This window comes from Xyrauchen texanus, chromosome 33 (assembly GCF_025860055.1).
Source record: "Xyrauchen texanus isolate HMW12.3.18 chromosome 33, RBS_HiC_50CHRs, whole genome shotgun sequence".
In the NCBI taxonomy this organism is placed as follows: Eukaryota; Metazoa; Chordata; class Actinopteri; order Cypriniformes; family Catostomidae; genus Xyrauchen; species Xyrauchen texanus.
In genome coordinates this window covers 7,353,405-7,599,006 of record NC_068308.1, presented here as the reverse complement: position 1 = coordinate 7,599,006, position 245,602 = coordinate 7,353,405, and the positions used below count along the sequence as shown (strand labels likewise).

Below are 245,602 nucleotides of genomic sequence, written 5' to 3'. Positions count from 1 at the left end.
GAATGTTTCCACAAGTAATAATGTAATTTTTTTTATCAAGTATTAGCGTTTTACTTTATTAATTACGAATTAATTACATGAAATGCAGATTAATAATTAACAGAAATATTTGCTTAGAAAGCCCTTCAAAAAACAATAATTACATATATAATCATTAAATAATTATTAATAGTTATATTTAAATTATAAATTATATATATATATGTATAATAAAACATAATAATACAGATAATTAAAATGCATTACATTGTTTTGGCACACAAGTAAAGCATTAAAAATGACAATACAAAAAGTCGCTTTAGAATGCAATATATTGTTTATTTCCATATTACTGAACATAAGCCTATCGATGACATGCAGTTCACAGCAATCCATTTTGCAACTGAATTCGTCAATCAGTCCGAGATTTATTATAAGGGCTTGTTTACGGACGCGTCAATGTACACCTGCCTCAGGCAGATGCTTTTGGACCGTCTCTGATGCGTCACATCATAAACGTACCATTATAGGTTGCTGTGTCAAGTTAAACAAAGTTTGAGAAACACGACTTCAGATCCCCGAGTTCGGATTTAAGCTCCATCAAGCTGTGTTGTATGCAAGAACGTGTTCTCATCTTGATTTATCTGCTCTCTGTAAGTGTGGTTTGTTCTCTGTACAAGCTGCGCATTGCCTGTACTGTGAGATTCACTTCATGCCCCCCCTGGAGAAAACAGGTGACAGAACTGCTCAGATATAAGGAATATTCCTTATTACAGTCTGGGGACATGATTAATTGCGTACATTTTTTTAAACGCATAATTTTTTGTATAATTAAATGCACCGAATGAACGTGTTAAATCAACAGCCCTTGTTTTTACTAGTACAAACATTATTAAATATATTGTACAAAAATTGGCATTTTCACTAGTAGTAATTCCATTGTTAATATTTATAACAGATTTGCTGTTTAACTAATGAAAATCAATAAATAATATCCTGCACATGGTTACACGTCAAAAGGGCTTGTGATATGTTGTGTAATATAATGCAGGAGACAGTATGGAATTTTGTGGTGCTTTTTTTTATTTATTTTTTACCTTCTTTTTTTTACCTTTTAGTTTATGGAAAGAAGCAGCATGAACATTGTTCTACATTTTTTTTTGTTCCATGAAAAAAAAAAAAAAATCATACTGGTTTGGAACTTCACGAGGGTGAGTAAATGATGACAAAATGGTTGATGACTAAATGCGAGTAAATTATCTCACTGTTTTAATGTTTTTTATTACTTATTGATATGATTCTGTAGTGCTGTTTCCAAAGAATGACCCCTGTCTAATATTTGTGCCATTAAACAATAGTGCGTTTTAATCTTCCCAAGCTAAAACAGAAAGGTGCAAACCACAAGAGCATATCTATCCTATACAAAATATGTTGTCTTTTCACCAATTTAGTTGTCTTTGGCCTAGCAATTGTACACTATTCTTTCCCAATTCCCAGTTTCCCAAGTTAAATGACTCATATAGGAACTGTTTTAATTTGTTGCCATGGTGAAATCCTCTCTAGACCACAACATACACAGACTGATCTCTGCAATACAAAAGACATCATCAGAAAGTGGTAAAGGATTTGGCAATGGCACAATTCAAATAATACACATAAACATCTAAAAATTAGAAGGCCACAGAGCTTTTCTGAGAATCCGCCTTGTTGTTCTGCAAATTAAAGCCATTCATTCTTGTGTTAATGATAGCCCTTTGTCAAGCTGAGCTGATGACTATTAGTTTTCACAGCATTGCACCATTAACAGCAGATTTTATGCTGTACTTATGTATGTTTGGATTTGCCAGTTGGGTTCACACATTTGCTCTTCAACAAAGGTGTTCTTTTCAAGCATTAGTCACAAGCGATGGTTTCTATAAAACGTGCAAATCAAATTATTTTCGAGTGCATACGCAATCACTGTTTGTGATATCCTTTGGGAGATATCGTTGCAGTTGCCTGACAAAAGACGCAGTGTAAAAGGAGCATGTGTTTTCCAATTTATTGTAGAATGCAGCACTTCCATCTAGCACAATAAACCATCCGTCAAATTCCCATGATGTGATGTATCATCTGAAATTAATTAAGAGTTTCAGTGCTCAAACATTGTAGATCTACTTATAGGAATAGTTCACAAAAAAGTAAAAATCAGCATTTACTCGCCTTGTAGTCATTCCAAACCTGTATAACTTTCTTTCTTCTGTGGAACAACAAACAATTATTTATTTTTTTAAATATCCTGGTTGCTCTTTTTTTATAGAAGAATCACATAATGTCATGGTTGCTACTGCAATTGGATTTTCCATGTCACATTTGATTTTTATGACACTATCGTTTTAAGTTTAAAGTTTAGACTACACTCTCATGGAAAAATCGTACAGGGGTGTGTTTCCCATACAACTACATATCTTACTGTTTATCCACCACAGTATGATGCATCATTGGATAAATGAACTAGCTAGTGATGACTGTTACCCAAACAGTACCACCACACGCATACTACGAAGTCTAGGGGGGCACCATCTTACCCTAGCTTTGGCACCAGAAAGTCCACCGGCTGCCTTAACTCGCACGTTATACATTATTCAAGGACCCAAAAAAGCAGTTGCGGAACACACACGAACGCTTCACGCTCATATGCTTAACCACCACAGTATGATGCATCGTTGAAGAAATGAACTAGCTAGTGATGACTGTTACACGAACAGTACCGGCGCTCCCTACATTCATACTACCAGTCTAGGGGGGCACCATCTTACACTAGGAGGGCACCAGAAAGTCCATCGGCTGCCCTAACTCACACATTATACGTTATTCAAGGACCCGAAAGCAGTTGCAGAACACAGACGATCGCTTCACGCTCATATCGTACCTGCGAACTCTAAGTAGGGCATCAATTTGGCCAGCAGCAGCCCTGTAATCCAAACCGTAGTAACTATGTTGCATATCCATCATTCAAACCACATTGGTTCAACAATATATAGCTGTCGTTAATGATGTTAAGCAGGGGGTGGAGTAATAACTTATGAGGATGTCAAATTATAAGAGGATGAACTGATGCCAACTCCAACCATAAGACATGGGATACTTCATATGCCATTCCCTGAACCTTGGATTAAGGATAGACCACACCGAAATTACTGGCCAGGTTGAACTGCAATGCACCTCACTGATCTCTGCCTGCATCACCTCGGTCTATTGATGGACTACACTCTTGAAATGGAATACACAGACTAACAATTGCCAACAAAACCCTTCATCAGCCAACTAACAAGGACAATGCATCACTGTAAACTTCTGCAGTTAATACAGGATGGACTTCAAAGACATTAGTCATTAATCTTACAGATCATACAAAATGTTTGTTTAAACACTGACCCTTAACACTTACTTAGTTTGATAATTTTAACCATGACTTGCACTAAGTAATATTGCCGTTATATTCATGTTGTTTAGCCAGAGGCGAATTGGCCCCCACATTGAGCCTGGTTTCCCCCAAGGTTATTTTTCCTCCATTAACCAACATTTTATGGAGTTTAGTGTTCCTTGCCACAGTCGTCTACGGCTTGCTCATTGGGGTTTTCAATAAAATTATTGTTTAATTACAATTCAAAATCATATTTTATCAAACTACACAATGATGACTCTAAGACAGTATTACAGTTTTATTTTCTGTTAATGCATGATCTTCTGTAAAGCTGCTTTGAAACGATGTGTGTTGTGAAATGCTATACAAATAAAAATGACTTGACTGTAATTGCTCATTTACACATACATCAGTATGCTGTTTAATGAGCAAAAGCTGCTGATGACATGTGTCAGCCTTTAATCCCTTAAACGACTGCATCCGCGTCTACGTGACGCTTCAGAACGGTGCTTTCTGCAAAACCCCAGGATAAGCAGTTTCCTTAAGTTCATGTAAATGTGGTCAAAGTCTTGATGGAATGAAAGATATATATTGAATAAAAGATGTCCACACAGCAAACTAACAAGGAACTATGCTTCAAACCACTGGTGGAAAGCTGTAGTTCCAACCACACAAATTTGCGTTTGCGAATGTTCGTTTGAACTAAGATTTCGGGAAACACCAAATCGTTGAACTATGTTGGTAATGATGGAATTGCGACCATAGGTGGCTAACAATGCTTTTGGGAAACACACCCCAGATTCGTCCGAGTTGGCTACAAATTGGCTACAAGTTGGATAAATCGTATGAAATTTGACTTTTGCAACAGCCAGTCAGGTAACTCTCCCTCGTCTCATTCTAAAACGTGACACTTTCTTCAGTCATACAAAAACATACTCTTTACGCTTTAAATGTTACTTACAGACTCAACTCTGTGGTTAGGTTTAGATATGAGGTTTGGGCTAGGGCATAAAATTAATAAGCATATACATAATGTCTTAAACGCGAAATTTTCGCTTACCTCCACATTACACAACCGGGTATTTTCACATCTAGAATTCGTCTAGAATTCATTGAACAAACTTGTACGATTTCATTCGACTTAGCCAGCTCGTGCATGTGCATGCGGTCTTTAATGGTGTAATAATGTTTTAGGATGCTTGTCTCTTTTGTTTATTTTTTTTGTTTGACTCTGGATATTCTATAGATAAAATATGAATTTTGAAATGCATCTATTCTTCCACTATAAGCTCCTCAGGCATGTTTGTAAGTTCTGTTCTCTGGTTTGTGTGCTGCTGTGTTGTGTTTTCTGTTGTTACTATCGCTGGTGGTCTGGTTGAAGCCAAACAAAATGAATTTTCGCATGAGCGCCCCATCTCGCACGTGCTGCGAAACTACTGTTGCTCTCACGAAAAAAGCTCTAAAGCTTGCGTGCAGAGAGACTCATGAACGTGCACAGGAGCATAACGGTCAGTGAACAGTTTTACTAATTAATACAATACATTTTGGTTTGTTTCGCACCAAAAATGGAATAATATATTAGACTTCTGAATTATACTTTTGTGTCCTTTTGAAGCTTGAAGAGGTGGTCACTATAAACTGCCATTGTATGACATCAGAACAACAGTTTTTCGCAACTTCTCCCATTGTGTTAAGAAAAAGAAAGACAGTCATATGGGGTTATAACAACACAGTAAACAATGACTGAATTAAATTTTTTGGGTGAACTAATCCTTTAATAACACTTAATTAACATTAGTTACCTATGAAAATGTACCTTAATGTAAGGTGAACAAATATGAAGCATTTAATAAGGAGCTGCCAACATGAGAAGCCTATGTACACAATTCAGGATATACTGTACATGATATGTGCTGTGAAGGAGCGTAAAGATCTTACTTCTGAATAAAGCAGAGTACTTTACTAGGAGGTAACTAGGACTAGGTAAGCTGGGGCAGCACTCGGAGTAGCACCATTCTTTTGACATCAACGTAAGAAGAAAAGTGAGTCAAACATTAATATAAATACAAAGCAGACTATATCAAATTGACATTCTCATTTTAGTCTCACAGTAAATATTTTTGCTGTATTGTGACATAAATAATCATGAATTTTATGTTTTTGATTTATATAAGTATGAATAAGTGAATGATATGCTAGTTAAAATGCTCATTATTTGGCAGGTATTGCATGAAAGTCTTGAAATATTTGATTTATGTTTTTATAACCATATATTAATGATTTATAATGCATTTGTAAATGATTTGTTGCCATTGATTAACCCCTTTATAAACCCTTAACAAAAGGAACATTGATGCATAATTTTACCAGCAAATGTTTCAATAAAATGTCTTCAATAACATAATTATGCATTGTCATTCTGTACTGTACACAACTCTAAATATGTAACAAATGTTCAGTCTTACCCCCTATCTATGCATGTTGAGAGATAGGTTCAGTCTCTGCCCTGCCTGAAGGGTGTGCAGTGTGTAATTCCTTCCACATGCAGCACTGTGGAGCTTGTAGCAATTTGTCATTAATTGAAACGTTATCTCTAAAGGGAGAGAGGAAGAGGGGGAAAAAGTGCTTACGTCATGTTTGCTACCCGCCCAGCAAATTGAAGCGAGGTGAACAGAATTACAATGCCTCGGAGTGAAATTACTCTACTTCTAATTCAAAACAGGTTCTGAAACCAAAAATATAACATATAATTTGTTTTGAAAACAAATATGGAGATTAATGAAGTGGCGAAGAGCGCATAATCATGCAAAAATCCATTGCCAGGCAAAGCAGCTCACTGAATCTTATGGTGCGAGAGAGAGAGAGAGAGAGAGAGAGAGAGAGAGAGTGAGTGAGAGAGAATTAAATTTTTCCACAAGCTTTCAAACTGCAAATGCTCCTTGCAGCTCTAAGAGAAAGATTAGGCTATCAATCTGCTATACTCATAGTCAGCAAGCACAAGAAATCTATGCCGCAAAGCAGATACTGAAACACACAATCTTTGAGGCAAATAATTTTTTATATATTCATCATCATCATCATCATCATTTATTACACGACTGACTGGCAGAGCAATCAGGAAGGCAAACAGTATTTTAGAGCTACTTATAAGTATGGTGAAATCACTATACAAGATGGTTAACAGCTAAGAAAAGCACAGCCTGGACCAAAATAACAAATGGACACATAACAGACAACATAAGAAAATATCTTTGAGCTTAAAAGGAACTTCATTATAACTTTGTTACTTTTCTTTCATTTCATGGAGAAATAAGATGCATTGAAAGTCAATGGTGACTGATGCTAACATTCAGACTGATTAAATGGCGACACAATTTTCAATTTTGGGCAAACTTTGATTGAATTTTGAAGTCTGTATTGGGCATGTTGTTGTCTGTTATAATGCCTTACTCAACCCTTATCCTGTTTATTTCATCTGATAGGAATCTGTGTTTGTACAGAGGCAGTCTTCACCTCTCATGTCAATGTGTGTCACAGTGCAGTAGGATGATTGATAGTGTGCTTGAATGCACTTGCTATGACCACACAATATCTCATATAAAGAAGTTTGATCATAGGCTGACATGACGTTTACAGCACCCTCCTCCTCCAATCACAAGGACAGTCACATACTATCACACTGTACTTACAATAAAACCTGCAGAGTACGATGATTATAGTATATTGTCAGATGACCAATTTCTTGTTCATTCTAATCTGAAAGAATTTGGCTATTGGTAAAACTTAATTATGTAAATAACAAATTATCAAATGTCATAACACTATTTAATATTCCAAGTCATTAATATATTATAAAATGTAAAACATTTAGCATTTTCTTTAATTACATTTTTATTCACATGTTAATGTACTCATTGCTATTAATTGCTTTAATGTACTTATTGATATTATAAAGTGTTATAAAGTAGTTATTTCTCATCCTCTCTCAGACATAAGAGTAGAATGACTTATATCATCCATGTGGATACTGGACACTGGTGGTAGTTGAGGAGAGTCCCCTGTTCACTGTGTAAAGTGCTTTGAGTGCAGTGTCAGAAGCGTTATATAAATGAAACGTTCATTCATATTGGCTGACGACCAATGTCTTGTTAAATCTAATTTACAAGATTCTGGCCTCCGCTAACACTTTATAATAACTTTAATAAAACCTCAATGAGTCAATGTTATCGCACTATAAAATATTTCAGGTATTTATATTAACATATCACTATATAACATTAATGATCAACAGGTAAAACGTTTATTTTGATTTACATGTATTCACATTTGAATCTACATCCTACTGATTATGTTAACCCTTGTGCAACCTTCGGGACATTTTAGTCATTTACATTTTTTCGATCATTTTGGCTGTTAATGCCAATTGCATACATTTTGCCAAAGGTGTGTATTTTGAGGGGAATTGTGATATTTTAACTCAGTTCCTATAATACATATATAACACACTGTGTACACAAATAGTTACACTCAGGACCTTGAGGACAAAAATGTCCCTATTGAACCCCATTAACCTCATTATTTCATCCCAGTGCCATTAAAGCATATAATCATGAATTCTATCATATTATGCTTCCAGAGCCCTTGCTTCAAATTTGACATTTTTAAAATTTTCCACCAGATGGGCCATGTTTCTCATGTTTACCTTATGGAGCAAATACATGCTTTTTTCCTATTTTCTGTTTGCTGAATATAGAGCGCTTCAGGCCAATTAAATAAATGATGCAGCAATTCAGATTCAGTGTGGGTGTGTTGGTATGGATGTCAGATTGTGTTTTGTATGTGTGTATTGAGAAATTGTGTGTGTGTATGTGTAAAAAAACAGCAGCGGCATTATATAAACAAATTGGCATTTAAAGGGTTAAAATCCTGAAAATGAATGAATATTGGGTAGTTATGATCAGGACTGATGCTGGTTAAAAAATGTTAATCAGTATATGTGGAAAATAATATGAAAATATAATATTTAAATGGCAGTTTTTTTTTTTATGTGAACATTTTTGTCCACTAAGGTTTATTTTATTTGACAATGTACAAAAATAATAATGCATCAAAATCAATGTTGTTGCTAATCATTGACATGTCTGGGGTAGATGCAAATTAAGATTTGTTTTTGTTTTATTTTATAAAAAAACAACAGTGGCATTATATAAAGCAACAGGCATTTAAAGGGTTAAAATCCTGAAAATGAATGAATATTGGGTAGTTATGATCAGGACTGATGTTGGTTAAAAAATATATTAATATTATTATGGATTATCTGCATTTTTCTTGATGCAGACATTTTTGTCCTCTAAGGACCTCTGAGTAACATTTTTTATTGACGCACAAAGGTTATGAATTATATTATTGCTACTGATGGCTTCTCAAATCAATATGAACAGGTCACGGTTTTTTAAATGATTTATTATTCTGTTTTAAAAATAAGAATTGTATTGTTTATTCTAATTTACAAGATTTAGGTCACTGCTAACACTTTATAATAATATTTATTAATAAATAACCCAAATATGATTTATGCTAACAGATGTCTGGAACTTCACATATCCGTGTAAAATATTCATATATAAACATGTATGGAATTTACATGAACTTCTGATATGTTACATATTATATTGTTTCAGTTAATAACTTATGAGTTGTTCTTAATGTATTTCAATCTAATTTTGGAGGAATGTTTATCCTTTCACAAAAATGAGAAGAAAAAAAAAAATCATTTTTGTTTGATCAATAACTGTATCTCCCCCATTCTGTTCCATCAATTTCATTAGACGAATAGCCCCGCCCACAAATCCAAAAATCGTCTTATGATTCACATTTACTAAATGACATTTATGTCTGGTCTGCTTATTTAGTTAAGCTGTTATATGAAGCATGAATACGATCATATCCATAATCACCAGCTGCACCTCGTGACTGGAGATAAAACATTGCATAAGACAAAAAAAATAGCTGACGTAAATGTTACATCCAGCAATTTAGGCCATATGCTATAACTTTTAATAGATTTCCAAATAAAGAAAATAACTACACGTACAAAACCTCATTTGGATCGAGGCTATAGCTATGGCTTTAAATATGCGAGACCCATAAACGTTTACAAATATTTAGGCTATCTATTTGTTCTCAGATTTAATACGTATCCGACTTAAATGTATTCTAACTTAAAACCTACATCGCGACTTCAATTACCGATAAAACAAAATCAAAACAATAAATACCGCAGTATTTTCATCTACATATTCACATATATGAGCTCCATCAAGATTCTGGTCGCTTTGTAAGACTCAATTTCAAACAGCTTATACAAAACGCACCTCTTATACATACATTTATACGTCTGTAGAACACGAAGATGTTGTAATGTTGCATTTAAACACGATTAATACTAAGGATCGCATTAACATCATAATGGCCATGATGGCAAGAGTTTAAAAGACGTTTCAATGTTTCCTTTGATGCGCGTGATGCATTTCAACAGCGTTTGCTATAATAAAAGGCGCTTCGGGACCCATTGTTATTCCTTATTATATTTCGCAATGTCCGGACTCGTTCACATAACCTACCCACATGTTAATGTTAATATGTTTCAGTATTGGTGTTATGATTATTATATGAAATTATTTTTCACATTAAATGCGTTCTTGAAATAAGAGGAAGAATCTCTGCAGGAAATGTTTCCTTATACACACACAAACCTCCTCTCCATAGGTCCTCATCGATACATACATTCCTCTTGTTACATATTATCATAAAATAGCCACACGTTTTATATAAAAAAATAATGCAATATACACTCAATGCATACATTTATAATAATTACTTAATATATGTCAATTTTATTCGAAATATGCACTGCGAGTTTTTAAAATGATTTCGATGAACTGACGGACCAGATAAACGCGAGCCTCAATTCCGATTTACGAATTTAATACAAACACGCTGCGCTAAAAATGTAACGAAATGATCTTAATTGAAATAATATACGTTTTAAAAATATTAGGCATAAATTTCCGACATTTTATGTGCGGTAATTTCGCAGCGTGTCGATTTCATATTGAAGGTCGTCGCTTTGCTGAGCGCGCTGATATTTGGTCCTTCCAGGACCTTCTGTGATCCATTCAAGCCAACAAGTTTGGAGAGAATGTTTGAGTTTAATCAATTCAGAGCGACGAGATGGAGCCCAACTCACTCATGGTAATATCATTTACTCCTCTTATACCTCATTTCGCTTTCATTTTAGCCTCCAATTAATTGATTACGCGCACACGTGTGGCTATATGCTTTGTTATAGAATCAATGGAGAAAACTTGACATCTAAAGTTCATATTTTATTGTTCATATTTGTAAATAATGCGATTTATTATGCGACCAGCTGGTGTGCATTGCTCTGACCCTGTTGTATATTTAGGTTGTGTGTTTGTGCATTTTGTAACAGCCCGGTGTGCTGAATGTGAATATGAAATTAATGCACTATATTTGTGTTTCCGCAGTGGGTAGGCTCACCTTGTGGTTTACACGGACCTTACATTTTTTACAAGGCGTTTAGATTTCACCATGAAGGCAAAGCGAGAATTTTGTCCCTGGGTGATTTTTTCTTGGTCAGATGTAAACCAGAGGATCCGATCTGCATAGCAGAAGTGCAGCTCTTATGGGAGGAAAGGACAACCAAGCAACTTTTATCCAGCTCCAAACTTTATTTTCTCCCAGAACACACTCCCCAGGGCAGAAATGTCACGCATGGAGAGGTAATTTGAAATGATTTGTGTTTCCTGCTTTCTATGAAGGGCTCCGTCCCTTCGCGATGTGTTTCTTAAAGTATGGATGAAATATGAGCTGTACTGTATGTGGCTGTGCATTGCCTCCCATTCCGCTTTCTGTTCATAAGACATCTGATCGCCCTTTTCAGATCTAATGCGTGTAGACAAGATTACATTGCGGTTAATAATAGACATGCAGTGTTCTTAATTTCGCCTCGGCTCATTTGCACATTCGCGTTTAGCGCATGCATTCAAAACAGCGTCTGATGGGGAGAATGATGCTTCATTGTGTGAAGTTGTCACATCAGTGTTTGTTTGTTTCATCTGATATACAATAGTGCGGAAACTGAGAAAGGCAAAAGCGATTAAAGCGCCTCATTGTGGCGTTGTGTGCATTCTGCTGATTGTTGAAATTGTGTTCCCACTGATGTGATATAGATCAAGCAAGTAGCCTAAATAAAGCGAAACATGTGACTGCATTATTGTGCGATATAGACCATAATGTTATTGATCAGCGTTAATGGTATATGGGTTATGCTTTGGAATATTTACGGTAGGCATTTTATATGTGGGATATGTGAACTAATATTAGGTCCTATATGCAGACGTTTCCGCCGTGCGCGCGGGGAATCAATAGGAATTGATTAATAATGGCACGCTGATAAAGCGAGCAGCTTGGATGCCTTAAAGGGAACGAGTGACATTTATGAAGGTTATTATGTTAAAGTGCTGCAGCCTCATTCCACATTACATATAGGCTGAGATCTGTTTGCCTGAAAGAAAAATGTGTTCTTTCTGGGGATTTAACCCCTGGTGTACGAAAGCACGATGTGTTGTTCTTTTACCTCACTGTGTTTATGTTACAGTGCATTAGCAATATGTTGCTAACTACTAGAGGCACTGAACGTGTAATTATTATGTGGAGCTGCTTGTTAGTATATGGTTATAACAATAGTAGGCTAATACATTTTTATAACCAGTTTGACCGCTATTCACACTTTTGTACTTAATTGTTTGTATAAACGACTTAACTTTTAATGACCCCCCCCCCCTCTCCACCCCCTTTTAAAAAAACACGTTTACAACCGTTTATTTGCACACATATTGTTATTATTATGGTAATGAATTATAATAACTTAAGATAGAGAGAGATAATTTATTTGACTGATAGTATTTACCGATATTCACACTTTTGTACTTAATCGCTTATTGTTTCTTTAATAGCATGTATACTGATAAATATCACTAATGGAAACAAATTACATATTCATTAATGTTCTGTTTGTATAAATGAGGTATAACATCCCCCATTTATTTGCATAAATATAATGGCAAATATAACCATTATTATTATGAAAATTATTGTTATTATTAATTATAATAATATTTAATAATAGCATATCTGTAGTGTAGACACTTTAATATAAAATGCCTCCATTCATTGTGCTATTTGAAAATGTTGCAAATTTTGAAAAACGTTTCTTATGTGGAGCTGATTATAATTACATATTGTTATTATTATAGTAATAAACAGACACTAAAAACAAAAGGTTCACATTTCGGTTCTTTCTGAGCAAAAATTTTATTTTTTCATTCCGGTTCAAAAGTTCTGCCGCTTCCTTTCCAAATGGTTACTGGTTAAAATGAAATATACGAACGGTAAAATAACGTTCTTTTTAAAATGACAGTGCTTTGCGATAATGGGTGGGTGAAACACTAAGTAGTGTTGCCAGATCTCACATGAGAAGCAAGCAATCTGGGCTGGAAAAACAAGCTCAATATAAGCCATTTGCCTCAAAATAAACAAAAAAAGTACGATTTATCACAATAGAAATCGGAACAAGCATACAGTTAATTAACAGTTAAGTAAATTTTTTATTAAAGATCTGCTTCTAAGTCAAACCCCGGCAGCATTAAATCTGTATTAATGCATCATATCTAACAATAAGTTGTGTTGCAATTGCTACTTTAACAAAAAAGCACTGCTGCGCAGTGGCTAATGTAGCAAGGTCTGTACCTGTTTTATCTTGCACTGCTCTTGTAATCACCGATCCTGAATACAAAAAGACAATCTGCTGTGTGTTGAAGCTCTACTGTCCTTCCCCCGCGGAGTGGAGGATCAAATAGCCTTTTCAAAATAATCAACAGGTTCTGTGTGAAGCCATGTGCAAATGTCAAGGTTACTTTGCTAAATTATTATCAGTATTAGTGGAACCACAAACTGTTGTCCGCATCAACCTTGAAAACACAGTGTTTACACATTGTAACAAGGTGTTATAGAGGAAAAATATTAGTCTTAAAGCTCTGTTTGTTCAGTTGATCAGCACTGTGTAGTCTCTCCAACTTGTCACCAGGCTCCCTCCCTTCCCCCACTCAGCAGCAATGCCAATTATTTGCTTTTCAAATTTAATACGCATTCATGACTGCTGATCTTGAAACTGCTTGGGAGATAGAATTACTAGCCAAGGACAACGCTTGATTCTTAGGTATACTTTACAGTTATGAGAATGTGGAGCAATATAAGGTTTTCAACTGGCTAGATGTTCTAAAAGGAGGGAAAAACAATGTGAAATATATATAATAAAATGTTACTTAACCTTTTAATTGTGCATAGATAAATGACTAGAGGCTAAATAACTTTTAAAAGGAACAATAAAATGCTTCCCATATCTTTTTTTGCTGTTGCAATTGTGCGTCCAATCAAATTGTTCTGTATTTGTTTAGACAAATTCATCTATCAGTTGGCAGAAGCTAACCAAGTTAGGCAGATACCAGTATGGGCAGATTACATGACATGCCCTCATCTTCAAAAACCATGAATAAACTACCTTATATGCAGGTTCTCTTGCAGCGAGGGTAAACATGGTTTGTGTTGAGTTGTACAGTTTGTTTTGTATTGTGGGTTTTTGGCTGCCAAGAGCATGAAACCGTCAAAATTCTACATTTAGAAACCAAAATTGCTGATTTACGTCATGGTAATAATTTAGCATATTTTTGGGTATATTTAGTTCATGGTAATATTAATACATTTCAATAGTTGTTTGTGTGGCCATTTTGGTTTACTTTTGTATGCTAAATAATTCTTTACTGTGTTGGGTCACCACTTGATGTCCAATATCAAATCTAGGCCTTGAAGCAAAACCAGTTGAGAACCACTGCAGCAGATTCTTTCAGTCTACTGCAGATATTAGGACCACAAACCTAAACCTTTGTTAGGAGTAATATCATACACCTACTAACATAGTAATATTGAGTATGAATGTATACTTGTTTTACACATGTAGGTCTTAAACGGCATCGTGTTAAAAGACTGTGAAGAATGTATTGCACTCTTTTGCACGTTCTCAGTGTAGTTGCTAAATGAGACATGCAGAATTTAAATAATAATGTGATTAAGTGTCAGCCCAAGCACCTGCAGTAATGTGAGCTGCTCAACTCCACAGTCTCAGATGCACTCAGCAGATTGTCCAATTAAATAACATTTGCATTTGCAGCGAATAACCTGAGTGACTGCTGATAAAGTTGATCGACTATCAAAGAAACTGTCATGTATTTGCAGAGGATGCACTTATGTTGTGTTAAAGAAACAGCTCACCCTATGAAGAAAATGATTCATTATTTACTCACCCTCATGCTGTTTTAAACCCTAATGCTGTTATGTTTTTCTATGGAACATAAAGGACAATTTTTGGAAAATCTTCTCCCCACTCTTTGACATAAAACAACTCATAGGGTCACGGTCAGTGTGTGTCAAGTTCCACAACGGGCAAGTAAGCACCATAAAAGTAGTCCATTCAACTTAAGTGTTATATTCAAAGTCCTGTGAAACCATATAATGGCCAAATGTGAGGGATAGGGCTGAAATGTTTAGTCGACGTTATCGGCAATCTCGAATTGTCGTTTTATCTCATTTAACGTACAGTAACACGAGATCACATTAAACTGTAATGATGAGAGCAGCACTGCAGCTCACGCCTGACTGAGTAGAGGAAGAATTACACAGCTCACAGTCCAGATGCACTCCATACTTTCCAAACAGGTGATGTAGATCGCAAAGTATGAGGAAATTATAATGCAAAAATTACAAAAATAATTAAATACAGAAGTACTCTCGTTGTGGAATAAGTAGAGCTGGAGCTGCCGCACTGCTGAAGCAAAACTTGCGTGTCGAGCATCTTTAAAAGAAACACCCCGGCGTTACATCTTAAATTCAGTTATATTAAATGTTTTATAGCTTAATTAAAGTTCAAATAATACAGAAGCAAATCATGTAAATAACAACAAACTCCGAAATTGGCATTTCTCTGTGTGGTCAACGCCTCTTCTATGAGTTGCGCAAATGTACCGATCTAAGGGGAGAGATTGAAACTGCACCCGGCTGATGCACAATCTGTCATGGGGATGCTCGTCCCTTGAGCATGCACGCTTGCTGCAGCTAGATTATAGCGTGATTGCTCACGACTTATTGGACCATAATATATGTCACTTTGCATTTCTTATCGTGAAGAAAATTGACAAAACGCAGCTTTATTAAGAAGAGATAGTTTGTTTTTTTGTGAGTTAAAGATGGATTAAAGTGAACAGAAATGTGACCCCATTATACACTGCAACGAAATACATTTTTGATTAGTTTTTGTTTTGGCTTGTTTTCCAATATAAATATCTAAAATTCCTTCAAAACAATGTGCATTTACTTTAGGAACTATACTGCAGAGGAAAATAATGTTATCTGAAAATGTCGAATAGAATATTAAAAATACAAATATTTTGAAATATCTAAAAATCCTTTAAAAAAAGATGCAGTCACCTGAGAAGCAGCATATAAGATATTTACACTTGCTTTTAAAGAATAGATCTAGAATATAAATATATTTTGTATTTAATACAAACCACGTTTAATACAACCTTTTATGTCGGGGCCCAAGCTGAATAATCGGTCAATAGCTAATGATTAATCGTTCTAATAATCGTTAGATTAATCGATTAACAAAATAATTGTTAGTTGTAGCCCTAGTGAGGAACAGACAAAATGTAATCTTCCTCTCCATCTCAGATGTGAACTCTATTTCACACTTCTATTTAATTAAATAATGACACCTTTGAATATGTCACACCAGGTTTGACAACACTGATGGCAAGCAGCATTGGTTCTTGCATGTAATGTGACTGATCGTGATGCAACGTATTTAAAACATTACAGCAAATTAGATTTGAGAGCTGCCACAGAGGGGAAAATGATCACTTATCACATCTTTTTTTTGGTCTGTTCTGCACACAAAGCCATCATATCATTGCTTTAGAAGACTTGGAATATACCAAATAGTATGTCGTATGGACCACTTTTTTCATTATTTTACTAGGGCTGTCAATCGATTACATTTTTTTGTCAAAAGAATTACATGACATGGCGATTAATAAATCGGTTTAAGTGCTATCAATCACATAGAACAGTATTTGCTGAGAAATTCCCCAAATAAAGATAATTCAAAATAATTAATGCATACAAATTCAAATAATTATATATATATAAAATAGAATAAATCAGATATTCAGATTGGAATATATTGCATTACTTTGGAAGAAGAGGAAAGCATTGATTAGACGATACAAAAATTGGCTTTAGAAGTCAATATGTTGTTTGTTTTATTCTCATATCATTGAACTTAAGCCTATCATTGGCCTACAGTAAAAATCAATCCATATGGTAGGAAGATAATACTTTTATTACAGAATTTTCAAACAAGTTAGGTGGCATGATACATTGCGCCAATTGTTTTAACATGTTATTTTATATGTAATTAATCACACTAAATTAACGTGTTAAATCAACAGCCCTGTGTTTTACTTATCACAGTATCACTATACGTTTTATGGAAAAGAGCTGTGTGAATATTCTTCAGAAATTCTCCTTTTGTGTTCCATAGAAAAATAAACAGAACGTGGGTTTGGAACAACATGAGAGTGATTAAATAATAACAGAATTAATTTTTTTTGAGTGAATTATTCCTTTAATCACACTATAACCAACATATTTCTTTCTTTCAGAAATATAATCTACGTTACGTAACATGTAAGGCTCTGAATGTATACTGTTCATCTTTAATCAACATTGTGTCTGAGGCTATTTGAAACAATTTTTACATAACATGACACGCAATGTGCTAATATTTAGTGAGTGTATATAAGAAGGAAGGTATGCAAGTATGATTATGTGATAAAAGAGGGACACTTTGCAAATGCCTTTTTGTTTCTACACCCAGGTGATTTCATTTCCCCTCTGGCTGGGGTTAGTCATTCATTAGAAGGATAGCGGCGACTAAAACAGCAACAGGCCTGCGGTGACGTTGTTCTGGCATCCGGCCGATAAAATTTAATATTTAGAGTTTGTGCCTAGAGAGGGCAACATAACACTCCTGTGAAGATGTGCCGTTTTTACTCTTTTGAAGTGACTGCTTCTGCCTTTGTCGGCCAGCAAAATCTTTGCTGTACAGATGTACTGTATTCTATAAAACTTGAACACAGCTTTATGAAGATCTGATTTTTCCTATCTATATTTCGATTCCACTGCAAAAATAAATAAATAAATAAATAAATAAATATATAAACATCACTAAAACAAGATACATTTACTTGAAAAGCAAAAGTAATACTATAATAGGATTTTGTTTCATAGAATACATGTTGAATACAGTTTTTAGTTTTTATTTATTATTTTGTTTGATTTTTGCATCTTGCCAGTGAGATAAGAAAATATATTCTCTGAAAACTAGTCTTACAGGAATATTTTGGGTTCAATACATGTCAAGCTCAACCGACAGCTTTTGTGACAATGTTGATTACCACAAAAAATACTTTCAACCCGTCGCTCCTTTTCTTTGTAAATAGCAGAAATCGAGGTTACAGTGAGGCACTTACAATGGAAGTGAATGGAGCCAATTTGTTTGAGGATTTAAAGATTATCATTTATAAAAGCACTTACATTAATTCTTCTGTTGAAACTTGTTTGTTATTTGTGCTTTAAAGTCGTTGAAATTGTAGTTTTTACAGTCGTTACATTGTCATGGCAACAAGGTTGCAAAATTGGCTTTACACAGAAAAGGCTGGTAAGCAATTTTATCACACTAAAATCATGTTTACACGCATATTGTTTACGCCTCGTGGCTATACTTTTGAAACATTGAGTTTTTGAATGTTTATGGATTGGCCCCCATTCACTTCCATCGTACGTGCCTCATTGTAACCCAGATTTGTGCTTTTTTAAAATAAAAGAAGTGGTAAGTCAAAATAAATATTTGAGTTAATCCACATTATGGTGGTGGCGTAGTGGCTAAAGCACAGGGCTGTTAATCAGAGGGTCCCTGGTTCGAACCCCACGGCCACCACCATTGTGCCCTTGAGCAAGGCACTTAACTCCAGGTTGTTCCGGGGGGATTGTCCCTGTAATAATTGCACTGTAAGTCGCTTTGGATAAAAGCGTCTGCCAAATGCATCAATGTAAATGTATATAAATGTCAAGAAAAGTCATCTTGTTTTAAGGATGTTTACATATTTCTACTGGTCAATGATTCAGAATTGCATTGTTGCCTTTCATCTTTTTAATCTGTTTAAAGCTTTAAACTGTTTTCCAGAAAGGCAAATACAGAACCAACCCCTACCAGAACCAAATGCTTCATTTGTGACTGTATTGCAGTTAAAATATGTGTCATTTTAAAGGGAGGACTTGTTTTGGCAAGAGTTCAGGACTGCTCTCGCAGTTTTTCAGTGTTTAATTGGACCCAGTTGTTCTAGAGTACCGTAGCTCGTTATATCATTGTTTTAGTATGTGTGTGTGAGGGAGAGAGGGCTGTAACGCTGTGTCGATGCTGGCAATACTCTTGAATAGCATTTATGTGACATAAGAGCTGAACTAAATGGAGTTGAAGCTTTATAAATAGATTCCATATCAGATTCCATCAAGCACTGCGCACTTTGTTTAACAGGCATAGTTTGCATATCCATATGTAACCTCTGTACTGTTCATTTAAAAACCCTTGTCTGTGGAAAGGTAATGACTATTTGTTCAGATATGCTTGCAAATTTCTCCTTTTCGAGCGGCAGTAACTTCAAAGGATCCGGAGAAAGGTCTTATTAGTTGCTTATTTGGATACAAATTCTAAAGGTGGAGGGTTGGGACTGTTGCAAGAGAAGCATGTGGCAATTCTCCAGACACATCTATGCTGCCTGGCATTAGTCCATGTTTGTGTTTGAAATCCTGAGACATATTTATAATTCCAATTAAATCAACACTCCTCTTGTAACATTCCGATAGCAGGAATGTGCCACAAATACTATAATACATGTGCTATAAAAATAACTACATATTTTACATTAATATTTCATTTATTTTATACACCCATAACACCCATTAACATTCAGTCATCATTTAATCACTCTCATGTTGTTCCAAACCCCTGTGTGGAACGTAAATGTGGTTGATGGTGATGGAAATTAAATTTTTTATGTTTTTAAAATAAGATGGCTGACCCCTTTGTCTTACTAAGTCTAATTTCATAGCAAAAATGTATGTATCCTAACTACAAAACAGTAAAAAAAAAGAAAAGAAAATAGATATATATATATATATATATATATATATATATATATATATATATATATATACACGCCAATCAGCCACAACATTAAAACCACCTGCCTAATATCATGTAGGTCCCACTCATGCCGCCAAAACGGCTCTGACCCGTCGAAGCATGGACTCCACAAGACTTCTGAAGGTGTCCTGTGGTATCTGGCACCAAGACGTTAGCAGCAGATCCTTTAATACCTGTAAGTTGCTTGGTGGGGCCTCCATGGATCAGGCATGTTGCTCCAGCACATCCCATAGATGCTCAATCAGATTTAGATCTGGGAATACCATTGCCATGAAGGGGTGTACGTGGTCTGCAACAATATTTAGGTAGGTGGTACATGTCAGAGTAACATCTGCATGAATGCCAGGACCCAAGGCTTCCCAGCAGAACATTGCCCAGAGCATCACACTGCCAGTCCAGGCCACCTTCTTCCATTGCTCCATGGTCCAGTTTTGACACTCACAAGCCCATTGTAGGCACTTTCGGCAGTGGACAGGGGTCATCATGGGCACTCTGACCGGTCTGCAGCTATGCAGCCCCATACGCAGGTTGGGGTTGGGTTAGGCCGTATGGTAAAAATGCATTCCTGTTGGCTGTATTAAATAATTTACTAAATATGCAACTGACTTTTGCAGCTACTCTGCTACACTTAAACTGGAGCGCACACATGCTTATATTTCGGATGTGCAGAATGACCAATTTCACTGACGTTTAAATGAAAATTTTGGAGTTGACTTGTCTATAAAGAACAAAACCATCAAAAGCCATCAAATAACATTGTGTGTTTATGTGACTCATTTAAAATACTGATGTTAAATTCCACTGAACAATGGGCTTTTATCTGCGATGTGCTTCACTTGCATTATCTTCATTGTAGGCTACAATAAATATAGAACTAGAGATGGATTTAATGAATCAACGTTAATGGATACATGCATAATTATTGAAAACAATTTAATTAACATTGTAGGACAAATAGAGCAACACTAATAGCCTGTTCTAAATGGAAATCACCAAGTAAATGTCAGGACATTGTTGAAAATAATTCATAGGCATGCCAAACCTACAAGAGAGAAAAAATGCTCTAAAAAGTTGCACGTACTTCACTACGTGCATTACCTTATGATCTAATATGACAGGTGTTCGGTTAAGAACATTAACAGTTACGATGGCTAGGATTTAAAAAAAAAAAAGTCTGTGAGAAATACACAATACACATAATGTATTGTTCTAAACGTGACATGCACACAGAATAAAAAAAAAAAGTTTAATCTGTTAAGCAGTCGGCACATTTTCGAAAATATCCTTCTTGATCAGCAGTGTAAAATAGTTTTGCATACCTTGGCTAAAATAGTAATTTTTTAGGATATTTACTCAAAAGCATTCATTTTTGATGAACACAATTCGACCCGACTCACCTGAGGCGATTATACTGCACTTGAAAAAGCCCTCTCGACGGTAGAATGAATTGCAGGCATGTGCAGATTCATAGAATTATATATAAAAACATTCATAGCTATTTGCAAGCCAATGTTTTGGAAATCCACTTCCCGCACCACCACCGAAGTGATTTCTATAGCTACTTTGCTGGCCCTGCAAGAAGACTATTTTCTGCGCGTGCCGCGAGTGAGAGGGAAGAAGCATGCACAGCCTGAGATGAAATGAAACTTTGTATACATCTTCACTAGATACCCTCTTTTTTAATAATATTTGTATTAATTATATTTAAAATATGTAACATTAACATGACAGTAATATAAGCACAGCCTTTGTAATAATATAAAGCCAAATGTAAATGTGTTAAAATGCTGAACAGTGATATGTGGACAAAAATTTACCGACTAGTTATTCCAGTGTCAACTAGAAGCATCAGAACCCGTTTAGCCGACTAGTCGAATAGTCTCGTGCATCCCTAGCTTATACGTTCAAAAAAACTTCCAACTACGGCCACTGGGGACAGTGCTTCGAATTTCGACAAGCACAGACCAATTTCAGCAGCAGAACTTTCGACTGACTGTCTCCGAATTAGTCTGGGTAATATCTGTCGATTGATGAACGACTAATCATCCATCCTGATACATCACTCATTTATTTACATGTTCATTTATCTGAATAATCACGACACAATGACGACAATGGACTGTTAAAACATGATTACCAAAAGCCTTTTTTAAATACTTTTTTAACCTTTAAATTGCATTTGACTTTTAATATTTCTTGTTTTCCTTTAACATTCAGCCAAGCATTACGAACAAACATTTGCATTGTCTCACAAAGCTCTCATGTTTCATGACAAATGGGTTTAATTTTGTAAAGCAGTGTCACCAAATTTCAGTGCGGCTCACACTGAAGTGCCACTGCACTTCCATGTCCAATCAGTGCGCTGCTCGACAAGTTCACACAAACGGTTATTGTTGGCTTTGTGGTGTTGAAGGAACTGAATTCGATTCAGGAGAGATTTCAGTTGCACATCTGTAAGTTATTTCTGAATCAGTTTATGCCTGTTTGACAGCGACTGTGCTAATTGCAGCTGGATTGAGCTGCGGCTCTCATCTTTAGTGTGACGGTGCAAAACATACGTTTAATGCAACACTGTAGTTTTGAGAGGATAAAATAAATGGACAATTTGTGTCTAAACTTGGGTACATTTTAGCTCAACAATGTTTCTAGTTCAATATTAAGCTGTTCAGAATTAACTTCTGTCTCTGCGGATAAGAAAAGTGGAAAATTAAAAAATCACCAGAAGAGCAAAAATAATCACAGTTTTTTTTCTGAACTCTCCCCAGTCTCCCAATATTATTATGTCAGGCTGGATGGAATACTCCTCAAACAAACAGAGGTTCATTTCCCCAAAGCATCGTTAGCCGACTATGGTCACAAGTTCCATCGTTACCAACATACTGTAGTTCACCGATTTGGTGTTTTCCAATACCAAACATTCGCAAACAGCATTACAAAATTGTGTGGTTGGAACTACAGATCTTTACCTGTGGTTAGAGGCATAATTTCTTGTTAGATTAATGTGTGAACATCATTTAACTTCATTGAGGCATCTATAATTTGTATTCTTTATGTATCTTTCATTCTGTCATCCCTTTGACCACATTTACATGCATTTAAGAAAACAGATTATTCCATGGTTTTGCAGAAAGCGGCATTCTGAAATGTCACTTAAATGCTAATGCAGTCGTTAAAGGGATTAAAGGCTGTTAAGAGAAAGCATTATAACTCACACAGCTTCTGCCTGTGAACACGGCTTATGTGATTTTTAACGCATAAGTGCCGTTCTTGTAGATTTTTGAAAACAGCACATGTGCTTTTGTGCTCAGATGCATCGAGGGAACCCCGAAGTCTGATGTAAAGGGAAATCCTACTATTGCTGCACAATATATCTGTAGTTTTTACATGATTTTGTGTCTTCAGCAGCTTTTACGCGTTAAACAGCTTTCTATCAGGAAGACTCGCAGACACGAGTGAAATTTAAGATGACATTTATTTGATGAATATAAAACAGAAAATTAATGTCTCTCTTTGTCGTAAGCCCCATCTGGTGGTCCAAAGAAGTTGTACTCGGAACCGTCATATCCTGCCGTAGATAAGAGGCAGGGGCGAGCAGCCTACCCCCGTGCAGGACGGGACTCAACTGGTGGTGGTGGGGTGGTGGAGGTTGCCGTGTTAGCAGACTGAAACAGCAATGTGATAGATTTTGAGCAGACTTATAAAGCATTGGCTATGTGATTGGCTAGGGGTTACATAGCTAATGATGTGATGATGTACAGCTGCTAGTCTTCCCACTAGAACTACGCTATGCTTACATTTCTGGTGTATGTGTACATGAGCTATTATCATTTGATATCCACAGAAGTTATTACTCCACCCCCTGCATAATGACATTAACGACAAAGCAATATTGTTGAACCTATGTGTTTCGAACGATGGATGTGCGTAGTAACAAAACATTGTTACTACGGTTTCTGGAAACAGTCGTGACTAGCTAGTTAATTTTCTCAAACGATTCTTCATACTATGTTGGTAAAGAAGAGAGTTAAGTAGTTATATGGGAAATTCACCCCAGAGCCAGAGTGTTGACCATTTTTTGGGAAATCACCCTACTAATGGCTTACACTCAGTAAAGAGAGGAATCAAATTAAATTTTAGGTGACCTGACTACTGCCATACTAAACGAATTATGGTAATACAGTGTAAGTTTTGTTATCTACTCTGATAAATATCAAGTGTGCTGCAGTATAATTATGATAGCAATATTAGAAAACGTTTGCACATGTAAACAGAGTTAGATATGTGCAATTAAGTATTAGTTGTCCTCTTTTTAGCTGTTGGTTACATACAAAGTAATTAGGGGCACCTAATACTTAGTGGTATTAAGATCATCGTTGGGTGTTTTCTTAAACGGAAGAGCAGATTAAGGCAAGATTGGATTGTGTTCTTTGAGTGCCTTGTTTGCTTCTTTATTTTGATACATTCAATTGAATGCACATGTGAGTGCCATTTTCTTATTGTCTATTAAGCATGTATTAAGTATGACAGTTCAGTAAGTTTGAGCTAGGATTGAGTGTTATTAACAATATATTTGCGATGATTTTGCTGGTGATATATTGCTAGAGTGTGAATATCGTAATTATTTTAATGCACTTTTTATTTGGCCATTCATTTTTTTAAAGACAGCGTCGTTAAATTAATTTCTCATGTTAAATTAAGTCTCGTGATTCCAGAATATGAGGAGATGGTACGCTTGAGTTATTTCCAGCAAATCAGTTCTAACGCTCTGTTTCAATTGATTGAAATCAAGACACATGTTCATGTGTGTCATTTTTTACCAAACATTTGTATTAGTTTTTTGCTAGATTTTGTACTGTACTTTATTTCTTGCATTAAACATTGTTAATCTCCTTGACAACAATGACTGTTTGATTAACATGAGGGTTGTTCACCCATTTAAAGAGCACCTATTATGCCCCTTTTCACAAGATGTAATTTAAATCTTTGGTGTCCCCAGAATGTGTCTGTTATGTTTCAGCTCAAAATAACATACAGAAATTTTTTTAAACCATGTTGAAAATGGCAATTTTTTGGTGGGAATAAAGACAAGCTGTTTTTGTGTGTGTCTTTAAATGCAAATGAGCTGGTGCTATCCGCCCCATATCCAGAATAGGGCAGAGTTTTGAAATCTCTGCTCCGGATAGCTAGACATCATAAGCAATATGACTGACAGGGAAAATAGTGGTGTTTAGCCCTATATGTTTGAACCAGAGTCAGGCCTTGTCCACACTAATACGTTTTCGTCATACATCTTTTTTTCTTCGTTTTGTCCTTCCTTCCACACTGAGATGGCGTTTTTCTCTGCGAAAACAGCTTTTTGAAAACGCAGTTTTTACTTTGTAGTGTGGACTGTGAAAACGTGAATGATGATATCTAAAAATTATGATGTATTTGTTGTCATGTGACGCAGTCATGTGATCTATCCAATCAAATCAATCAAGATAGCGGCGCTGTTGTACTTGATACTCACCTTGATAGCGTTGCTAAAAATAAATGTTACTCTCTGCAACCATCACATTGCGTTCCTTCAAAGGCAAAGAGAAGTTTACTCGGAATTGGTGTCAAGTGATGAACACAAAGACAAATGTCCGTCGGCAGTGTCCGTGGGCAGGGCCTGTACAAAATGATGTCACTTTGTACAGAATCTGCGAATGGCTTGTTCTGAGACCATGCTTATGATTAATGGGGATTAAATAAAAAGGACTGGGTGGATTTTTATCATTAAAGGGGGGTTGTGTACACACACTGCCAACACACATTTATGTTTAACACCATGTAAAAGTGAATTTAGCATTTAAACCATTTCAGAAAAAATGCATAAATTGAATATCACTAAGAAGCTGAAAAATATAGAGCTATTATTGTCTTAGCTACAGTACATTGCCCTAGTTTGAGCTCAGTATGAGATCACTTATTCAAGCAGAATACCTGATTTAACTTTTAACTATAGTTAAAAAGACCTCCTAAAGATCTACAAGGCACTCTTTCATGTTAGCAGGTCAATAATTAAATGGACATGCAAGCAGGTGTACAAATCTGCAGTGACCTGGGGAATTCTTGAGCTGACCCCTGAATCATTGGAGTGAGACGGGCTCAGCATGACGCTGGTGGAGGGGTTTCTCTCTCTACACCCCTCTACTTTGCTACTCTTTACAGACCCTTAAAATCTAATAACAAAGAAATAATTGTTAGGAGCAACTCTAAAGACAAAACATGGAAGGGTGTTTCTTAAACTTTAGGCACATTTATGTACAAGTGGTAGATTTGTATTAAAACAGATTTAAACATTTTTTCTTTTTGTTTGTCACATTAAAACATTTGTACGGAGCCCCCTAAGTGACCTGTGCAAAAACCATGACTTCATTAATTTGTAGTACTTTTCAAATGCCTTTTGTGTGCAATGGCATAATTTCCACCACAATAAACAATTTTGTCCATTAAAAACTTTTTCCGAAAGTTAGTGTACTTTTTTTAGCATGGAGACAACAGTGTCAGTGAAGAGCATGAGTCTTATAGCTTATATGGAAATATGACTCTATGAAATATGAAACGTGATGTTTGCAGGAAACAAAGGAAAATCAAGGTAAAAAAAAAAATGTGCATCAATAGGTAAATTTGTCTCATTGTTTATGTTTAGGATACATAAAATGCTAGCTATGAAATTAGCCTTAGCGAGGCTAACTGTCTTATAAAATTTTCCTAAGAGCTCTAATTCTAAATGCATTTTGGAATGTGGGTGTATGTGCACAATTTGCTATTTTCCTGATAAATAAGTTATTGTGCTGAGATGAAACCTGCTTTTGAACAATCACAATTTGCACAATGACATTTCTCAAGAAAATAGCAAATTGCGACACATTTTTTGTGCTGGCACGAAAAATGCGTTTATAATTAGAGCTCTGTTAGGAATGAGGCAGCGAGGAGAGAGGATCTAAATGCAGGCTTCTTTATTATTAACAAAATACAAAACAAACACAAAGGAAAAACCCTCGATGGGGAAACAAACATAAACTAAGAACTCAGGCAGGGAACCACAGATCAGGCTTGACAACATTCAACGAACGACAAGGAGTGAACAAAAAGCAGGGCTTAAATAACCAGGGAGTGATGACTGAATTAGACACAGGTGAGAACAATGAACAAAATGGCAGTGGTGATGGCAGTGTGGATTCTGGGAAGTGTAGTACATTTAACAATGACAAGTGAAACCCAGGGCAGACAACAAGGGAATCGTGACAAGCTCTTGGAAAAATTTAATAAGACAGTCTAAATTCAATTCCTGAATTTGCAGTTTGCCAATTCCACCATCAGATTGTAATAAAGTTAATGTTCAAACTCTAAAAATATCTGTAGTGGAACATCAAATGATGTCCCTGACAATAATGCTAATGTATTAGATTTGTGTTAAACTACTTATAGGACATGGTTTATTTTTTCAACTGCCATTTATATTTGTAGTTGCATTTATTATCTTATTTGTATTGGTATTTTTCCACCTGTTATCATACAGTGATTTTTAAGTCACAGCCAAAGGGGCTGGTGGAAGAAGTTGGACAGAGTAAAATGTTTGGATTTTGATTTTTTTGACCACTTCATTATGTTGATTGTATTTGCATTTCGTTTGAAGTGTAATCTGAATTAAGAAATATTTTTGGTTTAATTTTTTTGTGTTTCAATAAATACATTTTGTTACGACGTGTGCTGATAAAATTACTGTTAATTTTGTCTAGTATTTGTTGTCCCTGACACAAATACTAGCCATGATTTGTGTCAGGGAATAGACTACATATCAGGACACAGACTGTGCCAGAGAAGAACCCCAGTCCATTAGCGCTTTGCATGTGTAATTTTACCAAACCCATTTGTGCCTAGACTTAGTACATGCTTGGACGAAAATACCTAAACTTTATGGCCATGCCCATTGACTTTGCACTTATTACTTAGATGTATAGTGTTGCATTCAGCACTAGCACTCTTAAAATAGGGCCCTTTATGTTCTAAAAGTCCACAGGACCAAACATGTCCAAAGTTAATGTAAAACACCTGGAAACCTTTTAAAGTGTATATATATTGATCTTGCTCATTACATCACTTAAAAATTTATATATAATTAAAATTATATATCCATAAAAATGATAAAATATATAATAGATAATACTGTAAATAAAACAAGCAGGAAGTTTGTGTCTCTTTTACTTTTTACTTTTTATTGTTTTATGTTTCCTCCTAAATAAATGTACTCAATGCAATATTGGCACAATAATTTAATGAAAGCAGTTGGGCACAGTTAAAGTTTTAAAGTGGTGGGCAGGCCACATGATCTCATAGTAAAATGTGCTGTGTCGCCATCAGGATTAACAGTGTTTGACCCACTTAACTTTATAGATGCATGAAAACAGATGCCTCTCTGCTCATTATAGAGAGGTTACATTCATTTTCATTCATTTTTTTTCCTGCTATAATTTCAAGGTGTGCCAATCTGTGGGCCGCATGCAATCATTTTCTATTTATTCCCATTATGAGTGAAAAAAAGGCAATTTAGACCAGTGGTTCTCAACTGGTTTTTCTTCAGGACCCAGATTTTAAATTGGACATCATGTGGCAACCAAAAATGTCAAAAACCATAAAATCAAATATTAACCTGCTTTAATATTACCATGAACTGCATAGGTCCAACAATATAAAAATTATTAACACGATATAGCCTGAGTAGACAAATGAACAATATTGTTTTTTTTAAATGTCTCTTAAATTTCAATGGTTTCATGCTCTCGGTAGCCAATAATTCACCACACATACATATGGTCAGCCTGTTTATTGTGCTATCTTAACTATGCATGATTATATGGTTATTTGCATTTTATTATTTGCATTTTGCATTGTTTTTGATTCATGTCCTAGACAAGAACACACCTGCAATCCATTTTTGGGTTGCGACCCACCACCCGAGGACACCTGGTTTAGACTGCACATTGCAGTAATATTTGGACGTCACAGGGAGTGCTATGTAAACATGGAGGAATGCATACATACCTGTATAAATTAGAAGGAAATCATAGAAAATGCAATCATATCCTTCCATTAGCTGCTTTTATTAAGATCTAACCCCCTTCAATTCGTATTTCTCATATGGTACTGGTTATTTAGGCTGATGTGAAGTTCCATTTTCGTCCTATTTCGTCTGTGCGAGAGATACATTTTTTGTTTGACAGCATGAAAATGGGGCCTATTTTACGAAACCTATAAAGAAACAGCCCATAAAAAGGACGTAATTAGACATGGTCTGTACAGTATAAAGTTGGACTGCCTACAGATCAAACAATCGTTTTTTGAATATAAGATGTGTTGCAGAGCAGGTATTCCCTGTGATTTGTGCTTGCTGATTTTGGGTCAAGCTTAGGAAACACAGCCAAACAATTCAACAGAAACATTTAGTGATTTTTCTCAGTGCAGTGTAGAGAGTCAAAAGAGCACATTTAAGGAAACTGTGTTTTACTAACGCATCTGTTGACCATATTCCCAATATAACCAAGAGCATTCTGTTATGCTGTGCCAGGTCAAAAGCAAAGCTCTTGCTTCACTTTTATATATGAATAATGAAAGCTGGTCTCCAGGAGTCACTTACTGTAATTGTTGTATTTCTTTTGTGCTTTGAACAATTGCAAAAACAGTTTAAGCCGATTTTCAAGTCTGATTGACAGGTAGATTTTTGCCCATTACTCCGATTTCGCTCTGCATGCAAACACTTTTATCAGCATTCTTACTGCCATTTACAAAGTTTTGTGCACATGCCTGTTTACTTTCTGACATCGAAAGCAGAGAATAATCCAGTGATTTCAAATCTCGCATAAACAAGTTTTTCTTGCATTCTCTGATTTATTATTTAGCGGATATTTGGTAGTGATCTGCATTCATGTAAACACACTCACTGAAGAATTTCACTCTATAACATATTATGAATGAGGACTGGGACTGTCAAACTTCGAAATTACAAAACAAGCACATGAAGTATTCCATATGACTCATGCACTATTTTCTATGTCTTCAAAATTTAAGTCATTATTAATTGACAGTCTTCCCATCCTCTGTAGCTCTAAAATCAAATATGGCGGCATTGACCCCAATGATGGTTGGTCAGGAGACATGCGAAATCCAATGTCATTTGGCTTCAATGGTGGCAGCATGCCATGTTTGTAGTCCATATGACTTTTTTTAGTCCATTTTAAATCTTTAGAAGTCTTTGAATATAATGTAATCGTTGTATGGATGACTTTCATAATATTTTTATTGTGCTTTTTTTTCATCATTTTGAAGCTTGATATGCCCAATTCAACTTTTTAAAAATCACTTTTTTATATAGAGAAGAGTGACCAGAATAAACTTTAAAAGGTGCACTCAGTCATTTTCTTGTTTATGTCACCTCTGACTTAAACTAGACGCTTTTTTCACTATCGGGCCAGTGCGAGCCAGGGCTGTCAACTGGCCAGCTGGGACCAATAGCCTCTGACTTCGAGCTTCGACCATAACCGATCTACGTTCACACCATCTGGCCAATAGCCCGCAGCGTTGCCCTAAAACCACTCTTAATATGATGCCCTGGTGCCAACGTCACACACGTCGCCCATTTCACAAGCAAAAGGGAAGCTCAAGCTGAGGTATCAAATTATCTAGTTATCTGGAATATCGAGTTTATATTGAATGTTAACATTAGCTAGCTAGCTAGATAAATTAGCGATAACAATTCACTGACTGTAACTGCCATGATGTCCCGAGTGGTCTCTCCACTGTGGTAGGATGTCCCAGCACATCATCTATGAAAGTTCACTGAACCATGGAAAGTCATTTCTTTGGGCATCGCTTTGTCCATTGTGCCTTTAACATATTTGTACTGTGCCCGCATTTTGTTATTTATTTTTTTCCCGAACCTGTACCATTGTGCGCTGGATACATATCCTGGTAAATTCGGCGAAACCCTGCCTTTGACTTTGAACCCACCTTAATCCCTGGTTGGCCCTGTTTGGCCCAAGGATAATCAGCGGGTCAAAGGCCATTGGCCCCAAAAAAGCCCAGAAGAGGCAGGATGAAACCCTGAAAGTGACAGTGGGAACACATCTGGCAATGACATGTATACCTTCATTTGGCCCTATTGTGGAAACGTGGCTATTGACACCTAGTGGCATGGATGCAGCATCATTCAAATGAAATAGTTTTCAGTTACTGATGCCATTGTAGAAATTCACTGTTCACAGTCAAACCATGATTAATTTAAGCCATGATTGAAAGTGTCTAATAACATGGCAGTTACTGAGATATTCGGCTGGTCATGTGATCCTAACATGGCAGCCTAAGTCATAGCATTCATAAGGTTACTAATATAACTAATAATAAGATCTGATATGAGTCTTCATCTCATGTGAGTGGCAATTTTATACATATGTTTCAAAATAACTATTATTTTCTTTAGGAGTACAACTTTTTTATTAAGGAAAAAATGTCACCTTTTGGGTGCTATCCTTTGTTTGGATGATGTGAACGCTGTTTTCCGAACACAGGTGTGCACCAGCGAACAGCACCCATGTCCACCTTTAAAAGGTGCTCTGGGGTAAAGTTCATGTGAACTCTGTATGGTTCATTGCTGATATGAACACATGATGATGTATAATTTGCACCTTTGCAGGCTCCCCATCGCAATTATTATGGTATAATGCATTTTTTTTCATACCTACTAGTTTCCAAAATAATCATCCTCATAGAAAACTTCACATTCTTCACATCTTTTGCAAATGTTAGCAATCTTCATTGCACTATGCATCCTGGGCAGAAAAACGTAAGTGTCGTTCTTTGCATGTAAATTTTGGTGGTAAATCCATTAAACCAATAATTCAATAACACAGTGAAGCTGATGTATTCTCAAGTTGTTACCAATTTCCATTGGTAAACAGCTGCAGCTTGTACTCATGTTGATGATGCAATCGGACCGTGGTTTGGACAGAATCTTTTTTTTTTTTTGCTGAACTATTCATTGAACATGGAATTGCTCTCAAACGTAAAACTTTTCAAACTTTCACATTAAGATCAAAAATCAAAATAAAAATTATTCATGGCTGTGATTTTGTCTATGCATTTGTTCTTTTGCCTTAGTGTTCTTTTAATTAAATGGTGACATGATGTTCTGCTGGAGTAATTATATCGCTTGGTGTGCACCGTCTACAGAGTGGGGCGAGGCTGAGAAATCAGTGCCATGTTTTTATTTAGAGATGTTTTCATGTGAAATTCATGAGTGTTTAGCCTGCTTTCTCTTTTACACACTCAAACTGACTCACTCCACCTGTGTCCTGCCTTATTTCATATATCTCTCTTGACAGGACGAAGTTATCGCCGTCACCGAAAAGGTCATTGTGAAGTTGGAGGATCTGGTGAAATGGACAGTGTCGGATTGGTCATGCTGGAAGAAGGGTCTTCGGGCTATGCCCCTGAAACCCACCATTCTCAAGGAGCTCAGCAAGAACTGCCAGAAAGAAGTGCTCCACAAATACAGAGATTCTACACTCAACAGCGGCCTCAACTTCAAAGACGTCCTCAAAGAGAAGGCTGAACTTGGTATACAGAATGATTTCTCATTATGCACACTTTCTGTTTGTCAAATGAGACTATATACATTAGAAGACAGAGGGAGAGAAGGTGATAGTCTTGAATTTTGGTGCAGTGTTGGGGAGTAACTAACTAAATCTAACAACATTTTGCAGTAGCTTGACTTTTCAGTAACAGGATACTTTTTGACATAATGCTACATTGCTGTTTATATCTTGGATTTGATTGCATACTCAGATTTATTGCATAATGAACTGAGGAAATAAATCATTCTCCCATATGTAGCCTTTGGAAGTCAGATTCATTTTAGGGAATCAGTTTGTTCATGTGGTATTTTAATTGCTGCACAGAGGCTCCTGTGCAGCATTATATGTCTTATTTGTTGCAGCTAATTATTTAGGTAAATGCTGATTTTTGTCACTTTTTTCCAACTCAAGATATATTTTGTGTTCATTTTTGTGCAGTCAACCTAACTGAGATCCTCATTGTTTTTTATGCCTGATAAATTATATATACTGTATGTTTAAGCAGTATCACACAAGCAGGAGTGCTAAATGGCCCTACATCAGCACTGCTGTGATTCAGCTGCAGATCGAGTGCCATAGGCAATCACAGCAGTGCTGATTTAGGGCCATATTGCATGATTGCGAGTGTGATATTGCTTATATACAACAGTTCAATAAACAAGCACATTTTATAAGAGAGAGCGAGATGGAGAGTGTGCGATCACCTGTTGATAGTGCTATAGTCTGTTAGTCAGCTTTCTGAAGATAATGTCATTTTGGTGAAATTCGTCCTATTTTCTCAGTGGAAAAATATCCTTTTAAGCAGGGGTATTCCTCCCTATTTCGCAGTAGCTGGTGCGCAAGTGTTTTTCATTATAGAAATCACAATCTTCTCTGCCAATTTGAACAGTATTTTCTCTCCAATGTGGAAACTCTGGTAAGAGGTAAGCGATTTGAGTTTGTGTAATTAATTAAGTGTGTTGTATCTCAGCTGTGATGAGCCTTAATGCTGAAGTTGTTAGTTTAAAGCCGTTTAAAGCAATTTCCTAGCTTTAGTATTGTAGTAGTAATACGAACGATCACAGAGTGATGTTGAATGTAAACACTGACTGACACTAACTTCATGTCACCAACTGGCTCATATTACACAAAAAATGGTCTTTTGTCACTACCTGCTGGCTAAAATATGTAATGTCACAATATTAAATATAAAGAGACAGATAGCTCTTAACACATCTCCATTGCTCTTACACCTTACTTTAGAATGGCATGAAGAAAACGGAGTGATACACACAGTGAAGCGTCCGAGTGCTGATGTTGTGAGACCATCAGTACTCATGAAACATATCATCCAATCAGATTCGAGGACCGGACTAACTGATATATATATATATATATATACACAAGGTTTGAGATGAACACGCCAACCTGCCAAATGCGGGTTAAAATTGGCAGTGGCGGGTAACTCTAATATATATATATATATATATATATATATATATATATATATATATATATATATATATATATATCAGGCAACTCAGAGCCGCTGCCAAACAAATTTAATTGTAATTGAAATGCAGCAGCACACATCAGCGTACTACAGAGATGAGACCACCAGAGCTCTGGGACAATGCAGAGCGTGATTCAGTCGGGTTTCACTCGATATTGTGGTGGCCGGCAGAGAACACAAGACTTATGTGACCCATTTGAAGTCTAAAGAGAACATTCTAGTAGAAAGTGCTATATGGATGAAGACAAACATCTCGAACTGCTGGACAGCCCGTACATTATAATTCGTTTTTTTTCATAACAAATACAATAGTTAATTAGAAAAGACTATAAACCTTAATCTAACCAAAATAATGTGGAGCCATCCATGGTTTTACTTGTGGTAATGGCCTTATCATTACAAATGCCCCTGTTAAAAAATGCTAGAACAATGACAAGCTTAAATATAGGTAAGTATAATTTAGAATGAAGAGGTTAAAACTTCCATGAATTATGGACAAATTATTGACACATTTTCGTCCTGTTTTATCCTACTTCTTTTGTAGGCTAGTGAAAAAGCCTAGAGTCTATTGACCTTGGAAAACTATTAGCCACAGTGGCCCTTGTGCCAAAATGTTATCTTTCAATTCCTATATACAGTATATATTTATAATATATTATATTACTAATAATATATATTATAGAGCTATTTCCCCCTTAAATAGCTTCAGTGTAGTCAGCTACTTCATGTAAGTAGCCCGTAGTATTGCAAACTACTTATTCAATAGAGTAACTTGACTCTAGTTGAACTATTAGAGTATCATGTATCTTGGGAAACTACATTTTCAAGTAGTTTTCCCATCACAGTAGTGTTGTAGAAAAAGCATGTTGGTTTGACTTTGGCAGTATTTGAGTGCACTGCTATATCTTTATTATAGTCATTTCCTCTAAAAGCACATGATAGGTTCAGACACACTGCAGACAAAGTACAGAGACCTTTGATGCATTTTATTAAATACGTACATCTTAAGTCAACATGAAACGGATTTCACAATACATTTCACTTCCGTATTCTGACATAATTCCAAGTGTAATGGGATTTTCAGAGATAGTTTTCTCCAGCCATTATAGACCTCCTTGGATTTATAAATATCAACTAGAAAGAAAAATAAGATTGTGGATGCGGAGCAAGTGATACAGTTTGATTACAAAGATTATTATTATGTGCACTGATGAAACAAGTGGAAAAAGATCAGGAATGTGTGTCAAGGAAGTAAATAAATTAATTTGTGATTTTATGACCTTCAGTTAGTTGCTATGAGTATTTAATCACACAAATCCCACTTCACATATGTAGTTAAATAACATTCAAGACAAAAATGTGTTTATTATGTTGACTAACTGCCTGGCTTCTTTGATAATTCACAGCATGCCTGTTTCTTTCTGTGATCATCAAATCTACTTTTTCTATTTTGAGCAGAAACTAAGTACTTGATACAACAAGAAAATGTTTAAGTATGACGCTTGTTAACTCAGACTGGGTGTCACTCCTGTATTCATCTCCCTTTGTGCTGTTTCCTTCTGCTATTTGCGTCTTTCATTAACTGAGAAGAATATGGCGTGTAAATACTCATTAATGTGGAGACAGATCACACCCTGTTTGATTACACTTCCTCTGATTGCTCGGTAAAAATCTGATTTAGCAAGACATTATTTGCTCATTTCTTCAAGGTTATGTCCAAAGTGTCTGTTCCAAAACAGTTCTGAATGTTTAAACTTCAGGTTCAGGTGCAAATGTATTGTTAGTTTCATATAAATCTTTGTTTAGATGTTTACGAGGCTGTTTTTATAAGAAGTAGGGTGACCAATCTAAGGTAGTTGTTGACCGATATGGGTTGTATCAAGCAGGTGTTGCTGTAATTTAATATCTGCTAATAGTCATCTGCCAAACTCCATGATGGGTAAAAAAGGTAGTAATGTATTTTATTTAGCAGTTGACATAGTTTCAGAAAGATTTCACAACATGAATTTTGTACAGTAGTCAACCAAAATGATCCTTAGTACCCCTTAGTTGTTGGCAGAACAAGCTTAACTTGCATTACAGTCACAAACTGAATGTTTGTGACGTTGCGAAAAAAGAGCTATTGAAATTCTATGGTTATAGTACCCCTTAGCAGTTTAGAGCTGCTAACAGTTAATAGCTAATCCACGCGGTAACTGTGATGTTAAGCCTAAGCCTGTTCTGGCTGAGAACCATCTGTTGTGTAGGTCAGTACTGCGGATACCGTCTGCTTTATTACTATACTATAGCTGTAGTAATTGCTATAGCTGGTTTATAACTATATTAGTATGCATTGTTTAAATAGGAGCATATAAATGAAAATGACTGAATATAATTTATTTATAAACATGCCTTGATTTTTACTAGGGGTGGATGTTAATGAGTTGCAGATTTCCTGATTCGATTCTGATTCACAAGCTTCGTTTCGATTCCAGTTTCGATTTGATTCCAATTCTTTTGAGTGTATTTTTGGTACATTACATTGTCTATTTTGCTTACATATGAAAGAAATAATCTCTCAGCTAATGCTGTTAATTATACAGGGGAACTTCTAACTAAGTATATTTCGAAAATATGCATTTTATACATTTTACCATTTTGGTCACATTTTAGCTTTTTAAAAACAAATGGAACAAATTCCATGTATTCCATCAATTAATATGTGATATTAGGAAACTGAATATATTATATGTATCTATTTAAGAAAAGTGGCAGTCCAGCGAGAGTCTCACAGAAGTGTTTTGGTTGAGCACATATCAACCAGAGTGGAGTTGCGCAGTTTATTTGCATCGTGCAATGTGTGATTAGAATTAAATGTTTCTATTTGGTTGTTTTTGATCTACAACTGACTGAACAAGAGACATTATTCAATGACAAATGGATTGTGGGGATCTCGTCTTTGGACACGTTACACGGAACAAGCCAAGCCAACCTTTTACTCTCAACCCGCAGTGAAAGGATCTCGGTGATGAACTTCACTGGCAAGTGAAATCTGAAAATGTACCAGCCAGTGGCTAATCACAGACATTTTTAATCACATAACACAAAACTTGGTCGCATATGCGAGAGATTTACTCTCATTGTTGAGGGTTGTGCATAGAGTAAAAGATCAACCTTGGAATTTTAAGAATCAAAAATGGATTTTGTCATTCGTGATCATTCAAATAAAGATCACGATGAATTAGAAAATCTATATTTTTACCCAGCCCTTATTTTTACCAGAGACTATTTATTTGAGATGGAGCACTTGTATTAAAATGAATGCTATAAATTGGAACACCCAATATTGCGGATGTTGTAACGGAAGTGCTGCCTTACAGGTAGAAGAGCCAATCAAATTTCAGATCGTTCGTCTCAAGAATGCACATGCACATTTGCTGGACCAGCCTAAATTTTTTCGTTTTTTAGCATGATTTGAGCCAAAAAAACACAATTTACGATACCATTGTTTTGAGATTTTACTTCTGATTTGAAATATGTTGTATGATCGTAATCTTGAGCAACTGTTTTGGAGATTTCAGTCTTTCCCTATTCAAGTAGATAGGAGCTGTACCTTTATGCCAATTGTATCTATAGGAAAAAGCTGCCTGGGAGCATTCCAAAGTGGACTGACTAGCCTTGAAAGAGTTTTTTTTTATTTTTTTTTTACTCCTTCCATAATACATTTTGAATTTATTTACTTTACAATTATGGAAATCTTGGTTCCTCTAATTGCCATTTCAGAGCAAACACATAAGTTGTAAGAATATAGCTGCTTAATCTGCCTGTTGCTGGCAGATAACAAGGCCAAACCGAAATATCACAGATTTTTCAAACTGACTTCTCTGGAACAGAGAGAATATTGTATAATACAAAAGAATACATTTTTAATTCATGAAGCAGGTTAAAAAGCCATTGAAGGACTAAGCATACATATCGCCCCATTCATTTTGGTCAATATAATATGTGGTAGTGGAGGGAGTTTTACTTTGACAGTTACTAGAATTTGCATATGTCTTGCATACACTTTGTCTCTGAGTGTGAAAATAAACATGCTTTTGAGTGGGCTGATTTATGAGCTTCCTATGAGATAATGGATGCTTTGTCACTGTAGCTTACTTGCATGCTACAGCTGCAAATGACAATCAATAGCTGGACAAAAAAAGGTTTGTGATGTATTTGCTGTCGATCCTGAAACCTTATTATTTGTGTGCCTGTTGTTAGTGTAATTTTTTGTAATTTTAATAAGTCTCTTTTTTAATGACTGTAGGAGAGTGTTTGCGTTGTCAGGATGCTAAATGAATTTGCTCAGACTGCCTTGAGATCAACATGACCAATAAACATGTAGAGACAGTGCTCAGTGTCACTCACACAAACACTAAACACCATCAGGGTAACACATGTGAAATTTAAATAATGCGGTAAACATTAACTAAACTACATTAAATATAAAACACAACACCCCAATGTACGTAACTGATATTAAAAATAAGACAAAACATAACTGTTCCCATAAAATATAATGAAATATGCAGGGAATTATTGTTTTTTACTGTAATTTTAATAATAATTTACTGTAAAAAGTACATTCTCTTGTACTCTCTTGTTAAATACAATTTACATTTTTACCATTAATTATACAGGAAAATCATACTTTCTACAAAAAAAGTAGTAAAAACTACTGTATTGTCTTTTAAAATATATATATAAAAAAACATTCTGTATATTTTACTGTTAATATTCATTAATCAATTAAGGTTTTAATTCTGTAGCATTTTTTCAGTCTTTTACTGTTAAAATTACAGACATTATTTACAGTGTAAATATCCTGGAACAGGACCAGGGGCCATCTCTCTCTCTCTCTCTCTCTCTCTCTCTCTGTTAGGAATATTCAGCAGGGCAACTCTTTCAGTGTAAGACTTCTAAAGCAACTTTGTTTATAGAAATAAGCCATTAATTAAAACACTCATTTGAATCAACCACATCAACTTAGTGTCCACAGTTGACCTTTGTGTGTATTCTCAGAATGTACATTTGTCATAAAAGGAAATAAATTATCATAATTTACAGGGTCACACTCACTTGCCTTTAAATATGAGATCAGAGGCAGTTATGAAATGGATTTGGATTGAATAGAATGGTTTCCCGACATGTTGTGCTTTTATTTTTTTCACCTGGGGAGTTTTGACGCACCTTTTCTCAGGTTAAATTGGAAAGCTGTCTACAAGTGTTACAGTTGAGTCAGTCACTTATAAAACAACATTCTGCTCATGTTATTGTTAAAATAAGACATTTGGATATAACTGATGATAAATAAAACTGCAGTTGTTCACCTGCACAAATAGGGGGTGTTTTAATAATTAAAGCAGGGATTTTTTCCCCTCTCTGGTATGTGGACAGCCGCCAGCAATAGACAGCCAAGGGAATTATGAGGAAGCCACAAAGAAATAACGTTTATAATCAATTCACACATTGTTTATCAACTTAAATGGAGTATATTTTACCATCTATCTGTCTGTCTGTGCATCTATCTACCTGCAGCATTAGTCTGTCTGTCTGTCTGTCTGTGTATCTATATCTGCAGCATTAGTCTGTCTGTCTGTCTGTCTGTTCATCTATCTACCGGCAGCATTAGTCTGTCTGTCTGTCTGTCTGTCTGTCTGTCTGTCTATCTATCTATCTGCAGCATTAGTCTGTCTGTCTGTCTATCTATCTATCTGCAGCATTAGTCTGTCTGTCTGTTTGTCTGTGTATCTATATCTGCAGCATTAGTCTCTCTATCTGTCTGTCTGTTCATCTATCTACCGGCAGCATTAGTCTGTCTGTCTGTCTGTCTGTCTGTCTGTCTATCTATCTATCTGCAGCATTAGTCTGTCTGTCTGTCTATCTATCTATCTGCAGCATTAGTCTGTCTGTCTGTTTGTCTGTCTTTCTATTCATCTATCTATCTGCAGCATTAGTCTGTCTGTCTGTCTGTCTGTCTCTGCATCTATCTGTCTGCATCATTATCTGTCTGTCTGTTCATCTATCTATCTGCAGCATTAGTCTGTATGTCTGTCTGTCTATTGAGAACCTTGCATTCTGATTCACACAATCTGCAATAATTTGATTTTTATAGGTCTTGCTTTGCTGTGTGCTTTTGACAGAGGGACTGCAATAATTTTAGCCCTGTCTCAAGGGAAACGAGAGGATAGCTATAAGGATTCTGCCATATTAGGCTCGTGTCAGAGTGCTCTGGGATGCTGTATAATAATAATGCAGATCTTTGGACTGCCCTTGAAAGTGCTGTAGATTTAATGATGTTCCAGTTTGGTTCTGCCCTCTCCAACTAAATGCTTTATTGTGCCTCTCAGAAATATCATTTTCACTGCAGCTAGACATCTTTGATGTTACTCTGCAGCAAAACAAAAATATTCTCAGTTAATTGGCAAAAGTTTCCACATACACTTACTAAGTGTGAGTAACCTTAAAAGTGCATATTTAGGTTGCAAAATAAGTGGCAAGTGGCAGCGGTAAGTTTTTATTCACATTTCATTTCAGCAGTAACAAACTCAACCAGTTTTGCTTATACATGCTCGTATTCTGTGTCGGCTGCCAAGTAGTTTTCTTAGATAAGGGAAAAAGATAATTAAAGCTGAACTTAAAAAAAAAAATAACAATAACTTGAAGTTGGCTTAATATATTTGTAATATTGTAATTAACATACCACCCTCAGCCTTGTTATAGTGTGATGAAGCTGTGTGGATTTTATAATAACAAATAATCGTTTTGACTGATACACTTTTATACTTAATCGTGTATCAGTTCTTCAGTAACAATCTTCTAGTCTAAGATTGCCATTTTCTCTCAGTTGAGAAGCGAGTTGCAATGTAAGCATTTAAGGACATTTAAGTACAAACAATTTAAGACATTTTAAGTCCAAAATGAAGAAAACGAGCTTGCGACCATTTTGATTGCAACTTTGCATATATATATATTTTCATAAATAATTATTACTTAATAAAAAAACGTATACAATTATAATAAATATTTGTTAAAATGTATTTTAAGGGTCCACAGTAATGCATTAATTAAGCATGCATAAGACATTAATTAATAATTAACAGAATGTCGTGTAAGGCTATCTTAGCCATAATAAGGCATACAATTTGTCTTATAAAAATATCTTATTTTTGTGTAGAAAGTAATGTAATTAATGCTCTGTTTCAATGATCAAAATTCAAGTTTACTAAACAATATTAAGCAAGTAATTAAGGCTAATTAGTACTGGCCTTTCAATTCTGTAGAAGAAGAAGAAGTTTTATTTATATAGCGCCTTTCCATAGCTCAAGTTCGCTTTACATTGTACATTTCAAATACATTTAGACGCCCTCACATACATTACAGTCACATAGGATACATAGAGTCACCTTATCCAAAATGCATGTTAAATAGATATGTTTTTAACTGGGTCTTGAAAGTAGCCACAGATGAGGTATTACGTAGTGTAAGAGGTATCTGTTATTAATAAATTACTAAAATATAAATACCTTATAAATGTACAAATATATTAACAAATAAATCAAATTGCCTTTATTTTAAGTTTGATTTCATTGAATGAAATTAGTTCATAAGTAGTAGTTCATTAATGCTGTTCATTAGTAACAATTTAGTAAAACCAGTACTAATAATTACTACCTTAATATATAGTTCAATAAACATAAAATACCAACTAATAAGCGCAAAACAATTCAATAACTAGAGTAGGTATAATTTAACTTTAGAACAGGTGATTTAATTAGTTAAATCAATACAAATTATACATAATTACTGTCTTAATATACTTAAATAAACACAAATACCACCTAATAAATGCAATACAAACCAATACGTGGAATAGGTAAACTTTTCACTTTAGAAAAGGGGTCAAGTTGTCTTTAATAGAAGATTTTATTAATTTAGTAACAGTTTTGTAAAACCAATACTTATTAGCCACATTTACTGTCATTTTGTTTAGCTAGCTTATGATGGATCTCTGAAAATTAGAATAGCCTTACTCTACTTTCAGTTAATTATTAATTAATGTCTTAATCATGCTTACTAGTGTATAATTGTGGGCCCTTAAAAGAATTGTTCCTAAAAACTGTATTTATATTTGGTGAAAAAACAGAAATAAACAGTAATTAAAAATTGTTTTCTACATATCAGTTATCGGACACTTAAAGATATAAAAATAAGAAGTATACATTTTCAGTTTCAGTGCTGTTTTACTCGGGTGAGAAGTGGGTAGCAATATAAGACATTTTAAGGCCAAAATGAAGAAGAAAATAAGTTTGCGACCATTAAGATTACAACTTTGCATACATATAATGGCATAAATAATTGATAATTACTTACAAAAACATTAATAATATTAATAAATCTATAAGTAAACTAAATCGGTTTACTTGTCTGCCATCATAATATAGTCCTGTGTCACTGGGTTCAGTAGAGGCTCTCTCTAGTTAACACTAGTATGTTCTATGTATGATATATGATATACTGTAGTATACTGTAAGACTGCAGAAGCATGAGTTGTTGTGATTGAACAATGGCTGGTTCTTATCAGATGCACCGTGTGTTTAGACTCCACCCTGCTCTGCTATATGTGTATGAAATGGAACATAATAAGTATACGGTAACTAAACGCCGGATAGGGAATCTTTAAGGACATCAGGTGTTGATTTGCATGGATCAAGAGAAGGGAAAATGTAGATATTTTCAATTGTGTTTGAGAGCTCATTTGAACAGCACCTGGAGGGTTTTGATATAATCACAAATGCCTTCTCTTTCACAGCGGATGTGATGTATCCACACAATTACAGTGCCTGCAAGTAAACAATAGAGCCTAACAACATACACTGATGGCCAAAAGTTTGGAATAATGTACAGTTTTTGCTCATTTGGAAAGAAATTGGTACTTTTATTCAACAAAGTGACATTCAGCTGATCACAATGTATAGTCAAGACATTATTATGTGAAAATTACTATTGCAATTTGAAAAAAACACTACTTCAAAGTGTTCTCATCAAATAATCCTCCATGTGCATCAATGACAGCATTGCAGATCCTTGGCATTCTAACTGTCAGTTTGTCCAGATACTCTGATGACATTTCACCCCACATTTCCTGTAGCACTTGCCATAGATGTGACTGTCTTTTCGGGCACTTCTCACACATCTTACAGTCTAGCTGATCCCACAAAAGCTCAATGGGGTTAAAATCCATAACACTCTTTTCCAATTATCTGTTGTCCAATGTCTGTGTTTCTTTGCCCACTATAACATTTTCTTTTTGTTTTTCTGTTTCAAAAGTGGCTATTTCTTTGCAATTCTTCCCATAAGGCCTGCACCCCTGAGTCTTCTCTTTACTGTTGTACATGAAACTGGTGTTGAGCAGGTAGAATTCAATGAAGCTGTCAGCTGAGGACATATGAGGTGTCTATTAGAGACTCTGATGTACTTATCCTCTTGTTTAGTTGTACTTCTGGCCTTCCACATCTCTTTCTGTCCTTGTTAGAGCCAGTTGTACTTTGTCTTTGAAGACTGTAGTGTACACCTCTGTATGGAATCTTCAGTTTTTTGGCAATTTCAAGCATTTGAATAGCCTTCATTCCTCAAAACAATGATTGACTGGAGAATTTCTAGAGAAAGCTGTTTCTTTTTTGCCATTTTTGCAGTCTATTGCATACTGTGGCAACTCAAAAACAAACACAAAGACAATGTTAAGCTTCATTTAAGAAACCAAATAGCTTTCAGCTGTGTTTGATATAATGGCAAGTGATTTTCTAGTTCCAAATTAGCAATTTAGCATGATTACTCAAGGATAAACTGTTGGAGTGATGGCTGCTGGAAATGGGGCCTGTCTAGATTTGATCAAAAATGACTTTTTTTTTTCAAATAGTGATGGTGCTGGTTTTTTTTACATCAGTAATGTCCTGTCTATACTTTGTGATCAGATGAATGCTACTTTGGTGAATTAAAATATCAATTTCCTACAGAAACTGAAAATCTGTACATTATTCCCAACATTTGGCTGCCAGTGTATCTGAACAGAATGTATCCACAATAACATCCATCTATCTATCTATCTATCTATCTAGAAATACCCTACGGCATGAACAGTTGTGAAAACAAAATGAAAATTAGCACATTTATTCATCTGTATCTGGTCTTTTCAAAATAGTCTCTGATAAAGACCACTTTTGGCTCTATGCATGCTGGGGATATTGGCAGACTTTGTCTGCTGAATGTTATACATTTTAAAAACATTAATGCTACAGTTGATTTGTGACCAAAATCAAAGTGATTTTCATTTTTATGTCTTGAAAATGGCAATGCACAAAGACGTTTGTGCTGACACAGGCAGAGAAAGCACAACTAATGCAAAAGAGAGTGAAACACAGAAAACCAGATGATATGTTAGCTTTCACAGCCAGGGTAATATATTCTGGACTAAATACAAATGATGTAGCTACGTGGGGATTGTGGGCAGGAAATTGTGTCCTGTATTTGAGGCTCATATAGCAAAACGTATTATTATGTAGATAGACCATATTTCTTTGTACATTATTGTAATATTTTAGCCACAGTGAAGCTTACTTCAGCATTTGTTATACAATTTTGCTTAAGAATTTAGACAGTATTTATAAAAAAACAGTAACCCACATTCAGCCAAACTAAATGAAAAAGGCTTTTGACATTTTAATAGTCCTTAAAGAAAGTTGAGCAAAAACTTCTTTAAGATGAAATGGCTTGATGGTGTTGACGTATTTCCTATCGAAACAGTAAGTTAGGACGTGGCATATTGACGGGCTCAGTACTTTTGTATAAATATCCAATAACTTTGACATCACAGCTGTAAACCATGATTTGCTACTGGGTCATTGGGAGGGACATTCTCATTCTAGGTAGCATTTCAATGGACACCTGACACCTTTAGAAACACTTGTAAGTGCAAGATGAGACATCAATATTTTTGGTGTGTTTTCCTGGAGGAAAAAGTTCAAACAGTGTATAGATAGTTTTAAAGCTAAGAAACGTACTGAAAGCCAAAGAACTGTCATTTTGATTTCATGGGGTTTTTAAACTGATCTAGATTAGTCTGTTTGCTCTTCGCTCAATCAGAGCCAATATTCCAGTCATTGTTGTTTTTCTAACCATTTTGTTTTTTAAATTAACAGGCCTGCTGGACGTTTACAGGGCTTATTGTCCATTAGAATGCACTGATCTTCTTATAACGTTATTCATTGACTGAAGCCAGGCACTGGAGCCAGTGTTTCCAAATCTGTTAAACGGGAATTGAAATGGAAAAAATCTGTTGGTTCAACAATAATGGCCGAGTCATTTTTTAAACACAAAACAGGGAAAGAGTCTTGTAGGGAGTGATCGCTTTGGCTGTAATCATTGCTCGGTTTCAAGTCCAAACCTATTTGTTTTTGTTACTTTGCCCCATTTCCGTAATTTCCAGAAGGCAGGACTCCTTAAGCTGAAGTATGCGAGGTGAGATAGCGTCCGTGCCAGCAGACACTCCGACAATGTGCACGTCTCCCAGGCTTGACCTTTGAGGAAATGAATAGTTTTATTGTCTGCCCATTACAGAGCCTGAAACAACAGTCATGTTATTAATGTGACTTCTCCTATAACCCCCCAACAACCTGAGGTTTAGTGGGAAGAGGAAAAACATAACAAAAGTTACCAATGCCAGATGGAAAATAATGCTCATTTATCTTGCTTGAGGTATTGCATTGTTCTTGTAGGGTTGGGCAATATATATTGAATATTTACAATATTTGTGCAGTGATTTGGCTGGCAATGAAAAACTAAACACTGTTGTGATTATAGCAGTGAGATTCCAAAATAATACTATTGCAACACTTAATACATTTTACTATATTTTACTTATTACATTAAACATTGGTTGAAATGATGGTTCCTATTTATTCATTTTTAATCAACAATTTGTCAGAGCAAATACATAAATATCAACATACTGAATTTAATGAATATTGTCAAAAGGAGGAATAATATCTAGACATAAGTGTTTTATGTAAGTGTTCGTACAGCTCGTAGTGTGTGTATGTTTCAGAAAAAGGAAATTCAAATAAATGTTAATGCAGTGTGGTGATCGGGGCTGGCTGCGTTTGTCATGAAACACAATGTGACTTATTGTGGTGTCTGGTGCCAAGCCCCAGTCACTCATGATGACTAATCTTTTATTATCATCAGGCAATAAATCGAGAAGGCCTTCCTTAAATATTTAACGTCTTGGACTTTGTACGCTCTCAGACTAATTAATGCCCTATTTGGCTGCAGTGTCCTAATGCCTTTTAAGAGTGGTGATTCATTTTGCTTAATCATATGCTCTGAACATTGTGTGCATGATGGATTTGATTATTTGTTAATTAAATTGATCTTGGACACAGTTTTATCTTAATATCTAGAAAATTAGATGGGCTGCATTATTTAGATGACTGCATTTAAAGTGATATTTTTCCCAAAAATGAAAATTCTCTCTTTAAGTGTTTATATATATATATATATATATATATATATACTGTATATATGCATTTTGACCTCATTGATGTTTTGGTTTTGTAGAGGATGTGGTATTGCTCTTAGGGGGCTGCTCTTAAAACCCCAAACAATTTGCACAAGCTTGCACTAGAAAAGGAAGAGAAGAGCATAAATGGAGAACAGAGAATGGCATGTTCTTGTAAACTAATATCACACTGACAAACACTTGGTCTGATTTTATCAAGTCAGCTGTTACCCCTTAGAGTCTTTTTTTAGTAATGGCCCTTTTTCCTTTTATTTCCATTCATTTTCTCCATAAAGATTCCTAAAACTTCTTTGATTAAAAGATATAAGCTTTAACCAAACCAACCTGCTCCAAGATGCTTCACAACATAACATTTTTTGATTTGAACTTTGAAGCATATAAAAGTATATGAAACCTGAAAATAATACATATTTTTTGATGCAATTAATTTCTGCTTCTTATAAGCATTGTGAAAAACGTAATTGAATCCAAAAAAATGATGCTATACAAAATACTGACTTAAAGTAAAAGCAATATATTTTAAAGGTAATTGCAAAGTATTTAGAAATATTAATTAAAAATATGATTCAGAGTGTAGTAAGAAGTCTAGATTATGTATTTGCTATGATTCAAGGGATTTTTATGCACTTTTTACTTCCGTAGCAACAGAACTTCTCTGATTGGTGGATCTGTCTTCAGGATTAAAGGTACCACTTTAATGGGAATTTAGCAATTAAACAAACTTATTATTATAATGTTTAAATGAAGTACAGAAGTATACCTGTCTTGAAAGTTTTATATATTATAAAAAGTTTATAATTGAAAATCAAGTTTTCTTTGGAGAAAATGAAAGAGAGACTTACTCCCGGACCCCTACTGTTGTCAAGACCGCTTGTTAAAATGGTCTTGGAAAATATTTCTATCAGAGTGTTTTGTCATTTATATTGCTTTTTTCACACTAACAATATAGTGGAGTGGTAGTCTTGTGCTCTGTAGCCAATCAGCAACCACCTCTCACTCCCTCTGCCCCAGGGCAGTTGTCAGTTTGACCTTTAACCCCAATGAGTGTTGGTGCTGCTTAATAACAGCCATTAGCGAACACTAGTGTTTCCTTTCTTCCATGCATGCAATGTGGCTCTTTAAGTTTGAACACATATCAACATGGCACCTCTTTGACATGTGGCGTCTAATATCCAAAATAAACCCTCCTGAGTCGTTCAAATTCAAGCTCCTACTTCTTCTGAACTGGGGCTGGGGAGAATGAGGGTATATAATGCGCATTGGTAAAAATGTTCCAACCGGTAGAGATTTAGCACCAAAAATAAATAAATGAAAGAAAATAATGCTCATTAATCTTGCTTGAGGTATTGCATTGTTCTTGTGTAGTGCTGGACAATATATATTCAATATTCACAATATTTTTGCAGTGATTTGGCTTGCAATGTAAAGCTAAGCGCTGTTGTGATTATAACAGTGAAGGTCCAACCAGACATTGACAGAAGTATTCAGATGCATCCAATTTCTCTGGATCATCTTTGAGATGTTTCAACATTTTGATTGGAGTCCACATGTGGCAAATTCAGTTAATTGGACATGACTTGGAAAGGCACACACCTGTCTATATAAGGTCTGACAGCTGAAAATGCATATCAGAGCAAAACCAAGCCATGAGGTGTTGTCTGTATTGAAGGTTCCCAAGAGCACAGTGGCCTCCATAATTTTTAAATGGAAGAAGTTTGGAAGAACCAGGACTCTTCCTAGAGCTGGCCGCATGGCAAAACTGAGCAATTGGGGGAGAAGGGCCTTGGCAAGAGAGGTGACCAAGACCGATGGTCACACAGAGATTATGGAGATGGGAGAAACATGCAAAGTTATCACAAATCTGTTTTGTGCTTTGTCATTATGGGATATGGAGTGTAGTTTGATGTGAAAAACAATCAGGTAAAGCATTTTTGCACAAGGCTACAACATAACAAAATGTGAAAAGAATGAAGTGGTCTTAATACTTCTGAATGCACTGTATATAGTAGTATATATATAATGTGCATGGAAAACAGAAAGGGTGTAATATATAATTTATACCCTTTCTGTTTTCCTTGCAGTCAGTTATTGATAAATAATAATAATAATAATAATAATAATAATAAAAGAAACATTTCATTCTAGTCACACAAAGCACAGATGTGGCAATGAAGCCATACGACTTGACTCTCATTAATATGCGCTCAATCAAAACACTTCTGTGAGAAGGTCACTGACCTGCAGCATTTCTTAAAGAGACAGTACCATTTAAGCACTTGTCCTACATATCAATGTAAATACTTGTAAATAGAACAAATTATGCATGTAAACAATAAAGATGTAGAAATATATACAGTACTGTTTCATTTTAGGTTAAGAGCTTGTGAATACGAATCAAATCAGGAAATCTGTATACAATCCAGCCCAATTATTTTCACTGTTTTGAATCTTTTGTTTTTGTACTTAGTGTTACATAATGGGATGCAGCTGTTTCTGTTTGGCTGACCAATAGAAGACTGGGGAATATTCCGGAAAGTGTTCAGGAATGTTTGAAAACAGTCATTAGTTTAGCTATTCCATATGGTGATGCTAGTAGTGCAGAAATGACACCTTTAATATACAATTATTGTGTTGAATTTACAGGAAATATAATATATATCATTACTTGATCATTTAACTATGAGATTGATCTGATTTTGAGAAGTATTAATAAAAGAATTCTGTTGTGTCTCCTCCATAGGAATAAACCCAGAGTTCATGATAGATGGAAATTCCGTAACATATGCGTTCTTTGTGACAGCTCCTAGAATTGTGAATGATTAATTCTTCAGACAGTTATTGCATAGGCCTTGTCTACCACTGACTGCAAAAATCAGCACAATAGTGCATTGATAGCCTACTATCTTCTTATCCTCTCTGTCATCTAATCCCTCCTTTGTGTCACACTCAAAATGCATTTTAATTAGTTTCATTGGGTAATGCGCTTCTTTTCCTGTCTGTGGCTATTGTCATCATGTTGAATCACATGAGCGGTGCCATTGTTTCCAGCGGGACTCCCCAGAATACACTTGCTATTTCCCATGAACAAGCGTTAGTTAATAGCTTTGACATACATATCATTCGTCTCCAGAGTTTGAATGCTGCATCGTGAATTAATGCATCCTGAAATGTATTATTAAAATAAATACATTTGGCTTGTGTTACAGACTAGATGTTTTGTTTAGCTGCGTTGAGATGTTGGATAAAACAGATGCTTTAGTTGATTAAACAATTTTGTGCAATTATTCACATGAAGTGAATTACATGAATTATTCAGTTATTTGAGGTTCATGGAAGAACATAAAGGATAGGCTGAGCGATATGTTGGGTATTTACGATTTATTTGTAATCATTTTGCCGGACGTGTAAAATTAAGTAACACTGTGAATATTGCGATGATTTTAAAGTGCTTTTTATTTGCCTATTAAGTTTTCTAATGACTGTGCCATTAGACTTAGTTCACGGTCCCTCCATGTCTTGCAACGTGTGAGTATGAAAGCATTAAGAAAGAGATGTTTTATTAAGTTCTCTGATTTAAAGTTTAATAGCAAAAATTGTTGTGTTTCTTTTATTAAAATATATGTAGGAAAATATATATTTTTTGTATATATTTTTTATATATTGGTGTAGTGGTGCAGATAAATGAAAATGAAGTATGAAAAATATTACGTTTTTTTTTATTTTGTTTTTTGAATGTACTGTCTTTGCATTTAGGATCTCATAAAAAATTAGCTATGCTTGGCTGTTTTCCTTGTTGCATCAAAAACAGGCAATGTGTTAATCCGTTGCTGTCGTGGCTATGAATTTCAGAGATGAAAGCTCCTTTATTTCCATTGTATTAGTGCTCTGAGTTGGACTCAACTGTATATAAATTCCAGAGTGCTGCTCAAAGGGGCGTCTGGGATCCTTTGTTGTATGTTCGAGTGATGTTCCATGATATCTGTCTTGAACAATTCATGAGAATTTTGCTGTGGACTTCTGTTCAGACATAAGCAAAAATGCATACAATTCCCACAACTCACGTTCAAAATTCTGTGAACCGCTCACACTGTCATTCTGCTGTATGTTGCACTTAAATGCTCATTCTGCTACATGAAAGATGCATCTCTAGAACACAACTCATCTGTTTTATCCACTAGTTAGGGAGGCAGTGAAAACTAAAGACCTTCAATGCACACTAATGAGGTTTAGCTTTGAATTGTGGTTTATAAATGAATATCATAACCATTTAATCTATGACTGTAGAACACAGATGTGCATTTCTGAATTTCTGCACTGTGAATCAGCCTGTGTATTAGCAGTTATGAAGGAAGCCATTTATTTTGAGCAACATTATGGAAATGGTGCTATATTTAAAGCTAAATTCTTGACTGTTTTAGATGTATAAATATGCAAACATTAGGGCTTGGTGTTATAGATTGGGTTTATATATATATATATATATATATATATATATATATATATATATATATATATATATATATATATTTATCCTTTTGAAGATATTCAATATATATCACAATATGTGTGCATTTGCTCTGAAAAAGGCTTATTTTTTCAGTTAGAGGGACCATCATTTTGGCCAAACACCAGTTGTTGCAAAGTGGATTCACAATGTTTAATGCAAAAAGTGAAATATAGTAAATATCTTGTTTTTCTCTAAATTAATAAATAATAAAAATTTAAAACACATATGTAACTATTTTTATTACACGGGTCTCAGAAATATCAGACTGCTTGATGCTTCCATTGACCAATCAGAATCAAGTATTTCAGAGTAACAATCGCAAATCCGAGTAATAAATCAGACCGGTCATCCGGGTATTGCCAGTAATCTGTTCTACTTCTCGGATCACTGTGGGATCTCTACAAGTAAGCTAGTAAAATAATTTAAACTCAATTCAATGTTTCATGTCCATTTATTTATTTATTTTGCAAATAGTCTTGCAATAAACTGGATAATGAGCAATCAGACTGTCGCTATTTACCAAATAAACACCAACAGAACTCCGATGCAAACCAGAGGTCAAATTCAGCTGCTCAGTGATTGCTTTCTTTTCACATAATTAGTAGCCTTGTAATAAGCAGGAGAATTTGTGTCAGGGTCCTGATTACCCGGTCAGGGTTTATTTTGTGGTAAAACTGTATGACTGTACATTATTCCTTACATATGCACCGATATACATCGTCAAGGGGCAAGAGAACGAAATCGTCCCTTCTGGGGGAATTTGCTCAAATTAGAAATGAAAATGGAAGTTGAAGACAATGTGGCTCTTTAATAAAATTTTATTAAACACACAAAACACTTTGACAAAATTCATGTTTGCTAGCGTTTAGCGGCATATGCCTTATGTCTGGGAGCAACAGTGCCAGAAAGTTCTGATTTTCTGAATATTTTTTGATGACAGGCTTGTATGAATATATGAAGCAGCTAGCGATGCAATGCGATACGATTCACCTCTTTTATGATGCAGTGCAATCCGATTTTGATTCAATTCAACACAATGCGATTCAATGCAATACGATGCAATGGGAAAAAATAAGATACTATGCAATTCAATATGGTACAGATAGTTCACTTTTATTTCTTTGGTTCAGACAGACAGCAAATCATAAATTAAATGAAGTGCCTTCTGACTTCTAACGCATGGCCCTTTCACAAACAGGCCTTTGCTGTGCAAAAAATGAAAATGAAAAAGATGAAATAAAACCAGACGTTATTTTCCTGTTATGTCTCCAGTTACACTTTTAACAGCTCACACATTTAACAGTGAAACAATTTAAGGATGCTCAGGGATAAACAATGAAGAAATGTTCCGTAACTTGCCAGCAGACGAATGTGCTTTCATGTTGGTGCTTCAAGTGTGTTGTTAAATTAGTCGTACTGCCTGTATATTTTTTAGCAGCACGACATATTTTACAAACTGCATGGGTTTTATCAAAATCTCCATCTCTCTTATAAAATCCAAAGTGTTTCCATACATTGGATTTGTAATTAATTGGTGGAGCTCTGCCTCTGCAGTTTTAATCTATATTATATGTCAGGGGTGCCCACACTTATTTGCGTGATCTACTTTTAAATGACCAACTCAATAAGATCTACCAACTTAAAAAACACACAGTTTCATTTAAAAACAAATGCTTGCTGGGACTACTGCATGTATCCCTACATGGAATTCATCTTCTATTAAAAATACCTTATTCTGTTGACTTGCACTGAATGGAATCAGACAGTTTGGCATAATCCGGGCATTAGCTGCTGGTAGCTAGTCTCAAACACTGCTAGCTTCGCAATTTCGCGCTCTTCTCAGAAGCCCTTGGAAGGCGTCAGCCTAGTTGTCATGGCAACTGAATAAACAAAAATCTTGCCGGGTCAAAATGTACTTGTCAAGTGCAAGTCAGACAGAAACTAAAAGAAGGAAAGACACTATATTTATTTTTATTAAAATTTAACGAAAGCATATTTACATTTTGTGCGATGTACCAGTCGATCAACGTGACTCTCAGGACACGCTTTGGTCTCCGTATTGTTGTGATAGGTCATATTCACGTGGCAGCAGTGGTGTTGAGAGAACGCACTGGAGAAACAGTTTAGAGAGGAGAAATCAATCTACATATATAATATGGGTCACAAATTATTGGGCAAACAAATATTGGTTAAATAATAAAAGTATATCGCATCTACTAAGAATTATATTTAAATAAATCGGTTTGTACCTATAGCTGGGATAGGCTCCAGCCCCCCGCGACCCTGTACACAGGATAAGCGGTTGACGATGGATGGATGGATGGATGGTTTGTACCTATGCAAATATGTTAGAAACGATGCATTGTGATACAAATGCCAACTTGTATCCGATGCACACGTTTTTTAAATCGATGCATCGCATCGTTAACTTTTATACCGATGCACCGATGCGAATCGGTGAATTTTACCATCCCTAATTCACATGGCTTGTTGAGGCAAAGCCACATGGCTTTTTGATATGCATCTATATTCCTATGCAAACTCTATTGTAATATATTTAGTAAATGTTTTCCATCCTAGTTTATGCGCATCTCTTATCAAATAAAAGATCTATCCACCTCAAGCAAGTACATTTTTTATGCACATTTTTGGAGATATCATTAGTATCTTGTTGTTTCCTTTACATAATTGTTGGAGAAACCACCATGTTTTGTGGTATACTTAGGCACACAGAGTGTACAGGAAGTCACAGGATTAATATTTGGTGAAGAAGAATACTTAAGATCTGTCAAGTGATACAAAGGCAAAGATTCCACAATATATTTTATATTAGAGATAGAAGAGAAGTCACATAAGATTAAATGCAAAGGCAAAAAATGCAGCAATGTGGAATACATTATAAAGACAATCCACATAAGATCAGAGGTTTTTTCTTTTTTTAAATGGGATGCAAGGTAGTGCTGCAGCAGTATAATTTACATGTTAAGAGAACCCATATGAGAATTTTTTTAAGACATTTGATGCAAATGAAAAACACATCCCTACTGTTGGTTCAGGATTTCTTCCTTGAGTTACTTTGTGCATTTAATGTCAGTGTTTAAAACAGTTTTCTGTGCTTTATGCCACTAGTTGCTCTGGTTCTGGTAACTGCAGCAGCTCCTGACACATAAAAAGCTCATATTTTATTGGTCAGGGCATTTCATCACTGGGCAAAGAAAAAATAAATCAACACACTGTAAAAAATCCTTGCTTTGTCAGTGTGTGAATGTTCACCCCAAGTGTGAACTGGCTTTATAGAAATCCATTGTGTCAATTAAAAATATTAGTTGCTGCAAAAATTTGCGTTTTGTGTGCTAAGGCCTTTTTGCTGGTATTTTTACATTTAAAAACAATACACACACACACACCCTTTAATTATAAACCAAGCCAGCAGGCATCTGCAAAACATTAATGCAGCCAAAATGACAGATTTATAAGGTTGTAAACACACACAGACACACGTATACACACACTAATGGACTATGTGATTAAAAAGGTTGCAAAAACCTACTGTAAAGAACAATTCACATGATATCATTCCTAAACTGTGTCAACAGATAAATTAAAGAAATGCACGCTATTTAGTGTATCTCTTAATAACTCATCATGGTTTGATAGATGTCCCAGATTTCAGTGACTCTAAATTACTGCAATCAAGTAAACTGTTATTTCTGCAGTACATGTGCAATGCACATAACACCTACCTGTTACAACAAGCATATACAAAGTGGAGTAAACATTACTTATTCTATGAGAAAAATTGCAGAAAGTTGCCCCTGGCAGAAATGGAAACCAAAACCACACCCATAAAGACTGAAGCCTTAATCTACTTTCTTCGACCGCTTAGCCACTCTACCACCTAAAACAATTCCTTCACATCACGAGACAAGGAAGGATTGTGAAACTAGTTTAATGACAGTGTTTTTAGGAAATGTAATGACTAAAGAAGCCGTTTTGATATCCACAATGTTGCTTAATTTTATATCGCCAGCAAAATCAACCAGCCTTAGCAAGTACATATAAAACATGTATTCTGACCATTTCTTGTTTCACGGGTTTGAAACAACAGTCATCTTGATTTCCCTGAAATCATATCTGTGTCTTTTGTATGTGGTTGCACCTTTTTACTCAGTTCTGTATAGAGCAGCATCATTAGAATAATAGGCTAAACATCTCGCTCTTCTTGTCTTTTCAGAAAGTAGAACATTTTGATATAACCAGATTTGTTCTACCCTGTCATGTTTTACAAGAGCCATTAAATGCGGAGTTTGCAGCCTGGTAATCAATAATACAGACAGTTATATTTGGAGCCGGTCCCCCCCCGTAGGTATATTAGAGCGTTGGCTTGTTGCTAGGGAGCAATACAAAATGTGCTGAAACTGTAGCGAACGGATGCCCACCGCTGTAAAATATCGACAGGTGCCATAAATCATCAACAAAAGGGTTTCATGTTGACATCAGGGGATATTCTGGAAAAATTAGCTCAGGGTAATTTAAGCTGGGTCAGGCTGGAACCAAATATAGAGTAATATCATAGAATAATGAGTAGAATTTTGCCACGTCGTGCCGCCCACATTTAGTGAATCACAATATGTTGAGTTTAATCAAGTGTTTCTTTTGCCTCTCAAACGGCAATCATACAAACTGACATAGCAGCAGTTTAAGTAATTGACTGCAGGAACACTGTATTTTTCCAGACCCACCGACAATTGAAAGTTTCCTTATGGTTTGGTAAAAAAATACAGTATGATACTGTGTCTGTCACTGACTGAATGAAAGGCTTGTTTGAGGAGAAATGGAATCTTGAATGGTTCTTCAGCTTTTAAGACAGTCAAAGTCCTTGGACTGGTGGAGAGTCTATTAAAGACATCTGAATATGAAAAACTTTACATTATTTTAAATGTTGGCATGTGATTGGTTATCTGGGGAAATCATGCACAATGTCTTTCTTATGAACTCATACCTTGAAGAGAAAGACATACAGCTTGAAAGGCTGCAGTATAGCTGCTTGCTCTGTCCCAGTGTCTTATAGAGGACAAAATCATTATCGATAGCAGCCTAGCAGGGGCCTGAAGTTGTCTTCAAAGGTTCAAACTGTGTTACCATCACAGCACTTTTGACATAAAAGAAACATATAGAAGAGCTTATTTATGTGTAGGGTTGAACAATTAATCGACATAAAATGGAAATTGCAATATGGCCTTTTAAATCACATAAGGTGACCCAAGAATTCTGTTTACATAGTATGCATTATTGTGTTCCATCTGCGCTATTTTAATTAAAAAAAATTGTCTACTGTTGTTTGTAAACATTGGTTAGCCAGACCTCATTGGCCATTATACCATGTTTTGTTCATAGGGCTGTGTATTGATACAGATTTTCCAGATTCGATTCTGATTCAGAAGCTCTAATTTCAATTCAGATTTCGATTAAATTCCAAATATTATGGGTATATTTCAGTTATAATGTCCTTATTTGCTTACTTATGAAATAAATCATATATTAGTTAATGCGGTCAGTTATACAAGGGACCTTCTAACTAGGTACGTTATGAAAATATTCGTTTTACAAATTTGTTTTACCATGATTTTTCATAATTTCGGGTAGATTTGAGCTTTAATACAAATCCATGTATTCCATAAAAACTGTCTTAACTATTAGATATATGTATTTACTGTGTGTATATATATATATATATATACGGTTAGTAATGGTATACATGTAAAATTATTAAGTATTTAAAATTCCAAATATTAGTTACTGTAATCCACTACCATTTCAATATAAAATAATAATATAAAAATAAAAAATAAATATGATGTGTTACATTCATAGGAGCAGACAGAAGGTGCTTTCACACTGTTATCAGTGAAAAGGTGGACATGCTATCATGGAGGATCTACAGCATGTTTCTACAGTTTAACAGAAAACTGTTAGAAATGCTTTGACCACTGAAACATAAATCCAATAAATACACAATTACAGGATATACAGTATGCTTTGAAAAAATCTCCTAGTGCTTAAGTAGTTGTCCAAAGTATTTAGATTAATACCCTTGAGTAATCTAATGAAATAAGTTATACAAATATTTTACAGCATGTATTCTGTAATACATTTTAAAATTAAACTTCCCAACACTGGTTATTTTTTACATTCATTATTTGTACTATTTTCAAATATTTAAATTAGTTCTGTCAGTCGTTATTTTTTTTTAATTGAGATTAATACAAATTGTTTTGTAGATAATCGCGATTCATCATCGATTTTGAAAGTGCTGAAATTTGACACTATATATATATTTATTATATATATTACTTAGGAAAGAAAAGAAAAGAAAATGTAACAATTTAATGCTTTATTAACATTTTCCAAACAAAGCCTTCCACGGTATAAAGATAGAAATGCACTAAAATATCACCAATTCATATAACATTAAACATTTCCCAAAGTCTAACTGGGAGGTTGACTAATTGAAAGAACTAGTTCTCCATGGAAGCACTGTTGTGTGTGTGTGCGCAGAGATTCTTTTATTTACTGAGATAACAACCTCATAGGAGATAGCATAACTGTCATGACAGTACCGCCCATAGAATGTCTATGAGACTGCCATGTTATGCTATTTTATGATAAGCTTTTAGGCTCCAGTTGGTAGAAGGGCTCTTGTGTGTGCTGTGGTGTGTGCGTCTGTGTAACGATGACTCTCTTGTGTGTGTGTGTGTGTGTGTGTTGTGGTGTGTGCGTCAGTGTACTGATGACTCCTTGTGGAGACATTACAAAGGTTCCACCCTTCCAGCTAGTGTTTATGCTGGTTTATGTTGTATTATGTGTAAATGCGTTAATCACGATTATTACTAAATTAACACGCTAAAGTTTGAGAATAGTGTCAGTTCATCAAGTGTCTCACAGAAGTGTGAGTGCATATTGAGAGTAGAGTAACACAGCTTCTTTACCACATCTGTGCAATGTGTGATTAGAATTATATGTTTCTCTTTTGTTGTTTTTGTTAAAAAACTGACTGTTAAAAACATAAGGGTATTAAAAGAGACATTATTAATTGTCAAATGGATTGCGTGGATCTTGTCTTTGGACATTAAGCATAACGAATCAAACCAAACATTTACTCTTAACTCGCAAGTTAAAGGATCTTGCTGCTGAACTTCTTTGCCAATATACTACTCAATCACTGGCAAGTAAAATCTGAAAATGTACCAGCCAGGGGATAATCACAGACATTTTTAGTTGCATAGCATGAAATTTGGTCAGACAAGCAAGTGATTTACTCTCAATGAAGAGGGTTGTCGCATAGAGTAAAGATTGATTTTGGGATTTAATAATCAATATCGAGATCTTATAAACGAAGATTGCGATGTATTGGCAAATCTATATTTTGTTGATAGATTTCAAGTTAAAGAAAGTTCAATATTTGATGTCATTTTTAAAACAATGGACCAATCAGATGAATCTAGGGGCGGAATAAGCATATTCACAGATGTACATGCATATTTATTGTTTATAAAAGCAACATTGTACTTACTGTACTAATGAGGTTGTGACACCTTCTGTTCAAATCTTTTTTTTCTGAACAATTTTGTATTAAAGTGAAGAAAGTATGACATAAATATATTACTTTTGGGTGATTTTCCCAAAACCTCTAGAAAATGTCCTGGGCTGTGTGTCCCAATAACGATCGGTCTAAGCGGTTAAGAGCATTTTCTACAAGCAATTTTACGAACGTTGGCTATTTTTTACATGCTTTTCCCAAAACCACACTTAACATGAACGTGTGAGAACGCAATTAAGAGAGTCGCTGTCCATGTGACAATGCTGAATTGTGATCGTATACTGCTGCTCGTCATTGTGACGTCATAGTATTTGTGCAGAACTTTATAATCATTTGTAATTTACCTTGTTAAAATTAGTTTTTAAATATTTTCTTAAATATTCAACTTAATTTACTGCAAATTTACTTATTGTATTTACATACATTTTGTGCAGAACTATCTTTTTCTTTCACGCAATCTGCTACCATAATCAGGTGTGCTTTTGTAATATTTCAATTTCAGAAATTCCTCTCGATATAAAAGCTTCCACTAGTATTGAAGACAGTGGAGTTCCTGTGTATTATCCTGCTAATTACAAGCATTCAATGAATATTACGAGGTTCACTTTATCATGCAGTGGAGACATTTAGAAGATGCGCTTTAAGGACATTCAGCGACGGTCTGCTCTTTACTCCCAAAAGTGATTACTGTGACAGCAATGCAGCATGTGCTGTGCGACAAAACTTGTAGTGTTGGCGAGAGCGCCTTTGGGTGTCAGAGAGGTAGAGGAGATGAGGATAAATGTTTCTGCTAAATGAATAAATGTGAATGTAGGATGAGGAGTAAATACGGTATATACAGATGATTTTCATGCACGGTAGCAAGTTAAATACTTTTTTCTTCTCTCTCTAATATTAATTTATACTGTTGTCTGCATCAATCATGCCACCACTTTGTTGTTACCAACTTGTCCAACAAGTCCACACAAATAACTTTAATTGTTTACTAATTAATCTGTTTTATGCATTTCATTATTATTATTAGACTTGTCTGTTAAAATTAAAATAAATAATACGTACTATATCCTGATATATTAAAGTCTCAGCATAAAATGTTGTTATTGGTTTTAATGAAGTGTAATTTCACAATTGTCCTGCAGGTGTCTGCATATGTCTATGTCCTTACAATGCTCTTAGCGCTGTACGATCACTCCAGAACACTCGTAAATCTACGAGCATTTTCAAGTACTACTCATGTTGCGATTCTTTTGGGAAACGGGCTGACAAACTAAGATGAATCTTAGGTTGGATTCTACAATCTACTTAATCTGACAAAGCTTTTGGGGAACAAGGCCCAGGTCATATTAAATCACCCATCAATACATATTAAATATGAAATAATATTTTTGCATATAGAAAATTAAGCATACATTTAGGACAACTGTCATTAAAATAATTTCACAATCTAAGAAATTTGAATGTCCCTAGAAATAGGCTTCATTTTCTACAGTGTATGTTGTAGAAAATGAATGTATGCACCCCCTCCCCCCCACACACACATACACACACAAAATAAATAAGAATAAAGTATATTTTAAAGGGTTAACTAAAAGAACTGCATGAATGTAAAGTACATTAAAATCCTGTGAAGTTGACCAGAAAGAGATCTGAATATATTTTTTATTTCAGGTGTGAATCCAATGATAACATCATGGTTACTCTTGTAACCTCCGTTCCCCGATGGAAGGAATGAGACGTTGAGTCGATTGTAGTGACACAAGGGGTCTCTTCTGAGAACCTATCGTACCTCTGAACTTGAACTTGAGAAAAGGCCAGTGTCAAGTTGGCAGACAGAATTTGCATGCCCCGCACCGGACATACGGGTATAAAGGGAGCGGGCAAGGGAATGCCAGACAGGTTTTCACTGAGGAGCCGAGAATACGGCTACGGCGCATTACAGTGGTAGGGATAGTGACGTGGCAAGGGGAACGCAATGTCTCGTTCCTTCCATCGGGGAATGGCGGTTACAAAAGTAACCATGATTTTCCCTTTCTGTCACTCACTCATGTTGTGTCGATTGTAGTGACATAAGGGGTTCCACTTAAAAAATGCCATGCACTACCCAGTGTTACATGGCTGCCGAGCCAGGTGCAAGCAGGCTGTTGCGTGCTAGAAGCAGCTGGGGCAGCTGCATATAACCCTCCCCAACGCCCCCAATAAAAGGTGTCATATACCGCTCTTAGGTTCCCCATACCCGTACGGAAACAGGCGACATGACTTGCATGGGAGCCAGCAGGCCAGCCGGGCCTTTTCTCGCTCTATGTTTCTCGTCATAGAGTTAAAAAGCATCTGGGGCTATCTTAATGCTATAGATGGATCGGGTAAGGCATCCTTTCCCATTCCTATTCTTTCAGGGGGAAAAGGCCCTGTGTAGACCATGACCTACCCAAATTGGGGGGAGGTAACTTGTGGTTAATACACGGGGGTTGTCAAGCCACCCGTGGACATGGTGTGGTGGTAGATCCTACCTGACAAGGGAGGAGTTGCTACAGACACGGCGACCGGGGGCAGTGAGGACTGCCCCAGGGAGACGCGGGTCCTGCCAGTGGGGGGACCGTACCGTGGAAAATACGTCACAAGGAGTTGCCTGAAGTGGGAACTATGCCTGTGGAGCCCAAGCCAAACACGGAGCACTCGACTAGTGGTGGGTCTGGCCAGAGGGCTTGGGAGGAAGAGCATCCAGGAAGCGAGAGCTTGCTGGCTCACCTGGGAAAGAAGGTGCACAGGATCAGCTTGGTTAAGGGCGCAAGGTGCAAGCGGAACACCTGGTCGGTTGTTCCGTATTACCAAGATCTACCGGCTCGGACCTGTCAAAACACAGGACAAGACATTGTTGAATGTTCTCGCACTGAGAACCTAAACCATTCATAAAACGCTGTCTGCGTGTGTTCGCAGCCCAGGCACACGAGACAGCTTTTATGACCATCAGAAGTGGAGAGAAATTGACCGCATCCTGGAACTACACAGCGGCGGAAGGGCATCTTTAAAAAGACGCGCCGTCAGATCCAACAGCAAGCTCTATTGCAGAGGTGGGTGAAGACCGACTCAACCCTGAGGTTGTAGAACCTAGCAAAGGTATTGTGTGTTGCCCAGCCACTGCAGATGTCTGCTAAGGAGGTGCCGTGGGCCAGTGCCCACGAGGATGTCACACTTTTCATAGAGTGTGAACTCGCAAGTCCAAGATTGGCCGCAACCCACAGCCTTTTTTGTGTATGATGAAATAAGGGCTGTAGAAACCCTTCTTCATCTCGGCTGGAGGGACAGGCTCTATCGCGTCCCTGACTAGCAGAGTGGAAATATCTGCATGTAAGGTGCTGTCGTTTTGCCGCGCATTGGCGTGGAACGAATACCGCTGCAATGAGTCGGGAACTAGGCAAAATGAATCGTGTAGCTGAGTCGGATGGTTCTGGCCAGCCATTGCGACGGGCTGGAAAGCGAAAGCCATGTGTCAAAGCTTTGTGCGAGGGGCACTAACGGGGCAATCGTTTGGACGTACCGGGTGGGGGTCTCATGGCGGGGGGAGCAGGTAATAGTTCGTCGGGAGGCAAAGGCGTGTCCCGAGGCTTGAGTGCTGAGAAAAAACTCAAAAGCACTTACCTTGCTCTGCGCACCTGGCAGGGGGCGGGTTATAGACAGAGGAGGAGGTCTGATGACCCAAGAAGTGAGGGAATTGCTCTTTGACAATTTGGGTAAGAAAAAGGGAGAACTGAAGATTCTCCTCCAGGCCCTCCACCGTGGGACTGAGTGGTCTTGCTACCAGCTCCGGAGCAAATGTCTGGGTTCGGGGGTGCACCGCCTCAGGAACTCTTAGGGGTTTTAGGGGCCCTAGAGGGGGTACTGGAGACGGGGGGCATATGCCACCTGTGGGGCGGGGGCATTGAGGAAGTGGGATTTGTCTACGTTGCTCATCTTGACCAAGTTCAGCCATACATGGCGTTCCTGGACCACAAGGGTCTCCCGCCCGAGTGCTTGCGCTGTGACCTTCGTAGCTCTTAGAGCGAGGTCGGTGGCAGAGTGCAGTTCCTGCAGCACGTTAGGATCGGGACTACCCAGGTGCAGATCTTTGAGTGCCTTGGCTTGGTGTACTTGCAGGACAGCCATGGCATGCAAGGCGGAGGTGGCCTGTCCAGTGGTGCTGTAGGCTTTCGCAGTCAGTGACGATGTTGTCCTACAGGCCTTGGAGGGTATACCGGACGGTCCGGCCAGGTGGCAGCGTTCTCGGGACACAGATGGATCGCAACCACTCTGTCCACCTGAGGGACCTCCGTGTACACGTGGGCTGCCCCACCGTCCAGGGTAGTGAGAGCGGACGAGCGAGGAGGTCGGTTAGTAAAAGTTGCCCTCCATGATTATGCACTTCCGGGAAGAAAGTTACCGGGGGGGCGTGGCTCTCGCTCGCCCGCTCCTTTTATAGCCGTATGTCCGGGGCGGGGCATGCAAATTCTGTCTTCCAACTTGACATTGGCCTTTTCTCAAGTTCAAGTTCAGAGGTATGCGAGGCTCTCGGACACAACGTCGAGTGAGTGACAGAAGGGAAACTGGGTTATACACTCTATTTCTGTTTTGGGTCAACGGAAAGAGATCTGAGTTCAAATTGCAATATTTGTCAACATAATTGCAATATGATATTTGTTTTTTTTTTTTTATAAAAAGTGCAGCCCTACTTTCGTCCTCTCCTGATATTATTTTTGTTTATTGGTATTCTGTATTTACAACATTATGATCAATTTTGCTCTGGGTGGTGTACAATATGTTTTAATCATTCCTGGCACTTTCATCAGCCATATTGAAACATCAGAACAAATGTAATGACCCAACAGGGTTCAGAATCTCAGCAGCATACAACATTAATAGATGAATGTTATTTGACTCGTTAGAGGTTGCGCCTGTGAATAATAATTAGGGAAAGACTGATTATGCTGAACCCAACTATAATAAGACATACATTTAAAATTTCTCTACAGTCTAGATTTTCTCTTCCACACACACATATTCACTCCAACATGATGTACACACACAGGAAATTGATTGGTGGGTTTATGACTAAAGTGCAATTTTGTTAACAATTATTGACGGGGAGTCTTCCATTAAAACAGTTGCCTTGGCAATGACACATATTTTCCTTTCATTATTGTGTTCTGTGGTGCAGAGAGTGTGCTAATAATAACACATGCCAAAACTTTAGCATCAATGCACGTTTATTTTAATACAGTAACCAGGACTACTCTGCAACTGCTGTCAGGATTCCATAAGTCTTTTTTTTTTTTTACCTTTATCTCTGTCCTCACGGTTGAATAGATATTTTGACCTGCATATTTTAAAGAGACAGGTAGCTATTAAAGCATGTTTGTCAAGGCTGACTCATTGACAGGGAGAGTATATTGGGTGAGGGTTGTTACAGAGGGTGTAGCTATACAGGAATGTATCTCAATGCCTGTGTTTGTCTTTCTGGGAATTCACCAGCCCTTTTGGCAAAACTTTTGAAGGTTAAGCATAATGTACATTAGCAGTTGTTGCTTTTATTGCAGCTTAGTCAGGGCACCCTGGTGTCCATGGAAGATATTTGGCTGATAACAAACAATGTTATAGTGAGAGCTCGGGTTTCATTGTGTTAAAATCAAAGGGGCTTTTTGATGTTGTAATCTGGAATTATGGAGCTATTTGTAATTGTTTGCTGAAAAAAAAAGAAAAAAGAAATGAAGATGTGCTGACAAGTTAAATGGATAAATAGCCCAGTAAACTTATATTATAAGCTTGGGCACATTTTAAAGTGTACCTTAAACACAATTCAAAATTCAAAGCAACCCTGTCACTTTTAACCCTGTTTTCCATTCTGGCACATGTTCTTTTATTTTATAATTTTGCTTTATTTAATTTTTTATTTAGAAAATTGTACTTACATTTTCTTAAATTGCTTAAATTATTTATTATTGTTTATTTCTAGAAAATAACATTACCAACTAGCTGGCCCCTACTATTAGTTTATTCAACCCTGTTAATTTCAACCCTGTTACCAAATCCGGTGAATATTTCTTTTTTTTTTAATTTTTAAATATATATATATATGTATAAAATAAATATTTATATTGTTAGATCCACCTTAGTAGGTCAAACTCAATACAATTTATTTAGAAATTTATATTATATATATATATATATATATATATATATATATATATATATATATATATATATATATATATATGTATGCACAATTTTAAGCTTTAATTTGAAATTTATATTATATATGTTGTTTGTAGTTATTTCAGCCCTGTTACAAAAATGTGTAAGTAATAAAGATAAAGATGAAAATGTCAAAAAATAAATAAATAAATAACTGAAGTAAAATAATAAATAATTTAAGTTATTTAAGAAAGTGTAAGTACAATTGTTTAAATAAAAAAAATTAATTAAAGCAAAATAATAATAATAATGAAAAAAAAAAAAACATGTGCCAGAATGGGTAACAGGGTTAAAAGTGACAGGGTTGCTTTGAATTTTGCTTTTTTTATTTTCTTTTTTAGCAATAAACATAAAAAATAACATTTATAAAATTGTATAAATAAGTAAAATAAAAATGCATCAGAATGGGTAACAGGGTTGCAAGTAATAGAGTTGAATACGCTATTTTCTTAGTAGGGGCAAGCTATTGTACTTGGGATTTTGTTACTTGTCAGGAAATAAACATTAAATAAACATATAAATTAAATATTTTTTCAAGAAAAATCTAAGAAAATAATAAAAAGAAAACATGTGCCACAATGGGAAAAAGGTTAAAAGTAACAGGTTTGAATAAGCTATTACTTTGTAGCAGCTAGTTACTTTGGATTTTAATTGAAATTTTTTGCAATAAACGTTGAATAAACATAAAAAAATGAAATGATTAATACAATTAAATATATAAATACATTAAAAAGCATATGTATGAATGGCTTCCAGCGTTGCAAGTAACAGGGTTGACCATGCTATTACTTTTACAGGGCTAGCTACTGTTCTTGGGATTTAGTTATTTTTCTAGCAATAAACATTAAACTTTTTTAATAACATAATAATAATAATAAAACATATGCATGATAATAGGGTTGAAAGTTAAAGGGTTGAGAGCTACAACATTATTCAGTAAGGTCTAGCTTGTTAAGGCACAAAATTGTAGATTAGCAATGAAAAACCCAAAGATGTCTGGCTAAAAAGTAATCAGGATAAACAGTTCTGTAAATTCCCATCACAAGCTCAGGCACGTTCGAGAGTGAACTTTTAACAAACATTATGCAATGTTTATATGTATTTAATTTGTTTTGTCATGTTACATGCAATAATTGCAATGTAAAGTACTCTACTGGTTTTGGCTTTCGAAAGAGTATGGACCCTGGGTTCTAATTAAAGTTATTTAATATGCTTCCCCTTGAATGTTTCTGTCTCATTCTTTTTGTTCTATCTTATAACTTGACATTCTGCCCTATTTTGAAATAATAAAGTCAAGAGTCTGAATTTTCCGTCCCATCAAAACAAACAAAGGTTCTTTTCAAAAATGGCTTCATTCTTTTTGATTGCTGTCACAGATACTCAAACCAGCTCTCAAAGTTTTATAGAACAAAAATAACATGAATTATTAAAACTCAGAGGCGTTTTACACTATATTCGTCTGTGTTTTATGTTTAATTGGTCCTCTTTGGCAAGCAGTGGAGAGGTGTTATGTAAATATATTTCCACAGAGACCCATTTGACATTTTGTGGGGCACTTGAGCTGTAAATGGGGAGCAAACTGACATAGGAAAAGAAAGAGTCCATTTGTTCTGATCTGATAAGACATGTTAGGATTACTCATGCAGATTTTAGCGTATTGATTTTGCAACAAATCAGTGCCTACCTGTGTGTTTCCCAGATCCTCTTCACAAATGATTCTATTCAAGTGCATTAAAGCAAAAAGTGCATTAAAGCATAATGTGATTTTTAGTGCTCTCTAATCATACTGTTGTGTCATCCTAGCCAATTAAATAGCTAAAGATAAGGAATCCTTTCCTTTTGAAAAGGTTAGATTTTATTAACAATATGGCTGTAGATCTATTTTGTGACTTCCTTTGTAGCCTAGAGCAAAATGTAATCAAGAAAATGTACGCAAGGTCCCTGCGTGATTAGCTTGGCGCAGTGCGGCCCTTTTAAGATGGACATTTTGAGACCGGCCTCAGCTGTGCTAATTGCAAGTAAAGGAGGAGAAAGTATGCAATGATTGCAAGAGATTAATTCAGATGAATGCTGTGATTCCAGATGATCTACGGCATGTTTGTTTCAAAGTGACAACAGTTCTATGTAGGGCACTTAGATAAAAAGCATGCAAAATTGAGGTTGAAACTCATTTTGTTCTTTCTCAAGGGTCAGTTTTCTTACAACTTTGGTAACTTGGTAATTTGGGTTTAATGGCTGAATTTGACTAATGTTTTCAGCAGAAACATTTTTATAAAAATTGAGAACATGGAATGAGATAATTTACTTCTCTTCTCACCATGCTGTAGAAAACATTCAAATGATGTCTCTTCCTGTGTGTCGCTATGGAGCGCAACAGTCTGCTTCCAAAAGTAAAAATCCTATAAAAAATGAACGATAATCATATCCGCCATCAGTCCACTATGAGTCAGCGTTATTTCAACTGATAAAAAAAAAAATTGAATAGCGGAATCCCTGATGAAGATCTGCACTACCCTGGATCCGAGGGGGAAAATTCACCAATCAGAGGGTCGCAGCACACAAATTGCATCAAAAGAGCTCTGTGGCGTTGACCACCAACCCATATGAAACTCTGCAAATAACGCAGTCTCCCTGCAGTCTCAAACTATTTGAATATTTCGTCATATAATAAAAAAACTAATTATTCCATAATTACATATGATCTCCTGGGATTTTCAAACACAATAGTCTCTAAAATTTACTAAGAATGCTGCCAAAAAACAGAACAAAAAACATCCAGTTAGCGGTAGTTGTGTGGATGGAAATGCCAGAGAATGGCCAGACTGGTTTGAACTAACAAAGTCTACGGTAACTCAGATAACCACTCTGTTCAATTGTGGTGAGAAGAAAAGGATCTCAGAATGCTATTCTGAGATGCGGGTTGGTGCAGTTTTGGTGTCACGGGGGGAACTTACACAATACTAGGCAGGCGGTTTTAATGTTGCGGTGTATAATCAACAACTTTAAATCAAAAGTTCAGTCATGACAACTCTTGGAAAGATTTTGTATTTTAACGTGGGTATGACGTATTGATAGGATATTGGTCTTGGCTGCTGCAGCACAATTTGAAAAGCACAACACAGGCTGCATCGAGCATGCATGACATACTGCTGCACAATTAGACATAAATACAATCACCTAACAAAGCAGGGAAGCTACACAAATGCATGATACAAAATACAACCCCCAACAATGCATTGCAAATCTTCTGCAATGGCTTGTGTACTGCTGCTGTTCCGAAGAGCCATGTCCACTGAGTGTATACTAGCTAGGTGTGCCTTGGCCTACTGGCCGAATGGCATAACGGTAAAGAACTAAATCTTTGTCTGCGCCTGGGCACTGTTTAAATGTTAAACAGCTAGTGACCTGACTCATAATGTTTACCTGGATCTATAAATCCAAGAGAATATTTAACTAGTGACTTAGCTTTGCAATGTGTGGATTTATTTACACTTATGACCTAAGATAGTGATGTATGCCGATGCCTGATTTGGCTATGGCTTACCTTGATAAAGACACACTTAATGTGTCATGGCCAAAACAGACCTTACCTTGCAAGCTGATTGACCTTACCCAGCAACCACCTGAGCAAATAGCATTTTCAGAGAAAACTCTCTCAGCAAGCTGCAGTGAAACCAGCTTACTTGCAAACAAAGCAAACAAAAATGTTAGGCAAAGAGAGAGTATGCAAGTTGATTGGCTACCCAGTTACTCATCAAAGGACCTATCAGCTTACACCATGTGAGCTGATTGACTTGCCATAAATCATGTAAGCAAGCTGATTGGCTAACAGATAACAAGTAAAAAAAACTACTGGATCAGCTTGTGCCATACAGAGTTTCATGACTGAACTTAGTAATGTTTCTATGTTTCCATTGTTTGTAATTCGATTACATCAATCGCAGAGCTTCATGGGATTGTTGTTCATTTCCTAAAGACATTAAATTCACAGTCTTGTATTGATCTGTTTGTCTGATTTTCAAATATTTTTTACATGGTTGCACACAAAATGTGGGAGCTAAATATTACATTTTTAAAATAAGTTAAATACAAATATTTGTATATTGTTGTCTATAATGAATTTAATATCAATTCAACAGATTATGTGAATATTATGATATTGTTGATTTTAATTGTTGAATACAGTCCAGAATGTCCAGGCAGGTTTAAATGGAAAAGAAAAGAGGAAATCAGGAAAGAATGAGACAATATGTGTTTCCCATCAAGGGAAACATAATACATGCAGTAAAAGTCCAATAAAAGTATAAGCCGTATAATTCAAAAGAGTTTATGTTCTCTTCTCTACATCCATCAGTTTCAGATTGCAGTCACTACATTTCATTAGAAACAGGCGCTGTAGTCATGGACCAAAATATGTAGTAGGCCACCTCATGTTGTTATTGCTCTCAGAAACATAATCAGAATAATTTGATGGATTCTAAAAATATTTTCAAAAAATAATGAAACATATGAAGTGCCTAGTGTAGATAGTTTGCATATCTAATCAACCTTTTGTTAAGTAGTTGATTACTATTGCTTAAATATGCTGTTATTGTATCAGGTTGTTAGCTTAGCCACTTGCTAATGTGAACTCTATTGAAAGCAATTGTGAATTGAGTCTCCTGCAGAGCGCTGTTGGTGTGGCACATTGAATTGCTGCCAGTGTACATTCCAAATCAGTACATTTTGAGGTTCCATGACCATAGGATGCTGCCTTAGGGGCTATTTACCCCAATATGTTTTTATGTCTGTTTGCTCTTATTTTAAATGGTTTTCTTTGTTAAACATGCGCTAAACTTGCTGTTTTTGAAGCATCTCACCCAGGAGTGCCACATTTTTTAGACTCTCAAGTTTTAGACACAAAAGTCAAGTTATAAATGTCAAATTAAAAATGATTTTATTTGTTAAAAAACTGTTTTGATATACCTGCTTTCTGCTCTATTCAGGTGCAGCATCTAGATTTTTTAGCACAAATACTTATGAGGTATTAACAGCCCCTTAGACCTAATTTAACGCAAATGGGTAACAAGGCCTAGAAAATAATATTAAGAAATATATCAGATTTTACAAATAAAACACAGTGGAATTCATTACAGGGGCATTCTTTGTGCCTACTTTTTGAATTTCTGGGGCACTTTTTCTACTTTCAAGGGTTTTTTGCCCCGAGTCCCCTTTAATTTCTGATCCTGGTAGGCAGCAAGGCAGCTTACTAGATTTTTCAGCAAAGTTCGGATGTCTTACCATCCAATATGGATTCTGACCAGGCTGATGTAAACCCACTGTAAGGCTGTCAGTGGATCATGTTTTATGATTCCTGCCAGCTAAATGTTTTTGGACATTGCGTCTGAATAAAGTAGAATAGCTCATTCTCTCCAGGGACGACACATTTTGGCTTTGTGACTCACATGCCATTTTACAAGAGCTCGTATTCTGAGATGGCAGGTATTTGAGGTGCAAAGATGCGATGATTCTTTGATTCAGCAGAGAGATTTTTCAGGTTCTGATGGGAAGACTAACAGGCGCACACTATTACTCAAAGCTCTGATCTCCAAGAACTGAATGACATGGCTTCCTGCCCAACAATCTTTTATATTGGCAATCCTAACAGAGAGCTGTCATGTTAAACCAGCAGCTCAGGCTGTAGTAAAACATAATAGTCCACAAATCTATATCGGAACCCTTGAGAGCCGCTGTCCTCAACATCCTCCATTATACCATGAGATTAGCTATATGAACTCACAGCACTTCCACTGGGATTGAATTATCATTACTGCAAAGCTAATATTGGTGACAGCAAGATTTATCAATGGTCTTTGTGCTGTATGTATCATTTTGCTGCATACTGACTAATAAACAGTGTTGGGGACTGAATAGACCATGTTGTGTTTTGTGTGCTGGAAAGCTGGTGTCCTGACAAGGCTTCCTCGGTCAACCAGCATAACTAAAAAGACCATGCTAGTTGAAGAGCAGTTTGCTGTTGAACAGCATGGCTATGCAGGTACACCAGCTTTACCAGAATAAACCAGCCTGGACCTATCATGGGAATTCATGCTACTCTAAGCCGGCCTTTTCAGTTGGTGAGTAACTAGCTATAAGTAGCAACGGTACTAATTTAATTACATTTTTCAGTAGCCTGGCAGTAGCACAGCTGTTTTCCAAACAGAGTTGCTTTTAAAAATGTTACACCGCTATTTTAGTAGCAATGTAATTACAGCCAAGACAACTAAGGTAATACTTAAAATGTGCTAGCCTTAAATGTCAAGCATTTGTCAAATTAATTTCAGTGAATGGGTTTAGACTAGTGGTCGACCGATAAATCGCAGAGGCCGATAAATCGGCCGATATTTAGATTTTTGTAATTATCAGCATTGACCAATAATACATTTTCCTGATTTGTTCCTTGAGGGCACTGAGAATCGCCTGCTTGCATGCGAAGGGACTGAGACATGTAAATTCCCTGTCTTGGTTTGTTTTGTTGTTACGTGCCATCTTCTTACTACAGTAATAGACCAGTATCAGAGCCCCGGCAGACGTGTTAATGATAAAAAGGCAAATATCAATAAAACTATCATATACCAGCATCTTAAATCTTCCTCTGAAGCACATATTCTAACAGTCTCTCCTCAACAGTTTCCAGTAACTTTTCTAATGATAAAAGGCAAATATCAATAAAACTTCTTTTATATAATCTCATTTAAACAGATGTAATTCAAGAACCTCATGAAAATCCAGCGTTTTCTTCCCATCGAGTGCTCATATAATATCTTCCTCTGAAGCGCATATTCTATCAGACAGAATCAAAAACTTTAGGATCAGGATCAAAAGTTGATCGGTCACCCCGTAACAATCCATGCAGGCGATCCAGGCCGTTTAAACTGTCAGGAGATTGCTGCTGCTCGCTCTGGATACACACGAGCGCCTGAGTGCAACTTCAAAGTAAAAGCGCTTCACGTGTGCTGTAGGTAAATGTCTTATTCAATATGCACTTTATGTACAATATGTTTGATTCTGTATTTTTTTTTAGAAAATACGATTCCTAACGTGGACATGCCATCCATGGTTGCTGGAATACTGTGTGTACTGTTATTTCCTTCTTCCTAATATATGAACAAATAAATTACTAAAACTAAACAGAAATCAATAGAAACTGCTATCTATCATTTATTAAATTGAGTAATTATAGTGCTAAATAAGAGATTATAAATTTTTTTGCAATTTCATGTTTATGTTACTTACTATATTAAATTGTGTGATATATCAGCATTGTATGGGCCTCCCTGCTCTCTGGATACTGGCATCAGCGATTAAAAAACCCATATCGGTTGATCATTAGTTTATACAGTGATTCAATTATTCATTTATTTATGCAGATTGCTGCTCAGCATTTTATTCTTTTTGTAGTGATATGCAAAACAATAAAATATAGTAATGTTTTTGGACTATTTTTGAGTTATATTCAATGTTATGTTAATGTTTATGTTTTCTGGTTTTATTGGTGGAATTTAGTGTACAGTAAATATATCAGTTTTCTGGTTTATAGGTGGGATTTAGTGTAAATAGATCAGTTTCCTATTTGAATTGGTGGATTTTAGTGTAAACAGAGCAATTTTCTAGTTTTATTGGTGACATTTAGTGTAAAGATCTGTGTTAGGTGCAGTTTAATGCTGTCACCCTTATTGAGAACCCTGAACAAATTGTATTGAATGAAGATATAGCTTTAGCTACTTTTATTCGAAATTTGTAGTGCAGCCAATTAAGTTTTCAAAAGTGTACTTTGACTGTAGTTGAATTACCTTTCATTATGAGTAGTTTGTTGTTTGTCAAGCTCCAGTTTCAAAGAAGCTTCCAAAAAAACTGCTGATCAATGAATCCATGATGGCAAACATTGTCTTTAAAATGATCTATACAAGTTTGATTGTGCTAACGTCATAAAATACATAAATTAAATCTGATTTCTTCTCTCTTTTTGTCTCTTTAGGTGATGATGGGAAAGATAGAAGGGTTCTGGTACTGAGTTACCCTCAATACTGTCGGTATCGCTCCATCATTGTACGACTGCGGGAGCGGCCCACCTCCCTCCTGACGGACCATGTGGTGCTGGCCCTAGGGGGCATCGCCTCACTCACTAACAACACCCAAATCATGTACTGCAGGGACACGTTTGAGCACCCCACGTTGGTGGACAACGAGAGTGTATGCGATAATTCCGGTAAGTCCTCTTCTGAGGAATTTACAGTAACTGTTCAACTGTGCAATATAAATATATATATATATACACTCTGTATACAGTACTGTGCAAACATTTTAGGCACTTGTGAAAAATGTTGCTTAGTGAGAATTTATTCAAAAATAATGCCATAAATAGTTTTCATTTGTCAATTAACCTCAAGCAATGTTCAGTAAGCTTAAAAAAAAGCTAAATCAATATTTGGTGTGACCACATTTGCCTTTAAAACAGCACCAATTCTCCTAGGTACACCTGGACACAGTTTTTCTTGGTTGTTGGCAGGTAGGATGTTCCAAGCTTCTTCGAGAATTCTCCACAGTTCTTCTATCTATTTTGGCTGTCTCAATTGCTTCTGTCACTTTATGTAATCTCAAACTGACATGATGTTCAGTGGGGGCTTTGTGAGGGCAATGCCATCTCTTGCAGGGCTCCCTGTTCTTCTATTCTAATCTTTTGTATTTGTGAATGTAATGTTTGGGAGTATAACATTTACATTTCCTATTGACACACTAAAGCTGAAGATTATAAATAACCATCTTATAGACAAATGCTTTTGTGAAACATATTAAGTGCCTAAGACTTTTGCACAGTACTGTATATATATATATATATATATATATATATATATATATACACTCACCTAAAGGATTATTAGGAACACCTGTTCAATTTCTCATTAATGCAATTATCTAATCAACCAATCACATGGCAGTTGCTTCAATGCATTTAGGGGTGTGGTCCTGGTCAAGACAATCTCCTGAACTCCAAATTGAATGTCAGACTGGGAAAGAAAGGTGATTTAAGCAATTTTGAGCGTGGCATGGTTGTTGGTGCCAGGCGGGCCGGTCTGAGTATTTCACAATCTGCTCAGTTACTGGGATTTTCACGCACAACCATTTCTAGGGTTTACAAAGAATGGTGTGAAAAGGGAAACACATCCAGTATGCGGCAGTCCTGTGGGCTGAAAATGCCTTGTTGATGCTAGAGGTCAGAGGAGAATGGGCCGACTGATTCAAGCTGATAGAAGAGCAACTTTGCCTGAAATAACCACTCGTTACAACCGAGGTATGCAGCAAAGCATTTGTGAAGCCACAACACGCACAACCTTGAGGCGGATGGGCTACAACAGCAGAAGACCCCACCGGGTACCACTCATCTCCACTACAAATAGGAAAAAGAGGCTACAATTTGCAAGAGCTCACCAAAATTGGACAGTTGAAGACTGGAAAAATGTTGCCTGGTCTGATGAGTCTCGATTTCTGTTGAGACATTCAGATGGTGGAGTCAGAATTTGGCGTAAACAGAATGAGAACATGGATCCATCATGCCTTGTTACCACTGTGCAGGCTGGTTGTGGTGGTGTAATGGTGTGGGGGATTTTTTTTTGGCACACTTTAGGCCCCTTAGTGCCAATTGGGCATCGTTTAAATGCCACGGCCTACCTGAGCATTGTTTCTGACCATGTCCATCCCTTTATGGCCACCATGTACCCATCCTCTGATGGCTACTTCCAGCAGGATAATGCACCATGTCACAAAGCTCGAATCATTTCAAATTGGTTTCTTGAACATGACAATGGGTTCACTGTACTAAAATGGCCCCCACAGTCACCAGATCTCAACCCAATAGAGCATCTTTGGGATGTGGTGGAACAGGAGCTTCGTGCCCTGGATGTGCATCCCACAAATCTCCATCAACTGCAAGATGCTATCCTATCAATATGGGCCAACATTTCTAAAGAATGCTTTCAGCACCTTGTTGAATCAATGCCATGTAGAATTAAGGCAGTTCTGAAGGCGAAAGGGGGTCAAACACAGTATTAGTATGGTGTTCCTAATAATCCTTTAGGTGAGTGTATATATATATTTATAAAATGGTATAATTGAGTGAGAATTAATGAATAAATGAATAAGTGAATGAGTTATTGAATGAATGATGTCAAATGATTAACTAGTGGTGATATTTAGGCTAGCATCATCATTACTATTGTTTGTACTTCGATCAGACTTCCAATTTTCACCCTAGTGTACAATAAAACGGTCAAAAAAATTGAAATACACTGAACTAGGGACCGAGTCATATCTAGAGACCAGAATATTGTCGAGAGGGTGTGTACTTTTGTCTTATGCCAGTTAGTAACCACCAAGTAATCACCCAGTGTAAGAAATAAATATAATGTTAAGGGCTAATTGATTTTCTTGCTCTTTTTTTACATTTACAAAACACACTGCATGCCATCCATTTATGTCAAATATTTCTAACCCTTACTAGACTAGATTAGAATATAATTTGAAAAAATAAAAAATGTTCACCCCACATTTTAAATATTTGTGTTTGTTTTGGCAATTTTTGTCACTTTTGCCCCTAGCCCTGATTAATAATGCCCTTACAGTTGTGGTGTGAGTTTTCCCAGAAAATGTAAAAATCGAGCTTTTGCCTATTAGTTTGTTAAAGATGAATGAATGAATAAATTAATGAATGAGGTCAAATGTATAAATATAAATATTTTGAGTCTACAGTCTACCTAACTGTTGCCAAATCACCAAAATAAGGCTTTTATCTTCATTATTTGACTGACGCTGGGTTGCCATATGAGGACAGGCGTGTTTATCGTGTTTATCGTTGTTGTGTTGCTGTACAAACTTGAATCAAAGACTCTGAGCTGGTAATTGAAACAGACACTCGTGGCTTTTAGTGCAGCAAGCCTGTCAAGTGGAGAGTCTAGAGCTTGTTCTGTGATAGAGTATAACTTTCAGCTGAACTGAAAGCCTGTTTTTACACTGATGTCTGAGTCCGTCAGAGTCCGTCTGCTTGTGCCAGGAACATATTTCTTCAAAGGGGCTGCTTTGATATTAGAAACAGCTTTTTAGCCCAATTATTTAGAAAACTTTCATTGTGGATGTAATTATCAGCTGTAAACAGCAATCTCGCTTTCGGATGTCGACTCATACATTTATATTGTACTCAATAGCTGTTCATGATCAAGGTTTGTAATTGCTACGTGTATTCGAACTCTGATGGTATCTCTATGTAGCAAACAGTGTTTGATGGTATATAATGCAACAGTTCTGGTTCTTATATCTGAATGCACAATTGGCGTTCCTGATATTTCGTATAACTGCACTGGGGTGTTTCACTGTTTGGCGACACACAATGGTGGATCCTGCTTTGGATTTGTTTGGAACTATTAGCGTTAGCAAAGAAAAAATAGTGAAAATAACTGGCCATAAAGTGTCTAAACTAAAGTAATATTACACTTTCATAGATAAAAATAAATGAACCAACTAAAAATGTTGTTACAATTGTTCCTAAATTCAACCCCAGACCTGAATATAGTCTACGCACTTACCCAAACCCTTTACCTGACCATGATTTATGAAGTAATTATTGTGTAAAATGAATAAAATATACTGTGGGGTTTTGACCGAACGTTCTTATGTTAAACCCCTAACCCAAACCCCAAACCTAAGCTTAACCATGACGTGTAACTCTAAACCTAACCATGATTTTAATAGGAGAATAACTTTTGTGTACTACGGAAGAAAGAAAACATCAAGATATGTAACGAGATGAGGGTATAACAGGTTAGTGACATACATCAACCATATGTATTGCATAAATAAATGTGGAATGAGTAACTAAATTTGCAGATTCCTTTCTTGGATAGGAGGCTAGCTAAAATTAGATGCCTGCATTATACCGATTTTAAACTTTAAAATGTTTGTTGGCCTCCATGTGAGTTAAAGTGCAAGCCAGGTCATAAGATAGCTTAAGATTTCACCTTCTTGTACGGTGAATTGTATGCCATCTTGTACTCTTATGAGTTGCTTATGAGACTATGTTGGTTTACAATATCTTATTGGGGTGGGAATCTTTGGGCACCTCACGATTCTGAACGAGTCTCGAATCTCTATATATTATCTAATTCTTTTCAGCAACAGCATAGAGGTGTAAATTTTTGGCAAGTTAATGTAGCTTGTTGCAAATTCTGTATCAAGGTTCTACATAAAAGCTGCCCCAAAATGTCTACTCTGACAATAAAGGAACAATTTGATCATATATAAGCGTTTATAATAACCTAGTGTTCAGTGTAAAAAAATTGCTGCACCAGAGTACTTTGGCGTTGTCAATTGGCAGGGTTTTTCCTGGCTCAAAATGAGGTGGAGGTGGTACCATACTGATCAAAAAAGTGAGGTTAAGAACACATAAACGTTGGCTTTGCGTTAATACACTATTAATGATCTGGCAACTGAATACTAGTGTTAATTTTGTCATCTGTTTTTTAATTTATTCTTGTCCTGTATCAAATGTCCTTTTTAGTTTTTATCATATTTAGTCAACCTTATCCTATTTTGTATTTTTTTTTTTTGTCAAGTTTTAGTTGACAAAGTCTTGTCATTTTAATGTAGTTTAGTCAATGAAAACTGTTGAAATTTTAGTCATATTTTAGTAAGATTTAGTCATATAGTTACTGAACACTGTAAACATTTTAGCCATAAGATTATTAATGATAAGCATTTGTCAATCTTGTCTATCCAAAACCAATATATATATATATATATATATATATACACACACACACACATTTTTTTGATTGTTGACATTTTAGTGTTATTTTTCACATAAGATTGATCTTATCATGATTATTTCATGATGATGATGTTTCGAGCTGCAGACAGCGGGGGTGAGAGAAGAGCGTCTCCGTGTTAGAGTGCGCATCAGCCGGCTGAACTTTAAATCTCTCACGGTCTCGACTCCCGCTCAGATTGGGTCTCTTCCGCAACTGGTTGAAGCGGCTCTGACTGCACAGAGAATGACAGTTTTGGAGTTTGTGTTTATTTACATGGCACGCTCCCATATTATATTAACTTTAATTAAGGATGAAATAAAGACATATCGCCAAGCTGTGATCTGTGTTTCTATCAGACACTCGAGCTGCAGTGCTTCTCTCGTCTCGCATGTCATCATTATAGATTTATATGATCTCAAGTTACGTTAAATAACATCAAGCGACTATACGACAACAGAAATTTTATATTTTATTTGTATTTTTTATTATTATTGCCGCAGTTACAAATGACAATCAACTGAGTGCAACGCTTGTTAGTGTTTTCCATGAAGACACCCACCAGAGTTTTATAGACAGCTAGAGGCGGCACGGAATTTGACGGAGGCAGCCACCTAGTAATTCTCTATGCAGGAAAAATCCTGTCAATCGGTGAACATCTTGTATTCTGGGGTTGTGCGTTATAATGAACATTTTGAGCATGTGATTGTAAAATAAAGTGTTTGGTGCCAATAGACTTATAGCCAATTTATAAAAAGAGCAGGTGTGACATCCTTTCTAACAAAACTGGCCAAAGTGTTTTTGTGTGCGTTGCTGTGGTACAAAACAGCCTGATAGTGCGAACTTTCAGGAAAATATTTTACCAGCTGTTAAACGCCTTACTGCCATTCAACACTGTGTCATGTGATGTTTTTAGATTAAAGGCATATACTACTGGAAAAGTTGTTCTGCATTCTTTATTCAGGGGAAAAAAAGAAGTTAGAAACAGCCATCTGCTACAACACTGTGGGAGGCGTTTAGGGGAGCATTTAAATATGAGGACGCTACAGATTCTGAATTAATGACGTTAATACGCTAACACGCTATACGTGGCCATAATATACACCAATAACACTCTGTTATTGTAATTTATGATGACACTGATACAACTGCAAATATGGGTGTATAAAAGAGTAATAATGGGCAAAATATAGACAAAAGAATGATGAGAGAGGCATGTCTTACTTTGGTCAGATATGTGAATGGCTTTCGCTGCAGATGTTACATGAGTGAATGGGCACTTGAGAGTATTTGAGAAGATTTTATTATTTTTGTAGACTAATTAAAAAAAATACAAAAATCACATAACATGACCTTGCATGCCGATGTGTTCACATTGAATACTGACACAAAAATTTAAACAAAGTAGTAGGTGGAGCTTCAGGTCACATCTTGCGATGACGTGGACCAATGGCAGCAAGAAGCTGTTTAGTAGCCAGTTAGAAGTTTTCCTAAAAGTTTGCCCAGGCGAGCTGTTCCAAACCACTGGAAGGAATGCAAAAGCACCTTCTTTTTGGCCAGATTTTGTTCTAAATTACATCATACCTATATTCGTATGAAGTATACCTGGGCCTTAAGTCTATAATGTTAATTGGGAACGATGCATATTATGGCTGCATATAGTGTGATAGCGTTAGCATTAGTGCAACAAATGTAGAAGGTAAACAAATGATCTACTTTATGTTACTTTAAATCATCACAGAGTGGTTAAAACAGCTTCTTTAACTCAGCTTTTCTCATGTGGATTCTATTCATAGAATTAGGCATGTAGTAAATGATAACACATTTTAATGTCATCTCATATTAAAATGCTTCTTTAAACACCTCCAACAGTGCCGTCGGTGGTGTCTGAATGTTAGAACTTTGCTATAAGTTTTCTTTTCTCCAACATTCAAAAGCATGTCAAAAATGTTAGGGCTATTTTTGACACATCTTACATTTTTAGACATACAAATCAGTGCTGTTGTTAAGGGATGTTTCTTTCATCTAAGGTCTATTGCTAAACTAAAACAGATTATCTCTCAAAAAGACCTAAAAACAACGATCCGTGCTTCTATTAAATCACGTCTGGATATCTGCAATTCACTGTATATTGGTCTGCCTCGATCTGCTATATCTCGTCTGCAGATTGTTCAAAATGCGGCAGCTAGATTTTTAACTCTGATTAAAAAGAGGGATCACATTTCCCCTATATTAGCTTCTCTACACTGGCTTCCCGTTAAGTTCAGAACTGATTTTAAAATTTCTGTCTTTGTGTACAAGGCCCTTTCTGGCCTTGCACCTAAATACATTAGTGACCTTCTGCACTCTTATGGCAATTTCCACTGCATGTTACGGTTCGACTCGACTCCACTTGCTTTACATTTCTGAGCTTGCATTTCCACTGCTGTTTAGTGCCGCCTCAACGTGGGTTGGATTATAGGCTGATCGTCATATTTGTGCTGCCTCTACTGCCGTGACATCATGAAAAGGACGGCACAACCTGACCAAAACAATAACACGACCGCTAGCTGTTAGCTACTAGCTCATTGTGCTGTATAAAGCAGTTGTTGCATGGTGATTTTACACAAGTGTAACAGTTAAATTGGCCTGGTTGTTATAGAAGCAAGCTTCCAGTAGCTGGTCAACTAAATAAAGGGAAGCTTTCAAGCAGAATATAGAGTTAACATAAAACAAACCATCCTCCACCGTGGATCAACGCCAGTCCAGGGCACTCTCCCTCCCATTGCTCGCCGTTTAGATGGTGTCCATTTGGTCGAACCACTTCCACTTTTCCTTGATTGTTCTGTAGTCACTTTTATTTATTTTTTTACTTTTCCCTACACTGTTGGTAGGTCCGATGGTAGCCATGTGCGGTCAACAGCTGATACACTTCCTGAGAGACTTTTTAGTTTCGCTCATCACTAACAAGTGGACCGTCTGCACCTCGTTTATTGACCACGGCGTGGTTTTGCGAACAGTCATTTATTTTAAAACTAGCGGGTTGATGTCGTGTGCAAAAATCTGAATCTCTACTGTTTAATCTTGCGTATGTATATTCAATAAACATATAATTTTTTTTTATTAATGATTCAGACTAGAAAATATTGTGGGTCAATCAAGAATTCTTTTAGAAAGAATCATAATTCCCAATGGGTGAATTGATTTTTCCTCCACAGCTACAGCATGTAAAGTTCTTGTTAAGCTAGTTGTTGTACTCCAATGCCCTGCAGTTGCTTGTATAACGATTCCAGGATGTGAAATGAAAGAAAATAGCTTTGTGCTATTGTGATCACTTGACACATGAAGGCTTAAGTCTTTGCATTAATGCTGTATTTCTGATTTTTTTATTGACTGTTACCAAACAAGTGATTTTGATTTTGATCATCTGTTAACGCTTGAAGCAGTGCTTATGCACAGAATGTAAATGCTCTGTATATTAATGTTTGTGTTTCTTATTGGTTTGGAGGTCATTTTCAAACAACACAGCGGTTTGTGTTGGGTTTTTGCTTTTCCACAGATGCTGCCAGGCTTCAGTTTTCGTGCTGGGCTTCCTTTTGGAAAAGCGCTGGGTTATTGAATGCTGTTTTGTAAAAGACGATAGAGAAGTTTACATAATAACATTTGACAAGAGGGAAGAACAAACTGACAGCAGGTAATGCATAAGAGAAATTGGTGTAAATGGGTTCCAATGACTTCAATAAATGTTCAAAAGTATCTTTGAGTGCTGAAACACTGTATTCTGCTTTAAAACCATGTTCTTTTCTGAGAACGTGTAACATAAGTAATTCTGTTTGAATCGGACAGCCTGCAGGGATTTGTATACTCTTTTTAAAATGTTCTTTGTTCTTGCCAGAGTTTTAAACAGAATCATGGCATGCTGTATTAAAACCTGAAAAGAAGTCATTTTGTTTAACTTAGTAGGGTGTGTTATTTATTAAGGCTTTAGCTCAACATGTAAAGACTGCCATATGCTGGATTTGTTACAGAGTGATAGATCTGATGTTGGCCATTTCTGAAACCGAGGAAGATGAACAAAATCTGAAAAACAAAAACAGACTTTATGCTTGGAGTGACGGTTACTTTGCGGAAAATGTTCTGCTTTTAGCCTTGGCATTAACAGTTTGAAGCAAATAACAGTACATGGCAATAAAGAGGGGAGATCTATAGAATTTAGAAGGGTCCAGTGCATTATAGAGCAAAGATAAAAATGGAAAGGAGGGATATTTAATGAAAAATACAAATGGAATTGGTGCTGTTTTTATATTGAATATTTTTTTAATATCTTCCTCTGCTTATGGAAATAACCACAGGGTTAGCTTCGCTCAGATGCCTCTTTAGTCACATGTTTGGAAGTCAAGTGAAGTCTTATACACACTTGAGTGGGCTTTAGGAGGGTGGGTGAGGATTGAGAATATGGAATTTAAGTGATGACAAAATGATGTTGGAGAATTTTGCTCCGACATCAGCTGATTTTGTGCCCTACTTATCAAATGGTTCCTAATAACATTCGGTAACCCTAACATTTTAACAGTACTCTATCTATTAAAATATCATATTTATTATACTATCATTTTAGTGTATAATATAATCAATTAATAATTCATATTTAAACAAATTATATTAATTAATAATTCATGTATACAATTAAATATAATATAAATAAACATGTTTAATTATTATACATTATATATTACATTTTTTCCACATAAAAGGCAAAAAACGTAAAAGTTGTTAGTTTTTTACAGTCATTACCTTAGTAACCTAAAGTAATCATGTTGATTGAGTCTATTTAAATGTATTGATACCACATTAAACATTTGTTTAGGTTACAGGTAAGCAGAAATCCCTCCATTTTTACCAGTGAAATTCCATGACTCTTCCATGACCTTTCAGAATCAGCTTTATTGCCATGAATGCTTACACATACAGTACAAGGAATTTGTCTTGGTGACAGGAGCTTCCAGTGCACACGATACAAAACTGCAACAAGACAGAGATAATAATATTTTTTGTTTTATAAAAATTACATATACACATATACATATACACATACATACACATATATGCATGTATATACACACATACATACACACACAGACACATACACATACATACACACACACATACACATATATGCATATGGGGCAGTGGTGGCTCAGTGGTTGAGGCTTAGGGTTACTGACCAGAAGGTCAGGGGTTCAAGCCCCAGCACCACCAAGATGCCACTGTTGAGCCCTTGAGCAAGACCCTTAACCCTATCTGCTCCAGGGGTGATGTATCATGGCTGACCCTACTCTCTGACCCCAGCTTTGCTGGGATATGTGAAAACTAATAAATTTCACTGTATATATGCAAAAAACTGTGTGTATAATGTGTGACCAAAATAAAGGATTCTATTCTAAAGGATTCTATATATACAGAGGTGTAGTGGTAAAAAAAGAGGTGGGTAAACTATAAATTCTAAGGTGGGCCACTGCCTACCGGTGTATGTGTATCCTGATGACATCGCTATAGGCTATCATTTGATGGTACTACCAAGGGTATCACTGGTTGTTCCCTCATCATAGGTCACACAATCACTATTCAATTCATACATTAATCTAAGTTCTTGTTAAAGAGACCCAAGAAGGAATAATATGGTTGAAATCTATAAAGTTTACTAAATGACAAAACAGAGAGAACAAAAATATTTAAGAGAGATAGAGAGGGAGGCTTATATCCAGGGCTTCCAATGTAATGCACTTGTACATAATGATTAGGGATTTGGGATTATTTTCATAGTCGATTAATCTGTTGAATATTTTCTCGATTAATCAATTAGTTGTTTGGTCTATAATATGTCAGAACAATGTGGATCAGTGTTTCCCAAAAGCCCAGGAGGATGACGTCCTCAAATGTCTCGTTTTGTCCACAACTCAAAGATATTCAGTTTACTGTCACAGAGGAGAGAAGACACTAGAACATATTCACATTTAACAAGCTGGAATCAAATAATTTTTTACTTTTGTCTTAAAAAATGACTCAACCCGACTAATTGATTATCAAAATAGTTTAGATAGTAAAATAGTGCAGATTAACGACAGAAGAATGAATCTGGTGCCACATATTTTCATTTTAATCATTTGGGCTAGAATCTTGATGCAGTCTGCTGCTTCCTGCTGATTGGTCAACACTGACAGTAATGCAGCCAGGGTTTCCCATACGTTCATTTATTTGTGGCGGCCCGCCACAATATCAACGCTGACCGCCACACATTGATTTTTATTTATTTTTAATTTTTTACTAAGCCTATTTAAAATCGTATTTGATTTCAGAGAGCCGTAGCGCATTCGCGCAGCACTAGGCTACCTCTCGCTCGTCCCTCTCTCTCTCTCTCTCTATCTCATCCGTACTTCTCGCGCTCTCTCTCCGTCATGGAACACCGCTGCATAAATCTGTCCAACACAGCACTGTCAGTTATTACTTATTAGCCAGCATGCAAGGAGCCTAGCTAATAAGGAGAGCTAAGTTATTGTTAGAATACAGCTGGATTTTTGAGGTCAGCACGCTGTATATAGCTGGTAGTAGTCAATATCGATGCACGCGCATGGGAAACACTGCAGCAGCGCATTATGAAAGACTTCGTCTTAGGTTTAACAACCTATGAAACTAATAATGAACAATATGAAACTAAAACGACATAAGCTTAATTTAAAATGGCTTAGGAACTATCTATTTAGAGGTGGATAAACCCACTTTGGAGGTGGGTAAACGCTATTTCCGCGTTTACGTGCGTTTAGCCTCCACTACATCCCTGTATATATACATTCACACATACACATATGTAGTGCAAATATAAATACAAATCTGTTGTATTCAGTGCAAGGGAATGTAATGGCAGAAGATGTGTTGTATAAATATAAAAAGACTAGACTGTGAATTGCACATAATTATTGCTCGATGGGCATTTTTAACTGTTCATGGGATGGATAGCCTGAGGGAAAAAACTGTTCTCTTGCCTGATGGTTCTGGTCCTCAGAGCTCTGTAGCGCCATCCAGAAGCCAACAGTTCAAAAAGTTAGTGGGCTGGTGAGAGACAAATTATTTAAACAAATTATATTAATTAATAATTAATGTATACAATTAAATATAATATAAATAAACATGTTTAATTATTATACATTATATATTTTATTTTTTCCACATAAAAGGCAAAAAAGTTCAAAGTTGTTAGTCAGGGGCAACCAATAATCATCTCAGCAGTCCGAAATGTCCTTTGTAATCTTCTAATATCTGATTTTGTAGCTGAACCAAACCAGACAGTTATTGAAGTACAGAGGACAGATGCAATGACTGCTGAGTAGAACTTCCTCAACAGGCAAAGGAAGTACAAACTTTGCTGTGCCTTTTCAATGTGTCAATGTGGGTCTCCTACTTCAGGTCCTTTGAGATGGTAGTGCCCAAGAACCTGAATGATTCCACTGCTTCCACAGTGCTGTTTAGAATGGTGAGTGGGGTCAGTGTTGGGGTGTTCCTCCTAAAGTCCACAATCATCTCCACCGTTTTGAGCGTGCTCAGTACAAGGTTGTTTTGAATGCATCAGACAGCCAGCCGTTCAGCCTCCCTTCTGTATGCAGACACATTGTCATCTTGGATGAGGCCGATGACAGTGGTGTCGTCTGCAAACTTCAGGAGCATGACAGAGGGGTCCTTGGCGATACAGTCATTGGTGTAGAGGGAGAAGAGTAGTGGGGAGAGCACACATCCCTGGGGGGCACCAGTGCTGATTGTACAGGTGCTGGAAGTGAATTTCCCCTGTTTCACAAGCTGCTGCCTGTCTGTCAGAAAGCTGATAATCCGCTGAGAGATAGACGTGGGAAAAGAGAGCTCTTGTAGTTTAGCCTGGTGTATAGCTGGGATGATGGTGTTGAAAGCCAAACGGAAGTCCACAAAAAGGATCCTTGCATATGTCCATGGTCTTTCCTGGAATTTGTGATTACTGAACACAGGTCTTGACGCCAACGGTCACTGCAGCTTGTGTTGCCGGAAGTCGCTCTGCTCTCATTGAAAATTAATGGGATCGTGTTGCTTTGTCGCTTGATGCCGCCAGCGGTGTAAATGGGGCTTTAGTTTTAAACTGTTTGTTGTTTGCAGCTGTGCCTTTAATACATTGACATAAACACCATCTTCACATGTGAAATGTGAACTGCGGGTTTGTTGCCAAGTCCAAAATACTGTAGGTATTAACTGCTTCATCCATCAATTACAACCTCAAAGCCTGCTTTGCAACTTCATTGTTCAAGGTTCACAAAACACTCAGGGATCTTGTTAAAAATGAACTTAAGCCACTCGTTTCTAACGTTGGGATTCTTCAGAAAGATCTGCAGAGTAGTAGGTGCTACACACATCCAGGAACAGCACAAAGTTTGATGGATTTTCCCACATTTTCCTCTTAGCGTTCGTTTTTATGGCGTTTAGGAATGGTATCTTTGCTACTTTCTTCTTAATACCTCAACATGACTGGACGAGCCAAGTTTCTGAACATTGACGCGTCGTCAATGACATTTAAATGTGGATGACCATTTGTGTGTGTATGTATTAATGACTTGAGATCAGAGAGCTGTGGATGTTTTTGCAGCATAGTTTCAATAAGTGCCTTTTATCACTGAAGTTTTGAGTTCTTAAAGTTACAGTTTATTTTCATTGCATAAATGAAGTCTTTTATTTCAAAAGATCACGGAATATTTGATTCCTCATGATATGACTTCTTTATTTAGAAAGATTCAGCCAAACTCTCCTCTAAACAGAGAAAACAAGGACAGAAAAGCCTGACAGAAAGAAATACTTTTATCTTAAGGATTTAATGGGAGTTTGTAGATGGCAAGAGAGAGGAGGATACAGGAAGTGTTTAGATGAGCATAGTTAATGGGGGTGGCATATTGGTGAATTATTGAAGAGAGTTTATATGTTGATGCCATGTGATGGCCACCCTATTATTTCTCTCTTGATTCCTATCCTATCTCTGAGGAGGTTATTTTTAGGAGGTCAATATTATTATATGAGGATGTACTTAAGACGTTACAGCAAAATAGCTGCATTATGGTTAGGTTACACACCTAGTCTGTGGCGCTTCAGAGGAATGTGACTTATGTTCTTAAGTTGTTCTCATCATTATGACATGTGCTCCGTGGCTATTTTCTAGTGATTCTATTTTTGTTCCTTGCACGCGTTTAAATCACTCCTTTGTGCAGTCTTGGGGTAGATTCATTCATCTGTTTAAATAAATAGCTCACCCCCAAATAATTATGAATGATGAAAATTCCTAATTTACTCAACCTCATGTTCTTCAGAATCAGTTAGGTGTTACCCAAATCAATATTGCACCTTTAGAAACATTGTGTCAGATTTGACATCAATGACGTTTGGTCAGGAGACACAAGAGAGCCAATGGTGTTTGCCGTAAAATGATGTCCAAACTGGCGCAAGCACATCCGCTTTGCCATTTTTGTAATCTAAACGACTTTTTCAGCCTTTCTCATGAAATGTATTGACTGTGACACAAGGGCGTAGGTCTGGTTTGAAAGTTGGTAGAGACGTATAGCAAGGATAATATTTAAATGTTGGTATTAAAACAATGTGATAAAGTCAGTCTGGTAATATAGGCAAAATAACATTATTACGTCAAATAACAAGTATCATTTCTTACAGTATTTATCTGCCCCTGTAAAATGTATTATCTACCATTTAAAAAGAAATGCCAATCTAAACATAGGTTAGGCTAAATGAACCATTTACATGTGTAAAATGACATCACAAGATGATCAAATTATGGGGAGAATGGAACATTGGAACATCGACATTCTCCCCACTTTCTGCTTTCTAACTGCCCTCACTCCACATAACAATTTCTCATATTGCATATGAATATTATATGTACTTATGTTTTTATCTGAAAAAGTAGGCCTTCTGAACAAAGTAGGCTTTAGGTTTAGCATACAATAAATGTTTGCTATAAATCTTTTTTCCACAAATGCTTTTGTTTTATTGACACAACTTTATTTTCTAGTCCCGATGCTCCAGTGTGCAAAATAAAACATTTATTGGGAGTTATACTAGCATCTTTAAATCCTGCACCTCTTACAATCATTCAATTCGTCTTCCTGAAGAGGCCGTAAAAGCAGAATCCTCCATTGGGCTGTATGCACAAATCATGAAATTTTTCACTTGTTACATAGTCATTACTTAGAAACATTTGTATACAAAAAGTATTCAAGGATTGGACGTTAAATACTAATGGATGTATATATTTTTTAATCTTAAAAACGACTGTGATTTGTGCATCCTGAGAAGAGGAACAGGTGCTATGGGACAACAGTGTTTATGTGCCGTTTTAGAAGAGGTAGGACAATCATTTACACATTAATAATTTGACTAAAAACATAGTATAAAGTTAAAATATTTTCTGTGTGGTATAATTGTCTCAATGTTGGTCGGGACCTTTCCGATTTTCTAAAAGTTGAATGGGACATGTCCATATCATCCCTACCTAAAATTAAGCCTCTGCTGAGACTACATTTTTAGTTATAAATTCTGTGGTTCCTAGGTGAAATGTCCACTGTGTTTTGCTAAAAGCAAGTTCTCCAAAACAGATGACGTTTTTAAGATTAATGCTCTGTCGAGTTTTTTATCAACAAAACTGACCTCCCTACCCTAAACCATTAACTTAAACCTTACCAATAATGTCACAAAGAGCAAATGTGAGATGAAAATGCAAATGCTGAAGCAACCGCACAATTTTCTTGTGCTTCGATGACACTTTTGGCTCATGTGTCGTCTCACATGGTCTCCAAGACTCTTTACCTGTCCTTTGCCTCGTAAGTGCAGCGCTCTGTCAGTTGAGCCACCGCGCAATTTGATTGCAAGCTTGTAAATGTAGTTGATTATGCAATGCAAATGTTAAAATGCATCACCTTACAAGTCATGCATTTAGTAAAAGTGTGCAGATGTCCTAAGATAGCACCTTGTTTACATGAGATTTGAAATAATCGCGTTATTCTCTGCTTTTGTCGTCAAAACATGAAGAGACATGAGCTCAACATGGATAAGCCGGTGAGAACATTCCCACAAAATCGGTGTAATGGGCAAAAATCTTCCCTGTCAACTGGTTTATTCTCACGGCATTTATGACCTTAAACCGATAAAGGAATTCTGTTTATTGCGTTTACATGAAAACACAATGTTTATAATTATAATATAATTTTAAATGTATTTATTTATTTTTTATAGTTTTAGCAGTGGTATTTGTAACAAGACCATAGTAAGGAGATGGAAGCATGTATCTTCTTCACTACAGTGGGTAGATGTAACATGATTTCTATAAAAAAATTCTATAAAAAAAACAGTAGGCCTACTCTAAACAAATGTAAAATCAATAAATACAAAATATAAACATTTAAAAGTTGTAACAAACATTTATTAACAATTACATATTCCATCACTCCCCTAATGTAGCCTCTGACAAATTTAACAGAGCTGAAGTAGTGATGTGATAATATGTATTATGAATCTATTTCTGCATAAATTAAAGTTAGTGTTACTATAGTAAATTCAAGGGTGGTCATGTAGAATTCTGTGCTGAATTAAAATGGTTTCCACGTCTCGTGCTGTGCTTCTCACTGGTTCTTGCAGCGCTGCAATGATCAGAGGTGTGCGTTTAAGAGCTTGAGACCGGTCTGTATGTAAAAATGCACCTGCTTTGCGCTCACACTGCTTTGTCCATTGAACTGTAGCCATCTACATAGATGTAGCGTATTTGACGCTGCTAAACCAGATACTTCAGATGCGTCGCTACCCTTCAGAATCAGATGAACCACGGTACAAATGCATAATGATGCGTATAATGGAGTCTAAATAAACATTTTAATGCAAACAGGAACTTGGCGATAGATTTGATTAACGGATTAACAGCGACTTCACAGCACTTCTCTTTTTTATTTATGGTTTCTGTTTCTGTTAAGTTGATTAGATATGCGTTTCTTTCACCACTCATCTTTGGTGAATTGCATTTTTGGTATTTTTAGTTTTTTTTGACAGCATGTGAAACAGAAATCTTCACTAAAATGAAAAGATATACCACATTCCGTGGGGGCCTCTCTCTCTCCCTCTCTCTCTCTCTCTCTCTCTCTCTCTCTCTCTCTCTCTCTCTCTTGCTCAAGATTTAATGTCGTCCAGATGTACTTTTCGCATTGCATCGTTAGGATGTACAGGTCCAGACAGGAACTATCCTCTTTAATCACTTAAAACTCTGCAGAAGTAAATATCATGTTAAATGATTATTGTTTTTAGCACTTTAAGGAATATTTAATATTTCATACAAGTTGAGCTCAATCAGCAGCATTTGTTGCATAATATTGATTACCACAAAAAGTAGTTTTGACTTGCCCCTCCTTTTCTTAAAAAAAAGCAAAAATCTGGGTTACTGTTAGGTATTTATCAATGGAAATAAATGGGGTCAATCTGTAAACGTTAAAATACTCAATGTTATAGCCACAAGACATAAACAATATGTATCCTAAAATATTAGTGTGACAATGTAATGTCAACAAATACTAAAACAACTGTAAAAATTATGATTTAAACAACTTTACAGTTCAAATAATACATGCGTTTCAACAGAACAATTATTAAGTATAAGTAAGTGCTTTTATAAAACTATATGTCACAAAAGCTAGGAATGAGCTTGTATTGAACTCTGAATATTAATTTAAAGGAATTTGTAATTCCAAACGTCCAAACCATGTTACCTTTTTTTGTTCTTCTTCTATTTAATACAAAAGGAGAAACTTTATTGAATTTTGTGGTTGCTCTTTTCCATATAATGTACACGAATAGGGACTGGGACTGTCAAGCTCCAAAATGAAATAAAGCACCATAAAATATTATAAAAGTGGTCCTTACAACCAGTGATATTAAATGTCAGTGTTTCTCATGTGTCTTGTGACCAAACTTGATTTGACACACCTAAGGGTGGGCAAGATTTTCAATTAATAACAACTTAAATTAGTTTTTTCAGATGAAGTTATCGTATGACTTTAGAATACTTGGAATAAAGCATGCAATTATTGTATGGACTACTTTTGTGGTGACTTTGTTTTATTTTTTTATGGAGCTTGGCTGCCTCAGTCAACATTTACTTTTGTTATATTTGTATTTTTATTATCTGTTCCACAGAAGAAAGAAGGTCATACATGTTTGGAATGACATAAGGGTGGGAAAACAATGACAGAATTATTTATCTTTGGGTGAACTATTTCTTTAGACCAAGCAGTTATCCTTACATGCAAGAATATACAGTCATCATTTGCATGGAACAAGAGATGGAATACTCTTGGTTATGCTCTCTCTCTCTCTCTCTCTCTCTCTCTCTCTCTCTCTCTCTCTCTCTCTCTCTCTCTTTCTTTTGTTCTGCCTTTTCTGCAATACATACAGTTGTTTGAAATTTATGAGATCATACTGTACATTTTCAAATGTTATTTTTCATCTGTTCTATTTGATTCAATCTTTTTCGCTCGTTTCACAATCTGGGTTGGATTACTAAAGGTCATGCATTTTTTAAAAGCCCATATGCCTCATCCTTGTGACTTATTAAGTATTCAAGGAGAAACTGAAAGGCCTATTCTTTTTTCCCCCCGCATTTTCAATTCAGAGTCCTCCTGTGCTCATACCTTTCTTCACACATTGCTCTAATTCCCACCCCACTGAAAACAAATTACCCATTTAAAATCAGAAAATGTTTTACCTTTGAATAGTATTTGCATAATTGTCTGGTGAGGTATGATATTTCTCCTTTTCATAACGAATAACATACAAGCCCTCCAGTTGTTTATTATTACATGCCTTGTCAGTCTGCAGTCATGAGAGTTATCATTCACTGGATAAGTGCTGGGTGTGTGTGTGTGTGTATGAGTGTGTGTGTGTTATTCATGTAATTTGTGGGGTCAGTATTTATCAGTTCAGATTAATTCTAAAATGTTGTGCTTGGATTTCTCACATGCTTGGTCATTTAAAGATATTTGGTTATACATCCAATTACTCTCAGTTGCCAGTAGAGATGTTTTGTGAAGTTAACAGCCTCATGTTGGGAATTTTTAGGACATATCAATGCCCAAATGGTATTAGGCCAAAAAAACATTTCACGCAAGCATGCGGATGCAAATGCCTGGGATGCTGCATGATTAGACATGAAAGATACACTGGTACATTGACTGCAGCATCACGACCCTAATCAGGCTAATCAAGCCCTCGAGAGGGATAAAGGCCACCGGAGGCGGCAGTTCCGGAGAGAGAGTTACGGGCAGCTGCCCGGCATGTGTTTATGTGTGTTTTTGTTTAAGTTTATCATTACATTTTATTTATGTTGTCAAGCTAGTTCTCACCTCCTCCTTTCACTTTTACTTTAGTTGAGTTGACTTTTAGAATGTAATGTGTAATTGCATTGTATTATGCTTTCGGACCGCCAACAATTCACATTTGTTGAGTTTGTTTTGGGCCTAAATGAACAGTATGTATCTTAAGTTTTTTCATTTTAAAAACAAATCAATAAACAGTGTAGTTTGTTCATGCAGGGATCAGGTTTGACTCATTCATCAAAGTCTCTCAGGTGTCTTTGTCGTATTTGGACCATAGTGTCAGCCTATTTGACTTTTCTACTAAAGTCTTTTGAAATCCATCTGAGCATGTCCGTCTTAGTTCCTGTATTACCCTGGATTCAAGCTAGCAGCTGCCCTGTATTCATGAATCACATTTAAAATGTGTCCAGACAGCGTTCCTGAGCTCTGAGAAGGACGAAGAAGTAGGGAGAAGTGTGTTGTTTCCAACATAATTTCCAGTAAGTGTTTTGTAACACATCACATCAAATTAAAACCAAATTGCCATTATTTCCACCTAATACTCTCCCGGGGCAAAGAAGTCTGACAGCCGAGGGTGATACAAACTACTTTATTTAAGTGCTAAGAGTCTACACCCTACCTACACACACGCACATTCCCCAAACCCATCACATACCCAACCCCCAGTCCATCACCGTGACATTAATCCCACAGTTAAAATGATGTCATCAGCGTAACCCAACAATTTTCGGTTGTACATCCAGCAGAATCTGAGGTGACCTGTTAATGTTTATAATTAAGCTGAGTGATATAAAGTGTAGAAATGACTTTACATTCATTAGTCCCATTTGGATTTAATTTATAAGTAAATGTATAAGTTATGTAAATTCAGTCAATACACTGATATTGTATGTTTTGGTTTCTTTGTGTATGCTTCGTTTGAATGTATGAATACCTATGAATGCCTCAGTTTAAGGAGGCTTTGAACATTGTGACACAATATCTCTTTTCTCCTCAACAAATCCTGGAAACAAATCTAGGTTTTGTTCAGAATGGATAGTCTGTTCATTGACATTTGAGGTTGTGCTGATATTTTTAGTGTTCTCCGCTGTGATTTGGACTAATTGCTCCGCTGTCTCCCTTTAGTTTCAAGAGCTCATTCTTGGCAATAAATTCTCTGGAGAAGCATTGACGCTTCTCGCTCAAACGAATCACCTCTTTTTTCCCCTTTCTGTGTTCTGGAAAAGAGCCGTGCGTGTCAACACTTGAAAAGCTGTTGTACTGTGGTAAAGGATCTGAAGTAACAGCCATGACGTGCATTGATTCGGAATGCTGTAAAGAGAAAGTAAATATTGAGCTTGAATTTTAGTTGCATGTATACCCAGCAGACTACTTACAGGCGAGTTAAATAATGCATGCCAAAAACGGAACACCCTTTTGAGGCAAATAATTATTATAATTTTTTTGATACATTGGCAGGGGAAAAACAACTTTATAGACAGGTGAAAAGTCACTTGAAACTACAGTAGATTTGGGAGTTAAATTCCCATTTTTCAGTGCTGTGTTTTGTGGCCTGTTTTTCTGGATGATGTTTTGATGCAGCATCTTATGATTTATTGCCATGCTGACATCCTCAGTGCATTTACCCTATAAACATTTAATGGGACTGAATACATGGATGTAGAAGAAATGCACATGAAATCTTTCTGATAATAGCTTTAAAGTAAAACTTGCTTCAAGGAATATGTTGCAATATGTTCCATCAGGAAAACATTATTTCCTTGTTTGTGCACTTTTTTCTTTAGTTATTGGGTGTTTCTTCAATATTAGGCATGTTTATGTCCCAGTGGTTGGGTGTCTTTTACTACTATGTACTTAAGCATTTGCTACAATGTACTTTTTATGTATATATGTCTTGTTGCATTGCACTTACATTTAAAGAATGTGCATTTAATTACATCTGCAGATACATTGTTAACATTACCCTTAACCCTAAACCCAGCCTTTACCTAACCCCAAACCATACCCTTAACCCTAATCCCCACCCTACTCCTAAACCTACCCATAGCTCAAGATCAGTAGCAGCAACTGAGAATCTTGTGAGAATTTTGTAGGATAACATATAGTTATACAATAAATACATTGTATATAGTATTAATTCTATGCTAGTAAGTAGTAGTTAAAGACACCTAATATTAAGCAGGACCACTAACACAACTTTTTTTATTATTATTATTATATGAAGATCTTCTGAACTTTTTATCAAAAATATGAAACTCTTAATATTAATTACCACAAATTAAAAACTATATATATATTTTTAATAAACATAAACCATTGAAATATTTATTGCATATATGTGTAATGGTCACTTGCACTTACATTTATATATATATTTATTTTTTATTTTATTTAATTGGCTGCTTAGATTTTACTGACCCATAATAATTGTTATTAGTTGTAGTAGTATTATTATCAATGTTGATATTTTTTTTAATTACTTCAGAGAAGAGCATGATGTACATGTGAATAAAACAAAGAAAAATCAAAAATAAAATCATTTATTTTTTATTTTGCATCATTGCAAGCAATCTGTTACTTTGTGTTACTAGAGCACATAAAATACTAGCGAGGAAAAGACTTGAGTTGGCAATTTAATCAAAAATAAATTTAATTTCCATCATCGTCATTTCATTCGGTTCAGGGAAAATATGACCAAAAATGACAGAATTCACTGTTGGACATTGTTAGTAGAAAAATGTATAATTGATTAATTATATTTTTAAAACTGGTGATTTAAGGGAGTTAACATTTCTAAATATCCTCCAGGCCAAAAGTGTCTATAGTTGAAGAGACTGTGCCCTATTTGTTTTAGTAGCTTAAGTAGCTGATGCGATTTGTAATTTGAAAATGTAAGGCTTCTCAGGAAACCGTGTCAATGCTTTATCTCATCTTTCTTGAGTAAAATAGTTTCCATTGGAATTAATGTAGTCTCTGTGTTTCACCTCTTGTTGCGTTCCTGCAGAGTAATATTTCTCCTTGTAATTTTTAGCTCTGCAATTAAAGGCCTTGAGCTTAAATGGAACTCGCTGTGGATGCAGATGAAAGCAAAAGCTGTTTCTATGATATGGGCATTCAAGAATGTTAACACATGTTTAGAGATGGATTTTGAGTCCCTTTATTGAATTGCAACAGAAATGGTACATTGCGATTTTCCCACAGTATTGCACTATGAGCATTGGAGATTGTCAAATAGATTCAAACTGCATACTTTACCAGTAAATTACAGTGAAAGCTCTTTGTTTGTCCGCTGACAAAGACTTTGTTTTCTATCAAACGCATTATGAACGCTTGAATGTTTGGATCATTTTTATAGCAGGGTGTTATATAATGCTCCTAAATGCCACAGAGCTTTCTATTTGTTGCAGCTTCGAGCTTTTAACATCAGATTAATTCTTAAAAGGCTTTTCCTCCTGTCTAAACAATGACCAATAAACACAGCAGCCATGGCTAAGCAGCTCAGAGGAACTTCAATAACATGCTCATTACTCACATAGATATTTATAGTTTCACATACCAGTTAATCTCTCCTCTCTTTCATCCAATGGTCTCCATTTCTTGCCTGGATGTTATTATGACAGGAAGTAGGGCGCAAACTGTTCTTCACATATTAAAATTTAATCAGACACTAGCTCTTAGCATAGCTGTTAGCAATTGACACATTAAAGATTGAGGTTTGAATTTTGCCATATGCAGAATGGTGTCATTAATCAGATATTAGTACATTCGATTGGAATGGGGACAGACATATATGTAACACACTCACTTAGCACTTTATTAGGAACACTATGGTCCTAATAAAGAGTCCAATGCACTCTTCTGCTCTTGTAGCCCATCCGCTTCAAGATTTGACATGTTGTGCATTCTGAAATGCTATTCTGCTCACTACAATTGTACAGAGTGGTTATCTGCGTTACCATAGCCTTTCTGTCAGCTCAAACCAGTCTGGCTATTCTCTGTTGACCTCTCTCATCAACAAGGCGTTTCTTTCAGCAGAACTGCTGCTCGCTGGATGTTTTTGGGTTTTGGCACCATTCTGAGTAAATAACTGTTGTGCTTGTTGTGCTTGAGACCCATATATGCATGATATTATGCATTGCACTGTTGCCACACGGTTGGCTGATTGGATAATCGCATGAATAAGTAGGTGTACAGGTGTTCCTAATAAATTGCTCAGTTAGTGTATTTGGCACACTTCTGGTTTGGTATGTACTGTAGCACATGTTCTAAGTGTGAAGAGATGAATGACTGTGTCATATATTTTCTCCTGCACTGGCCTATAACTGTTCTCCAAAATTGATAGCTCTGTCATCATTTACTCACCCTCATGGAGCCTCAAACTCATATGACTTTCTTTCTTCTGTGCACAAACAGATATATACAAGTTGAATAGTTTAATCCATTTCTTCTAAAATCACTCTAAATCTTGACATCCGGACTGACTGGACTACAGCGCAGGCTTTAAGACCGTTATTCTTATTCATATTCATATTGCAATGTGGTCTCAGATTTTGGATCCCACCATATATACACGATTCAAAGTGTATATTGTGTTATCACGAAGTGTATTTTAGTATATTCAATAATGTTATCTTGGAAATGGCTATATTTATTGTTCATAGTGTAGGCCTGGACTGTTGTACCTCAGTATAACCTGCTTCTGCAAACATGCAGCCAAATGATTGATTACGTCTCTCTGAGAACCTGACGTGAAGTTTTGGAGGACTCTGGCTTTTCCGTTATGACCTCGTGTGGACAAGCAGAGTGGAGTGATATCACTGAGTGATTGATGATGTGCGAGTCCTCAGAGAGCCTTCTGATTGGCTGGGGAGGATCACATGACACCAGTCTGGCTGAACTGAGCTGATTTGCGTCAGATACAGCATGCTTGTCCGACGTGATGTTCGGCATTCTACAGAAGGATTCTGAATAAATATATAACCTTTTAGTTTTTAATCTGCTGTCTGCTGCTTGATAACCGTGCATGCATATTATCAAATTCTGCTTGATTATGCGAGGACAAATACACATTTAATTGCATTACTTTGTGAAATTGTGTGTCCTACGTGGCCCGGCTGTGCTGAAAGTGAATCCCCCGCTGTGAGTAGTTCCAGGTAGAAAGCCAGGTCACCTGCAGGTGTTCTCTGAATGCGGATCCATCCATATTCATTCCTGCTTCATGCAGAGGACATCTTGTATCCACACTTTTTGTCTTTCATTTGACTTTTTTGATTCATTAGATGTTAAGGTCCCCCCATCAATTATGTTCACTGGGGGGGGGGGTCTGATCGTATCATAACTTTTATGAATGATGCATGATCTGCATTTTTAGTTATTACAATGCCAAATGAAGTATCATATATAAAATCTTCAGGTCTCCCTGAAGTGATTTGGTTTGAATAAACCACTGGCCAAAGTGGACCAACATGGGCCGCCATCTTGATGGTTTTTGGTTGAATAGATCACATGACTGTGTCACATGACAACAAATATGTCATGTCTCGAGATTTTCCCAGTCCACATTACAATGTATAGATGTTTTCGCAGTAAAAAACGCTGTATCAGTGTAGATAGAAGGCCAAAACGTAGAGAAAAAGATGCGTTTTCAAACGAAAACGTATTAGTGTGGACCTAGTCTTAGTGTATCAATAGAAATGTCAGTTTATGATTTTCAAACATTCCTTTCACAAATAGAATTAAATAGATGTAGAATAAGGAGTCCTGCAACAGATGGCATGGCCCCCACAGAGCCCGTATCTCAACATCATCGAGTTAGTCTGGGATTGCATGAAGAGACAGAAGCAATTGAGACAGCCTAAACACATAGAACTGTGGCAAGTTCTCCAAGATGCTTGGAACGAGCTATATGCCAACAACCTTGAAGAACAGTGAGCTAGTGTACTTAGGAGAATTAGTGCCATTTTAAAGGCATAGGGTGGTCACACCAAATATTGGTTTCTGCATTATTGTTATTATTATTATTATTTTTATTTTTACTGCACTTTGTATGATATTAGTTGATAAATGAACATTATTTATGGCATTAATTTTTTTTAAACATCCACGCTATATAACATTCTTCACAACTGCCTTGAACTTTCGCACAGTACAACATATACAATTTTAAAGACGTACAAATGATTGCAAATCATCTGAAGACTTGCCTGAAGACCTGAAATTGCAGAAGCCTTTGTGAGGGTATCACCACAGGTGACCAAGTTCAATCCTCAGACACAACAGGGGGACTCACGTTTTTCAGTAAATGATTGGAAATTTTCTTTGTCGCACAGAAATGGCTTTTGATGACAGATTTATTTATAAATGAATTCCAGATAGGACAAATAAAAGTAGCATCATTTGAACTCTTTTTATGGCTAAATTGATGTATTATCAATGCTCAACAAGTATGAAATATAAGTAAAAAAAACATAAAAGTTATAAAGCTGAATTATATTATGTCAAGTTAGGTAAATGCATTAACTGCTTAAATTCTCATAAACCAAAGCATTATATTAATTTATTTATTTTTTCTCCTCCTTGAAAAATTATTATTTTTCATTTGTTTTGGGGTGAATTCTGGAAAATAAAACATTGCAGAATTGCAACACTGTATTTTTAGACAGTAAGTGGAAGTTTTGAATTCACATGATTCAACACAAAAAAGTATATGAAAAATAATTTGTTACAAGTAGTAAGGGTAAATTCATCAGCAGTTCATACATTTGAATATTGAAAACTAATGAGAACTATTAATATTGATGATACATTTGCTGGTATAATCAAAATAATAAAAAAATATGCAACTCTATGTAAGGTTGTATACTAATTCCACGAATACCATAATTAATTAATTAATTTTAGATCAGAATAGTACATAAAATTTGGAATAGTTTAGCGCTAATTTACTGAATAGGCTCCATTGTGTGAATATAGAATGAGCACTAATGCCCATTATTGGATCTTTAATTTTCTTTTATTTTCTTACATTTATGAAAGTTGATATTTTCGGAGGATGTAATCCATTTATTTATTTTCATTAATGAAAATCCATCTAGCTATGACCATTTTGTTGACTTTAGCAAGCTGTGAGAGTTAACATGCAAATATTCATCATGCCAAAACTGTTGCTGTTGTAGTTTTTACCTACAGAATATTTAACAGAAATTGGATATTATTTAGTTGCTTTAAACAAATATTTTAATTCTGCTACGCAGAGTCTCCGAGGGTTAAATGTGATGCTGTCAAACATATTTAAACTACAATATATGCAATAAAATCAAACTGTGAGTTCCAGGAATTCAATATTCTATGACCCTCAAAGGATTCTTAAAAATGTGTACATCTTTGAAGTTGTTGAAATGTATCAAAGGTTCATGTTTTAAATGCTGACATTTCAGTGTTTATCCAAATGTACATGTGCTAGAACCATACTTTAACAAATATAGATGAATGCTTATAAGATCTCGTTGCAGTGGAAGTAAATAAACACAGTTGCAAAGAAGTAATGCTCCCTTTTGTTACACATGTACACAAGTCAGCTATGGCTGTAGAACTACATCAGGGAACAATAGTCCAGCTATGAGGTGTCTCAGCTGCTCTTTAACTTTGAAGTGAAGAAATGCTTGTCAAAGATTGCAGCTCTTCCCCCTGGGGCTTGAGGGCACAAATACGCTTTGCTTTGCATACCACACTGACATATCAATGACCCAGGGGACAAATTTGCCCCACATTGTATTTCTCTGTAATTAACTGTCATTACGCTGAGTAGTTTTGGCTACTTGGGAAATTAAAAAAAGGGGGGTTCCGTTACGAATAAACAAGATAAAAGCCACGGTTATTGTTCTCAAAGCACTTGCGGTTTATTTTTTCATATACAGTCAACATTTGTCAAAGAGATGAGCATTGACTTTGTTAGAGCAAATGGCAAGGGACCCGGTTGGGTTTTTGCATAACTCAGTACCATTCATGCAGAAATAATGGAGTACCATTGTGAAGAGCTTCTTTAATAGCCCTCCGCTATGCTTAAACAATTAGTTAGCGCATTGCACCTCCCCTGCCATTTGGAGCACAGAATTGCAAGGCAAATCATACATCATTCCAAGGATGTAAGCGTGAGGGGAGAACATGCTGTTTCAAAAAGGTCATTGGGAAGCATGTGAGAAATAATTTTGGAGGAATAAAGTCCTCTGGCCTAAATTGGAGGGTGTTGATATGAGGGGCAGGTGTATGTTTGATCTTTGTCCTTTCTTTATTTTTTTCTTGCCTTGTGCATACTTTTCAAGTAGGAAATATGAGCATTGTTCCAAAACCTAGTGAGCTGCCTACCTAGACTGCATTTTGAGGCATCATAGGCATACTCCAGAAGCAAAGGCTGTTTAAAGTCATTTTTTTTGTCATTTTTTGACACAATTTAGTTCTTTAGAGGTGAAATCATATTAACATAACATGGGCGCACACCAAGGTCACCGCAACTCCCCCCGCCCCCACAGTCCGACAATATAAAAACATTTCTGTCCCACCACAGACTGATCGCTTTCCCCTGCCTGCCTTGAAAAACTCCTGGCTCCACCCCTGATCAATTTACAGTATAGGCTGGCAATATAAAATTTAATGTTGACAAATGAGACAAAATTACTTATTTGACACAATATTTAATCACTTGGTTATTATCCCATTGCAAGGCAGTTGTCAATGGATTATTGGAACTGACACATGGAGGATCTTAAACTTCTGTTGATCGGACAAGTGGATGCGGTTGACGGCTAATGCCTTTAAATCAAATATCGGCCGATTATTTGGCTATTGGCTGATACATTATATTGGTCTGTCACTATTGTAAATATATTTTTCAGTACCTGAAAGTATTGAAAAAAATATACAATTTTACCCAATATTTGTGTGTGCTATGTATTTTTATGCTTATTAGATTATAACGTTGTTAGCTTAGCAACATGCTAACATCAAACTCTTTGCATGAGTGCTATTTATGTGGTGCACTATTTAAGTTTCTGTCTATGAAGTGTCAAATTGACCATTTATGACATTCCATTTCAGTTAGAATGTTTCCTTAGAAGGTAGCTGCCTATGTAGACAGTAGACAGTGAGGCAGATCACTAGAATTTGGCACAGAGGTATTCAGTAAGAACAATAAGAACTCAACCGCTAACAATAATATGATGAAGATGAGTTTAAAAATGAATGCGTTCACAATTGTCTGCCTATTTTTATTTGTTATAACTAGGGCTGTCTATTTAACATGTTAATTCAGTGCAATTAATTGTTTAAAAAATAATACGTTAAAAAAATGTATCGCAATTATTCGCATGCCCCATATAAGGAAGATTCCTGAGAAATGCAAGCTTGTAGTACCACCTGTTTACTCCAGAGGGCAGTAAGTGAAGCTTCAGCTGTATGAAAATGCACAGTTTATACAGTGAAGAAAACACTTCAGCAGCAACAACACAGACATGCTTTCAAAAGTTCTTGCATTCAAAACACTTGATGGAGCGCAAATCCAAACTAAGTGATCACAAGATGTGTTTAAAGATTTTGTATTAAACTATATTTAACTTGACACAGTGACATAAAAATTTTATGTTTGTGATGCGACGCACCGGAGACGCTACACAAGTATGTATGACGCAGGTGTTCATTGACGGGTCCTTAAACAAGCCCTCATAATAAATCTCCAACTGATTGATGAATTCACTTGTGAAATGGATTGCTGTGAACTGTATGCCAATGATTGGCTTATGATTAATAATATGGTAGTAAACAATACATTGTATTCTAATGCCGCTTTTTGTATTGTCTTATCAATGATGATAAGACAATACAAAAATGTAATGCATTTTAATTATCTGAATATTTTATATATATATATATATATATATATATATATATATATATATATATATATATATATATATATATATATATATATATATATATATTATAAAGTATATTTAAATATATATATATATATATATATATATATATATATATATATATATATATATATATATATATATATAAAATTGTTAAATATTTAAAGATAACTATGTATAATTTTTTCATCATTATATATTGAATTATTGTTATATGAGGGGCTTTCTCACAAAATATTGCGATTAATTAGTCGGGACACCATGTAATTAATTCGATTAAAAATTCTAATCGATTGACAGCCCCAGTTATAACAGAAGGAAAGACAATATGCTCCTTCATTTCACCCCCTCAGGAACATTTTCTTTAGCAACACTGTCTTTGTATCATGTCTTTGTTCAGCTGGGTAGCAATAGTGCACAACAGTGCCTTTTTTTCGGTTGGCTTTGGTTCCAGAAGTATTTTTCCCATTTTTTTCTCCATAGAGAATTTAATTTTTTCGAATTTTTTGTTTTTATAAAGAATTAGAAGACATGAACCATTTATACCATGTCCTAAGCAGGCACGATGCAACAGGTTTCCACTGACTTGCAATTTGTTTGTCACAGTAAATGCACAATAATTGTTTTTATTTAATATATAGCTAACCAATTAGACTCCACTATGAGACCAATGAGATTCCACTATGGTCAGGCAGTTGGCATGACGCTGTAGAACCAATGGACTAACAAAATGTCCTGTTTTTTGTTGCGTTTTTAGTGTATATGGAAGAAGGAATAGAAGAGAGAAGTCTGCTTGCCACATTACTGCATTGTGCCTGGGTATGACACAGTGCTAAGTTTATTGCAGAGTATTCAGAAAAACATATATAAAAGTAGTTTTAGAATGTAGGGAGGCCGACTCTATTATGTAATTTGTAATGCTTTATGGGAATGGCCAGTCGCTGCAGAGATCTTTCGCCATGATTTCCATTTTCATGATAACACCGACTCTGATTAGTGGATTTCTCTTCAGGATTATGGGTAGTGTAGTTTTGCGCCAGGAAATCTACAATTTGTTTGAAATCACATTGAATTGTGGCTTGTAAATAGGCATATATTTTATTTCTGGAACCCGACTTCACTCTATTGTGTGGAAGTTGTGGGCACGTGCAGCTTTGCCTCGCATGTCAAACTGTTATTTCACACTTTACTCATTTTAAAGGTCAGTGCCAAGACCTTGTAACATATTCTTGTTCTCTCCAGCTTCAAAAGACACTTTAGTGAGCTCTGATGGTATATTACAACCAAGTAACTACATTACAGGTTATGTTCTGAATGCCAATGGTCTCTCGCCCACCCTACTGTTGTTAAATGCCTTATCCATTGAGAATTTCCTCTCAATTTCTGCAAAGTTCCATAGGACAGTTTGTGTATTGTGGAGCACTGCAGACCATGAAGCCTTTTGGAGTGAAACATACTGCTGCTTTATAATGCAGCATTGTTATAAATAATTGTGGCATGAGTTCATGATCGTAGTGTGTGCAAGAACATTTTATCCGTTGAACTGTACTACAAGTTGCTGATGGTCTATTGGCACTCTCAGATTAATGATGCATACTATTTTATGGCAGCTGTATAGGTTTTAGTGTAATTTTGAAATAAAACATTCTGATGTATTGCTTCAATATCTGAAAGTTTGCTACCCACATGAAAACGTTCTCTCGAGAAATTGAACGAACTGCAAACAATAGTTCTTTGACTTGTTTAATTACCACTTCCTGAAGCTACTTTTCCCCTCATTGTTAACATTAATGAAAGATATAGCTTTACCACAACAGCATAATTGCTTCCTTTATTTCACTATTTAAGTGCTCACAAGACAAGTTGTTATTGTCGATAACAGTGGTTCTCTCCTGATTTTGCTTCATGACTCAGATTTAAAATTTTATTTTACTCAAGCAGCAGTATTTGATGCCTTAGGATTGAGAATCCTCTAACTCTAAACTTTATGTGTAATTTGTTCTGCAAGTGTTTGTGCTATGAACATGAATTGTATATTAAATTGTATGGCTTGTTGAGAAGAGTTATGCTATGACTGATCTTGTTTAAATGGACACCAGAAAGCTGTTTTTAGGAGAAAGCTGCTTAAGGCACCTTCAGTAAGCAGCTTTCTCCACAGCGCATAATTTCCCAGCGATGCTGATATAAATAACAAAAATGGCTTCTAAGGACATCTTCACTATTTTTTTCTGGTTTGATTTCCAGATACTTTAGAGTTGTTGCTGTGGTTGTTTATTACACTTTCCTTCACAACCTGCAGCGGAACTGTGCTGCAATAGTGGGCTTTCCCATTGCATCAAATTCTGAGATTTCCACGGCGCACTTGAACGTTTGTATATATGCGGACGTGAGGGACAGCAGTCGAGATTTTTAATTGGTGTGTATGAATTGGTATAGTTTATAGCTTGCACTGCTCCAACAGCTCTTTGTTTCTCGGATCCATCACGCCCAGTCCGTCCACTAAAACAGAACCACAGAAAGCGCTAGTAAAAAATAGAGTTCTATGTGGAAGACTCACAGAGTTGAGTGAAATTTAAGATGACATTTATTTGATCGAATATAATATATATATATATATATATATATATATATATAATTTATAATATATAGGTCTGGTGGTCTGAAGAAGTTGTACTATCCTACCGGAGATAGGAGGCAGGGGTGAGAAGCCTACCCACGTACAGGACGGGACTCAACTGGTGGTGGTGGGGTGGTGGAGGTTGCCGTGTTAGCACACTGAAACAGCAATGTGATAGATTGAGAGCAGATTTATAAAGCAATGGCTTAAATGTGATTGGCTAGGAATTACCCAGCAAATGGTGCGATGATGTACAGCTACTAGTCTTCCCACTAGAACTACACTGCAGATACATTTCCTGCCAGCGAGTTTTTCATTCTTATTTAAGAGAAATAAGAAGCTGTAGACTTTCTCGAGACTCCAATGGCTTTTTTTTTCAGCTTCGTAAATTATCATATCTTTGCCAATTTTCGGTTTAAGTTGGTTTGAAGGTGGTCTGATGGCATCCGTAACTTATCAGGCTTTTGATAATTTAACATTTTAATTATGTGCTATAACTCTTCTTCGCCGGAAATTAAATCCACTTTAAATAAATTACTTAGAGAGAAAGAGGAAGTCACACATTGACCCGATGTCCTGCTTTATTATTCTCTGAGTGACATTAGAAATGTATTATTTATATTTATGAAAATGCATACAAAATTATGCAAACCTTATCAATGGTCAATAGAGCAAATCCATTCCTGAGCAGAAACGACGGCTCTCAGCTCTTGTCCCACAGGGCCCGTCCAGCCTACAGGGCCAGAGCAGGTTAACTGCCAAGAGAAGGGAACTTGCTGATTCAGATTTTGACAGTGATATGCAAATTATCTCATTGTGAGAGGTGGTGGAACGGAGGGGCTAAGGACCTGAGCATTGTTCAGCAGAAGGGGAGGGCCCAGAGCTGCTCTCTTATTATCAGATTCCCTGCAGAGCAGATCTAGCATGTCAGTTGCAGGCATGGGTCCATCTGTGCTGTTAGCGAGCTGAGAAGGATCCCCTAGTGTAGGCAAAGGCAGCCTAGATGCTACGGGCCCTGAATATATCAGCACAATACTCCAATTTTAGCATAAAGGGTTTGCCTTACAATTAAAGTTTTTATAGATAAAACAGAGTACACACAATATTTGTGACCATGTGTGAATTTTTTCCAAACTCAGAACATTTCCTTTTTTATATTGGCATTGTGTACGATGCACATTGGTCGGCATCTTGGATTCCATTGGTTAGGAGTCAGGACAGCAGCTGTACATGGACACTTTACGTGGTGAATCTCGGTCTGGGGCCGCAACAGCGTTCAACAATCTTGTTTGGACAGGGTAAAGGCCAATTTATACTTCTGTGTCGAACCTACACCGTAGGCTATATGTAGCAATGGCAGTCATGGCATAGCCTATGCATACCCTAATGTTCATCTCCCCAAAACTATAACCATGCATCGTGTCATATCAGACCACAACAGCTGTGATTGGTCCACTTTCTAACCAGATACTGTTCCCAGGATAATAAAATAATCTTGTAGAAATGTGATGCTACATCAGATCTTTTTAAGATCTATGCATCGGATCCACTGATCAGTGAACGTGCCACATTTGGACTAGTTCCGTTTTTCGGGAGCATCTGCAGTTTTTATATTTTCTTTATGTTTCATAAAAACACGACAAAAGACACATCTGCTTAAACTCTGGGCTTTTCTTTCTCTATGTGAGTGAAACAATATTTTTGGGATTCTACTCAAGACTTCTGCACTTACATGCTTACGTCACATTTTTAGTAAAAAAGTTTTAAATATTGATCTATTTGTGGGGTGATGGCGTAGTGTGCTAAACACATAACTGGTAATCAGAAGGTTGCAGGTTCGATCCCCACATCCACCACCATTGTGTCCTTGAGCAAGGCACTTAACTCCAGGTTGCTCTGGGGGGATTGGCCCTGTAATAAGTGCACTGTAAGTTGCTTTGGATAAAAGCATCTGCCAAATGCATAAATGTAAATGTAAATCTATTTTTTACACACACTTAGCGTTTCGCTTCAGAAGGCATTCATTCATACACTGGAGTTGTATGGTTTACTTTTATGATCGCTATATGTGCTTTTTGGAGCTTGAAAAATTTGGCATGCATTCCCTTACATTTAATGGACCTACAGAGCTAAGATATTCTTCTAAAAATCTTTGTTTGTGTCTGCTGAAGAAAGACATTCATTCATATCTGGGATGGCATGAGGGTGAAGTAAATGATGAGAGAATTTTCATTTTTGGTTTAACTATTCCTTTAAGTGGTGGTCACACTATAATTCGCTCTCCATTCACTCCCATTCAAACGCATACAAATGCAGCACACAGGAAACGCAAGCTCATACCAAGAAATTTCATACTACGCTAAACACCAAAGTTCAAGCTTGGTGAACTCTGAAGCATGAATTCGTACGACGAGAGGACCCGTGACCAATAAAATATCGAAACGTCGACAATATATTAAAACAATTTTAAAGCATTATTATTTGTTATTTGTGATATATTATTTACTTAAACCAGAAGCCCTCCCACGTGAAATCATATCCTGGTTCATTGCGTTGTCAGAAAAACAAATGTGTGTGCTCAAAATCTAGTGTGACCGCCCCTATAAGCGGGTGTACAGTAGGGCTGTCAACAGGTCTGAGACATTGGACATCTAACTAAACAAAAAATTATTTACTTAAATATTACTAAAGTTCTCATTATTTAAAAATCTTAAAAGCATTCGTTTTAGTAAAGGGAAAAAATCTACAAGACCTCAATAATCACCAACTGTTTAATTTGATGTAGTCCACAAGAGGGCACAATGAATACATAAAAACCAAACAACACCATGCTGTATTGTTTCGCATTATATTTGGTAGAACTTGATTATGAAGCACCATTTACAGCTTAGACTCTGTCTCTCGGCATGTATTTTACCCCAGTGCTGCAATAGGGGCTCTTCAAACAAGGTGCTCGAAAAGCAGCATTTTAAAATACATTGCTTAGCAGCTGTTTAGACCAAACGCATTTTTGTTTTAAACAGCTAGATGCATCAAACGCATATAACAGAAAGCAGGTGTCTCAAGACATTCTTTTAAAAGATGTTCTTTTTACCTTACATAGCATCTAAAAACGTGGAAATCCTCCGAGAGATGATGAAAAATTAGCTAGATATAGAGAAACAGTCAAAGACATCCATCTAGCGCCGCTGTATAGAAAAACAATGGGAAAAGGCAGCAGACGGACAGTAAAGCGATTCTGTGTGAACGACCCTTAATGCTTCGAGATGCTGATAAAAGAGCAAGGCGCAAAAACAACAATTTTGCACAGTTTTTGCATTTGAATGTGCTTCAAATATTAATTTAACAGCCTTACCACACATTACATGCAAGGACGTGTTATTGCATAAAAAAAACATCTAAATGAAGCGCTACTGAATGGATCATGTGTCCTTAAAAATAATTGCAGGGATACTCGATGCAAGTCAAGTCAAGTCAAGTCAAGTGGTTTTTATTGTCATTTCAACCATATACAGTTAGTACAGTACACAGCAAAACGAGACAACGTTCCTCCAGGACCATGGTGCTACATAAAAACAACAAAGGACCAACATAGGACCACATGAGACTACACAACGAAATAAAATACCTAAATAAACTACCTATATATACCTATATAAAGTGCACGTGCAAACATGTGCAAAAAGTACAGGACAGTACAACAAATTACTGACAATGAACAGGACAATAGACAGTGCAGCGCCGACCAGTACTCAGTAGTGCAAAAAGATGACAGTTTCTAAAAATGTAAACATAACATACTATGAGATAATGTTGTATGCACATAGCAGTTATTGAGGTAGCAGACAGTTATAAAGTGACAGTAATTAAAGTGCAACTCAGGACACGTGTGTGTCAAACCAGTCTCTGAGTATTGAGGAGTCTGATGGCTTGGGGAAGAAGCTGTTACACAGTCTGGCCGTGAGGGCCCGAATGCTTCGGTACCTCTTGCCAGGCGGGAGGAGGGTAAAGAGTTTGTGTGAGGGGTGTGTGGGGTCGTCCACAATGCTGGTTGCTTCTATGGATACAGTGTTTTTTGTAAATGTCTTTGATGGAGGGAAGAGAGACCCCAGTGATCTTCTCAGCTGTCCTCACTATCCTCTGCAGGGCTTTGCAGTCTGAAGCGGTGCAAGTCCCAAACCAGGCAGTGATGCAGCTGCTCAGGATGCTCTCAATAGTCCCTCTATAGAATGTAGTGAGGATGGGGGTGGGAGATGTGCTTTCCTCAGCCTTCGAAGAAAGTAGAGGCGCTGCTGGGCTTTCTTGGTGATAGAGCTGGTGTTGAGGGACCAGGTGAGGTTCTCCGCCAGGTGAACACCAAGGAATTTGGTGCTCTTGACGATCTCCACAGAGGAGCCGTCGATGTTCAGCGGAGTGTGTTCACCTTGTGCTCTCCTAAAGTCAACAACCATCTCTTTTGTTTTGTCGACATTCAGGGACAGGTTGTTGGCTCTACACCAGTTCGATCAGCCGCTGCACCTCCTCTCTGTATGCTGACTCGTTGTTCTTGCTGATGAGACCCACCACGGTCGGTGTCATCGGCGAACTTGATGATGTGATTCGAGCTGTGCATTGCTGCACAGTCGTGAGTCAGCAGAGTGAACAGCAGTGGACTGAGCACACAGCCCTGGGGGGCCCCAGTGCTCAGTGTGGTGGTGGAGATGCTGTTCCCGATCCGGACTGACTGAGGTCTCCCAGTCAGGAAGTCCAGGATCCAGTTGCAGAGGGAGGTGTCCAGGCCCAGCAGGTTCAGCTTTCCAATCAGGTGCTGGGGAATGATTGTGTTGAGTGCTGAGCTGAAATCTATGAACAGCATTGGAACGTATGAGTCCTTATTGTCTAGGTGGGTGAGGGCCAGATGGAGGGTTGTGGTGATGGCATCGATCCGTTGAGCGGTTTGAACGATCACGCAAACTGCAGTGGGTCTAGTGAGGGGGCAGCTGGGTCTTAATCTGCCTCATGACGAGCCTCTCGAAGCACTTCATGATGATGGGTGTAAGTCGCGACGGGACGGTAGTCGTTGAGGCAGGACACTGAAGACTTCTTTGGCATGGGGATGATGGTGGTGGCCTTGAAGCACGTTGGAACAACGGCGCTGCTCAGAGAGATGTTGAAGATGTCGGTAAGAACATCTGCTAGCTGGTCTGCACATCCTCTGAGCACTCTGCCAGGAATGTTGTCTGGTCCAGCAGCCTTCCGTGGGTTGACTCTACGTAGAGTTTTCCTCACATCTGCCGTGGTAAGACAGAGCACCTGGTCGTTGGGAGGAGGGGTGGACTTCCTCGCCATCACGTCGTTCTGCACTTCAAACCAAGCGTAGAAGTCGTTCAGCGCATCTGGAAGGGAGGCATCTTTGTCACAGGCAACTGATGTTGTCCTGTAGTTGGTGATGGCCTGGATGCCCTGCCACATGCGCCGCGTGTCACCGCTGTCCTGGAAGTGACTGTGGATTCTCTGGGCGTGTGCACGCTTTGCCTCTCTGATTGCCCGTGACAGTTTGGCCCTAGCTGTTCTTAGGGCTGCCTTATCGCCTGCTCTGAAGGCGGAGTCTCGGGACCTCAGCAGCTTGCGCACCTCGCAGTCATCCACGGCTTCTGGTTGGGCGTGTGGTGATGGTCTTGGAGAAAGTGACATCATCAATGCACTTGCTGATGTAGCTGGTCACTGATGCTGTGTATTCCTCCAAGTTGGTAGAATCACCATATGTTGCAGCCTCCCTGAACATGTGCCAGTCAGTACACTCAAAACAGTCCTGAAGAGCAGAGATGGCTCCTGCTGGCCAGGTTTTCACCTGCTTCTGAAGCGGTTTTGTGCGTCTGACAAGCGGTCTGTATGCTGGAATTAACATAACAGAGATGTGGTCTGAGTAGCCGAGGTGGGGCGGGGCTCCGCCCGTGCAGCGCCTGGGATGTTTGTGTAAACAAGATCAAGCGTTAGCCCCTCTCGTTGCAAAGTCCACATACTGATGGAATTTAGGGAGCACTGTCTTGAGATTTGCATGGTTGAAATCTCCGGCGACAATAAACAGTCCGTCGGGGTGAGCGTTCTACAGTTCAGCTCATAGCCCCATACAGTTCACAGAGCGCTTCCTTAGCGTTAGCGCTGGGGAATGTAAACTCGGTTATGCAAACAGTGGTGAATTCCGTGGTAGATAAAAGGTCTGCATCTAACAGTCACAAGCTCCAACAGCGATGAACAGTAACTAGAGACTAGCATAGAGTTCTTGCACCATTCCGTGTTGATGTAAACACACAAGCCACCACCGCGAATCTTACCGCAGAGAGCTGTATTTCTGTCGGCACGAAGCGAGGCGAGCCCGTCTAGCTGAATGGCGGCATCCGAACTCTGTCGCTGAGCCACGTCTCCGTGAAAACAAAGACGCAGTAGTCTCTAAACTCACGCTGCGTAGCCTGCTGGAGTCGGATATAGTCCAGTTTATTGTCCAGGGAGCAAACATTTGATAGCAGGATAGGCGGGAGAGCCGGCCGGCTAGGGTTTGTTTTTAGCCTAGCATGGACCCCGCCCTCTTTCCGCGCTTCGCTCTCGCACACCGCTACGACGTCCTCTCCCCCGGCCACCGGCATCAGGCGACGCCGAGGGCTGGAGGCCTGGTCTCCGCAGCAAGCCGAGTATGCGTAGCGCCTCCTGCAGGTCATCATGCAGCTTGGTTTTTGCATGAGTCTTATATTTCAGTAGTGTCTGGCGATGGTAGACATGAACACCGGTTGCTCCGATGTCCGTGTGTTGCAAAAGTCAGGCTTTTTTAACAAAAATAGCACCATTGTGGATCCGGAATGGCCGCTGCGTGCTACCGCGCCGCCATCTTGGACGCCATCCAATCAAACGATAAAGATGCCTATTTACATAAACAGTTAAAGGTGAAGTGTGTCATTTCTGCATCACTAGCATCACCAAATGGAATCGCAAAAATAAGACTTTTTAAACTGGTTTCCCAAACACTCATAGCATCTTCCAGTGGTCGGTCAAACAGATTGTCCCACCCCAAACAGTATTGGGTCAATGAGTGTGTTTACATGCACACCAATGTGCTAATAACTTCCAAAAATCAGCTTACTCAAGAAATCGGACAACGCAAGAACACCGTATTTACATGATATTTGAAATCATCGAGTTATTCTCTGATTTTGGCATCAACGCGTAAGCAGGCATGCACTCAACACAGTACTCATTGGATAATCCAGTAAGAATGCCTCTAAAGGGACCTGGGTAGCTCAGCGAGTATTGACGCTGACTACCACCCCTGGAGTCGCAAGTTTGAATCCAGGGTGTGCTGAGTGACTCGTGGTCACGATTAGTGTTTCTTGCTCTCAATGGGGCGCGTGGTAAGTTGTGCGTGGATCACAGAGGGTAGCATGAGCCTCCACATGCTGGGAGTCTCCGTGGTGTCATGCTCAACGAGCCACGTGATAAGATGTGCGGATTGACTGTCCCAGAAGCGGAGGCAACTGAGAATTGTCCTCCGCCACAAGGACCTACTAAGTAGTGGGATTTGGGCATTCCAAATTGGGAAAAAAGGGGATAAAAAAGAATGCCTCTAAATGTGTTTACATGCAGAGCAAAATTGGGCAGTTGGCAAAAATCTACACGTGCAGATCATTTTTTACTGTAACTGTTTATGACCTTACCCCAATAAAGGAAAACCTTTTGAAGTGTTTACATGACCTTACACTTTTTCGACCTATTAAGCTAATCAGTGTAAATTGAGCCATAAAACGGCCTCAATGTTGCTGTATCAGGTTAATATATTGCTTTACGTTGCTGTACATTCCTAGTTAGAAGCATGTGACAATGTTTTTATAAGATATATATATATATATATATATATATATATATATATATATATATATATATATATATATATACTGTATATATATATAACTTTATGTTGTAAGCGTACGCTTTAAGTGAAGTTTAAAAATGATTCCATTCTTCTGAATGACGATCAGGTTAAAAACTTGAAAAGGTAGTCAGCTGCCTTTAAAAAACATATCAGATTGAAAAAGATGAGCTTAAAAGAGGAATGAAATTAAAGCATTTTCTTTTAATAAAGGTGAACCTTGAAAGTGAACAGCTATCAATAACATTTCACATAATGTAGCAAATTAAAAGCAGCCATTTTAGCTGTTGACTGGCTCATTGCTAATTCCTAAATGAAGCTGTAATATTTGGCAGAATTTAATAGCTTCCATCAAGCTAATTCAAACGGCTCACCTATAGCATGGGGCGCAGACTTCAAAGTTCTATTAAGTTTCTGGCAAATATGCACGCTCCGCCGGTTTCACGGTTGTCATGGGGATGTTGTGGTACGTGGTCTACACAGTCGGATGTATAATGATGATTAGTGGTTGGATTTGGGACAGAGTTCTTCAGATAACAACATCTCCATCCCATTAAAGGTCTCCCTCCATCTTCAACGTTTGAAGTTCTTAATAGGTTTAGAGTTAAAATGCACAGATTAATCCTTATGTGAACGGACTGTTTATTTTAAAATAAAGGTCAATCATAAATGAAATCCTCACATGCAAATTACTGACTGCATAAAAGAATTATATAGACATTTGCCTTACTAATCCGCTAATGAAAATCATTAGAATTGGAGAGACAATGAGAGCCCATGAAATGTTTATGAAATAACCCCCCTTTCTGTTGACTTTGACAAAAAGCGCATGCTGTGCTGTCTAATTATATTCAGTGAAAATCAAAGTTTCTGAGCTAGGCAGAAGATCCTTTATATGCTGCCCTATCTCAATGGAAATCCTAGCCACTGTGGAATTCACATTATAATAGCAGGAGTGAACAAACAGCTTTAGTTAAATCCAGCTCTATCGTTCTGTTTGTCTCTCTATCTCTGTTGTTATTTTTTAAGTGGCAATTCAAATTGGATGCATGTGACAGTATGGTCGGTAGCTTAAGAGACAGTTTTATTATTAAATCTGAAGTAGAAAACCTGTCTTACATGCCAAAATGTAAGATAACAGATGCCATATTTTGGCATCTCTTTGCATGATAGCACATGGTTACTAACATGCTAAGAGCTTACCTGCAGTATGTTTTAAAAATAGCAATATGCCTACTTTGGAATTAATCAGATCAGTGAATGTTCTAGCCACAAATGTACCATTTTACTTTATTTGATCAAAATTATGACATTAACACTGACTACTAGGGATGCTCCGATCGATCGGCCACCGATTGGTATCAGCCAATATTCACATCCTATGACTCGATCGGTGATCGGTAAGACTTGAGCAGCACTGTCATGGCATCATGGAGTGTGGGGAATACTGGCATAGGGTTGTAAGACAAAGTTGATTCAGCAGTTAAGAACAGTGCAGTGGGAGAGGTTTGGTAAATATGAAACGTTTGTGTTCTGTACTGTTAATGTGGCGTTTCACATGCAACAAGGCAAAAGGAAAAAATTGTGAGCTGTGAAACGGTCCATGGCGGCAGCTTCTCAGTCGCTGACGGTTACAGGCATCTCAGTAATAATGCGAGTTACAAGATGTGGTGTAATTCAAACATCTTTGTTAAATATCTTCCGAAACATGCACTGTTTCTCTGCTTTTCTTTCGTCTCTTGCCCTCGTGAGAGAGCGTGTGTTCCCCTCATTAAAGTTCAAGCAGCAACAAGTAAAAATGTTTATTACAATCTATAAAAAAGTATCTTATATAGAGAATATCTTGTTAGTCTATACTTGCTTTAAAGTATTTTTTAATAAGCATTTTAAACTTTTTAAACTTTTTTTATTTCAGCAAACACTAGACAATGTGATATTACTGGGAAGAGTAAAATTCAGTTATTAGTGACTGTGTGCATAAAGATAACATATATCCAGTTATGACAGAGATCCTGCTAAAAAGGTGAAATGATCGTTATCAGCCAATCAGGTGACAAAAAGATCGGTGATCGGAATTGGCTGTAACAATCCTTATCGGAGCATCCCTACTGACTACCCCTTTAATATATCTTTAAAAGAAACATTACTAAAAGAGTTTATTATTATTTTTTAATTAAAATTATTGTAATTATTTAAGTAATATTCAAAACTGTATCGGATCTTAAGAAAACATTTATAAAATAGTGCAATATCAAAGTCAGCCTTCATTGTAAAGGTGTTTTACATAATATTTGGTCATTTTAAGGAGGTTCTACTAGTACACAATAACAAGCAAATAAAAACAGAATGGCTTCTGGATGTACGAAATGTGGTTATTTTGTCAACTTCTTCATATTTCCTTTTATAGATGTAGCTGGCAGTCAGTTTGAAACCATTCTGTAGTCTCTATTCTTTCTTAATCAAAATTAAATGCCAGATTTGTCAATATTTATAATATGTATTTGACATGACGTTATGCTTTTTTTGTATCTGACAGTTTCTTAAAAACAGGGAGATGGTCATCAAATGGCTGTAAAATCGAATGTATTTTAGTCTTTAATTATATATATATATATAGTGTTGTCAGTCGATAAAAATGTTTATTTGCGATTATTCGCACAATTTTCCGTAGTTAATCGAGATGAATCGCCGATTTTGAAAGTGCTGAAATTTGACTGACTGTAAATATACTTATTTTCCTGTAAAATGAGCATTACATTTCTTAAAATTCTTATTCTCCACAATATTAATCAGCCAGCAGACTGTTGCTATCTGCTATGTTACAGCAATCGTGAAGCCGCATTCATGATTCTCGTCAGGGCGCCAGCGTCAAGCGGGAATGTGAACTCCACATGAACAGCGCTTGCAGACAAAAACATTTCATTCTGTATTTTGGTGATAGTTAAGACTTGGCGTACTTCTGTGGTAATTCAAATGTGCCCTACTTTGGTAGAAAAATGTACATGTTACATTTTTTAATCAATCATGCGTTAACGTGTTAATTTCGACTGCTCTAATTATATTATATTATATTATAAATTGTCAATATACAAAAAACATATGTATATCAATGTATTTTAAATAGTTGTTATTTATTTTTCCTCATATATTTATGGAAATGTTTTTGTATATTTTAAAATCTATATATAAATAATGTCCAAAATATATATATATATATATATATATATATATATATATATATATATATATATATATATATATATATATATATATATATATTAAAAAACATAAATTTAAGGAAGAATAGAAAATGGTTGCTTTTTATTGCCCCAGACTCGCACATTTTATCATCTGATGGTGTTGGCACATAATGTGAGTGATAGGCTGGGAAAAACACATATTTTGCGAGAAAATGGAAGAAGCAGGAACTTGCAGCAAAATATTAGAGAATCAGCACTCAAGAATAAGTGTTACATCACATTTATATTTATATACTGCTTCTGCCAGCAACCAATCAATCCATCCTAACATGGTGCTAATATAATATGAACCAGTTCATTTCAGCCCAGTGAATATTTAGCATCTGGCAAACAGTGTGTCATAGCTATCATGATGCTGCTGGTGTGCAGTGCAGGAGAATTGATACTGCAACATATGAAGTGCCATCTGCAGCCTGTGCTCATACCACCCTACCTAGACCGGACTAAACACACATGCAAGATGGAGAGATAGCATCTATGCCATTCATGCCTATATAAGAGGACTGGTCCGCCCCAGTCCTTGTCTCTCTGTCTAGCATACAAACACAAAGTGGCCAATACACTAAACATTTGCCGGTTTTGCGCAATGTATTTTAGTGCAAAAACCTGTCACACACAGCTCCTAAATGTGCTGAAAAGGGCTGTGCCATGAGTATATAAAGTATGCAATTGTCATTTTGTTTGTGTAAGACATGATATCAGAAGGCGCAATTCATTCTTATTCTATAGGTGAAACACGCAAGCTTCCAGCTTAAGAGAACTGTCTACGACACATGCTGCTCTTTTATTTTCTCCCCTGGATGCATCTGTCAGTCAGGCTGCACTTGCACTGTGCTGGCGGTAATGTAGTTGCATCAGCAATTCTGATGCAAATTTGCACTGTGTGCTCTGCCCTCCCTGTGGATATCATGCAATTTAGTTTGATGAATTTACCACAGAATGGTGTTTTTTTATTTTTTGCCTCCTCTCACATAGATTATTGTACTCTTCTTCAAAAATAAGGTGCTGGTGATCATCTAGTTGTGAAATATAATATACTGTAATGTAATTTAAAGTCTCTGCCATGAATTACACCCCATATGGTAAATATATACAGTATATAAATTAAATACATTTTAATATAAAAATAATATAAAATATATAATTAAATATATTTGGAAAATATATTGTAAAATTAATGTCTAAGTATTTAAACATTGCTGGGTGTTAATGTTTTCCATATATATATATTTTTTAAATGATTTTGTACTGTATATTTTGAAGATAATATTCTAAGATAATAAATAATAAAATAAAATAAAAAAATATTACAACAATAAAATAGAAAATTGTTGCTTTTTCTAAATTCTTGAACGTTTTTATTTGCCTTGTACATTTTATAATCTATATTTTATTTTTATTTTGAATGTTTAATTGTTTTATTTTTTTATTTGGCAAATAGATTTCCTTCAACCATGCTATTTATACCATATTTATGTCAAATTCATAATTGAAAATACATTTTGTGTACTGAATGGGAGATTATATATAAGGGTATATGTGCAGCTATTAATTTAATGTATATTTTGAATTTCTAACATATAGTATTGTCCAAAATATTTATAAAAAACTAAATTCAGCTTTTTATTTTTTTATGTTTTTTCTTGCCCATATATAGTACATTTTATACAATTTTTAGATGATATGTCAAAATATTATATTATATTTTTATTTTCTAATTTATTATATATTATTATACATTGTATTATTATTATTATTATATTTATGTCAACATATAATATATTACATGTAAATATATTTTACAAGATTACAGTTACTGTATATATAGATGTACTGCTGTTAATTTAATAGCTATTTATAGACTGCCCAGATTTATTTTTTAACCAAATTGCTCACCCTGCAAATTTTTATGAACATAAGAGCTACCACTGTGACATAAGTGTTAACTATCCAGTGCATTAAATGTCAATACAGATGGTCAGTTCTCAGTCATACCACAGGGCATATTATCATCTTCATTGGGGGCAGCACTGGAGAGATGAATAGGTGCAGAGCTAAAAAATAAATTTGAGGAATTGGCATGATGGTTATTACACATTCCTAAGCCAGTGTTAGTGGATACACTCACAGTCATAACCCGGCTCCCATCCTCTCGTGCACTTGCCCCTGGACTGTGGCATGTCTAAATCAAGCATATGGAAGACACGCTAAGTAAACGCAGAGAGGCCGGATCGGGTGATGACGCATCTGTTGTTTGGCAGTGACTGTTAATTTGGATGTCTATAAATCCCTTTCGCAGTGTTCTGTTGCGCTGGCTCCGAAGCCTGTGCCAAGACTGACCCCATACGGGTGGCTGTGCCAGCAGCTTTTAGAAGAAGCAGTGGCCTGCTGACTGCCGGGAGGCACTCAGTAATGGACACTGGCTGGATAAATGGAGAATGGACAGTCACAGCTTTTAATATTTCTGTTCACAGGTCGGTCACAGGTCAGTGACTGTGACCTAGAGTAGTGGAGTGGATCAGGCCCGGCTCTAGAATAGTTATATTACAGGAGCAATAAAATATAACGGAGGGGTGTCGAGCGGCAGGTGGGGTTGGGTGGGGAGGCGGAGCGTGCTTGTGTGTTTTCAGTTGACTAGGTCTTTAGATCCAGCACATTTCAATAGGGTTAGGGTTAGTGCAATGATGGTACTATTTGTCCCTTTACTTCACTTGCACTTGGGGGAGGGGTGGTGTATTGGGATAGTTTGCACCCCCCTAGATCCGGCTCTGCTGGACACCCAACATCTTGCCCCTTAAATAATACTCACATATTTCCTTTGCCAGTCACCTCTTTTTTTTAAGAAATTAAATATATATATATATATATATATATATATATATATATATATATATATATATATATATATATATATATATATATCACCCTAAAATCAAAAGCAAAAAATTATATAATATAATTATTTGCATTAGGAAAATTAAGCCTATTGGGACTATTAAGAGATTTTGCATTGTACTATTAATTCTCATTACTGGAAAATGTATATAATTAAAATAAATAATGATAAAATTGTATTTATACATTGGAAAGTACTTTTGTAAAATACAATTGTAAGTATAAACTGGGTAGTATTTGTTGTGCTAAATTGAATTTATGCTGATTATGGAAATAAAAGTACAGAATTGTTTTAATTAATGTATTATTATTATAATTATTATTAATAACATTTAAGTACCGATAATTTGGGGGCAAAATGTGCTTAACTGTCATCATAATAATGTCAAAATGCTAAATTAATTAATTAATTAATTGAGAAAAAATGATGGTCCTAAAAGTAGGCTTCATTTTCTTAAAGTAAAAAAAAAAAAACAATAATAATATATATGTTTTTTTTTTTGGGGGGATTAAATATCACCAGATAATTAAATATAATATAAAATATAGGTTAAGGTTAAATCATTTTAAATAAAATCTGATATTTCGCAAGCTTTACCCAGATTTAAAGACCCAATTTTAGATTTTACATGTCAGATTGACATAGTTATAATAGTTATAATATCTGTAGTAATACTGTATTCCCTCCCGTCCTTTAATGAAGGATATTGAGGGTGTATCCATTAAAAAATTACATGATTTGATATGATGTCATGACAGAAAGGGGTTAAAATTGTTTTGCTTGACTGGCTGCATTGGTTGTTCTCTCTCTCTCAGAGAGTGTGTGTGTGTGTGTGTGTGTGTGTGTGTGTGTGTGTGTGTGTGTGTGTGTGTGTGTGTGTGTGTGTGTGTGTGTGTGTGTGTAATACCTCACAGTAACACTAGAGGGCAACTGGCTGTCAATGAGATGACTCCTCTAACATGACGTGTATAAAAAATTCAGGGCAAATCTGCAGTGCTGTCAATATTCTTGCATCTAATCTTTTTGAATAACAGCTTGTGCTCACAGGAGTTTTCAGTGTTTAACTATTTTACCTCAGGTGGATTTTCCACCAAAACACACTAACTGTAAAGACTGGAAGACATGTAGAGTGAAACATGATGAATGCTGTATTATTTTATGCAGAGATCAAATTACATTTAGTCAGAAGTTCATAACAGAAGCTGAGCTAGCATATTAGCATAGCACATCAAGAGTAGCATACAGCACCAGTCAAAAGTTTGGACACACAACAGTTTCTTTATTATTACTATTTTGCATTTTTCAGAATACTAGTAGTCTTCAAATAACACAAATGGAAATATGGGAGTTATTAAGTGATGAAAAATATTCAATAATTAAAAACTATCCTATATTTTAGCTACTTAAAAGTACATGTAGCCACTTTTTGTCTAGATTACAAGCTCTGCACACTCTCTCAAACAACTCCTGTGATGCTTTTTAAACAGTATTGATGGAGTATTGATGATTCCCATGCTGGACACTTGTTGGCTTATTATCCTTCATTATCCAGACTAACTCGTTCATTTAAATATAATAAACATGTTAAAAAAATTTGTAGCACAATTAACTTACATTTTTATTTTGAAAGTTTTTGCACACAATTTTTCTAAGTATATTTTTATCGTATAAAATAAAGTAAAATCGGCTTAATTTCATAATATAATATTTTTTTTTGTTTTTTGGCCTGCCTTCCACCCCCCTCAGAGGACAACTTTATTTTTATTTTAAATCAAACAGATTGGAGGTACATGTAGTGGAAAGACATACAGCACAATAATATGTTTCAAAACAGATCATCTTTAGGGAAAAGATGACAAATAAAATAACAAAGAAACAAAATAGTACTTATGTATGTATGAATGAATGTATGAATGTGTGCAGAAGATTTGGGTGTGGATGTTAACAATTTAATGAGAGAAAGAAAGAAAAAAAAAGGTGGGGGAAAAGGGAAAAACTAAATGAAACAAAAACATTGCTCGTAATATTTACATTTACATTTATTCATTTGGCAGACGCTTTTATCCAAAGCGACTTACAAAAGAGGAAAACATCAGTGAATCATCTTAAGGAGACAGTGGTACGAAAAGTGCCATACTACAAAGTTATAGAATAGTATACAAAACAGATTTAAGTGCAACAAGTTTTTTTTTTGTGACTGGTTATGTGCTCTTGGAAAATCGGCAGCCAGTGGAGAGAGACAAAGAGTGGTGTAACATGTGCTCTCTTAGGTTCATTAAAGACCAGACATGCTGCTGCATGCTGGATCATTTGCAGAGGTCTAATAGCACATGCAGGAAGGCCTGCAATGAGAGTGTTACAGTAGTCCAGTCTAGTTATGACAAGTGACTGAACGAGCAGTTTTGTGGCATGTACAGAGAGGAAAGTTCTTATCTTCCTGATATTGTAGAGTGTAAATCTACATGATTTTGCAGTCTTTGAGATGTGGTCTGTGAAATTTAGCTCATCATCAATGGTTACTCCTAGATTGGACCCAGCTGAACGGTGATGTTGTGTTCAACAGCAGGGTTGGCTGGAAAGACAAGGAGTTCAGTCTAGGCTGGGTTGAGTTGCAGGTGGTGTTCCTTCATCCAGGCTGTATGAGTTAATACAGTTTACTGAGAAATCTGGTGTTAAATGGTACTTCAAATTTAGCCAAATTTAAATAAAAAAAATGTGAAAAGCATATTATTGAAACATTTGACATTATGACTTTTCCTTGTTAACACTTGTTTAATCATGTGCCACATTACATACGGAAGGCTTCCACATGGAATTGTAATACATGGTATGTAGTCTATTGAAGAACATCACCTCGCATTACTGGTGATTGAAAAAAGAATCGAAGGCTGCACACGCAGACCTCAACACTTGGTGCGCAATTTACGAGGACAGTAACAATGAAAAGGTCATTTTGGTTTATCATGAACAGGTAAGTTTTATTAGAAAATGAACTTCAGACTTCACAAAATAAGAAGTTACCAAATGTAACAGCAAAATCAATAAAAAAAAACAGTGTGGATAAACTTGCAAACATTGAAACCATGCTAGCTCATTAATTATTAAAGTCTGGTGCATGCTGGGAATACCAGTTTCGAAACATTAATTAAAATGTACTTATTTTATTTACCTGTTAAATTTACTTAAATTATTGAATAAATATGACAAGATTTCTGCTTTAGGATTGATCCGTGATGACACATTGTAAAGATAACACACAATAATGAATAATATGTATTTATTAGCTAGAGCATTAATGTTTGAATTCAGCACAAATGTACTTAATATTTTCAAGTTCACGCTTAAACTAACTTATTTAATGTTGAAAGTACTTCATTTTTTCTGCTAGATTTATTTCACCACAAAATCACGTTTTTATATTTTTAAGTAAATAAAATCTTACTCAAAGTCTTACTCATCCATGAGTCTAACTCATACATTCAATGAGTGTAAATAATAATAAATTAAAATGAATTAACAAAAAATATATATTTTAATTAAGTAAAATAAAATTTTAGTTTTCTTAACAAATCTACATATAAGCACAATTTTATATTTGTCTACAAACAGAAGCCTTTAGATTCAAAGGTAAAGGTTTTAAAATCATTAGAAGAAATTCAGTCAAAAATTCCTGTCAAACACTTAAAAACACCTTAGCAAACTCATATCAACGCCCTGGCAACCCCTCACTACTTCCTATTATAATGGCAGCTACTTTTGCATGCACAAACACTTTAGAAAATGTAGAAAAAAATTTGCCGGATGAATAACACATGGGAGGAATTTGGTGCAAGGCTTTGGATTATGTGGTGACGGATCGAGCTAATGCAGCATTCTCCCACCGCCACACATGACATAGCACCAAACGACCAGATAAATAAATAACACACATGCCGCATGCACTGCTGGTGTGGAAATGCATCCTACGGCATATGCGAGCGAGTGTATACGTGTGTGTTTGTGTACACTGCAGCTTTTAGTGATGTGCTGTGACTATAGCATTTGCTCCCTCCTGAATAAGTATTTGACCTTGGTATGCACGTCATCTACGCGCTTACAGCGCATTGCCCCACATGCTGGGATGCTCTGTGACATTGACTCATCCAATCTGTTTGCAGTGTAAAAAAAAAAAAAGCCTTGCAGAAGTCTAGTTGTTGCTGAATCAGAGACTTCTATGCAAAACTATCAGCGATTAAAAGTCAGAAGTGTTGCCATTTCAGATTTAGGTGCAGGCAGTATTATTTAACAAGGTTTATATCATTTATTCATTGGGCATGTTTTGCTCCTTCTGAAACTCACAGTGCCATCTGCTGTATACTGTAGTCCTGTATTAAATCACAGAGAGGAGTGATACAAAGAGAAGGAGAATTAAATCAAGCCATGAGAGCGGAAGATAAAAGGGCGTTCACAAATACAGCAATATGTTGCAGCAAAGCGAGTGAAAGTCATTCATTTTCAGTGACAGTTGGCACAGTTGAGAAAAGTTTGGATCATTTCTGTGCCACTAGCTTCACTAAACAAAACTGTAAAAATGGTGATTGTTATTAAATAGGTTTCCATGGTGGGGCTGCACGAGCTATGTTTAAAATCTCATTAACAGTGGCGGCCATGCATTTTAAGTCCAGGCCTTCAGTGTGATTCATGTCATTAAGAAAACACCCTATGCCTTTGGTCATCATACATTATGTTGCAGCTAACTAATAATACCAATTGACATTTTAAAAACACGTCCACGTACGAAAGTCTCCCGAACAGACGTAATTACAAAATCATAATTTTTCAAATGAATGTACCAAGGAGGTCTAATACCTGGAAAAATCCAGACCATAAATGCATTCCATTCCCCGATATTTGGAACTGCAACATTCCCGTTAACTTAGCAGGGGATTCTGTGGAAATTCTTAAGGCCTGACGGGGAGGAGCTCAAACTGCTTCAGGCATGCGATTTCTAAAAAGTTGTCACACTTTGCTTGTAAGCATCAAGGAATAAATTCTGACTGGATAAACTTTTTGTTTTTCTCTATTTGTTTGTAGATTAATTAAGAGTGGAAAGCAATTAAAAAGATGTGATTGAGAATGAAAGCATGAATGTTAGGCTTTGAGAAGGCTTTGCTGGCCCTGAGTTCAAACTGAGGGCTTAGCACTGTAACTAAAGTTTAATGCTTGACTTAGCTAGTTGGTTGTAAGCTCTCTGTAAAAATATAATATGTCATTCACCTTCCAATCCAGTAAGCAGCCTTCAAACTTGTAAACAGATGTGTGGAAAAAACATGATTTTTTTTGTTGCATTTGATGTTCAAACAAATTTTGTCTGTGCCAGCGGTTAAAAATTGCATTTTCATTAAAATTTGATATGCAAAGAAATCTGAAATAGAATAAATAGTGTATTTAAAAATTTAAATAATATCCGGGAACTACACTGATGAGCCAAAACATTATGACCACTTACAGGTGAATAACATTGATCATCTCCTTACAAGGTCACATGTCAAGGTCTGGGTAGATTAGACAGTAAGCGAACAAACTGTTCTCGTAGTCAACATGTTGAATGCAGGAGAAATGGGCAGGAGTAAAGACCTGAGTGACTTGGGCCAAATTGTTATGGCCAGTCGACTGGGTCAGAGCATTTCTGAAACAGCAAGGCTTGTGGGTCAAGGCTTGTGCTCCCGGTAGTACCTACCGACAGTAGTCCAAGGAGGGACAAACCACAAACCACCAACAGGGGGTTGTGCACCCAATGCTCATCGATGCACAAGGGCAATGAAGGCTATCCCATCTGGTCCGAACCAACAGAAATGATGTTAATGATGGTTACGGGAGGAATGTGTCACAACACACATTGCGTCAGAACTGGACCTTGGAGCAGTGGAAGAAAGTCGCCTGTTTACCTGGGGAAGTGATGGCACCAGGATGCACAGTGGGTAGACGACAAGCTAGTGGAGGGTGTGTAATGCTCTGGGCAATGTTCTGCTGGGAAACCCTGGGTCTGGCCATTCATGTGGACATGAATTTGACACACGCCACCTACCTACAGTATACATCATATCCTTGAGACTTAATGTATATGAGGATGTTACACAAGAGGTACACCCCTTCATGGCAATGGTATTACCGGATGGCAGTGACCTCTTTCAGCAGGATAATGCACCATACCACACTGCACACATTGTTCGGGAATAGTTTGAGGAACAAAATGAAGTTATTCATTGATCCGTTTGAGCATTTATGGGATGTGCTGAACCAACAAGTCCGACCCATGGCAGCACCACCTTGCATCTAACAGGACTTGAAGGATGTGCTGCTAATGTCTTTGTGCCAGAGTCCATGCCTCGGTGGTTTGGTGGTTTGGTGCTTGGCAGCATGCAGAGGACTAACAGCATATTAGGCAGGTGGTCATAATGTTTGGTGTGTATATTATACAGTGTATATGTAAGATTAATAAGGGACAATACATGAATACTAATACAAAAGATTAGAAAAACTGGCACTTATTCTTTTTAATATCCAATATATTTTATTTGTGTTGAAAGTTGGCATGCCAGTGACACCTGGTGGCACGCATAGAATTGTAAAATAGATCGGTTTCATGGTGAAGAGCTGCTAAGAAATCAGTTTATTTACATTATGTTCTCTCTTGTAAATGTGTAGCATCCTCATATCCAGTAAGTCTCAATGACTGAAATTTGTCAAACATAACGTGTGAGGAGGCAGGCAAAGAATGAGGATCCAAGTGCAGCTTTAATGAATCAAAAGATAAACAAGGTAACTCAAAATATAATAAAATGCAGGAAACCAGGCACAGAACATTACAACACATGTGAGAACTGACAAACTAACCAGGGGAAACAAGGGCTTAAATATACAAGGGAACAAACAAGGGAACGAGTAACACCTGTGGAAACAATCGGGGAAAACCAATCATAAAACGACAAAAACTAACAGGAAACAGGAACTAAACAAGAATTTCAACATAAAAGCACAAAAAAAAAAAAAAAAGTTTCTTTTTTTAATCCAACTGTTACTAATGGTCGGAGGCTTCTGTAAGTATTACATTTAAATGTAGGGTTATCTTTCACCTAAGTTTAATGATGCAATGCTCAAATATTTAGTCATGCGTAAATTGTAACTTAGTGCCTATTTATAATATGCCGAGTTGCAACCAATCCCTGAACACAAACAGACCATTGGTTTAGCCAATGTTGCTGATGGGATGCTCAAACTGAGCCACAGTTTTCAAGGAAATCAACCTACAAATGGAATCTTATCATGTCTGGTCTATCAGCATTATATGTATAATATTTGATCATAGTGATTAACAGTACATTCTCCAAATGCCAGCTCCGGAACATTGATATGAATATCTCTGAATGTGTGCTAGGACGTTATGAATGGAAATGCAGCTGGGATGATGATGTTGCTGATGAAAAGGTGGGCGGCACTGGACTTGCATTTGGCCCTCCCTCTTCCTGCATAATTAAAGCCTTGTGGTTTCTAGCAGCTGAGTTTGTCGGGTGGACGTGTGCCAGGACATACAGATCATCTGATGAGCGTGACCTTTGAGGAGCGTTTATGAAGTCATCACTCTAGTTTTTTGCACAAGAGTCACATACTGTGTCAAACTCAAATCCACACAGACAATTATTTAAACAATGTCTATTCAGATCTTTATAATATTTAGTGTTGTTTGTTAAGGCAAGCATCACTTTTACTATTGCTCACATTTGAACAAACTTTGTTGCATAACTTGTCCTGGACTGTTTGTACTACAGACATACATTAAATAAATGATGTAGCTTGGTGATTAGAGGTGTGCTGCTATTTTTCCAAGCAATTGGATTTAAGATTTTTGCCTTGGAGATGGACATAAGATTGGATGAGGGGGAAAAATCCCATAGATTTACATTGAAGATGGTATCCAATCATATCTAGGCATCAGAATATCATAGAGACTTGGGTGCATTGTTTTTTGAGCCAGTAAACAACCACCCAGAACACCCAAGCAACCACATAGAAATACAATTTATCATATTTATGTTCCTAATAAATATATCTGGTCTTATTTTGCACGATTAATTTGTACACATTATTAAAAAAAATGGTCTTGATAGTCTTTCATTAAAATGCACTATGGGGAGAGAGAGGCACACGGAGCTCTGTGTGTGTTTGTGTGTGTGTCTGCGGGGAAGCATCATGTGAAGTTGTTTTATGTTATGTTTAAGAAGTAAGGGTTTACGTGTTTGTCAAGCCGGTCCCAGCTTCCTCCTTTCCCATCCTTGAATTGTTACAACCCCATAGTACTCCGTAATGACTTTGAAAAGAAGGTGGAGAAGCTTCAGCTTCAAAGATGTGGCCACCCCTCAACCCCCAGCACTGTGGAAAATGACCTGTTAAAATCCACAGAGGGAAAGTGCTCTTCCAATCCACAGAATACTGGAAACAAAAGCAAGCGAGAGGTAACTGAGTTGTGGTTATGAGCTTATGGTGTTTACAACATTGGAAGCTTTCAGTTTAGGGCAGAGGAACAAAGAACAGATGTTAGGAACAGAAATAAGAGGTTATGAAGAGCATGTTTTAGGAGTTTCTGGGCTTCAGATAACAGTACACTGACACAATTGTAAAGTCATTAGTGGGAAAATTGTCCATGCTGCTAAAAGGCACAGGTATTTTAGTGTATGTAAACGTCTGACCCATTGGAATTGTGATATAGTCAATTAAAAGTTACGTTTTAATGACTTTAACCTAAGTGTATGTAAACTTCTGACTTCAACTGTATATACACACTCTCATTTAACATTTTAAGTGAACTTCTGTACACCAAGCGATTATCTAATCAGCCAATCATGTGGCAGCAGTGCAATCATACATATATGGGTCAGGAGCTTCAGTTAATGTTCACATCAACCATCAGAATGGGGAAAATATGATATCAGTGATTTTATGTATTTAAAGTATTTTAAATTTTAGGATTTAAATACATCAAGTAAAGCATTGAATAGACAATACGAAAAGTACATTTAGAAGTCAATATATTGTTTGTTCTATTTCAAAAACGTTTAAGCCTATCACTGGCCTTCAGTCTACAGCAATTCATTTTAGCAAGTGAGTTTGTCAATCTGTCCGAGGTAGACTTAAAGGCTGTTCCCTCAAAACACGTTCTTGCGTTCCTTCTTTACACACGTATCAGGGAGATGCTTTTGGAACACTATGGTTTTGTGATGTATCACTGGTTTTCAGCATTTCTAGTCATCTTTTAGCCACGCTGCTTGAAGTTAATTGTAGTTTAGGACATTACAAAATGCATATCATATCTATACTTTTCTCTGTTCACCTCCATCTTTGAAATTCTGTCGATTTGTTGCCTGTAGAGCTGGATTAGTGCCGACTGCCTCCTGCTGACTTTGACCTGCAAAAATGTAAAGGTGGTGGTACATCAAGTTTGGATTGCTTCGTTGGAACGAAAATTCCTTATAGTGGATTTAGTGTACATTTAGGGGGCATGGTTGATTGTGTTCTTTATTTACTTAATATTTTAATATAATGAATTGCACTGAATTAACACATCATCATACGTTTTAAAAGAACTAACTCGTTTGTGACTCAAACTAGGACAGGTTGCAACTGTTTGTTTGTTGTTGCATTGAAACCATTGAGGATAACACAATTGAAAGATATGTTGTCTATTTATTTTCTTCTAATTATTTAATGTCCACTTTATCTCATCACATTCAATTCAAACTGCAAACTCACAACTTTAATTTTAATTTTGAGTTGCTGAGCATGCAATATCAGCTTTACATTTTTTGTTTAGTCAATGTGTTTTTTCGTTATTCAATCTTACTTTGAGCATTATATTTTCAGTGGTGCTTTTTATAATATGAATGTGTAAAAAATCAGAACGGTGCGCTCATATTGAAGCGCTGAACTAACTAAAAGCGTGAAGTAAAAGAGCTAATGTACTCCTGCAATCATGAGAAATGCATTACTCACATAGATGGAATTCAAATGATTATGTGATTGTGGTGAGGAATGGAAGCTAAAAGGGCAGGAAAGGGCAGAATATAAACCTTGCTTGAGTGAATTACTCTCAGGAACAAAGGAATAGTGACATTTAAGAGAGAAGCACACTCGTTTCCTTGATAAAAGTAAGCCTTTCCTCTGCTTGTGTAAATGTGTTTGTCATGGGCACAGCAGCCAAGTAAACAACCTGCCTGTTGCCAAGGTGATAAAAAAGGTTTCTTACATAAATGTTTATTTATGAGCAAATTGACTAATTTAGTGTGCCATTTCCTCGACATGTATACAGCAAACTCCAAATTTGATTAAAAAAAGGTGTCGTCATAAGAAAAACAGCCAAACATAAAATAAAGACCCCTTCTCTTAGCTGAATAGATAATGCTTTCTTTTCTTCTCCCAGAAAAGATATCATGTTACCGGTCCTTAAGCTTTTGTTTGAAGATCAGATGTTGCATTGTGGCCACAGCCTTGGGCTCAGAGTAACCTTGACGATGATTTAATCTTCAGCACATGGTATGCAGTGTCTAGAGACCTCATTGAACATGTACCTGAGAGCACATAACCTGCACCTGTCCTGGTGTCAAAAATCCTGCCTGCTTCTCTATGTTCCTTGTTTGAACTCTTGCTTGTTGCTGTCATTTTACAGTGTGACACTCACCATGTTTTATTGGCACCCATCAGGTGCTAAAAGGGCTTTTGGTATTTCCTGGAAATGTGAAAAAGCATTCAATTTCTATCGGCCCACTTTAAAACCGTTAACTCAGTAGGTAAATATTTTAAGGGAGATTGGCGATGTTATAGCATATTCTGTACTACTCTTACTGTTTCTGCAGTATATAGCAGGCTAGGTATGCAGTGCACAGTATGCAAATGGTAAAACCTGGATGACCTATTACATTTGCAGAATGTGCTGTATACAAGAGAAACATACTGCTATATGCAAAAATGCAATGCACTTGACCTTCCATTTCCAGTATGATGAATGTACCAGACATAATTACAGCCACAATTTTTACATATCTTTGATTTGATGCATTATTTTATCAGCCAAAATTTGGGATTTTTACACAAAAAAATTATAAATAATTAAAAATAGAAAATAAGTTGCACCCAGTTGATAACTAGGAACCATATACATACAAATTGATAAGGTCATGTGACTACTATTTGAAACATTTGTTGATCTATACGTTAATTATGTCTCACATACTATATTTGAATCCCACACACTGCTGTTGCTTGCAATCTGTGCATACATATATTAATGCAACATTTTGGTCATCAGGCATTGTTTACAAGCCAGGGGTGAAACCCATCCAAATTTAAAATACAAAGCAGCCAATGAGAATGTTACAACAAGTCGTGGCCAATGACATGCTGAAAAAAAGAAAGTGACAACCTAGCCTCTACACCATAGATAACAATTAGAACAAAATAGCCTCCTTGTATTATCTCCAGTTCCCCCTTTCCAGTTTTCTTTTATAGGGGGTACTGGGGATAATACTAGGAGGCTATTTTTTCGGATAGTTTTCTATTGACAGGACTTTTTTGGATTGTCCGCTAGGAGGCTAATAATACTCCTAGCTCTGTTAATTTAAATTTGGATGCCTGATAAAGGTTGCATGACTGAAACATTGCAATAATACATTTATACACAGATTGCAAGCAACAGCAGTGTTCCTTTGGTTATTCTCCTATTAAATTTTTCCTATGCACCTGCTCACAGGATTTTTCAGGTGTTGCGGTGGTATGCAGAAATATAGAAATAAAATAGTAAGTATGCAGATAGTATGCAGTATACAGTGTACACTGCACATTATTTACTGGCTACATTTACATAGCAGTAGAATATAGTCAGTTGTGTTTGGAGTGCTAAATACAGTTCAGTCATGACAACTTGTGAAATAAATTTAGGTTTTTTATATGGATATGACAATTTGATAGGATTTGGTCTTGGAGGACTAGATCTGTTTCACTGCTGCTGTATAGGCAGAGCAAGTACGAAAAATGTGCAAGTAGATTTACTTTCAGTCCCCTTGAGTCAAATTTAGACCAGTGGTGCTGGAGAGGAGGAGTGATTCAGAGAGAATACTCTCATAGCATGCAGCATTGACACCTCAAACAACTAAGGCAGTTTAAATGTTTGACAAAGAGTGATTACGCCTATTTTATTGAACAAAATACTTGTCAAAGAACCTTGCACCGTGTAGAGTTTCATGACTGAACATAAAATCTGTTCTGTTTTGAATGACAGCCATCTGTAAGTGAATCCCTTACATTTTCAGTACTCACATCCACATTTTAAGAGCAAGTTTGGTTGATGTGTGTTGTATGAACTGAAATGCAGTTGAGGTGTCAATGTCATACATATGACATAAACGTGCTTCGTGGTTTCTTTTTTTACATTTTATCACTAATATTAAGGCTTTCAATCTCTCTCAGGTTATGGAAAATGGGAAAATGTGATTAATATGAACATGCGGTTGTCAAAGGCTGATAATGATGAACCACTGCACCTGCTGTAACTCACCTCTCGCTTTTATTTTGAGCCATTCAGTGCCATTCAATGTAAAAATATCCAGAATGAAATAGGAGAGAATATAATATACACCATGCTACAATGTAAGTCACTGGAATGACTTTGGGATCACTTGTCAACTAGCCAATTGGTGTATGTGTCCACAGCAGAAATGGCTTATACATTGTCATGTTTTTCTATTTGTGTTATATTATGGTGAGTACATGTCAGTGGTCTATATGGGCTGTGGGAGTGTATTATTTGTCAGTGGCCGAAATAACCGGTCTCCTGCTGTCTGCAGCACCCAACCTGAAGGGCCGGCCCCGGAAGAAGAAGCTCTCAATATCCCAGCGACGGGACTCGCAGGGGCTGGGCAGCACTGGCAAGGAGCCCAGCAGTGTGGAGGGCAAGTCTCCTGTCAAGGTAAGGGCTCTTATTAGGCATTAAAATACACCTATGAGCCAACACGTTAGGACCACTCACAGGTAAAGCCTGGGTAGATTAGATGGTAAGCGAGCAGTGGTGAGTATCTACCGTCAGTTGTCCGGGGAGGGACAAACCGGCGACTGGTGTTGGGCAACCATGGCTCATCAATGCGTGTGTGCCGACAAGCCGGTGGAGGGAGTGTGATGCTCTGGGCAATGTTCTACTGGGAAACTCTAGGTCCGGCTATTCATCTGGACCTTAATTTTACCATCTACCTAAACATCGTTGCAGACCAGGTAAACCCCTTCATGGCAATGGTATTCCCTGATGACAGCATTATAATTAAACCTGCCACACTGCACACATTATTCAGGAATGGTTTGAGGAACATGATGAAGAGTTCAAGGTGTTGCTCCGGCCTCCAAATTCCCCAGATCTCAATCCGATTGTGCAACAAACTGATCCATGGTGGACTTCATCTCACAACTTTCAGGACTTGAAGGATCTGCTGATAATGTCTTGGTGCCAGATACCACAGGACACCTTCAGGGGTCTTGTAGAGTCTATGCCTTGGCGAGTCGTCGCTGTTTTGGCCATAACTGACCCATCAGAATAAAGTATTCTAAAGGGCTATAAAAAGGTCCTCATATTATTTGATTCTGCATCTCAGTGCATAAATCCCTCTTTAACTTTGAATAGCTGAGCCCCAGTCACTATCCATCTATCTGAAAGTGTGCCCTCTGTTGCTTACCCTTGTTTGGTGTTATGTAACTGCTTCTTAATTTTTTTGTGTTTGACTAATGGGCCACAATTGTTCATCTTGTTATTTTATCAACATTTGCCCTTACATGTCGTTTCCTGTCCATTCTCCTGCTAGCACAAGTTTATGATCTTCCTCATTCAGAGTCAGAGTGTGTTTAAATATTCCTGCCGCAGAACAGAGGCTAATTCACTCCAGCTAGGTTGAAAACCTTGAAAACATGCAGTGAAGTAAACCAGATCTTGCTCTGGTTTTGGAGATGTGCTGATCTAAAGCGGTTCAAGGTATTTCAGGAAGCCATCAGCTGCTTTACGCAATAATCCTCGCTAAAGCTGGGTGATTGATTATTCACAATATACTGTATTTGTGATCATTTTGCTGTCATACATACATATATACTGTATGTATATATATATATATATATATATATATATATATACATATAAAAACATCTTATGTGCCTAAGACTTTTGCACAGACCTGTATATATACATTTGTTTTAAGATGGTTATTTATATCTGCTGCTTTAGTGTGTAAATAGGAAATATACATGTTATACTCCCAAAGATTACTTTTGCAATTAGAAAACATTAGAATATAAGAACAGGGAACCCTGCAACAGATGTCATGGCTCCCACAAAACCCCCCACTGAAGATCATAACTGTCTCTTTATGTAATCCCAGACTGATAAGCAATTGAGACTAAATAGATAGAAAAACTGTGGTGAATTCTCCAAGAAGCTTGGAACATCCTACCTACCAACAACCAAGAAAAACTGTGTCCAGGTGTACCTAGGAGAATTGGTGCTGTGTTAAAAGAAAAGGTGGTCACAACAAATATTAGTGTAGCTAGTTTACTGGACTTTGCATTACATTAAGTGATAAATGAAAACTATTTATTTAATTATTTTTCTTCCTCACTATACAATATTTTTCACAAGTGCCTAAAACTTTTGCACAGTACTGTGTATATATATATATATATATATATATATATATATATATATATATATATATATATATATTTTTTTTATTTTTTTTTTTTTATTAAATTGTTTTTTTTTATTAATATAACAGTTACTTCCGTTCCTCGAATCCGATTGGACAAGAGGCGTTCCAAGTGTGCAACGCTTTACTTTTTGTTTCACTCCACCTGTGTTTGTGGTGTTCCAAATGTGTGTAAGAGCAAAACAGATGTGAATGAGAGCAGCTAGATGTGTACATTTTCAATCATCCCTGTGAGCAGGTGGCGATAAAAGACCATCTTGTCTGTGAGCGAGTTGAGCTGTCATTGACAAACTGTGTCAGTCAGTGCTTTTAGTTTCTTTGAAATCTTCCGTAATTGTCTCTCATTCCATAACTGCTCGATTACTACTACACTATAGCTGAGAAATAGAGTTAAACTAACAGCTTCAGCATTTCTGCCGAGGGTCACGACAGACAGAGCAATCAAACACATTCAGGGAGCCTTTCTGTTACAAGTTTCTGAGTTGGGAGAAGGCGTAAACTTTCAACATGTTGCCCTTTATGTTTTCTCTCCGACAACAAAACATTTGAATGTGAGTGAAATACTTGTAGGATAATTCTGGACATAAAAGCTGGACAGACAGCACTCTAGCATGTGTGATATTGCTTTTATATTAAATATCATCAATAGGTGAAAAATATTAAGATATTTTTTTAGCTATATTGGCCAGCCCGAATCCTCACCCATAGTTCCCATATATATATACACTCACCTAAAGGATTATTAGGAACACCTGTTCAATTTCTCATTAATGCAATTATCTAATCAACCAATCACATGGCAGTTGCTTCAATGCATTTAGGGGTGTGGTCCTGGTCAAGACAATCTCCTGAACTCCAAACTGAATGTCAGAATGGGAAAGAAAGGTGATTTAAGCAATTTGGAGCGTGGCATGGTTGTTGGTGCCAGACGGGCCGGTCTGAGTATTTCACAATCTGCTCAGTTACTGGGATTTTCACGCACAACCATTTCTAGGGTTTACAAAGAATGGTGTGAAAAGGGAAAAACATCCAGTATCGCGGCAGTCCTGTGGGCAAAAATGCCTTGTTGATGCTAGAGGTCAGAGGAGAATGGGCCGACTGATTCAAGCTGATAGAAGAGCAACTTTGCCTGAAATAACCACTCGTTACAACCGAGGTATGCAGCAAAGCATTTGTGAAGCCACAACACGCACAACCTTGAGGCGGATGGGCTACAACAGCAGAAGAGCCCACCGGTACCACTCATCTCCACTACAAATAGGAAAAAGAGGCTACAATTTGCAAGAGCTCACCAAAATTGGACAGTTGAAGACTGGAAAAATGTTGCCTGGTCTGATGAGTCTCGATTTCTGTTGAGACATTCAGATGGTAGAGTCAGAATTTGGCGTAAACAGAATGAGAACATGGATCCATCATGCCTTGTTACCACTGTGCAGGCTGGTGGTGGTGGTGTAATGGTGTGGGGGATGTTTTCTTGGCACACTTTAGGCCCCTTAGTGCCAACTGGGCATTGTTTAAATGCCACGGCCTACCTGAGCATTGTTTCTGACCATGTCCTTCCCTTTATGGCCACCATGTACCCATCCTCTGATGGCTACTTCCAGCAGGATAATGCACCATGTCACAAAGCTCGAATCATTTCAAATTGGTTTCTTGAACATGACAATGAGTTCACTGTACTAAAATGGCCCCCACAGTCACCAGATCTCAACCCAATAGAGCATCTTTGGGATGTGGTGGAACAGGAGCTTCGTGCCCTGGATGTGCATCCCACAAATCTCCATCAACTGCAAGATGCTATCCTATCAATATGGGCCAACATTTCTAAAGAATGCTTTCAGCACCTTGTTGAATCAATGCCACGTATAATTAAGGCAGTTCTGAAGGCGAAAGGGGTCAAACACAGTATTAGTATGGTGTTCCTAATAATCCTTTTGGTGAGTGTATATATATATATATATATATATATATATATATATATATATATATATATATATATATATATTATTATTATTATTATTATTATTTTATTTTATTTTTTTTTTTTTCTTCAGAAAGTCACTTTTAAATATGGGCAGATAGCTGTTTTTTTTGGGCTTATTTACAGTATTCAGTCAGCATTTTTGGGCTTGCTGGGGATTATTAGCACAATAAAGTATGACCCACTGCTAAAAGCAGCTGTCAGATATCCCTACCTATTGTACAAGCCGCACTCTACATTAGGTATGTCAATCATAAGGCTAGTGGAAGAGTTCAAATCTGGTCCAAACTGACAAGTGCATTTTCAAGCTTCTCACCAGAGACTGGTGCTGAGTTCGGAATGGCAGAAATAGTAGGCTGTGGTGGCGTAGTGGGCTAAAGCACATAACTGTTAATCAGAAGGTTGCTGGTTTGATCCCCACGGCCACCACCATTGTGTCCTTGAGCAAGGCACTTAACTCCAGGAATGCAGGTTGGGGTCAGTGAACTCTCTTTTGATGTTTAGCAATTATATAGCAATTTGGCAATTGTCAATTCATTTTTCATGTTTTTTTTTTTGTTGCTGGATTGTGTTGAATAATTTACCTCCTACCCTAAGAAATAGTCTCTGGAGTAAAAATTTTGACAATTTACCCCGTTGTCCTCTAAAATAATCCTCCCGGCCCTCGCTGACAAATTAGGGTCGCTTATTTTTTGTCTCGTTTTCCAGCCCAAGAGGAATTTCAAGAGGAATAATTTAGCCTCAGTAATATACAACAGTAATTAAAAGCGAAGGGTTTCATTGTTCATTCTCAAATTACTCTCATATAATAGAAAACATGCACGCATACTTCAAAACACATGTTATTCTGCTTCCAGGGATTGTGTTGATTTCATGTCAACGTAAACTAATGTATTAGCTTTCTTTGTCATTTTATTTTTTTTCTGAATTAGTTCACATATTCCACTGGCCTTGATAGCACCTTTTGGAAAATTAATGCGCTTGATTATCAGAAACAGATGGCTAAACAGCCGTGTGTGGGCCAGCAATGACTGCAGTATGTGACAGCATGGTGGGGAAGACACTGTAAAAACTGACTGCAGAACAGTTCTCACACACTCACACCTGGGTCAAACACAGCTATTTTAAGTGTTTGAGAGCTTGCAGTGGTATTGGGAGACATATAGCATCTGTTATTTCGTCACAGCATTTCTCATGTAACTGAAAACAAATGTTTCTTTAAAAAAAAATTGCGGGTGGTTATTAAACATTTATTTTGGCAGACAAATATTGATGACTTTTGTCAAATATGTTCCAATCTATAAGCCTAATTCATGTAAAAATATGAAAAGAAGTCATGACAGTGTCTTAATTTAAATATGCAGTGCTATACAGAACCTGGTCAACTTCAGTTGCAGGTGGTAAGTGAATAAGACTGAATTATCAAGTGCAATGTTGCGGCTGTGGATCAGGTGGTAGAGCGGGTCGGCCACTAATCGCAGGATTGGTGGTTCGATTCCTGGCCCACATGACTCCATATGTCGAAGTGTCCTTGGGCAAAACACTGAACCCCAAGTTGCTCCCAATGGAAGGCTAGCACCTTGCATGTCAGCTCTGCCATCATTGGTGTGTGAGTGTGAATTGGTGAATGAGTTCACAGTGTAAAGCACTTTGAAAACGCGCTATATAAGTGCAGACCATTTGCCCCTCAACATGTAGAAGACAGCATGTGCTCTGATTTTTATTTGATGCAGATCTGAAACAGAGCTGATGTAATCCACCTTTTCAATATTATCTTCTTCTTGCTGTTGGTGTTCAGGTGAAGATGGACTCAAAATCAGGATTGTCTAAATCCAGGAACAACAGCAGTGGCAGCACCTGTAAACGGATGCCTCCGGAGGACAAGCCCAAAGTGGAAGAGGGTGAGGATTGCCGTACAGATGAGCAAGCCTTCCTGGTGGCGCTCTATAAGTACATGAAGGAAAGGAAAACCCCCATTGAGAGGATACCATACCTGGGCTTCAAACAGAGTAAGTACAGCCTCTTAACTTCTTTAACAGCTTTGAAGACATCTCACTTTCTCTGAAACATCAGGGTCAAACACTGCTTTTGTGCTTCTGTGTGTGGTGACACTTATGGATACCAGTTGACATTGCGGGGGACATTGACGGAATCAGTTGAAAAATTCAAGCGGTTTTCACATATTTCCTAGAGTACAACAGTAAGGGTCCTGATAGTTTCATAAAATCATTTTTAAAAGCGTTTTAAGCCATGAACCAACCCAAAATTACATTCATTGTATATATATATATATATATATATATATATATATATATATATATATATATATATATATATATATATACACTCACCTAAAGGATTATTAGGAACACCTGTTCAATTTCTCATTAATGCAATTATCTAATCAACCAATCACATGGCAGTTGCTTCAATGCATTTAGGGGTGTGGTCCTGGTCAAGACAATCTCCTGAACTCCAAACTGAATGTCAGAATGGGAAAGAAAGGTGATTTAAGCAATTTGGAGCGTGGCATGGTTGTTGGTGCCAGACGGGCCGGTCTGAGTGGTGTGAAAAGGGAAAAACATCCAGTATGCGGCAGTCCTGTGGGCGAAAATGTCTTGTTGATGCTAGAGGTCAGAGGAGAATGGGCCGACTGATTCAAGCTGATAGAAGAGCAACTTTGCCTGAAATAACCACTCGTTACAACCGAGGTATGCAGCAAAGCATTTGTGAAGCCACAACACGCACAACCTTGAGGCGGATGGGCTACAACAGCAGAAGAGCCCACCAGGTACCACTCATCTCCACTACAAATAGGAAAAAGAGGCTACAATTTGCAAGAGCTCACCAAAATTGGACATGGTCTGATGAGCCTCGATTTCTGTTGAGACATTCAGATGGTAGAGTCAGAATTTGGCGTAAACAGAATGAGAACATGGATCCATCGAGCCTTGTTACCACTGTGCAGGCTGGTGGTGGTGGTGTAATGGTGTGGGGGATGTTTTCTTGGCACACTTTAGGCCCCTTAGTGCCAATTGGGCATCGTTTAAATGCCACGGCCTACCTGAGCATTGTTTCTGACCATGTCCATCCCTTTATGGCCACCATGTACCCATCCTCTGATGGGTACTTCCAGCAGGATAATGCACCATGTCACAAAGCTCGAATCATTTCAAATTGGTTTCTTGAACATGACAATGAGTTCACTGTACTAAAATGGCCCCCACAGTCACCAGATCTCAACCTAATAGAGCATCTTTGGGATGTGGTGGAACGGGAGCTTCGTGCCCTGGATGTGCATCCCACAAATCTCCATCAACTGCAAGATGCTATCCTATCAATATGGGCCAACATTTCTAAAGTATGCTTTCAGCACCTTGTTGAATCAATGCCACGTAGAATTAAGGCAGTTCTGAAGGCGAAAGGGGGTCAAACAAAACTCAAGATGGCGCCGAGTATGGCTGCTGCGTTGCGAGCTCCGTTACAACACTGCGGTTTATTGTTTGTTTTGTTTACAGTTCTTTGTTTTTTTGTCTTGGATGTTGTCTGCCTTATTGTTTACGACAGCCAAACGCTTTTGGACATTGGTTCTACAATTTCACATCGAAAACCGGACTTCAACTTCCTTAATGCCGACCCGCTGTTTAGAAACACGCCGGCAGAGCCCTTTGTCTGGGCTGCCCGGCCGCGGAAACGCAGAAGGAAAAGAGGAAAACGAGCCGGCGTTCTCATCAGAGTAAGACGGCGTGCAAATCGACCCCCCGCTACCCAGTATACTACTGGCAAATGTTCAGTCTCTGGACAACAAGCTCTGTGAGCTGAGAGCGCGGATCTCTTTCCAACGAGAGACGAGAGATTGCTGTGTTATCTGCCTTACAGAAACCTGGCTGAATGCGGAGATTCCAGACTCGGCCATCGAAATCATGGGCTTTTCCGTGCACCGAGCGGACAGAGCGAAAGACCTCTCTGGTAAAAGCAGAGGTGGTGGTGTATGTTTTATGATCAACAAATCATGGTGTGATCAGAGGAACGTACATTTCATCAAGTCTTTCTGCTCTCCTGATCTGGAATATCTCATGCTTCTGTGTCGACCATTCTGGCTGCCGAGGGAATTCACAGCGGTCATTATCACTGCTGTGTACATCCCCCCACAAGCCGACACAGACCGGGCACTCAGGGAACTGTATGGGAGTATAAGTGAGCAGGAAACCGCGCACCCTGAGGCTGCGTTCATTGTTACCGGGGACTTTAACAAAGCCAACTTCAAATCAATCGCTCCAAAATACCACCAACACATAAAGTTCAACACACGAGGGGACCGGGTTTTAGATCATTGTTACTCTCCTTTCCAGGATGGCTACAAATCCCTCCCCCGCCCCCCATTTGGCAAATCGGACCACTCTTCCGTTCTGCTTTTGCCCGCTTACAAGCAGAAGCTGAAACGGGAAGCACCCACCCTCAGAACGATCCAGTGCTGGTCGGACCAATCAGACTCTGCGCTACAAGACTGTTTTGATCACGAAGACTGGGAGATGTTCCGGTCCACCTCTGATGACGACATCGAGGTTTACGCTGACAGCGTAACGTGTTTCATCAGGAAGTGCGTAGAGGATGTTGTTCCGACCAAAACAATACGGATATACCCCAACCAGAAACCATGGGTTAACGGCGAGATTCGTGCGGCACTCAATGCGCAGTCCTCCGCTTTTAATTCTTCTAACACGGAGGAGCGTAAACAAGCCAGTTATGCCCTCCGTAATGCCATCAGTGAAGCCAAACGCCAGTACAGGCACAAACTTGAAGGTCAGTTCAACACCACTGACTCTAGAAGCATGTGGCAGGGAATTAATACCATCACAGACTACAAACGGAATAAAGACTCCGCTGTGAACACCGCTGCATCTCTCCCGGATGAACTTAATACATTTTATGCTCGTTTTGAGGACAGTAACACCGCCCTCGCGGAGAGAGCACTCGCTGCTGACGCTACAGAGGTTGATTCACTCTCCGTCTCTGTTGTGGATGTAACCCGATCCTTCCAACGGGTGAACATCCGTAAAGCAGCGGGTCCAGACGGCATTCCGGGCCGCGTCATCAGAGCGTGCGCGAATCAACTGGCTGGTGTTTTTACGGACATTTTCAATCTGTCCCTCTCCCTGTCTGTAGTCCCCACATGCTTCAAAACACCAACCATTGTGCCTGTACCGAAGCAAGCCACAATCACTTGCTTAAAAGACTGGCAACCTGTTGCTCTGACCCCCATCATCAGCAAATGCTTTGAAAGGTTAATCAGAGATTACATCTGCTCTGTTCTGCCCCCCTCTTTGGACCCATTGCAGTTTGCCTACCGCAAACAACCGCTCCACTGATGATGCCATTGCATCTACACTACACACTGCTCTCTCCCATCTGGAAAAAAGGAACACATATGTGAGAATGCTGTTTCTAGATACAGCTCAGCATTCAACACCATAGTGCCCTCCAAGCTTGATATGAAACTCCGGGCTCTGGGCTTAAACGGCTCGCTGTGCAGCTGGATCCTGGATTTCCTGTCAGGCAGACGTCAGGTGGTTAGAATGGGCAGCAACATCTCCTCATCACTGACTCTCAACACTGGAGCCCCGCAGGGCTGTGTTCTCAGCCCCCTACTGTATTCCCTATACACGCATGACTGTGTGGCAACACATAGCTCCAATGCCATCATTAAGTTTGCTGACGATACGACGGTGGTAGGTCTGATCACTGACAATGATGAAAGAGCCTACAGAGAGGAGGTGCACACTCTGACACACTGGTGTCAGGAGCACAACCTCTCCCTCAACGTCAGTAAAACCAAGGAGCTTGTGGTGGATTTCAGGAAGAAAGACACAGAACACAGCCCCATCACCATCAATGGAGCACCGGTAGAGAGAGTCAGCAGTTTCAAGTTCCTCGGTGTCCACATCACTGAAGAACTCACATGGTCCGTCCACACTGAGGCCGTTGTGAAGAAGGCTCACCAGCGCCTCTTCTTCCTGAGACGGCTGAGGAAGTTTGGAATGAACCACCACATCCTCACACGGTTCTACACCAGTACTGTAGAGAGCATCCTGACTGGCTGCATCACTGCCTGGTACGGCAATAGCACCGCCCACAACCGCAAAGCCCTGCAAAGGGTGGTGCGAACTGCCAGAAACATCATCGGAGGTGAGCTTCCCTCCCTCCAGGACATATACACTAGGCGGTGTGTGAAAAAAGCTCGGAGGATCATCAGAGACTCCAGCCACCCGAGTCATGGGCTGCTCTCACTGCTACCATCAGGCAGGCGGTATCGCAGCATCAGGACCCACACCAGCCGACTACATGACAGCTTCTTTCCCCAAGCAGTCAGACTGTTGAACACTTGCTCTATCACGATCAGTAATTAGCACTGCACTTTATTCATCTATAATCTCACACTGGACTGTCAACATATTCTCCTCAATATACTACTTCATATATATATTTCATATACTCCTTATTGTATTGTATATTGTGTATTGTATATTGTGTGTATTGTTTTTGTGTGTATTGTTTACTGTACATTGTATATAATTATTGTGTTGTGTAAGTATGTGTACATTTGATTTGTAAAATGTTTTGTGTAAGTATGTTGTTTATTGTAATTGGTATATGTCTCGTCACTGTCATGACTGCTATGTTGCTCGGAACTGCACACAAGAATTTCACCTACTGTTGCACTTGTGTACATGGTAGTGTGACAATAAAGTGATTTGATTTGATTTGATTTGATTTGAAACACAGTATTAGTATGGTGTTCCTAATAATCCTTTAGGTGAGTGTATATATATATATATATATATATATATATATATATATATATATATATACGTTATTATTACTACTATATATTCAATAATAATATTGCTAAGCTACTTAGCATTTTACCAAGCATTTTAAGATATCGTAGGCATGCTCCTGGCACTAAGGCTTTGCCAAGCAACAGGCCGCAAAATTATGCTGCCTTAAATATAATCATGTAGATATAGTGATATTTTTGTAAAACTTTACAATAAGGTTCCGTTTGTTTACATTAGTTAACACAAACTAACAGTGAACAATACTTTTACAGCATGTACTAATTTTGGTTAATGTTAAGTTTAACATATATTGTTAAAATCCAAAGTTTTATATTTGAACATTTGTTAATGCACAATGAACTAACATGAACTAACAATAAACAATTGTATTTTTGTAAACTAAGAATACCAAAACTGTATAAATGCTCTAAAATATATATTGTTCATTGTAGATGTAACGATACACAAATTTCACCATACAATACCATAAAAATAAAAAAAAATAACAATAACACTGCATTTATCAGCAGATTGTCATGAGAAAAATTTGTTTGTTTACATTTAAGTCATTTTAATTTAAATAGCACTTTTCACAATCCACAATGTTTCAAAGCAGCTTTGTAGAAAATCATGCCTTAATGTTTTAAAGCCCCCAGTAAGCAACTTGCTGCTGCTGTTTCTGCCTCGCAAATCATCTGCTTAAATAAAAGGACATGTTTTATGTACTTTTTTTTTATGTTGTTTGGCAAATTCAACAAGCTGTAACCTGTCCTTTTGCCATCGGTCTTCTAGCTCTCAACTCGACTATGTAGTCTGTTATCCAGTGAACGCTCAGTGCCGCCTCTCCGGGCAGGAGACTGTTTCGCAGCTGTCGGTGTTGCATTGCTTGGATTTAATCATGCGTATGTATCTTACGATACATATGATATTGAATTGAGAGCATCATATTGTACGGTACAGCTAGTTCACTGTTAGTTCATACATAATGCATTAACCAATGTTAACGAAAGGAACCTTATGGTAAAGAGTTACTGATATTTTTTTACTACTGCAAAATATCAATAAAAGTAGGTACAAATATTGTGTTCTTAGCTTAGTAGTTATCAATTCACAAGGTTTTTGAAGAGAGCTATTGAGAGATTGTGATGCCTATTATTTGAGTTTTATACAAAAGCATAATTTACCATTATTTTGTTCAGATTATAACATATTAGTCTGTGTCAAGTGTAGGAGTCTCTGCGTGTTGCAGAGAACAGATGTGATGTATTCTGCCATGTTCTTATCCACACTAAATATGCTCGTCACTATAAACCTTTTTAACCTCGTCTAGTGTGACACACGCTTCTTGTATAGGGTGATTCATGCTCTCTGAAAGCAGTAGGGAAGCGAATCAGCCAGTATTGATGCATCTGTTGGTGTAAAATGTTTGACAAAAACAATTCTATAGAACTATTTTGAACCATGTCATAATTAGATGGGTCATTCAAACAGTTTGTCAAACTGAGGTTCAAAGGACTCGTTCTTACATTTCATGTGCTCTATTTTTATATTTTTTATCCATCTACACTTGCGTCAGATGGAGGCTTTTGGAGTGTCTTAATGTGATTATGTCTTGTTTCACTAGTTTTAAGCATCTTTGACAGTTTTAAGCATCTTTGACCATAAAGCTGCATTTTTAGGATGCTGTGGCAATTTACTGAAAATGTAGATATAAAGCTTGTCGTTCTGCTCCATCCAGCATGCCAGTTTGTTGCCTGCTCAGCTGGTGATGTGCTGACTGCCCCCTGCTAACTGCAGCTTGCAAATCATGAAGGTGGTACTTCAAGCCTGAATTGCGCTGTTGCTAGTAAAATTCCTTAGAACGGAATTTATGTATGGTCAGGGGCATGATTAATTGCATTAATTTTGTAGCATTACATTTTTATTATGATTGCACAACCTTAAATGTAATATATGTTTTCATACATTTCTGAAAGCTAACAGGTTGACAGTTTTACAGTTTAATTTGACATATTGTGCTCAAGGTCGTGAAACTACAAGGTGCATCTTATAAAGAACATTTAATGCTGATATTTCTACAAATATTCTCAGTTGTTTATTGTACCCCACTGTATATAAGGGACACAAATGGCACCCGTTTTGAAGAATGACCAACACTGGCCTGATTACATGACACGTTATGAAATTTCATTTAGCCCTCTAAAATGTGTGTTAGTTGTATGATCTCAGTACAGTGCTAGCATAGCATGCATTATTGCTGATGTGAGATAGCAGCTCTCAGCTGAGTCTGATGCCATTCAGCTGACTTAAAAACAACTCGCTCCCGTAACTCGACAGTCCATCAGAACTCGGTACTGGGATGGGGCAAAAATCAATACGGCCAGATATGTGTATAGACAACCAGCGCTCTGACAAATGCTGTGGTTTTGTGTGCATGGCGATTGCATCTTGATTGATTAGTCTCTCAGAAGCAAAGTCCCTAATTAATTTCTGTAGTGTCTTAGTCATAAACATGCCAGAGCTCTGCTTCATTAATCTGACACTAATTTATTTAGTTTCATATATTTTTTTCTCTCGCTCTCTGAGAGGCCCCTGCTTAGCATTAGCATTCATGTGGCGAAAATTATGTGGTGGCGAATGAATAATCGACAAGCGTTTTAAGTCATGTTTCACTTCTTATATGATGTTCAATTGATTGGACGAGTGTTTTACTATGGCGATGTTTGGAATGAAAAACTAGCTTACAATATATTGAATACTGTGCAGTGTACACTATATACTGACTATTATTCTTAAAAATTGTGAAAAGTGTTGGCAATATTCCACGATAAACATTTCAAACAGTAGTATACAACATTGTTGTCACATGACCTCTTCTCATTGCATGTCAAGTTGTCATCACAGAAATAAAATGGTAATTTTGCCTGGTTTTAATTCAGTTTTGTGTAAAAATATCTTTAGTTTTGGCTGTCAGATCACACAATGGGTCAAAATAGAGATGTAACAAAATCATGGCTGCAACTGGGTCGTTGGAAAAGAAAGTTGACATGTCCTGACATTGTTGTACGGCATTCAAAAAACATTTAAACAGGATTTTGCTAATTTAATTTTAATAATAATTATGCATGCAGTTTTTATGATTTTATGATTAATTAAATAAGACTGGAATATTTGTGTTTAAAAAAAAGATTCACACTGCAGGTTAAAATTAAAATCAACCAGTCAAGGCAAAAATTTGTTAAAACTGGGAGAATTTGTTTTTTAAGTTATTAATTGTTAAAGTAGTTTTTTATGTTGTTTTTTTACAATTACAGGACCTAAAATATACCTTCCCTACATTCATATACATTTTAAGCTAAATTCTTGTTGATTAAAAAAATACAACACATGGACATTGTCAACTAACCAGTTACTTCTGGTGTTTTTTTTTTTTTTTTTTTTTTTTGCAACTTCTTGATATAATACAGTATATACTGCAAGAATAGTAAAAACAGTATGGTAGTATGCTATTCCAAACATAGCCTTTGTGAATATTGTGTCCTTCTCTCCTTTGGAACTGATCTCCATCCTCATTGTTCTTCTTACAGTAAACCTTTGGACTATGTTTCAAGCGGCTCAGAAACTAGGAGGATACGAAGTGGTGAGTGAAATCCAGTGCCATTTCTCCTTTAGCTCTCAAACATTCCTGAAAAACAAGATTTTCTGATTATTTGGCTTGCCATTTAATGTGTGTATATTAGACTCAGGCCTGAATGCCTCTTACAGACACACGTGTAACCCTTTTGCAGTGGAGGAAATTGGTTGGGGCTTGTTCAGTACTCATTAAGGGACCATTATTGTGCAACAAGTGAACTGCGCAATAAAGGGAATTCACTTGGCAGCTTATCTGACATCTGTTCTTCTAAAATATGGTGTAAACATTAAAGTCCACACCATGCAACCAGTTAAATGTATTAAAATAAATGTATTTATTTGTTTAATTCTGTCATTATTTATTCACCATTATGCAGTTCCAAACCCATACGCTGTTACTTTTTCCAAGGAGCAGAAGAGAATTTTAAAGACTCTTCACTCAGCTTTTTTCCATACAATGACAGTTCATATTGGCCACATGTGTTAAGCTCCAAAAAGACTAAAAAAAGATGACAAAAGTAGTCCTTTTGTAGCCCTATGACCCATGCACTATATTCTAATCTTCTAAAGTCTTACGAACAGACCAAAATTTCAATGGTAATATTTCCCTAAACTGTAGCCAGAACCCTTCTACATAGGGGAGCCTATAAGCTTAGTCTAAAATAGCAAAACGCAGCGGCCCCATAAACATTCTATGGGTGGTACACTGGCAAGGAGACAAGAAGCTGTATTTTTTAATAGATGTCTGTGGAGTAGGTGCTTTATTTCACTGAAAAATCTGCTTTTGTGATGAAACAGCTCATCATTTAATGAATTGATAGCCTGTCCACTAATCTTCAACATGTTTCTCTCAAGATAATTTTGCGACAGGAAGTCAAAAGTTCTTCTGCTTAAATTGCTTACTGAAATCAAACCACTGCCCACAGTGGCCAAAACTGGAAGTGTTAATGTGGTGAAATGTCCACAGGGTGGCAACAAAAGCGAGTTGTTATTAGTTGTTATTAGCAACATGCTAACATGCTATCAGGGAAAGGTGAACACATTTTAATTGATGCAAAAATGTTTAAATGGGGATGGAACTTTCAGTATTTCAGCAGAATAGTGTCGATTTCAGGGCACATGAACAAACGTCATCGGAGCAACATTTTTGTTGTCAATTCAACTTTTGTAGCCCTTAGCAGAGTTATGGCGGAGGGGAAGATTATCAGTAACTATACGATTTAAGTGTACAATAACAGCTTAAATTTTGGTCTGTTCATCAAACAAGACTATTTTAAGGCCTATAAATATAGTGCACAAGTTGTTTAAACTATTTTTATGATGCTGTTTTTGTGTATGTGTGTGTGTGTGTGTGTGTGTGTGTGTGTGTGTGTGTGTGTGTGTGTGTGTGTGTGTGTGTGTGGACATGTTTATTTGGTTTACGAGGACAATTTTTTAGGTTACAAACTGATAATTACAGGGGTATTATGCAATAAATGTGGTTTATGAGGACATTACTAATGTCCCCGTAATTTAAATAGCTTAAAAAACATATTAAACAGTGTTTTATTAAAAATGTAAAAATGCAGACATTTTTTGTCAGGTTTAGGGGTTGTGTTCTGTTTAGGGGATAGAATCTATAGTTTGTACAGTACAAAAATCACTATGTCTATGGAAAGTCCTCATATTGATAGGTAGACCAACATGTGTGTGTGTGTGTGTGTGTGTGTGTGTGTGTGTGTGTGTGTGTGTGTGTGTGTGTGTGTGTGTGTGTGTGTGTGTGTGTGTGTGTGTGTGTGTGTTTTTGTTTTAGTTGTCCAATTTAAAGATTTTAAAGTTATTCCGATATTTTTCATCAGTACTGAAGAGAGTGAGTGTGATAAGGAGACATCCCAGTTGTTTAGATCAGGAGCAAACAGGAAGCCACTTAAATGATTATTGCTCCTTTTCTCTTTTCATCTGGCATACTCATACTGCTTCCCGCCATTCTCAAGCATACAGTTTTAATCTCACCAACAAAATTACTGATGTTTTTATTTTATTTTTGTCAATAATAATGAAGAAGAGACAAAGTATTCATGACAATAAATAAACAATTATAAGTAGAATGAGATGATATATTAATTACCTCACACAAACTCATGATTAGTGTTGGGAAAACTACTCAAAAATGGTAATACAATACAAATATGTTTTGATTGATTTACTGATTACTTGTTAGGAAGTAATGACATCACTAATTACTTCACTTTCAAGTCTCTTTCTAAAACAATTTTCACAGAAAACTTTAGTTTTTTCCACTCAATAAATTCAAAATAATATTTATATTCATTCCTTGTTCTTTGTCGTTGTCTGTTCAGCTATCACATAAACACAGATGCACACATGAACATAATTCATGTTTTAAATGTATTATAAAAATATGTGTATCTCAATTAATGTACTTAGAGTACGTAAAGTCGGTAACTATAAGTTGATTACAAGAATTTAAATTGTGATGTGTTTCATAACTTTTTGACAAAGAAAAGTAAATAATTAAAAAAATGTTAACTTTGTTATCAGATTACACCCAAGCTCAGCTTTTCACAACAACATTTCACAAGTATTTAGTTTATGTTGATAAATCTTTTAATTTATTTTACGTTTTATAAATGTTTGGTGTGTTACATTTTGGCATGTTTTTCTCATTATGCACAAAATCGTCAACTATTTTTTTTCCCAATTAAAATGAAATGCCTTTTCAGAGTACAATATAGCCTAAACTTAAAAAGTCACTGTGTACTGTGTCAAAATTAACTCTGCAAGCATACAGCAATGTTTACGTTCCCTCCCATGTCATACAAACAGCTAAAAATGAATCTCATATACTCGCTGCCACAGAAAACTTGGCTTTAAATGCTGCTGACATCTGTAATGAAAATCATTGTGCAGGAGGAGTGGTAATGTCATTGGAAACATTTACAGATCAGATTAAACTACTCTCCTGGGCTTGAACTTTACTTGACTGTGTTTTAATACTGCAACTGTACTCCACACCTGAAACCTGCCTTGTACACAATATCCATGTTAAAACAAACAACAGTCAAGCCGTAATATTTGTGAGGGAGTTTATAGAAGGTAGTGGAGGCCATAGGGACAATTCTGTTCTCATGCTGTCAAAACTACAGACACTTCATTAAACGCTGTAGGAGACAGCAGAAACCCTGCTCACAGTGAGTTACCAAAGGAAAGTACAGCTCATGATCAGAAAAACTTTCATTTAATTGTTTCTACATTTGAATGGATTGTAGTTATTACATCTCCATGGACATTAAGTCATAAGCCGGAACACTGAGAATATTGTGCGTATTTGTGTTCTAACTAGTCTATAGTGAATACATTGGCCCCGCTGACTAAATTGCGCATGCATTAATTTCCCAGCACTTGATGCATGTGGTTTTCCATGGACTACATTATATTGAGAAAGACAGCCATTACCTGCGGGAAACAACCATTAACAATCCTTTAACCCTCATGCACTGAATGCAATAAGGTCTCTCATGAATATTAAACACATATGAATTATGTTTTTTCATTCAGTTAATAGTGCAGATACATACATTTTATTTCAAAAACTCAATCATATGACCTTGCATGGGACATTGTGCACTATGTGTCATTTGTAATATAAAGACATCATAATCTTCCAGGATGTTTAATATGCATCAAGTGACCCTCATATTTACCTTACTTGACAAAAAAGAAAACCTAACATATGAATACATGAATAATGGAATACCGATGTCTAAGTATCTGTGTTCAGTCCTTTCTGCTGTATTCACACATCCGTTACATGACCGTCCTTGTCACTCATAATGGACTCTCTTGCCATTTCAGATCACAGCTCGCCGACAGTGGAAAAATGTATATGATGAGCTGGGTGGCAATCCAGGAAGCACCAGTGCCGCTACATGCACACGAAGACACTACGAGAGGTTTGTCTTTCATTTCCTCATTAGTATGGTCTTAACCCATTGGTTCTGCAGAAAATGTTATTACCCCACATAGTAGTTAAATAAATGAAGACACTAATTTATATATGTTCTTGTTGGGAAATGGAGGATTAGTTCGCATAAGTGTTTTTTTTTATTTGTTATTAGCTAAAATATGTAACAAATTGTTTGTTTGACATCAATCGTTTTTGAGGCAAAGTTGTTCAGAATAAAGATATCTATCATATACTATGAAAAACGTGTGCCTGTTTGAAACACCGCAGAATATACAATCATTTGCTGGGATGTAAAAAATGATAGCACCACCCGTTCGCATTTTTCAAAGACCAAGAGACAAATAGGCCTACCATGTTTCATTCTGATCGGCCTTTTCTAACCCTGTCCAATAGCTGCTGAAAATTGATTGGTCGATGATGGCCATGTTTTTCAAGATATGTGACTGTCCTCATAGACCTTGATGGGACCTTGGACACAGACACTACATCTAAAATTTCAAGTCGATCAGACAAACGGTTTTATAGTAAGAGCTATTTTAGATTTGTCATTGTTATAGCGCCACCAAGTGGCAGAAGCATGCAATTTGTTTCATGTGTCCTCAGACTGACCTCCTACATAAGTGTCCTAAATCTAGTTTAAATATATCATTCCTTCCAAAAGCTATAACCATTTTAGTAAAATTAGCCACTCTGTCTGTTTTAGCATTATGTTGTGATGATTAATCAGAAGTTGAAAATGTTTTGTTAATTTTTGATATTGGGACTTCAGAGAATCTTTCTGAACTGGTTTGGTTCTAATATCGCATTACATTTTTTAGGACGGAAATTATATCAGAGATAGAGGTTTTGTTTGTCTTGAGCCAAAGATTCCATTTGTCACAGACTTAAGTGCCTTATATCAGTAGAAATGTACTAGTGATATAAATATCTTGCTTGGTAAGTTTAATCACTTGGTCCTACTTAACTGTGTCTTATCTTTGGTTTCTTTGGTTTCTGTGACTAAAAGTAAACAACATAAAGTGATGTTTAAAAGAGTGTGATTGTTAGGGTTACCTTGTCTTGTTTCACTGTTGCCCTTTTGTTTGCCATTTTTGTCACTTTTGCATTCCTTAGTTTTCACTTTTGTCCTTTGTTTAGCTCCACAGTCTCCCTGTTAGCGTTCGTGTTCGTTGTTCATTGTTTTCACCTGCCCTCGTTAGTTGTCTTTTGTTTTAGTTTATCACCTAGTTATCTTGTTTGAGTTCTGTTTGTTCATTGGTTCCTGTCTTCCCATGTCCACGTATTTATACCCTGTCTGTTTGGTTAGTCACTGTCTGTCGTTGAATGTTGTTAGCCTGGTGTGTGTTCCCTGCCCGTTTTCCTCAGTCTTGTGTTTATTTCCCCATTGAGGGTTTGCCTTTGTGTTTGTTGAGTGTCTAAGTCAATAAAGTAAGTTTGCATCTAGATCCGCTCTCCTCGTCTGCCTCCATTCGTCACAGTGATAATTTGAGGAAAATTAAATGTGCTCAAATATTTCTTTGTATGTTTCTCTGGCCAGTACAACAGTGGTTTTGGAATTTATACTGAATTTTTTTTTAACTTTTGTATTGAATAAACCTGAATAAATTAAGTTTTAAGAGTTAGATAGGGTTAGAGGGGTTAACTTCTTAATGTAACAATTGCTGGTTACCACTTTTTACAGTGTAGAATAAAACAGCTATGGACCGATGATATTAGATTTCAACCTATAGTGGTTTTTGCCAATAATGATAACAAATCTGGTGGAAAAGACAGATACCCAGATAGCAATAAGTCGGCGGGCCGCTGGCGGTGCGCCGGCGGCAGTAGAAGCGTCAGAATGGCGATATCGCAAACACGTTTGACGGCGCACCGCCGGCGGCAGCCGCTCTTTAAAAGTGGCAGCCGCCTTCGTTCCGCGGCCGGCCCGCTGGCTATCCGCCGTTCCGCCACCGTTATATCGAAGGCGGACCGTCGGAGGCAAACGCTTTTTTCGAGCGATCTGCCGCCGCTTATTGTGTATATATATATATATATATATATATATATATATATATATTATATATATTTATAGCATGCAGTTTATCAAGAATAATGATTGATCAAACCAGACAAATTTCCATTTGGCGTTTTAATTCCACATTTCAAAGTACAGTAACTGTCAATGAAACAAGATGTCAGATCACTGAAATATAAATAACAGAAAAATACAAACATTATATATATATATACACACACACACACACACACACACACACACACACTAAAGAACATGCAGGTTTCCAAATCAATTTTGGTAAAAAAACATTTTTTTTTAAAAAACACTACTGTAACACTTACAATAATTGTTAATAATATAAAGAGGTCAGCTCTAGGATGAAAAGAATTACCAGTAAACATAAGCAATGAGGATATTTGGTACCAAATAAAGTGCAGGATACCAAATAAATTGAGGTATAACATCATATTTACAAGTCATTTCTAACAATAGGTTAAGTGGTAATAATTTAGAGTAAAGCTCTGGAGTAGAATATACCATTATAACTGCAATGCTGACCTGTGGCACAAGGATTTACAAGCTATATTTAACAATAGAATAGTTAAGCACTGTAACAATGAAATAAGCAGCAAATTGTATATGAAATAATTGAGATCTTTGGTATCAAAGAATGTGCAGGATAACAGGTATAATATACATTTTGACATTCAACTTACACATGACAACAAGTGGGAATAAATATAATTAACAGCAGAAAATCTGGCTGTAGAGAACACAGCCAATCAGAATGTCTGGAGAGGTTGGGGACTGTTTGGCGTAGTGGGCTAAGAATCACCGGTTTTCCCCGACCTCCAGAATGAGGCAGTGCAAATTGGCATATCTTCAGTGATTCCTCGTGCGCCTGTATAAAAGGACAAACCATCCCATATTCATCCAAGGAGCTGCCCTCAAAGCAGGGTCACGAGAGAAAAGAAGAAAAAAAAAAAAAGCAATTTCCACAGTGAACAGCGTGGATTGGGTGAGTGTAGTCTGACACTTTTAGCAGGCTTTTTTAGGGGTCTTGATGTTACTGACTGCAGGATAAAGAAAGGGTTCCAGTTGTCAGTGATGCTGGGGTGTCAGTATTCAGCCTAGGTTTAAGGGGTCGGCTGTGGGTCCCTCTCAGCTGTGCTGGCGCCTTTTCCACCTTCATGTTCAGATGCTCCTTTTAGGTAACGCGTAACGTTAACCTGGATCGCCTCATCAGTGGCATCCTGGGTTGCCGGGTTCTTCCGGATGGCTCCTGTAGAAAATAAAGATCTGTCATTCCATTTGAATGGCATAAGGTCATACACATCTACTTAAATATAAAAAAATATCCAACTTACTTTGAACAATGGTCTTCAGGAACATGTCTCTAAAACATGCTTTATCCCCTACACCAGTCCAGGTTGTATTGATGGAAAGGTGATTAGAGAAGATACTCTGAAGCATTCGCCACACGGTTGTCTTTAGGTCCCTCCCACATTTGATTGCCAAAAACCGAAGCTGAAAATACAAAAAAAACATGTTACAAATTACATTTCTCTGAAGCTTCTCATAAATTTAAAATGTGACAGGCTGTGGATTCAGACTGTAGAATATGCAGTGTACGATCTTAATTTTACTTTTTAGATTACCCTATGGCGTTATAAACGAAATCGGCACACTTACAAATCGTTGCTGGAGCTCTTTATCCTGCCTCAAACTGTTGTCAAGCAACACCAAATCTTCCTGGGTGTCTAGGGGGGAGTAACAGATCCCCTGGCAGGGATAACTCTCCAACAGACACATTGGCACTGAAATGTTGCAGCATAGCATTTTGTTGTCCATGCTATGCACAACATCGCCAAACTCCAAGACGTCGCAGCATTAGGGTTTGATCTGCACCTACAGGGGTTCCCAGAATAAAAGAATAAAGTAGTCAGTCCTGGTCCTTGAACTACTAAACTATGACATTTATATCTAGGTCTACTACATGTACAGGTGTCCCCAGTGGGAATTAAACCAACAACCACAGGTGTTGTTTGCAAGTTGTACCCGATTGCCCAGTGAGAGCAAATGTCTTCAACATTGTCCCAACTTGCTTCACCTGCTCTTGAAGTGAGCCGCTGTCACCTGGGAAGTAACAATATATTGATTAGCAATACACTAAATATAATAGTAATATAATATAATCACTATTATCATACCAGTAACTTTCCCTGTAATTTCTATCCACAGTATGTTATGCATGGCATACAAGTTCATAATGAAGAACCCTTATGATAACATCAATTTCATTTTTTTTCTTTGAAGCAGAATATTTGTTTGTAAAAGGGGAGGAAAAAGAAAATAATGAAATATTGGTATACAGATTTTGGTTGATATATCATACTGTACAGTGAAATTTGCTATTGTTATATCCCTACTCACCTGAAGGACGGGTAGATCAGGCAAATCTCCAGTCAGGCCTTTGTAGAGTGTGTGCTCCTTTGAATAACACTTTCATGAGTGTGAAGTGGCATATCCACAGGTATTTTAATTCAAACATGCAACATATTGTAATAAATCTACAATATTCAGCCTTTACCTTACACCCTCGGTTGTTGCTCTACACTTTTATTATATTAAATACTTATTTATATAGCTTGCTCACTGTATAATCATGATAGCCTAATACTTATAACACAAGATTGCATCTTAAACGAATGACTGAGTTGAAAACTTGAATAAGAACGCATTTTACACAGAGGGGACCAGTTAGGGAAACTTACCTGCCTACAATAACTGTTTTCATTTGATTTGAGTTACATTAAACATGAATAACCTTAGCCGAGTCCCCAGGAACATCGGGCTATTAAAGTAACAAGCCTGTAACTGCGGTCTTATCAATACTAGCAATACTAGCTTCACCATACACTCAAAATGTGAGGTTTATCTGTTTTCCTCATGGACCTGTAGCACAATGCCCTGACAGTGACTTCACCTGTGCCCTGATCTTTATTAGAAACTGAGAGGAGAGCAAGTTAATATAATTTATATTACAATTATCACAAAAATTAACAAACAGTCTGCTTTAAAACTAAGAAAAAACAAGCTTCTATACTAACCTTACATAAAAAATGAACACGTGGCTGAACTAGCTTAGCCGCTATCTGCCGCACACCACATTAGATTAAAATACTTACCCTTGTAGTTGTGCATATAACTCGATATGTAGAGTTTAAAGCCCTTGTCCCTCTTGCTTGTCGGAGCAGGGGACCAGGCATCAACAATGCGATGAACATCGCTGACGCGTATTTTCGGAAGATTCTGGAGACATCGAGTAAAAACAGACATTTTGGGCGACACGCAAGTAAACCGGAAACAGATATGGCGACAGCGGAACTTCACAGTTCAGTCTTTGTAATGTGTTTTAGCAATACATTTTTAACATTTATAATGCGTTTAGATTTTTTTTTATTGCCTTTACAGGGACTTTAACACTTTCTTAAACATTTGTACAGGTCATAATTGCAAAACCTGTAAAAGGTAAAATAACAAAAAAAAAAATCGAGGTTGGAAAAAATGTAGACATAAATGAAATTTCTAGCAACTGTGAAACCAGAGGATAATTTCGCTTTTTCATTGAGTTTATCCTTCACGTCAAAACAGGGATTTTCATGTTTATGATAGATATCACCATGGTTGCAAATTAATAAAAAAATTAAAGTATACCCGAGATTTTGGCCATGTTGCAGATGTCTTTCACTGTTCACTGATAGTCAGGCATTCGTGAAAAGTCTAACTTCATCAATTTATTCTGCTAAATTGTTCATACCATGAATTAAATATCTATTTTAAAACCTAATCAGAATCATAAAGATATTTATTGCCAAGTAAGTTTTACAAAAGGAATTATTTTTGGTTTATTGGTGCATGTCTCAAATGCGCAGCAATCAAAGAAATGTAAACAATTTTGAAGTGCATAAAATAATTCACTATATTTTACATATATTACTGTATAATCGCTTCCGAGTTTCAAAGTAATTTAAATGTCATTTCCTAAACCTTACCTTATCATGGAATCAAGAGTCAAGCCTCTGTTATAAACCCTAATGGCTTTGGAGCAAAAAATAATAATAGCCAACATGGATGGTCGATTTTGAGAGTAGAAATCCTTGTATTTCAAAGCGGCTTGCCGCCAGCCGCCCGCGGTCGATCAGCCTAGATCGGCATATCGCAAGAAATGGGAGTGACGAATCCGGCGGCAAACGTTTCATCCCCGCCAGTGGGACGCACCTATAGCCGACAGCTTAGGGACGGCGGCAAAAAGAAGCCGTGCGGATATTTTTTGCTATCTGGGTAACTGTTAAGAAAATGTTAAGAAATTTCATAATCTTTTTTCTTTTCTTATTTTGAAAAAAGAAAAACTTATTTGGTTCTTAATGTGAAACCTTTAACTATATAGAAGCACAAAATTGATAAAGTACTCTTATTTTGAAATGGAGACTTGGCTCTGTTACATGCTCTATATATTAAGTAAGTTTTTTTTATAACCTATATATTCACCAGATGAAGGATTTGTATTATTATTCACATGATATGAAGTTGGAGACAGAATGTTTGTATACGTATTTGCACGTTTCCTTATACTGTAATCACATTTCCCCTTCTGTCACTCACTCAACGTTGTGTCTAACGCACCTGAGAAAAGGCCAATTTCAAGTTGGCAGACAGAATTTGCATGCCCTGCCCCGGACATACGGGTATAAAGGGAAGCGGGGCAGTCAGAAGTTTTCTTCGGAGCCGAACGGTTGTGTAACAGCAAAGCTGAGTTCACCACTGTTTCACTCACCTCTGTTGGCAAGAAGCACTGCTGTTGGATCTCTCTGCATGCAGAAGAGGAGAAGCTGGAGGGGAGGCTGTCCCCCTCCACCTTGAAGGTGTATGTAGCTGCTATCGCAGCCCACCACGACACAGTAGATGGCAAGTCCTTAGGTAAGCATGACTTGATTATCAGGTTCCTGAAAGGAGACTGAACTCACCCCGGCTTAGCCTGTTCCCCTCCTGGGATCTCTCTGTGGTCCTCTTGGGCATTAAGAGACCCCCTTCGAGCCGCTTGATTCAGTTGAGCTCAAGGCCCTCTCACTGAAGACAGCCCTCCTGATCGCGTTAGCCTCCATCAAGAAGGTTGGGGACCTGCATGCGTTCTCTGTCAGCGACACCTGCCTGGAGTTCGGTCACGTTATCCTGAGGCCTCGACCGGGCTATGTGCCCAAGGTTCCTACGACCCCCCCCTTCAGGGACCAGGTCATGAACCTGCAAGCAAGCTGCCCCGGGAGGAGGCAGACCCAGCCTTCTCGTTGCTGTGTCCAGTACGTGCTTTGCGTATCTATTTGGACCGCACCCAGACCTCTAGATGTTCTGAGCAGCTCTTTGCCTGCTTCGGTGGATGGCGGAAAGGGAACACCGTCTCCAAACAGAGGTTAGCTCACTGGGTCGTTGTTGCTATTTCCTTAGCTTATCACACCCAGGCCGTGCCCGCCCTCTTGTGGGTTCGAGCACACTCTACGAGAAGTGTGGCATCCTCGTGGGCACTGGCCCATGGCACCTCCTTTGCAGACATCTGCAGAGCAGATATCCAATATCTTTGCCAGATTTTACAATCTCAGGGTTGAGTCGGTCTCGTCCCGTGTTTTGTCAGGTCCGAGCCGGTAGAACTCGGTAATGCGGCACAACCGACCGGGTGTTCCGCTTGCACACAGCGCCCTTCACCAAGTTGATCCAGTACGCCTTCTATCCCAGGTTAGCCACTAAGCGTCGCTCCCTGGATGTTCTCCTCCCTAGCTTTCTGGCCGGCGAATTCAGCAGAGCAATAGCGGCCAGACCCACTACGAGTCACAGGTGCTCTGTACTGGGGTCGGGCTCCACGGGCTTAGTTCCCTTCTCAGACAAACTCCCTGTGATGTATTTTCCGCGGTACGGTCCCCCTGTCGGCGGACCCGCGTTTCCCTTGGGCATCCCCACGGCCCTGGTCGCTGTGCTGTAGAGTCCCCCCTCATTAGGCTGGACCTACCACCGCGCCATTTCCCACGTATGGCTTCACAACCCTCGTGGTGTATTTGCCACATGTTACCTCCCCCTAGACTGGGCAGGATGTGGCCTCCGCATGGTCTTTTCCCCGCTTCACGTCCTATGTGAGAGACATTTAAATGGCCGTACCTTATTTTCGGCTCCTCAGTGCAAATTCCTAACTGGCACTCGCTGCACCGCTACGTTTGGTGCCCCAGGAAGACCCCTTGTGTCACTTCATTTGACACAACATTTCGTTCCTTCCCTCGGGGAACGGAGGTTACAACAATACCCATGACGTTTTCTTTGCTTGCTGAATGGGCGTTTGTCCAGAAACCATGTACACACAATTACTTCAGTTTAGAACACTTGATTATCTTATTAAAGAAAACTAAATATGCATTGAAGAATTAATAATTGTTGTCAGAGGAATAAAAAAATAGCTAGATTTTATATATTTTTGTCAGTACCCGTTCCAAAAACCAACTATCGACACCGATTAATCTTTAAAACCGATATATTGGTGTACCTCTAACTGATATGACTAAAATCTCATGTGAGTATTTGTCAAGTTAAATTTCTTTAAAAGTACTATTCATGTCTTTTGTTGAAACATTACTTTAAGTCATTGCGCCTTCAAGCCACTGATTTTAAATATATGTTATCCAAATCTCCAGCATCACATACAGTAATTACACCACAGTATACATACACCAAACCAGTTTATTTATATGTTTTTTTACTGCCAAATTCCCTCCATAATTGTGTTCATTTTTGTACTGAAGTGTGGTAAAGGTTTGACCTTTAAGGTTTATGTGACATGCTTGTTTCTTCCGGGCTGGCCCATCTGGGGGTTTAGCTGGGCTTGGGCAGATGGACTTGGCAGGGCTTTTGTTAATGGCAGCACTCCATCCTTGGCTCTACCATCAGATTTAGTGCTGAGTCAATAGCTACCAATAATGTATCTGTTCAGTGAATAATAGGCTGCCAAAAGCTGATGTTACTGTATATCCTTGATCAAACAGGTAGGGATGTGCTGATGTGTTCACTTGTGCAGCTGTTACTTAGAGTAATTAATTTAATTAATTTGCCAAGCAAATGATGCTATTCTGTCCATCACTCACAAGTCCAGTATTATCTGCGGTCATCCCCCTGGCTTGTCTTTGGTTTTGTGTGGGACGGGCCACATTGTTCCACTTGCAACTGCTCCAAGCTCTGTTCTTTGGGGCCCAACTTGAAGGGGCTTTTTATGGAAGTCCTTTTGCAGGGCCACTGCCAAGTGCAGCTCCGGCCACAGATGGGAATGAAGATGTCTGAGGTTTTTTTTCCCCCTAATTTTTCTTTTAATGTTTTTTTTTAGAGGAGCCCATGCACTGATCTTTTTTTTTCTCCTTTTGCTCCCTCCCTACTTGGGGTAAACCAAGTTCTTAAAAGATTTTTGTTAAGTACTTCCCTCCCTTTGAAGGGCATCCGACTAAACTGACTTTGTTTGGAATTTGTCATCTTAGAAAGTGGTCTGCAGACTCTCTTGTTGGTTAAAGAACACTAACAAAGTCATGAATGAGGCCTGAAGGTGAACACAAGTAAAAACAAAGCACCGTTTTAACAAGGTTTTAAAATATTATCATTTGATGCATAGCATTAACAGCATTGTGCTATTGGACAGACAACAGACACAAAGAAATATAAAAAAAACTATGTATATTTATATTTGTTACATTCTGTCATTATTTACTCACCCTCATGTTGTTCCAAACCTGTCTGACTTTTTTCTTCTTCTGCGGTAAACAAAAGGAAAAATCATGATGAATGTACTGGTCACAGAAAAAAGCATGTTAAACTATGTTTATGGTGCTTTTTTTTTAGGGCAGGGTACTTATGGGGCTTTTCCATATACAGTAAATATACAGTTTAGCGCATGAATTGCACTGACTACTTTTATGGTACTTTTTGTCATTTCAAAGCTTGACAGACCCATATGGAGAAAAAAGATACTATTCAAACAGTAAATTTACCCTTGTGTTCCACAAAGGAGAGAAAGTCAGACAGGTTTGGAACAGGGTGATGACAGACTTTTTCTTATTTGGTTAAACTATTCCTTTAGCATCCGTTAGAGGTTGGTATTTGTATTAAAAATTTCATTAACTGTTGATATTGATATGTACTTTATTATCTGATTAGCTTTTTGGCTACTATGCATGTTGCTGGGGAAGATAAACAAATGTAGATTACAAATTGGGTCATAAAATATGACATCAATAACCTTGATAGAGGCTGCGGCATTCAAGCCCACCTCCCTTCTGCTATTTAATTATATAGGTCAGTGGCACTGATCAATCTGGCCCTGATTATTTATTTAATCCTCCTCTTTCCAGAGAGAGATCTTTGTTCTAGAAATGTTCTGCCTTTGAATGCCTCTGCAGATAACAGCATTCCATAAACCTTGTCGAACAACTTCAGTTTTTCTGCCACAGAGGTTTGTTACTGTGTGAATTTATACTGTCCTTTTTTTTAAAAAAAAAAGCTCTACGGGAGATTTCTCAATGCAGTCACCACTGCAGAACCAAACAATTCAGAAGGCATGCTGCTTTGCATAATGCTTGAATAATGTTTGCATGACTACTTGCAAATATTATATTATTGGGCTTTCAATAGTCAACTTCAACTGATATTTGCATTCATTGCTGACGTTCAGAATATAATACAAGCTTGTTAACTTAATATTGTACAGTATAAACTGCATACTGCCTATTATTTTTAAACAGTAGTATAATACAAGTTTATATGGGATGTATGTGTTTCTTTTTTCTGTATTTATTGTTTTAGTTGTTCTCTATTTTATTGATTGTCATTGGTTGTGATGTCATGGTCATCAGATGTGCTGATTGTTCATGACATATTTTAAATTTGGTGCTGTTGCACTTTAAATGCCTGACAAATGTCGAGTGACCAAAATGTTGCTGAATAAATTTGGATACTCTTTCCAAGCCAGGATAGTGTCAGGGAATTTTTTCCGTTTCATTGACACAGTAGCCATAATGTATGCTAGTGGTGTCCAGTTATTTTCTTGGAAATAAAAAGGGTTATTTTTGATTATTTATTGAATTTTGTGAAGAAAAAAAACCCATATATGATTATATAATACATTATTATTTAATGTATATTATTATATTTACATACAATTATATTGCACTATATACTGTGTGTGTGTGTGTGTGTGTGTGTGTGTGTGTGTATATATATATATATATATATATATATATATATATATATATATATATATATATATGTCACGGAATGCAGAGGCAGGACCCAAATGCAGAGTTGAAAAATAAAAGGGAAGTTATTAAATAACACAACCTCACTGGCTGCGGCAGGGGAACGGGCCGTGACATATATATGTGTATATGTATACACACACTGCATTATATTACATTTATGCACTTGGCAATGCTTTTATCCAAAGTGACTTTTACTGCCTTACAGGTGTACATTTTATCAATTTGTGTGCATTAGTTTACAATTGAACCCATGACATTGGTGTTGCTAGTACAACTTATATACCTACCATAGTATATACTGCAAATATAGTGAGTTTAGTATGCTATTCTTAACCATTTTTATTGATGACAAATTGCATTGTGGCATTTCTAGCAAAATGCAGGATCCTCTCCGTACTTGATTATTGATTTTTGTATCCCTCCCTAGAATTAATGTTTGCTCTAAATTCAAACAAGTCACGCTTCACAGAGCTCATCCTTGAACCTCTCGCCAGTATGACAGATTTTAATGCAAACCCTTTAAGTGGAGTTTAATGATCTCTCTTTGAAGGACTCCTTATTCCTGGCGAGTATTGCATCAGCTGTTTTCCTCCCCAGAGACAACAGAGGTTCATTCGAGACTGCTGTTGCAGTAAACAACAGCAATATGCATTTATTATCCTTCCAAATCATTAACAGGCACAGGCTCATTTGCCATCCTAAGATGCCATCGTGTTCATTCTTTAACAAGACAAAAGCAGTTGTTTCAACTAGCACCAGCACAAAGATGATTAATATCTGTCAGCAGAGTTGTTTCTCAATAAAGATAATGCTCTTAGGTACTTCGGTACCAAATGAATACTAACATTTGGAAAAATGGATTCAGTTGTGCCATCTACCAACTCACTTTGGTACAGTACTCGTGTACTGGGTGACTGACAGTGGCTGATTTGAAATCCTCACATGTGCACTTTTGCAGTGATGTGGATGCACGCGTTAACACTCTTAGTTTTCTTAATTTAATTATTTCTTCTTTATTAGTGACTGTTTACTTCAATAATTTCTTAAAACCTTGAAGCAATGTGTACTTCATTGAGAACTGTACTGAAAATGCATTTTTAACTCTTGTACTGTTTACTATTGCAATTTACTTAAAAATGTACATTAATATTTAACCTTATAGATAAAAAAGGATGTTTAATAGCATATTCGTTTTGCTGTAGTACCAAAAGTGGTATTGCAAATCATAAAATTTCAATGGAATATATATTGACTACTGAAATTGTCAACCGATCTTATAGAATCACATCTTGGCTGATTGTACGCATTGCTCCAGATTCCTGGTGAAATGAACACTAGAGGCTCTTCACATAAATCACAAGTAAAACGGCAGATTATCAGGTCATAAACACTTATTTAAAGCACCGGGGTATGAGTCATGAAAAGAATGCAAGTCAACACGTGAGCTGAAAGTGTCACAGTGTCACAAAATGAAGTGGTAGCTTCAGCAATCACATTGTTATCTCACATTTTCTTTTATGACACTATCGGTTAGGTTTAGGTTTAAGGTGTATGGTAGGGAGGCACAGTAGGTTTTGTTGATTTAAAATTCGATAGAGCATGTACCTTTAAAACTTCATCTGTTTGTGAGAAAATGTTACTCGCTTTTTGCGACACACAGTGGACATTTGAGCTTGGACCACATATCTTGTCACAATCACTTCATTTTTAGGAGATCAGGACGTAAATGTTGAAATCGTGAAAACTTCGCTCTTGTGTACTTACTGAAGCGGTCATTATCAAACAGCATATTCTATTGAAGTTTATCTTAGGCCAGAAACACACTTTACTGAAGTGTAGAAACGATATGCTCTAGGTCAGCGCAGTTTAAGTGTGCTCTCCCGTTGCTCATGAAGCTTTCCACTTAACGTATTTTCTACATACTTGCAAAGAGTATGTTTTGTCTGTAACATTTTTTACGAAGTTTGGAAAGTCTCTATATTGACATTTATTAAGGTTAGTCTTTGCTCGCCCAGCGCTGCTTCATGCCCAGTTTCACGGTCTATTTATAATCTGAAGATAAAAAAGCTCTTTTTTAAGGCTTTGTTTTGGAACAACCACTGTATTGATGTTTCGTTTTCCACATATGGCTTAGTTATGCATTATCTCTTCACATTCTGCTGAGGGAAAAAGCACTGTGTTTATGTTGGGCTAAAGATTGAACAGCGTTCAAAAGAGCTCAGGCCTCTAATTTCATGTCTTTAAATCACTACCCAGGAATGTGGCTTTCATTTTGGTCTGCAACACAGAGCACATTCCAACAATAAAATATTTCACAGGGAGGATGTGTTTGTACAAACGACTTACACTACAAAAACACAGAGCTCATTGCATATTATTTAGAGTTTTTAATAATTAAAGTTGGCTTTTGAAAGTTAATGGGTTTTAGCCTGAAGGGAGTATGTGAGGTAATTTTAGGTCTAAAGGCCAGGAATGACAAAAGGCCTGGTTTGGCATTCCCTCCCCTCTCTGTTTAGCTGTGTGAATCTGGATTAGTTCAAGGGTCGACTTCTCAACAAAACCTTTCAGACGTCATGCAAAGCTTAGGAAACAATGTCTGTTTTTTCTTTCTCTCCCACACACACACACACACACACACATGCACACAAACAGCCTCACATTCTCTCCCCGTCTGTCTCTATGATTAATTCAACATTTCCCCCTGCAGAGATTTGCAGAAAAAATAATGCTTTTTTTCCTTTTAAAATACTTCAAATTATAACCCCATTTTAAGGGCTGAGTTTGATCCCAGATTGCACAGATGTGATCATTAAAAACGCTTTGTGTAGGGCTGGACGATATATCTCAAGTAAGCAAAAATACCATTATAATTGGAAAGTTAATTAATTTCTGTGAATCAGTTCAAACTGTTTATTTCAATGAATTGACTCAAAACTCAGATTCAGCGATTATTTTTGTTGTCATCAATCAATGTTTACAGACGCATCATTTTACATTTAAAGCTGAAGTATGTCATCTTTTCTGTGTTAAAATACTTTCCCCTATCCCAGCCTAATATACAGTGGTTAGTAATATGCTATAACCCTTACAAAAAATCTACCCGCCGCTTGCAAATTTGCAGCTCTTCACTGATAGTTGCGAAACTCTGGCAAACCCTTGGCAACAATAGACAATTTGCCGCATTAAAATTAATAATATAAAAAAAAAAAAATGAATAGTTAATTAGTTAATAATAATTTAAACATACACAAAAGTAAAAAAAAAACATTCACACATACATATCAATTGAATACTAATTTGGTATATACAGTGTGTATGTATATTTAAATATGACAGGCTGTCAGTCCCGAACATTCTGACTAGCATATTTTGGTTTAGAACACCATGAGGGTGAGTAAATGATACATACATACTGAGACATAAGTATTGAATATCATCAAAAGACTGAAGAATATAGTGGATGGTAATCTATATCCTCAGGCCCTTGTGCTCTGCGTAACCTCTCCTATACCCAATAGCAGGCCTCTGGTTGTTTGTTTAACATAGGTTTAGTATCAGAAACCTGCTGATATGCCATCTAGCTGTGTTACACATTTATTGCGGCTGTGGTCAGCATTTACAGTCCATGGCATTTCAGCAAGCGCTCATTAGGAGCCTTCTGTGGACGTAAACTGAAGGCTCCATCACTGGGCTTGTTTAATATGCAGTTAATGTCGGATTCAAGGCACGTCTCCCCAACACCAAAGCTTTGGAATGAGATGAATAAGAAAATGAAATTGTTGATGTCAACAACCATTTGTCTTCGTTATTATGGTATGTGGCCTGAGGGGTGCTGGGGGAGAACAGAGCGTCTCTTTATGTGCGAGAGCGCTCAAATACAAACATGCTAAAAATAGGCATTGAAACAGTTGTGGTTGTAATTCTTGGTGTAATATTTAACTTCCTGTGTCATGGGCTTTCACATCTGTGTATTGCGCCATCTTGTGACCAAGCAGTGGAAGTGTATCATTAACAGTGCTGAGTTTGTAGGAAAAACTGAGAACTTTCATATCAATTAAATATGATATATAAGCCTATTTTGACTATTAAGTAGTTTTTTTTCTGTCTGTCTTTCTTTTTTTTCTTTTTGCATTGTGATATTATTTTTATCACAACTAAGTACATGTCCTCCCCTCATTGGAATTTTTTTTTATTCCCATTAGATTCTCATTAGCCTACTGTAATACATAAATACTTTCATATATATATATATATATATACATACTTTTATTTAATTTACTATAAAATTATTTTCATTTTTTATTTATCTAAATCTGCATAAATGAAATGGAGATCAACAAATACTTATATGATTTATTAATATTTAAAATCTGGGGTTCCTGTGAGTTAACTGGTAACTCCAAGGTCCTGGATTTGATTCCCAGGGATCATGTATAGTGGTAATATACTGTATATACCTATGCAAATGCATCAATTTAAGTGTGAACATTTTATAGATTGTTTTATGAGAATTCATGAGAATAATTTTTATTATTTTATTGTATTTTCAATTATGGTAATGAGAATTGGGGCATAATGGGCGTTAATTATAAAAATAAATTACATCACATTGCAAAAAAAAAAGTATAGTACTAAAATAGGCTTTCATTTTTCTTTAAACAAATATTATTTCTTATGCATAACTTTCTTTAATTTAATTTTAAGGTGAAAGATGACATAGATGTGTTGAAATATTAATTGGATTTTCCAAGAATCAAATAACTTTGATTTGACAAAAAACCAGAAGCCGCCTACTGTATGTCTATAAAGTCTCAGTTTACACATTATATATTGGTATACAGTATTTGTCCTTGCACTGTATTAGTGATATATTTGTACTTGCATATTTTTCTGTTACTGTAGCAACATCAGATTGTCCAAATGTTATTCTTCAAATGCAAGTCAATGGGATTATGTAATGTATTATGTAAATCAACAGAGCTATTTGTACAAGAGCGATTTCAGTGCACTGCGGAAACATGAGTATTGATTGCGGGTTGTTGTTCTAATAGCAGCGCCCACGCTCACAGGAGTGTGTGTTAAATATTAGTCATTTTGTGGCAAAGAGCACTACGAGTTGGAGAGAGAGGGGAAAAATATCTCCCGGACTAAATGACTCACTTTTCAGAGAACGTCTTAAATATATTCCAGCGATAAATGTGCTACAAATGAAATTTCAGTTCTCTCATAGTCAACTACTGGAAAGAAAAGATGTAATTGAGATATCTTAATACTTCTCAAAGGTTTCTCATGAGAAAAAGACCACAGTAATGTAACTTGTTTTATATCACAACATTGTCTCAAATTGTGCTCAGATTTGTCAAAATACAAAAGTTTGCAAGCAAAAGTCAGAAATTTCTAAATAACCTCAATCAAAATGATTGTCTAATCAAATTATTTCAAGCCCAAATTATCTGAGACATGCTGTCCACATTAATTTCATAGCTCTATATGTCAACAACTGTCTCATTTGTGTCTAAATGTATTTCTTTTAGGAAATTTTAGGAGAAACAACTGACACTATAAAAACAACTCCTGAACTCCTTTAAGGGAATATTCCACGTTCAATACAAGTTAAGCTCAATCGACAGCATTTGTGGCATAGTGTTGATTACCAAAAATTTTATTTCGACTTGTCCCTCCTTTTCTTTAAAAAAGCAAAAGTCTGGGTTACAATGAGGCACTTACAATGGAAGTGAATGGGGCCAATACGTAAACATTGAAATACTCACTGTTTCAAAAGTATAGCCATAAGACGTAAACAATATGTGTGTTAACATTGATTTTAGTGTAATAAAATCACTTACTAACCATTTCTGTGAAAAGATGCAATGGCAATGGAACATTGTAAACCCTAAAACGACTGTTAAAATGACAATTTAAACAACTTCTCAGATCAAATAATACACAATTTTTAACAGACGAATAAATGTAAGTGCTTTTTATAAAATTTTAAGCTTCACATTTCTGCATTTAAACCTTTAAAAAAAGGTGCGGTTTCAATTCACTCCACAACTGCAACCATTTTATTTAGAGTAATTCAGTGTAATGAGGTCTTGTAGAACAAATGTACAAACGTGTCTTTTCAATACCATCCTTACAACTGAATGCAGCTGTACTAGCCTCAATACTAGTTAATGTCTAAAACTTGACCACAAGTTTACTATATCTGTTCTCGGGAGCAGGCTGGCAGTGTTTTCAGTTCCGCCATGGTCATGTGGTTGTGGTTAAGGGCTGCAGCAAATGAAGTTGTAAGTCTGGCAGGAATGGGGCCCTTACGGTTTCCACTATTGCACGCAGAAATGCTACTTCTCCATGCAGGAAAGCCCCACTGACCTCAGCACAGCCTCTTCCTCCATAATAACAACAGCCACCGCTGCACAGGAAATTGCAAAACATAGTACAGATTACCTTCCTCCACTGTATCTCCTACAGCGATCCGCTGTCTAAACAGGGTCCTTATAGGAAATAATAGGCACTCTACATGAATTGAGTTCACCTTTGCGTCCCATTATATTTTTAAAGTATTAGAGGCTCAAATCCCATGTTTTTATTGTGAGAAGATGCTATATAAACTAGAATCTAATATTAAATTAACATAGCTAGATTTGAAAAGGTTATACCGGTATGTCAGAATCCCTGACAAAATGTCTCGCATTATGTATGCAACCTTTTCCACATGATTACACTACACGATTGCATGAGAAGTTGGAATGTTGCTTCCAAATGTTCCCAAAACATTTTAATAATAATAATAGCAAAATAACACAAATCACGATTTTAAATGTCCCAAATTTTGGTAATAGAGTTTAAAAATGTAATCTAAAATAAATCGAAAAACATAAACCAGCTCATAAAATATGCTCCAAGCTCCATAATGGTCAAAAAACACCATAAAGCCAAAGTGTACAGAAAGTGTCCGTATGGCTTCAGAATACTTGGAAAATTGATCACAAGTCGCATTGACTACTTTTTTACTAGTCAGGTTTTTTTTTTGTTTATGGAACTTGACAGACCTGAGTCTGATATTTTATAAATAGATATTTTATGATTGGAGTGAAATGAGGGTGATTAAATAATGTATAGCTGTCAAAGTTAATGCGTTAATGCATGTGCTTAATTAGGGCTGGATGATATGACGATAAAAGTGTCAATCGATAGAGATTTTGTTATGTTTTATATTGCGATTTGTAAATCTCCATGTGCACAGAATGAGTTTAATGAGTGGGCAGGGCTTCATGTGAGTTTTTATGCCATAAACAAAACTTTTGGCGGCCGCCAAAGCAAATTCTATGACATTCATCTCATGTTTGGCACTTCATAAGTGAAATATGCTTCTCATCTCACACTCACATCTGTGTTTTATGTTCGTGTTGCATGTTATCTCTGTATCACGGAATTGCGCGCAAGTCCAGCAGGCCTCCCGATGTCAGGGAGGGGTATCACTCGCGCAACTGAATCATTTTTGACCCAGGAAAAACTCGAAAGGAGAAACACATCTCCACAGAGCGGGATGACTCTCAAACAAGACTAGAAAATGAAGAGGAGCTTGTTATTAGAACACTACCTGCCACATTTTGCACTACACGCCGGTTTCCCTGGCCCATCTGCTCCCAGGGTGGTGGACCCACTGTCACGGGTGCAGGCGTGGAGCCTGTAATGGTCTGTTGGAGCTGCGGGGAGCCTGGGTATTTCCGGGACCAATGCCCGGTGATGGAAGTGGGGACTTTGGTTGGGGTCCCCGATGCGCCACAGGCTGCCCCTAATCAAGCTGGGACGTACCGCATTCCTGTATTAAGTATTAAGGTGGGTTCAAGACGAGGCTTTGAGGGCTAATCACAAGGTGAAGGTAAGGTGTGTGAATGGGGATATCCATGATTATCCTATAGTGACCATGACGTTTCAGTTTTGGGGACAAAAGCATAGCGTCAAGGCTGCAGTAAGTTTGCACCACACCCATCTGCTAATTTTGGGCACAAATTGGCCAGTGTTTTCCACGTTATTGAGAGAAATTTGTGCAGATGGGTCCTGTAACAGAGAAGTTTGGTGTGGGATTTGTGACGTGCTGGCTGGGGAGTCAGGACGTCAGTTCCACGTCAGGATGACGTAAGGGAGGGGGAAGGCTCGGCTTCCCCAACCCTTAGAGGATTTACCGCTGGGGATTTCCCTCTTGAACAGATGTGAGACTCTTAAGCACGCCTTCGATCAAGTGAGGGTGATTGATGGTCACCATCTTCAGCCAGACATTGCTCTCGCCCATCCCTATCTGTCTATTATAAATGACCGGTTGTATCGAGTGACGCAGGACGCTCAGACAAAGGAAGATACAACCCAGTTATTGATACAGAGGAACCGTTGGGAAATGTTATTCCAGACAGTTCATTATATTCAGATGGCGGGTCACTTAGGGCATTTCATAAACAGTCAACATAAACTTTAATGACAAACTCAACTTAAAACAACATAAAACACATAGACACACACACACACACACACACACACACACACACACACACAGCGGTCGCCTGTGTCTCTTTCTCTCTCTAACTGGCCTCTCCGGTTCCCCTTTATCTCTCACTCCCACTGATCAGCTGTTGTGCACCCTCACGACCCGACCACGCCCTCCTCCTCGTTACAATTATGAAAGTCATAAGATGAGCTCCGCAGGCTGCTGCATGTTTCCTTATGTTGTAAGTCCCTTTCTGAATAAATGTAATGTAAATGCATTAATTCTGTCATAATTTTTTGCAAGACGTGTTTATATTTATTTATTTATTTAATTAATTTCTGCAAGAATTGTTTACATAATTTTTGATATTTTCAACAAAAAAAAATGTTTTTATACTTATGCATTATTTTCTTTGTTGCATTGCTTTGGAAGATCTTGAATTTCTTAAGGAAAGTTTACGTTAATAATAATAATAATAATATTCCTTTTCCAAATTCCAATATTGTTTTTCCATAAAAAATTACTATATTGTGATATATATCATTATCATGATATAAAATGACTCATATCATGATAAAAGATTTTGGTCATATCGCCCACCCATACACTTAATTTTTCTTAATTGTGATTAATGCATTTACTGTTAATGTTAATAAAGCATAAACCAGCATAAACACTGGTCGGAATAGGGCGGGACCTTTGCTATGTGTCTGCCCGGAGTCATAAAACTGACACACACACAACAAACATGCACAACATTTGTGTTTAGTGATCTGTGTTTTGTGTCAAATGATGAGGAAAGGACCTCTTAACGCTATTTGTTGTACAAAACAAGCCCAAGTACTTTGCAGACTCTGTAATGCACAATTTAATTACCACAGAAGCATGTCAAGTCTTAACTATCACAAAAATGCTTTAATGTAAATTCTAAATTAAGATGTTTTTTGCAAGTGCTTTTCATGTGGAGTTCAAAGCTGCACTTGATGCTGGCATTGACGCCCTGACAGAAATCATGAATGCAGCTGTACTACTGCTGTAGCAAAGTGGATAGCCAAAGTTTGCCGGCTGGTTAATATTGTGGAGGAATAGAGTTGGGGGAGATTTAATGTGAATTGCAATGTATACTCAATCTGTGGGGCCACTAGTTCTTTCAATTAGTCAACCTCCCACTTAGAGACTTAGAGAAACATTAAATGCTACTTGAATTGGTGCTATTGTAGTGCATTTATATCTTTATACTGTGGAAGGCTTTGTATGGAAAATGTTAATAAAGCATTATTGTTACATACTGTTTTGTTTTCTTTCCTAAGAAGGAAATATGGGGGGCCTGGGTAGCTCAGCAATTATTGATGTTGACTACCACCACTGGAGTCACGAATTTGATTCCAGGGCATGCTGAGTGACTCCAGCCTTGTCTGCTAAGCAACCAAACTGGCCTGGTTGCTAGGGAGGGTAGAGTCACATGGGGTAACCACCTCGTGGTCACTATAATGTGGTTCTTGTTCTCGGTGGGCCGCGTGGTGAGTTGTGTGTAGATGCCGCGGAGAATAGCATGAAGCCTCCACACGCTCTGTGTCTCTGCAGTAAAGCCATCAACAAGCCTCAACAATGATAAGATGCGTGGATTGACAGTCTCGGACGCGGAGGCAACTGAGATTTGTCCTCCGCCAACCGGATTGAGTGAGAAAATAATGGAAATTCTTTTTTGCATTTGGCAGATGCTTTTATCCAAAGTGTCTTACAGTGCACTTATTACAGGGACAATCCCCCCGGAGCAATCTGGAGTTAAGTGCCTTACTCAAGGACACAATGGTGGTGGCCGTGGGGATTGAACCAGTGAACTTCTGATTAACAGTTATGTGCTTTAGCCCACTACACCACCACCACTCACACAAAAATAAATAATCATGATTAAAAATTGACAGCACTAAAATAATGACAGTAATGTTTGGGTGAATTAGCTCCTTTCACTGACCAGTTTTTGAAAAACAGAAAATATAGACTTGTAAGTTTTACACTGTATTTTGTACCATGCTAGTGGCAATACATTGCTCATTGTTTACATTCACTTCCAGTAATAGTTTCACAAGTTTTCCAGTATCACGGTCACATCTGCATTTACTCTTCGCTTCACTTGATTTTTATAAGCACCACGTTCCAGTGGCCCATGTCCCTTTTCTGTAATACAGCCCATCCCTGAGCAAGGATGGCAGAAAAACAGCACCTAAAGCAGAGCATAACTGCTGGTCTTTGTATAATTATTGTGCTCTTTAAGTATGATTAATTTTATCGATCGAGCATTCTCTGAGTTGCTTATTATGGAAATAAGTGTTATATAAGGATGGAGGGGGAAAGAGATGCTGCAACCGAATCTTATTACCCACTCAGCAGTCTCCCAGAGGAGAGAAGAGTGTACGCAGACAGAAGTGTACAGGTACACTATTGTGGTTTTCAGCAGGCTGCTATCACTTTGATGCTGCCCTTATTAGTCCACATTATACAAGAAGCTCTATTCTCCTCACGGTTCGTCAGGCATTTACTCATTTGAATTTACTAGTCACTTTGTCACTGAAATTTGCTTGGAAAAATGTAGGTATTCATATTAGTTGTGGTATCGTGAAAGGCTATAAAAATGTTCTTGCTGTCTCTACGATTCTTTTTGACAGTCTACCCATAACCTAGAATAAATTATTTTTTAAGCAGTTTTTAATTAGTTGTTTCATTTTGATGCTTTGGACCTATGGGGTAATAATTAGTGGTGTTTGCTAAGACAAGCGTCACTATAAATCATGTGTTTATGGTACTGTACATGACAGACATTACAGAAAAGTCTTTTTAAAACATGTATTGTGAAAAACGCTATACAAATAAAATGTCTTGGCATGACATACAGTACTGTAAACAATTGTCATTACATATGATAATAAATAGGCAAGGGTATCAAAAAATAGGTTGTATCACAAAATAAATTTAATTTTGAGACTATTTAGCCCAAGAAGGAGCACTTGTTTCAAAATGAATGAGAGAGATTGGAACACCCAATATAGTGTGTGTAGAAAAGGATGTCCCACCTTACAAGTAAAAGAGCCAATCACCCTTCAGATAAATTTTTACCTGATCTGAGCTAAAGAAGCACTATTTGTGAGAACATTGTTGTCGGATTTTACTGCTGATTTTAAATGTGTTATTTGATGATAATCTTGACCAACCATTTAGTAGATTTCAGTATTTCCTCATTCAAGTAGATAGGTGCTGTACTTTTATGCCGCTTGTATCCAAAGAAAAATGCTACCCGGGAGCGTTCCAAAAATGGTCGCCAAGTGGACTGACTTGCCATTCAAGGGACTTTGACTTAACACAAAATAATCAAACCAGTTGAAAATCTATAGTTATACCAAATTATTAGTTGATTTACTTGGGATCATGACATAGAGCTGTCAGAATTAACACATGCGATTTTTCTTAATCACGATTAACGCATTTACCATTAATACAGCATCAACAGCATAAACACTTCTTGGAAGGGTGGAACCTTTGTAATGTGCCCGGAGTCATTACACTGACACACATTTCACAACACACATTACAGCACTTCCATGTCAGTGATCAAATGATGGGGAAATGACCGCTTAACGCTATTTGATGTACTAAACAAGCACAGATAGGATTAGAAATCAAGTATTTTTCAGCCTATTTTAATTACCACAGAAGCACATCAAGTCTTAACTATCACCAAAACGCAGAATGAGAAATGTTTGTCTGCAAGCACTTTTCAAAGTGGCGCTTGATGCAGGCATTGTCGCCCTGACACTAATCATGAACATGACTTCACGATTGCTGTAGCAAAACAGAGTGCCACAGTCTACTGGCAGATTCATATTGTGGAGGATGAGAGTGTAAGAGATTTAATGCCCATTGCAATGAAAATGCAACCTATGTGGGAACTAGTTCTTTCAATTAGTCAAACTCACAATTACTGAAGACTTTGGGAAACAATTAATGTTACTTGAATTGGTGATATTTTAGTGCATTTATATCTTTATACTGTGGAAGGCTTTGTTTTGGAAAATGTTAATAAAGAGTTATATTGTTACATATTCTTATGTGTTCCCTGTCAAAAAGTTACACTTTGATGCTGCGATGATTTAGCGCTTTGGGAACAACTTTAGGCATGACCAGCTGTGAATATGTGTGCAACACATCAATGAAATTGACCAGAATTTATAGCCTCTGCTGGTGACATCATTGAATGCACCTGTAGCAGGGCTATAAATAGATGAGTCACAAGTGCATCGTCAGATCTTTTGTCTTCAGATCATTCAGTGTGTGTTGTGCTTCTTGACTGTCAGAACTTTCTACTTTCCTCTGTTAGGAGTTAGAATTGTTAGGCAGTGCACAGAAACCTTTCTCTTTCTCTTTTCTTTAAAAAAAAAAGAAGAAGAAAAACAATGACTGACAAACAAAGCAAGCGGTGTGTGTTCCCATGTTTTCGCTCTATGGCTGAAACGGACACACATGCTGCTCTTGCGTTGGAGCAGGTGCGAGCATTGCGATCTGTTTACAGTCAAAATGCTTCGCACTCGTCTCGCTTCCAAGAGCCAGCGCCCACTCTTTCATTGTGGGACTTTTGCATAGATCTGGCTGAGGCGCGAGAGACTGGTCCGTCCCTATCGCTCGCTCTCTCCCCAGATCCAGCTGATCCTTCCCGTAAGCCTGAAGCGCGCTTCGGCGCCTCTTCGTTTCTTCGTTATAGGAGGGGGACGCTGAACCTCTGAACATTCCACGCACAATAATAAAGTGGCTGAGGAATTACTCGAGGTGGTTACTTGGGCTGTGGCCAGGCTACAGTTAGACTGGCCACACGAACAAGAGACCCCCCAAATGCTTCAAACTAGAAGACAGATTTCTGTCTGGTGGCCAAAAAAAAAAAAGGAAGGGAACGCTATATCAGTACTTCCCTCGTTCATGGAGGAAACCTTATACTTCCCGTGTCTTCGTGCCCTCGACGTCGACATATTCGACTATCGTGGGTGCCGAGGCACGGGGGTATTCAGTGATGCCGCCAGTAGAAGAGACACTTGCGGGTTCTCTCTCACCTGGCTCAGCATCATCACTAAAGAGACCCACTCTCCCCACAAAGCCATGCAGGACCTCCTCCACGCTTGTGGGAAGGCTTATCAGGCAGCAGGTCAGGCTGGTGCTGCCCTGCACACTATGGCAGTGCTACAGGCGTACCAGGCTGATCTGTTGAAGGACCTGAGTGCGGGCACCACGGTCGACGAAGAGGCTTTCTCTGAGCTTCTTCGAGCCATTGATCTGTCTCTCCGCGTGACCAAGCAGACGGCTGGCGCCATTGGCCGGTCTAAGTCTGCTTTAGTCTGCACGGAGGGACACTTATGGCTCAACTTGTCGGGCATCAGAGACAAGGACAAAGTTTTCCTTCTCGATGCCCCGGTTTCGCCTTCTGGCTTATTTGGTGACGCTATGAATGTAGTTATCACCAGTTTCCAGGAGGCAAATTGTAACGAGGAAACCTTCGGGCAATTCCTTCCTTGCCGCACTTAGGGGAAGGGGCTGCCGGCCACCCAACCCTGCCCCTTCTAGAAGGGAGGCTCAAAAACAAAGCGTGGCGAATTGTGCTCCCCCTCGTAGAGACTGTGGGCCGGCTCGTCACCCTCAGCAACCCCCAAAGCAAGACCTCAGGGCAGTCATTCCTAAGAAGAAAAAACCCTGACGGTCTTGCGCCCAGCCTGGAAGTCGCTCCCCTCGTGTAGGGGCACGTGAAGCATTCACCTGCACCTTCCCGATACCCTCACGAAACCTCTCCATTACTGCCGCCTCTGGTGTTTCGGGAGTTAGAGGTTTCCAGCAAAATGTTGGGTGTTCCGTTGCTTCCTGATTTAGTCTAGGACAAGGAATACTCGACATCCCCTCAACAGGAAGTGTCAAAATTTATACCCATCTCAGAGAACCTGGCAGCGTGTAAGCTACTGCCAGGTGTGTTTCTATGTGGGTTCTAAGAAAGGCTACAGAATTCAATTCGATCGCCGTCCTCCGCGTTTCAATGGCGTGGTCTCCACTACCGTGAAATCGGAACAAGCATGTCTACTGTGGAAAGAAATGCTAAATCTCTTGGTCAAAGGGGCCATAGAACATGTTCCCCTTCCAGAGAAAGAGTCAGGTTACTACAGCAGATACTTCCTGGTTCCCAAGAAGGGTGGGTGTTGCATCCGATTTTAGACCTTCGAGGCTTAAATCGCTCAATCAGGGCGTTCAGGTTCAAGATGCTAACTGTCAAGACGGTCATGTCTCAAATCCAACATCACGATTGGTTGGTCATGATCGATCACATGGATTCATATTTTCATATAGAAATTCTGCCACAACACAGGAAATTCCTGAGGTTCGCTTTCGGGGCGAAGCTTTCCAATATCGGCTTCTTCCATTCGGCCTAGCCCTATCACCCCGCACATTCAAGAAATGCATGGATGCAGCACTGGCTCCTTTGCGACTCCGGGGAATCCGCATTCTGAATTACATAGACGACTGGCTGATACTAGCACAGTCACAAGAACTGGCAGTTCAGCACAGGGATATCGTCAAGCTCATCTGGTTTCTCTGGGTCTGAGACTCAACGCCAAAAAGAGCATTCTCTCTCCCACTCAGGAAATTAATTATCTGGGCGTTGTATGGAATTCGATCATGATGCGGGCACAATTGTCTCCCGCTCGAATCGTGTCCATTCAGAACACCCTGAGCAAAGTCAGGCTAGGCCAAGGTTTCACTGTTCATCAGTATCAGTCTCGTGGCATCTGCGTCCTCAGTGATCCCTTTGGGCCTTCTGCACATGAGACCGTTTCAGTTGTGGCTCAAATCCAGGGGATTTCATCCAAGGGCCAGTCACCTAAGGCAGATAAGGGTTATGCGCCACGCGCTTCGTATCCTTTCTATGTGGTTCAGACCCCAGTTCCTCACTTTGGGTCTCACTCTAGGTGCGTCTTGCCATCACAAATTGCAAATGACAGACACCTCCCTGACGGGCTGGGGTGCGGTCTTAAGTGGTCGTCCAGCTCAAGGGGAATGGTAGGGTCATCAACTCGATTGGCACATCAGCTGCCTCGAGTTGATGGCGGTATTTCTGGCTCTGAAATACTTCCTCCAGTATTTGAGAGGCTGCCATGTCCTGGTGCGGGTGGACAACAGTAGTAATCTCTTACATAAACCATCTAGGGGGTCTACGTTCATGCCAGGTCAACAGACTGGCACGGCCAATTCTCCTTTTGGCCCAGGGCAAGCTCCTGTCAATCAGAGCAGTTTATATCCCTGGATGCTTGAATGTGGGAGCAGATTTACTCTCCAGACAGAAAATACCGACATGGGAGTGGAAATTCCACCTTGAGGTTTTACAGAGTGGAAGTGGACCTCTTCACCTCCCAATAGACAGCACAATGTCCCCTCTACTTCTCTCTGAGTCACCCAGCCCCCCTGGGTCTAGACACGATGGCACATGCATGTCCCAGAATGCGCCTGTATGCGTTTCCTCCAGTTTCTCTGCTCCCGGGAGTCTTGGCCAGAGTTCGCCAGCAAGGGTCTTGCCTCTTACTGATAGCGCCGCGCTGGCCGAACAGAGTATAGTTCTCGGAGATAATGTCTCTCCTCGACAGCTCGCCTTGGGCGATTCCGGACAGGAGGGACAATATTTCATCCCCGGCCCGAGCTGTGGAACCTTCATGTTTGGCCCCTGAAGGGGACCAACTGAGGGACACTATATTTTTACCTGAAGTTATCGAGACCATTCTAAATGCTAGGGCTCCCTCTACTAGGGGGAGACATCCTCTACTTGCTTGCTTCGTTCCTGGAGCCATCCGACTGAGACCTCCTGCTAGGACCAGGATCCCTTCATGGGACTCAGCAATAGTCCTTGAGGGTCTGGTTGAGACCCCCTTCAAACCTCTAGAGTCAGCGTCTGATAAACTTTTGACTCTCAAGATGGTTTTTCTTATGGCAATTACTTCTCAAAAAATAATTGGGGATCTACAGGCTCTCTCTGTCTTGCCAGCCTGCTTAGATTTTGCCCCAGGAATGGCTAAAGCAATTTTGCACCCTCATGCTGACTACCTGCCTAAGGTTCCTTTCTCGATTGTACATCCAGTCACTCTCGAAGCCTTCTGCTCCCCACCATTTACAACGTCGGAGCAGGAAAGACTTCACGGACATTGTCCAGTCCGTGCCCTTCAGACTTATGTCCACCGCACTAGCCAGTGGCGTAAGTCAGGGCAACTATTAGTTTGCAATGGGGGCCGCAACAGGGGGGCATCCGCCACCAAGCAGACTATGTCGCATTGGGTGAGGGACGCTATTGCCCTGGCCTACGAGGCGCGCGGTCAAGCTTCACCAGTAGGTATCAGGGCTCACTCTACCAGAGGGGTCGCCTCCTCTAAAGCCTTGGCTAAAGGTGTCCCTCTGCAGCATGTTTGTGATGTGGCAGGCTGGTCCTGTCCACACACATTCATAACATTTTATAGTTTGGATGTTCATGCCACTCCGGGCTCTTATGTCCTTGAGTCCTCTTGTGCTCATGTGAGCACAACTACACAACCGTAAGGGATCCGGACACTGGAATGCCCCAGGACTGCTCTTCAGACAAAATACCTGAAAATGCACCTGTGATGCATCTATTTATAGCCCTGCTACAGGTGCATCCAATGATATCACCAGCAGAGGCTATAAATTCTGGTCAATTTCATTGACGTGTTGCACACATATTCACAGCTGGTCACACCTAAAGTTGTTCCCAAAGCGCTAAATCAGCGCAACATCTCATTCTGCTTTTATCAGGGAGCAAGTTAAGTAAGTAACCCAAGACATTCTTTCCTAAAATGGAAATAAATACATTTTGACAGGAAAATAAGTATTTATAGTGTTAGATTTCAGCACCTTCCAAATTTGCAAATAATCATAATTAACTACAAAAAATTATCAACTGACATCACTCATTTTAATATATTGCACAAAAAACAGTTATGTAACAACATTATTTTTTTCACCCTCATTCTGAACTTCTGTCAGAAACACTTGGTTTTGGTGCTGCTTCTTCTTTAAGACTTGACAGTAATTGCCTACTGTTATGATTGGCTCTCTGCTCTTGACTGATCTGCTCTCTTCTTGGCATCTTACTGCTCACCGCTACTGGGTGGGCAATGGATTACGGAAGTGATAAGGTAAAGTAGGAATTGAAATGTTGTTGTGGAGGCAGTCAGATGTATATGTCTACTACAGTGTGACATCACAATGAGGAAGTCGAGAACGAGTCGTTTTGGCAGCTTGGTTTCAATAAGTGCAAATTGCAGTGAGGAGAAAGTTATAAGTTCTGAAACTTACAGTATGTTTTTATAGAACAATGATCTCCTATAAGTTAAAAGATCAAGGAACATATGATTCCTCAGATCATGGCCCATGTAAGATCCTTTGAATGATTTATTAAATCAGGTTTATTAAAATGAACAAGAAAAGATGCAAATAAAAAGATTGATGTTAATTGCATTATGAAAGTCAATTACTTGAAAGGTAAATATACATAGATGAAACACTAATTTGGTGTGGTGAAAATATTACTTTTGTGATTTTTTAAAAAACTGCTTTTTTTGATGATCTGTTGTGATATCAGTACTAAGAGATTTGAAAATGTACCACTTTTAAAATACCAAGTTGAATAAAAAAACTATTAACTTCCATGCATAACTTGCCCTAGAACATTTGTGCTAATACTTTTTCTAATTGATCAGACATACAGTATAATTTAACCTGCTGAATGATAAAACGGGCAAAAAATCCCATAGACTAACATTGAAGAAGTGACCTGAGCCATATCTGATGTCCAAAATAGCATAGAGACATTGGGGTGGGCTCTTTTGACTTGGGCCAGTAAACAATCACCTAGCAACCACAGAGAAATTCCTAGCAACCAATTACAAAATTATTAAACCTCACCATTTAACTAAAATAACAACCCATTTTTTTATTTAGTAAAAATATGCTATTAGCGTGACATTTGATCATGTTACCTCATGGATTGTTATAAAGGATTTATATCTTCAGGTATTTATATTTCTCCATCTTTGGATTATAATATGTGCAGGTTATATGGACTACAGTACAAGGGGTTTTGGTTGGCAACTTACTCTGCAGGTGCAGCTTGGCTCTAGTGGTGGTGATGGTTAGATGCCCAGCCTTCATAAATAAGCATTATCTTCCTTCTCCAGCACAGAAACGGGCTGCTCCAGGACTGGGTGGCTGCTACCAAGGTTTTGAGAAACTCCTGATCCCAGCTAGAGGCTGCACAACATGTTGATCTCGCCTAAAAATGAACAGGTGCAGTCAGTGCCCTGAAAAAGAGGACTTAAAATAACTTCAGTAGAGCTAAATAAGTAGTTTTCATAACTTTGTCATTGCTCAAAGGAGTAGTACTCGCTCTCGTGGTGTGTTTTTGGAGAATTTTAAAGAATCTTCTTTGTCACAGCTCTTTTCAACAGTTCATATTGACAAATGGCCGACAACACCTAATAATCACAATAAAAATAGTTAGTACAACGGCATATTCAAAGTCTTCTGTACCCATATGATTAATTAGGGAGGAACAGACTGAAAATGAATGTGTTATACACTTAAAATCTTCCACTCTGCCGTAGTTCTCAAATCAAATATGGCACCATTGACCTCAAGGATCAGGGTTTCCCACAGAAAATTTGTTAGTTAAGGTGGTGGGGGGTGGGATTGCATAACTCCTGACACAAATTAAGACAAATACTGAAACTTGAGTCATATCTTTTTAATGATGTATTAGTTTGTCAAGGTAATAACATTACATCTAATAGTCCGTCAAAATGTGCAAAGCTTATTACAATCACTGCTTATGGCAGAGCTGACACCTAGCATCGCTACAGGCTATCCTCCTTGGTTAAGAAAAAAAAACATTTCAAGGGCCCTTCGGTAATTGCACTCTTTTACGAGTGGACCATTTATGCATATTTTCATAAATAACATTTATGACCTAAAAAACAGTCAAATAGCAAATGTTTAGTTTAGCAACTTACATCTTATCTAGCACTTGACCGACCGTAAACTGAAGCGCGTCGAGTCGCTCTGCTAAAATTTGCGCTGTGAACATAAAGCCCGCCTACTTTGATTTGATTGGTCATCTCAAATATTCTGACATTGACGAGCAGTGATAGACCAATGAGGCTCAGATGAACACACACACACACACACACACACACACACACACACACACACACACACACACACACGCTTGGCGCCGCTGCTGAAGAACGCGCTGATAACAAGATTGAAGCGAACACGAAGGCTTATCACATATTTAAAGATGGAAAGGGAGAAAACAGGACAGAGTAACACGGCGAATATCGCTCATATATATTTTTTTGACGACGTAGTTAAGGCGGCAGGTGTGTGTTGCTTAGGCGGCCGCCTTAGTTTCAAAGTGCTGCGGGAAACCCTGAGGATGTTTAGTTCCGAGGCATGCAAGAACCAGCGATGATTGGTGTCAGTAGCATCCAAGCTTTGGTTGAGAAGATTGAAGATTGATCAGTGAATAAGGACTTACATTTTGGTCCGTTCCTCACACAAAGCTATCATGCAAAATTTAGTTTTCAAAATGTACACTTTTTTCCAGAATTCTTCAGCTGCTTTGTTGAACCTAATAATCAGTTTTCATTGAGCAGAAATTTGAATGCATAGTCAAACTTTGGGGTGCAAGAGAGAAAGGAATATGATATAAATAGGGGTCCCATGGCCTCAGAAGTGGTCCATCTTCAATGAAGCTTTGGACAGCTGTAATGGACTGACAAGTGAAGTCTGCATGAAAACTCAGCATGACACTTCAACATTACTGGCAGCCGTTCTGTTAGGTTAAACTCGGGTTCACAGATGTAATCAGTCTTTGTAGAGATGTTTGGAATGCGAACAGGAAGGGGGTTGAGCCCTCACTCTTGAGTGGGACATGAGTCGTTTCCAGCATGAGGGGAAATGGTCCTGTAAATGGATCGCTCTGTGCAGCACTTCAAGTTATGCTTTGTGCTCCCAGAGTGAGTACACATACAGACCATCATGGAGTTTTGGTTCATTTCCCAGGGAAATGTATTCCACCACATCATTTGACAAAATGGTGCATTTTCCTTACAATCAAGTTTATTTTTATTTTGAAGCCTAGCGCTGTCAGTGGTCTTGAAGCACCTACTCCCTTTCCTGTCCTTGGTTTTTGTGCTCACTTGTTTACTCTTATATCTCTTTGCATGAGGACATGTCCCTACCAAAAGTAATGTTTGCACCCAAAAAAGGAAAGTTCTGTCTCACCCTCATGTTGTTCCAAACCCCTGTAACTTTCTTTTCATCTTAGGAACAAAACAGGAGAAATCTTGAAAAATGTACTATTTGCGATTTTATGCTAGAGCTGTCATTTTGTGCTTCCTATTTAATATGGTTAAAAAAATAAACAATTTATTTCTGTTTCTTTATTTTGCTCTAGCTTCTGTACTACTACAGCTACTTTTGGAACTTGGCAGTGTGATACTTGTTGGCCTTCGTATGATGAATCGATTCTGTTCCTCATATGGTAGTCACTTTGATTAGCAAATGCCTACTAAATTAATAAATGTAAATATTTCTGTTGAAGTGCTCTGATAGCTTGTGTGAGGAACAAAGCAAAATGTAAGCAGTTTTTGAGAGCCTTAAAGGGATAGTTCACGCAAAAATGAAAAGTTTCTCATCATTTACTAACCCTCATGCCATTCCAAATGACTTTCTTCTGCTGAACACAAATGAAGATTTTTAGAAGAATATGTCAGATCTGTTGGTCCTCACAATGCGGTGAATGGGTACCAACATTTTGAACCGTGAATGTAGTCCATAAGACTCCAGTGGTTAAATCCATATCTTCAGAAGCAATATGATATGTGTGGGTAAAAACAATGTATTTAAGTATTTTTTTTACTATCAATAACCACTTTCACATACTTCACTTTTGTTTTTGGCCTACTGCCACCTACTGGAAAGGGAGGAGAATTTATAGTAAAAAGAATTACTTATATAATTTTGACTGTTTGAGCTGAGATTTTCTTCCAAAAATCTTTCTTTGTGTTAAGCAGGACAGAACCGGTTTTTGGATTAACTATTCCTTTAAACTTTGTTGTTGTCATTGTCTGTTAGCTTGTGTCTTGGTGTCTGTGGCTGTGCATGAGAATCATCAACGTTCGAGTGTGTGGTGCATTGTGTCTCATGATTCTGATTAATGTTTAAATACATTCATTAGATGTAGTTACAATGTATGTATAAAATGTAATTCATTAGATGCAGTTACAACCCATAAATATACAGATGGACTAGGAAAATACATCAACTGCAGAATTAGGCATTGCTGTGAACTGGATATGTGTACCTGTTTAGTATAATTGATTTTACATTTTCTATACCAATATTAAAAGCAAATCTGCACTCTTTTTTTCCCTCTCTCTTTAAGGAACATTTAATTGCACATTTCCTGCACTTGGCATTGTGCCTTTTACGGGCTGTATGAAATGGAGTTATGCTGCTGACAGCTGCTCAGCTCAATGAAATTAACAAAAATGTAAATCTCACAGATGCCCTCAACCTATTCAAAACGTTTTCCTTCTAAGCAAACACTCCACAGCCAAACTTTTAAGGAAAGACTTTGAGATATTTTTTTTCTTTCGGTGAACTGCAGTGGTAAGAAAACAGTGACTTTCCCATAAATGGTCATGTGGAGTGAATGAGTGGGGATTTTAGTCATGATTTATTCCTTGACTTCTCACCTTGTGACGGGGAGCTATTTCCATTCTTATCTCAATGCTCTCACACACATAAAAATGACCCGCACAATTGGTGTTTCTTTAACTTTGGGAGGTTTTGTCCCTGTTGACTTTTACAAATAATTGTAAAATAAACCTCCTTAAAACAAACTTATCACACTCTCACTACTGTAATTTGTCTAGTAACAAAGTCAGCTGTATATATTCATGAATCGCTGGAGAAGTCTGTCATTTATGTAATTTTTCTGAACCAACAAATGTAATTTGCATGGACATCTAAAATTTTGTTTTTAGTTTGATGCCATTCTGTGGAGCCTCCAATGCGTGGGTGTCCCTGTTAATACTAAATGTTGTAGTAAAGTGTTTAACAAACATATCCATTGCGCAATGTCCAATGTATCCATCGTATCCAAGGCATGTATCCAATGTCCAATGTATCATTGTAGTGATGGTTTTCTTGTTTTAGTTCTTCTGATTAATCTTCTGCTTCTTCATCTTGTCATTATTCAGTTTTTTTTTGGTGGATGGCAAAACAAAATTAACGTGCATTACTGCCTTGAATGGTTGTGACATTTCGAAAAAGAGCTTTAAGCTGCTCAGCTCTGGCCTGTTGAAATTCTATTGTTATAGCGCTCCTTAGTGGTTTAGAGCTGCTTATGATCACTAACCATGGCAGTACAAGGCCTGTTCTGGTTGAGGACTATCTGTACTTAAAATTATTTTTAAAAGTAATGATTAAACAATGCATATATGTTTTGGTACAATTGATGAATAATAATGGTTTGTTTATTTTTTACACTTTGTTTTGGAATGGAATAAACATTTCTATGAAGGGTTTAAGATTACAATTTTGGGTCAAATCATTAGTAAGCAATGATGAAGACATGAGAAAAAAATGTAAGACATATTTTTTTCTTTTATTTGACCTTCCTATAACAAAAGGGAAAAAGGTTAGTCTGAAATCAGTTAGTTTTAATAAAATCAACCCCAGGGGCATACAAGTGCCTGTAGTGAAAGAAAGCCAATATGCAGATAAAAACAGTGACATATGATATTATGTATCCCTCTTGAATATCAAAAGAAAATATTGTGTAAATGTACTTTGGCTTTTTGCATGCAGTTTAGAATTGGGCTGTTATAAGACATGGTTAAAGCTCAATAAAGACTTTATGGGGGTTTGAAAAACAGCCCCTTAGTTCCAGACGAGAGAGATTTCAACGGATTAGCTGTGAACAAGATAAGTCATTGTGTGCATTATTATGCCTCCATTATGTAAACATGGCCTGAAACATTACAGTGGGAATCAGGTATTTGGCAGCTGCTTGCTATTTTGATTTGACTATGCAGACCCGAGCCGTTTTCCACTTTTAGCAGCTGTAACATGTTTAAACTCTTTTGGTAATGGGATCTGAAGATGAATGTTCCCTCTGGGCTCCTGCTTAGCTTTGCCACTGGCCAACTGCCAACCCTCAGCTAGCAGAGTTTTCCTGCACAGCCCCTGTCTAAGCATGCTCAGTACGGCCCAGCTCTGAGAGCCACAAACGTCTCGCATTGAGTAAACACACGGTTACAAACTAGCGGAGATGAATTCCTCTTGAGATGCCGCCAGATCTTATTAAACAAGGATGGAGGGAGAATATAAAGAGAATTGGAGGATGCTGGGAGTGACTGTAGTGATATGAAAAGGGGGGAAAAAACAACAGCAAAAAGTCCAGAATAATTGTGATAGAGCAGTCTGTTGTATTTTGCACTCTTTGTCATATTAATCACTGGTTCTGTCTGCTGCCCTTTTTTCTGCATTTGTAGATCATGAAACAAGATGTGAAATGTATTTTGATTATGGCTGTCATGTCACGCTAGATATTTATAATTCTGCATGTCTCCAACAGTTCCCACATGCACTCATTAATCACATTGAATCGCATTTAAAAAACATCAAACTACAAGAGAAGAAAGGCAGATCATATTGCTGTGTGCCCTTTACCGAACTACTGCGCCTCTATATCAGGAGAATTCTCTAAAAATGCAATAAACTCAAATAAATCACAATGTCATACTGTCCTCCAGTCAAAGATTGCATTTGTCTTTTGCTGTTTTCAAAGCACAAGAACGATAAAATACATAAAACATCAATTGCCTACCAAATGTGCTAAAAAAAAAGCTTAGTGTCATGAGACCTCTTAATAATTCATACAAGATGGCAAAACTGTAAGATATTGTACAACTTGGCTCTTATGAAAAGGTATGACTTTTAGACCAGCCAGTCAACAAACAGAATATCAAATAAATTCCAACACTTGATTTTGAGAAAGAAATGTCTGTGAACAAATGTGGTTGCTCATTCCATATTTATTTAAGCAATACAAATGACTTATATATGTCAGTAACTTGTAAAACTCTTCCTTCATTTTGTTCCAAACCCCAATGTTTTCTTTCTTTCATGGTGCACACAAGTTATTTACCTATTAATATCTTGGGTAAGGTAAAGGGTTTGGGTTAGGAGCTACACATTATGGATTGGTTTACTGTAGGTTTGGGTTCGGGGTTAAACTTGGGAAAGATCTTAATAACATCACTCATTGGTTTTGTTTATTTGTCTCTATCAGATTCATATAAGCCAATAAATTCTCACGATTTCGCCATCTCTCAAATTGCAGGGCTGTTTCTGAGCCCTAAGCGAAATCATACTTAGATTTCATGGTGCCCTCACAGATGTGCAAGTTGCCCATGCCATGACACACCCCTTGCCCATACAGGACCTTGCACATTTGGACCTGATGCTGATAACAGCTTGGACGGTCCATTTCCTCTTTGGCGCGAGAACACAATGGCTGTTTTTCAAAAACTATTTGAAATGTGGACTCATCGGACCAAAACACACGGTTCCACTATTCTACTCTCACTCTTAAATGAGACCGAGCCCGGAGAAGTCGGCAGCGCTTCTGGACGGTGTTGATGTAGGGCTTCTGCTTTGCATAGTATAGTCTTAACTTGCGCTTGTTGATGGAGTGGCGAATGGTGTTGACTAACAAAGGTTTAAAGTAATTCCAAGCCCATGTTCATGATATCCATTACAAATGAATTGTGTTTTTTTAAGACAGGGATCAGAGATCATGCGCATTCTGAAGTGGTTTTCGTCTTGCCCTTTATGCACAGAGATTTGACAAGATTCCTTAAAACTTTCAAATATATTAAGCACTGTAGAGGGTGAAATGACTCAAATCCTTCCAATTTGTCTTTTGGAAACATTGTTCTCAAAGTGCTGGATTATTTTCTGATGTATCTGTTGGCAAATTCACAAATCTCGACCGATCCTTGCTCTCAATGGACTAAGCTGTTTTGGAGGCTCCTTAGATTCTTTGACATGATTGCATAACCTGTTTAACATCTCCTGTTTCACAGCGCCTTGCTATTTAAATTGTCAAATTGTTATTAGCCTTAAATTGCCCCTCTCAAATTTTTGGAGCGTGTTGCAATCAACTGATTTGAAATTACTGTACATTTTCAAAAAACTATGAAATTCTCAAGGTAAAACATCATATAATGTGTAGTTGTAGTGCTTTCAATATAGCAAAAGGTGAATATAATTTACAAATCACTACTTTTTGTTTTTATTAGCATTTTTTATACTCAACTTTTTTGGAATTTGGGATGTAAAACGACACTCATTTTGTGTTGGTCAAATCAGTAGACTAGTTATTAAGCTGAAGTATGTAACATTTTCTGCATTAAAATACTTTCTCCTATCCTAGCTTAATATGCAGAGATGTCAATAAGTAAGCCTTTCATAGGTTAATTTTCTCATAAACTGAAAATTACTCTGTTCTGTCTTTGATTTGAGCGACCTGCTTAGACCCCACCTAACAACGTTACTCAACCAATGGTGTGATTTGGGGTTGGTAATATCTCTTTGTTTGAAAGGGAGGGGGGTGTATTCAGAAAGCTGTTTTGAAAACAAACAGTTTGGTAGCGCTAATGCCGCAAAAATTATATACTTCAGCTTTTATTGATTTGTTGTTTTTTTTCCAGCAAGGAGCCTCAAAAATATGCCAAAATATGAATTTATTATTATTAAAGTGGCTCAAGAGCAAGCTGATTTATTTTCTATCTGCATAGCAGACAGCATGCTTAATAAATAATAGGTATCTACATCGCAACGTGTTCAATCTTTGATGAACTACAATAATACTTTTGAATCCACAAATTGCATTGCTTTTGTTTATTTATAAAAATGTATAATTATTTCAGAAATAAAGGCATTTTCAATATACTAGCACTTGGCCGTGCACTCATATTGGCTTTTATCATGTCATGCATGAGTCATAGCCACAGTTTGTAGATAACATATAACAGGAAACAATGCTATCAGTTATTATTATTATCAGTTGAGGAAGGAAGACAGGACTGTGTAAGCTAATCGAAGTTCAAACAGATGATGACTCAACCTTATTCCACTAACCTGTATCACTTCCTGCTTTTCCTCAGGCTCATCCTGCCCTATGAGAGATTTACTAAAGGAGAGGAGGATAAACCGCTTCCTCTCACCAAACCTCGCAAACAGGAGAGCAGCGCCCAGGATGGGGCTGTCAAAGCAAAGGTGACAACCATGAAGCGCCATAAGGATGAACAAAACCCAAGGTCTCGGACCGAAAAGGACGCCACCACTAAAGTCTTGGAGCTGGTCAGTCTTTGATTATTTAATTCAGCCTGTTTCACAGTAGCATCAGGCTGGGTGCCTTTCCTCAACATAAAAGCTTTCAGAAACATGAAAAAATAGTGCTGTCAGAAGCAGCTGGTTTTAACATAATTATTTGTGTTAAATTGGAACCTCTGACCACTGCACTACAGCATGGAAATCAAATCGCACTGCAGGCGATTTATACCCTATGCCTGATTCTGTTATTTTTAGTGAATCTGTAGACTGGAGCACACAAGGTTCCCCAGCCCCCTGATCCTTCTTTCATAAAATCCCTCTGATTTTTGTTCACAAATCAATTTGACGAAGGTGAATTGTGAGGCAAATCATAACAGAGTTCCTTTTATTGACGAGACCTTTTGTGCACAAAGCAGCTGTGGTGGAAATGTTTCCTATCACATCTGAGAAACCAATATGCAGTGGGCCAATGCATGCCGTAGTTTTGTTCTTATAAAAATTGCAGGCTTCTTTTTATCCCTAAAAGCCAATAAATCCATGGTGATTGGCAAATGTTTCTCCAGTTCAGCATAAATATAAAAAAAGGAGACCACGGCTGTGGAAGAGAATGAGAATTGAGTTATTATTTTCACATGAATAAGCAAATGATTAGAGAGAGGATGAAAGGGCTGTTTGAAAATTTCTTGCAAACTGTCAAATTTAGACACATTTCAAAACCGTTATACGGCAAGTATTCATTTCTACCGCACATTAAATAAGTAATAAGTTGTGGTGTGGAAACAAAAAGGCCTATTGTATGTTCTTGTCCAGAGGCATGCCTAGCTCATCTGTCTGGTATGTTGTGTAATTTGAAAGGCCTCTCCAGATAATTGATTGTACATTGCTCAAGGCAGAAAATGAAAATGGAATTCTCTTTTCAAGGCAGAGCCGATATGGAAAGACAAGAGTGCTGTATGGAGGAGAAAAATACTTAAAGCTTAGTTAGAGATCTCAGAGAGGAAATTTGGAGTTATAGATGCTAGGAGTATGTCAGTGGAGTATAATCAGGGCATGGACAAATATAGGCTTGCTGCTTTGCTAAGAATCATATCATTGTTAGCACTGTTAAATTAGTCCTTCCTCAGGCACCAAATACAATTATGGCTATTTAATTATACACATCGAGCCATAGGGCAGTCAAACCCCATTACAGCAGGGTAATTTTGCCTCCTAGTGAATAGCTGCTTGTGGCCCCAAAGATGCAATACATAAAGTGACCCCTCAAGTCAAAGGTCCCCAACATCTCTATGCTTTAACACAGTGTGTAACATCTGCATGACTAGCATCAGCAAATGGAATTGCAAAAATAATTATCTTTTTCAAAAAGTTTTCCCAAACACTCCCCTATCCGACCATTGGTCGGCCAAACAAATAGTCCAGCCCCAAAGTTATGCCTTTGGTTTAGCCAGTTTTGCTGTGTCAGTTTGGTGAGATGCTTAAACAAACATAAAATTTTGATAGCGCCACAGAGCCACAATGTTTACACTTTTTGGGGAAATAAACTTTCAAATAGCTTATTAGGATTGCAGATTTTTGCTCTGAAAATAATTTGATTAAATTATGATGTTTTGCAGTATGATGTGATTATTCAATCTGAAATTTGGTCATGATTTGATCATTGCGATAAGATGCATAATTATATGCTAATATTTATATAATTATATAATATAATTATGGTATAGGCAATAATGAATTCATAATTATAAGATTCAAAAATATATGCTGAAAACACCAATGTTACTAGAAGGACAATCATTTACAAATATGATTTAATTTGTCCATGCCGGAGTTGCAATTACGATCTTGATTTGATAGAGGTCAAGAATTGTATTTTGATATAAGTAAGATGTGAACAAAATATTTGGTGTTATTATTATAGTAATTTTAATTGATTCTTAAATTTCAATGCATTTTTACATTCTCATTATAGTTGTCTCTGCATATTAAGCTGGGACAGAAGACAGTATTTTAACATTGAAAAAAGGACACTTTAGCTTTAAATATTTGTCCTCTCAAATAGTGGATAGAAAAGAGATTCATTGTATTCTGAGAAACACGCTGGATGTGTGAACTGCAATATAAAGTAGCATAATTGCACTCATGAAAGTTATAAAATAATAGATCAAGCCAATCACGCTATGTCCATGCCTACAAAAACAAGTTGCAACAAGCTGTTTGTCTATGATGTATGAACATATGATTATTCACGTGACGTTGCACATTCATCTGGGTTGAGTGTGGAAATGGAGTGAAAGGCATGAGCCAGCCTTTTCTTTGACACCAGCTGATGTCAAACATCTGTGCATATCTTCCTCCAGCACTGATAATGAATTGATGGGTGGGGCTTACTTTTGTAACTGCTCTGAAGTTCCGGCAAGCATCTGCTCATTAGAGACATCTGAAGTTTGTCCAAAGTGTAAAACTTGCATCATGCACTGGATCAATGGGTTGGCAGCAGCTGTCTGCTGTTGCTTCCATGCCATCGTGCTGACACTGTTATCTGCTCTCTATTAATCAGAGTGCATTTAGAGGGTCTTGGAAGTTATACATTCAGTCCAAAAAGGAGGCTTTTATGATATATTTAATCTAATTTGTTTTACAAATTTATAAGAGGTATTTGTAAGGGGAAGGCATTTTGGTATCAGGAGTATGGGATTAGTTCACGCAAAATGTACAAAAATTTATTTCTTCTGACTAGCTTAATGGGCCCAGACTACTATAAGCAAAACAGTTGCAGGTTATTACCCTAAAAATGTTAAACGCAATGCTCAGATTTTTAAGCATCCCTACCACCCTGACAGAGCTCAATTAATGGCTAGTTGGGGTGGGCTGTTTGTCTAAACAGTTATATTATTTGCAATTCAAGTTGGGGACTTGTAGCTAATGGGTGGACTTAAATTATCATGAAAATCACTCAATGCTTATCCTTTATCTGTTTGTGACTTTATCAGTAAATATTGTTTCTTCATGTGTGACTGTGTCTGTAGGGAGTGGAGGACAAAGAGGATGAGGAACAACTCCAAGAGAAGCTGTTGGAAAAGCAGGAGAGCCAGCAGATCCAGGCTGTAGCCCAGAATAACATAGATGCAAAGAGTCCTCTTACTGAAGATGAGGGTGTGAAGCTGGTTGTCAAGGAGGAAGAGGAGAAACATGTGCTCCATAGCACATATGAGGGGGCAAATGGGAATGTGCTGTCCTCAATTCCGCTAGATGGTGCACCACTCCAGTCAGAGGATTGTGATGTGTTTCCTGTTGCTGCCATGCCTATGTGTCACACCCACCCTCTTCCCAGGTCTCAGACTCCAGACCAATGGCAGCATGGGATGCTGGAATACAAAGTGCCTATAGCAGCACTTGGAAACATGGAACCATCTGGGCCAAAAGAGAGCCAAAACCAGGTTGGAATGGTGCTGCCCATTCTGAATCAGAAACCCATCACAACTCCAGAAATCCAAACTGAAAGGGAAGAACCCCCTAGAAAGGAAGAAGGATGCTTCAGTTATAATCCACTCCTCTACCCCAGGGGCAATCCTGGCATCATGTCCCCCTTAGCCAAGAAAAAGATGTTGTCTCAAGTCAGTGGCACAGGACTGCATAATAATTACCCATATGGGCCACCACCTCCATTAGTCAGTAGGAGGTTATCATTAGGTGGAACAGAAGGGTCATCTGCTGGACAGCAAATCTCCCAGGCTCCATCTACTACAGAAAAAAACATGGTTATCAAACGGCCATCGGTTATCCAGCATGCTCAGAGCTTCAAGTCCAAGAGTTGTGAGGAAAGGAGGTCTTCAACAGAAGCCTTTCAGAAAGAGGGATGTAAAGAGGGAGAATCACTACCCCAGCCACATCTTAGCCAGATTAGAGAGCCATATCTTATGAGGGCTGATCCCCATCCCAGCATGGAGAAATCTGCTGAGATGCCTCATCCTGGCCAGGCTCCCAGCTTCCTGGGTGACTTTTATTCCTCACCGCACCTACACAGTCTCTGCCGACAAACTGAGCACCACCTGAACAAGGAGCAGATAAGCAAGTATCTTAGCAGGGACACTTACCCTCGGGATTGTGAGACCACACAGGGCTTCCCATCAACCCAGCATCCTGACAACTTTGGGTTAAGTTACTCTGCCCGGCTTAGTCAGAAAGAGAAGGGGTCTCCTTCTGAAAGGGTAGCAGAGGAGCAACCAACTGATCTGAGCCTGCCAAAACCCTCTCCTCAAAAACCCCTTTCCACACTCTCTCTCTGTGGTATCCAACATCCAACAATGCAACAGGATATTAAAAAATCTCCTCTCTACCAAGCAGGCAACACTCAGAGCTCAAATGTAGATTACCATCCCAGGGCCTGCCGGGTTCCTCCCTTGACTGTGTCCACACCTAAAAATGTAGCAGAATCACACCCAAGAATTTTGGAGAAAGCACACAATGGCAGAGGAGATGAGTCCTTGGGCTACAAGATTGAGGAAATGGCTCGGCCTATTCAGAGCACCAAATGCAGTACACAGAATATCTGCACCACACGGCCACTGAAAAGGAACACTGAGGAATTGGAGAATGGACTACCGGAGAAGAAGATCCGGGCTGTGACACCCTTGCACTGCTCTACACAAAGAGATGGCCCAAGGAAAACACGGACACCAGAGGCTGACAGTGAGTCCATGAAGCTGACAGAAACTGCACATGCATTGCACATCAACAACTACACTCCAGAGGGACACAAGTTTCCCTTGCACTCCCACTTGTTCCAAGGGCTGTATCCAGGGACATTTGTATCTCAGGTACAGGACATGTGTGAAAGCATAGGCTCCCATGTCAATCCAAGTTTCTCCCATCCACTGCAGTACTTGAAGAACCAGGCTGTGATATCACCCCTCATGCCCCCCTTCGCCATCCATTCCTTGATGATGCAGAGACAGTTTCTGGCTGCCAACCCAACTCACATGTACAGGCATCAAGTGGGGACATCATACGGGGACCTTCTACACACTGGCCTCTATCCCATGTCGGCTCTTCACCCCCAGCCAGCTTTCAGTCCCCCGGAACTCTCTTCAGTGCACCCCAGCACAAAACTCTCCTAGGTGACTTTAGCTGTAGACCCCCAACCTACGCTTAATAATTCAGACTTGATCCTCCCCAGAAATCCTATTAAGCATGGTCACACTATGTATCAAAGAAGTAGCTATGTTTTATAAATGCTTTAACACGGGAGCCTTTGTTTCTGTAATTTACCTTCTTGCCACTCAAATTTATGATTTGCACATTTGTTTGAACAGGGGCCAACTGGGCTTATTGTGGCTTGTTGTCACCAAACTGTTTGAAGGTGTCAGTTGTCTTGTTAGAAAACATGTTGCCTTGGCACAGGTGCTCAAGTGGAGATGGGCATAATGTCCACAGAGGTGTCCAAAGGAAAGTCGAGTGACAAATCAGTGCAATGCAGGAGTGCTATTTCAGTCAACTTTCAGAACTTTTTCATGTGAAACACTATGATACGATAATGCAAGAGCTGCCTGGTTAGCTGGTTAAATCTTTTAAAATTACTCTTGACTGTGCATTTTGTTGTTGTTATTTTTAATGTAACAGTGAGGTAGTTCTGTGTTTATTTTTCAATCCTATAAGGGTTAAGCAATGAGATATCACATTTGATAAAAATGCAAAAAAGAGACTGGAGTATTGCAGTTTGGTGTGTTACACGGTTACATGTAAATAAAACAAATTAAGCTTTCCTTGAAGGAATCTTGACCGTTAGTGATAAAATGTGATATAGGCTTCACAAGCTTCATGGATGACTGTATGCTGGCTCCCTATCAGCTCTTCTCACATTCAGTCAAACTTGCTCCTGTTCATCAGAGCAATGTGGAATATGTTTGTCAAATGTAGGACTGAGGTGCTTGTACATAATCTTCACAAACTGAACACTCTTTGTATCATGTTCACTTGTTACTGTATTTTTGGACTGCTCTTAACTGTGGGGCTAGAGAGTGATTTTGAATTTTGGACTTGATTGTGAGAGGATAAACAGCAGTGTCTACAGGACTACTTACATGTATATGTCAGAAAATGATTTTGTATTCGCTAGTGTACAGTTGTGATAGCTTACTCAGAGGACTTTTTTATCAGGAGATACAACTGAAATTTGAGGACTACATTTGGGGAAAACACATTTTAGGAGCACTTGCTTAAGCACACACACAGTCTTTCATCTGTTTTTGTTTAAGGATAGCTAACAAAATGTGTTTTATATATTGTTTAAATATTACGTCTGTACTGTAAGTGCTGGCAGCAGTCAAATTTGTATCTGTATTAAATGAAGTGTAACACTTGCCGAAAAAGTTTGTAGTTAAAAAAGGCATGATTTCTTTGCACAAAAGATTTTGGAAACATACCAAGACAATTTGAAAGCAACACAATACTCCTAGGGGTAATCAGTTATGGTTTTTGTTTCTGTTTTTTTTTTCTTTTGATGTATTAGTAGTAGAAACTAAACTTCAAGAAATGTATTACTCCAACAATTTCTGGAGTAGCACTCAAGGTTGCTATGTAACATTTTGTAATGAGTAATAAACAGTTTTATAACTTAAAAGAAAATCAATTTTATCCACATACGTTTTTGCAAAAAATTAATGTTTGAGTGATCTATTCCTTTAAATGAATACAATCTCTAAGCGTACACCTCTGCCCTACTTAGCATGCTTTGTGCCAAAGCTATTGGCTAGAAATAGAAAACACATGTAGACAAATATATGTTTCTATGAATAATACTTCCGTATTAGAAATATGTTGCTTTTTATGCAAAGAAAGAAATGTGTGGCCTATTTGAATGAGTTTATATTTATGAATGTTTATATTTATAGAGGGACCACACAGAGAAACTGACCTCTGGTACAGTACTCAAGCGTGCATTGAAAAGTCACTGTACAAGGACATATATGCACTAGTTTACCCTGTTCATTGTAATTGTTATGAGGAGCACTTAAAGTGTCTCTTTCACTGTAAGATTGTCACAGCCAGCTGTGCATCAGAGGTTAAAGCTCAAATGTCACTGTTTAGACCTGTTTAGAGATGTTGCTTAATATGCTAGATGCCAAAATCCAGGTTTCTAAAACTGGGGTTTGTGGCATTGTGACAGAAATGCCAATGCAGAATTAAATTAATTAAAAAAATGATAATACAAATGTAAATATTTAAAATGTTTGCAAGTGAACATGTTTTAAAATGTTAATGTTGCTTTAAATTTCAGAAAAACTATTTAAGGCATAGGGACTCCACTGCACATTTTTCTGCATTTTACCACATAATATATATATATATATATATATATATATATATATATATATATATATATATATATATATATATATATATAAAGTAAATAGCATGCAATGGTTAAAATATCATCAGTGAAACAAATTTCCCACAATATATAGTTAACTAATGTATGTCTTGAAGCATTTTATAAGATCCTAATATAATAGTTTAATTGTCCCTTAGCTAAAGTTAGTATTAAATATAGCACATACAATCAAGTTGAACGTGATACAGAAAATACTAAAATTTTAACACTTAAAGCAATAATAAATATAATAAGGACAGTAAGCTCATGAAACAACTGCACCTCTATTAAGACATAAAATACTCTCCAAATGTTTTCAAAGCTTTTAATGCCCCCTCTAGTGGCTGTAACAACATAATTACAGACTACTGCATGGAAGTTTGGTTTGTAAAGTCCAGAAAAACTCCACTTAAAACCAAAACAAATTATTTGTTTTATGACACTATGACCAATTTCCTTTTTAAAATGTAATTTAGAATTTGGAATGGGGACAGGTTTGAATATGAGAACAGATCTGATCCCCAAACAACCATGTGAGGCAAATAGTGCCAATAAATGTTTCTCAAACTTACTCAGACACAATCGGCTGCTGACTCAAAAGGAATGGCCATCTGACACCATTGCTGTTTCCTGCCTTTTAATGTTTTTTTGATTAAAATACACTTTTGGTGCAAAAAGTGGGAAGGGTTGTACCACAAATTGTTTCCACACAGGAACATTTACAGTACACACATGTCCTATTCAGCTACTATTGAGCCCCTTATAGAGGACATGGAGGGAATTTATTTTCTGAAACAGCTTTCAGTTCCCTCGCAAAACGTTTTGCATTCCTTCGCAATAGATTGCAATCCCTCACAAAAAATCATGCGCATTTCCTATTAATTATTTGGGGTTTGCTGAAGATTACTAAATGGTTTCATAGTTACTACAGTACCAGAGACTATTTAGCCTGAGACGGAGCACTGGTATTAAAGTAAAAGAAAGAAATTGCAATGCTCAACATGGTGAATGTAGAATTACCTCTTAAATTATTTAGAAAACTACATTTAAGATATTTTAAGAACCCTCAAGAACATTGTTCTTACATAAAATCCTTACCTTATAGTTTATTTTGCGATAAAAGCAGCTCACAATACAATTCCTTACAAACTAAAGCGGACAGATGAAACAGTAGGATTACATTTGTTACGGTAACACTTCAAAATAACAGTACATGAATAATCATGAATTAATACCTGAATTAATAGTTATTTCCACATAAATTAATGATCAGTTAAGGAATGGACTAATCAGGAACTAATGAAGAGCTAACATTAACTACAACATGAGTTGAATTCATGTATTAATAACAGTCACCTTAATTACATGGAAATAAACTAAATCAAACAGCCTTTATAAGAATGTGAAGTACTTCAACCTTGAATTAAACATTCATATTTAATAGTGTGATAATTAAAATATATTATACTGTTAGCTGTCTTCAGTTTTGCCACAAACATAATTTCACCTTGAATTAAACATTCATATTTAATAGTGTGATAATTAAAATATATTATACTGTTAGCTGTCTTCAGTTTTGCCACAAACATAATTTCACCTTGAATTAAATGTGCATAGCTCAATATGATCATATTGTTTTTTTTTAAACTTTAAAACTTTCTTTAAAATTTGTGTAACATTTGATATCTTCAGGTTCGCCACAAACATCACTGGATGACACAGGATTATTCTGCATAATTTACATGGATCACCTAATTAAATGTTGAAAATATTAAAGGAATTGTTCTCCTATCTTTTACTACCCCTCATGCCATTCCAGATGTGTTTGACTTTCTTTCTTCTGCAGAACACAAATTAAGATTTTTAGAAGAATATATCAGCTTTGCCCATACAATGCATGATGGAAGTGAATGGGGACCAGATTTCTGAAGTACCAAAAATCACATAGAACAGCATAAAAGTAATCTGTATGACTCCAGTGGTTTAATACATGTCTCCGTGAGTGATGCTATCGGGTTTGGGTGAGAATAAACCAAAATATGGTCTTGCCATTGCATTCTCTAGGCACAATCATGATTTCAAGCTCAATTACACTTTATAATGCTCGACGCATGCACAGAATGCTGGGTGGTGCAAGGAAGTGTAATTGAGTTTGAAATCATGATTGCCAAGGACATTTATTGTGGAATAATCAGTTATATTTTGGTCTGATCTCACCATTTGAAATGGATGAAGTTCACACAATAAATGATTGAATGTTTAAATTCGCAAATGTCCACAGAAAAATGAACAAAACAAATTAATATTATGAACAACAATGATGTTGATCCAAGCATTATCATAATTTTTTATTTTGATTTTGAGTACTGATGAAAGTCACATAGTAACCACAAAAAATTATTATAACAAAATCAAATATTGATCCATAACATAAAGACAACCTTTCCTTTTTCTATGATCCCCATGATGAGTGGTTTGATTGGTAGGGTATGAGGATGGAGGATAATGTAAAATGGGCTGAGATCAAATTGTTGATGATCATTCTAATATTGTTTTTCAATTTTTTATATCCATTTAAAAAATTTAGAAATTATACTGCGTCATTCAATGACGTTTGTGGCGAAACTTCAGACAGCTAAAAACATTATAAAATATTTTAATTATGACAATATTAAATATGAATGTTTAATTCAAGGTTGAAGTACTTCACATTCTTTCTTATAAAGGCTGTTTGATTTAGTTTATTCCCTAATGTTAATTAGTGCATTAACTATCAAACATATACTAACATGTAATTAAGGTGACTGTTATTAAAGCATGAATTTATATTAGTCATGTTGTAGTTAATGTTAGCTATTCATTCATTCCTGATTAGTCCATTCCTTAACTGATCATTAATTTATGTGGAAGTAACTATTAATTCAGGTATTAATTCATGATTATTCATGCACTTTTATTAGGTGTTACCTTTGTTACTCATCGACATTAAAGGTGCGATTCCTTAGAAACTGTTGATATTCAAACTTAACTGCCAAAACAAACACACCCCTCCCTTCAGTGCTCCATTGGAAACACACCAGCTCCAGACACTTACAACTCTCCTGCTACTAAATCTAACATTACAATAACAGCATATATGGGTTCTGTGAAACAGAGCACAATTTATTTTACCCACCTATCGAGAGGAAGAAGAGCAACTTCTGCATCCGTCTTCAAGCCTTTTACCTCTCAGAGGTATTCTTTTGTTTATATTTGTCTGACCATTTTCTCTTGGTCTGTTTCTTATCCATTTGTCCTCCTTGGAGTTTAGAAAGTTGACATCAGTCAGATTTGCAATCGCTCTTCTAATTAATGTCCCTCTCGCTCTGCCCCCACCCCCCATCCTGTGCACGCGCAAGAACCATCCTCTGTTGCTGATTGGCTGTCATGTGGATCAGTCTGATACACTTGTTTCTGTCCCATTTACAGAGCCAGGGCTGTGTAAAAATAATACTTTTTTTTCAGCCCACCCACAGAACAGACAGCTAGCAGACTGTGAGGATATGTTTTCAAAATTGACAGAAAAGTGTGTTGGATTAGATTTACTGAGAATTACTGCAACTTTAATGTCGTGTCCAATATAGTTGCCACTGTTTCATTCAAGTCTGAATTATAATAGTTCTCCTTAGATAAATGTTCTGAACAAAATATATAATCCCACATTAAAGCGTTTAGAAACTTTGTTTAAATAAGTCACCTATTCCTAATGTTGGGATCCTTCAGAAGGCAGAGATGCATTTTTCCACAACCAATGTCTGTGGACCATACATAACATTTTAATCTCTTCGTTGATTCAAAGAAAAGTACAGTTAAAATGATGGATGTCCTGATACCATTTTTTTTTTTAGAATGAGTACCGATAGGAGTGGCAAATTGTTTGGCTGTTTTCTGGCTGATGTCTGGTGATTCTGGCACAGTTGTGGTCCAATTACTTCTGCATGCTGGGGGGACAGGATAAGAGTGGCTGAATTTGGCCTCTTTCTGGGGTGGATACTGCTTACATTCGGTAAGTGGATTTTGGGCAAATTTTGGACTGTAATTCCACATGGTAAGTGGACCAAACTTGCAGGCGGAATGCAGCCAGATTCGGGCCAAGTTAATTTTTCTATCTGAGTATGGTTACTACAAGTCAGGAGTTAAAAAAAAGGAGAAAACACACCAGGAAAGTGAAACAATCAAACAAGAATAATGTATGTACTTTAATCATATTTTAAACTCTTATTTAATGTTTACATTGTACCACTGGTTTATGACAGAAATGCCACATTGAAAGTAATTTCAGAATTTGTATTTATACACAACAAAGCATGCAAAATCAAAACGCAACATGTATTATTTGTAATAAAGAATGTTATAATCATATAGGCTACCTGTTCGGTCATGCAAGCTCTGAATACACTGAATCAATGCTTCAATAAACAGTTTCCATTAGAACTTTTAGTCAACAGTGCACACATTTAGAGAAATATGCCCTTATGTTCAAGATTTCTTGAGGAAAAATATCTTTCATATTTTCTGGTAAATTCTGCAATCAGAAAATCATTCAATGTTGATCATTTTTAAAAAGCTAGATAGCACTAGAGCGTTATTTTCAGCGAGTACTTAGCTGTCAATCAAAATGTACTTTCATTTATTTCATTGTTCATTTATCTTCCATTTTAATATTTTATCTGTCTTTTTCTCATTTTAATATTTTTGTCTGTCTTTCTCCCATTTTTCTCCCAAAAGTTTTGCTTATAGGTCCCCCAAAAGGCTAGGACCGACACTTGATAAGCAGTTCAACAAGTTAAAAAAAGTCAATGCAATGAATGCAGTATCGTTTTCACTTTCTGAAACATCACTAATATATTTCACTACTTCCTGTGGCTGAAATTGGCATATATAAATTTCCAGCAGGTAAATGCTCACTCACTGTCATCTGAACCTGTTTCAGAAGCTAGTCCCAGTGTTTGCGCGATAGAGACTGAACGTCAGAGAAAATAATAATTATTTGATATTAAACTTAAGCATCCAATTTGTTTTGAGTTCTTCTAATCGCCATTACACTCTTTTGGCAAATCATTAAAATGGAAATGAATAATTTCTAATACTTGTGCAAATACTGTATGACCTCTATGCATCCTTTAAAGACAAACAACTTGTGCACGCTTAGACTTGCCATTAAAATGAAAGGGCATAGATTTTTTACAGCAGGATGTCATACAAAAATCCAGCAAACAAAGAATAATAATCAGCCTGCTGAATATTTTCTTCAAAACCCTAAACCAGCAGAGCGCCCCCTGCCGGTCAAATGAGAACATTTTCATCAATAGCACAAGCATGTGAATAAGCCTGCAAAACACTCAGTGATAAAAACTGGGCACCAAGGTTGGGCAACATTTTTTTTACAGTTTAATGTGGAAAAACAAGCAAAGTGACAACATTATTCAAATAAATTAAAATAAAAGGCACATTACAGAGATTACAGGTATGCTGCTGTTTGTGAACCCTGCTACAAATTCTGCTACATTGGGTCAATGTGAAAGAACTTGATCCAATCACTGACTTTGTACCCCTTAAATTGAGGGCTAATTCTTTACCATTCAGATTGATTGCAGTGACACAATACTCTATTTTGCCTGATCAGTTCATTCATTCATCCCAGTGGACATTAATAACTAGAGTGCAGTGCAGAAGAGTGCAGTGCAGATGGCACAGCTGTTTGTGTCAGCAGCTGTGCTCTGATAAACTGCTGGCCTGTGCAATACTGAGCCAACCATTCATCAATTCTGCCCACTAAAATATAGTGCTTCACCTCACTGTTGTCTTTGAACTTTCTTTATTCCGTCAAGTAAAACATAGTGCATAGTGCCATTCTTAAAAGCTTTGCATACAGCTCATAAGGAAAAATATTTAATGTATTTGCTAATCATTGAAATGCTGATCATCTCTCTATGGCAGGATTTATTATGTGCATGTCAATCCAAATTAAATATTTATAGAGCGTATTTGAAAATAACAATTATACTGTATATGTTTGGTCAAAGCACTGTTGGAAATGTGTAAAGCCTTTATTTGTCTATTAAAATATAGGACTGAAACAAAAGATAATACAAGGTTTTTGCATGAGTGCGTATATCAGGAGATATCATGACAGATTTTTAGATTATCTGACAGTCAAATGTAAGCTACATCTCAATCTTGTCAAAGATAACATAATAAAGTCATAGGCTGCTTCTGAATATGTTTGCTTCCCTACTATATACAGTACACTATAAAAAAAAAAGTTATTTTCTGGCAGAATGAGTGCCAGAAAATGTCTGTTGAAAAACAGAAAAGTACTGTCAGATTACAAACATTGTAAAAAAAAAAAAAAAAAAAAGAGAAATTAGCTTTACCATAATTAATATTAATTACTGTAATTCTACAAGAATTCTCCTTATAATTCCATGAAATCTTTTAATTTTAACATATATTAATTGTTAGATTAGAGTAATACACCTCTAAAACACAGAATAATGATCTTTAAAATAATGATAAAGAAAAGCTTAAGTACAGACAATTAGCATTGTTGATACAAAAAATACTGTAAATCTAAGTCCATTTAGATATAAAACACACACAAATATAAAATGTAATTTTACTTTGCAAAGGTGTTGCAAAAAAAGTCTGTCAATTATAATTTATTTATTTTTTCAAAAATGCATTTTCATTCTCTAAATGCAGGTGAACTGTACTTTTGCATTGTGTCATTCTTCATTTAAAAAATATAAACTACAAAAAACTAATTATCTTATTGAAGCAGGATAGGATTTGTCAGCATAATACTTTAAAATCACTGAAATAGTGACATTTTTGCACTCTTACATAAAGGTTATGCTTTAGAATTAAAACTTTATGCCTGTAGCCACATTTTGGAAAATAGTTCACAATACTAATGAATAAATACACCACCAATCATTGATTCTTTATAATTATTATTATTCGCATACAATTAACATACAAAACAACATACAAATTATTTTGTTCAGCATATTAAAGCAACGGCTTTAATTGCTTAAGCATATTTTTCACACTTAACTCTTCTGTTGCTTTTTTCACTGGTTCATAATTTTTTAAAGCTGACAAACCAATCTCTAAAATGCTTTTGCTCTGGGAATGCCCCTGAAAAACAATAATATGGCCTTTTTCCCTATGTATTAAAACATGACATCAATCACACACACACACACACACACACACACACACACACACACACACACACACACACGAGTGCGTGTTCATACACATATGTTTAAGATAATAATAAAAGCAGAATGAACCTGCAATGGAACATTTTATAATTTAAACATTACAAATTACACTAATAAAAATAGAACTTTGGCTGAACATGATTAAATCATGGACAGAGGTGCCACGTGATTGAAACAAGTTCTCTTAACAAAACGGGATCAATTTAAACCCAATAAAACGGACCATGTAAAACTAACTTGAATGAATGCTGTTTACCATGAATCGTGTTCGTTTAATATGAATGAATGGTTTTAATTTAACTTGAATCAGTTATGTTCTCCTACATGTAAGCCTTCTTGTCTTGTTTAGCCTACATGTTTATATCACGTTAGGTCAAGTGAACATTTTGCATCTTAAATGTGAACATTTTGCAACTTAAACATAAATAAAAAAAATAAGCAAACTGCATTTAGTAAACATATTTAATCTAAAAAGACAAGGTTCAATTATTGACAAATCATTAGGCACAACACTGGAAAAAAATCACATCTGACAGCAACAGGATAAATTGTCTTCAGCTGCATTAGTGTTGCACATCCTACAACGTTAAAACCTTGTAAAGCCACCTGTCTTTAAAACTCTTTTGGGTAAGTCAGATCAAATGGATAAATCAGTCCAAATGTAAAAATAAATTTGAAAAGCCTGGGCAGGTGGGTGATGACCACTTTCAAGAACAATGAAAGATTGACCAGATTGTAGTGAATTGCAGAGTCTGTGAGTTCTTTTTTAAACTAGTGTTGAATGTTGAACATGTTGAATGTGTTATTCAGCCTATACATTGTGAATTATATAAAACCCTTCAGTTCCTAACTCAAATTCATGGCTTTTGTAACCTTAACAACAGTCTGAAGACAGGAAAGCTTAAGCCCAGATGGAATCTGTAGACATTTTTGGCTTTTTCCAAGAATTTTGTGGATGGGATTTGACAATCATGACAAAATGTGTTAAATTAACCTGAGAGTACTGTGCTCATAATGGTTGCTAAAAGCATTAGACAATTAGCCAAACTATTTCACAAACAACAAGCAAGTGATGGGGAATTTGTAGAATATTTAAGAAATTAGAAATGTTGCAATTCTGCTAGAGGTCTGCTACCCGACTTGCGCCCGACTGGCCACAAGAACCCGAAGGGATTCGAGCCGAGTTCGGGTCAGTATTTCTAGTAGGACTTCTGGGTCGGGTTCGGGTTTGTAATTAAAGAAAAAATAAACAGGCTTACCGATCTTCTTTCGCGCTCACGCTCACACTCTCACACTCATTCAGACATGTGTGAATGAGTTAGGGGCCGTTCACACCGAATGTGTTTTTGCACTCGTCTGTTCTGTTTTCCCATTGTTTAAACACATGCTGTACAAATATCTTTGACATTTGCACCTTGTCTCCTTTTTCTTCAGCGTCTCGCGCAATACCAGCACATTTTAAACACCATGTCAAGTTAAAAAGAACTTGCATGTTGAGACCACTGCGCTCTGTTTCATTCTTTGCGCTGCGTCTAGATTGTTTTTAGCGCAGTTTTCACAAAGACTCAACAATCTGAATGTCATGTATTCCCTGTTTTTGTTTTGACTTTTATGTTTTAATTCTTGTTTAGTTCCCTGTTCCTGTTAATTTTGTAGTCCTTTGTAGTTTCTTTTTATAATAGTTTTCCCCTGATTGTTTCCCCAGGTGTTCGTCGTTCTCTTGTTTGCCCTTGTATATTTAAGCCCTTGTGTCCCCTGGTTTCTTTGTCAATCTTCGCATGTGTTTGTTATGCTCTGTTCTTGGTTCCCTGTGTTTAGTTTTCTTTATTCTTACTTTGTTTATTAAAGCTGCATTTAGATCATCATTTCTCGCCTGCCTTGTTGCAGAAAGACTGACCAAAAATGGATCTAGTGGCTGTCAGAATTCTGCTTCTGAAACAACTGTTATCCAGTTGTTTTTAGAGTTTTTAGAGCTAGCGAATTTAGTGCACCATCCAGTAGGGAAGGGCATTTTTGTCAATTTCTTATTTCGATCAATGATAGGTCTCAAAAAACGAGTGTCCGTCATGGAGATAATGAAAATATTTTAAGATTGTTACGTAAAATAACATGAAAACATGTCTATGAAAATATGAACATATGACTATAAAAAAGTAACACTGCTTATGCTGCATCAATGTTATCGAAAAAGAAACATCTGAAATATAGCTGCAGTAGGTGAAGCTGAAGAATAAATTAACTCCAGTAAACTGAAGCCCCTTCTATGACACATCCTATGAGATTAATCTGATATCCAAGATACACAACATAAACGTAACATTACAAGTTGTAATTGCAAAAAAGGATGCAAATGCAGTTACATGCTATAGCCAGAGAGTGTAACTCCCGTTGTGGATGCGCTCTTCTAACAGCGTGCTGAAACACGGGCAAGCAAAAATAATTAACAACATTCTATAGTGTTCTCGTAATTTTATGTATATGGCAGATATTACAGTATTTTCATCTACTTTATCAAGTGATTTCTGACATCACCTATATATTGGCAAAAATTATGACATTTTAGTTGGAGTAAAACTTAAATTACTGAACAACACATGATTATTATTGATGAATTATAAATACAATTTAAAGGATATTTTCATCACAAGATAAAACTGTGACAAAATGTTTTTGATTTTCATTGTCTCTCCGAATATAGGCTATTTCTGTAATACTAAACCTTAATTCTGCGTTCGTTATTGTAAGTAAAAATAGAGCCAATGCATTTGTTTTATTATATATTATTTTATATAGGCTTCTAATTTATTTAAAATTACTTGTCTCTGTGTTTTTATTATCAGATGTGATTTAAAAATGAACACACATGATTGCTTTTAGGCTAATTTATTCAACTTTAATTTTTAAATAAAACATGGTCTTCAACTGTGCTTTTGAAACAACAACAAAAACGAACAGCTTGGTTTTTATTTTCAATTTTAAATAAAACAGAGACAGGATGATTTATAAAACTCAAAACAAAAACATCCTGTATATTTACCATGACTGATGAAACATAAACATAGGCTACATCCTACAAATTTTTGTTCTAAAAGAGGAGTCGTCTACAAGCACAGGTGAGAGGCGTGTGCGGAGTCTATTCACAATTAGGCCTGTGGTGGAAAAAACGTGCTCCACTGGAACAGATGTTGCAGGAACAGCGAGGTACAATGCTTAGCTTTGTAAAACGATACTCATTTACCTTCCACCACAGTAAAGGATCCTGGTTTACGGAGATGCATGGCTCACTGAAGTAAATTTACATTTCGTTGTCATGCGAACAAAAATCACTCACGCCGTAATCCTCATCAAAAAGAGTATCGAGCGCCGTAATTGCTGCTCGATCAGGCTGAGAGTCACTTTGTATGGGTATTACAGAATTTGTAACTGTGTCGTGAAGCTGTTTTAGATGCTCCTTTGCTCTCTCTCTCGAAGCACTGTCTCAAGAAACTTCAGATGTTTGTGTCTTGGATCCAATGTTGCAACAGTACTGGATAAGTTTATGTTCGGGTGCTTTCTGCTATTGTTATTTCTGGCTCTGGCTATGTTGCATTTCTGTCTGACGGTAAAAGATGCGATGCTCGTCTGAGTTGCCTCTCTGGTATTGCAAGAAATTTTATGTACAAATACTAGATTTGATAACGCATTGTACTAGTGGTAGATTTGTGTGACAGCTTGGCACTGCACATCTATTTTGTTGAATTGAAACTAGAAATCACTATTCAACTTTGAAGCCATGTTTCTCTCTGTTCTTCGATCTGAACTTTGGACCGCATGCTCTGGCAACTCTAACCAATCAGAGCTCAAAGTGCCACCCAAATTTCTGCTATAACCAATCAGAAAAAATGAAAAACCTGTCTGTTTCTAAACTCACACGATCATTGTTTTTATGATCGATCGTCACAGTCACGTTCGAGTACTCGTGTTCTCAAGTACAATTGCCCATCCCTACTATCCAGAATGCTCTCTGGTGGTTTTCTTCCGGTCCGGTCTGAATAGTGCACTGAAGGAACTGATGCCTCTGGCTGATCCTCACTGGACACTCTCACACAAGGCTCTGGAACTTTGCGGATCCCTTCAAACAGTGGATTATGGTGGGAACTCTGGGCCTAAACCTGCATCTTCTGTTCCCTTGTCCAAGCCTTCCATGGCTCTTTGCTCCAAGCCTCCCGCAGCCCCTGTCTCGAAGCCTTCCACGGCCCCTGTCTCCAAGTTGAATGATCTGCCACTGATGTCGGTGCATAGGGCCATGAAGATCCAATCTCACAAATTGTCAGCCTCCACGCCTGCCACGGCCAACGAGCCAGCACCAATACCTGCCACAGTCAATACCCACACCTGCCACGGCCAGCGAGCCAATGCCCACGCCTGTCACAGCCAACGAGCTGAAAGCCTTGTCTGTCCCAGAGCCTGCGTTGCCAGCCTCGTCTGTCCCAGAGCCTGCATTGCCAGCCTCATCTGTGTTTTAATGAATCGATGGTAGAAGTGGGTGAATCCTTAAAAGCGCTGGAGTTCTTTGATGGTGGAAGGAGTGGACCACAATCGCACAGCCTCTACCTTCCCCTCGTCCATCTGAATGCCTTGGCTGATGTTGTAGCCAAGGAACAGGAGGGATGTCTGATGAAATTCAGCCTTTCCAGCACAAGCACGACATGTTGACGGTGGTCAGTCTCGTTCCGGGAGTACACCATAATGTCATCTATGTAGATGCGGACGAAACGATGAAGGTACTCTCGGAACACCTCATTCATGAACCCCTGGAACAAGGAAGAGACGTTGACCAGGACATATGGCATCACCTGGTACTCATGTTGGCCTGTAGGCTTCACAAAAGTGTTCTTCCATTCGTCTCCCTTCCGGATCCGAATGAGGTTGTACATGCTGCGAAGGTCCAGCTTGGTGAAAATTGTAGCCTATCTAAACAGTTCCAAGGCAGCCGGGATAAGAGGAAGCGGACAATGGAACTTGACTGTTATTCTGTTGAGGGAGTGGTAATCTATGCAGAGCCGCAGGCCGCCATCATTCTTTGCCACAAAGAAAAAGCTAGCAGCAGCAGGGGATGTGGATGGCCGTATGTAGCCCTGGTTAAGGGCCTCCTCAATATACTCCTCCATGGCCTTTTGCTCTGGGATGGAGAGTGTATATCTTACCATGGGGCACTGGCTCACCGGGGAGAAGGTCTATTGCACAGTCCAATGGTCGATTAGGAGGTAGTTGTGAGGTGTATAGGGGGCAGAAGATGTCCTAAAATTGGGAGTAGCAGGATGGAATCTCGATGGAGGTGGTTTTGAGATGGAGAGGAGGAGATTTCTCAATAGAAGCTGAAGGTCTTGAAGTGGGATGAATGGGGAAGCAGAAAGGAAAACACTGAGGTCCACACCTCATGATGTTTCCGGTGGACCAGGACATGACAGGAGAACATTGAATGAGCCAAGGATGTCCTAAAACGATGTCGACTGTGGAGCTCTCCAGAACCAGTAGGATGATCTCCTCATAGTGAAAACATCCAATTTGAAGCTTAACATGGCCCACACAGTGACAAATAACACCTTAGATGAAGTCGATGAGAGTGGATCCTGTGAGTGACAGACCAGAAGCAGTAAGCATCACACTGGTTAACAATGGTGAATAACTGACCTTAGGAGTGTTAACATGACTCAACAGTGGGTGTGGAGGATGAATGGGACACGCCGAGATGACGTGTCCCTTACCACCGCAGTACAAGTAAAGCCGCTGGGTCAGCCGTTGTTGGCGCTCACGCCCGGGGATAGCGGAAAAGCATTCATTTGTATAGGTTCGCTGTCTGGTTCTGGAGAGTGGAATGAAGGTTTTTGGTGAGGAACGGGCAGAGAATGCCAAGCCGGTAACTCATCTAGGCAGGCTTTCATTCAGTTGGCAATGCAGATGGAGAGTTGAATGAAGCACTCTAGCCCCATGGTGTCTTCGTAAATGGTAAATGGTCTGCACTTATATAGCGCTTTTTTAAACTTGGCAGTATTCAAAGTGCTTTTACATTGCCTCTCATTTACCCATTCACACACATATTCACACACCAATGACAGCAGAGCTGCCATGCAAGGCGCTAGCCTGCCATTGGGAGCAAATTGGTGTTCAGTGTTGTAGAGTATGAGGGATAATCATTAACTCATCGATTCTGAATTCAAAGAACCCCTTTGTAAGATCACTGAAGTGGCGCCCGCTAGTCTGTTGAGTACAATGCGCTATTGACAGAGGGACCGCGTGCTATACCATGTGAGAAAAGGCACGTGGAAAGTTGGCAACAGAATGTGTGTCTTTCATTTTAAAACCTAGAAGGGTTTATTTTTAAGTAAATACGTTTAATCCCTGTATGTTGGGTATTTCTGATGTTAGATTAAACTAGTAAAAGTTTGTTTAGTTGTGTTAGTTAAACTCTGGAGCTTTAAATAAGGGTCTTAAAATGTATATCCACTTTTAAGTGTACTAAATACACGTTTCTTGGTATCAAATTAAACCTTACAACTTGACCTAGCTGAATATATATATATATATATATGGTCACATTAAAACGTATTCTGTTATGTTTTACCATCTTTTGAGTTATTCAAGCCAAAGCCATGCAAATGAGCCTTGACGGGACAAAGGGACCATCTCATGCCCAAAATAAGGGAGACTTTTATGACCTCCAAAGGAATGTGCAGAGATTGCTGATTCTCACTTAATTCTTACTGAGAAGGATAAATGAACCCTTTTAATCCTATATATTCTATATATATATATCCATGTGATAAATGTATTGACATGTATCTAATGTTCCATCTCATGATTTCCCTTTATGTTGTTTGGTCTATGTTTTCTTGCAAACTCTAATGGGTTAATGTTTCAGACTTTGCATACTATGGTTAACCGAAATCATATGTGTGGCACATTTGGTCTCTATAACTTGGTATTTTGAAGATCGAAATGACTGTGTACATGATATGTCGATAACAACAACATATTAGTATTACAAGAATATGTCCTAGTTTCTTCATTGGCTACCACCCCTCCAGGGTGCACACCAAGGAGCACCCTTAGAACAAAGAGCAATAAACCAAATTCTCGCCTGGAACTTCCACCCTTCTTATTGGTCGAGCCAATGAGAGGTGGGACACGTTTTCTAAGGTTATAAATTGCATCCACACTGGCCCTTCGCTCTCTTATTATCTCTTCCTTCTTCTTGGCTGCTCCCAACTCCCAACTTCATCTCTCCTCCCTTCCCCTTGGACTCCCCCCCGGCACCCCTCTCTCTTCTCTTCTGCTGAACATTGCAACTTCTCGGAACAACCCTTCAACTCTCTCTTCAAGTGAGTTTCAACTCCACGCTCTGGAAACACCGAACCGAAATCCTCCGTCTCAAGAACGCCACGAGGACACGACATACACGCAGTCTTGCTCAGCCACACTAAGGTCCATTTTGCAAGTATTATTTCATCTGAAATCCAAACGCGTTAAAGTGTGTAATTCCATTTGCTGGCTCTTAAGGGTTAATTGTTGTAATAAGTTGGCTATCCTTATAATAATCTCTTTATTTTCCTTACTGCTTCTACTCTGTTTATTTTATGTTTATTTTATGTTACATGTTAAGTGTCTGTTTGTCAAGTGTAGTGATATATCCTAGTACCTTGTATTAAAATCAATTATACGCTTGATTGTCTGTGGTTGTTGGTCATAGAACAAAGCCTCTTTAATGTGCGATCTAAAGCTACGAGCTGATATTATCAAAGTAAGTTAACGTGCTTTGATGAGTAGCTTATAACTAAGAATAAACCTTCAAGAGAATTGATCAGGAGTATTTAGCAAAGCAGTTCGCTGGACGAACTGACTGATTGCGGTAGCCTACGTGTCAATTCCATTAAGGTGTTATTAAAATTAATATAGCCTGTCTGCATATAATGTATATTCCTAATTAATTATAATTCGTTGTGTGTAATTATCTATATATATTTGAAGCAGACTCTTGGACTATATAAGCCCTTTTTGGGGCGTTTTTTGTATGTACTGTTATCCGAGTCAAACCGTATGATTAATCATTGATTACGATAATTGAAATTAATTGTACATTCCCCAAACCTGATCTGGATACTCTACATTAATGGTGGAGAATAATGCGGGCACATTTTAAGCTTTGTTTTGTGAACGAATGCATTGTCAATTTTGTGTATTTTGGTTGTTAATTCTGTACGCGAGCGCGCCGAACTGAAAGGCACAGAAAGCCCGTCCCAGTTCAACACGATTAACAAGTTGCTAAATAATGTCTAAACATTTGTTGCCACTGTTGAGTGATAAAGTAAACCGCAGTTCATAATATTAAAATTGCTTCTGTAAAGACGTGCTATATTTTAATATTACAAAATCCCCTGTTCAGAACGATGCTCTTCTTTCGGGGCGATAAAAAGATTGAGTTAAGCGATGCTCCTTTTCTCATCTTAGTAAGGCCCGAGATTATAAACGTTATAAAATTAACTCCTGGATTACATTGACGTAGCTAATCAATCGGAAACCTAATACATTTTGAATAAGTGCTATATTTCTAATGTGTATGGGAGCCGAACGACAGACGTACAATTCCTGTTGTCCACATTTACTCATAGTGCAGAAAAAAAAAAAGAATCTGCCACGCCGTTTATGTGAAGCATAGCACCAAAAAGAAAGAAAAAAACAGACCCGCCGAGGTTTCAATTGAATAATTGTGATTTTGCAGAAAATCCAAGCATGAGAACTCTCTCTCGGATTTGAAATCACACGGAATGTTATTCCGCAGACAAACCCTAGAGGGCAGCCTGTAAGTGCTTGATTAGTTCTCAAGTTACTCCCACCCCATGACGTCATCTTGCGCGTGCGCAAGTACGCCATCGTGTGGACATTAGCAGACAAGTCATATATATTTATTTAATTTAGTTCTCAAGTTACTCCCACCCCATGACGTCATCTTGCGCGTGCACAAGTACGCCATCATGTGGACATTCATTGTAGGTCATCTCTTTTCTCAAATTCTTTCTCCCTGTGAATATTTACAGGGCGGTTTAACTGTCAATACATATTTGCATTTACAAGCTTTGCTTGTGCTAATATTATTGGATGTTAAACAATTCTTCTACCTCCGACTGTTACACTTAATTGGGTTCAAACAAGATTTGAATTTAAATTTATAATTAAGTCTCAGTACAGTGACTAATGCCCACTTAGAGGAAACGTTTCAATTATTATTAATTAATGTGATTAATTATTATTAATTATTATTAATATTATTATTTTTTTTTATTATTTATTTATTTTTATTTATTTTTCCCTCTTTGATACTTTATTACGACTGTATCCTTACTATCTTAGATGCTACGTGACATCTCTTTGCACGCTTATTTAAATTGAGTTTAACAAGTTTAAATTTAATTTAAATTAAGTTTGTCTGTTCATCCTGCCTTGTTTACTTCTGTCTTTTCTTGTGGTTAGATTGTTTTGGTAATTAACATCATTATCAAACTTCTTTACTTATCATTATTTGGTAAAGCTTTCACCTGTTATTTCTACACACATAGTTACTCGATTTGGTTTAAACAAGAAAGCCTTAATTCACTTTAAGACATTCACTTGCTAAATCCTGTTCTGTGTTTGTATGTAGAATTCCCTAGTGTGCTGTGGTGATTCGACAATCATCTCTGGTTGGTTCCCAGCAAGCTGGTTTATCCGACCAGCGTGACCGACGCTGGCCGTATGTGAATCTCGGACTTTTCTGTCTCTTTTCATTGGTGCGGCACGCAACGACATCAGCAATTTGGCACTCCAAAGGAAAGTCAACCCCGTCAGTCAACACACACGGCAAGTTTGGAATAATTACCTAAACCAGGGCCTGAAGAGGGGCCACTCTTACGAGGGTTCTAGGGAAAATCCAATCTTGTTGTGCCGTCTGACAGTTGACACCTTGGTGTTGCCGGTTGTGTTTAAAGTCAAGTTGTTTGAGAGGGCGCACTGTGATAGTAACAGAGGGCCTGGGGACACTGCGGTAAAGTGTTTGGGACCGTTGGAAAGATTGACCACGCGCTGGTCCCCAGCAGAGTGACATCGATTCACCCCAGGCAAACTAAAAGAAGGTAAAATCCATCCACCAGTATAGGCCACATAATAGTAGACATTCCCCCGGTCATTTAAGCGTTTGGCCCATTTCTTGTCTTTCTCTCCCCTAAGCCACACCATCTTCCTAGGGTTTATACCTCAATAGCGCCCCACCCCATTGGTCCTATCATAAACCCTAGCAGTGGTGGTAGACTTATCCCCTTTTTCTCCTGCCTATCTATTCCTAACATTAATTGTGTTCTACTTTATTCTGCTGTTCTGTTCTGTCGTAGTGTGTACTTCCAGTTCACATTAAGACAGAGCCTACAAGAGCCATCAAGGAAAACTGAATAAAGAGACAAACAGGCAGCCTGCATCATCAGATGACCCTTGTGGGCTGCCGCCTTGTCAAATCCTTTATTTAGACCTGCACCGACCCGCGAAATTCGGCCCACCTAACTGTCTAACTGTCTACCCCAGTTAGTCAAAATTACGGCTTATAATAGCCACCTCATTGTAGCTCGCTAACCCTACGCGTACTTGCATTGGCCTCTTTGTGTGTGCTGTTCTTTTCTCTCGCCTACAGTAAGCCAGTATGTCCCGTTCGTCCAGTCCCGCAGCCCACTGGGATCACCTCGAGGCCTGGTTGAGCGCAATGACGGACAGCCGTCCTACCCAAGGACGCCAGGGACCTACAGCCCCTAGGTCGAGAGCAACTGGACACCAAATTGGACAGCCTGATGGCCCACGATCCAACACAGAGCTACAATCACAAAGAATGGACCAAGATCATCGGAAGTCTTGCCCACAATCTCGTCGCCCAGACACGGATAAGTGAGAAAAACAACCTCGACCTGGAGCAGGAGGCCACAGCGCTAAAACTCCAAGCTGAGGAGGCCCGTAGGAACCAAGCCAAAACTCAGAGTCGTCTAGAACAGCTATGCCTCGAGACCGAGGAACAGCGAAAGGAAGAGGATGAAACAGACCCAGAACAGAAAAAGGAAGTAGAAAGACTTCAAAATGCCATGGAAAACCTTCGCCGAGACACAGACCAAAGAGAACAGTCGGAGAGAAAAGCCAGAGAGGAACTCGACAAAAAGCTGCAACAAGGCGAGTCTCTCCTTGCAAGAGCAGAGACTGCACTAAAAGACAGAGATGCTAAAGCCAAAGCCTGTGAAAAGCACCTGAACACGCCCCGAGCTGAAATCCATGAACTTATTCAGCACAGAGACCATCTCAAATATGAACTTGACACTGTTCACAGAGAACTGCAACATTCTTATAGACTGCAAAGTGAACAGAAAAGGGAAACGCACACCACAGAGTTTCCCCTGACCAGTGGGCCCAAGCTTTTCAGCCAAGAGCTCAGAGCTGAAAAGGGGGGTGAAAGCCCACTGTTCAACATGTCACCAGCCAGCCTCCAAGAACCCCCGTCAGCAACAAAATGGTGGGAGCCCGCCCACACAAGCCTGGTCACTAACCACGGCATGGCTCCCAAAGAACTTGACAAGCTGGCCAGAAACATCCCTACTTTCACCCCAAATCCTGCAGGAGGCCACAATGTGCACGCCTACCTGCAAGACATAGACTTTCACTTGCACACTGTTCCCAACGTGACCATTCGGGACAGAGTGTACCTGTTAAGAATTACGTCTAGTCACGACGTACGCAGCTTCCTGGATCGACAACCAGAGACTGTCAAATCAGACTACCTACAGCTACGGCTGGCCTTCATCAGAGAATTCTCTGATCCAGAGTCAGAGCAAGGACTCTTTGCCGCTATGGACCTCAAACAGGCCCGACTGGAAACTCCACAGGCCTACTACAGCCGCATCCGACGAGCCTACTTCAGAGCACGGAACGAACCTGGTATGGAAGAAGATTTCAACTTCAAAACTCTTTTCCTCCAGAACCTGCATCCCACGGTGAGCCATCACTTAGGGGTCCTGGCCTGCCCTCGTAGCATGACTACCCAACAGCTGCGAGACTTAGCCCATAAAGCTTTCACCAAGCAGAAGATTGCTTCTGAAAAGACTGTGAAAAATCCCACCATTTGCCCTGTCACTGATCAGCGCTCAGAGCTGGCACTAGAGGGCGTCCAACAGCATCACAGTAACAGACCTTTTTACCCTGAGGCAAGACCGTTCCATGACAGGAGAGGGCAGCACAACCGTGATGGTGCTCGTCCTAAGCACCAGAGCGGGCGCTCTGGAAGATTCTATGACAGCCCACGGCCATCCCACAACCAAAAAGGTGGAGCCACGTGGGAAGCCAACCGATGGCCCAGACAGAACCGAACCCCGTCGACGAGAACGTCAAGCCCAGACAGCCCACAGCGGAACCCCTCTCGGCATGCCTCTGGCAAGTCCAAGTCCGAGTCTACCCCACAGAAAAACAGTGAGGCCACGGCGGAGACTGCAGAGATCCTGAAGGTTCTGAAAGAGCTTCTTCATAGAACACCTCACAAGAAAGACAAAGAGGACAGGTCAGACTCCTCATGACTAAGCATAAGGCATGAGCCCAACACCCTTCCTGACTGCCCTCCTACTGAACCAAGCACCCAGAGCACTGCTCTTCAGACAGAGACTACCGAACCAGCTATCACATCACCAAGTGACAGCGACACCCACTCACTGCAGTTGACAACCACACATCCTGCAGCGGACAACCCAATACGTCACACCAGTGACCAAGCCCCTAAGATACCAGAAAGTGCTGTTTTGGTTGTGTGTCTCTGCACCGAGTCACCCGAGACCGACCCTAACTGCTTATCGATCACCACACAAGCCCCAACACCAAAACTCCTGGAGAATCTGATCAAAAAGGGGGTAGCACGAAAACTCTATCTCGCCATCACTGTGGAACATGAGGTGAGACTCGAAGCCCTGGTAGACACCGGAGCAGACCTCACTTTGATATCAGCTGAACTATTTGAAAGACTCGGATTTGAAGCTAAGAAAAAAAATAGAACTCTAAACTCTCAGAACTGTGTGCTGAATGTGCAGTCATACAGCCAAAATGACATCCGGCTTGAACAGGTAGCTCCCATTCACCTAGCGATTGGTCCCATGAGCCTGGTACATCCTGTGTACATCTCACCGATGGACACATATCCCCTCCTCATCAGCTTCGAGCCCCTGCTGGACTTCAGACAGCTGAAGATTTGGGCTCAAGTGCGTGAACCTCTCCCTTTTCAGCCTCCCAGAACACCTGAACCAGACGGTCAGGCCACAGAGGTCACGGGAACCCTCACAGCCAGCCACAGGGACACAGCATCAGCAACAGAGCGAGATTCAAGTTCGCTACTCTGCACATTTCAGCTCACCCAAGACTTTGATTCCTTCTGCCCCAAGGTCACAGCTGACCTGCACTTGAATGGTGTAACTACCACTGACATCATACTTGCACTATGGGCAGACAACTCAGCCATCAGCCTCTCACTATACAATGCTCTCATTGAAGACACACCGGACCTTCCATCTGCCAGCAAGCGCACCCATTTCCCTTTGAACTCATGTCCATCAACAATGGTGACTGCCAAAAGGATCTGCGCCTTGAACTTGAAGTGGAACTACCTGTGTCTGACCCACTACTTCTTGGTCCTTCCAGAACTGCCCCATGATGTCTACATTGGAGCAGACATTCAGATTCGCCTCAACGCTCATGTAGACATTATTAATGAGGTCTTGTGGGCCCCACTAACTTTACAGCATCCTGTGATTCCAACCAACACTGCGAACCTCCGGTCAGGCCAGACCATTCCAGAGGTCTGCAGCTTGGTCAACGAACAGGAAACTGTAGTACCAGCATACACCAAAGGGGTCGCTGTTCGGCTCAACGTGCGCTGTGGTCAAACCCTAAACCACACGCTGGGTTTCTTTCAACCTTCACCCGAATGCGTTGAACTTGGACTCACGCTGGAAGCCACGCCCCTCACTGAAGTGTCATCCCGTGCTGTTTACATCCTCTTCAACAACTGCATGGCAATGGACATCACAATTCCAAAAGCCTACCGGGCAGTATGGCTAGTGAGCCACGACTTTCATGACTTTGTACTCACATTACCAATCATTGGGCTCATCCCAGCTTCAATGATACCCGAAGGGTACACAGACAACACAGTGTTCACAACCCCCTTCAAGATCATCTCCATAACTTCAGTCATGCCAGTGGACAAAGACCAGGTATGCAGAACAGAACTGACAAAGGACCAACACCTAGCAGTATACACAGTCTCCAAACAGCCTATCTGCGAGATTGACGACACTGCCGCACCTCTGCCTGCCAACACGACAGACGACACACCGACAGAGGAGCCGTATCCAGGATTTGAGTCTCAAGTTCAGCAAATTCTAAAAGACGCTGACGCAATTAATAATGATGCAGATCGACAAGACCACAGACGAGTCCTTTACAAGTTCAAAGCATCATTTGCCAAAGACTCTTTAGATTGTGGTCTCACCAAGCTCCACACCGTGCGCATCCCAACGCACCCTAATGCTCCTCCCACTTTTGTCAGGCAGTACAAGATCCCCATCGCGTCACACAAACCGGTGCAAGAGATCATCGAATCCATGCTTGAAAAAGGTGTCATCCGTCCATGCAACAGCACCTATTCTGCCCCCATCTGGCCCATCCTCAAACCAAACGGCAAGTGGCGACCCACCATTGACTACAGGAAACTGAATCAACAGGTGCCACTGTCACGATGGCCCATGACTCAACTGTCTTCTCTAGACTCGATGTGGCCTCTGGATTCTGGACCATACCAGTGCATCCAGAAGATCAGCACAAGCTAGCTTTCACGTTCGGCAACAGACAATTCACTTTCAACAGGTGTCCGATCGGCTATGCAACTCACCTGCTGAGTTCAACATTTTCCTGAACAAAGCATGCCCAGATGCCAGAACAAGAGGCAATCTTATCTACGTAGACGATATTCTCATGAAAAGCACAACAGTGGCTGACCACATGAAAGAAATAGACTATGTTTTGAACCAATTGTCCACTGCCGGCGCCAAGATCGCCCTCCACAAAGGACAGTGGTGCCAAACCAAGGTCAACTATGTGGGCCTACTCATAGGATCACAAGGCATCGAACCACAGTCCAGCCGTATTCAAGCCATTCAAAACATCAAGCCACCCACCAACATCTCAGAGCTGCAAAGTTTTCTAGGGGTGTGCAATTACTCGCGGCAGTTCATCGAGAGCTACTCAGACATTGCAAAACCTCTAACTGCCCTTCTGAAAAAAGACTGCCCATTTGTATGGACAGAGGTCCAAGAACATGCCATGGACGAGCTGAAACGACACCTATGCACCGCTCCGTGCCTGGCCTACCCGGACCCACAAAAAGAGTTCTACTTAGAAGCTGGATTCTCCAGCCACTGTCTCAGTGCTGGCCTGTACCAACGGCATGACCAAGACAAAAGAGTAATCGCATATGCCAGCAAGACACTTCTTCCACCCGAGAGTAAATCTCTGGGCCATCCAGAGATTCTCCAACTATATTGGAGCCCAGAAAGTTATCATAGAGACTTGCCACCAGCCTGTCATGTTCCTCAACAGCCAGCGTATCCGAGATGGCATGGTCACCAATTCACGCATAGCCACGTGGCTAATGGCCCTCCAGGGGCGCAATGTTGAGGCACAATATGCGCAGAATCACAAGTCGACGCTAGGCAACGGCCTGGCTGCCTGCCAGAACTGCTCTGATAACACACCAGCTGCAACGGTGGATGTGGAAGAACCCCAACAACAACAACAACTAACCTTTTACAGGTACTTTGAAGAAAATGCGTGCCAAGGTATGCCCACAGCCTACGTTGATGGATGTTCCTACAACCAAGAGGGCATTCGTCAAGCAGGAGCAGGTGTATTATGGGTAAATGACCTGCCGTGCCCACCACAAAACTTCAAGCTGGGCCCGCAGTCATCACAGTATGCAGAGGTTGCAGCCATTCTCATAACTCTGCAAATCGCATCGACCCATAACATCAGAGAACTCCTGATCTGCACAGACTCCAACTACGCTTGACTCAGTTTCACATGCCACCTTCCAAACTGGAAACAAAATGGCTTTAAAACTTCGAACGGCAAGCCTATCAAACACCAACACCTGTTCAAAGCATGTGATGACATCACAAGAAATCACAATCTGACTGTCTACTGGAAGAAGGTGAAAGGACACTCAAGGCAACCAGGCCTTGACAAAGACTCGAATGACCAAACCGATGCACTTGCCAAGACTGGCGCACTGCACGGTACTCTATGGTCACCTCCAACCCTCCCACCCACCTTGAACGTTGCAGTGATAACCCGTAGCAAACAAACTTTTCCTGCAACAGTGCCACCCTCACAGCCTCTAACGCTGGCTCTGCAGATTTCAAACAACGACATAGCGGACATGCAAGCCTCTGACACATCCATACAGACTTTCCTGAACCACCTCTCAGACCCCACCAACCACCCTCTAGCGCCGTCTGACCTCACTGACAACCCATGCCTCAGACGACTGCATGACATAAAGCACATGCTGCGTGTGACACACAATATTTTGTGGTATGCACCTGATGACATCACAGCGCCAAGGCTTGTGGTGCCACAGTGCCTAAGGGGGGTCATGCTAAGTTATGCCCACGACGCACCATGTGCCGGACACCACGGCGCCAGAGCCACTTATGAGACACTGAAGCAAGTGGCATACTGGCCCCGCATGCAGGAACATGTGACAGAATATGTCAGAGAATGCCTGGTTTGCTGCCAGTTTCAACCGGCAAACCCAAACCACATAGCTCCACTGCAACGCAGAAGAGTCACATTCCCATGGTCAGACCTCCAAATCGACTGGGTAGGACCTCTGCCCAGGTCGACGAGGGGCAACAAATACTTCCTCACAGTCGTGTGCCAGTTCACAAAGTGGGTAGAGTGTCTTCCAGCACCCAACGACACTGCCCAGACCACGGCATACTTCCTGATGAACCACATCTTCTCCAGGTTTGGACTGCCCCTGAGAGTCAACTCAGACAGAGGCACTCACTTTACGGCCGAGATTATGCAACAGATCTGGAGACTCCTGGGAGTCCAAGTTCAACTACACATCAGTCATCATCCAATCTCATCTGGCCAAGTGGAACGATCCAATCGAACCGTGGTCAGTATGTTGAAAAAATACGTGTCTGCCAATCAGAAGGACTGGGATGTAAAACTCCCGCTGGTGCTAATGGCTCTCAGAGCCACCCCGCAGGACTCGACTCGCGTGTCTCCCTTCGAACTAATGACTGGGCGGCAGATGACACTGCCACTGCATCTGCTGTATCAGCCAGGAGACTCCAGCCTCGTCACAGCCTGCACCACTCACCAGTACCTCGACGAGCTACACCGGCACCTGAAAGCAACATTTGCTTTTGTCCAACAACAGCTAAAAGAGCAACTCACCACACAAAGTGCATCCCTGCAGACCATCGGCAAGACCTTGAGAGGAACGGTGGTAATCCTCAACACTCACAGCGTTCTACTGAACCAGACAGTGAACTCCATGAAACAGCTGTTTACTGTCTTCCAGAACGACTTTGCTCAAACACAGCTGGTCACAGCCCTGATGACAGACATGCTGCGGGAAGTGAGCTCCTCCATTGACAGCCTAGCCATGGGTAGAATTCCACCGTACCTGATACCCTTAAGCCTTGTACATACCGTGCTGGCTTCCGCCATCACCACGACAACTGACCCGTTACAACTACACCTTGCCTACTCTCTGGGTAGCGCCATCCCACTCTACATCGACCCCGAGCAGAGGGAAGTGGGTTTTCTCCTGAACCTACCCATCATAGAGTCAAGCCAAATCTACCGGCTCAAGGACATCGTCAATATCGGGTTTTGGAAAAGTAACACGCACATTGAAATCCACACCCCAGACGTGGTGGCCTACCACGACAGTGACCCACGACTGTACCTGGCCCCAAATCTGCACATGTGCACCTTGACCAAAGACATTCACTACCTCTGCCCCAGTAAACCCTTCCTCAGAGACAACACTGATGGAATCTGCGTGCTGCAACACCTGGGCAGCGATACCCGCTGCCCCGCCGATGCCAAGCCTCGCACTCAAGTCACCGAGACACAAGCCGAGATCGTAGGCGACAGGTGGATCGTTAACACTCCTGTGCGCTCAGCTACACTCACCTACAACCAGCATGACACCGCCACCCGTCTCACCTTGCCCAACCAGAGCATGTGGATTCAAGTCCCGAAAGGTGCCATCCTCCACCTCGATGACCTGGCACTATACCATCTCCCAGGCGAAACAGAACTGGAAATCCCATCTTTTTTCCAGAATCAAAACCTCACCCTAGATCCAGAACTGGAACTGTGGATCGAAAGGGGGGGGGCTCCCAGTTAATTGACATTGCTCCTATCGACACAGCCCTCCAAGCCTTTTCTCGAATGCCCATCTTGACCACCTCACCTGTTGTCCAAGCCTGGACCGCAGCTGACACTGCGCTGTGTATCTCTATGGGAATCAGCCACCTCCTGACACTAGGCCTGGCCTTCATCCTGTACAGGAGGCTCAACAAGATGCAAACATCCACAGCCAAGCTTACGAAAGCCATGTCTGTAGGTTTCCGATGGAACCCCCGGAAAGAGGGGACCACGACAGAGACCACTTTGAACCTCATCGAATTGAGCCCTCAGTCCGAATAACCACCTGCTACAAATCCCTCATGATTCACCTGCCATCCGCCATTGTGATGATTGTCGTCCGATGATGTCTCCAACAGGGACTTCATCTGATGAAAAGGGGGACTTTAGAGTATGAGGGATAATCATTAACTCATCGATTCTGAATTCAAAGAACCCCTTTGTAAGATCACTGAAATGGCGCCCGCTAGTCTGTTGAGTACAATGCGCTATTGACAGAGGGACCGCATGCTTTACCATGTGAGAAAAGGCACGTGGAAAGTTGGCAACAGAATGTGTGTCTTTCATTTTAAAACCTAGAAGGGTTTATTTTTAAGTAAATACGTTTAATCCCTATATGTTGTGTATTTCTGATGTTAGATTAAACTAGTAAAAGTTTGTTTAGTTGTGTTAGTTAAACTCTGGAGCTTTAAATAAGGGTCTTAAAATGTATATCCACTTTTAAGTGTACTAAATACACGTTACTTGGTATCAAATTAAACCTTACGACTTGTCCTAGCTGAATATATATATATGGTCACATTAAAACGTATTCTGCTATGTTTTACCATCTTTTGAGTTATTCAAGCCAAATGAGCCTTGACGGGACAAAGGGACCATCTCATGCCCAAAATAAGGGAGACTTTTACGACCTCCAAAGGAATGTGCAGAGATTGCTGATTCTCACTTAATTCTTACTGAGGAGAAATGAACCCTTTTAATCCTATATATTCTATATATATATATCCATGTGATAAATGTATTGACATGTATCTAATGTTCCATCTCATGATTTCCCTTTATGTTGTTTGGTCTATGTTTTCTTGCAAACTCTAATGGGTTAATGTTTCAGACTTTGCATACTATGGTTAACCGAAATCATATGTGTGGCACATTTGGTCTCTATAAATTGGTATTTTGAAGATCGAAATGACTGTGTACATGATATGTCGATAACAACAACATATTAGTATTACAAGAATATGTCCTAGTTTCTTCATTGGCTACCACCCCTCCAGGGTGCACACCAAGGAGCACCCTTAGAACAAAGAGCAATAAACCAAATTCCCGCCTGGAACTTCCACCCTTCTTATTGGTCGAGCCAATGAGAGGTGGGACACGTTTTCTAAGGTTATAAATTGCATCCACACTGGCCCTTCGCTCTCTTATTATCTCTTCCTTCTTGGCTGCTCCCAACTCCCAACTTCATCTCTCCTCCCTTCCCCTTGGACTCCCCCCCGGCACCCCTCTCTCTTCTCTTCTGCTGAACATTGCAACTTCTCGGAACAACCCTTCAACTCTCTCTTCAAGTGAGTTTCAACTCCACGCTCTGGAAACACCGAACCGAAATCCTCCGTCTCAAGAACGCCACAAGGACACGACATACATGCAGTCTTGCTCAGCCACACTAAGGTCCATTTTGCAAGTATTATTTCATCTGAAATCCAAATGCGTTAAAGTGTGTAATTCCATTTGCTGGCTCTTAAGGGTTAATTGCTGTAATAAGTTGGCTATCCTTATAATAATCTCTTTATTTTCCTTACTGCTGCTACTCTGTTTATTTTATGTTTATTTTATGTTACATGTTAAGTGTCTGTTTGTCAAATGTAGTGATATATCCTAGACCTAGTACCTTGTATTAAAATCAATTATACGCTTGATTGTCTGTGGTTGTTGGTCATAGAACAAAGCCTCTTTAATGTGCGATCTAAAGCTACGAGCTGATATTATCAAAGTAAGTTAACGTGCTTTGATGAGTAGCTTATAACTAAGAATAAACCTTCAAGAGAATTGATCAGGAGTATTTAGCAAAGCAGTTCGCTGGACGAACTGACTGATTGCGGTAGCCCACGGGTCAATTCCATTAAGGTGTTATTAAAATTAATATAGCCTGTCTGCATATAATGTATATTCCTAATTAATTATAATTCGTTGTGTGTAATTATCTATATATATTTGAAGCAGACTCTTGGACTATATAAGCCCTTTTTGGGGCGTTTTTGTATGTATTGGTATCTGGGTCAACCCGTATGATTAATCATTGATTACGATCATTGAAATTAATTGTACATTCCCCAAACCGGACCTGGATACCCTACAGTGTCTTGCCCAAGGACACTTCGGCATGTGGAGTCTTGTGGGCCAGGAATCGATCCGCCAACCACCGCCGAACAGCGATTAGTGGCCAATGCGCTCTACAACCTGAGCCACAGCAGCCCCTGATGGATGGAGGAGAAATGCAGCCGCTGCCTTTGTCCGAGCCCCAGATGGTAGCTGGTGAGGAGAGCGGGTTCATTACATCTGCTGGTGGCAGCTAGAGTGCAAAACTTGAGAGTATATTCGTTAATGGAACTTTTACCTTGGAAGAGATTAAAGAGTTGATCACTAATGGAGGAATCTCCCTCTGGGCGTCCAAACAATTCCTTGAAGTGTTGGATGAAGCTCTCAATTGACTGAGTAACTGGGCTGTTTTGTTCCCAGAGTGATTGAGCCAACTGTGATATTCCTGCTAGCAGAGAGATGATGAAGGAAATTTTCGCCCACTCGGCGGGAAATCGATGCGCTGGATTGTTCTATAGGAATTAAATGAAAGGATTGGAGAGACCATCTTTTGTGTTTTCCAACATTTTCAAAGTCCCATAATATCATGATGTGTGTGTATTGGTTGATGTAATGGCAATGATTAGCATGTTAGCACATTAGCACCAGAAAGTAAACATATTTCAGAATGCGAACAAATTACACATTGTCTACTGCATATTTGTAACTTTAAATCATCATTGAGTGGTTAAAACAACATATCTTACTGATATCATGTGAACTCTACTCATAGAATGAGGTCATTACACATTTTATTTACATGTAGTCTTGTGTGTCCTCATATTTAAATGCTCTTCCAAATGCCTCCCTCAGCGGTGTGGCTGGTATTTGAATGTGCACATACAGTATATCGTTTATCAGCTGTTTTGAACTACTTTTTAGTCCAAAACTAGGAACAAAGAACTTTGTCATGATTATACTGAGGCCTTTTCAGTCTTGATATTCTAGAAAGATACACATTTCCGTTTATTTGGACAAAGACTTCAATAACATATAACTTGGAGAGAAAATTCCATCAAAACTTTTTGGAAACAATTTTGCCCCTGTTTTTCAATTTGTTCAAGTATCATCTTGTATTGACTTCCTCAATGACAAGATCCAGTTCAATCGATTTTGAAAGAAAGGACAGACAGCTCCAAAACTAGTTGGAAAATCTTCTGAGTACCCTGCAGAATGTACTTCATCTCTTTCATCTTAAAATTTTTGCATCAGATTTTCAATTTCTACAAGCATTGTTTTATATTGACTTCTTCAATGACACATGATCAAGTTCAGTAGATTTTGAAAGAAATGATAGGCTTCTCACTTTAGTAACTTTTAACTACATTTTTGGAGAGAAATAAAATCCCTCTGATTTTCATTGTGTTCATTTTATTTCTTAAATGACACAACATAACCGCCATAGGAGAGAAAGACTGCTCCAAATCAAGTCGGAAATCCTTATATGTACCTTACAGTATCATTTTTGCATAGGATTTTACAAGCATCATCTTGTGTTGACTTCTTCAATGGCATATGATCAAGTTCAATAGATTTTGAAAGAAAGGACAGACTGCTCCAAAAACAAGTTGCAAGACATTTTGTGTACCCTACAGAACATATTACATCTCTTCATTTTAAATTTTTTTGAATAGATGGCTGGAACTTTCTCTCCACAGAATTTTGTTTAACGTACAACACAAAAAGTTCATAGTTTACTTTCATTTCAAAACTCAATGCTTTGCTCAACTAAAGTTGCGAACATGGCTTTTTTGTGGCTTTTATTTCCCTACTGATAATGTTTGAAACCTGCTGATCTGTCTTTAACAGTACTTGGGTCTTTGTTCATTTAAGCAACTTTTTCTGGGAAAAAAGAAAAACTGCACAAATGAAGGTGTGTTTCGATCATTGGTGAATAAATGATTGAATAAATGAATTCCCCACCCCCCACCCCCAATATTTATACCATGAACAATTGAAACATATAAATGCTTTATGATGCAACCCCACAATGTTCATGTGACATGTTATGTCCAAATGATGCCTTTAGATTCTAATTTAATGTTTAGGATGCATATATTTTATGTTGGGTAATGAATTATATTAATGTGAAGTTTTTACTCATTTAAATACCAGTGGCCTTTTGTGCAATCAGATTACATTCTCGATTGAACACATGAGCAAGAGAAAATGACCAGACATGGCCTTTTTTTCTTACTTCTAAAGCTAATTGAGTAGTAGCATATGTTCCAATACTTACTTTTAGGAACTATAACATTTAAAACTGGGTCATGTAGTATTTCTAAAAGGGTTTGTAAATTAAACTTACACCATTCAAGCTGATTTCCCACAGGTATGGCAGTCAGTCACATGGCAAGCCTAGAACCAGAGTATCTGAAGTCAAAGTGTGACACAGAGGGTCCTGAAAATGATGGTGACACAAAGGGTCAAGAGCCAGACATGGAGCGTTCTGAACAAGATGGTGAAGCAAAGGGTCAAGAGCCAGACACAGACATGGAGGTTCCCAAACAAGACAGTGCTTTGCACCAATTCCCAAGGACATGGAGAAAATAATATATCACCATAGAGGGAAAAAGTGGAACAAGATCAGACCACTACAAGGTTCCTCAAAATTAAGGAAACCATGGACTCATTATCTGTACAAAAGCTTTAATGCAAAAAATCCATCCTGAACTCTTGTTTTAAATATCAGCAAGTATTTATGTGTTTTGGCTGTCTGCACATTCCCCTCGTGCAAAGAAAATACATATTCATGTTGAAAAAAAAAAATCCCAGATGCAACATACAAAGAGGTGAAAATCTTTGTTAATTAAACTGGAGACCTTAAACACAGAGAAGAGAAGAAATTTAGGCCAGCTACTCACCGGAAAAGAAGCCAAATTGCGAGAGCACTAATTCATGGACCCAGTCTCTATTTTTATTCCAGACTCGGATCAACACTAAAGGCTGAACTCTTGGATGGGAACATGACAAAGTGCCTCAACAAAAATGTAATGAAAGTTATTAGTGCAGAGGGGAGGAGAAACCAATATCTCCATAATGACATCCTAACGGAGATACACTTGACACAAATTATATTAAAGGAGAGTGACACAAAATACTTCAGAATACCTGGGTATATTTGACATTTAAGCATTGATCCTTGTACACAGAAACTGCCATTAACATTCTGTACAGCATCTAAGAAAGAAGGTTCCTGTTACACTGTATCTGGATTTTACAGGTGGAATTATGTCAAAACTCCCAACTCATCCAGAATGGGTACTGTACAACTCCATTACCCTTCCTGGAAGAGGTTGGGATGCACCACCTTTCCCAGTTTGTGAAATGCTGTCCAATGAGCATTCTGTTAGACCAATTGCATTTTGGTTGATGCAATTTACCCTGCGATTGTCAAAGTACACCCATTTGTAAATTCACCAAATTGAAACAGATTACAGCTGTGCATTAATACAAAGTGTCCTTTTAGCCTTTAATAAGAAAAACACATCTTCCTGTTTGGACAGAGCATTTGTAATTTGCAGAGGGAAAAGAACATGGGAAGACATAAGGCAATACACTGTCCTGCACCTCTGCTCTTCTCATGTCCTGAAAGCAGTCAAACAGGTGGTTGCTAGGCGAACTGCTGATTATGGCCTAAAAGACTTTGTTACCTTTGCATTTGCAAGACTAGAAAATGCAAGTTCCATCAATGAGTCAGGTAACATCTTCAAAGCATTGTGCACTGTCCAGTCTACTCCCCAAATCACAAAAAGTGTCCAAGCAAGTCTGCATTTCCTTGAATGCCTCATTACAAAAACCCAAGAGGGACCACTTTAAGACACAGTGCTGGAGGACTGGAAAATTGAGCACTGTAGTGAAGAGAGGATGGATTTAAAGTAAATTGTCAGTTGATCACCATTCACAAAATATTTTCAGCAGTTGTTCGAAGAGGTCAAGGAGCAGTCAGCGCAATGTCAAATGAGGACAACCTATAATTCTGTCCTGGAATTCTCAAATTCCTCTCGGACACCTACTTTGCTATCTTTCCCTTGTGGAGTGGTTTACACAATCTGAAGAGGTATGCCTCAGATGAGAATAACAAAGTCAATGTGACAAAGAGTAGGCCAGAGAAGAAAAGGGACACAAACTGTCATGTCGAGAGTTGGTTTGGCAGTGTAAAACAAAATGCATCAGACCAGGAGCCTTCATGAAGAAAATGTATCAGTCACTGCAGGCAAGATATACTGAACACATTTTACAACATAACATCTCCCCAGAACTGCCATTGAGACCCTTTGCAACAGAGGACATTTCTCAATGTTGAAGATGCAAGAAAGTAGTGTCACAGCCACCAAATCTCACAGAATGTGCCAGCCCCCCAGAAAAGAGATGGAAACAGAGCTTTGACTATGATGTGACCATTTTAGGGGCAAAGAGCCAGGATATTGGATCAAAACTTGAGTACTGTTATTTTTCTCCAGAAGTAGTTTCTGTAGAGGATGAGGTAATAGATATAAATATTAGAAAAAAATATAAATTGTCACAATGAGGCAAGTAGAAGTACTATTTTATACATTTTATGATGTTTGTGCCATTACAGGTTGATTTATTATTGAGGAACCCACGGATCTTGTTGTGGCAATTCTAAGAGCGGCTGACAGGAAACTGGAATACCTATTGAATACCTGGAATACCTATTGAATACCTATTGGCCCTTCAGGACCAAACAATCAGATTTGTTAATTTGTGTATTTGTTTGATACTTATTTATCTGAATATATGGAAAATTTTATACTCAAAGTATATTTGATGTGGTGGTTTAATTACTGTAGTTTACTAATTTAGTTTAAGAATCAAGGACATTTAAATGCAATGTCTTTAACTTCTCACCCCATAACAAGGCAATAAAGTTACTTCTGAGTCATTCTCCATTCCTTTGACGCAAATGGAAATATCTACCAACTGAGTCCTTTCACTACAAGAGTCATTTTGCATGGCAAAAGAGAACAGATGTATCGGCAAGGTTTGAGAAAAGTAAGTGCTACAGCTACTTTTTTATTTTTATTTTACATCTACACAACCAGTTGCTTGCATTTCTGAATGCCTACAATATATTTGTTTGTTGATACATTTGTAATTACTTTTGTAAATAGCAACAATGTGCACTGGAAATTTATGGTAAGTGAAGAGACTGAGATAAACAGGAGTTCTGTTCACAGTAATGTGTAACCAACTCTGTAAAGCACCTTGATAAATCCAGGTGTTGTTTACATGTTGTCTATAGCAGTGGTTCTCAAACTTTTTCAGGAGGAGGCCCCCTTGTGTAGGGTGAATCCTTTTGTGGCCCCCCAAAAGAAAACTCATGACGAAAACATCCTCAAACGTACAATTTTACTTACAAATTTTAGATTTTACCAAAAACAAATGAATTTGTACAATGCTGGAACAACAGTTCTGTTTGTAGCTTTATGTCTCTGATGTTGAATATACAAAATTAGTTAAATTCTACATTTCATAAAATATAAAAAAAAATTTATAAAAAAATTGTTTTGACAGTTAACAATAATATTGTCTGAAAAGTGCAACAAAAGTATTGAATACTGAACAGTAATTTATGATGTTCATAGTAAAAGATGAACACTGAAAAATTAATTTACTGATTGTAAAAAAGTGCATTAAACTTCTTAAATTTTAATGTAGTAAATGACAGTGGCTCAAGTTTGGTTTGCAATTTGAACAGCAATCTGTTTTTTCAGCAATCTTTTTTTCTGCAAGAAACAAAAAAAATTCTGCTCTACTTAAAGAAATGGTTTTTCAATATAGAAGACACATGCAGACACATCAATTTAGTAACCACTGTTCAAGTACACACAACCTCAGTGGGAAGGGTGAGACTGTCTTTCTTTGCAGAGCTTATCAATTCTGGGTGTTATTGGGGACAGGCAAACTCTCAAGTCATCTTCCACATTAAGCCGTGCCCTGTATTTTGTCTTTATTGCCATCATGGCTGAGAAAGATGCCTCACAAAGGTATGTTGTTGGGAAAGGCAGCAATATTCTCATGGCCTGAAGAGCAACCTCCTTGTACTCCTTTTCAACTGTGGGCCAAAATTCTGCTGGGCCCTGCTGATTAAATCTCATCCTGAGAGTACGATCACTGGACAGTTCCAAAAGTTCATCTTCAGCCTATCCACTGAGGCCACTGGCCATCACATCACAAGAAAAGGGATCTCGAACCCAGTCATATTTCTCCATGTCAATGTCTGTGAAGTAGCGACTGAAATGTTCATTCAGTGAGGTGAGGTGACTGGTAATGGTGTTGAGCATGAAGTCCACTGCCATGCAGTTTGTATCCAAAAATTCTGATAGATTTGGAAACATGTCAGTGATGCCTCTTTGTAGTTTGTGTACCCACAGGTCAATTTTTCTCCTGAAAGCATTTATTTTGTCACTTGCCTCCAGTATTGTGGAATAACATCCCTGAATGGACAGATTCAGTCCATTGAGACTACTGAAAATGTCTGCAAGGTAGGCTAGTTTTGCCATCCACTGTTGGTCAGAAAAAAACAGTTCTAGATCAGGTTTATGTTCTTTCAAAAATCATGAAGCTCACGCCTGAGTTCAAACACTCGCTGTAAAACTTTTTCCACGCGAGAGCCACCGCACCTCTGAATGGAACAGTAGCCGATCATGAGCTGCTCCCATCTCTGTGCATAGTTTTGCGAAGAGACGTGACTTTAACGGTCTTGACTTCACGAAGTTGACAGCCGCTACTACTACTTCCAACACATCATGCAGGTCGGTGCCATTAACTTCGATGCAAGTGCTTGACGATGAAGCATACAGTGAGTGGCTGTGATCTTTGGATTTATGGCTTGAATTCGGGTGACAACTCCACTCTTGCGCCCAGTCATTGCTGCCGCACCATCAGTGCAAACAGACACGCATTTTTCCCAGCTCAGATTTTCTTCTACCATAAAAGTGTCCAACATTTTGAAAATTTCCTCACCTGTAGCTCTCCCTCGAGTTCTTTTGAAAATAAAAAATCTTCCATAATTTTACTGTCCCATAAATATCGAACGTACACTAATACCTGCGCAGCACTACTAACGCCAGTGCATTCATCAAGCTGAAGTGCTGAACTGCTCACACGATCGTAATCTTTCGGTCAGTTGAGATTTTACATCAAAAGAAATGTCTTTGATCCGCCTGCTTACTGTATCTTTGGACAGCGGTATGGATTTAATCTTATTCGCGGCCTCCTCCCCGATCATCACTCGGCACATATCCACTGCTGCTGGAAGTATTAATTCCTCTCCGACCGTGTGAGGCTTTTTACATTTGGCTATTCGCAGGGCTGCAAGATACGATGCATGCTGTGCTTTCTCAGGTATTGTCGTGATGTTAGTCAGTCGTACCTTTTGCTTGACGTATTCTTCTTTCTTTCTCTGAAAAAAATCCTTACTTTTATTTGCATGCTCGGATGAATTGTTGTGAGATGTCGGTTGAGTTTATATGGTTTCAGTGCTTCAACGGATAAAATCTTCAAGCACAGTGTGCACTGTGGTCTGCCGTCACTATATTCCATAAAGCCATATTTTATGTACGAAGTCGTCAAATTTACGCAGTTTCGCTTTTTTCACGCTGGGCTCTTCTGTTGTGACCTTCTCAGCCGAGACACTGCATCCTCTATCTAAAAACTTGTCCATTTTAAATAGTCTTGGCATTTATCAGCGTGTTCATGTCATTGTGTTCACTAGGCTACCTCAACGGTTTGGTGACGCTTTTAGCGTAATATGATATGTATAATTGATAATATTTTTAAAATATTTAATTTAAAAAAAAATACATCACACTTCACATAGGACAATCCTAACTTACATACAGGTAAAATAATTGTAAAAAATAATTTCATATTCTAGAATTTCTTTGCGGCCCCCCTAGCGCCATCTAGTGGCCCCCCAGGGGGCCGCGGCCCCCAGTTTGAGAACCGCTGATCTATAGTGTTTATGTTTGAGTAGTTTTTTTTGTTGCAAGCTATTGTATCATAAAGTATTCCTATTTTTTTCTTTTTTTTCTTTTCTTTTTTGGGCCGATTTTACATAGAAGCGGGCCCAAAAGTTGTTTTGTGGTGCGTTCTGCATAATGCGGCGGCCCATGTGGCTCCATTTCATGGCCGGCCCACCTGAAAATGTCCCAGTTTTCCCAATGGCCAGTCCACGTCTGATGCCATGTCCAACACTATTTTCCTGCTTGAAACTCAATGTAGCACCAACAAAATGTAGGAAGCTAGACAGGCATGTTATAGATTTGGGCGAGTTAGCTTGCAAATTAAATGCCATTTTAACTATTCAGGATTAGAAGAACATTCTGATGATGTATTTGCAAGCTCAAAATGACAATCGTAAATGACAAAATCATAATGCACATGTTCAATGTATTTCTCAAAAACTAGTGAATACTTAAAAATGAGGAGAAATCAACATGGAAAGGAAGACTGGGTGGACATCAAATGGACACCTAGCACAATAAAGCACCTAGCACATACCTTTCAGGCAGATGGTGTGAGCTGTGATGTTTTTGTAATGCAGGGAGGAAAAGATTAACATATTAGACATTAAAATATTAGACATTAATTTTCCCATAGTAAAGTGTGTCTTAACATTTCACTGCTGTCACTTAAGGTAGCCAAGCTGGTGGTGAAGGAATTTCCACAAATTCCTCAACCAATCAATATAAATCCAACAAAAAACTGGATGTGCCCTTGCAGTAGACAAATTGCTGAAGAAATTCTGCAGGCATCAGGTATTGTAAACAAGCTTTAAAAAAAGCTAAACAACAATCGAAAATACATTATATATACTTGTAATTGAATGCATTCAAGTGCACTCATATTTACATTTTAAAGTATTACAGTGTCAAGGGAGGAGTATTGTTCTTTGTGTGGTCTTCCCATTCTCCAGCACGCTCGTTTGCCCCCGTCGTGTTCCGAGATGAGACAAGCTTGCCTCAGGGCCAGCTTAACGTCTCCGGATGAGTTTTCGATCGCCGCATCAGAGAGCGCGTTGGCGATGTCGGACGCTGAGAACTCGACTGGGCTGCTACCTTTGGGTCTGCCCGCCCCTTCTGAGGCCAATGCAGAGCTGACCGCCATGCTTGCCCGGGCCTCCTTGAGTGTTGGGCTGGAGTGGAACCCTCCACCCGCCCCTGACCCCTCACGGCTGAATGATTGGTTCCTGGGTTCGGGGCACCGCTCACAGCCACGCCCTCCTGGTCCCTTTCTTCCCAGAAGTGCATGGTGAACTGACGAGGTCGTGGAATACACCTTTTTCTGTCCAAACAGTTCGTCTGCTCTCACTACCCTCTGCTCTGCCATGGCCCTCCTGCAAGTATACCAGGCTAAGGCACTGAAAGAGCTGCACGTGGGTAGTCCTAATGCCGATGCAGCAGCTGTGACCAACCTCGCCCTCCGGTCCACGAAGGTCATGACATGAACACTCGGGCAGGCGATATCCACCTTGGTGGTCCAGGATCACCATCTATGGCTGAATCTGGTCGAGATGAGGGATGCCAAGAAGGTTTGCTTTCTCAATTGGCCGATTTGGCGACACCATCGAGGACTTTGCCCAGCAGTTCTCGGTGGTGAAGAAGCAGACTGAGGTGATACAAAATCTTGCCCTGGCATGGTTCAAAATCCTATACCCCGTCTGCTCGCTGAGGGGGCAAAAACCCAGGCTCCACCACAGCCTGAGCCGAGTCCTCGGCCCTAGCGTAGAGACTTCCACAGGAAGTGGAGGCCCCGCCTCACGGCCTGGCTCTAAGACCCCGAGGAAAGCTCCTAAGTGCCCCTGAGATGGACGACCCAAGGAGTGAGATGTCCGCCAGAACCCTGGAGCTGGTATCCAGACCACTCCGTCCCCCGGTGGAGGGCCAGGAGGTAAATCTTGTGTTCCCTTTTGTTTTGTGTTTGCCGCACCACGAACGGGCTGCAGTACCCACATTTTCAAAAAAAAAGAGCGGTTTCCTCACTCCTTGAGTAACACAGCTGGTGTTTACGACTGCTGTTATCATGGCAACCTGCGTCCTGGATGCCACCCCTGCCTTTGCATGCCTGGCCGCACCAGACTCACACTCAAGGCCAGGCGGTTGTGATGAGCTAAGAGGGCAGTCAAAAAGCCACTCCTCCCCCGTCGCCAACCCCCCCTGTCGCCAGGTACATGGAGCAAGGTAAGTGCTTCGAGGGCCCCCTCAGTTTGAGACAGAACAAGGCTCCTCAACGTGGCGTCTCCTGCGCCCAGATGTCTGGAATCTCCATGTCTGGCCCCTGGATGGGATGCGGAAGATTTAAGTGGCTTACCACTGGCAGTGGTAGACACGGTCACTCAGGCCAAGTCTGCCCCTATGAGGCTATTTGCCCTGAAGTGGCATTTGTTCACAAATTGGTGTTCTTCCGAGGCGAAGGCTCCCAGAGATGCACAGTCGGTCAGTGCAGTCCATCCTGCAGGAGAGGCTTGAGAGGCAGCTGTCCCCCACTACCTGATTATCACATTCCTGAAAGGCACCAGGAGGCTGAATCCTCCTAGGCTATGCCTCTTTCCCTCAGAATCTCTCCGTGGTCCTTCTGGGCCTTCGGAGAGCCCCGTTTGAGCCCTTACAGTCAGTCGAGCTGAAAGCCCTCTCTTTGAAGACGGCCCTTCTGACTGCTCACATGAAATCCATCAAGAGGGTTCGGGATCTGCAGGCATCCTCTGGCAGCGACACCTGTCTGATTTCGGTCAGGAGTGTTGTCACGTGGTCTTGAGACCCCGACCAGGCTATTTGCCCAAGGTTCCCATGACCCCTTTAGGGGCCAGGTGGTGAGCCTGCAAGCAAAGCTCCAAGGGAGGAGACAGACCAGGCCTTATCATTGCTGTGTCCGATGCGTGCTTTGCGCATCTATTTGGATCACACGCAGAGCTCTAGATGCACTGAGCAGCTCTTTGTCTGCTTTGGCAGAAAGGGAACGCTGTCTCCAAACAGAGGCTTGCCCACTGGATCATGGACGCCATCATGCTGGCATACCAGGCCCAAGCTATGCCCGCCGCTTTGGGAATATGAGCACACTCTACGAGGTGTCTGGCATCCTCATGGGCACTGGCCAATGGCACCTCTCTAGCAGACATCTGCAGAGCAGTGGGCTGGGCAACACCCAATACCTTTGCGAGATTTTGTGATCTCCGGGTTGAGCTAATTTCGTTCCATGCGTTGTCAGGTACAAACAGGTACGTTTACAGGACGGCTGGCCGGGTATACCGCTTGCGTACAGAGCCTTTCCACTCCGTGAGGCAAAGACATGCGTTTCTTCTCCCATGCGAGTTCAAGAACCCGTGAACCCTGGATGTCTTCCTTGGTTCAGTCTCTCTGTCGGCAGACCTGCATCTCCCTAGAGCAGAGCTCTCTCTGCTCCCGGTCGCTGTGTTTTTAGAGCTCCTCCCCTTCGAGACAGGACCAACCACCGCATCTCTTCCATGTGCGGCTGGTCGGCCCATGTGACGTATTGCCACGTTACATCACTTCAGGCAGGATGTGGTCTCCACAGTCTTTTCCCCCTGAAAGAATAGGAAAGGAAAATAACAACTTCCCCAGCATGAATAATAGCGTTTGTTGGCCCTAGCTGAATCTAATACTCTGTGGAGAGAGAAAACATTTTTGAAAACAAACTTTGCATAAAACCACACTTGGCGAACATGGACATTAATCTGGATATCCTAACATCGACACATCTGTGCCCTATACCGCCTTGGAATATAAAAAAAAACAACTATCATGATGAACCTGGCTCAGTATACTAAAAAGATAAATCATCCAAACTTCTACCAGGAGAAATTCCTTGACATAAGATGTAGCTTACCATCTCATGTACCAGTGTTCACAGACGGATCAAAGTCAGACAATCATGTATCTGCAGCAAGGGGAAAGGGGAACAGGAACCAGTTTGTGATCCATGTAAGAACTTATTGAGTATAAAACATATTTTGATAGAATGTCCATATCTAAATGGTATTAGAAAACACTTTTATTCAGAAAATACATTGATGGATATTTTAAAAAAAAGTCTCTCCAGGAAATTTTTAGAATTCTTATCACATATTAAACTGAAAAAAGTAATTACTATTACTGTTTTTATTTATTTATATATTGTTTTATATATATGTCTTTTGAATCTGTCAAACTATTGTAAACATTGTTTCATTTGAACACTGTTGTCTTTGCCATGAATATAGCCATTGCTGCTGATATGGCATCAAAATACAAATAAATAAATACATTTCAATTGTCGGAAAATTTGAAACTTTTAACCACCTTTTAACATTATCAAGCAGCATTTAGGACATCCAGTGCTACACCCCTTGCCTGCTGCCAACTGTTCCTGCTAAATTGTGTGAATTGTACTTTTGCATTTAATTTAAGTGGAATGGGAAGCTTGTTTTGGAGAAGTCTATCCCTCTTTTCATAATTTAATAAATTTGATCTTGTGTCATTGTAGAAGTCAACACAACACAATGCTTGTAGAAATTTAAAATCCAATGCAAAATTAAAAAAAATGTAGAGTAGTATGTTCTTTAAGGTACACAAAAGGTTTTCCGACTTGTTTTGGAACTGTCTGTCCTTCCTTTCCAAACCTATTGAACTGAATATTGTGTCATTATGGAAACCAACACAAGACAACGTGTGTAGATATTAAACATCTGAGGCAAAAAAAAAAAAACATTATGTTATTTAGTATGTTCCACAAAATGTTTTCCAACTTGTCTGGTTTGCTTCCAAATTACAGTAATCTGCTCCATCAATGTAAGTCTAATGAGCTCTATATCATGCCACTCTAAAACATGTGGTATGTCTTTTAGAGGGTGTGTAAAACAGTCATATGTCCCCCTATGTACTACTAACACAACTCAAATTGGAAAATGTTGATTTGGCGCATTCCTCAGTACTTTCTCTAAAGACCATCATAATGCAACAAACCACCTTTCTCACTGAAAAATATGTTCCAAAGGCAATAAAAGAACAGAAACATTTTTACTGTTGCGAAAGGGAAAAAAACATAGCATTAGAATATTTAATAAATGAAGCTGATGATTTTCTGTAATTGGCTAAAATGGCTTTAATCTCATGGTGTTCACAGTCAAAGTAAAAATGTAAAAAAAATAAATAAATTAGACGGTCCCTAGCTTCTTCACCGCACATAATTGGATATTCAACGTTTGCAAAAAAAAAAGGATGACATTAAACCAATACTTGCATATTTTGATCGATTATGCTGAATGTAGTTGGTTGTCATACATGTCAATGATATTAATTTAATAAAGTCTGAATGTGTCACGATTCCTTGTTGTCTGCCCCGTGTGTTCCGTTTCACCCTTCACTGATCACATTCCATGTCATGTTTTCCTTGTTGTCCGCCCCGAGTCTCATTGTCCTTGTAGAAAACTACAATTCCCACAATTCCCGGCCTCCCTCACTGCTTGCACTCATCATTGTTCTCACCTGTGTCTCGTTTAGTCTTTATTGTGTCCTTGTGTATTTAAACCCTGTTTGTTCCTCCATTCCCTTGTCGGTCGTTGTATGTGATGTTCCATGTTTCCAATGTTTTATGCTGCTCTTGGTCCCTTGTTTGATTGTTCGTGGATGTTTCGTGTTCGTGTGTTTATTTCATTTTCCCATCGTGGACCTTTAATTTGTTCCAGTGTTTGCGTTCCTCTTATTTAATAAAACCGCGTTTGGATCCGCACCTCTCGTCTGTCTTGTCCTGCTTCCACACCATTTGTGACAGAATGTAAAACTAACTTTATCGCAGTGTGTGCAGTTATTATCAGTGAGTAAACTTTGAAATGTTGGGTCTTAAATTGTCCTCCTGCCATGAACTGCATGTTGTGCGCCCACCATCATCATACATTTACATACTTTTGAAGAACTATGGTTACATCTGGTGTCCTGGTCTAATTCTCTCCATTGATAAAGCATGTCTAAAGCAGAACCTAGCAAAATTACAACAGCACAGCTATCAATCCAATTACAACACTATAACTTTGGATATGTTTTATGGGGAGCAGTATGCAATGGCAAAATGTTATCTGTCAACATGAAATCAAAATCAAAACTTTACACTTTTCTTGTCTTACTGTGCATGAGCCATCAGGAATATTTTATCAAAATGTAAAACATTGCTCAACCCCTGACACGACTTTCCTTATCGCCTGAATTTCGACATTTCAACTCTCCCCTCAACCTAGCTCTTTTTCCTAGACCTTCTACCCATGATGCAATAAATCTCCAATGGATAAAGACAAGCCCCTCCCTACATATTTTATTGTTAAATATCCTGCTTCTTTTAGATATGTCACATTACAGATGCGAAATGTGTTGCCAACAGATGATTTTTAAACTTTGTCCATGGGCTGCAAATCGTTAAGTTCCATTTGGTCTACACTGAGCATACTCTCAGACCATCATGTGACCAACCAGTTTAGGGGCTTATGTAAAACTATTTCTCACTGCACTGGTTTGGCTTTTAAAATGGATCACATTTTTATGAATCTGTTGAGCTCTCCAAATATTGACTCATATCAACCACAGGAAAACCACCAGTGAATGTGTCATAAAGCAGATGACGACTTTTGGAAATAGAAAAAAATAAATTAAGTTCTTGTTAAATGGAAGATGTGTTTTGCACAAAATGCTGGTGTGGTGATGTGTAGAGTCTGTGGAGAGAGAGTGGTTAGTGATTTCCACTTGTGCTTAACACCTGTCTTGTGTGAGGAGTGACAGGGGCATTTAAGAAGAGGGGAGAGAGCCCAGCTGACAAGCTGTTTGTGTGTTGGCCAGTTGTGGTGCACTGAAAAGCTGTGTTTTGTTTGCCCCTTTTATTTGTTGGAAAGCTGACACTATTCTATCTATTTTCATTATCGCTGCCAAGCGATCTATTTTGTTAAAAATAAAGTGTCCTTCCTGTGTTGAAATCGCTGTCTCCCACTTCCTCATTCCTTAGGAGCTAAGAGATTTGTTTCAGCTGGAAATCAGTTTAATTCCCTAATGACTGGATGAGAATGGAAAACACTGATGCCATTTTGGATTTTACTTATCGTAATCTTACAATTTCCATATCCTCTCTCCCTTTCGTGATTTATTCGATATATGAATCATAATGTTGAATTCATCTCAATAATCAAGCCCTTTGAGGCCAATTTTAATATTAAATTGTATGAAACCTCCTACAGTCATTTCCCAAAATCTTTGATGTTTTGTACTTGAAAGGATTGTTTTGATACGTTTTGATTAGAATCTGATTAGATTAGCTATACATGATTGCTCTCAATTTCCATTATTTCTTAAGGTTGTGTAATATTAAAGCAACAGTATTTAATTACACCTCTTCATCACAGCATTATTGATGCCATTCAGTAGAGACTGACTGCTGGAAATGGATTAGCCCTCTGGCAAAATCACTCAAATATATTTTCCAAGGCATACTTTAGAAAAGAAAGAAGAAGAAAAAAGAGTAAGAAGGCTAAATGAGGCAGTGTATTTAATTTGAACATGCTCTTGAATCTAACCAAGGCAGCACATGAGATGCTGGTAAAATATTTATCCCACTAAAGAAAGAATTCTGTATGCGCAGTTGGGCATGGTATTGAGTCAGCGGTTTCGACCTCTGGATATGTCAAATTCAACACTTTCACTGCTCTGCCCAGCTGCTAAAAATGTGGCTCTGATGGTGTGTGTGTGTGTGTGTGTGCGCTCACTTTATACTGCTGGACTTATATCAGTACAAAATCCTCATGAGTAGGGTTTGGAATAATGATCCGGTAGGTACAAGAGAGCATCTGCAGTGTATGGGAACAGCAGGTATGCAAGAATGATTCCCACAACAGTGAATAGAATACATCAGAGAGACCAGAGGCCTTACATTTTCTATATAGTCAAGTCAAGTCAAGTGGTTTTTATTGTCGTTTCAACCATATACAGTTAGTACAGTACACAGCAAAACGAGACAACGTTCCTCCAGGACCATGGTGCTACATAAAAACAACAAAGGACCAACATAGGACCACATGAGACTACACAACGAAATAAAATACCTATATAAACTACCTATATAAAGTGCACGTGCAAACATGTGCAAAAAGTATGGGACAGTACAACAAATTACTGACAATGAACAGGACAATAGACAGTGCAGCGCCGACCAGTACTCAGTAGTGCAAAAAGATGACAGTTTCTAAAAATGTAAACATAACATACTATGAGATAATGTTCTATGCACATAGCAGTTATTGAGGTAGCAGACAGTTATAAAGTGACAGTAATTAAAGTGCAACTCAGGACACGTGTGTGTCAAACCAGTCTCTGAGTATTGAGGAGTCTGATGGCTTGGGGAAGAAGCTGTTACACAGTCTGGCCGTGAGGGCCTGAATGCTTCGGTACCTCTTGCCAGACGGGAGGAGGGTAAAGAGTTTGTGTGAGGGGTGTGTGGGGTCAGTCCACAATGCTGGTTGCTTCTGTGGATACAGTGTTTTTTGTAAATGTCTTTGATGGAGGGAAGAGAGACCCCAATGATCTTCTCAGCTGTCCTCACTATCCTCTGCAGGGCTTTGCGGTCCGAAACGGTGCAAGTCCCAAACCAGGCAGTGATGCAGCTGCTCAGGATGCTCTCAATAGTCCCTCTATAGAATGTAGTGAGGATGGGGGTTGGGAGATGTGCTTTCCTCAGCCTTCGAAGAAAGTAGAGACGCTGCTGGGCTTTCTTGGTGATAGAGCTGGTGTTGAGGGACCAGGTGAGGTTCTCCGCCAGGTGAACACCAAGAAATTTGGTGCTCTTGACAATCTCCACAGAGGAGCCGTCGATGTTCAGCGGAGTGTGTTCACCTTGTGCTCTCCTAAAGTCAACAACCATCTCTTTTGTTTTGTCGACATTCAGGGACAGGTTGTTGGCTCTACACCAGTTCGTCAGCCGCTGCACCTCCTCTCTGTATGAAGCCCTAATGATAAAAATAATAATCCAGTCATAAAAAAGTAGATGTCAGATAAAAACATTTTCAGAATCTCAATAAGATTCAAAGTACCTCAAATGGAATATTTCATAAAATAGAAAATTATTGCAGTCATTAAAACTGCCCTTAGTTCAAGTAATACTGCTGTTCTTTATCTGTGAAGGCTCAGTGCATTCCATGCACAAATCAAAAGACTATTGAATATTGCCTGACTTCCTCTCCTCACCCTTCCATTGATTTTTAAACAGTGCACTTCTGTCTACTCAAACAGAATAAAAGACATTAACTTTGAATTTTGCATTCTTTGAACAGTGGGAGTATATATTTAAATAGTTTAGAATATCAGAACACTAACAAACAAGGCAAATCTCATAATGTAATCAACTGATGTGTAACCCAGTCTCACTTGTGAAGTATCATTTGCATGTGAGCAAATTAATTAATTATTCACATGATTTATTCATATTTAGTCAACATTCCAGCTCTTGATGCTTTTGGAGGTTTTTATTCAGGTCATTGTATATCCGCCGTCTGGTACACGTTTGAGTGCCTTCATTTTCAACCCAACTTGTCTTACTGAATTCAGTGCTGAAACTTCAAAGAGAAACTAGAACAAGACAACTCTATTTTTCCAAGGATTTTTATTTTTGCCCAGTTTTCAGTTTTGCCATTAGCTTTTTTTCCATTAGCAATTTAAGGCAGCATTTTAAAGGAATAGTTCAATCAAAAATGAAAATTCTCTCATTATTTACTTACCCTCATGCCATCCCATGTGTGTATGACTTTCTTTCTTCTGAAGAACACAAATTAAGATTTTTAGAAGAATATCTCAGCTCTGTAGGTCCATACAATGCAAGTGAATGGCGAGTGTGGAGCAGGCCTTTGAAGCTCCAAAAAGGAAATAAAGTCAGCATAAAAGTATGGATCGAAATGGGATCGCTTCCAAATTGATTCAGTTTCTTTTTGGTGAGACAAGACCAAAATGTAACTCCTTTTTCACTGTATATCTTATAATAATAATTATTTTATTTATATAGCACCTTTTTAGCAATTTAGCACAAAGTGCTTCACAAAACAAAAACAAAACACACAGTACAACATAGGTGAAAAAAAATACAGTAAGCAAGTTTATACAAATTACTTTTTAAACGAGACTTAAAAACAGACACATATTCAGCAGATCTTATATCCTAGGGCAGGCTGTTCCATATTGAGGGGCCTTCACTACAAACGATCCTTGACAGCAGTCTCCTTGGTGATCATGACTTCAACCTCGATTACACTTCCTGTAGCGCCATCTAGCTCTCAGTGTAATTGAGCTTAAAATCATGATTTTGCCCAGAGACTGCAAGGGTACGATGTGCATTGAAAAAGATGTACATTTTGGTATATTCTGACCCAAAAACCAACCGGATCATTTTAGAAGACATTAATTAAACCACTGGAGTAGTATGGATTAATACTTTCTGGAGCTTCAAAGGCTTGATCACCATTTTCATTGTATGGACCAACAGATCTGAGATATTCTTCTAAAAATCATTGTGTTCTGCAAAAAATTCAAAAAAAATTTTGATGGCATAAGGGTGAGTAAATTATGAGAGAATTACCCTTTAATGCATCTACTAATGGGCAGATCTATAAATGTTTAAAGGAGGGGGCCACAGAGGGGTCACAGTGTGCAGAGAGGGTCCAAATTAATAACTCATCAACATGAGTCTATGCTCTTGAAATCTGAACATGACCCAGTGGCGGGCCGTGCATTTACATTCTAAGCCTACAGTGTGATTCATGCCATTAAGAAAACACAATGAATAAGACACCCTATGCCTTTGGGCATCATATATTATGTCGCAGCTTACTAGTAATACCAATTGACATTTTAAAAACACATCCATGCACGAAAGCCAGAAATTGAAAGGACACTTAATGTTCAAGAAGCCTAATTTTAACTTAAGCATGACTGTTTTGTGAAATGAACTTCTCCTGAACAGACATTAAAAAATCATAATTTTTCATATGAATCCACCAAGGAGGTCTATAATACCTGGAAAATATATCTAATAATATTTGCGAATGAAATATTGCTTGCAATAAATTACGTTTCGTCAGGGTACACGGTTATGCTGCATTCCATTCAAGTTGGATGTGGGATATTCCTACTTGATATCTCCGACCATAAATGTATTCCATTCCCCGATATTTGGAACCGCAACACTCCTATTAGCTTAGCAGGGGGTTGACTCTCCTTAGAGATGTCTCCTAGCAACCCAATTGATAAACAATACTGCAGCGCTAGCATTTGTACTACAGGTGTACGATTATCAAAAGAGATTATAATGTTTTATACACCTGTTTCTGCAGGTGCTTGTTAAAGCTTTAATTTCATGTAACGTGGAAACTAGGGCTGTCGATTTAACGCGTTGATTCAAATAAAAAAATTAACGCAATTAATCGCATGCCCACGGACCATAATAAGGAAGATTCCTGAGAAATGCAAGCTTGTAGTACCACCTGTTTACTCCAGAGGTCAGTAAGTGAAATTTCAGCTGTATGAGCAACACGCAGTTTAAACAGTGAAGAAAACACTTCAGCAGCAGCAACACAAACATGCGTTACGTTCTTGCGTTCAAAACACTTGATGGAGTGCAAATCCGAACTAAGGGATCTCAAGATGTGTTTAAAGATTGAGTATTAAACTATATTTAACTTGACACAGTGACCTAAACATTTTATGTTTATGACTTCTGCTACAGGAATGCATTTAAATTATCTGAATGTTTTTTATATATATATATATATATATATATATATATATATATATATATATATATATATAAACTATGTATAATTATATATTGATATAAATATGTATAATCATTATATATTGAATTATTGTTATATGAGGGGCTTTCTCAGCAAATATTTGTATATGCGATTAATTAATCGGGACACCATGTAATTAATTTGATAAAAAATTGTAATCGATTGACAGCCCTAGTGGAAACTAACTCAATTATTGATATCACTTAAAGTGAATGTTTATCACTTACTTTGTATATCTCCATGAGTGTAGACATGTTTGTGTGACATCATGCCCCTGCATCTCGGTGAAAACGGTGATGAGAATTTCTGCACGAGCCTCCAAGTTGTAATTCTGACTTCAAGATGCCATTGCACTTTTCCTGGTATAAAGTTTTCAAAACGACTTTCCAAGTTGAATGGAATGCAGCTCTACTTTTCAAAACTTGATTTGACACTGAATGCTCAAGCAGCCTAATTTAAACTTAGAAAACTCCTGATGTTGCTATGACAATGCAAAAAGCACTTACCAAATTACTTGAAGTGAAAATCAGTCCTCATTTCCTGTTTAATAAATTAAACAATCACACGGTCATGCAGAACATCTCGTGTTTTTAAATCCATAAGGATCTATTTCTCAATGGTGATGACAGCCGACTCTTCAGACAGCTTGATCTTATGCTTTTCGCTCTTGAATTACGTACATCACTTAAACTACAACACATAGAGACTGTATCACCTAGATATCTCATAGAGACTGTGTCTGTTCCATGAACTACGAAACACAATACCCTCACTAAATCATTTAGAAAAAATGTGATTAAGGTCAAACTTGAACAAAACAAACAAATTAAAAATACACATCATATAAAAATAGGGCTACTAAACATTAGATCTCTTTCTACCAAAGCACTAATTGTCAATGAAATGATTACAGATCATAGATTGGATGCACTCTGTTTGACTGAAACCTGGCTTAAACCGGATGAATATATTAGTTTAAATGAATCTACTCCCCCAGGTTATTGTTATAAACATGAGCCTCGTCTGAAGGGTCGAGGAGGAGGTGTTGCTACAATTTACAGTGAAGTTTTTGGTGTTACTCAGAGGACAGGATATAAATGTAAGTCTTTTGAACTAATAATGCTTAATGTGACACCGTCAAATACAAATATAAATAAAAAATCTCTGTCGTCCTTTACCCTTGCTACAGTGTATAGATCACCTGGGCCTTATTCAGATTTCCTTAGTGAATTTTCACATTTTTTATTAGATCTTATAGTTACTGTAGATAGAGCCTTAATTGTTGGTGACTTCAACATTCACATAGATAATGAAAATGATACATTGGGATTAGCATTTATCGATATTCTCAACTCTCTTGGAGTCAGACAAAATGTAACAGGACCAACTCATCACCATAATCATACGCTAGATTTTATTATTTCATATGGAGTTGATGTTGATAATATAGAAATTCTGCAGCAGAGCGATGACATCTCGGATCATTACCTCGTCTCTTGCATGCTGCAATCAGCTAATGTTACTCAATCTACACCACGCTATTGTTCAGGTAGAACTATTCTTTCGACCACTAAAGATAGCTTCACTAATACACTTCCAGATCTATCTCATATACTCAATAAACCCCAAAGCCCAGAAGAACTTGATGAAATAACAAAAAATTAAATGCAGTCTTCTCTAGCACCCTTGATGTTGTCGCCCCACTTCGATTAAAGAAAATTAAAGAAATAAGCCCTGCACCATGGTACAATGATCACACTCATGCTCTCAAGAGAGCAGCTCGGAAAATGGAGCGCATGTGGAAAAATACAAAATTAGAAGTATTTCAGGGTGCATAGAAGGGATAGTGTCTGTAGCTACAAACACGCACTCAAAGCTGCCAGGTCAGCATATTTTAGTAAACTCATAGAAAATAACCACAACAATCCTAGATGTTTATTCAGTACTGTGGCTAAATTGGTTAGGAATAAAGCCTCAACAG

The 245,602-nt window shown here is 38.1% G+C and overlaps 1 protein-coding gene across 2 annotated transcripts; it reads left to right on the top strand.

The window, feature by feature from the left end:
• Nucleotides 1-10,552: 10,552 nt before the first annotated feature.
• Nucleotides 10,553-194,859, top strand: LOC127626587 (AT-rich interactive domain-containing protein 5B-like). Of its 2 annotated transcripts, XM_052102484.1 has the most exons (10): nucleotides 10,553-10,639; nucleotides 10,936-11,190; nucleotides 32,255-32,489; nucleotides 72,943-73,173; nucleotides 131,635-131,756; nucleotides 137,307-137,517; nucleotides 145,935-145,987; nucleotides 149,836-149,933; nucleotides 188,093-188,288; nucleotides 191,288-194,859. In XM_052102484.1, the coding sequence occupies exons 1-10, from the start codon at nucleotides 10,619-10,621 to the stop codon at nucleotides 193,376-193,378; spliced, it is 3,513 nt and encodes a 1,170-aa protein (XP_051958444.1). In that variant the 5' UTR covers nucleotides 10,553-10,618; the 3' UTR covers nucleotides 193,379-194,859. The 2 variants fall into 2 exon arrangements, with proteins under 2 accessions (XP_051958444.1, XP_051958445.1); XM_052102485.1 differs by lacking the exons at nucleotides 10,553-10,639; nucleotides 32,255-32,489 and having other exon boundaries at nucleotides 10,966-11,190.
• Nucleotides 194,860-245,602: the final 50,743 nt, after the last annotated feature.

What these genes read in the sequence shown, in the direction of transcription:
- LOC127626587 (XM_052102484.1), top strand. Translation starts at nt 10,619, where the DNA reads ATGGAGCCCAACTCACTCATG. An exon ending in AGGGCAAGTCTCCTGTCAAG is followed by an intron (nt 131,757 to 137,306) that starts GTAAGGGCTCTT and finishes GTTGGTGTTCAG; the next exon opens with GTGAAGATGGACTCAAAATC. An exon ending in CCACTAAAGTCTTGGAGCTG is followed by an intron (nt 188,289 to 191,287) that starts GTCAGTCTTTGA and finishes CTGTGTCTGTAG; the next exon opens with GGAGTGGAGGACAAAGAGGA.